At 38.7% G+C, this 250497-nt stretch overlaps 1 protein-coding gene across 1 annotated transcript; it reads left to right on the top strand.

Annotated features, from left to right (window-relative positions):
- Window positions 1-68544: 68544 nt before the first annotated feature.
- Window positions 68545-248250, top strand: MCU (mitochondrial calcium uniporter). Its single transcript, XM_081105257.1, has 8 exons — window positions 68545-68721; window positions 208055-208121; window positions 227432-227602; window positions 228721-228825; window positions 231197-231357; window positions 232894-233097; window positions 243892-244008; window positions 246276-248250. The coding sequence occupies exons 1-8, from the start codon at window positions 68575-68577 to the stop codon at window positions 246351-246353; spliced, it is 1050 nt and encodes a 349-aa protein (XP_080961383.1). The 5' UTR covers window positions 68545-68574; the 3' UTR covers window positions 246354-248250.
- Window positions 248251-250497: the final 2247 nt, after the last annotated feature.

Here is a 250497-nt window from a genome sequence, read left to right as displayed (position 1 = left end):
CACACACACACACATTCACACACACACACACACAGAGTTCATAGAAATCTATGAGTTGTACTGTGCCCTCTGTCACCTCGTCGGTACCGTTTGACTAAGGGAAAAGAAGTCCGTGAAAAGAAAACTGACCACAGTGAGTTGAGAATTGTTCCTTTTGAACTGCATTTAGGTTTTAGGCTTCTGGTAAAAATGTCCTCATTTCCTGACCTGAAACTTTTTTCAGTTTAGAAACTTCATCATTTCCTCTACTGTATGGTTCTTACAAGTGTTCTCTTTGCAAACTAATGTATTGGAGGGCTTATTCCCTGCCCACCACCCAGGCATGTGTCCCGGCTGGGAATCGAACTGACCTCCCGGCTCACAGGTCAACGCTCAACCACTGAGCCATGCTGGCCAGGCCCTAAGCTGCTAATATGTTTTTCTCTGTTGTTGCTATGAGAAGTGAGGATGGAGAGGGATCCTCTGGCTATGGAAACAGAACCAAAATATTTGTATTATGATAGGAGAGAACTTGCAAATTAAGGAATCCTGAAGAATTTCTTTAGCAGAGCTGCAGAAAAGGCTACAAGGTTGGAAACAAAAGAAGGCAACAGAACTATAATTGAGTTAAATTGTGAAGTAAGCAAAACAACTATTTTCTCCATTTCTTCTCAGAGGACCGTCCCTCCCCAATAATCGAACAAATCATTGTGTTCACTGTGCTAGCCCTTTACATCCAACTCAGTGTTTGCTTACAACTACCCTATGAATGGAGACTGTTTTTATTTAATTGCAGGTGGGGAAGCAGGCTCAGACCCCAATAATGCGTAAATGCTGCATGTGGCTGGGACACAGACCTGGTCCGTACCCTTAAGCAGTATTCTTTGATCTGTTGTCCTCGGGATCTACCTGCCCCAGGAGTTACAAATCTCTCCTGACTTGCTTCTTAGCTATCAAAATGTACCTATTCTATATGTCTTTCCATTTAAAGCCTGTTCTCTATTAAATGAGAAATCGGTTAAAGAAATCCTTCCCCACTTAGGAGGCACTTGGCATGGTATCCTTCCCAGGCAGCATGCTCACTACCTGAGGATGGGAATTTCAGATGGTGTCCTAGATGACTGTGGGACACTTTGGAGACTCGTGGAACCTGAAGTAGTAGTTGAGTCAACTGTTCCTCAGAACAAGGGAAAAAGAAATGATCAGTACATAAGTTTTGAAAAAAATCAATTTTTAAGAATCGGTGCAATTCAATCCTGATTTTAGGCAATATTTGTCTATACAAAACTAAAAAACCATTTGAGCAAATTATTAAATAATATGTAAACACGTAAATCTGTGGTTCTCATACTTTTTGGTTTCAGTAGCCCTTTAAAAATTATTGAGGCCGTGGATGGTTTTGCTCGGTGGTTAGAGCATCAGCTCACAGACCGAAGGGTCGTGAGTTTAATTCCCAGTCAAGGGCACATACCTTGGTTGCAGGTTTGATTCCCAGGTCCTGTCAAGGCATGTGGGGGAGACAACCAATCCATGTGTCTCTCACGTTTCTCTCCCTCCCAACCCCCTTCACTTCCACTCTGTCTGAAAATCAATGGAAAAATATCCTTAGATGAGGGTTAAAAAAAATTATTGAGGACTACTCCAAACAACTTTTGTTTATGTGTGCTATACATATAAATACTTATTATATGAGAAATTACATTTTTTAATTCAATACAATTTTATTTAGTCATTTGAAAATAATAAATACAAATAACATATTTTTATGAATAATAACTATATTTAAAAATAGAAGAACAGCATGGTTTTATATTCTTATAATTTTCTTTAATGTCTATTCATAGAAAACAGCTGATTCTTACATCTTTTCTTCTTAGTTTGTTTCAATATCACACATCAGGTAGCCTTGGAAAACTCCACTCTACACGCAAAGAATGGGAGTGATAAAGGCAAATAACAGCTTATTCTTAGTAGGAAAAAAGTCTTGACCTATGGATCACTGGAAAGTGTTTCAGGAACCCCCAGGAGTCCTTAGACCAGTGGTCGACAAACCGCGGCTCGCGAGCCACATGGGGCTCTTTGGCCCCTTGAGTGTGGCTCTTCCACAAAATACCAAGTGCAGGCGTGCATGTACAGTGCGATTGAAACTTCGTGGCCCATGTGCAGAAGTCGGTTTTCGGCCTGGGCGGGTCTATTTTGAAGAAGTGGTGTTAGAAGAAGTGGGGGTACATTCGCTGAGGTCAACCCCTCAGATTGAGGGCGTTTTTAGCAAAGGTCAGCTTAGGAGTACCCTACTTAAGTTAATAACAGTGTACCTACCTATATAGTTTAAGTTTTAAAAAATTTGGCTCTCAAAAGAAATTTCAATCGTTGTACCGTTGATATTTGGCTCTGTTGACTAATGAGTTTGCCGACCACTGCCTTAGACCACACGTTAAGAACCACTGCCTTAAACCATACAAACGTTACCTACTATGGGATTCTTTGTCTAACCATTTTGGCATCAAGTAGAGCATTTAGTAGAAAGTGGAACAAGACAGAGACAATTTACAGACTAGACCAATCTTATAAATATGAGTGAGTATTTTTTATTTTTCAGGAGCATAGAGTAAGTTAGCAGAATTCAGGGTCATAAGTGAACACATCTGCATTCTGCATTAGAAACCAGTCCACCAATTCAATTATGTTTGTCTTTCAGGCTGCTGTACAAGGTGGGTCCTGTCACATGAATATATAATAACACTAAAGTGGCTTTATATCCCCTGTAAAATATTAAAACTCCAAATTAAATTTGAAGTAAAAATTCTTTTCATAAGTATGAATGTATTCAGTGCTCACTATATGCAAGGCTCATAATAGGTGCTGGGCTTATAAAAATTTATAAGCACAGTTCCTGCCCTTGAGCAACTTATATATGTAAAGAGACTTACACTCTGGTATAAGTGTATTTTTTGCCATGTTCAATAATTCCCAAATTAGTTTGATGCTCCAATGTCTCAGAATTACCTGGGGAGATGGAAAAAATAAAGATCTCTGGACCATGAGATATGCTGTTTAAGTGGACCAGGGTGGTGCTCAGACATTTGGATTTTTAAAAGCGATCCAGGTGATTCCCATGTAATGATAGGTTTGGGGATGAATACTAACCACATGGAACAAAGAAATGGATTTGGTCTTTGCTCATAGTACTATCACACATAAAACATGATTTCTTTATTTCATCTTGAGTATTTCAAAGATACATCATTGTTGGAAAATCTGTGTTATGAGGAGAAAGAGTACATAGTTAATTTCATTCAGCTAAAATAGAAACTGGTGTTTGTATTTCAAACATTTTATAGTTCATCTGCCTTTGTCACATTAAAAAAAAATAATGCAAGATGTTACCACAGCAGTTTCTAATACACTACACTACTGGAAAAAGCAAAACATCTTTTTCAACAAGCATTGACTGCAAGAGTGTTATTTTATAGAGCTTTGATTCAATTTCTTTAAAATGAGTTCAATGAAATGCTCTGTGTTTCATTACACTTATCTTCAGGGTTCCACAGATTATGTTATAGTATTTCAAAACCTATGGAGTCTTCCATTACAAATTTCTTTGGAGGATATGCTATATGATGAGTAGTAACCTAGAGACTTATGATCCAGTGATATTGCAGAGGGTGTTCTTTGCTAATAATGGTAGCCATTATTTTTTAAAATATATTTTTATTTATTTCAGTGAGGAAGGGAAAGGGAGAGAGAGATAGAAATGTCAATGATGAGAGAATCATTGACCAGCTGCCTCCTGCATGCCCCACACTGGGGATCGAGCCTGCAACCCGGACATGTACCCTGACCAGGAATCAAACTGTGACCTCCTGGTTCATAGGTTGATGCTCAACCACTGAGCCATGCCGGCTGGGCAATTGTAGCCATTATTAATTATATTCAAGTAAATAAGAAAAAAAAAAAAAGCTTAAAATTTCCTTCTTTCTTACCATAAGAGGATAAACGGAAATAGCTAAATCAGCCATAAATATGATGATTTTTAAAAATTCGTGTATATTTCTCTTGATTTTTGTATTGAGAGCACCTTCAAAATTAAAGATTCCCTGCCCAGATCTTGGATGCATGGAACAGACTGACGAGTTTCAGAGGGAAGCGGGGAGAGAGGTGGTGGGAAGAGATTAACCAAAGAACTTATATGCATAACCAACGGACACAGACAATAATGCAGTGAAGGCCTGGGGAGTGGGGAGAGTGCAGGGTGGAGGGGGTCAATGGTGGTTTTGGAAAAAGAAGACATCTGTAATACTTTCAGCAATAAAGACAAATTAAAAAAGACTCCCTGCCCAGATCTTGATTTCTAAATACTTTTCCCCATGAAAGGAATCTGAGATTATTGGAGAAACAGCTGATTTCAAGACTAGGGTAGAAAGATACAAGATGACCTAACATCACTTGAATCTAACATGAAGAAATTATCAACCAAACCCACATTGAGAACATTCTATTATGCTGGAAACCAAGATCAACAGTAATGAATATAAATTCGAGAAGTCCACCAGAACGCTGAGTTTGGGCTTTGATATTCGCAGTGTGAATTTGCATTTTATTACCTACTGCTGACTCAGTGGCTAAAGCAAACTCCCCCCAAACCTGATAATCTTACTGTTTACTAAACATTACCATTGATATGTCTGTTTGCATTCCTAAAAGGCAATTGTGTATTCTAGTAAATAAAAGCAGGCTGAACGGAGATTCAGTGGAACTTGACTACTACAGTCGAGTCTTCCCCTGGCTTTCCCCCATAATTTCAAAATTAATATTTCTTGTCTTGTGTGTCAATTTGTGCGTCAGCTCTTTCTCCACAAAAGCCACACTGGCCGTGGCCTTTCACATTATTAACTATCATGAAAGACCCAAAAAGGGGGGGGGGGGCTGAGGAAGTTCAATATTAAAAGGGACTAAAAAGACTTGAAAAATACAGTTGATACATGATTATAAACTGGAACTTGTATGGGAGAGGGGGATGTTGTAAGAGATTTGTTGGAACAATTGACAAAATTAGAATATGGACCATAGATTAGATAAAATAGCCCCCACATTTGATAACTGTGTGATGATTATATAAAGGAATATTTTTTCCCTGGCTGGGTAGATCAGATGGTTAGAGCATTGTCCCATATGCCAAGGTTGTGGGTTTGACTGGTCAGGGTATATACAAGAATCAACCAGTGAGTGTATAAATAAGTGGAACAACAACTTGATATCTCTCTTTCCCTCCCTCTCTCTCTCTCTTTCTCTTTAAAAATCAATAAATAGAAAAAGAGAGAAGTTTAGGGAGTGTTCTACCCAGAGAATGATGAGATAAAAAATTAAAAAAAAAATAAAGGGATATCTTTTTTCTCAGTATATATACCCTAATGTATGAAGAGGTAAAGGGACATGGTGAATGCAATCAATTCTCAAATTATTCAGAAAAACAATTCAAAATATCGAGAGAGAGAGAGAGCATGATAAAGCAATTTTTAGCAGCAAAATGCTAAAAATTGGTGAACTTGAATAAATGATATTCAGGAGTTCTCTATCCTTATCTTGTAATTCTTCTATAATTTAAAATTGTGTGTGTTCATTTTAAGTTAAGGGCTCTCCAATTTCTCTGTCTCAGACTTCATTCCAAATTGGGCTAGAATATTCATTAGGAACCTTTTAATATATTTTATTTCCACTATTATTATTAGTCAGGTCTTAGTTATCTTTTATGAGTTGAGTTTAATAAGAAGAAAAGCAACTGGATATACAAAAGGCAAGAACATTTCCTAATCCCAATTGCAAGAACTTTTTTTGCAACTAAAATCTGATTCTAGATGTGTGTTTTTATTTCCTGTGTGTAAAAACTCACTGTTTTAATATAACCAACAAGGTAATCTAAGGTGTCCCTCTTCTCAAGGAATAACATCACAATTCATTCAGTCCTATAAGGTGGAAACTTGAGGATCATTTGACTCTCTTCCCTTCCTTATAACCATTCACACTACCAAATAAAGAAGTCCTGTTGATTATTTCTTCTTAAATTTTAAAAATGTATCTATTTATTTCAATCTCACTTCTATACTATTGGTGCTATCTTTCACCTGATTAACCACAAAATCCTGTTCACTGACCCAGATTCTTTCCATCTTTTCTCACTATTCAGTTCTAGGGTATTTTAAGAAATTGGCTAATTGAGCCAGTGATTCAGATGAATCAAGGTTAAACAAGGGGGGAAAAAAAGCAAAGTAAGTAGACTTGTTCATTTCCTTGAATTATTTAGATAATTAGCTTTTCTACTTTCTTTGAGCATTATCTAAAATGCTCATAAATAATTGGTTAAGTCTGAGGGGTTTTTTTTGTTTGATTGTTTTAGTTTCTCACAATTTTTAAACATTATTTTCTAATTACAAAGATTTGCATGCCTTTAAATTCAAACAATTGAGAAGCATGCGAAATAAACAAAAAATAAGTTCTCCTCTTCACTCTGTTTTCCACAAAGATAACCACTGTTAAGTTTTTGTATCCTTCTAGACTTTTTCCATGCTGTCTATCTGTATGTGTGTACAGTTTTTAAAAATGGGAATTATTCTGCACAATTTGTTCTTTTATTTCTTATTTAACAGGGAAGCCTTTTTAAAATTAATTTTTATTTTATCAAAGTTGTGCATATGTCGTTTTTTATATGTAGTTTTTTACATGTAGTTTTAAAAGTCAAATAATTTAATAAGTCAAAATTGTTTCTAATCATTGTGTAGCACACGCATCTGGTTTAAAATGGGAAAAGAACAAAGATTTGTACTCTGAAAAATCTCCTTTCTGCTAGTATTTCTGCCCCTGAGATACCTAAATCACAAGGCAACAAATGACATTAACTTAGTGTTTATGCCTCCTTCATACACACACACACACACACACACACACACACACACACACACACTTTGAAGATCTTTTCATATCATTAAATAAAGGGCTTCCTCAATTTTTTTATATAGTTTCATGGTATTCCTTTATTTAATTGGTCATGTCTATACAATGGAATACTTAATTTATCTAATCAGACATTTAGGATGTTTCCAACATTTGCTTTTGCAGATAATCTGCTATGAATATATATCATTTTGCTTGTGTAAGTAATCTGTGGAGTAAATTCCTAGAAATGAAGTTGTGGGTTGAAAGTTTCATAGGATAGGTTTTTTGGGAAGCAGATTCAGGGACAGAATTTAGAGTTCAGGATGTTTATCAGGGCATGCCCTTGGGTTCAACAGCTGTGGGAAGAAGAAGGAGGAAGTGAGATTGACCAGGAGAAGAAGCTGAGCTTTCAGGGGCCCCATGAAGCCTCAGCCAATGCAATAGGGAAGCTGCGGAGCTTAAAGGACCCGACAGAATCAGCCCACATTGGATGGAAATGGCTGGGCCTTTAGACCCCCTCCTCTATCAGCCATTGGATATGGGCAGCCCAAGGACGGCATTGACCTTAGGGGAGGCAACTCTTTTCAGCTGAGACAAACTTGAAAGGGCTGGCAGTTGGATATTGTCTGCTGACAGAACTTCCAGCAGCTGGAGCAGCAAGACCTTTGAAGAGGAATGTCTGGGTCTTAGGCACCGATTAGGAGAAAAGTGACATCGTAGTGTAGTTTCAATTTTCCTTTCTTTTATTTTGAGGGAACTTGAACTTGTTTTTCTAAGTTAAAGACCCATTTTTCCTCCCCACCCTCCTTCCCCCTTCAATTGTCTGTTTATATCCTTTGTACATTTTTTTATTGGGTTGATTTTTTTTTTTTAAGTGACACGTAGGAACTCTCAATGTTAGGGAAATAAACCATACTCTCACCATATACCCTCCCAAGATAGCATATGATAATATTTGGATAAATTAACATTTTGTGTTTACCTGATTATGACTATAGAAACATTATTCACAACTAAGTCACATGAACTACTATAATTACCTTTTATTAATTATACCATTTCTGTTTTTCCTATAGTCAATAATTGGCTCATTTTTAAACTTTACTCAGTTTTCTGTGTGTCTTTCACTAATTCCTCTTTCTTTTTCTTTTTATGTGAATCCTCGCCAGAGGATACTTTTTCCATTGGTTTTTAGAGAGAGTGGAAGGAAGGGGGAGGGACAAAAAGAGAAACATGGATGTGAGAGAGACACATCAAGTGGTGGCCTCCCACATGTGCCCTGACAGGCACTAGGGATAGAGCCTCCGACCGAGGTACGTGTCCTTGACTGGAATTGAACCCACAACCCTTCAGTCCTCGGGCTGATGCTCAAACTAACCACTGAGCTAAACCGGCTACGGCACTAATTCCTCTTTCAACCCTCCAACAGATGTTCCATTGTAATCTATGCTATCAATATCCTTGCCTGAATTATGAGACAATTGCCTCCTTATTAGGCAATCTAGTTGCCTCCTCATTATCTCCCTGTTCCCATCCTTATCTACCCAGAGTCTCTTCTCACATGGCAGGCAGAGTTACTCTTTTAAAATGTCACCCCAATAAATTTTAATTTAAAAAATGTAAACCAATGTAGTTACAAAATAGTTATGAATGTAAAGTACAGCTTGGGGAATATAGTAAGTTATATTGTAATAACTATGTACGCTGCCCGGCGGGTATTAGTATTATCCAGGGGATTACTTTGTAAATTATATAAATGTCTAACCACTATGCTGCACAGTTGAAACTAGTATAAAATAATATTGAATGTCAACTGTAATTTATAAATAATATTAAAAAACACTATAGTAAGAGATGTCATGCTTGAGGAAATTACAAATAAAGGCGTGAAAAGACAAAAAAAAAAGCTCCATGTGTGCTTTAAAAATAAATACATAAAATGTAAACCAATCATTTCACTCCTCCCGTGGGTCTCCCTTTCCTTCAAAGAAAAGACAGCTATTACAGTGATCTACAAGGCCCTGCATGACATATGCCCCAACCTGTACCGCTCTGACCTCATTTTCTACTGCTGCTCCTGCATTCTCTCCCTCTCACATTTCTCCTCCCCCACTGGCAGTTCCCTCTGCCTGGAAATTTCTTCTGCCAGAGAGCCACATGACTAATTCCCTAATTTCCCCAGGTCTTGGATAAACTGTCACTTTACAATGAACTCTATCCTGACCATCCTATTTTAAATTGTAATATACATCTTATCCCCCTCCCTACCTGGAGCAACTTTAATCCTCCTTACTCTGCTTTACTTTTTTCTTTTTTATGTAGCTTTTATTGCCTTCTAATATATAATTTATGTGTTTATTATGTTTATTACCTTATGTCCTCCACTAGAATGAAAACTCCATGAGAATAGTTTGTGGCTCAAGGTGGTCACTTAATAAATATTTATTGTGAATGAATATCTTAAAATGTTGAAACCCATCAGAAAAGCAATTATTTTTTTTAAATATATTTTATTGATTTTTTACAGAGAGGAAGGGAGAGGAATAGAGAGTTAGAAACATCGATGAGAGAGAAACATTGATCAGCTGCCTCCTGCACACCTCCTACTGGGGATGTGCCTGCAACCAAGGTACATGCCCTTGACCGGAATCGAACCTGGGACCCTTCAGTCCGCAGGCTGACGCTCTATCCTCTGAGCCAAAGCGGTTAGGGCAGAAAAGCAATTATTTCCCATTTTTGTGCCTCTTGGAACGCCCGTCTCTCTACCTTTTGTATCGTTTTAATCCTGTACAGCTGTCATCCATGAACTTGTCTACATTATCAATTTGGAAATCCTGTTTACCTCTCTCCTATGGTGGATCTCCTAGTTCCTAGACTCTTTTTTTCAATGAGCATTTCATATTTTGGGTTTATTCCTTCTTTCTGGTGGTAGCCTCCTAAGAAAAAATGCAAACTTTCTGAGATTTTATATGTCTGAAATTGTCTCTAGTCCAGCTGGATGCTTAATTGATGACTATGTATAGAACTCTAAATTAGAAGCAATTTTCCTTGAGGATTTTTAACACACTATACCACTGTTTCTAGTTTCCAGTGTTGGTCTCCATAAATGAGGTACAGTTTTAATTCTTGATCTTTTTTTTTCTTCTCTTAAGGTTTTCTCTCCGCCCCCCCCCCGCCCCCCCCCCCACACACTTCCTCCCCCACCCCCCGTGCATGATGTGGTGTGTTGTGGGCCTTTTTCTTATTTAATCTGCTGGCCACTCAGTAGATCCTTTATCAGGGGATTTGTGACCTTTGATTCTAGGATATCTTCTTGATTTATTTATTTCTTTGATAATCTCTTCCTATTTGTTTTCTTTGTTCTATCTAGAATTTCTTGAGATATGGTATCTCTTTTCAAAAAGCACTCAGCAGATTGGTGTATAAATTGCTATTTATTAGATATAACTTGCATAATAGAACAGAAAGAGGACTGAAAGAAACAACATATTCCAGGGTTTAATAACACATAAAATTCTTTGGTAAGAGGCAAAATCAGTATGCTGTCACTTTCTAAGAATAGCTGAACTAAGGGTGTCTCAAAGGCCAAACTGTGAGTCATAGCCCCTTTAAGAACCCTCAAATGTTCTAACACCTAAAACAGTATCTGACACATTGTGAAAAATTAGTAAATAATAATTAAATGAATTATTCATTATAGATATCCTTTGCAAGTATTTACACTTAAATACATTTATAGACAACATAAAATAAACACTGAAAACATACCCCAAGCAGCTTTTTCTCTGCAAAGCCCCTACATTTTTTTTATCCCTTAAAATAATTAAGATCTAATTTAAAAAACAATAAAAAATAATAATAATTAAGATCTAATATTTACATCTTTTGTTACATTTGCTTCTCTGTCAACCTAGAGTCACAATTCATAATCACTCTGAAGAAAAAGGATCTATTTTGCTACAATAAAAAGTATGACATTTTATATTACAACATTTCAATATCATTTTGGTATTTTATATTTATTGTCAACAATATAGCACAGATAAAATTTTTTCTATTAAGTTCTGGATATTTTCCAAGGTAAGGGGCTTATAAGTAAGCCAAGAAAGTATAATGATACTGTTCCTTTTTCCCCAAATCAAACTTATTTTCATTACTCTTGATGGACATCATATGGCTTTGTCCAAAGCCATACAACTAGGACAATATTTTTTCTTTTAGGAAATCAAAACAAAAACACTCAAGGAATCCACAGCTTCCTCAGCATGATATAGAATAGTATTTGAGACACAAAGTAGGTGAAATAGATCCAGGATCAGTTGGCTTGAGGGATGCTCAGGGTTTGTTGTTGCCACTTATTTTTGATTTGCATTAGAAAGAAAGCACACCAAATTTATAGTATTACAGTTGGTAGGAGGAAAAATATAATTAACCATGAACTCTGACTGACCTCTTCTTTCACTCTCTGTTTCTGCTTCTGCTGATATGCCTAACTTAGCAGGACATGTCCTTAATCTCAGAGCCACCCTTAAGAGCTAAGAACAAGCGGAAAAGTAGAATCTGAATTCTGAATTGCTTATACTATAAAGTTCCTAGAGAGTTTCAGAAGGCAAGTTCTGCTGTACATAGTCACATCATCATAAAACTGGACAATGGCATTTAAATAGTGGATAGGGGACTCTTTCCCCCTCCCCACGTGGGAGTCTGTGCTGTGAGATTCCTTCCCTTTCCCCACGTCGGAGTCTGTACTTGTTCTTCAATAAATTTCCACCTTTACTATTCCAAATATAAAATTAATAAAAAAAATAGTGGATAGATGTACCTTCTAAGACCAAGAACCCAGGAGATATTCTGATGGTTGATTAAGACTCTAAAAACAATCAATAATTTACATGTAAATATACGTTAATATTATTTTAAAATTACAGAAAGTATTCTAACATAAGCCATCTGTGAATCTATATAGTTTTCCAAAAAGTTGTTTATACTAGCTTTAATCAATTGTGAGTTTAACTAAGTGGGCTAAATTCTTTTGTAAGTGTGTCAGTTTGAATCTATGCAGGAGCAGACACCAAGATGAGATTAGATGAGCAAGGGATTTATTGGAGAGAATGCTTACAAAACATAAAGGAGAAGGGAGTAGGATTAGGCAGGGAGAGCAATGTAGGCCTAACACCCATGACAGGAAGGAGGGAAGGATGGGATGGAAAAAGCCTCAGACCATAAAGCAATCCAGAGAAAATATCACCCAAGCCAATATTAAGTTGCTGAGCTGAAGTTGCCAATTAAAGGAATCCTGATTTGTGCCGGAATAGAGTGGTTCTCATAGCCTACTCTGACTGGGAACAGTCTAAGGGAAACACAGCCTGACATGAATTTATGAAAGCCAAAAGTATGTCAGCTGTCAATCAACTGTCAATGCTCCCTGCAGCAGAATCCCTTGAGGGGAATCTAAGTGGGGCGCCTCCATGATGATCACAATCCACCTCTTGTTCTGCACTAATCCGTTACTCCATGTATGTTCAGGAAGCAGATTGGCCATGGTTCCTGTTGGCTTGTTTCCCTTAAAAAGGGAAGATTAGTGGGATAAGCTACAGTCTCCCATAAGGGTAGTTAGTCTCAGGCCACAACTAGTGCTCATCATTTCTCTCCTTTACTATCCATTCTAAGTCTCTTTCACCCTCAGCTATTAACTCCATGGGTGATTAACATGAATCAGGGAAGTCTAGCATATTCAACTGAGTATATGCCCCAATTTCTGGAATATACTTGATAATATGTTCATGAGGTAGTGTGAAAAGTTCCTTCAAAAAACTAGCCAAAGGATTCTGGTCAAGACGGCAGTATAGGTAAACACAATACTCAGAACCTCCCACAACCACATCAGAGTTACAAGTAAACTATAGAATATCCATCATTCAAAACTGCCTGAATTCTAGCTGAACAGAAGTCCTATAATTAGGGACATAAAGATTAAGCCATACGAAACTAGTAGGAGGGGTGAAGACACAAAATGGGCTGGTACCACACTCACGTGTGTTGGTTAAAAATCGGGAGGGATATCTTAGCTGTGGAGATGCCTCTCAGGATCCAGGGTTCCCAGTCCCGCACTAGAAACCTCAGCCCAGAGTTTCAGAGCCAGGGAGAGAAGTACCCATAACCTCTGGCTGTAAAAACTAGCAGGGATTGTAGCTGAGCGAGGTGGAGGGCTCCTGGAGTCCCAGGCATTCCTCTTGAAGGGCCTGCACACTGACTTACTCAGACTCACTCCCTCTGAGCTCCAGCACTGAAGCAAATAAAGTAAAATCTGCATGGTGAATACATAGGTGTTAGTTATACTATTTTATGCATGCCTGATATATCTCATATTATAAAAAAATAAGAAGAAATGCCTAACGTAAAAATGAACAAAGAATACATACTCAAATATTTTGCCATAAATCTGATTGGCGTATTCAGGAAGATGACCTCGAAATATGATCCAGAATCATACAGGGTCAAGAATCATTCTTACGGAGTGGGGTTCCCTCCACCACCAGCTATTCTTTTTCTGGCTGACATCTCAATTCAAATGACTTTGGGTTGAAGGTTATGGGTCCAGTATTAGTATCATTATATATCATTATGCATTTCTCTCTCAGTACAATAGAAAATACTAAATGCTTACTATGTGCAAAATACTGTGATAGGGTTCCAGCCAATTCAAAACTGTATTTCTCTCTTAGCTAAATATAGTAACAGGTAGCAACTATAGATGATGAACTAAATGGATGTGACTCTTACTCAACAAACTTGGATACACAAGGAATGATGCATTCATTTTTAAGTATAAATTAAATTATAGCTCCATTTTGAAAGCTTGCAGGAAATTTAGTCTTGTCTGTGGGTGCCCCTCCCATGTTACCTCATTAGCGACCTTGCTAATGTACCCTCTATTGATTGCCTACCTTTTCCTGTCCTACTTCCCCATCCCCTGCCCTCCCAAATGAACTACTTGCATTTTAATCTTCTGATTATAGGGGAACCCAAAATAAAGGAAATAAAACATTAGGCCCTAGCCAGTATGGCTCAGTGGATAGAGTGTCAGCCTTCGGACTGAATGGTCCCAGGTTCGATTCCAGCCAAGGGCACATATCTGGGTTGCGGGCTCGATCCCCAGTGGGGGGCGTGCAGAAGGCAGCCGATCAATGATTCTCTCTCATCATTGATGTTTCTATCTCTCTCTCTCCCTCTTCCTTCCTCTCTGAAATCAATAAAGAAATATATTAAAACAAAAACAACAACAACAAAAAACATTAGGACATCCTCACCTCAACTTAACCTCTTTGTTCATAAATGCTAAGTTGTTTAATCCATAGTAAACTTCTTAACTTCCTTCCATACAGCTGTTTACTCTAAAATGAGACTGAATTAACTTCCTCTACCAGTAATTAATTTAATTATACTGAAATTTTAATGACATGTTTTCAAGACTGTACATAGTGTAATACATAAAAGAACACATACCAATAAGATGTGACAATAATGACTCAAGAGTCAAAGGAAGTCATGGAACACTGATACAACTTATGGGTGTGCCATAATTCACTAGGCTTAAGCTTCCATCCAGATATTTAGGAAATCTATTTACTGGGTAGTCAGAATCTACCAGAAGGAATTGTTTTTATAAAAATATAAAACAACACCAAGCATTTTGGGCATTTTTTATGTTAGAGGGTTCTCCCAATCCAGTAAGTGCTGTGACTTCCCCCACTAAGGTTTTCCAAGCTGTCTTCTCAAAACATAACCTCTCTGTCAATCCAATAGAAAATCACTAAATGCTCACTATGTGCAAGATGCTGTGGTCTGGTCCCAGCCTCTTCAAAACTTAGTCTTTCTAAACTAAAGCATTTAGTCAGCAATACTAACTATATATAGGTAGGGAGGGCCCCAACCCTTGCAAGTCCTATTTCCCCACAGTGCATTAAATATTTCTCTTCTAAGAGACTACAGTAGTCTTCCTTTTCCCTGAGGGATACATTCCAAGACCCCCACTGGATACCTGAAACCACAGATAGTACTAAACCCTATTATATTATGTTTCTTCCTATACATACATAGCTATGATAAAGTTTAATTTATAAATTATACACAGTAAGTAACTAATAATAAAATAGAACAATTATAACAATATAGTGTAATAAAAGTTATATAAATATTATCTTTCAAAATTTTAATTTTTTAATATATGATTCTTTTTTATGAATCTTAATTGTTGAAAGTATTACATATGTCCTCTTTTTTTTCCCCCATTGCCCTCTCCCACCCCTCTCCCCACAAGCCTTCACCACCCACTGTCTGTGTCTATGGGTTATGCATATACGCATATGAGTTCATTGATTGATCTCTTCCCCCCTTCATCCTCCCCTGCCTTCCCTCTGAGGTTTGACAGTCTGTTTGACATTTATATTTATAAATTATACACAGTAAGTAACTAATAATAAAATAGAACAATTATAACAATATACTGTAATAACAGTTATGTAGAGATGATCTCTTTCAAAATTTTAAAAATATTCTGAGGATCCAAGATGGTGGCAGAGTAGATGGAAATTACACTTCCCTCCTTCCAAGACCAAACTGGAATTACAACTAAAATATAGAATAATCAACCTGAATAACCAACTGAAGACTAGCTGAACAGAAGGATTTAAAGAAGAAGCCACATTGAGAAGGGTAGGAAGAGCAGAGACATGAAAAGGGCTGGCTCTGAACCCATGTACTTTGGCTGAGAATCTGGAGGGATATCTTAGCTGTAAATGTTCCCCCTGAGGACCTTGGGGTCTTAACCTTATGCCAGGCTCCCCAACCCAGAACCCCAGAGCCAGGAAGAGGAGCCCACATAACATCTGGCTGTGAAAATCAGTGGGGATTCTGTCCCCCAGGGAAAGATGGTAGCCGCTAGAAACTCAGGTGCCCTCTTAAAGGGTCAGTGCACAAAATGTCATTCACAGCCACTCAGCCTGGGTTCCAAGAGGGAAGGCGTTTGAAGCAGACTGGAGTTGTTTGAGGAGAGGCTGTGTGGCTCCAGGGTCCCTGTGCTAACTCCTTCTCCCATACCACAGATGCAATTTTTCTTGGGTCAGGCACTCAGCTTCATGCATCATTAGCTTGGTGGATTGCAATAGCCCCACCCTCCTGACTCCCTATTTCCCCACCCTTCACAGACTGAGTTGTAAGGCTCTGGGGTGAGGGTCACTCCCCCAACCTTCCCAAGAGACTGACTGGTGCCATCCTACCCCACCCCACAAGGGAAATCCACTTACCCCACCCTCCAAACTCCTGCTGGCCCTACCGTGCTAAGCTCAGACTCTTTAGGAGTTCTGGGAATTATCTGGAACAGACTAAGTAGTGTGGCTCTAGGACAGGGGCCATTTTCCCCTTGTATGCCCCACTGCTGCAGAGCCCTCCCTTCACATGGCCAAATCTTGGTCTGTTTGGGCCTGATCAATTTTGCTGGTCTCCCCTGACAACTCCCTGAGACCCTGCCCCTCCACAAAGGTCAGTGGTCATGTAGTGTGTGGCAGCTAACCTTGATGTACTCTGGGAAATTTGCTGAGGAACCTCAGACCCAGCACTGGCACTGATTTTGAATCTCTATCAATCTGGTGAACACCCTACCTGGTGACTCACTGAGGACTTACCTCATGCAAGTCATGTACTTCCAGAAGCTCTTTCAGTGGCTGAGTATAACAGGCAGCTGGAATAATAGGCAGGAGGTGGATTTAGAAGTGGATACCTTGGATATTTTGCTGATCTGCCCCAGGTTCAGTGCTGCTGGAAACTGGCCTTTGTACACACCTTAACCCTTCCCACCCACTCTCAGGCCCAGCAGAGGCAGTCACAAACTGTAGATCGCTTTGTAGCTCCAAACAGGTTGCCAGGGGCCAGTCACAGGCAGATTCTGACATTGCCCTGCACCGGAGTCCTCCCAGGAGTCCCCAAAAGCAAAATGCTCAATGGCAAGCTTCAGACAAAAATCAGATCAGAATCCAGTTAGCTCCACAAATGGCACATCCAAAAGGAGATCTTGACAGGAACCAAACCCTGCTGAGGCAAATTCTGCTACATGTGGTCAGCAGCCACACAGCAGCTGTACACTGTGGTTGGGGTCATCCTTACAGTAAGCCAGCCTGAGAGTCGACCCTACACATGGGAGGGCCAATAGCAATAAAGATTCAACTACAATAGGAGGGGTCCCATAACCCACAAAAGGTACATTCCTAGAGCACCCAGCTCAGGTGATCGAGACTGTACCACTGGGTCCCACAGGACACCTACTACCTAAGGCCACTGGGAGACATAGCTGATTTATCTAATACGCAAAAACAAACACAGAAAGGGAGCCAAAATGGGGAGACAAAGAGACATTCCCCAAATAAAATCCTCAACAACATAGTAGCCAACAGGATCCAGTAACACATTAAAAAGATCATACACCATAATTAAGTGGGATTTATTCTTGGGATGTAAGGGTGGTACAATATCTTCAAATCAATTAATGTGATTAAACCACATTTTTAAAATGAAGGATAAAAATCACATGATTATATCAGTAGATGCAGAAAAAGCATTTGACAAAAATCAGCACCCATTTATGATAAAAACACTCAACAAGATGGGAATAGAGAAATTATATATTAACATAATAAAGGCCATATGTCTCAACATAATAAAACCCATAGCTAACATCATAGTCAATGGGGAAAAGCTAAAAGATTAGGAACAAGACAGGGTTGTCCACTTTCACCACTCTTATTCAACATAGTACTGGATATCCTAGCCATAGCAATCAGACAGGAAGAAATAAAAGGCATTCAAATTGGAAAGGAAGAAGTAAAACTGTCATTATTTGTAGAAGACATGATACTGAATGTAGAGAACCCTAAAGACTCCACCAGGAATCTACGAGAACTGCTCTGGCCTGTTTGGCTCGGTGGATAGAGTGTTGGGCCGCAGACTGAAGGATCCAGGGTTGATTCCGGTCAAGGGCACGTACCTTGGTTTCAGGCTCGATCCCTGGCCCTGGTCAAGGCCCATGCAGGAGGCAACAAATGGATGTGTCTCTCTCACATCAATGTTTCTCTCTCTCTTTATCTCTCCCGCTCCCTTCTACTCTCTCTAAAAAAACCACCAGAAAAATATCCTCTGGCGAGGATTAACAAAAAAAAAAAAAAAAAAAAGGAAGGAAAGAAAGGGAAACTAAGAAAATAATCCCATTTATAGTTGCATCCAAAAAAAAAAAAAAAAATACCTCCCTGGTCGGGTGGGGCAGTTGGTTAGAACTTCGTCCCATACACCAAAAGGTTATGGGTTTGATTTCTGTTCAGTGCACATAACTAGGTTGTGGGTTCAATCCCCAGTTGGACATGTACTTGAGGCAACTGATCAATGTTTCTCTCTCTCTCTCTCTCTCTCTCTCTCTCTCTCTAAAAGCCAATAAAAACATATCCTTGAGTAAAGACTTAAAAAAATAAAATGAAATAAAGCACCTAGAAATAAATTTAACCAAGGAGGTAAAAGACCTGTACTCAGAAAATTATAAGACACTGAGGAAAGAAATTGAAGAAGATACAAATAAATGGAAGTGTATACTGTATTCAAGAATAGGAATAATTTACATTGTTAAAATGCCCATCCTATCCAAAGCAATCTATAGATTTGATGCAATCCCTATCAAAATCCAGTGGTGTATTTCACAGAGCTAGAACAAATACTCCAAAAATTTCTATGGAACCACAAAAGATCCTGAATAACCACAGTAATTTTGAGAAAGAATAACGAAATTGGAGGAGTCATGCTACCTGATATCAAAATATACTACAAGACCATAGTAACCAAAACAGCATGGTACTGGCGTAAAAAATATACACATGGATCAATGGAACAGAATACAGAGCCCAGAAATAAATTCACACCTACATGGTCAATTAATATTCAACAAAGGAGGCAAGAATATACAATGGGGTAAAGATAATCTATTCAATAAATGGTGTTGGGAAAATTGGATGGTTATATGCAAAAAATGAAACTAGACCACCTGCTTACATCACATACAAGAATAAACTCAAAATAGATGAGAAAGACTTAAATGTAAGACTCAAAACCATAAAACTCCTAGATGAAAACATAAGTAGTAAAATCTTAGACATTTCTCTTAGTAATATTTTTTCCTGATATATCTCCTCAGACAAGGGAAATGAGAAAAAGTAAACAAATGGGACTACATCAGACAAAAGTTTTTGCACAGCAAATGAAACCATCACCAAAATGAGAAGACAAACCACTGAATGGAAGAAGAACTCATACAACTCAACAACAAACAATACAATTAAAAAATGGCTAGGCACTTCTCCCAAGAGGACATACAGATGGTCAGTAGACATATGAAAAGATGCTCAATGTCACTAATTATCAGAGAAATGCAAATTAAAACCACAATGAGATATCAGCTCACACCCATCAGAATGGCTATCACCAATAAATCAACAAACAACAAGTATTGGAAAGGATGTGGAGGAAGTGAACTCTAGTGCACTGTTGGTGGGAATGCAGATTGGTACAGCCACTGTGGAAAAAACAGTATGGAGTTACCTCAAAAATTTTAAAATGGAACTGCCATATGATCCAGGGATTCCACTTCTGGGAATATACATGAAGAAATCTTAAACACTAATCCAAAAAAATATATGCCCCCCTCTGTTCATTGTAGTGTTATTTATAATAGCCAAGCTATAAAAAAGCTGTGGTATATTTACACAATGGAATACTATTCAACCATGAAAAAGAAGAAATCTTACCTCTTGTGACAGAATGGATGGAACTGGAAGCTATGCTAAGTAAAATAAATCAGTCAGAGAAAGACAAATACCATATTACTTCACTTATATGCAGACTCTAAAGAACAATGCACCACAAGTGAACAGACTCAAAGATACAGATAACAGACTGATGGTTGCCAGAGGGAAGAGGGCTGAGGGAACAGGGTAAAAAAGGTGAGGGAATCTAGAAGTACAGATTAGTAGTTACAAAATAGTCATGAGGATGTAAATTACAGCAAAGGAAATATTGTCAATAATACTGTAGTAACTATGTATTATGCCAGGTGGGTAACACTTTGTAATGCATATGATTGTCTAATATGCTGTACACCTGAAGCTAATACAAAATAATATTGAATGTAAACCGTCATTGAAAAAAACCTTTACACCCACAAATGTAATGCCTTTTCCATCTTAATTAAGTACTTGTCATACACTGTGGCTATAACTTGCAGTTTGAGGTGCAATTGCAAAACTAGCATACATTTCTTTTTCCTTCTTCACTATTTCACAGGTAGGAGATTCATTCTTTTTTGTAGATCTTAGCAACCTCAGCATATGATTTTTTTCTTCCCTTATTATGTTGAGAACTTTCATCTTTTTGCTTAAAGGAATCACTTTACAGCTTTTCTTTGGCATATTCAAATTGCCGGCATCATTACTCTTGGGCTTTGGGGTCATTATTAAGTAAAATAGGGGTTACCTGAATACAAGCACTCTGATACGGGAGACCGTTGATTGGGTAATTGATATGGCTACTAAGTGACTAATGGGTGGGGATGGTATACAAAGTTCATTGCTGCATGAAGGGATAATTTATGTCCTGGGCAGGACAGAGACACCGTAGGATTTCAATCACGCTATTCAGAACAGGGTACAATTTTAAATTTATGAATTGTTTCTTTCTGGAATTTCCCATTTAATATTCAGACCATGGTTGACAATGGTTAACTGAAACCAGGGAAAGTGAAACTACAGATAAAGGGGGACTATTGTACTACCATTTGACTAAGGGCTGTCAAATCATCTCCTTTTGCCCCTCTGCTTACCACCATTATGCCCTAGGTAGGGAGAGTCAACTTACGTTAGTTTCCTCAGCGAGGAGTAATGAACGTCTCGCCACAGCTTAGATAAGGCTTTATTCTGAGTAGCAATTAAAGTACAGCCTTGTCCTCTGGGAAGCTGCCCGCCTGTCTCCTGAATCAGTTTAGGGATAGAGAATTGGAGCTCAAATACTTGTTCTAGCTAAATCACATTTTAAAAAATAATTGTACTAGGTTGTATTTTACTTTTTTTTAAAATATATTTTATTGATTTTTTACAGAGAGGAAGGGAGAGAGATAGAGAGTTAGAAACATCGATCAGCCACCTCCTGCACATCTCCCACTGGGGATGTGCCCGCAACCCAGGTACATGCCCCTGATCGGAACCGAACCCGGGACCCCTCAGTCCGCAGGCCGACGCTCTATCCACGGAGCCAAACCGGTTTCGGCGTATTTTACTTTTTAAAGTGTATGAACATGACTAAAAATTTTAAACAGTGCTGCAAGATATAAAATAAAGGTGTTTTCATTTCCTGATTTATCAGTTTTCAACAATAATAATTGCTAACGTGAACGTAAAAACATTCAAATCTGTAAAGAATGTGTGTGAGTTTATTTGAGCCAAACTGTCGACAATTGCTGGGAAGCAGTATCTCAATGGATTGGGATAATGCTCCAGATAATGGCGGTTTTTTTCATCTATTTTTATACATTTGCAATCAAAGGAGGGGACGTAGGTGGGTTACATGAAATCCATTGGTGATAGATTAGAGAGTCGAGAGAAAGCAAAGCGGGGGCACCTCTGCATTGGAAAAAGGAAAATGATAGACACATACTTAGGTGGGTGTTGGATAGCCAACAGTTAACATGATAACAATGAAGGAATTTGTGGTATCTGTCCTGGCGTCCAGGCACATTAGGTTGTGCCCCCAGGGGTCCAGAAAGAGGGAAGTTACAAGTCACCCAGACATTTCAAGGGTATGTTGTCATAGATGCAAAAAGACAGGTAGGCTCAGTTCCGGTAAAGGTTGACCTTGTCAGTGAAGATACTAGCCTAAGACGTAACTACCCACCATAACTGCTTTTAGTTAAAGTTTAATTTCAGACCATACTTTAGATGGATGAGTTTGCAAGACCACCATGCAGGCCTTCCCTGAGCTTGTCAGGTTAGCATGTAGCCCCTTTCGCCCACACTAATTATGAAAGATACAAAATTTAGCACTCAAATTCCTTCTTACTGTCCCTTATCTCCTCTTCCCTTCAGTTGTTGTTTTCTTCTAGTAGTAACCTTATATGGTTAATGGTATATGATGTACGTGGGTCGTTCTGAATGTACAAATTTTAGTTTGATGAATTTTAAATTTCACCATGCTTAAATATTGTAGGATTGTTATCAATCCCTAGAGTAAGACAGTTGCATTATCTAGTGCATTTAAAATACAGCCAATAATTCTTACAGGCTTGAAAGCTATTAGCATTCTTTAATTCATGGAGATTTAGTATCAAACTAATAAAAAATTAATATTAGTTTTATAGCACTTTTAGATTTTGAGGAAAACAATACATTACAAGCCTTGTTATAAACTCACTCTCTGAAACATGAAATCTCATTTATATGGAAATGAATAGAAAAATATTTATCTAAGTCTTTATGGCCTTTTTTATATCTCATTAACAGTCACTTTTATTAGAGGAGATAGAATTATTGTAATTCAGCTAGATTAAGTTCCTCTTTATAAATAAATAGTTCTTATTATATTTAACAGTAAGAATATCAACAACTTTAATTATGAGGAGAGGAGTCCACAGTCTAGCGTATCCCATATCAGGGTGTATTTGCTAAGTCCTTTGTCATGCACTTACGTTTAATTTAAGACCAGACAATAAAAACACAAAGTGCTTATTGAAGAAGAGTCCCCACCCATGTTTTTCTTTTACTTTGTTCTTTCATTCACATATTAACTGTGATTACTATGAAAGAGCATTGAGAAGTTAGGGGGCAACCCATTTTACCTTTCTAGGCCTCTTTGTGGACCTCTGTATTTAGGACCAAAAGACACTATCAAATACCATGGCTCTGAGGAAAAAGATGAATTTTTTTTTTTCAGGAGAAATTTTTTTTTCAGGAGACGGAGAGAGCAGATGAACCTAAAAGAAAATGAAAACCTTGAACTTTCTACAGAGATAAAAATTCAAAATAGATGTACTATGTGCTGTCAATTCTTATACCTTGCAATAGGTCAAAAAACTGTTTTAGGTAAGATTAGATAAAGGAGCAAAGAAAAATTTGGTAATAATTCATCCTCAGGCAATGTTTGGTAGACTGGTTAAATCAGAAACAACATTCTAGAAATAAATTACTTTTAACTGGTATGGAGTACTTGTGTTAGGGGCAAGAATAGAATATCGGGGACTAGCTGTGGTTATAGGAAATATTAATCATGTCCTGTTAACCAGGATTGCCTTTGTTGGTTAAAGAAAGGACATTCTGACCTAGCTGGGAGTTGTACGCCCCCAGGACCTGGCAGTCAACCTTAGACCTGGGAATCAACCTTGGAATGTGGTCAGTTCTCATGGAAAGATTAACAACCTTGTTGCCCAAACAGTGGAGTCCCACCCCAGCCTCCTACTTTCCCGTGCCCGAAATCCCTACTTCTGCATACCTATAATCCATATTTCTCTGTGTAATTTTTGTCTTACCCTATGTAAGCAGTGGCTTATGGGGCCTGCAGGGCACATTTTTGTGGATGGCCTGCTGCTCTCCCATACTGCTGGCATATGATTCAACACTGTCTCTGCTTAAATTGGCTCAAGTAGTGACAGGCAGCACATACCCATTGATTGTCCCGTTACACTTATAATAACTTTAAGTTTTTATTTTGCTCAGAATTGTATTTAGGAGGAAGGAGAGTAATAGTTATATGTATTTCAAATTTTATAAATAGCTACAGTTCTAATGCTATATCCTGAAAGTTTTCAGATCTCCTGTGGTCCCCTAGAAAAGCATATATTGCAGTATATGCATCAAAATGCCACCTGAAAGGGTGAATCAAGATACAGGACTCTATTTTAGTAGGGGCTAATAAAAGAAAGCTCATTCTGCTAGCCTAAACCTTGCACAAACATGTTCCCCTTAAGTGGTTATTTTACAGAAATTCCTGAAGACCATAAACCCTGAACAGCCCCGCCCCTCCCCCCACCCCCACAAAGGACATCTGGCGCCAGCAGAAGGACAAAGGGCAAGGCCGTAAAACTATGATGGGGGCACAGTCCTGATACCTGGGTCAAGCCAAGCCCCATCTGCAGCTCTCCCTGAACGCACAAAAAGCCTGCTCCCTCCCGAATTCACAGCTGACTCTTTCTTCAGTCAGACCCCCTGCACCCAGGTGCCTGGAATAAATATTACTATGATTACAGTGAGCCTTGAGTCCGTTCTGTGTGACCCCGGCCCAACCCTGAACCTTTCACCACCAACTGTTAGTTTTCTAAAAATAAAGTTTGGCCCTTTCTCCTGCAAAGGGTTTATACATTAGTATTAACTGGAGGCTAAAGCACCCACTGAATCCTGTGAAGAATGTTGGTAGACAGTGTGCCAAGGAGAAAGGCACTCTGAGCTGGCCTTTGAACAGCTGGGTTACCATCTCAGCTAGCTTTCAACCTCTCTGAGTCTTAGTGTCCTCATCTGGTAATGGGGATCGTATTATCTTGCTATGCCTACTTTTCTGGGCAATTTTGAGGGCCAGAATGAAATAATGTATCTGAAAATGCACTGTAATCTATAAAACACTATGCAAATACTTATTATTAACTCAATGTAAATTCATGGAGAACCTGATATAAGAATAACACATGAAGGAATATGAAAACGGAGGAAAAGAAGTGGGTCTTGCCCTCAAGAAGAAAGAGGCACCCTGTAACAATAATACGAACAACTAGGAGGAGGGAAGGGGGAGGGAAGGAGGAAGAAGAGAGAGAGGAGCGGCTGGAGGACCAAGGAGAAGGAGACATTGACCAACACAGTTCATCCTTTGCTCAGAGCCATGGTGTTTGTTAGTGTCTTTTGGTTCTAAATACAGAGGTCCACAAGAGGCTAGAAAAGTGAAAAGGGATGTTCCCTAACTTCTCAATGTTCTTTCATAGTAATCAAAGTTAATATTTGAATGAAAGTTTAAATGTATGAACTATCTTATTTAATCCTCACAAAACCCACCCTACAAGGCAGGTATTATCAATCTGTTTTTAGTAGATGAGGGAATCAAAGCTCAGGGAGTTAAAAATTATTGGCTCTAAGTCCCACAGCCAATAAATGACCCACCCAGATCTTTTGACTGCAGGTTTAATGCTTTGAATTTCCATTTAATGAAGCAATGGTTTCCAATATCTCTTGGATTACCAGAAAAATATTATTCCTGTCTACGGCCATACCACCCTGAACACGCCCGATCTCGTCTGATCTCGGAAGCTAAGCAGGCTCGGGCCTGGTTAGTACTTGGATGGGAGAAAAATATTATTCCTATTTATACCTTAATATTAACAGTTGCATAATAGCCCAAACTGGGAACAACCCAAATGTCCATCAATACATGAATGGACAAAAAAATAGAGGTATATGGATATACAAGGGGACAGTTCAGCAATAAAAAAAAAAAAGAACTTGATACACACAGCAATGTAGTTGAATCTCAGAATAGTTGTGCAGAATGAAAAAAATCAGGCAAAAAAATATATGTATAATAATAAAAGTGTAATATGCTAATTAGACCGGACGTCCTTCCAGATGTCCTTCCTTCCAGACAAAGCCGCAGCAGATGGGGGCAGAGGTGGTAAAGACCTCCAGCTGCAGCAGAGGTGGCAGTGGCAGGCAGGGGCCAGGGCCAAGTCCCTTGCATGAATTTTGTGCATTTGGCCTTTAGTGTATATATATATATATATTAGTATATATATATTAGTATATATATATATATATATATATATATATATATACTAATAAAAGGGAAACATGCAAATTGGTGTCACTCCGCTATGCCCACCAGCCAATCAGATGAATATGCAAATTAACCAAACAAAGATGGCAGTTAATTTGCATACACAGGTGCAGAGGGAAGACTGAAGACAATGTAGAAGGAAGCCAAGCGCTGCAGAAGGGAGCGAAGCTGTGGAGAAGAAAGCAGGGTGGTGGAGGTGGGAGGGAAGCCTGCCTCAGTGGGTTTCATTCCCTTCTCTGCTTCACTCCGGCCGCAGGAAGCCCTATTCTTGCAGGAATCTTCCTGCAACGGGCCTTTAGTATATACATACTCTTTAGTTCATTTGCATAAAATTGGGGATGTGAGCAGAGGGATGGAGGGATTACAAAGAGGCACAAAGAAACTTTTAGAGTGGATGGAAATGTTATTTTGACTGTGGTGATGAATATATATATCAAAACTGATCAAATTGTATATTTTTTTCACTTTTAGTCACAGGCACTTATTATGCTTTCTTGAACAAAATCAGCTTTCTAAAATCAATGTCAACTTTAGAACCACGTTAATTGTTTCATTTATCACTTCTGGATGAAGAGAGACACTAAATGGCTTGTGTGTGTGTGTGTGTGTGTTGTTTGTTTTAAAATTTATTTTTATTGTTGAGAATATTACAGATGTCCCTTCCCCCTTTTTTTTTTTTTTTTTTTTTTTAAAAATGAGCATTCTAGTCCATCAATAATTCAATAAAGCTTTCAGGGAAGCAATTAAAGAAAAAATGTATTGTTTTAATTTTCTGTAGAATGGTCTGTGATTCTTTCAAAATGCAGCCTATGTTTTCCATAACTCAAGAGAGTTCATTTAATTGGGGCACTTTTATAATTTCTCAATCTGACAGTCAGTGGGCTTTCATGACACTGACACCTTTATTTTTAAATCTGGACACTTCTTAAAAAGCTGAGCGAGTGCTGTGATTCTTTCTCAGCAAGTGGCCTACCTGTCTCGGATGTCTTTGCAGAATTCCTAAGGGGAATTAACTACAGTTGACCCTTGAACAACACAGGTTTAAACTGGCCGTGAATTTGTGGATGTGGAGGGCGACTGGAGTTAAGAAGTTTTTGTGAAGTCAAGTTATATATAGATTTTCAACTGCGAGGGTCAGCACACCTAACCCCAGCTTGTTCGAGAGTCAACCGTAGTCTCATTGTACCCAGCATTTTATTAGGCCTTTGGAGTTGCAAGAAACAGAATTACCGATAGACTATTTTAAAGGAAGGGAGTCCATTGTAAAGCTATCCTATCTAATAAAAGACAAAAAGAGTAATTAACCGTACCTCCACTATGCTTCCCATTGGCTAATCAGTGATATATGCAAATTAACTGCCAACAAAGATGGCGGCCAGCAGCCACGCAGCTGAAGCGAGGAGGAGGTTTGCTTGTTCCAGTGATGGAGGAAACCAAGGTTCCCCGCCTGCCACGGACTGCTCTAAGCTCCAAAAGCAACAGAGTTTCAATTATAGAAGCTAAACAAACCCCAGATACCTGCTTTCAGCTGGCCGTGGCCTCCAAGCTGGGAGCACCAGTGAAGGCAACAGAGTTTCAATTATAGAAGGTAAATAAATCCCAGAATAAAAAAAAAGAAAAAAAGGAGAGGCTGGGAGCTTCAGTTGCAGGCCAGCCTGAAAACGGCCCTCAGCCCCTCACCCAGACTGGCCAGGCACCCCAGTGGGGACCCCACCCTGAAGGGGGTGTGGCCAGACTGAAAACAGCCATCAGCCCCTCTTCCAGGCTGACCAGGCACCCCAGTGGGGACCCCAACCCTGAAGGGGGTGTGACCAGCCTGAAAACACCCATCAACCTGTCATCCAGGCTGGCCAGGCACCCCAGCGGGACCCCCACCCTGATCTGGGACACCCTTCAGGGCAAACCAGCCAGCCCCCACTCATGCACCAGGCCTCTATCCTATATAGTAAAAGGGTAATATGCAAACTGACCCTAACAGCAGAACAACTGGGAATGATTGGTCACTATGACACACACTGACCACCAGGGGGCAGATGCTCAATGCAGGAGCTGCCCCCTGGTGGTCAGTGAGCTCCCACATGGGGGAGCTCTGCTCAGCCACAAGTCAGGCTGATGGCTGCCAGTACAGTGGTGGTGGTGCGAGCCTCTCCTGCCTCCTCAGCAACGCTAAGCATATCCGACTGCAGCTTAGGTCTGCTCCCCGCTGGCAAGTGGACATCCCCTGAGGGCTTCCGGGCTGCCAGAGGGATGTCTGATTGCCAGCTTAGGCCCAATCCCCTGGGGAGCAGGCCTAAGCCAGCAGGTGGTCATCTCCCGAGGGGTCCCAGACTGTGAGAGGGCACAGACTGGGCTGAGGGCCCCCCCCCCCCCAGTGCACCAATTTTTGTGCACCAGGCCTCTAGTCCCACATAATAAAAGAGAAACATGCAAATTAACCATCCCTCTGCTACGCTTAAGCCACGCCCACAAAGCCAATGAGGCGTGAGTATGCAAATTAACCTGACAAAGATGGCGGGTAATTTGCATACACAGAGCAGGGTGGGAGAGCCGGCAGCTTGTGGGGACATGGCTCCCTGGGTGGCTCCCTTGGGGGGGGACATGGCTCCCTCGGTTGGGGAAAACCCAGAACATGAGAGCACCAGGAATGCTGGGAATCATAATTCTCCTAGACCAGCTGTGGGAAAACTACGGCCCGCGGGCTGGATCCGGCCCGTTTGAAATGAATAAAACTAAAAAAAAAAATAGACCGTACCCTTTTATGTAATGATGTTTACTTTGAATTAATATTAGTTCACACAAACACTCCATCCATGCTTTTGTTCTGGCCCTCCGGTCCAGTTTAAGAACCCATTGTGGCCCTCGAGTCAAAAAGTTTGCCCACCCTGTCCTAGGCACTAGAGCAGTGGTCAGCAAACACATTAGTCAACAGAGCCAAATACCAACAGTACAATGATTAAAATTTCTTTTGAGAGCCAAATTTTTTAAACCTAAACTATATAGGTAGGTACATTGTTATTAACTTAATGAGGGTACTCCTAAGGCTTAGGAAGAGCCACACTCAAGGGGCCAAAGAGCCGCATGTGGCTTGCGAGCCGTAGTTTGCCGATCACTGCACTAGAGCAAAGTGAGCCTGAAGCAAGTTACTGTTGCGGTTGGGATGGAGGGAAAGCAAAGGTGAGAGACATAAGTAAAATCAGAGTGTCTAGGAAAAATTAAAGGGAAGATATCCTGAACTTCCAGGAAATCTCCACCAATGGAGCAAAGAAAAAAAAAATGCCTCTATTATTCTGTGAGCAACAAACCAAACTGGGTTGGGAGTCTCAGACAATTCGATTATATGATTGCAAAAACAGACAGAAACTCCTGGATTGGAGAGAGCTCCCCTGAGGGCTCCCAGATTTGAGAGGGTGCAGGTTGGGCTGAGGGACCCCCCCCCCCCTCCCCGAGTGCACGAATCTTCATGCACCAGGCTCCTAGTACTTAGAATAAAACTGGAACTGAATTTAAACCTGGAGAATCATCAGGATCCGATGCAACTCGAAGATTTAAGTACTCTTTCAGTCTTTCTTATGGATTGCATGTTCCTTTTCTCTTTCTCTATTATAGCACCTTTTTTGCTCTACATGCCTACTCTGTTCTCATCCTTCTACTCATTGTTTTATTCTTTAATAAATCATCTTTCGTTTGCCCCTCCAGATCCACTCTTCATCCTTCTCCACATTGCTCTTTTTCCTGGAAACCTATCCTGTATAGATTATATCAACAGAAAGAGGTCAGTGGATTTATTCTCCTGCTCCCTCCCTGCAAGGTCTCTTTAGGCAGACTGTGTCCCTCAACCAAAACCACTGCTCCTCTCAAGATGACTCACTCTCACGACCTTCCCCTTCCTACCTCTTATTTCCCTTCAGATCTAGGGCTGGTAATAGCTCTCTCGCCACCTAGGGTGGGTTCCTCTCCCATCCCTGTGGTACCCCGACACCTTGCCTTGCACATCTGTAATTAGTTTTCTTTGTAGATAAACTCTCCTCAATTCATCCTCATTTGCACATGCCATCTGTTTCTTGTTAGAACCCAGAGTTACATACTTGTTTATCTGATTTGTTTTATCACACAGCTTGTGCTTCAGTTTGCTGTGATCCACCACTAGGGCATTCTTTGTATTTGCAAATTCTAACATCAAAGTGAGATAATCTCAGGGAGTTGGCTTAATGTATTTATTTACTTATTATCATGCCAGGCTGTGTGGATTGGCAGCTTTTAGGACAGGTGCTTGCCCCTGGGCCACACACCTGGGGAGGGCACATATGAAAGAGAAAATAACATTGTATGATTGTCCTGCATCAGGAACCATCAGTGACATGAATTCTCTTAGAAAATACTTTGACTGTGGCAGGTACAATAATGAAAAAAAAAAAAAGGATAAAATATTCTGTTTATTCTTAAACATGCTAATATTAGGTAATTAGTAATATCTGTTCTTCTATGGTCTTATTACATTAAATTTGCTCGTGCTAATCATTTATGATGACCCTGAGGAATCTAAGACTTGAGGTTGATAAAAGTCATAATATCAGAAGTAACACAGGCTTTAAAGCCAGATAAGCTTGTTTCTGTCTTGTTTTTTTTTTTTAATATATTTTATTGATTCTTCACAGAGAGGAAGGAAGAGGGACAGAGTGTCAGAAACATCGATGAGAGAAACATTGATCAGCTGCCTCCTGCACACCCCCCACTGGGGATGTGCCCACAACCACGGTACATGCCCTTGACCGGAATCGAACCTGGGACCCTTCAGTCCGCAGGCCGACGCTCCATCCACTGAGCCAAACCGGTTAGGGCTCTGTTTCGTTTTAATTGTTTGTTTATTTTGTTTTTAGATTGCACACCTAAGTGAAATAATACAGTGTTTCTTTGTTTGACTTATTTCACTTAGCATAATACCCTGTAGGTCCATCCATATAGTCTCAAAAGCCAAATAAGCTTGGATGAAAACCCTAAAGCTGCAACTTGTATGCTTTATTACTCTAAACTTCTATTTCCTCATCTGGAAAGTAAGTATAATTATATCTACCTTATAGAGTTGCCACGCAGATCATCTGAAGCATAAATCATAGTAGATACTCAATAAACGGTAGCTATGCTCTCATGTGCTTGTTTTAATTATGCATTCACAGCTAAAACTTTTAGCTTAATTTAGAAAACATTTTAAATGAAGGGGAAGGGAAAAAAAGAAAGCAGCTTATTACCCCCGCCCCCCCCCCCCCGGTGTACCCTGCTTAGCTGCAAGTACCTAAGATCTAACTGTTGTGAGTTCAATCATAACAAAATTTGGAGCCAATCCACATCATTTCTACCAGTATATCAGAAATATTATTTCCACCAGCTAATGAGTCTGAAATCAATTTTGCTTTGTTAAACATAGCCTATATAACTACTAGATGCCTTCTCCTCAATTCTCATTGTTTTGAACAATCTGTAGTATTCTTATTTCGATTGCTGATTTGCATTATTTTTCTCCTTTATGACCAGAATCCTAACTTGAACCCTAGCCTGGCTGTCTGGGGCCTCAAATACACCTGCTTAGTCTAGCACAGCAAGGAGGTGATCCAACCTCTGTATCTCCAGCTGACGGCTAGGAACTACTTCAAATTGGAAAAACCCTACCAACCCTACTTGTACCCTTAGCAAATAGACTTCATACCAGGTAACAGCAATTGACTGTAGTTGCTGAGTTAAGAAGTATTTTTCCAGGTAAAGTAGGAAAGTCCTTTTCTGGGTGAAGTAGTAAAGAAAGTCTGCCTTGGAGGTCAGATTGGGGGATGTGGAAGGGAAAGGTGGTGGGATGTATGCCACACATTTACCAGGTTTGGCTCAGAGATTCCTGCTGCTTGATCCCCCTACTAGATTATAGTCCTTTGTAGTAATACCAGCCATTAAGTTTGAGTTTTTCACATAATTTTGAACATTGTGATTTGGACTGAGGTTACCCTTATGAGGGTGACCATTCCAGCAATCAGGCGACTGTGACTGATGGTCACTGTTCTTCTCCAGACCGGGCAGCCTCCTCTACATAACCTCTCTTTTTAGACCTAGGGTGGCGGTAACAGCTTCTCATTGTTATAAGCCCCGGGCTACTTTGCTATCATTTGTGGTTTCCGTAACTCCATCTACATCTTTATAAGTGGTCTCTCCTCAAATTATCTTATTTTAAGTATGCCAACTGTTTTCTTTTGGTACCACGACTGATACAAGTACTTACTATGTATCAGGCATTGAGGATACAATAATAAACAAAGAGATAAAAAATTGTACTTTCTGGAGATTACATTCTAGCCATTTTAAAATGACTTATAGTCAGGCTTATATAAGTTACAGGCTTGCCTGTCTGAAATTTATATGCCTGTTTTATCATTAGTCACAATGAAGGAAATGCATGCATGTATCCAAAGTATATTTTTGTGTAAACCTATAATTAACTCTTCAGAACATCCTAAGGAACTCTCAGACTTCCTTAAATATCTAATATGTTCCCTTCATTTATTAAAAAAAAATATAGGGTATCCCAAAAAATGTATATGCACACTTTGAATAATTAAAAAGTCAGTGTTTATTAAAATACATTTCATTTTCAAAATTGAGCTGTTACAGTGTATACAATTTTGGGGACATTCTGTATTTATTCAGAGCCTACATGCTCAATATATGTTAGCTGCCTGTTTCTGTGTTCTAGGTATCATGCTATAAGATGAGGGGTGGAGGGTGGGTAGGGGAAAAGGGTACAAAGATGAGCAGGACCGGTTTGTGAGAAATAAACTCATAAATAATCACTGCACAATGTAAAAAAAAGCCATCATAGAGGTTTGTGAGAAGTGCTATACAAAGAGAGAAGGGAGAATGGCTTCATTCATTTTGGGGATTGGGAAAGGCTTCCTAGAGGTTATGTTTGAGCTGAGCATGGATGGATGAGTAATACTTTTCCAGAAAGAGGAAAAGGGAAGGATGTTTAGGAAGAGGATAGAAGTTATGAAAAATCCTGAAGGTGTGAAAGAAAATGACAATAGTTTGCTTTGTAATGTAGAGTACCACGTTGGGGATGATAGAAGGAATGAAACTGGACAAGATATGCAGGGTCCAGATTTTAAAGGGGAGTTGTGCATGAAGAGTTTGTTGTTGTCTTCTTGCACGCTTTATGGTTCAGGCCTTGCCCTTAGAAGGGCAATACATATATGCATCAACAGCATTAGCAAAACTAGGAAGTTTTCTAGAAATGCAGAATCTCAAGCCCCATCTCAGTCTTACTGGACTCGAGTTTGCGTTGTAGGACCTCCAGGTGATTCGAATGTGCTGTAAAGTTTGAGACGCACTGGCCCAGGGCAGGTTTTTCAAGCTGTGGTCGCAGCCCATTAGTGAGTCAGGAAGTCAATTTAGTGCTTCTGCCACCAGCATTTTAAAAATGAAATAGAACAGAAAATATCTAAATGTATTGCATATGTAAAAGTCAGTATTGTTTTGTGAAAGTCTTGTTTTAGCTATAAATCTATTCTTGCTTACTGCATCCAGATATAAAATATGGGTCCTGTCCTAGCCGGTTTGGCTCACTGGATAGAGCGTTGGCCTGGGGACTGAAGGGTCCCGGGTTCGATTCCAGTCAAGGGCATGTACCTTGGTTGCAGGCACATCCCCAGTGAGGGGCGTGCAGGAGGCAGCTGGTCGATGCTTCTCTCTCATTGATGTTTCTAGCTCTCTATCCCTCTCCCTTCCTCTCTGTAAAAAATCAATAAAATATATATTTAAAATAAAATAAAATATGGGTCCTGGTCAAAAAAGTTTGAAAGCCTCTAATTAAGGGCACTATTTCTCAAAGTGTTGTCTACATTGGAATCCCCAAAAGTATTTTAAAGTCAGGCCCACATTGAGGAAGGAGCAGGAACTTGTATTTTAAACAAGCACTCCTGGGTCATTCTGATTTTTATACACGCTAAATTTGAGAACCACGAGTCTGGCAGTGATTCTCAGAGGTTGGCATGCACTAGAGTCACCTGGAGAGCTCGTTAAGACACAGGTTTCTGGGCCTCACCCCCAGAGTTTCTAATTTGATAAAGCTGGGATGTGGCCCAAGGATTTTAGTTCTAACAAATTCCCAGGGGATGCTGCTGCTGCTGCTCTAGGGAACATCAAATTACAGTTGTGAAAGGCTTAGAATCAAGGTGTTTGCTTCAAGCTGAATTATCTCTCTAAGTTATGGTTAAACCCATCAGTTCAACAAACACTACCATTAATGTCTGTATACATCATCCTTGCATCATCACCTAACAAAAGGACCTTTCTTAATTATTTCAAGGAGGACCTCTAATAAATACTGATAGCTTTTTACTAGTATTCTAAGAATCATGGTTCTAACCAGCCAAAGAATATACACCTTTTGCCAGTTTCTACTTTCTCTGGGGTTTACCTTCTATAGCTATCAAAGTTTCACTCAGACATGAATAAAGCTTAAAAATTCAGCCCTGGCTAGTTTGGCTAAGTGGATAGAGCATTGGCCCGTGGACTAAAGGGTCCCAGGTTCGGTTCCAGTCAAGGGCACATGCCTGGGTTGTGGGCTCAATCCCCAGTAGGGGGTGTACAGGAGGCAACCAATCAATGATTCTCTCTCGTCGTTGATGTTGCTATCTCTCTCTCCCTTTCTCTTCCTCTCTGAAATCAATAAATATATTTTTAAAAAAATCAACCAGGGTGAAGTGTTGTTGTTTTGTTAAATTGAATTTTAGAGAGAGAGGGAGAGAGACTGATTTGTTGTTACACTTATTTATGCATTCATTGACTGTTCTTATATATATGCCTTGACCAGGAATTGAACCTGCAACCTTGATGTATTGAGACAACACTAACCAACTGAGCTACCTGGCCAGAGCAGTACAGAAGTTTTAAAAGTATTATAAGCCCCTTTGAACCAGAAGCTGTAGCTGTATAACCTATTGTTGTAAATTAGGACAGTGAATTATGTAATGGCTAAAGGCAAATTCTGGTGTGTTACCTTAAAGCAAGTTACCTAAATTCTCTGAGCTTCATTGTTCTCATCTGGAAAATGGGGATATTAGTAAATAAAGTTGTTAAGAAGATTAAATGAGGTAACATATGTAAAGCACTAACAATGCCTGGCATAAAATAAGTGCTCAGTAATTGTTAGTTGTTATTACTATTAGCAATAATATTATTTCTCAGGCCACAATGGTTTATTTATGAAGAGTACTGAATGGTTATATATCTCATAAGATGTAAATCCATCTACTCCTGGATCTGGAATTACTTTATTCTCTTTGTGTTCACTCTCCTTTTTCTCTTTTAATTGTATTTTTCTTTTTGTGAGCAAACTTATACTTCATAATAACTACAATTGTATGGTAGTACAATATCAAATTCCTGGTTACAGGAAACCTTATGCTATGGTTAAGGCTTGCTCTATTGGAACCTGTTAGCATTGAATCTGTTCTTGGCAGGAAAATTACCTTTATACTCTGCTGCTGCTTTTCTACTGATGTTGATTTTTATTCAAAATATTTCTCTTTTGTCTTTTGGTATTACGTGGGTGCACTACTGCATCAGAAATTATTGTAGTGCATCTGTGGGTAAAGTGAGCCTGCCTGCATTTATTCTTAGCTTTAAATATGTGTCAATAGGATGATAAAGTCTACCTTCCCAGAAGGGATCCAGCAGCCCTAGCCGCCAAGTTGGCCACTGAAGTGGGTTTTTGACCAGCTGTTATGCTGCAACTTGGAGCTTAAAAATGGGGGAAATGACCCTAGCCAGTTTGGATCAGTGGTTAGAGCGTCGGCCTGCGGACTGAAGGGTCTCTGGTTTGATTTCAGTCAAGGGCACGTACCTCGGGTGCAGGCTCGATCCCCAGGGCACATGCAGGAGGCAACCAGTCGATGTGTCTCTCTCATATTGATGTCTCTCTCCCCTTCCCTTCCATTGTCTCTAAAAAAAAAAGATCAATGGGAAAAATATCCTTGCGTGAGGATTAACAAAAATAAAAATGGGGGAAATGGCATGAACAGTCCACAGGAAAGTATCTTCTTACCTTTAAGTGTATAGGATTCTGCTTCTATGTACACAGTAACCTGATCTGGGAATTGCATTGGAGCCAAAGATCAAGCTACATTGCTGGAGTCTGGTTGGGATTTGGTATATCAGAAGTAAGAGAACTTCACAAAATATTCCGAAGACTGAAGAGTCTTAAAATAATGAATTATAGGCATTTACATCCTTTCATTAAATATATGAAAGGTTGAAAATTACACTGCCAGATGGATAGCTTATGATATCACTTTTTGAAAGCACAATAGGTCAGGAATGTTGGTGTTTGCCGAACATAACAACTCAAGTTTTAACACAGTTTTTTACAAAGTAAGCCAAACAGGAAAAGATTGATGCATTTTTTAAAAACGGAACTTTACTTGAGAACCTTAGTATGACTAATTTATATATGCTACCTTATTAATATTATAATACTTGAATGAACATATTAATTCTGTTTCTGTATCCTTAGTATCTAGCACAGTATTTGGCCTTTTTAAATGCTTGTTTAATGAATGAGTGGTTGAATGAATAAATACATGAGAAAGGGAGAAGGAGAGAAAGAGAATGAAAAGATGGAAGAAGGATGAATGGATGTAGGATCATTTATTCTTCTTTTATTTATTTTTTTAATATATATTTTTATTGATTTCAGAGAGGAAGGGAGAAGGAGAGAGAGAGAGATAGAAACATCAATGATGAGAGAGAATCATTGATTGGCTGCCTCCTGCATGCCCCCCACTGGGGACTGAGCCTGCAACCAGGGCATGTGACCTTGACCGGAATGGAACCTAGGACCCTTCAGTCCGCAGGCCGACACTTTATCCACTGAGCCAAACCAGCTAGGACCATTTATTCCTCTTTTAAAGGTGGATAAATGAGACAAAGTGATTCACTGATGACAGTCAGACTGGCAATAAAATGAACATACCTGAGTGTTCTAGACCAAAAATATCCACATTTTTCCTTCTTTAGCATGTATGTCTTATTCTAGCTGCATAGTAAAATCACCTACAGTACTTTTTAAAGAATATCAAAGCCCAGTTTACACTCTCTACCCCATCCCAATATTTTTTAGAATGTTATTCTAATGTGTAGCCAGAGTTGAGCATCACTGTGTTAGGGAGTTATAATTGTTATGTTCTTCAAGGTTTTTGGTTTGTTTGTTTGTTTGTTTTTAATATATTTTTATCAATTTTAGAGAGGAAAGGAGAGGGAGAGAGAGATAGAAACATCAGTGATGAGAGAGCATCATTGATCGGCTGCCTCTTGCACAACCCCCACTGGGGATCGAGCCCATAACCGAAGCATGTGTCCTTGACCAGAATTGAACTCGGAAACTTCCAGTGTGCAGTTCAATGCTCTATCCACTGAGCCAAACAAGCTAGGTCTGTTTGTTTCTTTGAAGCCCTGGCTGGTGTGGCTCAGTTGTTAGGAGTGTTGTTGCATACACTGAAACATAGCTGTTTCGATTCTAGGTCAGAGCACACACCTATGTTTCTTGTTTGATCCTGGGCAGGGTGTGTTTGGGAGGCAACAGATCGATGTTTCTCTTTCTTTTTCTCTCCCTTCCCCTCGCTCTAAAATCAATAAGAATGTCCTTGGGTGAGGCTTAAAACATACATATATATATATTTGCCAAATCTTGCATTTGTTCTTCCAAAGCTTTTTAAATTCAGTATTAGGTCTTTGCTATACCAAAGATGATGTCTTTGTCTGTTCCGTCTACTGTAAAAGAACCATAGACCAGGTGGCTTAAAAAACAAAAATTTATTTCTCACAGATCTGGAGGCTGGGAAGTCCAAGATCAAAGCACTGGCAGATTTAGTGTCTGGCAAGAGCCGCTTCCTGGTACATTGATGGCCATCTGTGTTCTTACATGATGGAAGGGGCAAGGGAGCTCTCCGGAGTCTCTTTTACAAGAACACTAATCTGTCATGACCTAATCACCTCCCAAAGGCCCCACCTTGAAATACCATCACAATGAAGATTAGGTTTCAGTTGGGAAGGGAGGACACACATAAACATTCAGTCTCTAGCAGGTACATACTAACAAGACACAAAGCAAGAATATCTTGTTTTGATGCATAACCTGCAAAGGGAAGTTTGTTTATTGCTATCAGAGTTACTGTTAAAAGATTTTTTGTTTGAAATTAAATATGCACCTCAAGATTGGTTTTCCCAGGGTGTCACTGCCAGGGCAGGTTAGGTAACACTGAGGTTAAAGATTCAGGGTGCTACAGAACATCTTGGGTGTGTCTAGATAACATAATTTTCCATTAATATCAAGGCACCAAAGCCAGAACGATTCTCACTTGCTTGTAAATCTCATGACTCATCTCAGCTTGGTTTCTTTCAAGAAGAGGATCTTACTATGGTGTTTACAGACAAGTATAAAATAATTATCTGAAAGCCAAATTGCATGTTCTTTGATCTCAACTACTGCAATAAAATCTCCAGCCAGAGGCCAATTTTAGACTCATTGTTTAAAGTTGTTACTGATGCCTGAAAATGTAAGCTCCCCGAGGGCAGGATATTTTGTTTGTTTCTTCTTTCCTGCTCAGCCCAGTAAGATATAGACTACTAAGCACATAGTAGATGCTTGAATATTTACTGAATGAATAAGTATTGATTGGCAGTTTCCAATTCCTAAACACTTGAAAACTCTATGGGAACTCCTTTAAGAACTTGATTGCTATTAGTATGAGAACCTAGACTGAATCTTATAATGGATATCTGTTATTTTAGTTGCTTCAGCATCATTTCTCTTCCCATCCTCAGATGGTAAAACTCCCCTTTCCTATTGGGCCCAAATCAATGTAGATCCCCCCTCTTCCCTGGCTGAAGAGTGTATAATGTGACCAACACCTGTCCCGTCAGAAAAGTACATCCCCTATCCACTCCCTCAAACTCCTCTCTACATTTTGGTTCCTAATTCAAGCCAAGCCAATCAGTCTGCCCTATGCTGGAGCTAATAGGTGTGGAGGAGAGATTGCTCCATGATGTGACTGCTTTCTAGCCTTTGAGTTAGAATTGAGATTGCTTACATCATCGAGAGACTGTATGATCATAATAGATGTTTATTCTGACACAAATCAGCACCCCTCCCCAGCTTCCTGTTATGTGCTGGTTCCTTGACCAGTCCTGACTTGGTCAAGCACGCAAAGTAATTTCCAAACCGGGTAGCATTCACTTACTAGTGAATATTCTCTTCCTTTTTTATCCTATATGATTCTCTGGTGCCAGTCCAGTGGCAGAGGGTATCTGCTTCCTCTTGTAGGTGCCCAAGATGTGCCTTTAAATATATATATATATATATATATATATATATATATATATATATATATATATATTGATTTCAGAGAGGAAGGGAGAGGAGAGAGATAGAAACATCAATAATGAGAGAGAATCATTGATCGGCTGCCTCCCGCACGCCCTCCACTGGGGATCGATCCAGCAACCCAGGCATGTGCCCTTGACCGGAATCAAACCTGGGACCCTTCAGTCTGCAGGCCGACGCTCTAGCCACTGAGCCAAACCAGCCAGAGCCCAAGATGTGCCTTTACGTATGTTTTCCTCAAGACACTGGGGAGTAGGGAAGGCCGGAGGAAGGTCAAAGGGAAAAAAAAAAAAAAGGAGACATATGTAATACTCTTTGTAACATTTTAAGAAAAAAAAAAGTTTTAAAAAAATAAATAAATTCTGTTAATTACCAGATTGGAATAGCCTACTTCTTTCTTTGGTCTTTCTCTGCCCTCCACTTTATGGAGGTAGATTTCTCCCTGAGTCAGCATGTACTAAAAACAGGAACCATGAACTCTATCTGATGGAGTTAATGTGGGTGCAGTTTGGAGCCTGGAGCAAGTGGCAGTGAGCCTGTGTGCAGTAGTGAGCCAGTTAGGGGCAAGCAGAGTTAAAAGCTGAAGAGAGTAAGAGAAAGAACCTGTGTTCTCACCACCAAACAACTCATAAGCACTATTTTTAAAAATATGTTTTTATAGAGTTTTTAGAGAGAGAGAGGAAGGGAGAGGGAGAGAGAAACATGGATGAGAGAGAAACTTCAATTGGCTGCCTCCTGCCCCCCCTGCCCCCCACTGGGGCTTGAGCCTGAAACCCAGGCATGTGTCCTGGAATTGAACCAGCGACCTCAGTGTACATGGGATGATGTTCAACCAACGGAAACACACCGGCCAGGACTACACTATCTTTTAAAACAGAAATATCCTTCTTGTTTGTTTTTTTCTGACTGTGAAAGTAATAAACACTAATAAGGAATTCAGAAAATATAAGAAGTGTGAAGAAAATTTAAATTATATTCAGTTCAACACCTGCAAACTATTTTTATATGACTTCCCATGCATATGCACAAGTACTGTTTTTCCTTATCTTAAACAAAAACGAGATATTTTTTTGCAAGCTCCTTTTATCAATTTGTGCATCAGAGATATGTCTCCATCTCAATACAGACAGGTTTGCTTCATTGCTTTTAATAACTACATGCTATCCTGGTGTAAATTAATTATAGTTTACTTAACGACCCTTGTTGGTGCAGATAGCTCTTAAAAGCTTCTGATTGTTTTTTTTTTTTATTTAAAAAGACTAGTTCCTTATCACTTTCTCCTCAGAATTCCTTTATTCTAAGTTTACCCAGCACAGTTCAAACAGTTGCAGGTTATTGGTTGGGATGAGGAAGGAGGAAGCAGACTTTTTGGAACTGTTAAAAGTATAGAAAGTCGTTTAACCATGAGAACTTTTTTCAAATTTTAGGCTTATTAAGTGATAGAGATAATGACTAAGCATCACGTCCTTAGTATTGAATTAATCTCTTGGCAAATATTCTGATTCATTAAAAATAGTGTTTACATAAATGCCTGAGGCATAATATTTTGGCAATGACTGTTCCACTCTCTGATGACTACCAAACCTCTGATTGCAAAGGTGTGGTTATTCAATGGCCTGAGTAAATCCAGTTCCACAACTGACACCATTTGTTTTATTAAAGCAACAAAGCAAGGCTCAGCAACCGGAAATCATGTAATTATGGACATCTAGAAAATGTATTCAGGGTAAAGAAACATGAATAATATTTCATTGTTTATCCACAGACATTTAGGTTATTTCCATATCCTGGCTATTGTGAATAATGCTGAAATGAACATGGGAGTGCACTTTTTGTTTTTGTAAGTTCTAAGAAATAGTTACCAGAGTTAGAATATAGAAGCTCTCAATTTCTCTATATTTTCTAAGAAATGTATCAGTTTTGAAGAATAAATAAATTTGAAAAAGAAACTCTTTTCTTAACGTCTAAGAGGCTCTAAGTGTACTTAGGCAAATTAATGTTTGTGGAAAATAACTTGAATAAGGGCAATGAATACAAGTAACCGTTGTTAAATTGTTCACAATGTTTAGGCTTAAGTTTCAGATCATGGTGAAAGGTGTTTTGCAAGATATATAATATACTCAAAGGCATGTAAATTTATATTTTCAATCACTTTGAGTTTCATATTATCTGTATTTATATGGTTCAAAGAGAAATATTTCTTCTTTGAAATAATAAAATAGCTTTCCAGGGAGAACTTTTTATAGATGTTTTGTCACCTTTATGTCTTAAAAAAATTTTCCCGTTAGACTTCTGAGATATAAAAGTGTTTCAGATAATACTGTAGAATTCAATAGCATGGGTTAACTTTATAGACTTCTTTAACCAAATTAATAATTTTAATATAATTATTAATGTAATTATTAATGTTAAGGAAATAGCTATTGTTCTATCAAAAAGAGGATTGTTGTTACTATCTAAGTCTTTGTAATAGCTACAATGATCCTAAAACTTGATCTGAGCAAATAAAAACGCAAATAATAGAAGAGACAAGGTTTTTTACTTTAAATATTTTTTTAATTTTTCAATTACAGTTGGCATGCAATACTATATCAGCTTCAAGTGTATAACCCAGTGACTTAGACATTATATGACTTACTAAGTCAGTGGTTCTCAACCTTCCTAGTGCCAGACCCTTTAATACAGTTCCTCATGTTGTGGTGACCCCCAACCATAAAATTATTTTTGTTGCTATTTCATAACTGTAATTTTGTTACTCTTATGAATCGTAATGTAAATATCTGATATGCAAGATGTATTTTCATTGTTACAAATTGAACATAATGAAAGCATAGTGATTAATCACAAAAACAATATGTAATTATATATGTGCTTTCCGATGGTCTTAGGCGACCCCTGTGAAAGGGTCGTTCGGCTGCCAAAGGGTTCGCGACCCACAGGTTGAGAACCGCTGCACTAAGTGCTCACCCAATAAATCTAGTACCCATCTGACACCATATAGTTATTACAATATTATTGACTATAGTCCCAATGCTGTGTTGTACAGCCCCTTGTCTACTTTGTAACTATCAATTTATATTTCTTAACCCCTTCACCTTTTTCACCCATCTCCACACTCTTCCCCTCCGGTATCCATCAGTCTGATCTCTATATCTATAATTCTGCTTCTATTCTGCTTATTTGTTTATTTTGTTTTTTGGATTCCACATATAAGTGAAGTCATATGGCATTTGTCTTTCTCTGTCTGACTTATTTCACTCAGCACAGTACCCTCTAAGAATCTAGGTCCATCCATGTTGTTGCAGATGGTAAGATTTCACTCCTTTTTATGGCTGAGTCATATTTCATTGTGCACATGCACCACTTCTTTATCCATTCATCTACAAATGGACACTTACGTTGCTTCCATATTTTGGCTATTGTAAATAATGTTGCAGTGAACATATGGATGCATGTATCTTTTTAATTTAGTGTTTGGGGTTTGTTTGGATGACTACCCAGAAGTAGAACTGCTGGATCCTTCTTTGCCTCTTATATAGCTTTTGTTTTAAAGTTTATCTATTCTGATATAAGCTTTTGTTTTCTTTTCAAATATGTTTTTATTAATTTCAAGGAGAAGAAGGGAGAGGGAGAAAAGATAGAAACATCAATGATGAGAGAGAATCATTGATCAGCTGCCTCCTGCAAGCCCCTTACTGGAGATCCAGCCTGCAACCCACAAATGTGCCCTGACTAGGAATCAAACCATGATCTCCTGGTTCATGGGTCAATCACTGAGCCACTTTGGCTGCCCTATCCAAGCTTTTTGTTTGTTTGTTTGTTTCCATTTTCATAAAATGTGTTTTTATATCTCTTTACTTTCAGTCTGGGTGTCTCTTTTGGTCTGAGTTGAGTCTCTTATAGATAGCATATGTAAAGATATTGTTTTCCATTCAGACTCCATATGTATCTTTTTAAAATTGAATTTATTGGAGTGACATTAATTAATAAAATTATATAGCTTTCAGATATACAATTCTATAATACATCATCTATATATTGTATTGTGTGTTCACCACCCCAAGTCCAGTCTTCTTCCATCACCATTTATCCCCTTTACCCTCTCCTACTTCCCCTAGCCATATGTCTTTTTTGTTATTGTTAATCTTCACCAGATGATATTTTTTCCATTGCTTTTTCAAAGAGAGTGGTAGGGTGGGAGAGAGAGAGAGACATTAAAATGAGAGACACATCAACTCCCTCATGTGCCCCAACCAAGGACAGGGGATCGAACCTGCAACCCAGGTTCGTGCCTTTGACTTGGAATCAAATCCTCCACCCTTCAGTTCATGGGTCAATGCTCTAAACACCAGTCAGGGCTCTCCCACTTATATGTCTTTTGATTAGAGCATTTAATCCATTTGCATTTAAAGTAATAGTTTCGCCCTAACTGGTTTGACTCAGTGGATAGAGCGTCAGCCTGTGGACTCAAGGGTCCCAGGTTTGATTCCAGTCAAGGGCATGTACCTTGGTTACGGACACATCCCCAGTAGGGGGTGTGCGGAAGGCAGCTGATCGATGTTTCTCTCTCATCGATGTTTCTGGCTCTCTATCCTTCTCCCTTCCTCTCTGTAAAAAAATCAATATTAAAAAAGAAAAAGAAAGTAATTGTTGCCCTGGCAAAGGTAATGTAGAGAAGCAGTTTGAAAATATAGGGAAGCCCAGCTGGTGTAGCTCAGTGATTGAGCGTCAACCTATGAACCAGAAGGTCACGGTTCGATTCCTGGTCAGGGCACATGCCTGGGTTGTAGGCTCAATCACCAGAGTGGGGTGTGCAGGAAGAAGCTGATTAATGATTCTCTCTCATCATTGATATTTCTATCTCTCTCTCCCTCTCCCATCTTCTCTGAAATCAATAAAAATGTATTAAAAAATGGTATTGGATTTTGTCAAATGTCTTTTCTGTGTATATTGATATAATCATGTGATTTTTGTCTTTTAATCTGTTTATCACATTTATTAATTTGTTAATATTGTACTAGCCTTGCATTCCCTGGAATAAATCCCATTTGGTCATAGTATATGATCTATCACTGGATTTGATTTGCTAATATTTTGTTGAGGATTTTAGCATCTATTTTCATAAGGGATATTGGCCTGTAATTCTCTTTCTTTGTAGTGTCTTTACCTGGTTTTGAGATTGGATAATGCTGGCCTTGTAAAAAGAGTTTGGAAGTATTCCTTCCTCTGGGATTTTTGGGGATAGTTTGAGGAAGATAGGTGTTAGTTCTTCTTTGATTGTTTGGTAAAACTCCCCATGTGAAGCCATCCAGACCAGGGCTTTTGTTTGCTCGAAGTTTTTTTTATTACTGCCTCAATTTCATCATTTGTTATGGCCTATTCAGGTTTTTTTGATTCTTTCTGATTCCGTTTTTGAAGATTGCGTTTTTCTAGGAATTTGTCCATTTTGTCCAGTTTGTTTGCACATAGTTTTCACAGTATTTTCTTATAGCCCTTTGTATTTCTGTAGTGTCAGTTGTTACTTCAGCTCTTTTGTTTCTGGTTTTATTTATTTGGGTCCTATCTCTTTGTTTCTTGATGAGTCTGGCTAAAGGTTCACCAATCTTATTTATCTTTTCAAAAAACCAGCTCTTGGATTCATTGATTTTTTTGTATTGTTTTTAGTCTCATTGTCATTTATTTCCACTCTGATCTTTATTATTTCCCTCCTGCTACTTACTCTGAGCTTTTCTTGTTGTTCTCTTTTCTAATTCTTTTAGTTGTAGGGTTAGTTTATTAGAGCTTTTTCTTGTTTCTTGAGGTAGCCTGTACTGCTATGAATTTCCTTTTCAGGACTATTTTTGCTATGTCCCATAGATTTTGGGCTGTTGTATGTTCCTTAATGTTTCTTTTTTACAAGCCCTAGCAATATATGATTCTTGATACATGAAAGTCAGTTACTATTCATGGCATTGACTAGTTTCCATTTTCTCCTCATCCCTTATAATATCAATATACAAATAAACAGTCAGAGCTGTTAATGTTCCCTGTTAACAGCTTCTAATATGTTCCAGGTTTAATTCTATGATGACATTGATTGACTGTAGATGCTAATCTCTTTTATAAATTCTTAGTTTGGTCAATAATTAAGGTCTTTGTTTCCCTATGTGGAATTCTTTGTTTGTCTGTAACCTACCACAATTTCTTCAGCCTTCCACCTTTTCTTGCCCAAGCAGGGCAGATCTCCTTGAATAACCATATTATGATACTCTATGTGCAGTGCTTGTACATGTATATATTTATAAAATATGTAATGGTTTGCTCATCACCTATCACTTATAGATTTAACCAGCTCTGGAGGGGTGTGGCAGCCCTCATTTGTAGCATTTGCCTATTTCTATTGTAAATACTGAAACTGTGACTGATTTAAAGCTACTGACATAACATCACTGAACAAAGAGTTGGGAAGAGATGCATAGTAGCACACCATTATTTCTGTCACACAGATACAATAAATATAAATGACATAAATAACTTCAAGAGCATAAATATTAGTACAATATAGTAAAATAATTACAAAGTGATGAGTTTTACCTTTTTTTAAAACCTAATTTACCAGGCATAGGTGTATATAATTTAATTTTAAATAATGGCTATGTTTAATACCTGGTTTATAATATCCTAAAAATTTAGCAATTGGCTCCTGGATTCAGATTAAGTTTTTGAAATTCAATGAACATTCTCATATGTCTGACATTATGCTAGTCCATGAGGCTGCAAAGAAGGTTAACCATTTGTAGGCCATAAGTGTCTATAGATGCAAGAGGCAGACCTTTTTAAATTAAATTCAAAATATCGTGGCAGTTAACTGGTCAAGAATCTTCCTATGAATCTTCCCCATGTCAATAAATAGCGTGACCATTTTCTAGTTTTTCAGGCCAAAAATTTTGGTATAGTCTTTGACTCTTTCTCTCATATCCCTTTTCAAGTCCATTAGCACATTCTGATGATATCCACCTTCAAAATACTAAATATCCATATTCCAGTCACTTCTCACCCCTCCAACCACACCAGCCTCTCTGAGCTACCATTTTTTCTTACTTGGATTATTGGAATAGTATCCTAAATGGTCTTGCTTCCATCCTTGCTCTCTTATGAACTAGTCTCAAAACAATAGTCAGACTGATCTTTAAACTGTTAAGTCCTGTGCTTTCCCTCTACTCAATACTCTGATAATTTCTAATCTCACTCAAAGTAAAAGCAAGAGTCCCTCACTCACAATGATCTTCAGGGCCCAACATTTCTGATGCCTCTCTCCTTACTTTTCTGATATGACCTACTATTCTCCCCACTTCTTCACTCTGCTTCTACTATAATAGCCTCCTTGCTTTAACTTAGATGTGCTGGCCAGGAACCTGCCTCAAGGTCTTTGCACTTGCTGTTTTCTTTGCATCGAACCCTTTCTTAGTGCGTGAATCTCTCCTTCCCTCTTGTCTTGTCAAAATCTTTGCTTATATGCCATCTTCTCAAAGAGGCCTTCTCTACTACCCTGTTTTACTGCTCTCAGCATTTCCTACATATTTTTCCATAGATTTATTTCTATTGACATACTATAGAGTCTACTTATTTATTTATTGTCTGTCCTCCCCAACCTTGCAACTAGAATATAAGCTGCACAAGGTCGGTGAACTTCATTTTGTTCACTTCTGATTCCCCAGAGTCTAAAATAGTGTCTGGCATATGTATAAAGGTGTTTAATATATATTCATTGACTGAATGAATGAAGAACTGTCCTCAAGGCATTTATAAGTTTCCTATGTGTATCTTCTGTAACCAAAGTAACTGGATTTCCTGCCTTTGGACTCCAGTTTCCTGGTGACTAATCTCCCATATTTGTTGCTAGCCATCTGTAGTTTTGACCTGCCTGCAAGGGTCTCTGTCAGTTACCAGCCCAACTCTGACCTGGGTCTTCCTTGGCTGAAATTTTTGCTACTTATGTTCCTCTATTCTTTTTATCCCCATAAATTGCTCTTTCAGTTTCAGACCCATCTTTGAATTAATGAGATTTCATGTCTCTGTCTGATAATTTTTCTTCACTGCCTGAGCTTTGGCTCTGATAGTACTCTAATGTGACAAAGAGATTGCATAATAAAATACAGTATCATTACAATCTTTAAAAATTAAAGAGGGCATTGTAAGATAATAATTATTTAAGCAATTAGATGGAATATTACTTATTATCCATCAATCTTCCTATTATCTACACGAGATAGGTGACTATCCCTATAAAATTCTTAGGTTTGACATACACACATAAAACTAAACAGATTAGAAGCTATCTGCCAACTATTGTTAGATTTTAAGATCCCTTACTACCTATACACTTTTCTCAGGCACTTTACAAAAATCCTAGAAGTAGGATCAACTGAGTGGTATCCTCATTTGTTAGCTGGTATTTGCTACCTAGACAACATGGCTACAGACAGCTCTGAATTAATAAGCGGTCTGTCTCAAGTTAAGATGATTAGGGGTGATAATGTGAATCACAATAATTTTTAACTGCTAGAAAACACAAACTTTGTGGAATAGTTTTGTTTTCTTAAATTTATTCATAGCCTATTTTATTTCTGCAAAGGTTTTGCAAACAATGACAGTATAAATAGTTATCCAAAGGGAAATTGATATGGCTCAAACTCAGGGAGCACTAAGTATCTAAAAATACCAGTAGAAATAATAAAAAGGACATTTCTCTTTAGTAACAGTCTAGAGAGATCAGAATTCTTTTATAGCATCAATACCATTTCCATTACTGCATTTCTGTGAGGGAATTGGGGGAAAGAGAAGAAAATCATTTATCATGTTTTTACAGATAAAGAAACTGAGACACCAAAAAGACTATATATATATATATATATATATATATATGTATATATATATATATATATATATATATATATATATATATATATATATTATTGGTTTCAGAGAGGAAGGGAGAGGGAGAGAGAGATAGAAACATCAATGATGAGGGAGAATCATTGATCGGCTGCCTCCTGCACACCCCACACTGGGGATTCAGCCTACAGCCCAGGCATATGCCCTGATCGGGAACTGAACTGTGACCTCCTGGTTTATAAGTTGATGCTCAACCACTGAGCCATACAGGCTGGGCAGACTTTTTTTTTTTTCCTGAAGTCCACAATATTACATCAGTTGCAGAAATAGGACTTCAGCATCCTCTCAGTTGTTAGCTTACAGGGTAGTTTTTCCATATCATTCTGCATGGCTAATATAATTGAGATTCCAAGTAATAATAGGAGATGGTCAGGGCAAAGTAATGGTAATGAGCCAGAGCTAGAACTGAAAATACAGTCCAACTCCTCTAGCTCCCTGTGCATTGATCCTGACATTAAGCTACAGAACTAAATTACTGAACTTCATCAAAAAGTGGCAGCCTAATGTTATTAGACACTAACTGGCATTAGTTCAGTTAACTTTTCATTCCAGATGGACAGAATAATTAATATTTTGTCCTATCTAAGGGGGAAATAATCTCAAATAGAAATTCTTTTTAGCCAACGTTATTTCTTCTGTTATTTAAGTATTTACTTGTGTGATGTAAAAAGGATCTTGGTTGACTGAAGCCCATTAGGCATCAGAAAAAAAGACATTACAAGTGAAAAACAATCATTCCTTTGTTTAAAGAAGGTGTGAATCAGCAAGCTGGAGAAGTCAGTTTTTCAGTGGGTTGGCTAGTCCAATGTGTCAGTCGGAGGGGTAATGTAGTCCATTCCAAGCTCTGAGAATAGGCCAGGGGAGGAGAGTTAAAAATAGAGGAGAAGGGGGAGGGAGGTGTCATGTTTGCTCTATACTTAAGACATCTGTTGCTTAACCTTGCAAATTCAGATGAATGAGACCAGTCATAATTCAAACATTAAGAAACTTTTCACCAAATGAAAAAGATTCTAAGAGATACAATACAGTGAGATGAGTTCTCATTATATAAGCTAACACATGTAGTTCTGCTCATGTATTTTCAAGGGCATGGGCATTTGGCCCTGCTGGGAGGGCTATAAAGCTCACATAGACTTCCTTAATGGTGAGATTCTCCATATAAATCAGAACTCCAGAAAGGTAGGAACCAAATGAACAGACATCTGCATAATTCTTTCCTTAGTTTTTTTTAAAAATAAGAAATTAGTAGATGAAGAAACACCTTTGGAGTTACTCAGTTTCACTGCGTATCTCCCATGTATACAGGAGGTATACATGTATTAAACCTGTTTGGAAAAAAAAGAAGAAAACAACAGACACATCTATATATATAAAAGCCAAGTGACCGGAACAACCAGAATGACCAGAATGACCGGTGGCTATCATGCACACTGCGGCTGGCCAACTGGCCCAATCGAGGGTGGGGCCAGCCAGCCAACCTCCCATGGCCCCTCCCCCAGGCTGGCCCGACCCCGATTGGCCACAATTGGGGCGGGCCGGCCAGACCCCACCCACGTATGAATTCATGCACCGGGCCTCTGATCTATATCTATATCTATCTATATCTATCTATCTATCTATCTATCTATCTATCTATCTATCTATCTATAAAAGCCTAAGTGACCATTACAACCCGTCAACCGAATGACTAGTCGACTGGTCTCTATGATGCGCACTGACCATCAGGGGGCAGATGCTCAACGCAGGAGCTGCCCCCTGGTGGTCAGTGCGTTCCCACAGCCAACCTCCCATGGCAGGCCAACCTCCCATAGTCACTGCCCCCGGCCAGCGGCCCCGATTGGCCCCAATCAGGACTGGGAAAGAGGGCCCCATTCGGCCCTGATCACCAGCAAGGCCGAGGGACCCGACCCGTGCACAAATTCATGCACCAGGCCTCTAGTTTTAACATAATAGTTCTGATTTTCATCAAACTGACATTTTAAAGGTACCATGTAGCTCTATGCGAATTATCTTTTTTAACCTCTACAACAACCCAGAGAGGAGAATATTTTTGAATATTATACAGTTAATAGCAGAGGTTAAGTGTTTTGTGTAAGACCACACAGATTGCAGACTAGTTTGACCTGGGTTTATAGTTTCCAAAACCACTCTAGTACCCTTCCCACTAGGTCACAGAACACTATGACAGTGTTTTAATTTTTACATTTGAGACAATTTCTAGACAAAACTTTAGGCTGCTTGATGGCTTTTTGAGGAATAGATGCAGGGATATTTGTTTTGCATTCCCATTTTTCTCATATATTTCTTCAGCAAAGTATATACATTAAACATCAGATAGGTGGGTCTTTTTGTTTCAACAAGGTAGAAATGCATTTCCTCAAAAGTGTATGAGCCCCATATGCCTGTTTGTTTTGGATTCACCAAGGGTACTGTAAGTCAGCCTGATGGTTGCAGGCAGAGCCTGACGTGAGGACTGAGTCGATTTACTATAAAAGGATTTCCTGTCCTTTCTAAAACAAGATAGAGGACACTAATGAATAAACTGAGCTATAAACTTTAGCTATTAGTACAGTCTAATATGAAATATTAGAGAGCCTTTCAAATTTTAGGTAAAAAGCCATCAAGTATTATTTTCAGTTTGCTTATTTCCTAGAAAATTTATAATTATTGAGCATTTGCTGACTACCAACAATTCATAAGTTGTTACACTAAACATAGATTCTAACTCAACCTCTATCCAGTGGAATATTGTTTTAGTGATTTGGTGATAAAGTTATCTAAATAATGAATGGTGAATTCCTCCAGGCCTACATTTGGAGAACTTCAGGTAAGGCCTCTGCCTTCTCTTACCAGTCATTTAATAAATATGTGAACATTCTCCATTATGTACCAAGTTCAGTGTTAGGCATGGTAGTGGCTTCTCCACAATAAAAGCCCAATATCATTCAATAATTATTCAATATGAGAGAAGGAAACAAAAAAAGTCAAAGATGTGATATTTACCCCAAAGGGGTGTCCATCTAGCACACTGAAACATACCAAAGAAATTAATGTATCAAATTATTTTAAAAGCACCAAATCTCCTTGTTATTTCTATGTTTTACCATGATTCCATCCTCTATGGGCCCACTGTGATTATTTTTGAGCTAATAGCCTAAGATTTTACAGGCTTTACTCTGAGATCCTCATCATGTTCTGAACTGTTCCTTACCATGGAGGTACTACAAAGGAACAAGTTAAGTGTGTGGACTCTGGCATCAAATATTCTGGAATCACATCTTGGCCCCACTGCTTACCAACCAGGAGACTGTCAGCAAGTTAGTTCTCAATATTACATCTTTCTCATCTGAAAAATGGGAGCTAGTATAGTATTTCCCTCATAGAGATGTTGTGAGGATTAAACAAGATGTTATAATGTAATGTTTATATAGCACACAGCACAACACCTTGCTGACAGCTAGCACTCATTGTTATCACTAACAGTATTTCTTTCTCTCAGATCAAAAAATACAGTACTATCAAATTAGACTTAACCTTCACATAACCTTGTCAAAGGGTCTGCTTCCATATGCTGCCTGCCAGATGTTCTCTTACAAATGGGAAACCTGTATCGTATCCTTACCTGTGATAAATGAGACCAATGAGGTCAATGCAATGTAGTAAAGAATTGGGTTGGCATAACTGAAATGTACAACTGCACAAACTCTAGGAAGCAGTTTCCTATGAAGGGGTGTGGTATAGTGAGACAAAGATAAGCATGAGTCAGACAGACCTCCATTTGAGCCAGCTCTGCATACAGTACGGTACTTAGCCTCTTTGACAATTTCTTAGTTATGTGCCTTAGGGCTATTACTTAAACTCTTGGGGCCATTATTTTTTTCGTCTGTAAATTTGGGAAAATCATAAATACTTTTTTTAGGTTTTTTTTGTGAGGGCGGTGACTACACAGCGTAGGTGCTCAGTAAATTCACTGAGGGCTGCAGCAATGCAGGGTAAATGCCAGTTTTCTACGCTTTCTCTGTAGCTATCTTGGGAAAGAGTAGCAACAGCAGGGGTAGTTGTTAGGGCAGCCCCTCTGAAACATTATGACGGATGTGACTTACCAAGTCAGCCACAAAGGGTTGTTCAGTGTACCAGGGGGCCAGTGGAGATAGAATTCCAGTCTGTGTTCCCTTCTCCAAGATGGACAGAAGGGACCTCTTTATCTAATGTGTATGCAGGTGCTCCATTCTCATTCCGGTTCTGAACCACTTCTTGACTTTCAGCTCCTTCCCACCTTCCCCAGTACTCTGACTTCATATGGAAATGACCCATCCTGGAGTTCCCACTATAACAGTGGTTCTCAACCTTCCTAAAGCCGCGACCCTTTAATACAGTTCCTCATGTTGCGGTGACCCCCAACCATAAAATTATTTGCGTTGCTACTTCATAACTGTAATTTTGCTACTCTTATGAATCGTAATGTAAATATCTGATATGCAGGATGTATTTTCATTGTTACAAATTGAACATAATTAAAGCACAGTGATTAATCACAAAAACAATATGTAATTATATATGTGTTTTCCGATGGTCTTAGGCGACTCCTGTGAAAGGGTTGTTCGACCGCCAAAGGGGTCGTGACCCACAGGTTGAGAACCGCTGCACTATAACCTACCGCACACTTCTCACGTCATCCTATACCATTTATCCTGCCATGAAAGTCCTAATCTGTCCAGAGACCCAATCCTTTAGGACTCTTAAAAGATGAGTGCATTTTGTATAAAGTAATTCCAGACTAGGAATCAATAAGGCTTTCCTTTAGTTATACTGTTCATTGGCATTTTAACAAAGGTTTTCAGTGTTTCAACCCAAAGGAGCCAGCAATATGAGGGTTTGAGGTATCAAAGCAAAGGTAATGTAGAGAAGCAGTTTGAAAATATAGGGAAGCCCAGCTGCCATGGCTCAGTAGTTGACTGACGGCCTATGAACCAGGAGGTCATGGTTTGATTCCCAATCAGGGCACATGCTCAGGTTTCAGGCTCTATTCCCAGTGTGGGGTGTGCAGGAGGCAGCCGATCAATGATTCTCTCTCATCATCGATGTTTCTCTCTTTCTCCCTTCCTCTCTGAAATCAATAAAAAGACATTTTAAAAAAAGAAAATAGAGGGAACTTTTCAGCACATCAATAGTAGCTGCCCACTCTGTTAATGTATAAATCTGGAATTGAATACAGACCAGGAAGTAGAAGCTGTGTATATTTAATGAACAACCTCCCTGTCTCACTCACATCAGCCAGTCCATTAAAAGAATCAACACAAACTTTGAACCCTATACCAACACCCACCTCTGAAAGAAGCGAATTTGGGAGGAGCAGATTTTGTAGTTATACAGTGAAAAGAGAACTGCTTTGAAAATTAGAAAACTTGGATTACAGTTCTGCCTTCACCACTAAATAGCTTTGTGGTAAGTCAGTTACATGCTTAGACCCCAATGAAGTTACCGTGAACGGAAAGACTGAATTAGAGAACCTGTGAAGGCTTTTTCACGCCTTACCTTCCATGTTGCTTTTTTCCCATTGCAAACTGAATTGCCTTGGGGAGGAAGCAAAGCTGAATTAAAGAGTTTTATATTGAACTGCCTATCAAGAATGCTGAAGGGAAAAAAAAAAAAAAAAAAGGTGCTGGTTTCCAGAGAGGCAGATTACAGTGGTTAAGAGTATAGGGACTGGGCATGAGTGGGGGGATGAGGGGGTACTGTGGGGATAAAGACACATATGTAATAACTTAATCAGTGAAGAAATTAAAAATAAATAAATAAAATAAAAACAAATGCCACTCAACTCCAGGAAAAGCGAAAAAAAAAGAAAAAAAAAAGAAAAAAAGAGTATAGGGACTGGAGTCCTTTATTCCTGGATTTGGGTAGTGAATTGGGACAAATTATTTCACCTCAATTTCCTCATCTGTAAAAGAGGAATACTAATACCTATGTCATAATGCCAGTGAGAGGATTAAATGCCCTAATACATATCAAAGCACTTGGCACAGTGGCTGATGCCCTAGAAAGTCTTCAGTACTTGGTGATGGCATTATTCATCCTAGTTCTGCTACTAAATTAATTCTTAATAGGCTAAGTCATTCACCTGTCTGGGTCTCCTTAAGTTTTTTTTTTCTTCTCCCAACCACTAAGACTAGATTATTTCCAAGGTGCTTTCTATTTCCATCTTTCAATCTCTATCTTTTTATTCTTTTATTCTCACATGAGGATATGTTTTTGTTTTGTTTTTATACTGGAGAGAGAGAGAGAGAGAGAGAGAGAGAGAGAGAGAGAGAGAGAGAGAGAAATTCCAACTGGGTATCGAACACAAAACCTAGGTATGTTCCTTGATCAGGAATTGAACTCACAGCCCTTTTGGAGCACGGACAATGCTCCAACCAATGGAACCACCTGGCCTGGGCTCTATCTTTTTATGTTAGTAATAGAAACTTTTGTTTTAGAAATTTGGCCAGTTTTGAATTTAGTAGCTCAATTATCCCTCTGATGTGCCCAGAGTAGTTTCAAAGGAAGACCTACTCCCATAGTGTGTGGAAGGGTCATTGCTGGCTACCAGGATAAGAGCTGTACAGTTTTAATTTCAAAACCATTGCTGCTGTAGCCCCATTCCCAGTAACAAGAGAACCTACATCTTCAGATGTCTGGGGCCCAGGCCACAGGACAGTTTTAGAAGTCATGATTATTATTGCCATATTTGTAAAGTGCAGCAGCCACTCGGTCCTCCAAGACATTTGTCTCATTAGGCAATTAATCACATTCACCCACAGGTGACAATTTAATTAAATGTGAATATTCTGCATGCCATGGATTTCTAGCATCATGTTTCTTATTGACAAGGAGCTCAGTACATTCAAACCCCCAAACTTGATCACAATAGTCCTGACATCCCATATTTGAGGGTCTGTTTCCTGGTTCATTCCTGGTACCAGGTCTGTATCAGTCAGAAGACAAAAACCATACCGGTTACTTGAACAGAGATAATTTAGTACAAATAATTGTTGACTGGGCATAATGATAATAACTAAGTAACTGCAAAGGTAGAAAGAATACTTGAATGAATCACTAGATAGTAATTGCAGTAAACAGCTATAATCGCTAGGGCTGAGAAAACAAAGGAAATTATTAGAATTTTTAAAACTTAGAAACAGGGCCCATATTAATAATTCTTTACATTAAATTGTCTCTGTTCAAGTAATTGGTGTGGTTTCTGTTTCCTGACTGTACTATGACTGATACAGTGGTTGTGCGAATTTAAATTCCCACCAGCAACATATGAAGGTTGAGATTGTTTAACATCCTTGCCAAAACTTGGTATTTTTCATCTTTTTCATTTTAACTATTTGGTAAGCTTAAAGTGCTTTTACTGCAGTGTGGTTTTTAATTTACATTTTTTTTTCCCATGGGGAATGAGGTCAAGCACCTTTCCATTTGTTTACTGGTTATTTTTTTAAAATTAAATTTATTGGTGTGATATTGGTTAATAAAATTATATAGGTTTCAAGTGTATAATTCTATGATATATCATCTGTATATTGCATTGTGTGTTCCATCACCATATATTTGACTAGTTATTTTGATCTCTTCTTTTGTGAGTTAATCTGTTCAAGTCTTTTGCCCATTTTTTCTATTGGGTTGCTGCCTTTTTCTTATTGATTTGTGAGAGTCCTTCGTACGTTTTTGGGCTTGAGTTCAAAACATACAGCTCTCTGTCAATATGCCCAGGCAGCCTTACTAATTCAGATGTGCTTCCTTTGATTAAATGACCCTAGGAACTAAATTACTATGTTGTTCTTATTGTAGGACTTCAACAAACCTAAGCATAATGGAGATATCATAACTTTCTTGATTATGAGAAGATAGGAATATGTATTTTACTCATACATTTATTTATTCATTTTACAGATCTCTTTGAGCACATGTTTATTAAGCATTAATTATGTATTAGGAACTATACCAAGTATGTATTTATATATAATACCTCCTCCTGAAGTATTAGAATTCATCTTGAGAACTTTACAAATATCATCATTGTGATACAATAATAAATTTGCAGTAGATTTAAAAAAATCTTCAGGAACCCAGAATATTTTTGAAGAACTAACAACTCATACCCACTAACTATCTGAGCCCATGAAGAATATCAGTTATCTGGAAAAGTCTTGTGCAACTGTTAAAAATGCCTTCTAATTTTATTAAGACTCATGATTTTATTCATTCTTTCATTTAGTCAAATCAAATATTAGTTAAGCACATATTATAGAAGCATATTAAATGTAAACTAATTTCTTAGATCTTCCTTTCTTCTGTAGTCTTATCCTGGGTGGTATCATCCATTCCTATGGCTTCAGTTACCAACTAGCTATATGCTGATGATCCTCACATCTATTTTGAGCCACCCGAAGTCCTTCATGAGTCTCAGAGTCAAATAACCAATTGTTGATGAATACTGCCGGTTGGAAGTCTCAAGGCACCTGACTACAACATTTTTAAAACTGAATTCATCTTCCCCCAACAAATATTTCTTTCTGTTTCCTTTTTTCAGTGCATGGCATCAACATCCACCCAGTTACCAAAGTGAGAAACCTAGACATTTCTCTTGTTACCTTTCTCTTCTTCATTCCCACCCCCTAATATTTTATCAATTACCAGTACCTTTGGATTCAACTTATATGCCATCTCTCTTAAGTTAGTCTATTTTTTCCCATGGCCAATACTACAAACCATACCACTGGCATTTCTTGCCTAGATCTCCTAATTTGTTTCTGTCTTCAGTCTTTCTAGTTTTAATCTATTCTCTAATCTCTCCCCTTTCAAAAACCTTTCAAGACTTACCTTTCTTGTTTGGTTAAAATCCAAATTCCTCAATATAGTTTATATGATCCTGCTCCTTTTGCCTCTCAGGTGTCACATCTCACTCCTCTCTCTCTGGGATTTACTCCTACTAATTAATTATACAGGTCTCCCTAAATATTACTTCCTCTGAGATACCTTCCTAGATCCTCAGAATTGGATTAGATGCCCTCCTATAATACTCTTCCATGTCTCTTATCTCTCATCATTATACAGTAAACTCTAGGAGGCCAGAGTTTTTACTTTGTTGGATTTAGTAACTCAACCAACAAATCACATTATTTATCGAAATAATGAATGAATTTCTTGGAACTCAGGATAGTCATTACTACAGTTACACAAGAAATTCTTCTATTGAATTTAAGAAATAATTCATATCCTTTAATATAAGGAGATACCTGGGTACAATGTAGTTATTAAAAATGAACACACTTTTATAAGCATAACCAATGGACACAAGACACTGGGGTGTAGGGGAGGCCGGGGGAAGGTCAAGGGGGAAACAAAAGGAGACATATGTACTACTTTTTGTAATATTTTAAGCAGTAAAATAAAATTTTAAAAAAAGGAGGTGATAAGAAAACCTCAGACATTCCAGAAGTTGTGCATGACACCAAGAATTATATATTTTATTATTTTGGTTAACCTATCTATTATTTTGATTTATTAATTTTTTTTGGCAAAAAAATGAACACACTTTGAATTTTGTGTAAGCTAAATTTCATCTTATTTATGCAGATGCTTACAGTAAGCTATTGCATGTCATGAGCACGTGTTAAAAATTTATCTGCCAAGATGGAACAAAAATTAAGAATTATGACCCCTAAGGGATGCATTCTAGAAATGATTGACTGGGTTTTACTTTTCAAAATTGGCCTCCTTACTATTAACCTATATGTAAAATTTAATTTAACAAGATTCATTCATTTCCCAGTAGTATTTCTGGGAGAAGGACCCATGTTGGCAATCAGGAGGCTATTTGTATATGTTTATATTTTTTCACAAAACTGATAAGAAATCAGCTAAGGCCAATTTTAAAAGAATCATGAAATATTTATAATCTTTCTCAAATCCTCTTTTTTTAAAAAATACATTTTATTGGTTTTTTACAGAGAGGAAGGGAGAGAGATAGAGAGTCAGAAACATCGATGAGAGAGAAACATCAATCAGCTGCCTCCTGCACATCTCCCACTGGGGATATGCCCACAACCAAGGTACGTGCCCATGACCGAAATCGAACCCGGGACCTTTCAGTCCGCAGGCCGATGCTCTATCCACTGAGCTAAACCAGTTTCGGCTCAAATCCTCTTAAATGAGTCCTACATTATGGGAATTAATAACAGTATTTGTAAATTAACTCAGGATTCTGAGTTAGGACCATTTCAACATGCTATCCTGGTTTATAATATTTTGGTAGTAAGTGAAATTTCCCTCTTCTTGATAATAATCATGTTTTGATTGAATAGATAATAGGTCAAATTGCTATAGGGTCTTAAAGTGGTAGCATTTATAGATATCTATATATATCTATAACAAATCCATTAAATGAGTCATTCCCTCTGATGTTGGATGAACCAATGGGCCCTATTTCAATCTAATACATAAATTTTAGCAAAGTAAGGCACGTAGAAAGGAACACGATGACTTCTTATAATTCTCTGAGACTGAAATTTTGTTTATATTCTAGGCAATGAAATAGTTTGAAACTATTTATTTATTATCATTATTGTTTTGGATGAGAATTTTTTTTATTGCTTAAAATATTACAAAGAGTAATACATTTGTCTCCTTTTTTTCCCTTTTGACCTTCCCCCAGCTTCCCCTACCCCGCAGTGTCTTGTGTCCATTGGTTATGCTTATATGCATGCATACAAGTCCTATGGTTGATCTCTTACCCTGCCCGCCCCCTCCCCCCCCCACCAGTTTGAAACTATTTAAATAGAATTGTACCCTATTACACATTGACAGCAAAAAACTACATTTTTTTCATATGTATTCTTAGTAATGTTATAGGGTGTGGTGATTATGACATTAGTAGTATGTTTTAAAAATTTGTTATATTGATGCTCCAAGATAATTCAAGGGATCTTTCAGTAATTCTTTTGAATGATACATTAATGTTAGACTGCAAAGTTTTGGGAAGAACTGTTCCAATTTCATGGTTAGGATAGATAAATGAGCATTTTATTTTTATTTTTATTTTTTATTAAATCTTTATTGTTCAGATTATTACATTTGTTCCTCTTTTTTCCCCCCCATAACTCTCCTCCTCCCAGTTCCCGCCCCACCCTCTGACCTCACTCCCCACCCACTGTCCTCATCCATAGGTGCACGATTTTTGTCCAGTCTCTTCCCCCATCTCCCACACCCCTTTCCCCCCCAAGAATAGTCAGTCCATTCCCTTTCTATGCCCCTGATTCTATTATGATCATCAGATTATTTATTCACTTGATTCTTAGATTCACTTGTTGATAGATGCATATTTGTTGTTCATAATTTGTATCTTTACCTTTTTCTTCTTCTTCCTCTTCTTAAAGGATACCTTTCATATAATACTGGTTTGGTGGTGATGAACTCCTTTAGCTTTTCCTTATCTGTGAAGCTCTTTATCTGACCTTCAGTTCTGAATGATAGCTTTGCTGGATAAAGTAATCTTGGTTGTAGGTTCTTGGTATTCATCACTTGAATATTTCTTGCCATTCCCTTCTGGCCTGCAAAGTTTCTGTTGAGAAATCAGCTGACAGTCGTATGGGTATTCCCTTGTAGGTAACTGAGTTTCTTTCTCTTGCTGCTTTTAAGATTCTCTCTTTGTCTTTTGCTCTTGGCATTTTAATTATGATGTGTCTTGGTGTGGTCCTCTTTGGATTCCTTTTGTTTGGGGTTCTCTGCTCTTCCTGGACCTCACCAGGTGGGGGAAGTTTTCTGTCATTATTTCTTCAAATAGGTTTTCAATATCTTGGTCCCTCTCATCTTCTGGCATCCCTATAATTCTGATGTTGGTACGCTTGAAGCTGTCCCAGAGGCTCCTTACACTATCTTCGTATTTTCGGATTCTCTTTTCATTTTGCTTTTCCAGTTGGGTGTTTTTTGCTTCTTTGTATTTCGAATCTTTGACTTGATTCTTGCGCTCCTCTGGTCTGCTGTTGGGAGTCTGTATAATATTCTTTATTTCAGCCAGTGTATGCTTAATTTCTAGTTGGTTCTTTATCACAACATCGAGGGTCTCTTTAGATTTCTTGAGGATCTCACTACATTTATCGGCGGCTTCTAGACAGTTTTTGAGAGACCTTAAAAGTGTGGTTCTGAACTCTATATCCTCCATGGACAATTTTGTCCTGTTTCTTTGTCTCCACATTTTTTATGCTTTCTTGGTGCACCCCCTAGTGGTCTTTGTGCACAGTCTTGTTGTAGTTAAGCCTTGATTGTTGTCGGCAATAGTGGGGGTGATTTGACCTCCAGTCTAACTGGCTATGAGAGTCCGCTGTGTCTGCAGTGGGAGAGCTTCTGTGCTGGATCTCTAGGGCGGTGCTAATCTAGCATTTGCCTGAGGCTATTCGGCAAATGGCTCTGAGCAGGGCTTGGGCGGGGTGGGTCCCTGGGGATCTAAAGGGCGGGCAGAGCAAGCAGTTATGGCTGCTCCCAGTTCCGTCCCTAGGGGCTCTGCCTCACAGAGTCTCAGCAACCACTGCAAACCTCGGAGAGAAAGCTGCCTTCGATTTCCGACCAAAGCCAGACAGTCCCACTTCTGCCGTTTGAGTCTGGGTCCCTAGAGACTCGCCCGGATCTGGAGCTCAGAGTCTGAAATTCCCTCCCGATTGAAAACAACAACCGCGGCCTCCGCCGCCAGCCCGCTCCGCACGCACTCCGCACCTCAGTATTTCACTTCAGCACTGTGCCTCCTCTGAGTCTGGGTATGATATTCTCTTTCCTCCTAGTTGTAGAATTTCCACTCAGCCAGCCTTCCTGTGGTTCTGGATGATGTCCGTTCCGTCTTTAGTTGTTTTTTGAAGTGGTTGTTCGAGGCAGCAATCTCCGGCGTTAACCTATGCCGCCATCTTCAGTCCTTGTTTTTTCAAATGAGCATTTTAGAAAAAGAAAAACATTGTACATAAAATGTAAATTTTGGAAAAATTTCTCCTAGCATATATTGCTTGGCACATAATAGGCATTTAATATATGTTTTTTCTTGACTAACTGATTGAATGAATGAATAAATAAATAAATTATACTCATCCAGGTCTTATCATATATATATATATATATATATATATATATATATATATATATATATCAGAGAGGAAAGGAGAGGGAGAGAGAGAGAGAGATAAAAACAATGATGAAAGAGAACCATTGATTGGCTGCCTCTTGCATGCCCCTCACTGGAGACTGAGCCCACAACCCAGACATGTGCCCTGACTGGAATCCAACCGTGACCTCCCAGTTCAGGTCAACACTCAACCACTGAGCCACTCTGGCTGGGCCTTATCCCCTACTCTTATCCCAACTCTCAATTAATAGTAATTATTTTCTGAGTCTCCACCCAAATTTTAGATAATTTTGTTCCTAAGTTTTGGCAACTGCAATGGCTTTTAAAGGGCCTAATTAAGAAAGATGTGTTTGGAGTTCTGAACACACAATACAATATACAGATGAGGTATTATAGAACTGTACGCCTGAAACCTGTATAACTTTATTAACCAATGTCATCCCAAAAAATTCATTAAAAAAGAATGATTTGTTAATGATTATTACCTCTGAATAATTTTCTTCCTTTTTTTCACTCTTATAAGCTGTCTACACGTTTCAAGACTCATGCTGCTTTTTATTCTTTAGGCTAGTTTTTACTTAAGAGAACAAAACCCTGTTTCCACCTGCTTTTTAATAAATGTGACCCTTTCTGTCATCCTTCCCTTGGTCCTTTCCAAATCAGCAGTGTCGCTACAAGTGAGGGCTGAGAGAAGACATGCCAAGTGCAATGGCTAAATTTAAAGAGAAGCATTTGCACCTGTTGTTAACTGGCAATGACCAGTCACACACCCAGTTTCTTCCACCTTCTGCTTTTCACCAAGTGCAACCAATAGCCCACTCTTTATGTGTTCATGTGTAAGTAAATACCGATTATATGCATCATAACAAAATGAGAACAAAGATAGCATTTGACACTAAGTGAGTTCAGTTTCAAAGAAGCTGAAATTTAAGCAATGTTGTATAAAAGAGGCAATCCAAGAAGTACTTGTCATCATCCAAATATAGCTTACTTTGCCAGATCGGCAACTCTAACTGGGAGGAGCTCTGTAGGAGAAAGATAGTCACATAAATAATTTTGATAGAAAATACACATAAAAGGTACAAGAAGAAGGGGACAGTGACCCAGCCAGCCAGATTAATCTAATCAAGCAGTTCTAATATAAAGGGGTGTGGCTGACCTCATTGTAAGATCTGCTTACATCAAGTACCAAAGTACTTTGATAGGAAGTCAAGCAGCAGCCCTGGCTGGTGTGGCTCAGTTGGTTGGAGCATCGTCCTGTACACCAAAAGGCGGTGGTGGTTTTGAGTCTGGGTCAGGGCACCTGCCCAGATTTCGGGTTTGGTCCCCGGTTGATGTCTTACTCTCACATGGATGTTTTGGGTGAGTCAGATATATGACTACTTAAAAAAAAGTCAAACAACAAATTATGAGAGTTTAATTTTATCTGGACATGCACTCTCAGAGAAGGCCAAGCTGGTCTTCAGAAGAGTAGAACAGATGCTTATAGGAACAGTAAGAGCAAAGAGTTGGAGATAGGACGGTCAGGGCATGTGCAGGGTATGGGTAATAAATACGGGGAGAGTGTTGAGAGAGGGGAGCAATGTACTGATTTAACATTTTGTTATAATTCAGTCTTGTCCGAGAAGGTTCTTTTGTTTTGGGGGGCACTTTGGAATACTCTGGAATGGATGGTGTTGGGTTCCAACAGAATGTGTGCTGAATTTCTATGCACTTAGGAGGTGTGGTTTATTTGAGTGCAGAATTAGTGTCCTGCCCCTTTGATAGTGTCCCTATCACTGTAGATAGGGACAAAAGACTTCCTGACTCCAAAGGCCTTGTAAACAGCAACGTCCATAGGAGGCCACAAGCAGACCCAACACAGAAAGGACAGCATTAAAGTTTGCTGCCAAGCTTTCTGATCCTGAGAAACAGGGACAAAGACAGTCCTATTTGCACAAGCCCTGCCCTTCTCAACTCAGTGTTTTACTGGTGTTGTGTTCTAGACAGAACAAACATGCAGAGTGGATGTTCCTGACCTAAAAGAATGTTAGATTGCAGGGTCACTGAGGTATAAAATGAATATGGAGTTAGTCATCCTTTGGAGGCCAGGGCATGAGACTCTTGTCACACAAAAATGTCAAGAGGGAGTGTATAAATATATCTGGTAAATTACGTGCGTAAAGTATGTAAAGGATCCAGGAGAGAAACAAAATGAGGAAGAAAAAATGTGTGTGTGTGTGTGTGTGTGTGCGCACGCGCGCGCGCAGGTTTAATGAAGTGAGACTAGAAATAGGTTTACTATATAGGAAAAGATATGCTTAAGAGTAAGTAGTTGAACCCTTCTCAGCTACGTTTACTAGAAATATTCATGATCCACAGAAGCTGACAGGAAGATGACATAAAAGATCACAGACATAGGAAGTCATGGGAATGTAAGTGGTAGTGTTGGGGAGATAATTACAGATGAGTAGGTGTAGAGAAATAGGAATAATGACATCTGGAAAAATAGTGAAGGCGAGGAGCTAGAAAACAGGCTGCAGTTTATGATAAATATTTGAAGGCTAAACCCTTACTCTTGCTTTGCTTCTTCATATACTTTTTCCTGATCTTAAAGACTTGCTGATCTGACTTGGATAATAAGTCACATTATCAGTGAACCATGACCTTGAAGCAGACCCCTTCCATGTTTTCTTGCTCATGTCACTGAAGTGTGTACATCACCTAACCTGGTTATTCTGGAATGCTTAGGCAGATACTCCATTGAGTTGAGTCATAATTGGGAGCTGACTTCAATGTATATTTTAGTAGGGAACCTAGTTAGGTTTTCATGCTCCAGGAAATCTGCTCTGATTAGTTGTAGCTGAAAAAAAGATCAACCTGTTTAAAGGATTGGCACAGAAAACAAGTCTTTAGCGATGTAGATTCAGTGACTATGTTTTTACAATTACAAAAATAGCATGCAGGTGGGGAAAAGTTAAACCATTCAAAAAGGTAGCTATCCCTTAAAATTCACCAGTTAATGTGTTTTCTTGTTTATTCTTCCAGAAATCACTATCCAACCATCTAAATTATATATGTATATATAAAACTTTTAAAGGTATTATTACTTTCTTAAAAAGTAGAGATGGGTCACCCAGAAATTGAGCCAAACCACTATGCTCAATTAATATTTGACAAAGGAGGCATGAGCATGCAATGGAGTCAAGACAGTCTCTTCAATAAATGGTGTTGGGAAAATTACACCATACACAAAAATAAACTCAAAATGGATAAAGGACTTAAACGTAAGATGGGAAACCATAAAAATCTTAGAGGAATCCACAGGCAGCAAAATCTCAGACATATGCTGAAGCAATTTCTTCACCGATACTGCTCCTAGGGCAATGGAAACTAAAGAGAAAATAAACAAATGGGACTACATCATAATAAAAAGCTTCTGCACAGCAAAATAAATCATCAACAAAATAAGTAAGCCCACTGCATGGGAGGACATATTTGCCAATGTTATCTCCGATAAGGGTTTAATCTCCAACATTTACAGGGAACTCATACAACTTAACAAAATGAAGATAAACAACCCAATCAAAAAAATGGGCAACGGGCCTAAATAGATATTTTTCGAAAGAGGACATAAGGAAGGCCAAGAGACATATGAAAACATGCTCAAAGTCCCTAATTATCTGAGAGATGCAAATCAAAACGACAATGGGGTACCATCTCACACCTGTCAGAATGGCTATGTCAAAAAATCAACAAATGACAAGTGCTGGTGAGGATGCAGAGAAAAAAGAACCCTCATGCACTGCTGGTGGGAATGCAGACTGGTGCAGCCACTGTGGAGAACAGTATGGAGTTTCCTCAGAAAACTAAAAATGGAACTCCCATTTGACCCTGTGATCCCACTTCTAGGAATATATCCCAAGAAACTAGAAACACCAATCAGAAAGGATATATGCACCTCTATGTTCATAGAGGCACAATTCACCATAGCTAAGATTTGGAAACAGCCTAAGTGCCCATCAGCAGATGAGTGGATGAAAAAACTGTGGTACATCTACACAATGGAATACTATGCTGCTATAAAAAGGAAGGAACTCCTACCATTTGCAACAGCATGGATGAACCTGGAGAGCATTATGCTAAGTGAAATAAGTCAGTCAGAGAAAGATAAATGTCACATGATCTCACTCATGTGGAATATAATGAACAACACAAACTGATGAACAAAAACAGATCCAGAGACAGAGAAGCATCGATCAGACCGTTAAATCTCAGAGGGAAGGTAGGGGAGGGTGGGGGAAGGGGGAGAGATCAACCAAAGGACTTGTATGCATGCATATAAGCACAACCAATGGACACAGACACCAGGGGGATGAGAGCATGAGCTGGGGGAGTGGGGAGGCAATGAGGGGGATAAGGACACATATGTAATACCTTAATCCATAAAGAAAAAAAAAGGTAGAGATGGGATAATTCTTTTTTATTTTTCAATTACAGTTTATATACAATATGATATTAGTTTCAGGTATACAACATAGTGATTAGACATTATATAACGTAAGTGATCAACTCAATATGTCTAGTACCCATCTGACATCATACATAGTTATTATAATATTTTACAATTCATTTAAAACTTATTGCATATATTCGGTTACAGGGTTATTCTCTAATTTAACCAATTCCCTTTTGGAAGATATTTAAGTTTTCTTCAACATTTTATTTAAAAAGTTCTGATATTTTAAAGTTTTTTTTCCTAGTTGCTTTACCATCCCTTATAAATTTTATATCTTTAGACTCGCTGTGGTTCTCAACCTTCTGGCCCTTTAAATACAGTTCCTTATGTTGTGACCCAACCATAAAATTATTTTCGTTGTTACTTCATAACTGTAATGTTGCTACTGTTATGAATCATAATGTAAATATCTGATATGCAGAATGGTCTTAGGCGACCCCTGTGAAAGGGTCGTTCGACCGCCAAAGGGGTCGAGACCCACAGGTTGAGAACCACTGCATTAGAGGATCAGCACAGTGTCTGACGTAGCAGGTAGTTGATAAATATTAATTCCTTTTCCCTTCATGTATACTTTTTTTTTTTTTAAGGTATGAGAATGACTTTCTGTTGCACTACCTACACTTTCTCCTTCTGAGGCCTGGTCAACCAGCCAATGTGAGATATGTCCTTTGCATATATGGAAAAGATCTTCTTTATGAAGAGACAACTGACATTTGTTTAGATTAGTTTCTAGCCCTGGATTATTATAGCTCAGTTTAGTCAACGGATCCTCAAATTACACAGCTTACCTGTGGTGCATCAGTGGTTTCATCTTTGTAGATAAAAGATGGCACATTTTGGTAAATAGATAAGAAGGTTTTGGTAATCCCTCCAGTTTAAGAAAACAGCAATTCCAATAGAACTTCTCAAAGTGTAAGATGGAGATGGAGGGCACAATCCTGATTCGTAGACATATTTGAGGAAGGCACGGGCAATAGAAACAAAACTAAAATTCATGATAATCCTAGTAAGAAGGTGTGAAGGGAAGAGAGAGAAGACGAAATGGCACTGGCACAGCATGGGTAATACCTAAAATGCAGATGAGATAAATATAGATGGATGGAAAACAACTGTAAGTGAAGTTGTTTCCGGAAGGTCAAAGATTTCCAACTAAGGGGATTAGTGTGTGCAGCTGTCAAATGGGAGGCTCATGTCATTCTTAAGCTCTCAGGTTTCACTGTTGGGCAATAAATGCCTTTTGGTTGTGGCTTGATAGTCTCATCCTAACAAGCCAATCATTTTACTGTCCTGGAGTGGGGTGGAAGGATTAAGCTAACCAATATTGAATAACTCTGGGTCAAAAAAGTACCATTTCAGTCAAGCTTTAAAGAATATTATTAGAACAAGTGATAAAATAAATTTTTGTTTGTGTGTTTTTGTTGTTTCTTTATCACCTAAGGCTACCCTTCAAAAGTGTTTTCCAAAATTAAGAGTAATACTTTTATTTGCTTACCAAACTGTTTTCCTGCTCCATATTTCCAAAGGAGTATGAGAACTAACCAGCTCATAATAAAAACAGACAAAAATTCTCTTCTGAGGAGATTCAGGAACCCCAAATCTTATTTTTTACAGTCTTTAATGAGCTCTCAGGATGACCTTGTTTCTTGTGGAAAGGAATATTTTTCAAGAGAAAGTGATCAATGCTATCCCAATACATTTTGTAATGCCTAGTTTAGCTAAATTATGAAAATTCATTAAAATAACCTTTATGCCAAAACCGGTTTGGCTCAGTGGATAGAGTGTCAGCCTGCGGACTGAAAGGTCCCAGGTTCGATTCCGGTCAAGGGCATGTACCTGGGTTGCGGGCACATCCCTGGTGGGGGATGTGCAGGAGGCGGCTGATCGATGTTTCTCTCTCATCGATGTTTCTGACTCTCTATCTCTCTCCCTTCCTCTCTGTAAAAAATCAATAAAAATATATTTTAAAAAATAAATAAATAAATAAAAAATCATAAAAAAATAACCTTTATATGATTTTATTAATTCTCAACATGTTCTGTTTCTATAGTTTAATACGTTCACACAAGGTCAAAGAGGGTAAGAAAATAGAGTAGTGCTTCTGGAGAGTGTAAGAATATCAATACTAGTTTAAAGTTGCTAAAAAATGAATTGAGCATTTGAAATATATACAGGTCTGTTAATTCATTCCAATGGCATGTACTCATTCCGGGACTTAGATATCACAATCATCCTACCTCTCCTATACTATGTTACTTATCATAGTCATTTGATTACCCTATGATGTAAGGTTAATTTCAGCATATCCAAGTGCCATCAGTTATGAATAATAATTCTGAGCATGTTGTTGAGAGTCCCAAGCATGCCTAGTTAATTATTATTAATTTGGTGCCTATTTTGCCGACTTAGAACACTCACAGAGTACAAAGCATTGCACAAATATCTATTTTCCTAGTTACCCTTATCATAGCTCTATCCTTGGTGCAGATTAGCCAACTCGAATATGCCATCTCTATTGCTGCTATTCTGAGGGGCTCGGGTGACAATTACCAGTTCCCTAGAATTTGCCCGTAATTGACTATGTCCCACCATAGGTAACTCTGGAAGTGACAGGCAGCCTCAAGTGTGGTTCTCCCGCCTGTCGATTGGACCTTGCAGGAAGCCCCGCCTCACCAACTCAGCCAAGGGCTGCAGTTGGTCGGGCTTCGGTGAGTGGCGGGCCTTAGCTCCGCCCCAGCCGTCCGCTGCGCTGCCTGGGTCGGCGCCGTTTCCAGTTGAGAGATGGCGGCCGCCGCAGGTAGATCGCTCCTGCTGTTCCTCTCCTCCCGAGGAGGCGGCGCGGGCGCCGGCGGCTGCGGAGCGCTGACGGCCGGCTGCTTCCCCGGGCTGGGCGTCAGCCGCCACCGGCAGCAGCAGCACCACCGGACGGTGAGTGAGCGCGCCCGGCGGCTCCGGGGAGGGCGGGGCGGCGCTGGTGTGTGGGAGCTGCCGGCAGGCAGGCCGCCCGGGCAGCGGGTGAGTTACCTCAACTCGCGGCCGCTCCCGGGGTTGCCGGGCACCGAGGGGCCGCCGTGCCCTTCAGGCGCCTGCGGCGGCGACCAGGAAGGGAGGGCGAGCGGAGGAAGCCGAGAGGACGAGGAGGAGGGGCGACGGCGGGGATGTTCCCGCAGGACCGGGGACACCAGGGCGGGGAAGGCAGGGACTTGAACCTCGCGCTGACCCGCCCCCGGTGTCGGTCCCTCCCTCCGGCTTTCCTCACCGCTCTGCCCCGCCGCTCCCGCGCGGAGCCCCGTGCGAGTTGTCCCCTGGCCCCCTCCCCGGGCAGGTTCGGGCGTCCCGAGTGGCGGCGGCTGCCTGTGTGTGTGTCAGGAGAGGGGCAGCGCCTGCTTCGGGGAACTGTCCCCGGAGAGCAGCCCGGACCCGCGCGCGGGGCGGCTCCCTGGGCCTCTCTCGGCCCTGCGGGGATGGGCAAGAAGGACGATCAAACTTTATCCCTCTCGGCGACTTCCTGCGTGCGTGGGCACGGGGAGCGGCGCCGGGCGAGGGATGCTGCATTGCTTCAGGAGCAGGCTCGGTCCGCGGTCCTCCAAGGTCCCCGGTGGTCCCCTCGCAGGGCCGGTGCATAAACTTGCTCCGCGTGCCCGAGGGAGGAGGGCGGGCAGCAGGCAGAGGGGAGCGAAGGTGACAAGTTATTCGGAGAGTCAGGGATTTGGTGGTTGTCTTAGTTATTTCTGTTTTCATTGGCTGGCAGGGATCGGGGAGTTTCTGTCTGAACAGTTGTGTGTGTGTGCATGTGCGTGTGTGTGTGCATGTGCGTGTGCGTGTGTGTGTGTGCGTGTGCATGTGTGTGTGTGTGTGTGATTTTTGTCAATTGCAAGAGATCCACTTGCCATGGAGTTCTAGACCTCACAAGTCTGCAGGTTCTCTTCCCTTGCACTTCCTAGACCCATATGTGTTGGTCTCTGGCCAACTCAGAGAGGAGTGCAGGTTTTATGTCCTGGGGCTGACGGCCCTGCCGGATGGAAGAAACCGGTGCCTTCAGCCCTCCACAAATACATGCACCTCTCGTGTGCTGATTGCATGGCTGTTGGGAGGAAACTGGACCGAGGGTTCTCGGAGGGGATATCCCAAGACCCACGACAGCAGAAAATTAAGTGTCTGGAAGAGCTCTGTAAACTGCAAGATGGTATTGCCATTCTTGGTCATAAGGTATGGACCCTATTCTTACTCTTGTGAGAAAATTGTTCTTCTTCATATTTGCCGTCCTGACATGTTGCTTTGCAGAAGCTTTTGGGTGACAGCCTAGCTTCTTCACAGTTCAGTTGCGATTCGCATGCGTTATAGCCTCCAGTTATGTGTTCTGTTCTCATAAACACACACGGACACCCAACAATCTGATTGTATTTCCCCCTCAAAGAATTTAAAGACTAACCAAGTTGTCTTTATATTTTGGTAACACGTCTTCTGACTTTGCACAGTTTGTTTTTAAGACTATCTGGGTGTGGTATGCATGGAGCATTTTTAAATTTGTGCCTTGTGTCTTTTCCACTGTGAGAGTCTGTCAGGCTGGTCTTCCTGGTGTGGGTACTTGGTGGAAGTGTTCTGCTGTGCTATTCTGGGGTAGGTAAAAGTAATGTGCTGAATTTTAACGGAAAGAGCAATGAAAGTGAAGTGTTATTTCTGAAGGGCAGAAGTGTTATGGGAATGGTGACTTGTAAATGAATTTAGAGTTGTAAGATTTTTTTTTTCAAAATCTTACAACTGATTATTTAAAAAATGTAAAAAGGTTTTTTTCTTGCGTTGTTTTTTTTGTGATTGCTGTGAAGCCATTATGTATACAGCTGCCTCCGTTTGTTATTCTATGATTTCTCACAAGACTCAATTTGAAAGACATCTCTTAGAGATTTGTTTAAATCTTGATATTTTATGCCTGAAATTGAGGCCCAAGAATGGGAGAGACTTGGTCAGAATTACACAGCTAATATGAATAGTTCTAGGACTTCCACCCACCCCAGATATTTTGACTCCCTTATTGTGTTCTTGTTATGAAGTGCAGTTGCTCCTTCACATCTCTTTCCTCCCTGACACTGTTTGTTAGGAAAGTATTCTTCTATAAGGAGGTGTTGGTTCGAGGCACATGCATTAGGTCAACATGGAAACAACTTACTCTATAAAAGTGCCCTAGAGACACTAAGGTTGAGTCTTGCATGGGAGACATCCTGTGTATGTGCAGCAGATGGCACTCTGCATTGAACTAGATCACAAGTCCAGCTTGTGCCACTTATGTTCTGCTGTGGTAGGTATGGCAAATTGGAACGGGGATGGGGGGGCATTACAGTTCTGGTTAATTTTTTGCTTGAGAGGCATGTTTTTTGAAATCCATTTATCTTCAGTTTTGAGAATGAGTTCTAAGCAACACAGTTCAGCTAATTGGTAAATGTAGTTTTGAAGTTATAAAACATAACTCCCCCTCATCCCCCATTAAAATATTATTAAACTGGGTAAATAGGAATTAAAGTACAGGGGCTTATTCAATATGTTTTTAGCACCATCTAGTAATTTTTCCTTTCCTGTTTGGAGCTCCCCAGCTTGTGACTGTAAGACTGATGTAAAATGTTTGTTGCATGCCTTCCTGTGTGGCTAGTGAAGGTGGCTGCTATTTTCAAGGATGGTTCTTTAAAGGTGGACTGCCTTTCATTGTGAGCTGTGTAATTCCTTTGCTAAATCAAACTGTTTCATCTCTGATTATGACAGTCTGACTGTTGGTATTTCCTAGCGATCAACCGCTATGTTGAATTACTAAATCTTGTTTTCTTAAGTCTGTCACTGTACTGTTACAGTTTGTGGCTGCCCCTCTGTATTTTACACATTGTATTTCTTTGGCAGAGATATCACTTCAGTTTAAACTGAAAGTTTTAACCGAGGTTACATTGCCTGACACAGGGGCAAATCCCAGTTCTTTAACTGGGTTCCTCATGTCTGGCCCAGACTTAGTTTCCCAGATCCACCCTAGTGCAAATATTCCACTGCACTTAAGGCAGTATCCCATATATCCATGCTAAATGTTTATGCAGTTTTTACAGCTGAATTTCTGTTTTCATCACCCCTCTAGCCCTAAGGTCCATTTCAGGTTGGAGCCTGTGACCTCCGACTCCTCTTTGAATCTGACATCCTCACCTTGCACATAAGGAAACAATGGGAGCTGAGGGAAGTGATTTGATAAGTTACATTTGTGGTTAATTACACCTGCCATTAAAATTCTTTTAAATTCAAGTCCTAGTCCTATTCTTGATATGTGTGGTTCCTGGCTCTTAATTCCTTACTATTGTTTTATTGTGTCCTCTCTGAATTCTGATATATTATTAGAATATATTATTTTCAGGACACAGATTGACACTTGTCTTGTTCTCTAAATGTTTCATTTGTGATACCTTACCTTACTGGGAAGATAAGGAAAAGACTGTGTATCTTATTACCTTTCTCTCTCAACTCCACAGTGCTGGGTAAATAGGTGACACTCAGACAAGCATTAATTGAATATGTACCCTTTTGTCTGCTTGCTAGTGATAAGGCATACCCCTTCCCTGTTTTGCCTTGTTTAGTGGCCTGTTGCTTAGGTTGTCACATTTGGGTAATTGCTTTGTTACTGCCAGAGTTGTCTTTTTGTATATTGCACTTCTTTACAATGGATTGATGGAGAGGGTGGGTAATACTGGATTAGTTCTATAGTGGTACTAGCTTTCTGGCCAAAGCCAGCAAAAGTATAACTAGCCAGATTACTAGAAATACAGTAGAACCTTGGTTCTTGAACTTAATTCATTCTGGAAGGCTGTTCGAGAAACAATTTGTTCAAAAACCGAATCAGTTTATTCCTATTAAAAATAATGTAAATTGAATTAATCTGATCCAGATCCCCAAATGATTTATTTAAACATTTCTTATATAGAGTACATGTTTAATGTACTGTTTAATCTATAAACACTTTAAAAACAAAAGAACATGAAATATAAGTGAAAACTTAACAAAAAGAAAATGAAATGTACAGTAAAAAGTGAAAATTTACATACACACTAGAACTTACCTTTAATGTTGAGAGCTACTGATGACTGAATATGGAGAGGAGGGATGGAGGAGTGTTATTGTTTAGGAGGAGAGTCCCTTCCATGAAAATGTCAAGTAGCTGTTCATCGGGGGTTCTTTCTTGCTTTTGTCTCTTTGTTCCACTGGAACTTGCTTCAGGCTCACTGGGCCTCTTTCTCACTAAAAACCTATCAAATGATGTTTGTTTTTGTCTGTATTTTAACACTTACCTGACGTGAAACACTGCATTGTCACTGAACAAGTTTATTGCACAGTTTGCTGCTTCTTTGTCAGGGTGGTACGGTTATTTCAATAAAACTTTGCATTTTCCCCATTTCCCAAGCATTTCCTGGATTAGTGAAGTAGGAATACCCTCATTTCCCTCCTTCTCTGAAGAGAGCTCCTCAGTTTCTCTCTGTTGCTGCTCCCTCTGAAGGTCTTGGAGTTCCTTGGTGGTCAGCTCAGTGTTGTGGTGCTCCACCATCTCTTCCACATCATCATCACCCATCTTCAAGCCCATGGACTTGCCCAGAGACACAGTATCCTCTACAACAGACACTGGCTCATCCTCAGAGACCTCAAAGTCTCTTTCAGCAATGGACTCAGGCCACAGTTTCTTCCAGGCTGATTGCATGGTCCTGGAAGACACTCCGCCTATGCTTTGTCTATTAGCCTCAAGCAAGTGAGGATGTTAAAATGTTCCTTCCAGAACTCCCTGAGTATTAAATTAGTTTCAGAGGTCACCTCAAAGCACTTCTGAAACAATGTTTTTGTGTAGAGTTTCTTAAAATTAGAAATGACCTGCTGGTCCATGGGCTGGGTGGAGAGGAGTTGTGTTAAGTTGTCAAGAACCTAACAGTAAAGAAGCTATACACCTCCATCAACTTGGCCTCCAAGCCTGGAAGGTGGGCAGGAATATTGTCCATTATAAGTGCCCTGAGTGGCAGTTGTTTTTCCTAGAGGTATTTCTTCACACTTGGGGCAAACACTTCATGAATCCACTCAAAAAATTGCCTGGTTCCCCAAGATTTGCTATTCGCTCTCCACATCACATTCAACTTGTTTTTCATGACATCATTTTTCTTGAAAACACATGACATTATTTTTCTTAAATTTAGAATGATAGACAATTAGAGGCTTAAATTTAGAGTCCCTACTCTCATTCCCACACAACCTAATGTTAGCTGGTCCTTCACTCGTTTGTGTCCTAGCAATGACTTCTCCTCCTGTGTGATATAGGTCATCTTTGTCATTTTCTTCCACAGGAGGGCTGTCTCATCAGAGTTGAACACCTGTTGGGAAACAAATCCCTTGGCCTCTACGTATTCTTGAAATTCTGTCACAAAATTATCAGTAGCTACTTTGTTAGAACTGGCAGCCGCTGCATGCCTCACTATATTAAGAATGCCACTTCTTTTCTTAAATTTGTCGAACCATCCCTATTAGCCTTAAACAAATCACTTTCAGCACTCATACCAGGGGTGTCTTTCAGGAGGTCAGTATGCAGCGTCTTTGCTTTTTCACATATGAAATGCTGTCACTGGCTGACTGCTTTCACACCCTTAGCAACATCACACTTTTGATGGCCTCTTTATGTATTAAAATTGTGCTAATTGTGATTTCACCATGCCATACTTGGTAGCCAGATTAGACATGACAAACTCCTTTATCAGACTTTGCAATTATTACTTTTTAAAGCTCTATTGCTATTCTCACAACTTTCCTTTTCACTTGACTGCTATCACTAACCTTCTTAGGATCCATGGTGACTTCCTGTATGTATCCTATATAATAAAGAGGGAATATGCAAAATGACCATCACTCCTCCACAAAGATGTGGTGCCCATAGTGGAGGCGAGGGGGTTTCTGTAACACAAGATGGCTGCAATGAGCCTTAACAAGCAATCAGCAGGGACCTGAGGCTGTGCCCCCTCTTGGCGCCGGGCCAGGGGACCTGATGCTGTGCCCCATGCCTGGTGGGGCTTGACAGGGGACCTCAGGCCGCGTCCCCCACCCAGCGGGGCTTGAAGGGAAATCTCAAGGTGCGCCCCCCCGCCCCAGCGCCGGGCCAGGGGACCTGAGGCTGCACCCCCACTCAGCGGGGCTTGACAAGGGTGGGATTGGCTGGGTCTGGATCTATCCCAATGGGCGGGGGCCGGCTGGGTCTGGGTCTTGCGCGATTTTGAGGCTCACATGGGTGGGTGGGGACTTGACTCTGGGTCCTGTGGTGTGCCCCAGACTCTGACAGGAGGAAGATTTTCATATACATTTTACTAATTTTCTTTCATCTCTGACACTTCTATTATAGAGAAAGGGCAAATAGCATTATTAAAATATTTCCTCTAATCCCCTTTTAATGTGCATGAATTTCGTGCACCGGGCCACTAGTTTAATAATAATAATAATAAGCAGCAACAAAAGTAAAAAAAACAAAAACACGAAAATATTCACAGAACAGCCCTGACTGGTTTGGCTCAGTGGATAGAGCGTCGGCCTTCGGACACAAGGGTCCCCGGTTCAATTCCAGCCAAGAGCATATACCTTGGTTGCGGGCACATCCCCAGTAAGGGGCGTGTAGGAGGCAGCTGATCGATGTTTCTCTCTCATGGATTTTTCTAACTCTCTATCCCTCTCCCTTCCTCTCTGTAAAAAAAATCAATAAAATATATTTTTTAAAAAAGAAAATATTCACAGAACAATTTCCTGATATGTTAACTATGCAAGGTTTAGTGGTAAACTGAGTTGTACTTGCACATTTTCTCCTTTGTTGTCTGAGAGATGCGTGATTGATCATACAGTTAATCAACATGAAAGGGTTGTTGGGTGGGTTGAGAACCGAAGTTTTGTTCTACAGCCGAGACATTTTTTTCTGTGAACAACATGCTTGAGAACCAGTTGTTTAAGATGTCAGACATTCGAGAACTGAGCTTTGACTGTATGTGTTTGAATCAGATTCTATATTTATTGCTGTTTTAATCTCTAATGTTAAATTTTTAGGGTTCTAGATAAATATGTTTAGGGCAGACTTGTGTTTTAGAAAGCAAGCATCTTTTTACTTATCTCAAAATTTCACTTATTTTGAACCCCATAAAATATTTGAATAAGAAAATTTAGATCTGTTCAACAAATTTTGATTATTTGACCTTTTCTTTATCAAGAACTCTACCTCAAAATGAAATCTAAATAGAAAATGCAGCATCAAAAATGGTGTATGTCAAAAGCAACAAATTGAATGTGAATCATTTTGGTTTTGGGGCTGTCTCATGTGTGAAGATGAAATCAAGGAGTCGTCATGGTCTTTTGCAATAGCACTTAATTGATACCATTATCAGAGTAACTGCTGAGATGATGCTTTTATTTCTTTTTATATTGTAACTTTGCAGCCCTGTGGGTTTTCTTAAAAATTACTATTTGTTTTCCTGTGATTAAGGGCAAGATTATCTTTTGTGATCTTGAAATAGCCACTCAATATAAGGAAATCCTCTATTTTTCACTTGACTGATGAATACCATCCCATAGCTCATGGATATATTAGAATTACTGGAATGACATATTATTAGGAAAACTAAGATGAGGATATTTAGAGTTCAGACAGACCTGGTTAAGGAAACAAGAGTGTGAGAGTGGTGAAATGGCTTTTCCCTTAGTAGCTCAGCACGTTACTATGGAGCTGAAAAGGTCTCGTATGTCTCCAGGTTTTTCCCATTCAGTTCTTTTCCTATTCAATTCGATTTCATAATTCCGAATTACATTTTTTAAAAGATTAAGCTGAAACTGGTTTTTAAAAGTGAGTTGGGGTCAAATTCTTCCACTAAGTACCTAAATTAAAACTCAGTCTTGACTTACTCCCTGAGTTAGATCAAGCTTGATGACATCTGTTAAAAACCTGTCCTCTGCAGGTTGAACACAAAAGAGAAACAATGCATTTATTTGTTTCACTGCACTTTTTTAAGTACTTACAGTGAGGTAACCTGTGTAAAAATTAAAGTTGACTTCAAGCAAAGTAATTTGAATAAGTTTAGTGAGTTATTGACCTATAAATTGTATTCAGACTTGAATTTTTTCTAGTGATAACAATATAACTTGGTAAATTACATCACCAACTGGATCTAATAGTATGCCAAAATTGAACTTTTTCTAATGCACTTCTGGAATAATTGGATAATATGACATTGCATTTTGATACCTCTCTTAAAAATAAGAGCCTTTTCCAAAGGTTCTTTAAGGGCATTAATGTTTATTAATCCAGAAGAGTGGTGTTTACCTTTTATTCTTTGTTTTTATACTTTTTCTTACTATTTATTGTCCACTTTGTTGTTTGGGGATCACTTGTAATAATCACCAGAAAATTGCTGAAGAGTGCATTAGGTGTTTGAGGCTATCCAGAGGACAGTCTCCAATGTGCAGTCTTAAACTGTATTGCTTATAGTTTACATGATCCTTTAAACTTCATCTTTGCCTTCTAAGACAGGTCTACATTAGACTTCTTATTTATTGATTGTAAGTGGCGTTACAGGATGTTTGAGAGTATTACTGTTTGCTTTAAGCTTTAGTTTAGAGAAAGTTAATGTGACTAATAATTGGCCAAAGAACAGGAAAGCAAATAGGTTAGTTTGAACTGTGTGACCTATCTAGTCAGAGGAGTAGATATAGAAGAAAGCAACTCAAGTCTGAGGGCATTGTGTTACCTCTTTTAATACTTACCATAACCCTTTGAGAGGTGTTATTATCCCAGTTTTATAGATGAGGAAATTGAGGATGAGATAGGTTCACTTCTTCTTAAGTGCCATAAACTTTTAGTGCTAGGGATGTAAGATGGACAAGACACATATTTTGGAACTGAGGTTTAAGTCTCAGTCTGGCTAGAATTAAAGCTGTACGACACTGGTGTCAGTGTGAGTGCTCCTTCCCTTGCATCTTCTCCTTCAGCCATGTTTCTTTCTGAAGAATCTACTGCAGTCTTCTTTCAAGAGATCTCACAATCCTTCCCACTAACTACTTTTCTTAAATCTGTTTCTCCACCTTCCCCTCCAGGTATTAGCTGATGAGTCTAAGGTATGCTTTTTAGGTATCTTTGTAATTTAGTTTAGGATTCTAAAAACTCCCATTTATTGAGCATTGCTTCTATGTCAGACACTTTTATAACAGGCAAAGCTCTACTCCCATTGTATCGATGAGAAAATCAGTACCTAGAAAAGTTAAGAACCTGAAGTTATTTAGAGAATATCCTGCTCTTCATGAGATGCTGTGCTGAGAAAGAGAACTGCCTCTGAAGTGGTTGGCCAGAGACATCGACAAAAGAAGACTGTAACTGGCTTTGTGCCTTTCCCCCCCTTTATGGTGGTTTAGTGGGAGCTCAGACCTGCCTGCGAGAGTTGGAGAATATTTCACAGGACTGGCCTCACTTAAGCTGAACCATGAGGAAATATAATGTGGGCCACATTCCAGGCAGTACCAAGATCTGACATGAAGTATGAGGAAGTAAGATATTTTTGAGGAACAGCCAGTAGTTTATTACAACTGGACTATGGGCAAGAATAGCTAGAGCCTGGCTGGTATGGCTCAGTGGTTGTGAATCAGGAGGTCACTGGTTCAATTCCTGGTCAGGGCATATGCCCAGTTGCGGGCTTGATCCCCAGTGTGGGGCATGCAGGTGGCAGCTGATCAATGTTTCTCACTCATCATTGATGTTTTTATCTCTCTCCCCTGTCTCTTCCTCTCTCTGAATCAATAAAAAAAAAACATAATCCTAGTAAAAAAAGCAACCATGTAAGTTGCTTGGTGTAAAAAACAAACAAACAAACAAACAAACAAACAAAAAACCCCTCATAATCCTGTATAATAAAAGCCCAGCAACCAAATGGTGGAATGACCAAAATGACCGGTCCACCAGTTGCTATGATGCACAGTGACCACCCGGGGGCAGACGCTGATCAATGCAGGAGCTACCCCCCGGGTGGTCAGTGTACCCCCACAGTAGGAGCGCCGCTCAGCTGACCGGGATGAGTGGTGCTCCCATAGTGGGCCAATCCCTGCAGGCCATGCCCCTCACCAGTGCACGAATTCCATGCACCAGGCCTTTAGTAAATAATAAATATCTTGAATAGCTAGAGATTAGGCTAGACAGCAGTAGTGATATCAATAATAATTAATATTTATCAAGTGCACCATTTGCCAAGCACTTTACATAGATAATGTCATTTAATTCTTGTGACACCCTACGACAGTGATGGTGAACCTATGACACACGTGACAGAGGTGACACGCGAACTCATTTTTTTGGTTGATTTTTCTTTGTTAAATGGCATTTAAATATATAAAATAAATATCAAAAATATAAGTCTTTGTTTTACTATGGTTGCAAATATCAAAAAATTTCTATATGTGACACGGCACCAGAGTTAAGTTAGGGTTTTCAAAATGCTGACACGCTGAGCTCAAAAGGTTCGCCATCACTGCCCTAGGAGTAGGTACATTCATCCTTGTTTTACAGATAGTGAAACTGAGTTACCTCAGACTGGTAAGTGACTTGCCCAGGGTCACAGCTAGTGAATGACTTGCCCAGAATCACACAGGTAGTGAGTGGCATACCTTGCATATAAACCCAAGCAGTCTGGCTCCAGAGCCTGTGTCTTAACCATTGTGAGGGAATTAGACTGTGAAGGTACTTGTGAAGGAGTTGAAATTTTATTATGTGTTTTATGTTTTAAAACAACCCACAGTAGAAATAGAGTTTATATCATGACCCAGCATGTGCATGTGTGTATAAGAGAAGTTTTATGAAACAATATTTTAAATTTGTAAGAGTGATACATAGTTTCTATCATGTTTTGTTAACACTGGTTGGGACCCACTTAAATTGATTTTACAATTTAAGCCACAGTTTGGAAAAATCCTACTAGTCAATAGGTGAGCATCTGAAGAATTTCAAGTAGGGCAATCACATGATCAGGTTTGTGCTTTTAGGTAGGTCACACTGGCAGCAGTATGAAGACTGGATTGGAGAAGAAGGGACCAGAAAGCAGAGAGACCAATAAGGGTTATTCTAATGGACCAGGTAAAAGATGCCTGAATGAGGTAGGGCAGGAGCATTGGGGAGAGAGAAAAAGGAATAGAGAGAAGGGAGACTTAGGAAGTAGAATTGGTAGAACTTGGTGATTGGATGGGGACCATCAGCTCATACTTGATAGAAAAGAAAGTCCATTTGAATTAAAGCTTATCTGACTCTATTCTTCAGGCACTGAAACTGTGTGTGTCTCTCTTTACATACTGTTTGGTTGTCTTTTCTATTCCTCTACTTTTATATATAAAAATGTGCTGACCTGGATTAATTATTTTTAAATGATTTTTAAATTTATATAAAAAATTAGATGCCCACCCTATCCCCACATTCCTGCCTCCCCTCCCCTGCCCCATGCCATTAGAATCTGGAAGATTTGCACAGTGATATGCATAAGTTCACATAGTATACTGAGCACTCAACAAACCTTTGTAGAGTGTGTTCTGTGTTATACTCTCCCAAAGCAGAAACTCTTAACATAATGTTTATTAATTAGAGAAATACTTTTGAGTAATTTTCTTTGACTTTGTTCTCCTTATCTTTTCATTTTTGTAATATTTGATTCCCTTTAGGGGGATATTGAACTTTGTATGTATGATGGTATTTAATTTTTTTACCTTAAAAAAGGCAAAAAATAAAAAATGTAGTTATTCATAAGCATGAAATCTTTTCTCAGTAAAATTTTAGCAGTCTTTCTTTTTTAAAAAAATATTTTTATTGATTTCAGAGAGAAGGGAAAGGGAAAGAGAGATAGAAACATCAATGATGAGAGAGTATCATTGATTGGCTGCCTCCTGCATGCCCCACACTGGGGATCAAGCCCGCAACCCAGGCATATGCCATGACTGGGAATTGAACTGTGACTTCCTTGCTCATAGGTCGACACTCAACCACTGAGTCATGCTGGCCAGGGTTAGCAATCTTCCTTTCCACATTAGAAATGTAGATGTGAGTTTCATACTGCTTCTGTTACCCCAGTTTCTCAAGAGAGGTACATAAATAAATATGTAATTGAGAATAAGTTATTTGGAGTGATTCTCTAGAATTTTAATTGACCAGGCACTTTACTGGTTATTTTTTTTAGAAAGCACATATCTGTGGTCTCTAGGTATTATAATACAAAGATAAGTATCTATTTGATAACTATGACAGGTTTTAAGAGATATCACAATATCTATGTTACCAGAAAAGATTGTATTTGCAATGTAGTTGGTGAACCTTTTTAAATCTCATGGGAGCAAAGGATTGCAGTACCATTACAGAATTATTTTAGTTTTGTGAAATAGTTAAGGAAATGAAGAGAAGGAAGTGTTAATAGGTATATGTTTGTGCTTCTCAGTCACCAAAATAAAGGTAAATAATTGAAGAGGATTAGGAGCCATGTGGTATAATAAAGTTAGGCTCAGGGTTCTCTTCTTTTCTATTCCATTAACTTGCTATTTGTACTTGGGCAAGTGACTTAACCGTTTTGGTTTTAAAAAGTAAGGATGTCTGATTAGGTAAGCCTTAAGGGCTTCTTTAATCCTAAATCATATATCATCTATAATAATAAAAGGATGTTATGCTAATTAGGGTGGACATCTTCTGGACGTCCATCTGGACAAAGCCACAGCGACTGCAAGGCCCAGGGCTCAGGCAGCCATGGGCTCAGGCAGCCTTGAGCCCTGGCGACTGCGAGGCTCGGGGCTCAGGCAGCCATGGGCTCAGGCAGCTGTGAGCCCCAGCGGCTGTGAGACCCATGGTTCAGGCCTTGCAGCTGCTGCGGTCGGCAGTGGCAGCAGCAGCGGGGTGATGAGGGTGGCACCTTCCCCAGATCAGCCCAGGTCGCCTCCTGCAGAGGAAGGCCAAACTGTGGCTTAGGCCTGCTCCCTAAGCCGTCAGTAGAACATCCCCTGAGGGTTCCTGGACTGTGAGAGGTAGCCGGCTGGGCTGAGGGGACCCCCCCCCCCACCCCCATCAGTGAATGAATTTTTGTGCACCAGGCTTCTAGTTTTTATATAAAACACTAGAGGCCCAGTGCACGAATTCGTGCACCAGTGGGGTCCCTTGGCCTGGCCTGCGGGATCAGGCCGAAACCAGCTCTCTGACATGCCCCAAGTGCCGGGAGCTGGTCCATGCTTGCTGTTTCAAGGGACCTGGCATATATGGCATACTGTTCTTAATATGTTTGCTCACCTTCTAGGCACTATGTGTTTTAACCAAGGTCTCTGAGAAAGGTTGTTTCCCCAGGTAGGGATTTTCCCCTGAAGTTAGGGAGGGAATAAAACCTCTTAACTAAATGCCAGGTGGGTAATTAATCACTTTAACTACGAACAATCATGCTTAAGCATGCATAATCTTTACTCCCTGGAATGGAGATAAGAAACGCCCTAACCTTTGAAATAGAGATTGATAGGATTGGAATCAACTGGTATAAATACAGTTGAAACAAGACAACAGCAGACAGAACTTAGGAGAGAGAGAGAGAGAGACAGAAATTGGCACAGAACCTACACAGAATGTTCTTTAGAGACAGAAGAACTTCGCTGGAGAGAACATGGCAAAAGATCCTGGACAGAAACTGGCCTCAGAACCTAGAGACAGAACCTAGCGAGAGAACATGGCAAAAGATCTTGGACTGAACCTGGCTGGAGATCCCTAACCAGAACTTCGCTGGAGATCCAGACCAGAACTTGGCTGGAGAACTTGGCTAGAGATCCTGGCTAGGCTGCTGATCAACTGAATGCTGTCTTCATGTCATTCCTTCTTCGCCAACTCCGTCCACACCTTTGGGGACCCCTGGACCCGCTGGGGTTGGACCCCGGCACCCAAGGATCCCAGATTGCGAGAGGGTGCAGGCCAGGTTGAGGGACCCCACTGGTGCACGATTGGGGCCAGGGAGGGACATGGGAGGTTGGCCAGCTGGGGAGGGACCACGGGAGGGCTCCAGGGTGTATCTGGCCCGTCTTACTCAGTCCTGATCAGCCGGACCCCAGCAGTAAGCTAACCTACCGGTCACAGCATCTGCCCCCTGGTGGTCAGAGCATGTGATAGTGACTGATCAACCAGTTGACTGTCTGCCTCTTGGTGGTCAGTGCATGTCATAATGACTGGTCAACCAGTCAACTGTCTGCCCTCTAGTGGTCAGTGCATGTCATAGTGAGCGGTTGACCGGCCTTAGCATATCATTAGCATATTATGCTTTGATTGGTTGAATGGCCGACCGGCCGACTGGACACTTAGCATATTAGGCTTTTATTATATAGGATTATAAGTAATTTTATGTTATTGGGTGACTTGTATAAAATTATAAACTCAAGTGTAATGTATTTGCTTATTCTTACAAGGGTTAAGGCTTGAAGTGAAGAAAAATAGCCTTCCACTTCCTTTTCAGGAAGTTCACATTGTTACTTCTCACATTTTGATGAGCAGTTTATCCTGCGTTCCTCTGAAACTGGTCATTATGCTTTTAGTCCCATTTTCCCCTTTCATCTTTTTTCAATCCAAACTGCTCAGTGAATGGGGGGAGAGGTGAGGATGTGTGGGGGACTCCAGAGTTGGAGAGATGGGAGAAGGAAAAAAGCAGTTAATGTTGGAATGTTGAGGGAATATGGGACTGTTCTAATAATTTGTTAATTCTGAGTTGTTGCCAGCCAACCTGAGTGTGAAACCTTAATAAATGATTCGTGCCCCTAGTCGTCTATTCTCCCAAACACTGTGAACTGAGCCTAATAGTGTCAAGAACATAGATAGCCAGTGTTGGATAAATGAGTCAGTGAGTTAAAAAGTCCTAGAGCAGTGGTTCTCAACCTTGGCTGCACATTAGAATCACCTGGGAATCTTTATAAAATCCTGATTTCTGGGCCTCATCCTCCAGAAATTCGATTTCTTTGTTATGGGATGGGGCCACAACATTAGTAACAAAGAAACAGAATTTCCGGAGGATGAGGCCCAGAAATCAGGATTTTAAAAAGATTCCCAGGTGATTCTAATATGAAGCCAACGTTGAGAACCACTGTTCTGAATGCTTCCACTCTGTGAATAATGCAGCTGTAGGTCATCTTGTTCTTTGTGCCTGGATACTACAGTGATGGGAATCACAGAAATGTGAAGAAGGATTTGCTTTTCTTTGATTCAGGCAGCAGCTAATAATCTTAAAAGAGGTCACCGATGGTGCTGAAACAAGCAGGACTATGTAAAATGCTACGTTAAAATAGTAATGAAAAAGACTGTAGTGCTATTATATTATACGTAATTTAAGAAATTGACATAATGCATTTACCTGGCAAGTTTTTGGAGTAGGGGAAAGAGGGAAGAGTGAAGGGCTAGGCACTGCAGAAGGGAGAAAGGAACTATTTGAAAGAGATGCTGCCAACTCTGGGTTTCTTACATATATATATATTTCCAAAGATGACAGATTTTTGGAAGTGTTTATTTTGGAACTAATCTTCTGTATTTCCAGCTGCCCCCATTGTATCCTGTATCTTGCACTGCCAGAATTCTGCTAGCTGCCATGAAGCAGGGCTGTGGCAAATGGCCAAGTGTGATAAAAACCCATTTTTCATTTTAAAACAGTATAGGTTTCAGAATACTTTAAAGAAGTATTTAAAAATAGATTGACTGGAGTTGAAGTAGTAAAAACCTAAGGAGAAGATTGAAAGTTTTTTATTTTAATGTAAATGCATTTCTTTTGTAAACAGAAGAATACCAGCTTATATCTGTCTCTGTCAGTTTTTCTCTTTTTTTACTTCTTTTTCCCTGATCTAAGTGCTGGCACTAGAAGCACTGAATAGACAGGATAAATGAGTTTTCTAATCAGGAAGAGGTGGTGGTATTTTTTTATTTTTATTTTTGAGGGAAATCTGTATACTCTGTGTAAATGTCTTATTACATGTGTGCAAATTAATAGTTGGGTTTTGTTTCTTTATTTTGTTCTTATTTTAACCCAAAGAAAATTAAATTTTTTTTTTCACTTCCAGTTCTGACTTAAGCTTCAAAACGAAATATCTAAGGATAGTTGAGATATTAAATCAGAATTACATGATAACATATTGCAGAATTTTGGAATATTCATTTGTTAGATGGAGAATTGAACTCCAGGAAGTACGTTCTTTAATTTTAATATCTCATTCTGCATTGGTGTTTGAGTAAAAATGAAATCAAGTTCATAGTTTGGCCAAGTGCCACAAAGTCAGGTGAGCTTTAAATATATAATGGCTTTCTTTTTAATGCTTGCAGTAAAGGGGGGGGGAAATAAAGGCAGCTATAATAAATTTCTTGCCTCTAATGAGTTTTTGGTAAGATTAAAAATAGGGACAAGCTGGAGTCCTGCGTTATGAATCTCCAGGTCACATCATAGCCAGTATCAGAAAGTAATAGCACTAGTGGAAGAGAAGACAGAAGGTTACTACTGATCAGCAGGCTGTCAAAGCAGCTCACTTGGAAAGGCCCTTCTGTCACCAGAGGGTTTCTTTTGGGAGGATGGGTGGTGAGAGAGTCCCTTCAGAAGGAAATTATATTGTGTTTAGGCAAACAGACAAGGGGGAAAGTCTTTTTAAATTACGTCCGTAAAAACAAGTAGAATACCATATTTTGTTTATCTTGAGAAATTAAAACTACAGCTGTAATTGCTGCCCCAAGTATCCTTCCTATTTCCTGTTTTCTCTCCCAGAAGTCACATCCTCTCCAAATTGGTATTTACCATTTCCATGTGTTTATGATATATATATATATATATATATATATATATATATATATGCATTATATAGTATTGTAAGCATGTTTTAAACCTTATTTAAGAAGATATTAGACTGAAAGTCTTTTTAGCTGAATATTTGGGAGGGGGTAGGAAAGAGGAATATATTATATCATTTTTAAAGTTAGACTGGGAATGTTGTTTTGACTTTCAAAACAGCCAGTTTCCTTTTTTGGTGTGGAATGTCCTCATTTATCATATTCCTGGGAAAACCCTTTGTACTTCCCAAGAGAAGACAGAGAAGAGTAATGTTTCATTACACAGATGAACATGTCTTGTGTAAAATCCAGAACAGCGTCTGCTGTAATGCAGTAAGCTTATGAGGGATTAAGCTGCTGCAGCAAAATCATGGTTTACTGTATAAAAACTCTCAGATTTTTCAAGTGCAGACAAGCTATTGATGGAAACTTGTTGGCATTTATTTATTGTTTCTTTTCAGTGTGTTTGGAATAAATTGCAATTTGGAACATCTTTATTTTGCAAAAGGGTATGTGTCTTAAGTGGTAAAAAGACTTCTCGAATTGTGTCTTGGTTTGGTGGAGCAAAGCAAAACAAGGTCTAGGAATGAGGGGAGTTACTTCTTTTTGAGTCAGGTAGTTGGTGTGAAAGAAATATTTATTTCAATAATAAATCATATATATATTTGCCAGTGTATATTCTTACATTGTACTCATTGTTTTAAAAAGGCAATCTCTGATAAATATTTTTTCTTCTTTGATTTTTTCTTCTTAACATCTTTGATAATGGATTGAAAATTTTGCAAAATACACGCACAGAGCTTCATTCAGGTTGTCCCTCCAAACAATTTGCTGTAATGCATTAACCAGAAATGCTGATGCAGCAAGGGAAACACTAATAAATGGGATGCTTTCCAGGGACTGTTGCCAAGGTAAGGCAAACACAAGCCGAAATTGAGAAGAAAATGTTAGTTAGGCACCAAAGATGTAGTCTGGTCAGATTTGCTTGCTACTAACAGTGAATATCCCATTCTAATTAAGTTAATTGAGGCCTGCACAGTTTGAATCACCAGACTATCTTAAAATGTGATCCAACTTTAAGCATTTAGAATAATGCAAGAATAGTCTTTAGGCTAAAACTGATTTAGAATGAAAACTCGACTTATTGGATAAATTATTGTGCCTCAAAAATGATTAAGCTTAACCTCCTGTTTCTTCCATTGTGGTTCTGAAGGGAATGATGCTGAATGGACCTGCAAGCAGAAGAAAATATTTCTTTTTTGGTAGGAATGATTAGCTAAAAAGAGGAGATGAGGCATTGCTAATTGAGAATGATTTTTGTTTTTTTCACTAGTATTGGTGCTTTTCATACAAATCACGCAAATATACAGTGGGGCCTTGACTTATGAGTTTAATTCGTTCCATGACGGAGCTCGTAACTCAAATTACTCGTATGTCAAATCATTAAAGTGAACGAGTGAGACACGTGATGCTGGGCTGATGTTGTGGTGTTCACTGTGACGTTTGCTGCGCCAGCTAGCAGTGGAGTATCTGAAGCTGGCTCGTAACCCGAATTTTAGCTCGCAACTCAAAGCAAAAAGTCGGCCAAGAGACAGCGCGTATCTCGAAAAACTCGTTAGTCGGGACACTCGTAAGTTAAGGCCCCACTGTATATTTTTTCACAATTATTTTACCCACAAATAATGTAGGTATGAGGAGAGGAGGTAGTGGTTTGTGAACAGACTTTTAAAAATATTGTCATTGTTATTTTTGAATGAGCTCTTACTCAATTTGCTGAGTCAAGCCTTTTGAAACAACTCCTAAACCAGAGAGTTGTGTGGCTAGGCCAGGGGTGGGCAAACTTTTTTACTCGAGGGCCACAATGGATTCTTAAACTGGACCGGAGGGCCGGAACAAAAGCATGGATGGAGTGTTTGTGTGAACTAATATAAATTCAAAGTAAACATCATTTAATGAAAGGGTACGGTCTTTTTTTTTTTTTTTTAGTTTTATTCATTTCAAATGGGCCGGATCTGGCCCACGGGCCATAGTTTGCCCACGGCTGGGCTAGGCAAATGGATCAGAGTTTTTTTTAGTGCACCGAACAAGTTTTGCAAACTTGTTTCTGAAACTAGTGAAAGTTTCTGAATGAATTTGAAAAGCCTGAGTCTTCTATTGCCAGGGTACCCTTAAGTTTTAAAAACCATTTCTTATTCTTTATTGTTTATTATAGTTTTATTGTGTTTTGAATGCTGGATGCATAGAGATGGGGCAAAAAAAAAAAATCCTTTGTTAAAAAAAATTTCCCTTCTTTAAAATAATTTTTAGAAGTATTGGTTTATGAGTTGTTGCTTTAGATTCTCTATTTTTACATCTGTATGAATTTACTATGTGGTTATCAAAGAGTCAATATTTTTTCTGACAAAATGCATATTTTAGTTTCTCGTAACCAATCTGGATTTATTCTAGGCTATAACTCACATTCTTTTAAAAGTTCCCTTTTGTCCTAAGGGTCACTGTAATAATAACCAACTGGCAGCTAAGATTGACCTAAGTAATATCTTTTCACGTTGTCTTTTCTTTTTTGGCATTATATCCTGAGGTATCCATGTCACCAGGCTCAGGAGGGCCTTTTCCTTTTACATTGACTTTACTTTTTTCTATTCTTTTAGGTCTTTTACTACCATTCCTACAGTGGTTGGCAAGATATCGTTTCTACCTCACTCTCCATGTACCATGCCAGTGACATCTTAGCTGCTAGAGTGTGGAGCTGGCCTGTGGGAGTCAAGTAAGTGCCTTTTTTACTATTTGGCATGGTTTTTGCTTACTTTGCAAAGCCATGTAGAGGAATTTTTTTAAGATTAGTTTTTAAAAAGGCACTTGCTTGATCCTTGTGGGTTGGCTCTTTGCTCCAGCCTGCTACTGAACACCTGGTAGCCAACATGGTGCTGAATTTAGCGCGGTGACTATTGCAGAATGAAACATTTTTTGTAGGGTAGACCTGATCTGATCTTGGCTTGATTAGACCGTGTATAGATGAACAACCCCTATCCCATCTCAGAATCAATCAGAACTTGTGTTAGCTCAGTTAGTTATTCTGGCCTCTTGGAAATTTAACAGATTATGGATGACCAAGGGTCTACTGGTCTAAACCAACTGGGTTGTATGGAAAAGGAACAGTTCTCCCAGGAAAGCTAATGACCTTGACACTTACCTGAATTAGTTTACCTTACTATATAGAAGTGATATTTGCCCTCAATGAGGTTTGGATTTCTGTATTTATTGCTAAAGTTGCTAAAACCTGGTATTTTACTTTTGCAGGTCACCTTGTAAATTTTGCTACATAAATTAACACATCCCTTGTTATGTCATAACAACCATGTAAGGGAGAGTGTTTTCCTGCTCTGTCTTAGGTATTGGTGATGTGACCTGTTCACGCAGGGGAAACTTGAACATTCTCAGGTATGTGAAGATCATGATTCGTAAGCATTTGCTTCCTGCAAAAAAAAACCCAGTTTATTTCAGTGTGAACTCATGATGTAGTTTTACAAAATCAGTCTTGCCAGTTGATGTTCCTTCCCCTGATATTACAGAGCAGAGATTGGCAAACTATAGCTGGGACTACTGTATTTTTGTAAATAAAGTTTTATTGCAACACAAGTAGATCTGTTCACATATTGTCAGTGGCTGCTTTTGGCACAACAGCAACAAAGTTGAGTTGTGACAGAAACAAAGCCTGAAATATATGATTCTTTAAGAAAAAATTGGCCAACTCATGCTATAGAAGAACCAAACTTCAAGTTGCATTTAGATATAAACTTTCTACAACCACAGTTAAATTCAAATAGTCTTCTAAAGGGAAAGCCTGTGTCATAATGCTGAGTAGGAAGTAACATTTGCAATGTATATAGTGGTGGGATTACTAATACAGGTTAATGAAGAGGAAAGCTATGTATGACAGTAGTCCACTTTTTATTGTATTATCTCCCTGCCCCTATCCCTCAGTAGATGTAAACATTCATTCAGTGGTAGGATATTATTTTTCTTTCTAGACACTCTAAAGATTTAGAGAACAGATAATGATAAAAGATTTAACTAGGATATCTGTCATAGCCAAGCAGTGATAAGGTGCTCAGGAAAATGTTCAAGGACCACTGAGCAGATTAGTGGCAGAATTCAAAGTAGAGGCTAGATCTCCCGCCTTCTTTCCTAGAGGTCCTCCCAGTAGCTCTCATACCATATTAGGGCTGCTTGTTTTCCCTGCTAGCTGTAAGGCACAGTCTATTTTGTTTCCCTTTATTCATCCCTGAAGTAAAAGCAAAGACTCAGTGATTTAAACCACAAAAAATTGATTTATTGAAGATTTGACTTTACTTGAAGCTTGGATGCTCTTACTTTATTGTTTAAAGATAACTAGGGTATTGCTTTTTAATGATTAAGTACTTACAGTGTATACTCAAAAGGTTAGAAAAGTTGGAATGAAAAAGGAAGCCTGAGCCTTGTTCATAATGTCATTGCTAGGAGCAAAACCAAAATCAGGATAGGTAGAATGCTTCCCCCATATGACTATGTATCTAACTCCGTAGATGAAAAGAGTGTATATGTCTATGTATATGTATGCGTGTGTGGGCATATAACATCTCTTAAAGTGCATTTTGATTGCATTCTGACAAGAGTTTAGCAGGTCTGTTACAATCTGCAGATTATGATCGTTTCAAATGGACCACCAACTTATACCATACACAAAAATAAATTCAAAATGGACTAAAGACTTAAATGTAAGATGTGAAACCATAAAAATTTTAGAAGAAACCATAGGCAGCAAAATCTCAGACATCTTACTGATACATCTCCTAGGACAATGGAAACAAAGGAGAAAATAAACAAATGGGACTACATCAAAATAAGAAGCTTCTGCACAGCACAAGAAACCATCAACAAAATAACAAGAGCGCCCACTAAATGGGCGAACTTATTTGCCAATAATACATCTGATAAGGGGTTAATCTCCAAAATTTATAGGGAACTCATACAACTTAACAAGAGCAAGATAAACAATCCAATTAAAAACTGGGCAAAGGACCTAAATAGACACTTCTCCAAAGTGGACGTACAGACGGCCAAAAGGCATATGAAAAAATGCTCAAAGTCACTAATCATCTCCGAGATGCAAATCAAAATGACAGTGAGGTACCACCACACACCTGCCAGAATGGCTGTCATCAACAAATCAACAAATGACAAGTGTTGGCGAGGATATGGAAAAAAGGGAACCCTCATACACCGCTGGTTAGAATGCAGACTTCGTGCAGCCACTGGAGAAAACAGTATGGAATTTCCTCAAAAAATTAAAAATGGAACTCCCATTTGACCCAGTGATACCACTTCCAGGAATATATCCTAAGAAATCACAAACACCAATCAGAAAGAATACATGCAGCCCTATGTTCATTGCAGCATTATTTAGAATAGCTAAGATTTGAAAATAGCTTAAGTGCCCATTAGCAGATGAGTGGATTAAAAAACTGGCATACCTGCACAATGGAATACTATGCAACTATAAAAAAGAAAGAACTCTTCCCATTTGCAACAGCATGGATGGACCTGGAATGCATTATGCTCAGTGAAATAAGCCAGTCGGAGAAAGATAAATATCACATAATCTTACTCATTTTTGGAATATAATGAACAACATAAACTGATGGACAAAAATAGATCCAGAGACATAGAAGCATCAAACACTGTCGAACCTCAAGGGAAGGCAGGGGAGGGTGGGTGGGTGGGATGAGATCAACCAATGAACTTATATGCATATATGCATAACTCATGGACATAGACAATAGGGTGGTGAAGGTGTAAGGTGGGGGACGGGGGTGGGCTGGGAGACGTCAATGGAGGAAAAAGAGGACATATGTAATATTTTCAACAATAAAGATTTAAAATAATAAAAATAAAACGTATTCAGGAAATTACACACACACACACACACACACACAAAGAAAGAATAAATTTTATTGAAAACTTTTGGATTTTCAGGAAAATGGTGAAGATAGTACACAGAATTCCCATTTATTTCCTATACTAGAGGCCCGGTGCACGACATTTGTGCACTGAGGGTTGTGGGGGTCCCTCAGCCCGACCTGCACCCTCTCCAATCTGGGATCCCCCAGGGGGGTCCTCTCCAATCTGGGAGTTTCTGTCTGTCTTTGCAATCATATGAGTGAGTTGTCTGAGACCCCAACTCATTTGGTTTGTTGCTCACAAAATAAGAGAGGCATTTTTTTTTTCTTTGCTTCATTGGTGGAGATTTCCTGGAAGTTTTAAGATATCTTCCCTTTAATTTTTCCTAGACACTCTGATTTTACTTATGTCTCTCATCTTTGCTTTCCCTCCATCCCCCACCACAACAGTAACTTGCTCCAGGTTCACTTTGCTCTAGTGTCTAGGAGGTCCATCTGCCACCAGAATGCTACTATTCCCAGCATTCCTGGTGCTCCCGCGCTCTGGGCTTCCACTTCCGGTCCTGGGGCTGCCACCAGAACTACTCTTCCCAGAATTCCTGGTGCTCCCCGTGCTCTTGGTTTTCCCTTCCTGCCCTGTCTCTGTCTCATGGCCTCCCATTCTGCCAAGTCCTCCAAGCCGCCAGCTGTCCCTCTCTGCTCTCCCTCTGGTGGCTTGAGGAGCCAAGTTCCCCAAGCCGCTCCACTCTCCACTCTCCGCTGGCTCTCCTGCTCTGCTCTCCACCCCATGGCTTGAGGGGAGTGACTGAGGGAACCACCTCCCCACAAGCCGCCGGGGCTCTGGCTCTGCTCTCCGCCCAGCGCCTGTGTATGCAAATTAACTCGCCATCTTTGTTGGGTTAATTTGCATACTCCTGATTGGCTGGTAAGTGTAGCAGAGGGGCGGTCAACTTACATGTTTCTCTTTTATTATATAGGATTATATAGGATTATTAACATCTCACATTATATGGTACATTTGTTACATTTAATGAACCAATATTGATACATTGTTATTAACTAAAGTCTCTATTCAGATACCTTTAGTTTTTGCCTAATGTCTTTTTCCTGTTCCAGAGTTAAATAAATGTTTATTATCATGATCACTGATATAGAAGGCATCCACCTGGAGGTTACACTAATTCTGAAGTCCCTTTCAATTTGTGGGAGTATGATTAAATGACTACAGTCTTAACTGTTGCAGAATTCTGACTGGTAACAAGTCAAGAAAGCGGTTACTTTATTGATAGTGATGGCTCTTCAATAGTTTTTTTCTGAATTTTTAGCATCATCAGTTCTAGGAAGGACAAGATTAACTGTTATTGTCATAGGCTAAATTGTAGGTGAAAATAATCTAAAGTAAATTGCCTTCTTTGGAAGCAATGTGGATCAACTATTCTACTTCAATATGTTTACCCTCCTGAAAGTAGTTTTTGAAGCCAGCACTTTCTTCAAAATTTAATCATTCAAATTTCCCTATAAAGATCTTAAAATATTTCTTCCGTAAAAGTTCATTTGTTATTTACTAGAGTTGAATACATTCATGTCTATGACTCAGCAGTTCCACTACTAGATTTATACACAACTGAATTGTGTGCTTATACTCACCAGAAGACATGGACAAAAATGTTTATGGCATGGCTGATTGTAATAGTCCAAACTGGAATTTTTCAAATGCCTATCAACAGTAGAATGGGTAAATAAGTTTCTGGTACAGTCACACAATGGACACTGAATACTGATCAGAATGAACAAACTGTAACTACATGTAATAATGTGTGAACTTCACAGATGCATTGCTGAGCAAAAGAAGCCAGACACTAAACGTGAATGCATTATGATTCTTTCACAAACAGGTAAAACTAATTTGTGGTGTCAGAATTTAGGAGATTGATGATCCTTGTTGAAGGTTGGGGAAAGTGTTTAGAATTTGGGTCTGAAAGACCTTCTAGGGTGCTAATTATGTTCTGTTTCTTGTTTCGGATGTGTTCATGGGTGTGTTCCCTTTGTGAAAATTCATGGGTGTGTTCCCTTTGTGAAAATTCATGGGTGTGTTCCCTTTGTGAAAATTTACCAAGCTTATATAATTTTCTGTATTCATGTTATTCTTCAAAGAAAAGAGTATACAAAAAATTAGTAATTCTGCAAAACACATACAAAATTCACTGCTAACATTTAAGGGATATATGGAGAACTAACTGAACCTGTTAACCTTATTTGGTTTCCGAATTATAGGATTATCAAAGTGCCATTGTGTTACTGGAGCTATTATAGTCTTATTTATATTATAGGATGAATAAAGTAGGTGGTGCTAATGGCTGCTTTTTACTGTAATCAGGATTTGGGGATGCCTCAGAAAAGATCTCCCCTCCTGCCCCCCCAGTCTCTATGAAGTAGAGTCGCAAGTCACATTGTCCACCTATTCTTTTATGTCGTAAAGACTGATAAGCCAAGTACTTGGACATATTACTGTTTTTATGTTAGCTGCAATTTCTCTTTCCCACTGATTGTCTTTGTTAGATCAGCAAGTGAGCTTCTGTCTTGCTTCTCTGATATTCTACATCTTCTACATCATTAGTAAAGGCATCACTTCAAACCTAACAAGAATGTAAAGTCCTTTTCCCAAGCGGAGCCCCTTTTTGTGACTTTACTGTTTTTCTTCCAGTTACTTTAGTTAAAATTATTTTTTTGGCTCTTCTCCTTTTCCTTTGTAATGCTTTCCTATCCTTTTCTTTATGTGGTAAAATATATATAACAAAACTGACCATCTTAACCATTTCTTTTCTTAAAAATTAATTAATTTTTGTTAATCCTCACCTGAGGATATTTTCCTATTGATTTTTAGAGGGAGTGGAAAAGAGGGGGAGAGACGCAGAGAGAGAAACATCGATGTGAAAGAGACATATCGATTGGTTGCCTCCCACATGGCCCGACCAGAGCTGGGGATTGATCCTGCAAACAAGGTATGTGCCCTTGACTGGAATCGAACCCAGGACCCTTCAGTCCTCAGGCCAACATTCTATCCACTGAGCCAAACTGAGTAGGGCATTTTTTTAAAAATAAGTTTTTATTTATTTTAGAGGAAGAGGAAGGGAGAGGGATAGAGAGATAAAAACATCAATGAGAGAGAAACATCGATTGGCTACCCTCACACGCCCCCCCCCCTCCCCCTTACTGGCGATCAAGCCCGGACCCTGGGCATGTGCCCTGGTTAGGAATCAAACCTGTGACTTCTCTGTGGGTTGACACTCAACCACGGAGCCTCATTGACTGGGCATTTTAACCATTTCTTAAGTATACAGTTCAGTATCACACCCTTTTATTTACTAACTAAATCCTACATGGAGCCTACCTTTGTCATCTCACTTATGTTGTACTTTGTATTTCCATTATCACCACCTTTACACTAGTTTAAAACTACTCTTTTCCGTGTTCCTGGACTTTTGTTTAAATAGCAACTCAACTTCTAGTGTTTCCTCTGTCTGTAGCCAATACATTCTATATCTTCCTGCCAGATTTCTTTCTACAATTTCACTTACAAAATCATTTTTCACACAAAACTTGCCACTACCTATAGGATTTAATGCAAATTCCTTAATCTCATATTCAAGGCTTCTATAATTGAGTTAAAATATATCTTTCTCTCTTTAATGATAATGTTGTTTTTACTAACTTCTAGGTTGTGTGTAGCACCGTGCATGCATGATTTTATTTGATTTAGTTCTATAAAGTAGGGACTGTAATTGCCACTGCTGAGGAAATAGAGGCTGGAGGGTTCTAAGTAACATGCCCAAAAGTGAAGGAACTGGGAGTTCAAATATATGCCTCTATATTCCATAGTTGTAGATTGTATCTTGCAGTGCTCCTGAATGCCTTGAATAAGCTAGTCCCCAACCATTGAGCATTTCTACCTTTACCTTAGATCTTTTGTAGATCCACTACCCGTAAGGCCCTTACTTGTTTCTTTCTTCCTCTCTCACAATCTCGTACCATCCATCCTTCAAGGCCTAGCTGAAGTCCCATCTGTTCAGTGATTTTTTTCCTCCCTTTCCCCAATTTATAGAATACTCATTAGCCCAACACACATTTTGTACTTTCACTTCCTTAAATCTGTCTCTCTTATATATGGATGATTCAGTTTAGACTTTAGATTGTAACCTCCTTTAGGTTGAGGGCTTGGATTATAGATTTTTTTTGTATTTCCTGCAGTGCCTTATAACAGGTGCTTAATAAATGTACTAGTATATGTTTATCCTTTGAAATGATAACAGAACTGTTAATAGCTAAGATCTATGATGCTCATCTAGGACTTGTTTTTGTGTGCTTTACAAATCCAACTAGCAGTCTTAATTCAGAACCAGGAATGATATATTTAGATTAGAGCTAGATATCATTGAGTTGTTGGCAGGAAATTTGTTTACTATTGCCACATACTGATTCAAATTAGAACAGCTCTTCATATCCAGAATTGGACTTTTTCTCACAGTCTCACCACTGGCACTTTGGTTTAGGCCACCACCATATCTAACCTAGATGGCATTAACAGCGTCCAGATTAGTCTCTCTGCTTTTGCCATTTGTTTTGCATGATCAGAACTCAAGTAATGGGAGTAATGATACCAGGTAGAAGACTACCCTTCCAACAGCTTCTGATCTCACTCAAAGTAAAAGACAAAGTACAGTTATGTACTGCTTAACGGTGGGGATATGTTCTGAGAAATATGTCGTTAGGAGATTTCATTGTTTGAACATTGCTAGTGTACTTACGCAAACCTGGATGGTATAACCTACTACACACCTAGACCAGATGGTATAGCCTATTGCTCCGAGGCTACAAACCTGTACATCAAGGAAAGAGAAAATGACGCAACCAAGAGATGCTTGGTAAACATGAGATATATGAGGCTATTGCCTGCAAAACATAGGCTCACTGGCTAGGACTACAGTAAACTTTAAAAATTTTTTTTATTTATTTTTGTTAATCCTCACCCGAGGATATTTTTACCATTGATTTTTTAGAGACAGTGGAAGGGATGGGAGGAAAGAGGGGGAGAGACAGAGAGGGAAGAGGAGAGGGAGAGAGAAACATCGATATGAGAGAGAGACATTGATTGGTTGCCTTCCGCATGTGCTCCGACCAGGTAGGTGCCCTTGACTGGGAATCAAACCCGAGACTCTTCGGTGCACAGGCCAATGTTCTAACCACTGAGAAACACTGGCTTGGACTATAGCAGGCTTTTGTTTTTATAAATAGAGTACACTCTAAGATAATAAAAAGTATAGTATAGTAAATATGTAAGTCAGTAATATTGTCATTTGTTATCATCAGATATTATGTACTGTACAAAATTACATATGCTACTAGAAGACTGATGTACGAAATTTGTGCAAGGGGTTCGGCCCCCACCTCTGCGGCTTCGTCCGGAAGGTCATCCAGCATATTACACTTTTATTATTATAGGTACTTTTATAGGATTAGTAGTAGGTTTGTTTACACTAGTATCACCACAAATGTGAGTAATGTGTTGTACTATGATACTAACATGGCTATGACATCAGTAAGTGATAGGAATTTTGTCTGTCTGTTAATCCTCACCTGAGGATATTTTTCCATTGATTTTTTGGAGAGAATGGAAAGGAGGTAGAAACAGAGAGAGGGAGACATTGATGTGAGAGAGACACATCAGTTGGTTGCCTCCCACATGAGCTGGGGATTGAGCCTGCAACCAAGGTATGTACTCTTGACCAGAAAGTCCCAGGCTGATGCTGTATCCACTGAGCCAAACTGTCTAGGGCAGGTGATAGGAATTTTCAGCTCTATTATAATCTCACTAGAGGCCCAGTGCACAAAAATTTGTGCACTTGGGGGGGGGAGGGTGGTCCCTCAGCCTGGCCTGTGCCCTCTCACAGTCTGGGACCCCTCAGGGGATGACCACCTGCTGGCTTAGGCCCGCTCCCTGGGGGATTGGGCCTAAGATGGCAATCAGACATCCCTCTGGCAGCCCGGCAGCTCTCGGGGGGTGTCCACTTGCCAGCGGGGAGCAGGCCTAAACTGCAGTGGGACATCCTTAGTGCTGCTGGGGAGGCAGGAGAGGCTCCCACCACAACTGCTGTACTGGCAGCCATCAGCCTGGCTTGTGGCTGAGCAGAGCTCCTCCCATGCAAGAGCGCCCTGACCACCAGAGGGCAGCTCCTGCATTGAGCATCTGCCCCCTGGTGGTCAGTGTGTGTCATAGTGACCAGTCATTCCCGGTCGTTCTGCTGTTAGGATCAGTTTGCATATTACCCTTTTACTATATAGGATAGAGGCCTGGTGCACAGGTGGGGGCCGGCTGGTTTGCCCTGAAGGGTGTCCCGGATCAGGGTAGGGGTCCTGCTTGGGTGCCTGGCCAGCCTGGATGAGGGGATGATGGCTGTTTGCAGCTGGTCATACCCCCTTCAGGGTGGGGGTTCCCACTGGGATGCCTGGCCAGTCTGGGTGAGGGGCTGAGGGCCGTTTTCAGGCTGGCAGGTGACTGAAGCTCCCAACCTCTCCTTTTTTTCTTTTATTCTGGGATTTATTTACCTTCTATGGCTGTCACTGGAACTGAGAGCCAGCTTTAGCTCTGAGGCTCAGCTCCAGCTCTGAGACCTCAGCTGATGAAAGCAAGTATCTGGGTTTGTTTGGCTTCTATAATTGAAACACTGTTACAGCTCCAGCTCTGAGGCCCAGCTGGCTGAAAGCAGGATTCTGGGTTTGTTTAACTTCTATAATTGCAACATTGTTTATTAGACGGCAGTGGCAGGCGGGGAACCTTAGCTTCCTCCATCACTGGAGCAAGCAAGCCTCCTGTTCGCCTCAGGTGCCTGGCTGCCAGCCGCCATCTTGGTTGGCAGTTAATTTGCATATCTCCCTGATTAGCCAATGGGAAGCATGTCGGAGGTATGGTTAATTACCATGTTTGTCTATTATTAGATAGGACTAGAGCCCCGGTGCATGAAACTTGTGCACGGGGGAGGGTCCTCTCAGCCCAACCTGTACCCTCTCCAATCCAGGACCCCTTGGAGGATGTCCAACTGCCAGTTTAGGCCTGATCCCTAGGATCGGGCCGAAACCAGCAGTCTGACATCCCTCTCACAATCCTGGACTGCTGGCTCCTAATTGCTTATCTGCCTGATCACCTCTCACTACCTCTGCAGGCTGGCCTGATCATCCCTCACTGCCCCCCTGCCAGCCTAATTGCCCCTAACTTCTTCCCCCACTGACCTGGTTGCCTCTTACTGCCTCCCCACCCCCGCTGGCCTGGTTACCCCCAATGGCCCCCCTCTGCCAGCCTGGTTGCCCCTAACTTCCCCCCACCTGCACTAGCCTGGTTGCCCCTTACTGCCCCCCCGCCCTCCGCCCACGCCGGCTGGTTGCCCCACACAGCCTGCTGTTCAGTCGTTTGGTCGTCCCTCAGTAACCCCCCTGCCTGGTCACCCCACACAGCCTGTTGTTCATTTGTTTGGTTGTCCCTTACTAACCCCCCTGCCTGCCTGGTTGTAGGCAGCATCTTGTGAGGGCATGAGGGTTAATTTGCATATCATCTCTTTATTATATAGGTTTAGGCCATTGCCATTTTTGCAGTCTGTTGTTGACCAAAATGTCATTATGTGGTGCATGACTGTACCTAAAGTAGCCCATAGGCAGCAATATGCTGATAAACCAGATTTCCAGAGGGGGAAAACCTCTGATTTGTAACATTTGCCTGTTTCTGTGGTATAATTACTCCCATTATGGAATTCAAAGTTCTAGAATGTATAATAATCTGCTTTTCAGCTGGTTACCTGCCAACTCCAGCTTACCACTGCTGAACATTTGGCTCCCCATTCGGCCCCCCAAATGCTGCCACTTTTCCCCTTGTCCACTCCAGACAGGCCAGATGTGCAGTACCTCACAGGATCTTTTTTGCATTTTTCTACAACTAGAATGCTCTTCTGAATATATGCAGGTTTGCTTATTTCTTATCTTTCTCAAATATCTTCCATGATCTGCCAATATAAATTTGCAATCTTTCCCCATCTACTCAACACTCTCCTTTTCTGTTACATGCTCTGCTTTATTCTTTCTTGGCTTTTCCAACATTTCATATGTTATGTATTACTTGCTCTCCCGTCCTGTCCTCCTCCATTATGGGAGGAGCACTTTCTTCACTAGAGAATCCTTAGCACCTAAAAGAATGCCTAATGGCACAGCCTCTCAAGTAGTGGTTGAATGAATTAATATGTACTTATTTTAAAGATGCACATTTGAGTGTATTTCTCCATTTGGGAACAAACATTCTTTGTATGGAAGGAATTTTTATTTTATTGGTTCTTGAGATGATTTGTAATATATACTACCGTGTTTTTGTACTTGTCTGATGTCTGGCAATAGTGATGCATTACTGCTTTTTCTAGGCAGTGTTTTCTGTAGGTGGGGATAATCGTTATATTTCTGTTGAGACTGAAAAAGAATCATTCTATTTTGTTTGAAATGAGAATATCTGCAATACATACAAATAAATCACTTTGGGCCTGTCATTGGTAATTGCAACTCAAAATAACTGTTCACTTAAGCTCCTTATGAGGAACTCCACAGTATTTATGGTTAGGCTTACATTTGGTAATATGTGATTCTCACAACAATGTCACTGAGTTTTAAGATCTGTGGAAGTAATGTGAAAATGGAATTTGTACATTTTATTTGAAGATTGAAATGAGTTTATGCGGACATTTTTCTATATAAATATTAAAATTTATAGACCAGTTTAGCATACTGGTTTATTATACATAAAAAGGTGTATGACCTCTCTTGAACTAGATGTTGCCTTTCCCCCTTGATCTCAGTTGCTCCCTTTTTCTTTCTTGAAGTGGAATTCAACCTTCCACTTGACTTAGTCTAGGCATAGACAACCATTACAACAAAGTAGCAAGATTAAATTGTAGTTACTGTCAGTTTTCTTTTTTCTACAAGTAAAATTTCAGTGTAATTAGAGTTGAAATTCTGATAGCTGGAGTTACTTTTTTAAAATTAATCTTCTGTTGAGTAGTAATAATAACACATTTTTGTTTGAGGGTTTGAATCACAGAAGTCAGAAAAGAGAGTAACTTGAACTGAAAACTGTCACCTCTTCCTAATAGACAATTAAAAACTGGAGAAAAAAGACTATTTCTTTTTTATGAGTGTGTTACTTTGAATGACATTTTAACTAAAATTTGTAATATATCTTTCTTCAAGACTTGGACATGGAGAAAAAGTCCCTTTCTCTTATGAAGGCTTAATTTCCTTTGTTCTGTCACTTATGTCTTCAGAAAAATGTTTATCTTCTGGGTATTTTTAAATTAAGGCTTTATTTTTTTAGAGCAGTTTATGATTCACAGCACAACTGAGGTGTTTTTTTTTGTTGTTGTTGTTGTTTTTTTACAACTACACTTTTATCTATTACCAGACAAATTTGTCAGAGAGAACAAAGATAAACTTAGTCTTCTGCTATGTATATGGTGCTATGATTTTTTTCTAACACATTTAGAATTATTATCCATTTTAAAAGCTCATATCTATATGTTAAATCTTTATCATAGAAAAAGTAAAATATACAGAGAAATGAAAGTAAGAAGAAAATGTTACTCAGAGACAACCATTGTTAACATTTTTATATTGCCTTCCAGCCATTTTTTATGGTGTTTATCTTGCCCCCCCTTTTTTAAAAATAATCTTCACCCAAGGATATTTTTCCCATTGATCTTTAGAGAGAGGGGAGGGAGGAAGGGGGGAGAGAGAGAGACAGAGAGTGAGAGAAAGGAAGAGAGAGAAATATTAATGTGAGAGAAACACATTGATTGGTTGCCTCCCTGCATGTGCCCTGACTGGGACTGGGGATCGAACCTGCAACCAAAGTACATGCCCTTGACTGGGAATTAAACCTGTGATCTTTTGGTCCGATGGCTGATGCTCTAACCACTGAGCAAGTCAGCAGAGCTTATCTTGCTTTTGAGGAAAAGAATTGTTCATTTTTATGTATAGCTGTATGACTATTTTATGTAAAACTATATGACTATATTTTGCTTCCTTTGCTTAGCATGTATCAAATATTTAACGAAGTTACCATCAACATTTAATGGTAGCATAATATTCAAAAAACTGGCTGTATCATTGTTTGTATTTACAATACAATTTTCAAAATAGATTTTATTTTATTAGTGGCACACTCGAGAGTTTTAAAGAATAAGCCATCTTTCCAAACAAGTCTCAGGAAAATTGAAAAAAAGCCCACAAAATCCAAAATGATATTCACCTCATGAGCCTTCTGTTATATGTTACTGTGTGAACAGAATTGGTTACTGCCCTGGGCCTCTAGTAAAATATAATTATGTAGCCTTTTTACAGTTATTAGTTAGAGGATTTGATAGGTTCTTAAAAGACTTTATCTGAAGAGTTAACTGCATAAAATTGTCTTTTTGTGCTCTGAGTGACTGTGTTACTTTAGTACAAAACAAAATTCTTTCCTCAATGTTTTAATTAATGTACTCAATATGAACGTAGTATTCTAGTAGACTGGATGGTAAATGGAACTGAGACAAAATTTTAAATTTGACTTTGAGGATAGGGTTAAGAAATAAAGGGCATTTTGATAATAGATTTTAACCTTTAAATTGAGCATTTGCTTGGTTACAAAAGGATAATTATCAGAACCTCTTTCTCTAGTAGTCTCTCAACTTGAGCAGATAAATATAGAACATCAATATTCAGAGGGGAACTGCTGTAGAAAATGTGTGGGTAGCTGTTGTAGTTTTTACGCAGCAGATATCATCTAGAATAAAGAATATATGGAAGTGCTCATTGAGGATTAGTGTTTTTGAAACATCAAATACAACATTCCCAAGTCTAGCATTCAGAACCATTCATAATCTTGCCCATTTTGCATATTTAAGTATTTCCCACTGAGATCCAACACTTTTCCTTAACCCTGTTTTTTTTCTTTTTGTTTGCCACACTTACAGTGCCATTCATTTGTTCTCATCCTTTAAAAGTCATATAGCTCTTCTTCTACACGCCTATGGAAAGGTCATTACAGTCCATCTTTTCTTGTTTTTAATTGAATTTATTGGGGTGACATTGGTACACAAAACCATAGTTTTCAAGTGTACAACTCAACAGAATATCATCTCACATTGCATCGTGTGCTCATCGCCCAAAGCAAAGTCTCTGTCCCCTTTGCCCATCTCCACCCCCCATTCCCTCTGGCTATTACCACACTGTGGTCTGTGTCTGTGTGTTATATAGATGTTTTTGTTTGTTTATTTGTTTAATACCTTCATCTTCTTTTATCCAGTCCCCCTAACCCCCCCCCCCCCCATCCCCTCTGAGCTGTCAGTCTGTTCCATGTATCCATGCCTCTGTTTCTATTTCGTTTGTCAGTTTATTTTGTCCTTTAGATTCCACATGTAAGTGAGATCATATGGTATCTGTCTTTCTCTGATTGGCTTATTTCATCTATGTATACAAAAGCCTAAGTAACCGTTCGACCAGTAGCTATGACCGGTAGCTATGACACACACTGGCCACCAGAGGCCAGACACTCAAGGCACAGGCATGGAAACATGGGACAGACTGATGAATCTCAGGGGGAGAGGGGAGGGCAGGAAGAGATTAACCAAAGATCTTATATGCATACTAGAGGCCCGGTGCATGGATTCGTGCACTGGTGGGGTCTCTTGGCCTGGCCTGCGGGGATCAGGCCAAAACTGGCAGTCCAACATCCCCTGAGGGGTCCCGGTTGCGAGAGGGTGCCGGCCAGGCCAAGGGACCCCACCAGTGCACGAATCTGTGCACCGGGTCTCTAGTTTAGTATAATAATCTCCAGATCCATCCATTTTGTTAGATTTTTTATGAACAAGTAGTATTCCATTATGTAAATGAACAACAGCTTTTTTATTCACCCATCTACTGATGGGCACTTGGGCTGATTCCAGATTTTGGCTATTATAAATAACACTGCAGTGAACATAGGGATGCATATATTCTTTCAAATAAATAAGTGTTTGGATGTCTTTGGTTATACAGAGGTGGGCAAAAAAAAGTAGGTTTATAGTTTTAATACAAATAAAGAACACAATAATTAAATAATACAAGAATAAATTCTGTCTTGCATATTTACAACCATAAACAGAATTTATTCTTGCATTATTATTTATTGTTTTATTTATTTGTATTATAACTGTAAACCTACTTTTGCCCATCCCTGTATTCCCAAATGTGGGGTTGCTGTGTCAAATGGCAGCTCCATTTTTAATTTAGGAAACTCCATACTGTTTTCCATACAGTGGCCGCACCAGTCTGCATTCCCACCAACAGTGCATTCCACATCCTAGCCAGCACTTGTTGTTTGTTGACTTATTGATGGTAGCCATTCTGACAGGTATGAGTTGAGACCTCCTTGTGGTTTTAATTTGCATTTCTCTGATGATTAGTGACTTTGAGCATCGTTTCAGTACTCAAGTGCCATCCCCTCATGAACACTCTCTGACTTCTCCAGTTCACATGAGCCTTTTTAGCTCTTAACTCCCATAGCACCATTATTTTAAATTTCTTAACTCCCATAGCACCGTTATTTTAAATTTCTTCCACATGGTTCCTAAGAATATATTTATTTAGCACTAGAGAGTATTTGTTATTTGTTGTTGTTTTGTTTTTGGGTTTTTATTGAGTGCCTCTGTATGTGCACACTATTCTAAATACTGGGTACATGGGGATGAACAGGATAGATAAGGTGCCTGTCTGTCCTCATGGAGAGACAGCTATTAAATAAATAATTAACAAGAAAATAATAGTAAGACATTTATGAAGAATGAATCAGATATTTTAGTTGTAAATGGCAGGACCCACTCTGGTTAGTTTAATCAGAAAACATATTTTTAAAGGTTATTAGATAGCTCACAGAATCTTTGGAGGAAGCCAGAGAATCAGTCTTGGGTTCTAGTTAGCCAGGAACAATGCCCAAATTGTACCACTTATCTACATCATTGGACTTTACTGCTTTTGCTACTGGGAACAGGTATTGGAATTCACACTATCTGTCCTGAGGATGAGATGCATCTGCCAGGATCTTTGTCATTTCTCCTACTGAAATAAAGCTGATATATATCTAAAATGTCCTTCAAAATGGATTCCATATAGTGCCTCTATTATATCACTTGCTTCCCAATTGAAATATCATGTGGATGTGTGAGGTTGGCAGAACCTAGGTCACTTACCCGCTCCAGTTTTTAAGAGAAACTGGTAAAGTGAATATCTGCCCTTTATCTTGGGGAAACAAGAATTATGAAATGAGAAATTTTCCAAATGAGGAAGGCTATTTAAGGTGCCAAGTAATTAAAAGCCATGGAAAATTTGATATGGTTGAGAGTGATTTCAGGGTCAATTTACATTTGAAGAGTCATTCTCTGACTCTTGGCCTCTCTGAGGTCAAGATACTTAAGCTGAGCCCCCAATGACAAGGAGAAATCCATGTAATAAGCGTGAAGAATAGTTCAGTTGAATAAATAGGTGAAAAGGCCCTGGTTTGGGACCAGGATTGGGGTTTGGGATGGGATGAGGTTGGCTTATTGGCGGAACAGCAAAATGGCCAATGTTGCTGGAGTGTAGTAAGTTGGAGGGAGCGTAATATGAGATAACGTAGGAGAGAAGGGTTTTGTTTTGTTTTGTTTTGGGCACTCAATTTCCTTTTCTTTCCCTGAGATGTCCTATTGAGAAGTTTGAGGGCACTCATTTTATTTCACTTTCTTCCCCTGAGATGTCCTATTGAGAGAAGGGATGTAATTATAAGTGTGGAGGAAAAAAGGATATTTCTGAGTTATTAAACCCTAAGAGCTATTGGATATCATGGAGTGACTAAAATTATTTGTATACCATTTATGAGGAGAACAGCATGAGGTTTCTAGCAAGGGAAGACTACATGTCAGGAGAGTAGTGGGATGAAGCCTTCTGTTTTCATTCCAGTGCCCCGGGCTGCTTCCCTCTGGCTGCCAGCAGGCACCCGGGCTTTGCTCCGACCCCAGCTTCATCCGGAATGACGCCTGGAAGGATGTCCAGTCTAATTAGCATATTACCCTTTTATTATTATAGATTATTGAGTATATTCCCTATGCTATACTTTACACCCCATGACTATTTTGTAACTACCAATTTGTATTTCTTAATCCTTTCATCTTTTTCACCCAATCCCCCACAAGCCTCTCCTCTAGCAACCATCAGCCTGTTCTCTGTATCTGAGTCTGTTTCTATTTCATTTGTTTATTTATTTGGCTACGGTATTTCTTTGTGGTGAAGAAAATGTTCTGAAATTAATGCAGAATTCAGTACTTAAAATCACGTAATTGTATGCTTTAAAGGATGACTGTTAAGGTATGTAAATTATATCGCAATAAAGCTGTTAGTAAAAAGAGAGATTTTTATCCTTTGTCACTGAAGTTAAGGATAGCCATAGCCTCCACTATCCATTCCATAGGTGCTCACTGATAAGAATACCTAGAATAAAAGACTCTAAGTCAGAGAAGTTAGTAATTATTATTTTCTCATAGGCTTGTTCTCTACACATCCTTGATTATTATTTTTTTGCCATTTAATAAGAATGATACAGCCCTAGGCAGTGCTAAATGGTTAGAGCATTGGTCCAGACACTGAAGGGCCACAGGTTCAATTCCTAGTCAAAGGCATGTACCTGGGTTTCAGGTTCAAGCCCCTGTTGGGGCACATGTGGGAGGCAACCAATCGATTAGTCTCTTCACATTGATGTTCTTCTCTCTCTCTCTATGTATGTGTGTGTGTGTGTGTATCCCCCTCCCTCTCTTCCACTCTTTCTAAAACTCAACGGGAAAAATATTCTCTGTGAGGATTAACAACAAAAAAGAATGATACAAATGATTTTTTCCCCTTTTGAACACTCTAAATAAACACAACCCAATATAACAGTAAAAGAAAATCACAGCTGTTTTCTGCGTGCAGAACACAAAAGAAGCTCTGAGAATATATAAAAAGAAAGTTTAGATATAGAGTATGCTTCAAACCCAATTAAAAAAACACACCATAAAACACTGGATGGCTAATAGAGCCCTTAAAATGAAAGTTTGTAAGTATAATATTCACATATTCACAAAGTGGCACACCCTACAAACAGTAAAAATTGCATTCAAATAAAGCAATCTGTTCTATGTGAGACCTCCATTTCCTGGATGAGAAAAGGGAGTCTACAATTTTCATCAAGATTCTAAAAATAGAAAATAAGATAAATTCCCAACAACTATTCTACATCCAGTAGTCACTACTCTTTGAGTTACCAACAGAGCAAAACAAACTTAACGTCATTTAAACACTATGGAAATGCACTGTCCATACATGAAGGACCAGAGGTAGAAGTAGCCTTAAGGCTAGTTAATCTGGCAGTTCCACAACATCTCTAAGGGTCCAGGATGTGTCCCCCTTTAACCTCACTGGCTGATTCTTCCCGTGGTTTCTAAAATGACACCCAGGCCCTAGCCGGTTTGGCTCATTGTTTTTTGGTGTTGTTTTTTTTTTAAATATATATATTTCTTATTGATTTCAGAGAGGGAGGGAGAGAGAGATAGAAACATCAACAACAAAATTCTATTCTGTTACAACCACCCAATTTCTAGAAAAGAGAGAGGAAAGAAAGGAAATGCTACCATATGAGCTTTTTTTGATCAGAAGAGTCAATTAAGTGAGAGGGGTGGTTATTGTCTGTCTTTTTTATTTTAGCCATGCTAGTGAGTGTTTAGCAGTATCTCATTGTGGTTTTGCTCTGTATTTCCCTAATGACTAATGATGTTGAATATACTTTCCATTTTTATATTTCCTTTGAAAAAATGCCTATTCAAATGCTTAGTCCATTTTTAAATTGGGTTGTTTGTCTTTCTGTTGTTGAGTTGTAATGTAGGGATGCCTTTTTAAAGCTTTACTTCCTTATGAATTTATCATCCAGTCATTTTCAATCTGATAACTCAGAATCTTTCCCCAAAGAAGACAGTTATGTGTCCTTTTCAGTGTCTTTTAGCTTTTTTAAAGTGCCAGTCATAGTAAGTCATGTGTATTTTTAAAAAATTGAAATGGAGATTGTTGATGCACAAAGACAGATAAGTGAAAGAATTTATAAAGCACAACCAATATAGATCAAATGTATTAGGATCTGGTAAAATGAATTAAATCCCTTTAATTCCTATGGGAAGCTGATTGAACAGAGAAGGCATTATAGCCAAATATGTCAAACAAATGCTGTTGGTTTCTAGCACACTCCTTCAGTACACTCCCTCACATAGAATATAAGAAACATTTATACCTGGTACTGCAAGGTTTCATACCTAACATTTTGATTATGTATTTGTTTTACCCTCCCTCAAAAGGAATTTGGGTATTCAAAGAATTCCTAACTGGTTTAACTGGATCATAAGAATGCTTTACATAGCTATCATATGTACCATCTATTATAGTAGCAAATGACAGCTATTAAGTATATTCTTAGCTTGATTAAATTACAGCAGAGCATCCATGATACCAAAATTGGCCTTTTGGTTTGTTTCTACATTTACTGGGTTTAATATGAGTGTAATTTTTTAGTAAGAGCATTTATACCTGATTAATATTAAATGGAAAAAACCCACAGAAATAGAATATCTGTAAAGAGTGCTGAAAGAAAGGTAAGAGAGGATTGAAAAGAACACAGAGTGGTGCCAGACAGGGTTTCTAAATCTACCATTTTCACCTTAGTGACCTTGGACAAGTTGCATTTATCTTTCTAAATGTAAGTCTTTTCATATATAAAACGGGATGGATAAAATCTACCTTGTAAAGTTGTTGTAAAGGTAAGATGAGACAATGTATAAGAAGCATATAAGCTAGTGCTTAATAGGCACTTAATTGATGGTACCTGTAATACATTACATATATATATATATATATATATATATATGACAAAATTTAGTCTTATTTAGCTGAAATTGAGGACCTACCAGTCTTGACAAATATTTCTAATTTAATTTCATAGAAGGTAGATAAAGCAAACCTGGGCCTACTTTTTAAAAAGGAATTAATTTTTTTACTATAATGGTAAAATATGCTTGCTAAAGAAAATTTGGAAAATTATTTTGAGAGTTACATTTTAAAAATAAACAGAAATCTGTGAACAGAAGCTTTATATTGAATGTAGTCCAAGAAGGAAAGAAAAATCTCACTCGTCCAGTTAATAGTAACAGTATTAATTGGAAATTATGAGTAAGTACTGGAGGAGGATTCTTTAAAAACTGATGCATACTACAAAAGAAATTCATTGCTTTCCTAAGACATTTACAAAATACCAATGGGGAGGATATGCCATCAAGAGTGACTGAGTATTATCAGAATGGTCTCAAAATGAGATGAGGTTTCTAAAGTTACTAAGACAACAAAAATGTTTTTTATAAAACTGGCACAATAGGAATGGGTAAGAATGGGCTTGCTATTTATACAAAATGCTGTTAAAACAGGTGACAATGAAAGCATAATTCCTTACCTCTTATTCACATTTCTGTTAATGAACCTCTGTTGACTTGAAGGATGGAAAATGACACCAATAAAGGGTAGTTTAAGTCTGAGAATAGTGAAGAGCCTATAAGGGAGCATAGAGTTATCCCAGAAAAAAAAAAAAAAGCCATGGTACCCAGAATTTACATATGAGATTATCTGTGGTCTTTGAGAAATCTTACAAAATGAGAGAAGTACTAGAAGCTTGAAGATGAATCTTCTGAAAAAGAGTAGAGTAGATCTGAATACCAAAGAAAGGCTGGTGACATAGGCAGGATTCTAGAATGGATGATTAAAAATGGATTTTAAAAAGTGTATATATTTTAAGGAGGAAGTAATATTTGGAGCATACCCTAATTTCTTTACAAATAGGGTTGTGAAACTAGTGGAGTGAACTGCTTTATGCATGCTGTTCCATATGGTAGTCACTAGCCACAGGTGATTTGAAATGTGCGTAGTTTGACTTGAGATGAGCTGAAAGTGTAAAATACACATCAGATTATTTACATGTTGGAATGATAATATTTTAGACATATTGTATTAAATAAAATATATTAAAATTAATTTACCTGTTTTTAAAAACTTTTATTAATATGGCTATAGACTATTTAAAATTAATATACATAATTCACATATTGGAAATATATTGGGCAGCACTGTGCTTCAGGAATAGTAATAGTTACTAAGTTTATTTTAGAAAATTTATAAATTAAGGTGTTGGATATTGAATCAAGGTTATAACAATTTTCTTATAAAAATGAGGATTTTACATTCTTTTAAAAAATTTATATATAGATCTTTATTGTTGAAAGTATTATATATGTCCCCTCTTTTCTCCCATTGACATCTTCTAACCTACCTCCACCCCCACCCCAAGCATTCACCACCCTATTGTCTGTGTCCTCCGGTTACGCATATATGCATACAAGTTCTTTGATTGCTCTCTTCCCTCCCACCCACCCACCCTCCCCCTGCCTTCCCTCTGAGATTCTACACTCTGTTCCATGCTTCTGTGTCTCTATTTTGTTCACCAGTTTATTTTGTTCCTTAGATTCCACATATGAGTGAGATCATGTGATACTTATCTTTCTCTGACTTATTTTGCTTAGCATAATACTCTCCAATCTCTCTATGCTGTCTCAAAGGGTAAGAGAACCTTCTTTTTTACTGCTGCTGCATGGTATAAATGTTCCACGGCTTTTTTATCCACTCATCTGCTGATGGGCACTTGGGCTGTTTCCAGATCTTAGCTATTGTAAATTGTGCTGCTATGAACATAGAGGTGCATGCAATCTTTCTGATTGGTGTTTCGGGTTTCTTAGGATATGTTCCTAGAAGTGGGATCACTGGGTCAAATGGCAGTTCCATATTTAATTTTTTGAGGAAACTTCATACTGTTTTCCATAATGGCTACATTCCCACCAGCTGTGTACTAGGGTTCCCTTTTCTCCACATCTTGTCATTTGTTGATGGTAGCGATTCCGATAGGCATGAGATGGTACCTCATTGTCGTTTTAATTTGCATCTCTCTGATGATCAGTGACTTTGAGCATTTTTTCATATGTCTCTTGGCCGTCTGTATGTCCACTTTGGAGAAGTGTCTATTTAGGTCCTTTGCCCATTTTTTAATTGGATTGTTTGTTTTCCTTTGGTTAAGTGGTATGAGTTTATATATTTTGGACATTAACCCTTTATCAGATGTATCATTGCCAAATATGTTCTCCCATATAGTGGACTCTCTTTTAATTTTTTTTAAAAAATGTATTTTATTGATTTTTCACAGAGAGGAAGGGAGAGAGATAGAAAGTTAGAAACATCGATGAGAGAGAAACATCGATCAGCTGCCTCCTGCACATCTCCCACTGGGGATGTGCCCGCAACCCAGGTACATGCCCTTGACCGGAATCGAACCTGGGACCCTTCAGTCCGCAGGCCGACGCTCTATCCACTGAGCCAAACCGGTTTCGGCATGGACTCTCTTTTAATTTTGTTAGTGGTTTCGTTTGCTGTGCAGAAGCTTTTTATTTTGATACAGTCCCATATGTTTATTTTCTCCTTAATTTCTTTTGTCCTAGGAGATGTATCTGCAAACAATTTATTATAAGTCATGTCTGAGATTTTGCTGCCTATGGTTTCTTCTAGGATTTTTATGGTTTCACAACTTACATTTAAGTCTTTTATCCATTTTGAGTTTATTTTTGTGTATGGTGTAAGTTGGTGGTCTAGTTTCTTTCTTTCTTTTTTTTTTTTTTTTTTGCATGTATCTGCCCAATTCTCCCAACACCATTTATTAAAGAGACTCTCTTGATTCTGTTGTTTGCTCTTGCTTCCTTTATCAAATATTAATTGAGCATAATGGCTTGGGTCAATTTCTGGGGTCTCTGTTATGTTTCATTGACCTATATGCCTGCTCTTATGCCAATACCAGGCTGTTTTGATTACAGTGGTTTTGTAGTATAACTTGCTATCTGGTATTGTGATCTCTCCAACTTTGCTCTTCCTTCTCATGATTGCTGCAGCTATTTGGGATCTTTTTTGGTTCCATATAAATTTTTGGAGTATTTGTCCTAGATCTGTGAAATATTCCATTGGTATTTTAATAGGGATTGCATTGAATCTATAGATTGCTTTGGGTAGTATGGACATTTTAATGATGTTAATTCTACCAATCCATGAATGCAGTATATTCTTCCACTTGTTTATATCTTCCTCTCTTTTTTCAATGTCATGTAGTTTTTTTTTTAATACAAGTCTTTTACTTCCTTGGTTAAGTTTATCACTAGGTATCTTACATTTTTTGTTGCTATGGTAAATGGGATTGTTTGTTTTGTTCCTCTTTCTGAGAAATCATTATTGGTGTATAAAAAAGCCATCGATTTCTGGGTGTTGATTTTGTATCCTGCTACATTGCTAAGTTCCTTTATTAAATCTAGTAGTTTTTTGGTGGAATCTTTAGGGCATTCTGTGTACAATATCATGTTATAACTAGACTCATAACTAAACATCCAAAGAATTTTAATAGAAAGAATCCATGTGTCTAATGGTATGGTGTTCTAGTTGTAGTGACTATGGTAACAGTGAACAGTGGGAAAATGGTTGCAGTAGGCACTTTTGTTCAGCATTTTAAAAATTAATTATTTTTAAAAATTAAAATGTTAATTTTGAGATAGTTATAGGCATACCTCAGAGATATTGTGGATTTCATTCCACACCACCGCCATAAAGTGAATATTGCAATAAAGCCATGAATTGCCTGGCTGGTGTGGCTCAGTGTTTGAACATCGGCCTATGAACCAGGAGGAATCGCGGCTTAATTCCCAGTCAGGACATAAGCCAGTTTGTGGGCTTGATCCCTAGAGGGGGGGCGTGCAGGAGGCAGCCAATCAATGTTTCTCTCTCATTGATGTTTCTATCTCTCTATCCCTTTCCCTTCCTCTATCTAAAAAATCAAAATAATAAAAAAATTTTAAAGACAATAATTTTTTGGTTTCCAGTGCATATGAACATTATGTTTACATTATTGTAGTCTACTAAGTGTGCAATAGCATTATGTCTAAAATACAATATACATACCTTAATTAAAAATGTTCTTTTGCGCCCTGGCCTGTGTGGTTCAGTTGGTTGGAGTGTCGACCTGTACAACAAAAAGTGGTGGATTTGATTCCTGGTCAGGGGACATAACCAGGTTGTTGGTTTGATCTCTGGTCAGGGCTAGTGTGGGAGGCAACCAGTTGATGTTTCTCTCTCACATCGATGTTTCTCTCTCTCTCTCTCTCTCTCTCTCTCTCTCTCTCTCTCTCTCTCTCTCTCCTCCCTTTCTTCCCTCCCTTACCCACCATCTTCCTCTCTCTAAAAAAAGTAACAAAGGAAAAAATACCAAATTTAAAAAAAGTTTTTGCTTGTTTTTTTTGTTTTGTTTTTTTTTTGCTAAAAAATGTAAACCATCATCTGAGCCTTTAGTGAGTCATAATGTTCTTTTGCTGGTGGAGGGTCTTGCCTCAATGTTTGTTGCTTTTGACTAATCAGGGTGGTAGTTGCTGAAGGTTGGGGTAGTTGTGGAAATATCTTAAAATAAGAAAACAATGAGGCTTGCTGCATCAGTTGACTCTTTCATGAATGATTTCTCTGTGGCATGTGATGTTGTTTAATAGCATTTACCCACAGTAGAACTTCTTTCAAAATTGGAGTCAGTTCTTTCATACCCTGCTACTGCTTTATCAACTAAGTTTATGTAATTCTAAATTATTTGTTTTCATTTTAACAGTCTTCACAGCATCTTCAGAAGGAGTAGATTCCATCTCAAGAAACCACTTTCTTTGCTCATCAGTACATAGCAACTCTTCACAAGTTAAAGTTTTATCATGAGATTGCAGTAATTCAGTCACATCTTCAGGCTTTACTTCTAATTCTAGTTATCTTGATTTTTCCACCACATTTGCAGTTACTTCTTTCATTAAAGTCTTAACCCTCAAAGTCATTTATGAGGATTGGAATCAACTTCTTCCGAATTCCTGTTAAGGTTACTATTTTGATCTCTTCCCATGAATCATGAATGTTCCTAATGGCATCTAGAATGGTGAATCTTTCCAAGAAGGTTTACTTTGTCCAGATACATCAGAGGAATCACTATCTTTGGGAGCTGCTGTCTTCCAAAATGTATTTCTTAAATAATAAGACTTGAAAGTTGAAATCTCTCTTTGATCCTTGGGCCGCAGAATGGATGTTGTGTTAAAGGTATAAAAACAACATTAATCACATACATCTCCATCAGAACTTGGGTGACCAGGTGCATTGTCAATGAGCAGTAATATTTTGAAAGGAATCTCTCTCTTTTTTTTAAGCAGTAGATCTCAACAGTAGCCTTAAAATAGTTAATAAAGTATGTTGTAAATAGATGTGCTATCAGCCAGGCTTTGTTGTTTTGTTATTGACCACAGACAGGTTTGACTTAGCATAATTTTAAGGGCTCTAGGACTTTCATAATGGTAAGTGAGCACTGGCTTCAATTTAAAATCGCCAACTGCATTAGCCCCTAACAAGAGTCAGCTTGTCCTTTAAAGCTTTAAACCAGGCATTGACTTCCCCTCTCCAGCTGTAAAAGCCCTAGATGGCCTCTACTTCCAATATGAGTCAGTCTCTGTTACCTTCATACTTTTCTTCTGCAGTTTCTCACCTCTCTCAGCCTTCATAGAATTGAAGGGAGTTAGGCCTTGCTCTGGATTAGGCTTTGGCTTACGGGACTGTTGTGGCTGGTTTGATCTTTTATTTAGACCACTAAAACTTTATCCATATCAGCAGTGGGCTGTTGATGCCTTCATATTATTCCTGTGGTCACTATAGTAGCACTTTTAATTTCCTTCAAGGATTTATTTCTTTGCATTCACAACTTGATTGTTTGGCACAAAAGGCCTCTTTTGGCTTTAGACATGTCTTCCTCACTAAGTGTAATCATTCCTAGTTTTTTATTGAAAGTGAGAGATGTGCCACTGTTTCTGTCACTTGAACACTTAGAGGCCATTGTAGGGTTATTAATTGCTTGATTTCAATATTGTTGTGTCTCAGGAAATAGGGAGCCCTGAGGAGAGAGAGATAGGGGAATGGCTGGTTGGTGTAGCAATTGTAACACAACATTTACCAATTAAGTTCACCATCTTGTATGGGTACAATTCATGGTACCCCCAAACAATTACAGTAGTAACATCAAAGGTCACTGATCATAAATAATCATAACAATGATAATAATAATGAAAAGTCTGAAATATTGTGAGAATTACCATAATGTGACACTGAGACATGAAGTTAGCATATGCTGTTGGAAAAATGCCATTGGTAGAATTGCTTGACACAGGGGCCCCACAAACCTTCCATTTGTAGAAATCACAATATCTGTGAAGCACAATAAAGAGAAGCACAGTAAAATGAGGTATGCCTTTATAGATTCACATGCAGTTGTAAGAAATATTGCAGAGAGATCTAGTGTGCTCTTCCTCATTTCCCCCAATGGTAACATTTTGCAAAACTGTAGTACAATATTCTAACCAGAATATTGACATTGATTCAATCCACAGATCTTACTCCATTTTCTCAGTTTTACTTCTCATTTGTGTATATATGTGTATGTTTATTTAGTTCTATGCAATTTTGTTACGTGTATAGGCTTCTGTATCCACCACAACAGTGAGGATACTTCACAGTGTCATTACTACAGGGATCATTCCTTTTGTCCTTTTATAACCACGTCTATCTTTTCCCTTCCTACTCCCTAACCACTCCCTGTCAACCATTAATCTGTCCATTTCTATAGGTTTGTCATTTCAGGAATGTTATATAAATGGACTCATACTGTGTGTTACCTTTTGAGATTGGCTCCCCTCCCACCCCCCCAACATGTATTAACCCTTTGAGTGCCAACCAATATCCTAGGAACTATGCTAAAATTGCCAAAGCATTTTTGCCGATTTTATAGCAGTTTAGGAAAAAAATTATGAGTCGCAAGTAAATAAAGTTACATATTCAATATCTTCCACAAAGTCATCATCTTCACAACAAGAATTGACATATTTAGCAATATCATCATCACTAATAAAAGCAGACTTAGAACTGGACATTGCAGGAGGAGCACGATAGCACTCCCGACACTTTTGGGGTTAATAGTTCATTCCTTTTTTCTTTATTGTGGTAAAATATATGTAACATAGTATTTATTTTAACTATTTGTAAATGTACAATTCAATAACATTAAATATATTCACATATGATGTATTCAGCATCACTATCTGTATCTAATACTTTTTCGCCCCCGCCCCCCAACTACAGCAATCTATATATATAAAAGCCCAGTGACCAAACAGCAGAACGACCAGAACGACCGGTCAACCAGTTGCTATGACGTGCACTGACCACCGGGGGGCAGACGCTCAATGCAGGAGCTGTCCCCTGGTGGTCAGTGCGCTCTCACAGTGAGAGCGCTGCTTGGCTGACTGGGATGAGTGGCTGCTTCTGCAGTGGGAACAGCCGCTAGCAGGCCCAAGGTGAGGCCAAGTCTCTGCACCTATCAAATACCTGAGACAATCCAGACTCTGGCCTGACCCCACCAGCTGATGCAGGCCCTCTAAGGTGTGTTCTAGAAAGAGTGCGGGGAGCTGGCATAGGCAGATGGCAAGAGGGGACATGACTGTGGACCCCCTGGGGAGGCTGTCCTGATAGCTGAGGATCCTGGAGCACGGCTTCCCTGAACATCCCCAATGGCTGACCGGGATGAGTGGCTGCTCCCATAGCAGGCTGATCCCCCCAGGCCATGCCCCCACCAGTGCACAAATCTGTGCACCGGGCCTCTAGTTAAACAATAATTTTCTTCTCCCCATTTCCTAGTAACCTCTATTCTTCTTTCTGTCTCTAGGAATTTGCCTATTCTAGGTACCTCATGTAAATATAATCACACAATTTTTGTCCTTCTGTGTCTGGCTGTTTCACTAAGCATAATGTTCTCAAGGTCCCTTCAGGTTGTAGCACATATCAGACTTTTGGTCCTTTTTATACTGAGTAGTATTGTAGCATCCCACATTTTTATTAATAACATGGATGGAATATTGGTGACTTGTTTTGCAATTCTACATATGACCTGTAGCTGGCAATGAGTTGTATAGTTAATGTGTTGTTGTTTTTTTAAATAGAGATTGAAAATAGTTATTAGACTGAAGGATGGACTAAATTGATCAAGATGTATTAAACATTTATACATGTAAAATTTCACACACTATTCCAAAAATAAATGTTACTGTAGATGGATGCTATGTGGTTTAATAGCAGGTAATATGAAAAATACCTGGGGGGGACACCCTAGCCCAGTGATGGCGAACCTATGACACGCGTGTCAGAGGTGACACGTGAACTCATTTTTTTGGTTGATTTTTCTTTGTTAAATGGCATTTAAATATATAAAATAAATATCAAAAATATAAATCTTTGTTTTACTATGGTTGCAAATATCAAAAAATTTCTATATGTGACACGGCACCAGAGTTAAGTTAGGCTTTTCAAAATGCTGACATGCCGAGCTCAAAAGGTTCACCATCACTGCCCTAGCCTGTTTGGCTCAGTGGATAGAGCATTGGCCTGCAGACTGAAGGGTCCTGGGTTCACTTCCAGTAAAGGGCACATACCTAGGTTGCAGGCTCCATCCCTGGCCCTGGTTGGGCACATGCAGGGGGCAACCAATCGATGTGTCTCTCTCACATCGATGTTTCTCTCTCTCTCTCTGTCTCTCTCCTTCCTTTCCACTCTCTTTAAAATCAATGGGTGATATACAAAAAGTAAATAAAAAGAAAACTACCTTGGGGATTTCATTTGACAGAATATTCATTGTGGGTCCACAGTGTGATTTGGGCTCTGTTATTAGAAGCAAAGGCCAAGAAGGAGGACTATGGTTGTTCTCTAGAGTATTGTGTTCATTTTTGGGTACCGTATTGGTGGGAATACATTTCAAAACAGACATATTTAAGAGAGAAACCAGTCAATGGTGTGTGTGTGTGTGTGTGTGTGTGTGTGTGTGTGTGTGTGAGAGAGAGAGAGAGAGAGAGAGAGAGAGAGAGAGAGAGAGAGAGAGAGAGAAATGGCAACTTCCCAGAAAGGTGTTAGAATGAAATCTGTTATAAGATGGAGTGGACTGCCTTGGGAGGTAGTCAGGTCCTTGTTAAAGGATCTGTTCAAGCAGAGGCTGGCTGAACATTTGGCAGGGACATTGCAGAGTATTTTAGTATCTGTACTTGGGGGTGTTGGGTTAGGGAAGGTTGTGGATATTACCTTTGTGGATCCTCAGCCTTGAGGTTTTGTAATTATAGAACATTGTAGAATCCTGGGGTTAACAATGGTTGTCTGTGGGGGGTGGGATTACAGGGGACTGTCATTTTCTATGTTATATATTTCTGTATTTAATTTAGTTTTTACAACAACTATATATTGCTCTATTTTTTTAAAAAAGCAAAAAAGGTCATAAATATTGGTTTTGCAAATCAATAAATTTAATACTTTAATTTTTAAAATTTCAAAATAACAGTAAATTAATATAAATATTTTTGCCTTTAAGACCCTTAGTGTACATTGAGAGTTTGTGTACACATAAGAGTTGGATACATTAATTTTGTACGTCTTTGGGAAAGTGCTTGGCTTAATGTTTGCCTTTATTCCTTTCAGTAGTTCTCTGGATGGTGACAGTTAAAGTTGATTGGGCTTTGGCAGATCATTCTGCAAGCTGAGATTCACCTCCAGTTCCAGGTTTGGGATATTAAATAGCTAAGTAAGATTCTGACTTATTTGGAGGGTTGATTGCTGTTGTCCCACTGTACTTGTAAAGGCTGCTAGTTCAAAAAGGAAGTGAAAGTGGAAAAAATTGTTGCATTCTCTTAGGAAAATCTTTCCTTCTAACCCAGACATCTTTTGTTTTCCCTCAGATAGTTCTATTTCAGGGGTGGGGAACGTCTGGCCTGAGGGCCTTATAAGGCCCGCAAAATCATTTGGTCTGGCCTTCCTGATCATTAGGGGTGAGTTAGTTAAATGTTTGACCAAATATAGCAGGCTAATTTTAAAGTTGATAATTTTATATGGCCCTTGAATGATGTTAGAAATATCCAAATGGCCCGTGGCAGAAAAAAGATTCCCCACCCCTGTTCTGTTTTATCCTCCAGACACCAAGGTTGGCCCTTTATGCTTGTTGGGAAAGAAAGATTATGACCAACACTTGCCTCCTGGAGCTGTTTAGGAGAAATGTTGCTAAGCTGCCTTAGTAATAGACTATAAACAAAACTCTGAGCCACACATCCTTCCCCCATTATTATCTTAGTAAATTTTAGTTTCAGATTCTAATGATTTAAATGTTGCAGTTCTCTCACATATTTTTAAAATATGTAACATGTCAGTGAAGAGAGTATTACTATGCTTCCTTTGCTGCTTAACAGTGCCCTTTTGATGATTTTTTAGGCCAGGCATTTAGCAGTCTAAATGGTGGACAATCTTGGAGATTGTTACTTGATGTCAACATGAAGCTGTACCATAGTGCTGGAGAAATGGTTCTGTTAGCATTTGATCAAAGAGGTTTCACAGGCTGGTTGCTTTCAATGTTTATAAAAAGTTTCCACAAAAAGTTGTTTATATTTCACTACAATGTTCACTTTAATGTTTCTTTCCCAAAGCTTCTTAGTCTTCGTAGTGAAGCATATAAGGCATATGCCTTGTGGCTTAAACTCGAAATAGCCACAAACATTTTTAAAAAATAACTCTTAACTTGTTTTCTCAAAACTTCAGGAATTCTCAGTTGGTATCATAATAATGGTATAGTCCAAACTCTTCAGCCATAAGTTTGCATTTTCAGAGATATTATAAGGAGTAAACTGTGTCTTGGAGTTAAGAAAACAAATAAAGACGGGTGATTTCTAATGTACTATTGCAATAGCAGGAACTTTCTGTTAGAGCAGTATACCACTGAAAATAGTAAAGCAGATGAGCAGAAACCTCAATTCAAGGAATGCTTATTTCAAAAAATAACCAACAACTTATTCTCTACCTTCTATGTAAAAGGGCCACATTACTAGTCCTTGGTCTCAGAACTCAAATAGCATATAGCCTTATTGTAAGAGATTTATAATTTAAAACTTAAAGGGAGGGTATAGGGAGGCAATTCTATATGAATTCTTTGGGAGGAAATTTGGCAGTATTTTAACTTTAAATCTGAATTTCAAGAGTAGGCTGCTCTGGATATAGGCACCAAGTGCAGCAAGCTGTTGATTACATCCCTGACAACTCCTTATCATCCTCCTACTTTTTAGTTGTCATGAGAGTATGGATGAGCAGTGGATGGGGGTTGTCTGTAGGTACAGTTGCTGCTTTAATAGTTATTAAGGACTTGCAGTCCTTATTAGGACTCCTGGGAGTTTGTACAGCTAGAAAAAATCCTGTAATAATCTTATTTGTAAGATTTTTTTGTTTGTTTTAAAGAAATCCTCTAATATTTTAAAAGAATGAGAGAGAGAGAGAGAGAGAGAGAGAGAGAGAGAGAGAGAGAGAGAGAGAGAGAGACACTAGAATGAAACTGGGGATACAGTTACAATCTGCTATAAATAAAAACCAGTGGAAAAGCTTTCCAGCTCTGTTAATGGAATAAAGCTTATAATTATAGTAATCAAAAAGAGTTTATTTGAGGAAGATAGAGAGGGAATTGGAGCAAAGTTATATGAATAAATACCCTAGGGACTCTGAAAAATCCCCCCCCCCCCTTCCTTAATTATACGTCCAACAAATCAAAGCCTCATGGAGTAAGGAATAGAGCCAGTCATATATAGTAATAAAGTAGTGTGTAGTTTTAAGTTGAGAAAACTTACTGTTCCCTCTGGTTTATGCTGTTTGTTTTAGATAAAATGGGGGCAAAAAGACAGTCTTTCTAGAAAGTTTATGCTAAGCCCGGAAATGTGGATTCTTAACTGCCTTGAAAAAGAAAATGTTAAATACTGATAGTCATGATGTTGACATCCTCGCCTCATATTTCAATAGTTAAAGATTATAAATTACAGAACTTAAGGAACCGTTATGTGAAACTTATAATTTCTTAGCTGTGGAAATTCTGTATTTGGTACAGTTTTTAATTGAATTTATTGGGGTTACATTGGTCAATAAAATTATACAGGTTTCAAATGTACAATTCTACAATACATAACCTGCATACTGCATTGTGGCTCACCATCTAGAATATAGTCTTCTGTCACCATTTATCCCCTGTTTACTCTCTCCCACCTGCCCCCATCCCCTCTTCCCTCTGGTAATCACCATACTGTTGTTTGTGTCCATGACCTTTTTTTCCCAATCCCTTCACCTATTTCACCAAGCCTCCCAGCCCTATATTTTGGTACAGTTTTTAAATCCTTTGCTGCCTTTTGTCTGGAAAATAAGCCTTAAAATTAATGAGCTTTGGTATTGAAATTCCTTCATGGTTTGAACCCAGTCTGATCTTCCAGGTTGTTCAATTTTCTCCTCCCTTTTGCAACCTAGGCTTTTGTTGTGCTAGTTTCCTGAAATATGCCTTACGGTTCTGTCTTTATTCACAGCTTTTTTTGTGTGTGGAACATCCCTCCTGACTATTTTTAATGGTTAAAGTGCTAATCATTCTTTAGGGTCACACCTATTTTGTTTATTTGAAAAATAGTATTTTGAATACTATTTTTTTGAATATGCCTCTCATTAAATTTAGCTAGAGCCGAAAGTATGTTTGGGTATATATTAGAAGGCAAGTACTATGAGCACTTAGTATAAATGCTTGAATATGTACCACAGTGATGTGTGACACATTGTAGATGCACAGGAAATTGTAATTACTGAAGTAGGAACTATAAATTGGAGTATCTAGGTGTAATTTATGTTAATAATTTTTTGACTGCTGGTGACTAGTTGACTAGTTGCCAAAAAAGAAAAGACTGGAAAGACCAGTATACATTGGAGTGATGCTTGTATTCACATTTGAGGTAGAACCTTTTTTTGAAAATTTTTTGGGGTGACATTGGTAAATAAAGTTACATAGGTTTCAGGCATACAATTCTATAATAAATTATCTGTGATAATATAATATAAATATATTATACTGTGTGAGAGCCCCTTTTAAACACGTTAAAAGTAACGTGGGATTATGCTTAACAAAATTTGAATCTTATTACATTGTATTGTCAAATAGGATTTTTAAAAATCGTAAGTGTTGGGAATTGAACAGGTGATAAAGTCAAACTATATATGTGTTTTTTTTCTTTGATTTTTAGCTAAAAGTATTAACTTCAGTTCTAGGTGAATTCAGTATTTTAATAGCCTTCCTTGCAGCAGTCCTTCAGGCTTCTCTATTTATGACATAGAGAAAAAATTTTCTGTTCTAAAGAAAGCCAACTTTTTATGCTCCTGTAGTCTGACTTTTTGCAGGAGTAGGGTTTGGGGGTGTGTATGGTTGTTCAACCTCTTTCCTGTTAAAGTAGGCTTAGTATATGAAGTTAACCAGTGAAGACAATGAGGATTTTTATTGTTACTCAGCTTTGAGCATGTAGTCAGTGTTTTTCTACTTGCTGTGTGGTGATTGGTTATATCTCTCTTGGTTACTGTTCGGAGGCCATTTGGAAAAGAGTGCTCTCATCATGATCTTTTTCCTTGTAGTATGAAGCTTTCTCTTTCATTACTCAAAATAGGAAGCCTCATGGTTCATGTCTGATCATAATAGTGAAATGACAGAATATCCTATTAGAAATGGCTTTCCCAAAACAAAACTTCTTACTTAACAGTTTTGTTGGAATTTTTTGAATAACCAAGCCTCAGGATTGCGATTTTCAGTTCTGCATTTCTCTCTGACTTCTGATTCTGAACTGTCTCTTAGGACAGATCTTAATCCAATTTTGGCAGTAGGGACACAAGAGTATAGAGAAGGTGGTTTCTAGATCTAAAAGCAAAGACTTACTGGATGCCTAAAAAGATTCTAGCTGTGTTTGGCATAATGTAGGCTGTTCTAGCAGGTTTCAATAGTTGTTAATAAAATATTAATGCATTTATTCTTATATCCTATCTAATAAAAGAGAAACTTGGTAATTAGCATACGACCGCTACCCTTCCCACTGGCTAATCAGGGCGATATGCAAATTAACTGCCAGCCAAGATGGCGGCCGGCAGCCAGGCAGCTTAAAGTGAACATGAGGCTTGCTTGCTTCAGTGACGGAGGACTCTAGCTTTCCCTACCTGCCACTGCAGGCCTCTGAGTTGCAACTCTAAGAACTATGTTACAAATATAGAAGCTTAACAAAACCCCAGAAACCTGCTTTAGTCTGTCAGGCTTCAGCCAGCAGGATCGCAACATTGTTTCAAATACAGAAGGTAAACAAAGGCCAGAAACCTGCTTTCAGCAGCGGAGGCCTAAGAGCTGGAGCCAAGCCTCAAAGCTAAAGCTGGCCCAGAATTAAAAAAAAAAAAGAAAAAAAGGAGCGGTTGGGAGCTTCAGTCACTCGCCAGCCTGAAAACAGCCCTCAGCCCCTCACCCAGACTGGCTAGGCACCCCAGTGGGGACCCCCACCCTGAAGGGTGTGTGACCAGCTGCAAACAGCCATCATCTCCTCACCCAGGCTGGCCAGACACCCCAGTGGGACCCCCACCCTGATCCAGGACACCCTTCAAGGTAAACCAGCTGGCCCCAACCTGTGCACCAGGCCTCTATCCTATATAGTAAAAGGGTAATATGCCTCCCAGCACCGGGATCAGCGGAGCCGAGAGGCCTCTCAGCACCGGGATCAGTGTGACAGGGGGCAGCGCCCAAACCCCCTGATCACCCTGCGGCTCTGTGTGTGACAGGGGGCAGGGCCACAACCTCCCTATCCGCCCTGCGGATTGAGGAAGGCGCCTCAATCCCCTGATCAGCCCTGCTCTGTGCCTGATAGGGGGAGCTCCCCAACTCCATGATCACCCTGCGGCTCTGTGTGTGACAGGGTGTGGCGCCCCAACCCCCTGATCGGCCCTGCTCTGTGTGTGATGGGGTAGAGCCATAACATCCCCATCGGCCCTGCCCTGAGTGTGACAGTGGCGGCGCCCCATCCCCCTGATCGGCCCTACTCTGTGGGTGATAGAGGGTGGCGCCCCAACCCCCTGATCCGCCCTGCTCTATGAGTAACAGGGGCGAGTTCCTCAACCCCCTGATGGGCCCTGCTCTGTGTGTGACAGGGTACAGAGCCCCAACACCCCTGATGGGCCCTGCTCTGCGCGTGACAGGGGCCAGCGCCCCAACCCTCGGATTGGCCCTGCTCTGTGAGTGACAGGGGGTGGCGCCGCAACCTCCCCATCGACCCTGCCTTGAGTGTGACGGGGGCGGTGCCCCAACCCCCAATCGGCCCTGCCCTGAGCGTGACTGAGGGTGGCATTGCAACCTCCCGATCCGCCCTGCTCTGTGCATGACGGGGTGGTGCCCCAACTCCCCAATCGGCCCTGCTCTGAGCCTGACCAGGGGCTGCACCTAGGGATTGGGCCTGCCCTCTGCCACCCAGAAGCAGGCCTAAGCCAGCAGGTCGTTATCTCCTGAGGGGTCCCAGACTGCGAGAGGGCACAGGCCGGGCTGTGGGACTCTCCCCCCCCCCCACCCCCGAGTGCACAAATTTTTGTGCACCGGGCCTCTAGTTTAATTATAAACACAATTAAGCTCCCCCCCCCCCATATAACAGTTAATGAGTTTAATAGTTGAGCTCTTGAGAGAGCAGCATTAATTAACCATGATTAAATATAGGTGTCAATAGACATAAGCAAATGATGCCAAAAACATGCCTCTTTGATTTATAGACATTCACTGAAAAGGATAAACATATAGAAACAGTCTGCTTTTGGAAGTGGAATGTCTTTCAGACCAGGTGAAATAGAAGGCATCGTACTATAAGGAGAGTGAGTGCTCATGTGTCCTGTGCTCAGTGGTCACACTGTTGACATTTCCTGTGCCATGCATTTAAGTTGATTGTTGCTTGTGGATTATTTGTATCTAAAACTTCTATTTGATTAGTCTTGTTTCTACTTGTTCCTATTTTTTCTGTGGACTCTGTCCATCTTCGTCATCTTTGGGATTTCTTCAGGCTTGCAATTCTATTTTATTTATACTCTGTTGCATTACCATTTCTCCCCAGAGGTTCTCAGCATTTTTATATACATTTTAGCTATTTTTTGGACTACTAGGCTTTTGATTGAGTAAATAATGATCAGAAATAAATATGATTCTGAGAGTCACAACCTAGTGGTCACCACTGCTCAGTGGTTTTGTTTATAACTTAATAGTCATGGTTTTTATGTGTTTACTAGGGGCCCAGCGCATGAAAATCATGCACGGGTACGGTCTCTAGGCCTGGCCTGCGATCTGGCCCATCCTCTCCAGCTGCCCACAGCCAGCCCCGAAACCTGCTGCCACCCACTCCTGCCTCCCCTTTCGCCATAGAGTGATCAGTGCCTGATGGCCGGGGGGAGGGACTGAGAGGTCGGCTGTTACTGCTTGCTCACCAGCCCTGACCTCGTCGTGGGTTGCCCTCTGTGTGTGGGGCGACCAGCGGGGCGGGGTCCTTGGCCTGTCACTGCCCACATCCTCTGTCACCCACCCCCGGTTCCTCATTCGTCATCAGGTGATTAGAGCCTGCTGGCCAGGGGAAGGAACCGAGAGGTGGTCAGTGTGCCTCATAGTGACTGGTCCAGTGCTCGTTCTGATCTTTCCACCTTTAGGGTCAATTTGCATATTATCCTTTTATTATATAGGATAGAGGCCTGGTGCATGGGTGGGGCCAGCTGGCCTGCCCGGATGGGGGCCCTGGATCTGGGTAGGGGTTCCCCACTGGGGGGCAGGGCTGACCAGGACAAGGGGCCGTGGGCTGTTTACAGGTCAGCCACGCCCCCTATCAGGGTTTCACGGGGGGCAGGGATGGGCTGGGTGAGGGGCCGTGGATAGTTTGCAGGCCAGCCACACCTTCAATCGGGGTGGGGGTCCCCACTGGGGGTGGGGCCTTCTGGGTGAGGGGCCATGCCCTCGATCGGGGTATGGGGTCCCCGCTGGGAGCGAGGCCAGCCTGGGCAAGGGGACAGGGGTAATTTACAGGCCAGCCATGCCCCCATTGGGGTGGGGGTCCCCATTTGGGGGCGGGGCTGGCCTGGGTGAGGGGCCGCTGGCAGTTTGCAGGCTGGCCATGCCCCCATTGGGGTTGGGGTCCCCACTGGGAGGCGGGGCCGGCCTGGGCGAGGTGCCATGGGGGGGTTGGCCAGCCACCCCACCCTCAATCAGGGTGGGAGAGGCTAATCAGTGGTGGGGACGGCTGGGGGCAGGGGCAGGGTGTCATAGCGACCAGTCGTCCGGTTGTTACAGCGTTACAGTTGCTGGCTTTTTATATATATAGAATTGAGTGCCTGTCTATTCATGGACCAGACTAACTATGTAAAAATTATACCTAGAAGTGTTCATGTAGGACACAATGGAAGATAAGTCAGAGGTATGTCTTGTCCAACAACTTCCACACATATACGTATGCCTAATAATTTTAAAAGGGCCATTAATTTTAAAAGAATCAGTTGCCCATGGGCAGGATCTGGACTGTTGATAAATTGCAGGGATTGATTTTATCCATGTAGGAGACAGAAAGCAACAGAGTACCTGATTTAGGAACGATCTTTCTCCTGAAGATGTAGTTAGAATGGCCGCTTGCTCTTTGGGCAACTCTGGAGCTGATTTTTAAGGGGTGCAAGCTGCATATACTACTAAGAATTTTATAAGATAGGAAGGGAAATTAGGGAAGCAAGTAGCCTATATTTGGTTTTGGTATCAAATAGGTGTGGGAGTGTGAGTGGGAGAGTAAGAGCCAGTTGATCACCACATTATGTTTATGGCATTGCCTGGTTTCTAGAGCCCCTTTAATGTAAGTGCCTTATGAGGGAGAGATGGCAAATAACTATAATTCACTTTTTTATTCATTCAACAAATATTTATTCTTAGTATCTACTGTATATCAACACTGTTCTAATCATGGGAAGCATTTTTTTTTACTGTACTTGTTTATTTAAGGTGCTATATAAGTCATATTTCTACTTCTAGAAGCTTGTAATATAAGCTTCATGATATAAATTAGTATATTATGAACTTAGCAGCAAATGAATGAAACTTTAACAAGTAAAAATTCATTTTGCATTAGCATCTAGAAGGGCATTTGCTCTTATTGGAAAGTTGCTATGAAGAAATCATGAAAGATTTGGTATATGCATGGTAGAATTTGAAACCAACCAATTAGACTTGAAAATAACCTTTGTTCTATGTAGTAGTGTTACTTCTACTTGAAGTTTTCTTGATGCCTGATAGCAGCTGGTTCTGAGAAGTTGCTGAGCAAGGTACTATTTGGCAGTATAATTAAACTCTGCAGCTCTTTCCAATAATCCAGCCATTTGTTTTTGTAGGTTATGCTGTAGCTCATCATTTTTACTTCTCCACCTTGACAGTTTTATATATTTGTTTGGTTTGGTTTTTTAAAAATTAATCCTCTGCCAAGGATATGTTTTTATTGATTTTTAGAGTAAGAGGGAGAGAGGGAGGGAAGTATGGAGAGAGAGAGAGAAAGAAACATTAATTGGTTGCCTCCTGTACACTCTCTGACTGGGCATTGAACCCACAACCTAGGTATGTGCCCCAACCAAATAGAACCAGCAGTCTTTTGGTGTATGGGATGACACTTCAAGTAACTGAGCCTCTCGACCAGGGCTTGTTTTTTTATTTGAAAATTATTTTAACCTAATCTCTTTATAACCCACCTTTAATATAGGAAGTCTTTTCTATATATTATATAGTTTTATTCTATGTACTAGAGGCCCGATGCATGAAATTTGTGCAAGGGTATGCCCTCGCAGCCCTGGCTGCCTTGGCCCTCGCAGCCCCCCAGGCTGCTGCCTCGGCCCTCACAGCCCCGGCTTCATCCAGAAGGTCATCCGGAAGGTCATCCAGATGGTCCTCTGGATGGTCATTCTGCTGTTCAGTCTAATTAGCATATTAGCTCTTTATTATATAGGATTATGTAATAACTGTATAATTAATCTCTTGGCTTTATTTTTCCTATTCTAGATTCAAAGCAGGTTAAAAAGAAAAAAAGATTTTTGGCCCTGGCCAGTGTGGTTCAGTTAGTTGGGCGTCATCCCATGCACTGAAAGGTTGCTGGTTTGATTCCCAGTCAGGGCACATGCCTGGGTTGCAGGCTCTATCTCCAGTTGGGGGAGTGTAGGAGGCTGTCCATCCATTTCTCTCTCTCTCTCTCCCTCTGCCTTCCTCTCTCTCTAAAAATCAATAAAATATATTTTAAAAAATATTTTTGGATGATTAATGTTATGATGTCCCTATTTAGTGACAGACTGAGTACAGATTGATTGATCAATGGACTGACTTCATTTTGACAACTAGTTTCTTAAATCCATAGTTTGATGAGGAAGAGAAAATGCTAGAGTTTTTGGCTGACTGGTCTCAGCTTTGGGACAGAACATAAACCAGTAAGGCTGATGGCAAATTCAAAGTCATAAGCCCATTCTTCTCTTTTTAAAATATCTGTTTGCTCCGGGACAAGACTTCGGACACATCTGTCTATTCTGCCGTTATTTGTCTCTCTTAAAACATCTGGTTCATACCACATTTCTTTCTGCCAGACTCATTTCTGAGTTTTGTTAGAGTTTTGCAGGAATGTTCAGATGGACTTCCGGGTCAGCAGATAATCCACATATTACCAGTTGAGATTTCATATTTTCTTTATTTAAAAAATATATTTTTATTGATTTGAGAGAGAAGAAGGGAAAGAGAAAGAGAAACATCAATGGGCCACCTCCTGCATGCCCATGATACTCGGGTATGTACCCTACCAGGAATCGTATCCGCAGCCTCTTGCTGTGTGGGACAGTGCTCAACCAAGTGAGCCACACTAGCCAGGGTGAGATTTCATATTTTCTTTTAATCCTTGTATGTTATTGTAAGATAGAGTTTTCTCTCCTTAAAGTGATCTGCCTCTCTTCTTTTGGATTTATGTAACAAGATCTGCAAATATGTATTTCATAGTAATATTGTAAAAGTGCTTATGGGGTTTGTCTATATGAGTTAGAAAACTATGAGTTAAAACTATTTATAAAATTGAAAGGCTTCTGAAAACTTAGGTCAAAACAGTTTTAATTCAATTTTTTGAGCAAGCAAGTTTATTTCTAAAGGTTCAAATTCTATACTTACATCAAGTTATACTTAGTTTTTCTTCCAAAGGAGTAAATGCTATTTAGTATCCTATCTAATAATAGAGAAACATGGTAATTAGCCATACCTCCGCTACCCTTCCCATTGGCTAATCAGGGCAATATGCAAATTAACTGCCAACCAAGATGGCGGCCGGCAGCTAGGCAGCTTTAAGCAAACAGGAGGCTTGCTTGCTTCAGTGACGGAGGAAGTGAACCTTCCCCGCGTGCCTTGCCGGCCTCTGAGCTTGCAGTTTAAGAAACATTGTTACAAATATAGAAGCTAAACAAAACCCCAGAAACCTGTTTTCAGCCAGCCGGGCTTCAGCCAGCAGGACCGCAACATTGTTTCAATTATAGAACAAACGCAGATCCCTGCTTTCAGCCAGCTGGGATCTCAGAGCTGGAGTGAGCAGGACCACAACAGTGTTACAATTATAGAACCCAAACAAACTAGATACCTACTTTCAGCAGCTGAGGCCTCAGAGCTGGAGCCAAGACTCAGAGCTAAAGCTGGCCCAGAATTAAAAAAGAAAAGAAAAAAAGGAGAGGTTGGGAGCTTCAGTCACGCACCAGCCTGAAAACGGCCCTCAGCCCCTCACCCAGACTGGCCAGGCACCCCAGTGGGGACCCCCACCCTGAAAGGGGTGTGACCAGCTGAAAACAGCCATCATCCCCTCATCCAGGCTGGCCAGGCACCCCAGTGGGGACCCCCACCCTGAAGGGGGTGTGACCAGCTGCAAACAGCCATCATCCTCTCATCCAGGCTGGCCAGGCACCCAAGCGGGACCCCCACCCTGAAGGGGGTGTGACCAGCTGCAAACAGCCATCACCCTCTCATCCAGGCTGGCCAGGCACCCCAGTGGGGACCCCACCTTGATCCAGGACACCCTTCAGGGCAAACCAGCCGGCCCCACCCATGCACCAGGCCTCTATCCTATATAGTAAAAGGGTAATATGCCACCCAGCACCTGGATCAGCAGAGCTGCGAGGCCTACTGGCCCCTGGAGCAGCATGACAGGGGGCAGCGCCCAAACCCCCTGATCACCCTGCGGCTCTGTGTGTGACAGGGGGTGGGGCCACAACCTCCCTATCCACCCTGCTCTGTTCGTGACAGGGGAAGGCGCCCCAACCCCCTGATCAGCCCTGCTCTGTGACTGATAGGGGGGAGCTCCCAACCCCCTGATCGGCCCTGTGGCTCTGTGTGTGACAGGGTGCGGCGCCCCAACCCCGCCCCCCTCCCTCGGGCCCTGCTCTGTGTGTGACTGAGTAGAGCCATAACCTCCCCATCGGCCCTGCCCTGAGTGTGACAGTGGCGGCGCCCCAACCCCCTGATCGGCCCTGCTCTGTGGGTGATAGAGGGCGGCGCCCCAACCCCCTGATCTGCCCTGCTCTGTGAGTGACAGGGGGGAGCTCCCCAACCCCCTGATCGGCCCTGCTCTGTGTGTGACAGGGTACAAAGCCCCAACCCCCTGATCGGCCCTGCTCTGTGCGTGACAGGGGGTGGCGCTGCAACCTCCCTATCGACCCTGCCTTGAGTGTGACAGGGGGCGGTGCCCCAACCCCCCAATCGGCCCTACCGTGAGCGTGACTAGGGGTGGCATCGCAACCTCCCGATCCTCCCTGCTCTGTGCATGACAGGGGGCAGCGCCCCAACTCCCCAGTCAGCCCTGCTCTGAGCCCGACCAGGGGCTGCACCTAGGGATTGGGCCTGCCCTCTGCCACCCAGGAGCAGGCCTAAGCCAGCAGGTCATTATCTCCCGAGGGGTCCCAGACTGCTAGAGAGCACTGGCCTGGCTGAGGGACCTCCCCTCCCGCCCAAGTGCACAAATTTTTGTGCACCGGGCCTCTAGTTTTATGTATAAACAGCTATCACAGTATGTTACTTTTCTCACAGGGACTCAGCAATAACAGATATTTTGTAAAACAGTGTATCCTCACAGTATAACTTTTTCAGTGATAGCCTTTTCCTTATTTTTAAGTTTTTTTTTTTTTTTAACGTACCATGTACTATAATATTTTCAGGAGCAGAATTTCTCACCATAGCTTCAGTGTCTTCCTGTACAAGTCTGGAGTCACACTTGGCTGAGTGTGGTAAAATATACATAAAATAAATTTACCATTTAAAAGTGTACGGTTCAGTAACATTTAAGTACTTTCACATTGCTATCCATCTCCAGAACCTTTTCATCATTCCATGCTGAGTCGCTATTTTTAATGTTTCTAATGAAAGGACATCCCACCTGGGTCTGCCTATATTTTGTTTCCTTACATTGAGTTTTTCTTTGCAGTCTGATTCTAAGGTACATATTTCCCTCTTCTCACTTATTTACCAACATATATTTATTGAGCACCTTTGGTGTACATGGTAGGTCATAGAACCTACTGGTGTTAACTGTTAGCTATAATATTTGAATACAAGAAAGACTATCTAATACCAACTACACTAACATTACAACAGTTTTTCAAAAATCAAAAAGAAAAAGCCTTCATAAAATACTTGAAAAATTGCCAGACTGAAAAGGGAAAAAATGCAAGTCACATCGTGTACCTGGAGAATCCAAAAGATTTTTTTGTGGTTATTAATAAAAGCTTTCCTACAATGTTCTTGGATTTTTTTTAGTTAACTTTAAGTGTCAAAAGGGCATAATTGTGAACTGTATCTATATAACTATTACCTCCTTATTAAATTGGGTAAATCTGACTCTACAGAGATAGATCATTTGAATTGTATTTATTGAAGCTGTGTCTGTCCTGAGCAATAAATCTGAAGTCCATTATTTTCAGATCTCCTGTTTGTTCTAGGATATGGAATATGACTTCAGTGTTTGAAATCTGAAATTGTCTCCAGAGATTATCCTAGCCACTGTGTGTTTGGGGAATTTTATGCTTTTTTTATAATTGAAATGTCAGTAGTGGTCTAAAATCTAAACTTAATGCCAAATTTGTTATAATTTCAACCATGTAGGTAGGCCAGGTTACAGAAAAAAGAATTTACTTGAATCTTCTGATGCCAACTCTGAGATATCAAGGGGGTCAGGGAGGTAACTGATACATGATGTCTTTCATAGAAGTTTGCTAAATGCTTAACAGGAGGTTGCTAAGCATAAAGTTAGCCTATTTGAAATTTGGAAATACAAAGGAATTTCTGAACCTAACAATGAAACTTTTTAGGCCTTTTCATCCTAATTCTGGAGATGTTTACCAAAAACAGCTAAAAATACAAACTAAAAGTGTAAATTTAGGAGTAGATCTAGGACAAAAGTGCTAGAGAATAATAGTGGTAATTTATTTTTATTTGAACCCTGGTTGCCTCCTATTTGCTGTGTTTAGTACACGTTCAGTGCCTAGATTTTGCTTCCTTATCCCACATTTTACTACTTCTCTGTGGATATGTGTTTTCCAAGTTGTTGCTGTGGTCTTAAAATCTATGGTTATTTGCTTTGAGATTTTTCAGGGATGGCACAGTGCCTAGAAAATAGTAGGTACCCAATAAATTCTTAGAGAATTAAGAATGCACCTTGAATACAAAAGTGAGGAGCATTACATTTTTAAAATATTCTGAGTTTTGCCTTGGTTTTCATTTTCTTTTAAAAATTGTTAAGGAGGGGGTTTGTTACTATAGAGTAATGAGGACTGTTCTTATTACAGTTAATTTTGTTGCTTTGGCACTTTTAGTAGAATCACAAAGACGTTATAACTAACTCAATAATATCCCTGCTATTGTTATTATAAAATTTATGATGAAACACATTAAAACATAGTCTATGATAGGACCATTCAATCTATATATATCTATATATATAAAAGGCTAATATGCTAAGTGTCCCTCCTACTGTCCAACCAGTTGCTATGACGTGCACTGACCACCAGGGGGCAGATGCTCAATGCAGGAGCTGCCAAGCTGCAGTGACTTGGCAGAGGAGGTTCTCAGGTGACGCACCCTGAAACCAGAGAGGAGGGAGCCCTATTCCTCATGGGGCTGTGTGATTCCACCTTTGGCCTTGGGCTGTGTTGTTGCTGGGGCACTGTCGGCTTGAATCTGGGTTACTGCACGCTTGCTTTTGCGTTCCACACAAAGTTGTACGACAGCAACTTTGCAGAGTGTTCTCTTACACTCCGGGACCCCTCGGGGGATGTCGAACACATTCTAATTAATTTCCTTTTACTTGTGTGATGTTACTGTTTTTAAATTCCAGACTAAGTTTATCAAACAGATGCAAAAAAACTTGAGTACTTTTTTTCCTAAGAAAATGTTGTTGTAAGACATTGATTACATATTTGCTTTTTATTATTTAGAGTTCCTTTTTAGGCCTTTTGTTAATATTTGAGGGAGATGCCATAGTACTTATGTGGAGGCTAACTAACTGCATGATCTGGTACCCTTTTACATTTTCAGGAGGTGGATATGTGATATGTAATGCCATATATCTTGGATATACATCACTTTGATTTTTTACATAATAAATTTTGACTTTTTTGGGTGTACATTTATATGAATTTTAACACATATGTAGATTACTGTAACCACATCAACAATCAGAATACAGAACAGTCCCAATACCCTTAAAATTTTCTTATGCTTTCCATTGTACTCAAATCCTCTTCTCATTCCTAATCCCTGCCACCTTTGATCTGAAGAATATTTATTTATTCAAAACAAAATACCAGGGATAATATTAGACACTTACCCTATGAATTTTTGATACTAGAAACTATCTGATTACTATAAAGCATTTTAGTTTAAGATGAATTAAGATCAAAAGAAGAATTTGAAAAATGTACTTTTGCCTTTTGCAGATTGTCATGTAAATGGAATCAAATAGTCTGTACCACTTGGAGATTGGCTTCTTTCGCTCAGCACGATGCCTCTGAGATTCATCCATGTTGTTCCATGTATCAATAGTTCATGTTTTCTTACTGTTGAATAGTATGAATGTACCACAGCGTGTCTTTTACCAGATTTATTAGGTTTTCAGCCACCATTTCTTCAAATATTTTCGTTTTTTTCTGCACTATACTCTTTTTGTCCTCTCTGATGACACCTTGTGGTATTGCCCTACAGGTTCTTGAGGCTCTGACCTCCTGAGAACATTATTTATTCCTCAGTGTCATCCATTCAGCAAACAATTTTTAAACACTTGTTATATATTCTCCTATTGAGAGTCGTGCAAATATTTCCAGTTTTTTCTATAATAAAAATGTTGCTTTTGTGAACATTCTTTTGCAGGTCTCCTTGGATACATGTGCCAGGCTTTCTCTATGGCTTTTGCCTATGAATAGGATTGCTAGATTGTAGGCTTTACATATTTTTTTAACAGATGCTGCCCAAAGTTGTCATACCAGACTACTTTTTTTTTACCAGTTGTGTATCAGTGTTTACACTGCTCTATGTCCTTTTCATCACTTGGTGTGGTCAGGCTTTTTATTCTTTATCTGTATTATGGGTATGAAATAGGATTGTATGTCTTTTAAATCATTTTCCTGATTCTGCACAAGATTGTACATTTAAAAATATTTATTAGCAGTGTGTGTTTCTCCTACTATGAGTTGTCCATTTATGTTTTTAATCTATTTTTCTGTTTAAAATAGGCTATTAACACAATTTTAAATGTTTTCTATGTAATTATACATTTTTAAATATTTGTCCTTGCCTCAGAAAAATTTTTAAAAACCTTTCAATGCCTTCTGATATGAAATTAGGGGTCCTTAGTTTGTCTTTTCAGATCTTCAGCTTCAGAAATTCTTGTTCACTTTCTGCCTTCCAATGTTTGTACAGTTTTCATATATTTTATAGACTGAATATGTTTTCTGTATAAATTCAAAGTGGTGATTCATTTCAGCAGCTGAAACATATTTAATGTTTTAAAACCAAACCATGTACTTCATCTGTGGAGCTCATGTCTAGATAAGCAGCCATTTTTAAGTTGTGGTGTGCCATGTCAATGTTGCCATGCATTGTTAGTAAAAGATTGCACCAATGACAACATGTTTGTATGCTATATAGCACACAAGTGTTTAACTTTGGAAATATAATTCTTGAATTACCTTGTGTGTCTGACTTCTTCCTAGTTATCTTTTAAAGCCCATTGAGGTGGTTGTTTTATTTCTCTATGGCTTGCTTTATATGTGAGCTGTGCTCTGGATAAGAGATGCTGTGCGTTAGTAATCATGCATATTAAATAAAGAAAATAATTCCTCCATGAATGTGGGAAGTGCGCATTAGCGATAGCCATTCAATATTATATTTGACATTTGGCAGCCCGCTCATCTGTCTGGTCATGATATAGGGAGCCTTGTCTTTGACAGATTATTTTGCTGTATGTCGAGTGTTTCCTTCCCAAATGGAGCAGCTTGAGTCACATGAGTCTGGCCTTGATGGAGGTCGGTTTATATATAGTTCGTAGAGCTGCCAAGTAGAAAGCAAGGATTTCATGAAGCTAATCCCTTGTAGTGCCATATGGGACAACATTTTGCTTCCTGTGCTTTGTGGTGAAAGTTCCTCAGATGATAGTAAAAAGACTGGGAAAAAGGACAGGAAGTTTTTGTGTTTTTGTTGTTTGTTTTGTTTTGTTTACAAGTTTGTCTAGCCCCAAAGAAGGCAGTGCATTCTAAGGAAAAGAACAATGAACATAGCTTATTTATTGCTTCAGTTCTGGTCTTAGTTTTTATTTCATACATTTAGGTAATTGCCCAGACCTTCTTCAAGGTCATATTGCTTGACCTGAGCCCCCCTGAGAGCTGTAAGGACAGGCAGGTGTGAGGCTCTACTTTCACTGTCCTTACGGGAGTAGCACATGCTGCATAAAATGCTACTAAATAAGCCAAAAGAAAGCAGCATGTACTACTAACGAGATAATATTACCGATGAAGCTGGTTATTCCAACTGTCAATACTTAAGCTTCTAGAAGTTTCCAAATTCTAGTTACCTTTTGATTGAGCCATTTGTGTGCAGTACATCTAGCAGATGCTATAATAAGATTATAAAAAATGAAAAGGTGATGTAATTCATAAGGGCTTACATTTGTGGAATATTTCTATTATTGAAAAGCACTTTCACAACTTTTCCTTTATAGTGCATTGAAAGAACTGAAGCATAAATTTTTATATTTACTTGCATGACGTAGTGTTGACAGAAAAATTATTTCCATATGTATGTCACTTTATAATTAAAAAAAATATTTTTCATACATTATCTCAGAGGGGAACCACAGAACTTAAATAGTTTGCTGAGGACACAGCATATTTTAGTGACAGATTCAGATGTAAATCCAGAGCTTCTTGGATAAAAATGTGTTTTAATGGACATAGTAATCTACGCTAAATATAGAATGTGCTTTATGCCTGAGTGCTAAGAAGATACAGGCATTAGTAAAGTTGAGAAGGCATTCTTTTTCCCCCTTAGTACTGTATCACTAAATGTACAACTAGAATGCTGGTAGTGGTTATAACTGTGAATAACAACCAAACAACAAAACTTGTAAGCACATTTGGGAGATAGACATGAAGGAAGTATAAGGTCTGTTAGCAATCTTAGGTCTTCATTTTATTTGGGGATTTGCCTGCTGCATGGGTCACAGTAGCAGAATTCAGTTGCAGAACTGGAGGCCTGTTAAATCCTTCAGTTTGCAGGCCTGGGTTAAGTGTGTGCTCTTCGTAGCTGAATAATGGCTGCTGTGAGGACTCTCTTGGAATTTATGGTAATAGAAGCTCTAAATATCCCAAATATTGCAATATGGAAAGAAGAGGCCCCTTTCTTAAGGGAGCAGGGTCAAATATCTATTTTGAGGTTGAATAGAATCAATGGGCAGTTTCTGAGGAATGCTATTTCCAAGTTCAGAGAAACTGCAGTTGTTCTCCTATGTGTAAATGTCTCATGTGGGTATAAAACACAATTTTTCCCATTGAGAGGCTCTAATTTTAAGCAAGACGGTTTAGTCTCCCTGAGGTGATTTTTCTTTTTTGCTGCCGTTAGCTTCGATAGATAATAGATTTTTAGGGGAGCTGGATACCATGAGTCTTAGACCCCTTAGATTTGTATTGCTTATAGATCTCTCTGATGAAATAATATTCCTCTCAATTTTTTTGTTATTGTTGATCCTTACCTGGGGATATTTTTTCCATTGATTATTTTAGAGAGAGTGGTAGGGACAGAGAGAGGGGTAAAGAGAGAAAGAGAGAAATATCCATGTGAGAGAGACAGCGTAGTTGCCTTCCTCACACTCCCCAACCGGGACTGGGGATCGAACCTGCAACCCAGGTATGTGACTTTGACTGGGAATATCAAACCCACAACCTTTCAGTGTGTGGGCCAATGCTCTAGCCACTAAGAAACACTGGCTAGGGTTCCTCTCAGAGTTTAGAATGATCCGTGATCATGATTATCCTCTCTAAAACAAGAACTATCAAAAAAATTAATGTCTGACTTAAAAATTTTAAGCATCAATACTAATAGCAATAATGCCATTTAAAATTTGTTGTGCATTTACTGAGTGCTAGGTACCAAGAATTTTTTTATTTGCTAATTCTTTATATAAAATTAGAAATAAACATGCAGTAGTTTATAAAATGTTTTCTCATTACTACAATTCAACATTCATAGAAATGTCTTGTGAAGTAGGTGATATTCATTTTAACAGATGAGGGATCTGAAACTCGGAGAGGTTGTGATACTACATGTGGTTGTTACAACTTATTGGTTACAATTCATTGAGCACTAATTAAGCGCCTGCCACTGTGTTTAACATTTTACTTGCATCATTTTACGTAATCCTCAAAACCTCACCATGAGGCAAGTACTGTTTTCAAACATTTTCCAAAAGAGGAAACCGAGGTTTAGCGTGGTTAGGTAACGTGCCCAAGATTATAAAGCCTAATAGTAAGTAGTGGGGTAAGCAGTCACTACGGCTTACGAGACTCCTTTGTTTGAAATAGAAAAATATAGGGGTGTCAGGATGGCCGAGTGGTCTAAGGCGCCAGACTCAAGGGACTCCCTTACCTGAAATAGAAAAATGTACGCCCTGTGGTGAACCAGGGAAATAGCCGAAACATCTTCTGGGCTGCCACACCACCCTAGGCAGTAGTTTGGGGACCTGAGTTAGGCGCCACTTTTTCCAGCACATGTAGCCGCCATCTTCGGGTAAATGGCTTTGTGATCTAAACATGGGCAGAATTTCATCCCCATTTTGCTTTCTTGGTCAGGTGCCTTTGTACTGTGCACAAACCTTGCCACCTTACACAATGATCTTAAAGCCAGGATTTCAGTCCAGGTCTCTCTTACTCCAGAGCCTGTACTGTATTTAATAGCAAACTGCCAATTAATGGCAAAGTTAAGTATTCAACCAAGGTTTTCTGACCATAAACACTTTGCTCTTTCTGTTATATACCTTGCAGATTGGTTGAACACTGAAGTCCCATATGATGCTATGTCCATTGCTTAGTTCCACAGGCATTATTTACTGTTGATGGTAAAGACTTATGAGAGTTTGTTTACAAGGGGGAGAGTTAAAGAGTTATAAACCTTTCACGTCTCATAGCCAAGTTCTTAATAATGTAGTTCAAGACTTGAATTGAATGCCTAGCTTTACCATCTCATTAGCTGTATGACCTTGACCAAGTTAGGGAGAGAATCTATAATAATAAAAGCATAATATGCTAATTAGACCAGATAGCCCAATGACCTTCCGGACGTCATTCCAGATGTCTTTCCAGACGAAGCCGCCGTGGCACAGGCCGAGGCAGAGGCGGTTAGGGGCGATCAGGCAGGCAGGCGAGTGATTATGAGTCAGCGGTCCACATTGTGAGAGGGATGTCTGACTGCCTGTTTAGGCCCAATCCCGCAGGTCCCCCCCTCCCATCCGTGCACGAATTTTGTGCACCGGGCCTCTAGTCCTATATAAGAAAAGCCTAATATGCTAAGTGTCCAGTCATCCAGTGGGCCATTCAACTAATCAAAGCATAATATGCTAATGATATGCTAAGGCTGCTCAACTGCTTGCTATGATGTGCACTGACCACCAGGGGGCAGTCGACTGCTCGACCAGTCGCTATGACGTGCACTGACCACCAGGGAGCAGACGCTCTGGCCAGTAGGTTAGCTTGCTGCTGGGGTCCTGATGATCCGGACTGAGCAAGACGGGCGGGACATGCCTTGAAGCCCTCCCACAGTCCCACCCTGGCTGTCCAACCTCCCATGTCCCTCTCCGGCCCTGATCGTGCATTGGTGGGTTCCCTCAGCCTGGCCTGCACCCTCTCACAATCCGGGACCCCTTGGGGGATTTCGAAGAGCTGGTTTCAGCTTGATGGCGGAATTACCGATTATTATGATGCACTCTGACCACCAGGGGGCAGATGCTCAATGTAGGAGCTGCCCCCTGGTGGTCAGTGTGCTCCCACAGGGGGAGCGCCGCTTAGCCAGAGCCGGGCTCATGGCTGGCCAGCGCAGTAGTGGTTGGCAGGTGCCTCTCCCGCCTCTGCGGCTGCACTAAGGATGTACGACTGATGTCCAAGCCGCCAGTTGGACATCTCCAAAGGACTCCTGGACTGTGAGAGGGTGCAGGTCGGGCTGAGGGACACCCGGTGCATGAATTTCGTGCACTGGGCCTCTAGTATAGTTTAATGGATAAGAGCATGGACTCTGGACTCTTACTACCTGGAGTCACATTCTAGCTGTTACTTACTAGCTATGTGAAATTGGGCAGTTTATTTAATGTCTTTAAGGCTCATCTGTAACACTAGAGGTGGAACAGGGAACAATCATTTCTATCTCAATGAGTTGTTGAGAGCTGCTATATAAGTTAAATATATACAGCACTTAGAACACTCCTTGGCACATAAATATATATTGCAAATACTATTTAAGTGCTAACTGTTGTTACTGTTATTACTATTCCATCATTATGAGTTTGTGCTATAAGTCAAAGCAGTTTGGCTTGCTGAAACATAAGGGATCACCTAAATATAGTGTTTTGGGACTGTTTTTTTCCAGACAGGAGTTTGCAAAGACTATGTCAAAGTACTTGCTTTGGGGATACTAGCCCGATTGAAAAGAAATCACCAAAAGAGGTTTGCACAGCTTTATAGTGTTCTCCATTTACCAGGTGTACTGGTTAGTAATGCAGATTTTGTAATCAAAGAAAACATGATAATTTCAAGAGAAACATCAAAAGTGCTTTATTCAAAGTAATGTCCATCGCTAGCTACACATTTCCCCATCTTTCAGGTAATTTGTGGATACCGTCCCAATAGAACTTTTCTTGTTTTGAGGCAAACCATTCACAGACCCAATTTTCCACTTTTTCGAATGTTTTGAAGTGCTACTCAGAAAGTGCGTGTGCCATCGATAGGAACAAGTGGTAATCTGAAAGAGCAAGGTCTGGTGAATACAGCGGATGGATTAATACTTCCCAGGCAAGATCTTTTAACGTGCCTTTAACTGGTTTTGAAGTGTGTGATGGTGCGTCAGTCATCATGAAACAAAATTACTATGCTGTGTCTTCTGGAACATTCTGGTCATTTCACGATCAAAGCGTGGTTCAAATTGATTATTTGTTGTGATGGCAATCAGTATTAATGGTTTCACCTGGTTTTAGAAGCTCATAATACCACACCTGCCTGATCCCACCAAATGCAGAGCATTGTCTTCTTTCCAAAGCGATTTGGCCTTGCAGTCGATGTTGATGGTTGACCTGGGTCAACCCATGATTTTGTGCGTTTGGGATTCTCAAAATGAATCCACGTTTCATCGCCAGTCACAGTCGATGCAAAAAAGACTTTTTTTCATGTCATTGAAGCAACATTTTACTGATGACTTTTCGGTTTTCCATTTGTCTTTCATTCAGTTGATGTGGCACCCATTTTCCTTTTTTTTTAAATCTTTCCCATTGCTTGTAAACAATCGGAAATTGTTTGCTGAGCAACGTTTAATGTTTCTGCAAGTTGTTTTTGAGTTTGACACACACCTTCATCCAATAATGCTTGTCATTGTTGGTCTTCAAATTTTTTCGGTTGACCTGGACGTTCTTTGTCTTTCACATCGAAATCATCACTTTTAAAGCGTTTTAATCAGCATTCACAAATATCTTGAGATGGAGCATGTTCACCATAAGCTTCCCAAAGTATTCAGTGCACTTTTCTTCAAAATAATAAATGAAAACTTCCCACAAATGCTCTCTTTTGGGCACAAAATTCAACATTTTGAAGTGTAAAAATATCTATGATTTTAACACCTTCAGCAAATTTGACATAGTTTTGAAGTTTGTTGTCAGTACAACAAAATAGCATACATATCAAATCGCATATATATCAACATATGTGTAACTCCATCTACTGAAAAAAATCTGCATTATTAACCGGTACAGCTAGTATTTATTTTTTAAATGACTTTTGTGTTGTGTTGTGATATCAATCTATGTTTGGGTTGTTAGCATTTGAGAATTGCATTTTCATCCTAGTTGGTTTGGCTCAGTGGATAGAGCATTGGCCTGCGGACTGAAGGGTCCCAGATTTGATTCCGGTCAAGGGCACATGCCTGGGTTGTGGGCTCGATCCCCATTGGGGGGTGTAAGGAGGCAGCCGATCAATGATTCTCTCTCATCATTGATGTTTCTATCTCTCCCTCTCTGAAATCAATAAAAATAATTTTAAAAAAAGAATTGCATTTTCAGTAGATTATTGTTGGTTATAGCCACTAACAGTTATTAATTCATAAAAATTTTCTTTTGGATCATTAACCAATTTGAGGAGCCTCTCAGAAGAAACTACGTAATTCACTAGATCAGCAATTTTCAACTCTTTTCATCTCATGGCACACATAAGCTAATTACTAAAATTCTGTGACACACCAAAAAATATAGTTTTTGCTGATCTCACACAAAAAATAGGTGTAATTTTGCTTCATTCACATCAGACAGCTATTGTTGTGTTGTCTGTTGTCATTTTTTAACTTGACAATCTAAGGGAAAAGAGATCAGTGCCCCTGACTAATTAGTTAGATATTACATGTTTTAAAAATTACTGCAGCACACGGATTGAAAATTGCTACACTAGATGAATGGGAGTTCCTGGTTTTTGGAGGTGAGAATAGCATTATTATTGCTTGTTGTACTAGTATTCTTTGTCAGTACACTTACCTATTTTTAATAGTACTTTTGCTATATTTAAAGAACATCTCAATGAGATACTCCCTGGTAAACGTAACTTTAGCACAACTAGCATATTACCTTCATAGCTTTTGTCATCCTCCCCCCCCCCCCGCCCCACCCCCACCCATCCTCATCCTTATTTCCACTCCTGCCCTGAAAAGTCAGAGTTTTTATCTCAAGGCTCATTAATTCATCTTGCTTAAGCTTTTTACTTGAGGAATCATATTAAAGAACCTAAGCATATGAAAAAGCTAATTAACATTTCAAAAAGTAGTAAGTGATAAATTGCCAAATAAGAAGGTTGGACTTTTTTTTTTTAAGTTAAGTATAGTTGGTGTACAATATTATATTAGTTTCAGGTGTACAATATAGTGATTTCACATTTATATACCTTACAATGTGATCACCACACTACTAGTAAGTCTAGTAATCATCTGTCACCATGCAAAATTATCACAGTATTATTAACCATATTCCCCTTCCCTTTTTTTCATCTAGTAAGTGGTTTTATCAGTCAGGTTCTCACTAAGTAAACAGACCTCTGGTATTTACAACAAAATTAATTTGATGCAAGAAAATTATAATACAAGCAGTGAAGGAGTTGCGAGCCCAGTAGGAAATGGTGAGGTAATACAGCCACTAGCAACAGGAAGCCACTACCACCAGCAGCTGAAGAAACACAGGGAGGCACAATGTTACTGCATAGAGTACAAACATTGTTTCAGGAAAAAAAGAAAATAGAATATTTAATTTGGTTAGGTAATGACAGGTAAAATGTGATTCATCTCCCTCTTCTCCACGCCCCTCTCCCCCCCGCTCCCCCCCCCCCGGAAAAAACACAGAAAACCTTGTAAAAATTTCTATTTTTGAGTAGGAAACTTCTCACTTTATCTAGGAGGTGCCAGCCTGCTTGTCAATTCTAATGGATAAAAGTAGTGCTTAAAAAAGAAAAAAAAAAAGCCATGGTAATAGGAAAAATGTAATTTCACTTTTTTTTTTAATCTGTAAAAAGAGGAAAAGAGCTTAACACCTAGCCAAAGTGATCTGAGGAGTAATACCCACCAAATATAATCCAGTGTGTTTCCCACAAAAGAATTGTCTCCCTCTCTACTCCATGAGAGTGTTTTTTGTAGCAACACTCTATGCTATATCATGTCCACAGATATATTGTATACAAGTATTTGGTACCCAAGAGAGATGGTGTAGAAATAAGATCTCTGCCACCTAGAGAAAGTGAATATAGTTATTAAAGCATTCTACGCATTTTTTTCTAAAAACAGGAAAAGGCTAAACTGGAAATAATTATGTAACTCCAACATGCCTCTGGATGGATTAGGGTCATTAATGAATGCTGGTCAAGAAATAAACCAATTACTTTGCTGACTGTGCCAGTTTTTTGGTTTTCCTTAAAAGTGGAAATCACAAAATTATAAGTCTAAAATTAAACCTTAGTTTTCATGGCTCTGTTTGATCTATTTTTTTGACTTTGAGAACTTGTCATTTAAAAAAATATATCTTCCCTTTAATATTATTTAAATTTCTAATGGAAACAATTTTCAGGCAGATTTAAGAAGTAATGTGTGAGAGGACAATGATAATACATTTAGAAACAGAAGTATGAAAAATGCAATATTATTTAATGGAACGAGCTTCAAGTTAAAAGGCCCAAATTCTATTTGTAACTTCTCTGTTCAGTTTTGTCATTAGGTTATGTTGCTCAACCTCTCCATGTCTGTTCCTCAGGCACTTCTATTCATTTTAGAAACTTGGCATGAGGTTTGAATGAGTTCTATAAAATTTTCTTTAAAATAAAAAACTCTTAGTACAAAATTAAAGTAATATTCTTTGTTATGGATTAAATGTTTGTGTACTCCACCCCACCTCCAATTCATATATTGAAGTCCTAACCTCCAATGTGACTATATTTGGAGATAGGGCCTATGGAGAGGTGATAAAGATTAAAAGAGCTTATAAGGGTGGGGCCCTAATTCAATAGGGCGAGTGCCTTTATAAGAAGAAGAAGAAATACCAGAACTCACAGCCAGAAGTTGGATGTCTACAAGCCTGGGAGAGTGTTTTTACCAGAAACCAACCTTGCTTTACCTTCATCTGCAACTTCCAGCCTCCACAACTGCGAGAAAATAAATTTCTGTTGTTTAAGCCATTCAGGCTATGGTATCTTGTTATGGCAGCCAAAGTAGACCAAGACACTCTTTAGAATACGTTATCTTTAAATTCTACAAAACATTCAAATCCTGCTTCAAGAAATGGCCCTGAAAAGCAGGTTTATAATGCTTTAAAGTCACACTGTAAGAAAAAGGAATATTTAGTGAGTACTTAGAACCAGGCATTATTTTAGATGCATTTTTAAAATGTATTTAATAATTTAATCCTGAAAAGAACTGTTGATATTTTTGTCCTTATTTTACTTAAAGGCAACTTAGACTTGCCAAGGTCATGCAGTGAGTAAGTGATAGGGCTGAGATTCAAGCATAGTACCTCTGAAGCTTTTAAATTATGCCCTAATTCCTTCTATGATTCTACTAATTGTTCTGTGCTCAGTAGAATGCCAGGCAGAGTGCAAAGGTTAATGGCATCCTAGAATCTTAGAATTAGGAAAAGATTTTACACTTCATCTAGTCCAGGTTTTTCATTTTATGGGTGAAAGAATCAAGGACCAGAGAGTTAGTAAAGTGACTTAAGGTTACAGAGCTGGTTAGTGAAGTGAAGATCAATATTGCTAATAGTTTGCAGCCCACTTTTAACCTATATAGACGCTAACCAATAGTAATGAGAACCCTCAGATGATGTTGAATGAGAGCTTTGAATTGTATATATGGAATAAAGCTTAAGCTAAAAAATGAGCCTGAAATTTAGAATCTTTCTACTTTTCATCTCTCAAAGAATGGAAGTAACAGTTGATAAGAAAAGTGCACAGTATTGAGATATGATTTATAGACCTATCTTCACCTTGGAAAACAGATTCCAAAGTACAAAGAATATAAAGTTATCTTATGGCCAGAGTACCCTTTATTACCTTGTCACGTGGTACTTTTTGATACTTTATGATAGCCATTGCCATACCTTCAGTGATACCTGTCACTCTGAAAATTCTTTGTCAAGTGTGAAGGTTGAGTTTTTCCAAATTTCATTTTTTTATTGGTAGAATAAGCTATATAAATGTTGATCTAGGAAATCTACTTCTTTTTACTCTTTAATTGACTTTATATTTGAATTCCCAAGTCCACTACTTTTGAGCTGTGTAATTAATCTTGAGAAAGACAATCCCTCTGAGTCCTCCCACTCCAACCCCAATAGGGTGTTACCAATTGGTGTTACCTGCTGGGACCGCAGTTCTCATTGATGCAGAAAAAAAAGATTTTAAGGTCAACGAAAATGAGAGTAAAGCAAAGTGGGATTTATTTTATTTTTTATTTTTAAAATATATTTTTACTGATTTCAGAGAGGAAGGGAGACGGAGAGAAAGATAGAAACATCAATTGATAGGCTGCCTCCTGCATGCCCTTCACTGGGGATTGAGCCCACAACACGGGCATGTGTCCTTAAATGGAATTGAACCCGTGACCCTTCAGTCGACAGGCTGATACTCCATCCACTGAGCCAAACCAGCTATGGCCAAAATGAGATTTATTGAAGGCACACTCAAGGCCAGTCAAGAAAGACAGTGACCCCGAACTCCTGGGTTATATGGTTTAAGTGAGTGATTTTCTGGGTGGAGACTTTCATTTGTATTCAGGGATGACTGACAGAAAAGGGTTATATAACTATATTTCTTCTGTGCATCCCTTACCCATAATGCATACAGAAAAACCCCTGGGGGGATGGTGTTGTTTTTCTCTGAGCTTACACCAAAAACCACCTGGTTCCCAACCTGCCTGCTGGAGGTCTGCTGGCTGCGGGGCCACCCATAGAGAGGTGGTCTGAAGACAGTGTTGGTCCCACCCCTGTTCAGGACCTCAGGGCAAATCCCGCCCTCCCCCCCACCCACCAACCACTCATGTCTAACTTCCTACCTAACAGGGATGATATATAGAATCACCTTCATAAGGTCATTGTAAAAATTAATGCTTGTAAAACACTTAATTGCCACAGAGATGGGAAAATATTATGCTCTAAAAATGTTAGCTGATAGATACCATTGTGAACTATAGTATTGACCATGCCTCAGAAGAGGGGAAAATAATGTACTGTAAATTTTAGAGGGTTATGAAATGGCACTTTGGTACCTTCTGAATATTTTTAAATTCTTGGTAAAAGAGATAAACCTCAAGTAGCAATTTATTTGGTCAGATACTCAGGAGACCTAAGTTAAAAGCACTGTGGATAGATAACATTGAGAAGTGGATCTTGTAACTGAAAGTATGTTCCTAATGGAAATATGTATGATTTTAAAAAATGTGATCTCTGATGTGAAAGAGGAGCATGAATATAAAAAAGCTACCTACATGCAAGTTCCAGGGGAAGAGTGGGTCACAGTGAGTACTTGTCCTGTTAATAAAAGTCAGAAGATGTAAACTAGTATTAATAGAGCTCTGTGCCTAAAATGACTGATGAGGTATGAAAACAATTCGTATTGCCAATTAAGATTCTGGATCGAAGAAAAATGTCTTGGTTGTAGTAATAGGATCTTTGGAATTAAATTGTGAATATATATCAATTCTAAAATACTACTGAGCATCTCTGTAGACTGGAGCTCTGCTGGGTACTGGGAGTACAATTTTAAGTAAGATAGAGAGTTCCCACTCTCAAACCCACATAGAAAGTAATAATATAGCATGACAAAACTGTCCCCAAGTATATTAGTTCTTTAATTGTTGCCATAACAAATTACCACAAATTTAGTGGCTTAAAAGAACATACATTTATTATCTTTCAATTCTGTAGGTCAGAAATCTGACATGCATCTCACTGGGCTAAAATCAGGGTGTCATTAGAGCTGTATGTCTTTCTAAATATATTATAGGAGAATTTATTTCCTTGCCTTTTCTAGTTTTTAGGGGCCATTCATATTTCTTGGCTCATAGTCCCTTCTTCCATCATCAAAGCCAGCACCAGTAGGTCCAGTTCTGACACTGATTTTAAGAACTCATGTGATTAGATAGGGCCTAGCTGGGTAATTCTGGATGATGATTTTAAATCCTCATCTTAAAGTTTTTAGCCATGTTTACAAGGTAACTTTTGGTATATACGGTAACAGATTCATAGATTTTGAAGGATTAAAGTGTGGACATATTTGAGGGCCATTATTTGCTACCACACCAAGGAACTCTGGGAAAATAACCCAGTTTAAGGGTGTAGGAAAAACTTCTAGAAGATCATCTGAGTCTTGAATTGGGTGAAGAAGGAATTTAGAGAGGTGGCTGCTGGGTGGGTATTTGGATGAATTAGGGAAAAGCAATTGAGCCAAGGGGAGCTATATGAGTATTTATGGAAATGTGAAATAGCATGGCTTATTTATTTTTATTTTTTAAGGAACCATAAATTAGTTAAAGCTATGTATGAAATGGGGGGTGGGGGTGGGGAGAGATAAGGATGGAGAGAAAGGTTTGATTATGGTAGGACTTTTCATATAGTGCTTCAGAGCTTGGATTTATCCTGTAGACAGTGACATTGAAGGATTTGAAACTGAGGGTGACATGATCACATTTCACTTGAGATAGATCATTCTCAGCTGTACAGAAGGAAAATAAGACTAGAGGTAAAGAGACAGTGAAAGACTGTTACTTTTGTTCAGGTATCTTTATAAATAATTCAGTTGATTACTTTTTGGCTTAGATGATTGGGTCGTACCATCTGAGAGAAGAATACAGCAAGTAAGTTTTGAGAGACGTAAAGTAATAATACTCTCTACACACACACATACACAGAAAACAAAGAAGAACCTTGTAGAGAGTTAACTCAAATTCTTGACTTTCTTCTCTGAAAGTAGTCATTAACTATCAGTAAGTAAGCAAAACAGTGTCGGTTGAACTGTTAGATTGTTTTCTGTTCTTACGAACAAGCTTTTATCCCCTTCAGCATCCTTTGCACATTTACACAGGCCACATATTTCCTTTCCCTGCCCTGTAGCTTTCACTCCCACTAAATGATTTAAGCAATCAGACCATTGTAGAAGTCTATTCCAGTTTACTTTCTCTTCCTTTGGTATGCCGTGGTGATTGAGCCAGTTTCTGGCTTGCCAAATAGTCCATTATTCAATTTAATGGGCAGTATAATCTTGGCCGCAGAAGGAAGTTGTTATTTCAAGATATCAAAAAAATTCAGGGAGATGGTTACTGATTGGGAGTGAATTTACATGTAGACATGGTATTCTCTCTTTGTGGTTATGCAGCAATTTAATTTATTGCATAGCCAGGGATTCCAGTTATTTTGAAAGATGAGTCTGTACTTGGTCTGGTGGATGAAAGGTCATGTGCCCATATATTTTCTGTTCACTAACTAGACTAAGAGTTCTTACATATGCTGCTTAAACAAGTTTCAGCAGTGATTATACCTTTTCATTAGGAAAAGTATGCAATAAGGAATAATTATAATTTAAATTTAAATGATTTCATTCCTTTAACCAGATTTAGGGTTATATTTTTAGTATTTCTAATTGAAAAATGGGGCACATTCTATTCAGAATAACTATGAAATGTAATTGCCATTGTGGAGAAGGACGGAAACTTTCATCTACCCTCAAGTTTTTTTTGTTTGTTTTGTTTTTGTTATCCATTGATTTTTTTTCACCTTTTAATAAGTTTATTGGGATGACACTAGTCAACATGATCATATAGGTTTTAGATGTGGGTTTCTATGTTATAAGATTTGTATGTTGTACTGTGTGCCCACCACCCAAAGTCAAATCTCTTGTCACCATAAATTAGAACCCCCTTCTCCCCTTCCCTCTGGCAACCACACTGCTGTTTGTGTTCACGAGTTTCTGTTTTATATCCCTCATATGAGTGACATCATATGGTTCTTAGCTTTTCCTGATTGACTTATTTCAGTTAGCATAATATTCTCAAGGTCCTTCCATGTTGTTGCAAATGGCAGTATTTCATCCTTTCTTATGGCTGAGTAGTATTCCACTGTGTATATGTACCACATCTTCTTTACCCAGTCCTCTATCGCAGGACACTGGTTATTTCCATGTCTTGGCCACTGTGAATAATGCTGTAGTAATAACAGGGGTGCATATATCTTTGCGAATACATGATTTTGAGTTTTTTGGGTATATATCCAGGAGAGGGATTGCTGGGTTGTATGGCAGCTTTATTCTTAATTTTTTGAGGACTCACCAGACTGCTTTCCATAGTGGTTGTACCAGTCTACATTGCCTTTTCTAGTTTTTGGAGGCCATGCATATTCCTTGGCTCATAGTCCCTTTTTCCCATTTTCCCACAACCTCTCCAGCACTTGTTATTGCTTGTCTTGTTGATAATGGCCATTCTAACTGGTATGAGGTGGTATCTCATTGTAGTTTTTGATTTGCATTTCCCTAATTGCAAATGAGATTGAACATCTTTTCATATATCTATGGCTGTTTGTATGTCTTTTTTGGAGAGGCGTATTTTCAGGTCCTCTGTCCACTTTTTGATTGGGTTGTTTGTTTGGTGTTGAGTTTTATGAATTCTTTATATATTTTGGAAATTAAATCTTTGTCAGAGCTATTGTTTGCAAATATCATCTCCCATCTGGTTGGCTGTCCATTGGTTTTGAGAGAATGGAAGAGGAAGAGAGTGAGAAGAGAAAGGGAGGGGGGGGCGAGAGAGAGAGAGAGAGAGAGAGAGAGAGAGAGAGAGAGAGAGAGAGAAAGAGAAACATCCATGTGAGAGAGACACATTGATTGGTTACCTCCCCCGCATGTGCTCCAGCTGGGGCTAGGGATCAAACCTGTAACCCAGGTACATGCCTCCCCCCAGCCTTAAATATATTTTTATTGATTTCAGAGAGGAAGGAAGAGGGAGAAAGAGATAGAAACATCAGTGATGAGAGAGAATCATTGATTGGCTGCCTCCTTCATATCTCCCACTGGGGATGGAGCCCACAACTCCAGCATGTGCCCTGACCAGAATTGAACCACAACCTTCTGGTTCATAGGTTGAAGCTCAACCCCTGAGCCATGCCAGCTGGGCCCAGATATGTGCTCTTGACCGGGAATCGAACCTGCCATCTTTCAGTGTGTGATGTGTTATCCACTGAACCACACTGGCCAGGGCCCTCCAGGGTTTTGTTGTTGTTGTTGATCTAATAATCAAATAAACATGAAACAGATTAGCAAGAGTAAATGACCTGATTTAATTACATGAATTTGTATGGGAACACAACATAGATGACAGTCAGAAACCCCACATATATGAGAGGTTCTAAGACAGAGAGGGAAAATGGGTATATATGGCATTCTGATGTAAGGTGCTTTGGGGGGTTTAAAGGGTCATTGCAGAATTTTAGGAAAAGCAGATGTTTAGTAAATAGAATTTTGCTTTGCCCTACACATAGGTAAAAAAAAGTAATCTCTGATAATCTCTTATTATGGGCAAGGTCCCTAATAATTTCTTTAGATAGTTGGGGCTGGTGGTGGTTGGGGGCAGGCGGGGGGGTGGCGACGGTGGATGAAATTTCTCTTGAGCCCACAGAGACTCAATTGTTTTTTAGCTCAAAATAATCTATATATTACTGAGGCACGTCTTGGGGTGGCTCTTTCTGAACATCTACACCATGAAGTTCTAAGTTAATTTATATATCTTTTTGGCCATATTCATCAAGGGATGGTCTGAGTTTTTATATAGCACAAGTTCACTGTAAATTCCTTTTTTGTAGCCACTATCTAGATTCATTAATGACTGCAAATTTGTAGAATGGGATAATAATGAGACTTATATTGATGTGATATATGCCTTTTGGAAGGAAGAATTAAGACATTAGGGCATAGAGAACAAAGATTTTAATGAAAGTAGTGTGCGTTGCCTAGTAAACTCAGTCTATAATAATTCAGTTGTTGATAGCATAGTATAGTTAATTTGACTATCCAATCATTTTGAAATATATTAATTGAAACAATTTTGTCCACAAAATGTTGCAAAATTTACAAATGGTTTCATTAGAAGTGAGAGATGATGGGAAAGAGTGGTTAATAGGGAGGGAAAAGTTTACTAGTCTTTTGTTTTGCTTTATGCCAGCTTCTTCTGAAAAGCTTATTTCCTGGGACATGTCTTTATGTTTCAAAGATTATTATCTTAATAACCTGTAGGACTTTCTTTTGCAAATATTAAAGGCAAATAACTTTATCAAGAATAAGACATTCCTGTTTTTTACTAGTGAGTTACAGAAGCTTTAAAACTTTCAGAGTAAAAACAATCCAGACTATTTTTTATTTTTCAAAGTTTATATTCATTGGAATAAAATTAAGAGAAAGTGGGAAATTCAAAATATCTTTTAGGCAGCTCCTTTTCCCTTTTCTTTCTCAAAAGAGATCGTTCTTGTGGGAGAAACTTTTCTATAGGGTCTGGTCTTGGATTCTGTGTCTTTTGTTCCTTTTTAAGTCAACTTTGTGTAGGTATAATTTATCATACAATGAATTAAACCTATTTTAAGTGTACCATTAATAAGTCTGACACTTGTATATGTCCATGTAACCACCACCACAATCACATAGAATATTTTTTAAAGTATCTTTATTGTTGAAAATATTACAGATGTCCCCCTTTCCCCCCACTGACCCCCCCACACCCACACCCTCCTCACACCCTGCTATGCCAACCCCACCCCCTACTCCCATGTCCTCACCACCATGCCAAAAGTGGCCTTGTATCTCTTTGCAGTTAATCTCTTCCTTCTACCTCTGGTCATAGGCTACCCTTGGCCAGAGTTCTGCCATTACAAATTCTCTATGTAAAAAGTATTATTTATTTCAAACTAAACTTATTTTATGTCTTTTTATTATTTTAATGGATTACTTTGGTTAAGGACTTTAGAGGCTTCCAAATTAAAACAATTTTCCCTATGCTCTCTGTAATGGTCCTCTCAGCTCTGACGTTTCCTAGGGAAGATATTACTTGCATTTATAGATGAGAAAACGGAGACACACATTACTGTACACAGGCTCAGAGAGTATATAGAACCATGTGAATTTTTGCTTCTTGAAAAAGGAGCTCAGTTTGAAGTCTCATGAGGAAAAAGAAAATATCCGTTTTGATTTGACTGTATCTGTGGGTTTAGTATGAAATCGGTTCATTTCAACTGTTTTTTTTCCTGTGGAATATTAGGTTCTGATGAATTTTAAAAAGGTAAAAATTAAGGGTTTAAGATTTGTTTTGAGTACTGAGTCTGCCCCCCCCCCTTTTTAACTGACTTTTACCAGATCACTTAGGGTTTTGAAATTTAGTTTTATTATAGGTAAGATAAAACTAAAAATTCAGAGTTGTTTTAGGAATTAAAGTGAATGTATGAATGGACAGAAGTCTGTTTAATTTTGGGAGAGATTGTTCTGGTTATTTTGTCATCTTGTTAGGCTCTTGACTTTTAATTTAGGCACATATTGGATGATCAAATCAACTTTAAAAAAAACCTCTAAGGGAACATCGAAAATGTCAAGGTTCTTAAAGTGACTTGTACTAATAACAAGAAAAATAATTCTGAGATGTTCTAAATTTAATTACAGTGGCTGAAAGAAAGACACAGAACAGTCAGCCTGTTAGTAGCTGGGGGCCAGCTGACAAAAGACTGCTCACATTCCTGAATGTGTGTTGGAGCTTTGGACCAACATGCAGGCATCTGCTAGATGGGCCATCACGCCCTGCATGTGGATAACTTTCAGGACTGTTGCCCACAACCAGTCCAGAGGAGCAAACACTTCTTTCTTACAGACTCAGCACTTGTCCCCGAACTAGCTCTGCTTCACCTTACCCTGCCACACCGATCTGTAGCGAATGCAAATTCTTTCAAAACAACTTCATCTTTCCTTTTCCTCTTTGATGTAAAAAGCACCTGTCAACTCCAGGACAGCAAGCATGTTGCCTTTCCCACCTCGTGCTGCTGCTGGTGGTTGAGACTGGTCCTTTATGGCACAGTAAACCCTTTCTTTTAAAACGCTTTCACCTATCAGAGTTTGTTTAACATTCTCTATTAGAGGAGCAGTTTCAACCTCTTTCATCTCATGACACACATAAACTAATTACTAAAATTCTGTGGCACACCGAAAAAATGTATTTTTTTTGCCAATCTGACAAGAAAGAATAAGTATAATTTTGATTCATTCACACCAATAACTATTGTTGTGTTGTCATTTTTTATTATTATTTGACAAGCTAAGGGAAAAGAGGTCAGTGCCCCTGACTAAATTATTAGGTATTGCATGCTTTAAAAATTTTTGTGGCACACTGGTTGAAAATTGCCGTGTTAGAATAAAAAGTTTTCAAGGAAAAAAAAAGAGGATTGGGAAATAAAGAGTAGTCAATTTTAAATTAGGGAAGAAAACAAGCAAAAACGGCTTATACTTTGTTTTTTAAATTGTGTTTATTTTTGCATAAAATAAAATTACCATATAATCTTTCATAAATTCTAACTCTGGAATCCTGGAATCCTCATTATGTGAAACTACTTGACTATGAAGTCATTTTGGTGCTTTAATAATTAACCTCTCTTGTCCAAATTGCAGGATAGGCATTCTTTAAAAAAATAATAATAATCTTTTTCAGAGTCAATAATAATAAGATTCTGAAGAACTTCTTTTTAAAAAAAAATATATTTTATTGATTTTTTACAGAGAGGAAGGGAGAGGGAGAGAGAGTTAGAAACATCGATGAGAGAGAAACATCAATCAGCTGCCTCCTGAACACCCCCTACTGGGGATGTGCCCGCAAGCAAGGTACATGCCCTTGACTGGAATCGATCCTGGTTCCCTTGAGTCCGCAGGCCAACGCTCTATCCACTGAGCCAAACCGGTTAGGGCTTCTGAAGAACTTCTTTACAAAGGTTTTGGTAATTAATTTCTTGACTTAAAAATCTTTGTATAATCTCAATGAAGTTAGGACTTAGTATTCTTGTTAGAATTCTAGTAAGTTAGAGTTAGGCAAATCAATCTTAAGTATTATAGGTACTAGGTTAGCAAGATGAAAATTTTAGCCTCTTAAATGATAAATGTAGTCCACTCACATTGATTGTTGTTATTAATACACTATACAGTATTTAATTGCCTCTAAGCTGCCATCAGTTGTAAGACACCATCATTTTATGTAAGGTTAAAAAAATATAATTAAACTATGGCATAATGCTTTTTTCTTTTCCAACTAGAGGCCTGATGCACAATATTTGTGCATGGGTAGGGTCCCTAGGCCTGGCCGGCGATCAGGGCTGATCTGTGGGGCGACTGGTGAGGCAATCAGGGGGACCCCCGCTGGCACCTGCCTTGGCCGGCCTGGGGCATGCGGGCTGGGGGCAGCTCCTGCATTGAGTGTCTGCGACCTGGTGGTGAGTGAACATCATAGTTACCAGTCGTTCCACCGGTCATTCTGCTGTTCAGTCGATTTACATATTAGGCTTTTATTATATAGGATTACAGTTTATTATTTTTAATTTTAATTTTTTAAAATATATTTTATTGATTTTTTTACAGAGAGGAAGGGAGAGAGATAGAGAGCCAGAAACATCAATGAGAGAGAAACATCGATCAGCTGCCTCTTGCGCACCCCCTCCTGGGGATGTGCCCGCAACCAAGGTACATGCCCTTGACTGGAATCGAACCCGGAACCCTTGAGTCCACAGGCCGATGCTCTCTATTCACTGAGCCAAACTGGTTAGGGCTACAGTTTATTTTTAATATTATTTTGTATTGGTTTTCTAGGCAATGGGAATACACCAGGTGTCTGACCAGGTGTCTAACCAGTGAGGTCACACTGACCTGGGTTCAGCAACCACAGTCCTTGAGTTCTGGCTAGGAAAGAATTCAGAGCCAATATCCAAAGTATAAGAGAGCATTTATTTATAAAATCATAGAGGTAGAAAAAGTAATTCCTAGAAGAAATGGACTTAGGAAACAAGATATAGAGGTAAAGGAAGGGTCTTAGGAGCTTAGGAGAGAGAGATAGAAACATCAGTGAGAGAGAATCATTGATTGGCTGCCTCCTCCACACCCCCAATTGGGGATGGAGCCTGCAACCCGGGCATGTACCCTGACCAGGAATCGAACCAAGACCTTCTGGTTCATAGGTTAATGCTCAACTACTGAGCCACACTGGCTGTGTCTATATATTCTTTATTTGTGTGTGTTTCTTCTACTTCACAGTATAAGGAGTCTAGATATATATGTGTATGTATATGTATACATACATATATATGTATATATGTACATATATATTTATCATGTTTGAATTTATGTCTTTTATAGTTTCTGGATAATTCTCAATCAAATATCTCTTTGAATGTTGCTTTTTTTTCCATTATCTCTTATCTCTGTGTGAAACATCAATTAGCAGTGTGGTGGTGGTCCTTTTAATCCTTTTTTATATTTTAAGTTTTCTTGATCTTTTATTGATGGATCATGGGTGATCTTTTATATCTGACTTCTGGTTTACTGATTCTTTCTTCAATGTGTCTCATGTGTTATTTGAACCTTGAATTATAAATTTTAGTTACTAGTTTTTGTTTCTAGCAGTTCTATTAGGTTGTGTTCAAATATACCTATAATTTTTATTGTCTTCAAATATTTTTCAAGTTCTTCTTTTGGTCTTTATTCACCTTAAACTAAAATGCTTTATAGTATAATCAGATAGATTCTAGTATCCAAAGTTCAAAGGGTGTCTAATATTATCCATGGTATTTTGTTTTTTTGAATAAACAAATATTCTTCAGATCCATAGGTTGCCTTTTTACCTTCATTGGGTTTTGTATGTGATAATTCTGTGTGGCCTAAGTTAAAGATTTTATCTCTAGAGATGTTTGATTTTGATTTTTTTATGATTGTCTGAGATTATCATTTTAAAGCACAACTTTCTATATTTCTGAGCTTAAGAATGTTTTTTTATACTATTTGAACAGAGGTCAGGCTAATGGTATGTTTCCTTGTCATAGCCCTGTGGTATGGATTGATTCCTTATAATCCATTCCTTTATTAAGGATATAGCACTTCGAGAGTTCTGGCTTTATGTAAGGATCTTAGTCCTAACCGTCCTTTTTTCCCCCCACCTTTTTTTCTTAAAAAAAGGAAGGTAGAAGGAGAGAGAAAGAAACATCAGTGTGAGAGAAAAACATCGATTGGCTTCCTCCTAACCAAACCCTGATCTCAGATTGAACCTGCAACCTGGGCATGTACCTTGATCGGGAATCTAACCAGCAACCTTTCAGTCCATGGAATAGCACTCCAACCAACTGAGCCACACCAGCCAGGGCATAACCTTACTTTTTTAATAGCTCAAATTTTTACCTCCAGTGTTGTCATTGGTGTTTTTTTTAATAGTGGTGAAATACACATAAAATAAAATTTACTATCTTAACCATTTTTAATTGTACATTTCAGTAGTGTTAGGAACATTCACATTGTTGTGCACCCAGTCTCCAAATCTCTTTTCATCTTACAACACTGAAGCTTTATGCCCATTAAACAACAACTACCCATTCCTCCCTCCTGCTGGCTCCCATGAACCACCATTCTACTTTCTCCCTATATATAAGTATATACATTTGACTACTTTATGTACCTGGTATAAGTGGAATAATAGAGTATTTGTCTTGTTGTGACTGGCTTATTTCATTTAGAGTGATGTCCTCAGGGTTCATCCATGCAGTAGCTTATGTCCAAATTTCCTTCCTTTTAAAAAAATATTTTTTTATTGATTTTTAGGGAGAGGGGAAGAGAGAGGGAGAGAGAGAGAGAGAGAAACATCCATGTGAGAGTGAAACATCACTCGACTGCCTCCTGCTCACCCTCTGTGGGGGATCAAGCCCACAACCTGGACATGGGCCTGCCCTGACGGGGAATCAAACAAAATCAGCAACCCATTGGTGCATAGGATGACACCCAACTGAGCCACACTGGCCAGGGAAAATTTCCTTTATTTTTTAAGGCTGAATAATATTCCATTGTATGTATATATCACTGTATGTTTATTCATTCATCTGTTGATGGAAACCGGTTGTTTCTACCTTTTGGTCATTGTGAATAATGTTATTATGAAAATGGGTGTGCAGATACCTCTTTGAGTTTCTATTTCTTTTGGATATATACTCGGCAGTGAGATTGCTCAATCATATGGTAGTTCTTTTTAAAATTTTTTGAGGAACTGCCATACTGTTTTCCATAAAGGTTGTACCATTTTACATCCCCACCAATAGACATAGAGTTCCAGCTTCTCAAAGTTCTCACCAATGCAATTATTTTGTTTTTCTTTTGAATAATAGCTGTCTTAATAGGTGTGAGGTGGTATCTCATTGTGATTTTGATTTGCATTTTCCTAATTACTAATGATGTTCAGCATCTTTTCATGTGCTTATTGGCTATTTGAATATCTTCTTTGGAGAATATCTATTCAAGTCCTTTGACCATATTTTAGTTGGGTTGCTTGTTTTGTTACTGTTGTAGAATTCTTTATATATTTTGAATATTAACCCCTTATCAGAATGATTTGCAGATTTTTTTTCACTTCTATGGTTGCCTTTTTAGTCTGTTGGTTGTGTCTTTAGATGCCCAGATGTTTTTAATTTTGATGTAGTTCACCCTGGTGAGTTTTAAAACCAAAGCCTGTATATTATCCAGACTAAGGAATTTCCCCAGAAGCTCTGCTTTTAGTTCTCAATTCATTTTTAGGCTCCTGAGGTTTTTTCTTATTTCCTTGTGTGCTCAGCTATATTTTTTTTCAGCTACCATTTTAAGGGATATTTGTTATACTTTTATCCAGCACTTCTCTATGTTTTGTGATGAGAGTTTTTAGTTTATCTGGCCTAAAGTATTGGTAAGAATAAAAGTACTACCTGATCTAATTTAGGAATTTTTGCATATATGAATTAGGGTAAGGGCCTCTTAAAATCCTAGGATTAAAGAAATCTTAATTAATAATATCCCCTTCTTTGATAGCAAGTAGGTTGCCACAGGGTGTGAAAGAGGATTCAAATTTATTTAAGCCATGCTCTAGTGCTACTGCAGTTGTAGCTAGCCTGAGGGAAGATAAATTGATGTTATATAAAGTTTCTTACAAATTATTTACAAATTTAGATAACACAACCTACTTATAAGCTGTATAATAATGCTTTATTATTATTTTTTTAGTCTAACACCTACACAAAAGTATAATACCGTCAGGATAGTGTAGGATTGGAAAAGTCTCAATAACTTTTAAATAGCTTTTTATATATATTTCAAGCTGATGAACGTATAGCAAATACCGAGAGATACATTGTTCACTATTCCCTATTTATACAGCTGAACATCTATAGCCGTTTGCCCTTGGGCCTTATTGGATATTGAATGCAGTGAAATATTGTTTGAATCCAGGGTTATCTGTGATTGGCCCATGTGTTAGCCTTTTATTGCTGTCACTTTTTATCAAATAGAAAAAGCCTTTAGGTATGAGCTAGCAGAAGGTGCAATAATACTTAGTTTCATTACTTTCAGAGACTTGATTGCAATGTAGTTGCACACCTCATTGCTGAGTCACAAATCTTTGCTACTCTTGAACTCTTTGAGTTTTGTTTTTCCACATGCACCAACCAATTATAGGAAATAATCAGTTCCTTACAAATTGATTGATTATTCATTTCTGTGGGTATATTATTTTGGATTATCTGTTTGGGTCTAATATAATCACAAGGGTCCATAAAATAGGGAGGCAGGAGATGAGAGTTAGTAGTAGGAGGTGTGATGACTATAGCAAGAGGTTGGAGTGATGTAAGAAAGGGGTCATGATCCAAGGAATGTAGGAGGCCCCTCAAAACTGAAGAAGGTAAGGAAATGTATCCTCCTCTCAGAACCTCTGGAAGGAACCAGTCCTGCTGAAACCTTGACTTTATTTAGCTCAGTGAGACTCATTTTGCATTTCTTACCTCCAAAACTGTAAGAGAATAAATGTGTTATTTAAGCCATAAATTTGTAGTAATTTTTTTACAAGAACAATAGGAAACTGATGAAACAAGGAAGACCTGACTTCTTGTAACTGTGTGGTGAAGGCACTGTAATGCTAATAAAATATTTGTATTTTCTGAGTACTTTCATTTTTGTTTCAGGAAAATCTTGACTAACTTTTGTTTTTAAGTTTTGGGCATTTTCATAGTTTAGGCAACTAAGATTGTCTAATGTCATCTTTCTTCTGTTTCTGATAGTCAAATGAGCAGTAGACCAAAGCAGTAAAGCTTAATTAAATCCACACAAATAATCCCATAGCTATTATTCATTACCAAACCAATGCCTTCCTTTATGTTTGCTATTACTAATATGATCACTTACATTTTGTTTCAAAACCAATAGTATAAAGTTAACTATTAAAGGCTAATTTCTATCATCACAGACATTTAAGCCTCTTCTGTTTTGAGCAAATATAGGCTTCTTTCAGAATTCAGCAGATTTTAAAAACATAGTGAAAGGAATGTTCCCTTTAAATGATTAGCCAGTAAGTTTCACAAATACAGTATTTCTTTGAAACTGATTAATGTTTAATGCAGTTGTTAATTTTCTGCTTAATTCTCATATTGTATCATTGGGGAGCTTTGAAAACTGTCATGCATAGTAATTATTACATGAAAAAAATGTTCAACCTTGATATGTGGGAAAAAACGGTGTATAAAATGAGGTACTTTTAAAATATTTGTAGGTAAATTCTCTCTGGCTGAGCGTACCCAGTGTAAGAAACAGCAAAAGGAAGATTTAAAAAAAATTTTAAGCTCTTTGGAGTGTTAGTCATAATTTGTAACTAGAACATAGGGGTATTGTTTCCAAGACTGCCCCAAATAACTAGATTGGCCAGCATAAGTCTCTTGGCTTATTTGATTTTTATCATTAAAAGGTCTGTTGTTTAAGAAGCAATATCTATTCACTGTAAATCGTAAATAAGAAAATACAAATATGTGGAAATAGTGATATAGTCACTGTGAACAATTTGATATAGATCAGTTATCCTTTTGAGCTCGGCGTGTCAGCATTTTGAAAAACCCTAACTTAACTCTGGTGCCATGACACATATAGAAATTTTTTGATATTTGTAACCATAGTAAAACAAAGATTTATATTTTTAATATTTATTTTATATATTTAAATGCCATTTAACAAAGAAAAATCAACCAAAAAAATGAGTTCATGTACGCGTGTCATAGGTTCGCCATCACTGATATAGAACCTTCCTGGCCTTTCCCATATATGCTATTTTCTAAACAAAAATTTTTTATCACATAGCATTATCACATAGCATCACATTTAATATCTTTTCATGTGACACACTAGAATTTTAATATATGGCAGTGTGTTCATAAAGCTTAAGTTTAGAGCATAGAATCAGACTTTGTTTTTATTCTGGACTTTTCAGCTTATACTTATACTTATACTAGAGGCCCAGTGCATGAAATTTGTGCACAGGGAGGGTCCCTAGGCCTGGCCAGCGATCAGGGTTGATCTGTGGGGCAACTAGTGGGGGGTATCAGGGGGGCCCCACTGGCACTCACCTTGGCCGGCCTGGTGCCACCTGCTTGCCGGCCCTGTCCCCTACCACTGCCGCTGGTCACCTCCCTCTGTGGAGCAATTGAGGGGCTCCCATTTGCACCCACCTTGGCTGGACTGGGGCTTGTGGACTGCGGGCACTCCTGCATTGAGCATCTGCCCCCTGATGGTCAGTGCGCGTCATAGCAACTGGTTGTTCTGCTGGTTGTTCCATTGTTCAGTCAATTTGCATAATAGGCTTTTATTATATAGGATGACTTGGCAAATAAACCTCATTTGTAAAATGGGGATGCATCATAAGATTGTTGCGAAGATTAAATGAGATCATATAAAGCATTTAACACATCTGATACACAATTAATAAATGCTCACTATTTTTGCTCAAATATTCTATTATATGAATGTCCTCTGTAGGTAATGTAACCATTTTCCATGCTTGGAAAACTTTTTGTAATGTTTCAGGGTTATTAAAAAATGCAATTTTCAGAAAAAGATGCTTGTGTGGTTGTACATAAATAGATGTTTTGTTTTCCTGGGAATCAGTTGAGACTTAAGTGTATGACCTTAACCTGAGCTAATTTCTAGGCAGAGAATGAGAATAACGATTTGCTTACTATACTTCAGATAATAGGTATCTATTTCATATTAGTTCCTTTCATTTTTTACCCCTTCCCTTGGTGCTGTGATATATTTAAGTTCTTTGTGGCTTGGCCAAAGGGATAATAACCCTGGAATCTATTTTAGTGACAGGAACTTTGTAGATGATCCAAATGATAGGTAGAATGAGGACACTATGATTTGTGGTCATGCATAGGCTGCAAAAAAGGGGAAACTCCTTTTTAGTCTCATCAGATATTTGGGGTCACTTCCATGAGGGAAACTAGTGAGTGCTGCCAGGACTGCAGAGTCCTCTGTATAGTTCTGGGATCATAATTCTCCCTACTCCATCCTCCCTCATTGTGACTGATTCCATAAAAGAGTACACCCCAACACATTTGGATGTGAGGGACCCAAGAATTGGCAATACAAAAGAATGTCGTATCACCCTGGCCAGTGTTACTCAGTGGTTAGAGTGCCAGCCCCTGCACCAAAGGGTCGTGAGGTCGTGAGTTTGAGTCCTGGTCAAGGGTACATGCCTGGGTTGCAGATTCAATCCTGGGCTCCAGTCGGGGAGTATGCAGGAGGCAACCAATTAATGTGTCTCTCTCACATCGTTGCCGCCCGCCCCCCCCACCTCTAGTGAGAATTAAACAAAGAAAGAATGCCATATCCCATCTCAGTCCACCTGAAACCTTATGCACTACTTGTAGAAGTTTAGGGCTACTTACACTGGTCCATTTTTGTTTGTAAAATACCTGGTACATTTTCACCTTCATAGTACACGTATTTCTTCACTCATGCTCTTCCAAATGTTCTCTTGTTCTTTTCCATTTATTTAAACCCTACCCTTTTCTTTTTCTTTTTTTTTAACTAGTGAGTGCTGCCAGGACTCCAGAGTCCTCTGTATAGTCCTGGGGTCATAATTCTCCCTACTCCATCCTCTTTCTGAATTCATACCTCATCTGAGGAACCCATTTTAACTTCATTTAACTTTACAAGGATGTGTGTTTATTTTCCTTATTGCTTTGTAAGTCCCTTGCATAGGACTCATGCATTATTTGCATCTTGGCTGGTAGTTCTCAAGGCCAGGAACAACAGCAGTTATTGTGACTCTAGTGTTCGGTATCTAACATCCTGCAGTAGCATATCAGGGACTAGCCCTTAAATTTTAAAGGAAACCAGATAAATGATCAAGAATCCAGAGAATATTTGTGACTGGTGGCGTCTCTCACTAGACTCTCCTACTAAGGCAATTTGCAGCCTACAGTTCCACAGGAAAGTGTTTAGGGAGTTCCCAGCCATAAAAAAGGAAACAGTAACTAAATTTTTGCTGTATTCGCTTTAAGCATAATCAATATCCACCCTAAATTCTTCATTGAGTAGTTTAAATGAAACTGCTACATTGCACATACACTGCCTTGTCTAGAGGATATCAATGTGTAGATTGTTTTAAAGTTAGATTTTATTACCTGGCATAAGTATACCATCTAGGTACATTCTATATAAAGTCTCCAGGTATTTTGAAGGATTAGATTATATTGTTTATTGATTTTTTTTTATTTTTTTTTTTACTTTTCAATTATAGTTGACATTTTATATTGGTCAGACATATATATAAAACTTACGAATTAATCCCACTATAAATCTAATATCCCACACACATAGTTATTATAATATTTTGACTATATTCCCTATGCTGTATTTATATCTCATGACTATTTTGTAACTACCAATTTGTACTTCTTAATCCTTTTACCATTTTCTTTTTTTTATTATATACACATGTAATACAAATACATAGTATGTACACATATAAACAGACATATATGCTCATATATATTTCCTTTTTTAATTAAATCTTTATTGTTCAGATAATTACAGTTGTTCCTCTTTTTTCCCTCCATAGCTCCCCTCCACCCAGTGCCCACCCCACCCTCCGCCCTCACCCCCCCACTGTCCTCATCCATAGGTGCACAATTTTTGTCCAGTCTCTTCCCACATCCCCTACACCGCCCCCCGAAGAATAGTCAGTCCACTCCCTTTCTATGCCCCTGATTCTATTATAATCACCAGTTCATTCTGTTCATCAGATTATTTATTCACTTGATTTTTAGATTCACTTGTTGATAGATGTGTATTTGTTGTTCATAATTTGTATCTTTACCTTTTTCTTCTTCTTCCTCTTCTTAAAGGATACCTTTCAGTATTTCATATAATACTGGTTTGGTGGTGATGAACTCTTTTAGCTTTTCCTTATCTGTGAAGCTCTTTATCTGACCTTCAATTCTGAATGATAGCTTTGCTGGGTAAAGTAATCTTGGTTGTAGGTTCTTGCTATTCATCACTTTGAATATTTCTTGCCACTCCCTTTTGGCCTGCATAGTTTCTGTTGAGAAATCAGCTGAGAGTCGTATGGGTACTCCCTTGTAGGTAACTGATTGTCTTTCTCTTGCTGCTTTTAAAATTCTCTCTTTGTCTTTTGCTCTTGGCATTTTAATTATGGTGTGTCTTGGTGTGGTCCTCTTTGGATTCCTTTTGTTTGGGGTTCTCTGCACTTCCCGGACTTGTAAGTCTATTTCTTTCACCAGGTGGGGGAAGTTTTCTGTCATTATTCCTTCAAATAGGTTTTCAATATCTTGCTCTCTCTCTTCTTCTGGAACCCCCATAATTTGGATTTTGGTACGCTTGAAGCTGTCCCAGAGGCTCCTTACACTATCTTCGTATTTTCGGATTCTTTTTTCATTTTGCTTTTCCGGTTGGGTGTTTTTTGCTTCTTTGTATTTCAAATCTTTGACTTGATTCTTGTGATCCTCTGGTCTGCTGTTGGAACTCTGCAGAATATCCTTTATTTCAGTCAGTGTATGCTTAATTTATAATTGGTCCTTTTTCATATCCTTGAGGGTCTCACTAGATTTATAGAGGGTCTCACTAAATTTATCGGCGGTTTCTAGAAAATTCTTGAAAAACCTTATAACCGTGGTTTTGAATTCTATATCCAGTCGTTTGCTTTCCTTCATTTCTGTCATTTGTGACCTGTTCCTTTTTCTCCGCATTTTGGCTGCTTCCCTGTGTTGATAAAGTGGCTTTGTGTGCTAGGTGTCCTATAGGACCCAGTGGCTCAGCCTCCCCAATTACCTGAGGTGGACACTCTTGGTGCACCCCTTTGTGGGCTTTGTGCACAGTCTTGTGGTAGTTAAGCCTTGATTGTTGTAGGTATCACTTGGAGGAATTGACCTCCAGGCCAATTGGCAGTGAGAGTCAGCTGTGTCTGCAGAGGGAGAACTTCTGAGCTGGAGACACTCTTCTGGGGCAAGACTTGCTTCAGTGGGGCTTTGGTGCTCACTGAGTCTTCCCCCTGAGTGTGTCCCTTATGGATCTGAGGAGTTGTAATTTGATGGTCCCACTCTGACCACTGGGTACACTGGCTCTTGGATCTACGGAGGTGCTAATTTAGCCTCTGCCTGAGGCTACCCAGCAGGAGCTATGAAGAGAACTGAAGATTCCCCTTCCTTGTTTGGGGTTTGGAGGTGCCCAAATGAGGCCTAGCTGTGAAGCAATGCAAGCTGCTGTGGAGCCTTGGGCCTTCTTTTGGAAGTTCTTGGTCTGTCTGGCCCAGCTGCAGTTTGTTAGGTAATTTTCAGATTGCAAAGGGCCAGGGCATTCATATGCAAAAGCCTCTGCTGCAGCTTGGGTGGGGCGGGAATCAGGGAATCAACAGGGCGGTGCAAGCAGCTATAGCTGATCCTCAGCCCTGCCCTGAGGGGCCCCGAGTCTCAGTGTCCCGGTAATTGATGCAAGCACCTTTGAGAGAAAGCTGCCCTTGAGTTCCAAGTTCTGCCCGCTGCCAGACAGTCCAGTTTCTCCCTGTATGAGTCTGGGTTCCCAGAGACTCACCCGGAACTGGAGTTCAGAGCAGCCAGGGGCTTGTGACTCCCTCCCGATTCAAAAAGACAACCACGTCCTCAGTTGCCAGCCTTTGCCGCGTGCACCTCTGTACCTCTGCACTTCCGTACCTCCTCTGAGTCTCAGTGTGCTTTTCTCTTTCCTTCTAGTTGTAGAATTTCCACTCAGCCAGCCTTCCTGTGGTTCTGGATGATGTCTGTTTTGTCTTTTAGTTGTTGTGGGAGGCAGCAATTTCTGGTGTTTACCTATGCTGCCATCTTCCCTTTTACCATTTTCAACCAGCTACCCAACCCTTCTCCTACCTGGCAGCCATCAGCTTGTTTTCTGTATCACTGAGTTTGTTCACCAATCAGTGAAATCACATGGTATTTGTCTGACTTATTTCACTTAGCATTATACCTTCTGGGTTTATCTATGTTGTCACAAATGGTAATATGTCATTCTTTTTTATGGCTGAGTAATATTTCATTGTATATACATACTACTTCTTTATTAAATTATCCATTGATGGACACTTAGATTGGTTTCATATCTTGGCTAGCGTAAATAATGCTGCAATGGACATAGGGATGAAATAATCAAAGTTATGAAAAGCAGGGACTTAAAATCAAGATAACCCAGCAATGCTATCGTTTAGAATGGAAGGAGAAAGAGCTTTTCAGACAAGAAAAAGGTAAAGGATGACAAGAAATGTTAAAGGGTCTTTAAAAAGAAGAAGGAGGAGGAGGAGAAGGGGGAGGGGAAGATAAAAAATATGAATAGTATCATGGCAGTAACTATATACCTATCAATAATTATTTTAAATGTGAATGGATTAAATGCTACAATCAAAAGTCACAGGGTATCTAAATGGAGAAGAAAACAAGACCCATACATAGTACGCTGCCTGCAAGAGACCCAATTCAGATAGATAGACACACACAGATGGAAAGTAAAGGGATGGAGAATGATATTTCATGCCAATAACCCTGATAAACATAGATGTAAAAATCCTCAACAAAATATGAGCAAACTGAATTCAGCAATACATTAAAAAGATCATATGCTATGATGAAGTGGGATGAAATTAGATTATGTTGTTTAAATTTTTCCCATTCTTTCACTCGCATCCCCAGGACCAAAACAACTGATACTTATTTATTTTAGAATATTATTTAGGACAACGGGATGGAAAAAACCCAGATACGGAATTGCCACATGCTACTCATTTGGGTCTGTCTTTGGCATCTTAGAGGTATTGCATATACTGTGTGAGCCCTCTCTTTCTAAAAGAGTTCACTTAGTGGACAGTGTTGGGATTTATAGCCTATTTTCTTGAAGTTAAAAATATGTCAAGTTAGACATTGCAGGATGAAAGGCTTTTGGTAGGGAGAGCATTTGTATCCAGAGTGTTACTATAGAGCATATACTGTTCATTTTATCAAAGGGAAAGGAGAGATCATTCCAAGAAAAACACATAGAGTGGAACGAGGTGGAGAATAAAGTGTGAAAAGTCCCTAAAATCAGATGCATGTAGGAAGGATCTTCATGATTAGCTTCAATTTTTTTAAAAAGTAGCATTGCTTGTTTCTTTCTGTCTTAGTTCTTTTCTTTTTTTAAAAAAGGATTTTCTTTTTTTACTCTGTCCTGGACTCTAGTTTCAAAAGCAGGTTAGGAAGTTTATTATGAGCCCTAGAGCCAAAGGCATTATGGAAATTTATCAGCCCCCAAAAGTCAATATCCAATTACTGTACTTTTTTGGCTGTTCCACATAATTAATCTGCTGCTTGATTCAAGGGAAGCCCAGCACTGTTGGAAGCTGTAGTTCCTTTCTTAACCCTTCATGTTGTACTTGCAAGGTTGAAGAGCCCATTTACCTGGATCTCAGAGGGGTTGGCATTTTCAAAGAAAAAATTTCCTTCTACTTCCTCTTAACAACCAATGTAAATGGTATTGCATAATTCTCTTCAGAGAGAGATTGCTTGCTTTGAATTTGACTAAAAGGGAAATACACAGGCTATTGTTTTCTTTTTTCAATATCCTATCAAAGTAATACTGTTACATTTGGGGTAAACTCTGCTCTGTTTTCTTAATCTCTTAGAATTATGTCTTTTATGCAGATAGTAATTGGGTTTTTTAAAGCTAATATATGTGATTTATTTACTTAAAATCAGGCCACCTTGTAAGCCATGCATAATTTTCCTCAACATTTTGTTGGAAGGTTAAGTGCAATAGTTAATTGGGTACAGTTAGTTATAGGAGAGCTTTAAGAAAAGGTTTAAATAAGCTTGCTGCCTACTGGCATATTAAAGAAAAAAAGTCCTGCAAAAACAATTTGTTCTCTGGATGTCCTTGTCTATCAGGAAGATTCCTTTGTGCACCTAGTAGCTCCCATAACTGTTAACGTGGCACTGCGCAGGGAGAGAAGGGCATCTCATTTCAGTGCAGGTTGCGGGGGAAGCCTGTCCCTAGGTGTGCGTGGGTGTATGTGGGAGGGCTGCTGAGCACTCTGCCTCTCTGGCTAAAATATATTGCAGAGCAGCTTTGCCTTTTCATTGGGCTCCGGTGTGGGGAATCCCTTCCTCCTACCCAGTGAATTTGGGGGAATTCCTAAATGCTGATGCATTTTTAGCTCTAAAATGATAATGCCCTTGTTGGAGTGAGGACCAGAAAGCATATAGGGAATGTTTTTAAAATACAAATCAGCCAATTCCTAGTATGTCTTTTACTTGCTTGATAGAACTGTGCAAGCATAATCTTGCTGTTGTCAAGGGAGTTGGGATTCCACATAGTCCAGGGATTGCTCTGCATTTTCCCAGGCTCCTCCTGCTCTACTTATTTAGCATGCAGATGCAGTTTCATGATCCAGCAGGAGAATCTCCTCAGTTTCCACATATATCACACAGTCAGCGAGGCAAATGGTAGTGGTGGCTGCTCCTGACAAATCTGGCAGCGCTTCTGCCAGCAGTTTTCTAATAACCTTGGTGTCTCTGCAGTAAGGTTAGTTGTGTATTTACTGAAGTAGCATCTTTCTTTTTCTCTTCTCTCTCTGCCTCCATCTGTACCTCCACCTCCCTCCTGCCACCCACTACACTTAGGTTTATAAATTTGTCTATGGTATGCAGGAACTAGACATGCATTATTAAAATACATTTTAGAGCTTTTAAAAGTGTGCATAATAGAAATATATCCAAGAGTTTAAAAACATTTTCTGATTGTCATGGTTAGTGCAGATTAAAGAAACAGAATATAAAATAGCCAAATATTTTCTAGGAAGTCATCCTTGTTGAGTAGGCATTTGTCTGACAGATTGAAGTGAGCTTCTTTTGTGTGTTGGCATATAGACCAGAATTGCAGTTTTGTTCACTTTTTAGTATTCATGTAAAATTCTCTTATTGACTCATTTCATGGAAATAAGGGCTCACTTTATCCCTGACCCTTATTTGTAGTAAGACTCTACAGGGCAGCAATTTTCACCTTGGTATAATTTGTAAGGAAAACATTATCATGTATGTGTAGCCATTTAATTTAGTGTTAGTTATGTAATAATAGAAATGGATGAAGAGAGAATACTTTTGGAAAGGAGATTTTTCTAGAAATCAAAGAGTGTATCTCAGCAAATCTTAATTAATAGGTGTTTATTGAATATACACTCTGGAAATGTATTGATCACTTTACAAATTCTGAAGAAAAATAATACATCCTTGTCTACAAGGTGTTTCTTTCCAATTAGAAGAGATGAATGCTGTCCATGGTGCAATGAGTAAGACTTTATAAAATAATGTACTAAGCTATGCAGTAAAAGTTCAAGAATAGAATGATACATAATGGACAGATTTGCCATTGAGATCATTTCATTAGATATGAGGTTGATGTTCAGAGATGTCACCCAGTTTAGTTAATGTTCTGGATAACTGTGGAGTTATGGCTAGTTTTAAAAAATATGCATATCCTATCTTTGAACACATTGACATTGAGTGAACAGCCACTGCTTTTGCTGCCTAAAAAGATGAGCCACACATGGTAGACAGAGAGGAGTTTTTAGAACTAGAAACATCCAATTTCAAATCCTAATTGTGCTGATTCTTTCTATTAGTTTAATAATGTAATATAAAAGGATTTTAATACTAAGCTAAAACATAATTCGTAAGATATATCTGCTGCCCTGAACTCTTTAAAATAACAGATCCTTCTGGACCCAGCTGAGGTCACCCCTTCAAGAAGCTCTCTCTGGTCACTCTGCCCACAATAATCTTGAGACATTGAAAATTCAATTTCTCTTGGTTATTTAAATTGCATTGTGTTTACTTCTTATTTGGCATTAAGTATTGTTATAAACCAATGTATATTTATTTTTATGATTGTACCATGTTTGCTAATTAGAGTATTAGCTATTAGCCCACATGAACCTTGTTTTATACTTTATCTTCTTCAGTGTTGCTCTGTACATAATAGGCACAGAGTTTATACTTTTTATTTGAGGAAAGTGGTAACAGTTGTCAGGAAACAAGGACAGATTCTATTCTGTATTCCAGTTTGTGGAGGGAGTTCTGGCCTATTTATTTAATAGGTATCCAGCCTTTACCCACACAAGTAATTGTTGACTTACAGTGTATGACTCTAGCTGGTTAAATAGCACAGTGGCTGCTTTCCAGGGTAGCACTGAAATGATGGGATTATGGTGGAAACCTACTATATATGTAGTAGGCTCTATGAATGGCTACATATACAAACTAGTGATGAGTAAAATTTATTTAGTATATTTTATTTGGAAACTTTACACCACATCCATATTGCTAAGGGATGGGTAAAGAAAATGTCCTAAAATCATTTTATATTTTGCATTGTCACATAGTAACACATCGTGAGTAATTGACTCATGACAGAGTGCTAGCTTGTTAGTTTATAACATCCCCTATTTTAAAAGCTATTGGGCAGTGGACCAGATAGTTTATTTGGAATAAAAATAACATTTACTAACTAAGGACTAAAGAGAGTAAAGTTTGGGTTTGTCTGAATCCCTTCTTCTGACAACAATCTAGGATGGAGTGTGATATCTTAGAGCCAGTTTGGCTATTTTCTTGAATCTCGTTATCTCTTTCCCTAAGTGGAAAAAATAAGGCTGTGCTTAGAGTTCTTGAATTCTGTAACTGTTTAATTTGTATCTGTTTAGAATGATTACTGTGTCTACTCCTTGAGGCTTATAAGGGGTAAGTTTGGGGTAGTAAACAGTGAAAATTAGAGGGCAGAATTGTAACTTCTCAGTCTTTATCCTTGGTCCTCACATGGACCGAGTTCACATATGCTAAGGTACACACTAGGGACCTTAAAACCTACCATCATCAAGTAACAGAATTGACACATTCAGTGAATTGACCAGTTCCAAAAATGGAATTGAATGGCTGGAAATTTTGGAAACAGTTATGATCTTAAGAATATAAGCTTGCCTCGGCTTGTGTGGCTCAGTGGTTAAACGTTGAACTATAAACCAGGGGGTTATGGTTCGATTCAGGGAATATTCCCAGTCAGGGAATATGCCTGGGTTATGGGTTCCCCAGTGTGGGGCATGCAGGAAGCAGCCGATCAATGATTCTCTCTCATCATTGATGTTTCTATCTCTCTCTCCCTTTCCCTTCCTCTCTGAAATTAATTTTAAAGAATATAATCTTAGCATAATAGATAGTAAGATGTTCTAGATTTAAATAGTATTATATAATTCAAGTTTTGTTGTTAGTAGTATGGGTACCAATTAATATCTAATACAGTCAAATGTCTGGAATTTGAGTGATTGCTGTTGCGTATCCTATATAATGAAACCTAATATGCAAATTGTCCCCTCAACCGGGAGTTCAATTCCTCGCTATGATGTGTGCTAACCACCAGGGAGCAGCGTGAAACATGGCAGGCGTCGGCGACACAGCGCTGGCAATGGGCAGCAGTGGAGGCACTGCCGGCCCCAATGGGCCCCGATGAAAGCGGGATCACGGCGGGATGGTGGAGCAGGTGAGTGGGTGGTGCCACACCAAGGCAGGTGTGACCAGTGGTGGGGGGTAGGGCTGCTGCCTGGCTCCCAGACACTAAGGGAGCTGGGCGCGGGCCTGGCGACTCAGGTGGAGAAGAGTGCACAGGGGCCTTGCAGCCCAGGTACTGCCCAGGGTCCAGAGGTCAGCTGGGACCTGCCCTTCCACACCAGACGCTTGTGCTTCCATAGCTGGCCAGGCCTAGGGACTGCACCTGTGCATGAATTTCATGCACTGGGCCTCTAGGTAACTATAGTACAGCATTCCTCAGATGTCTGTGATGTGTTTAGAACTACATTGGCTTTAGCTATAAAATTTGTAATGCTAGCTATTTATCCTTTTATAGTCTAACTAGGGGCCCAGTGCACAAATTCATGCACCTTGAAAGGAATTGTGGGCCGCAAGGCTGCGGTGGGCACAGGGGCAGGTCTTGGCCCATCCTCCATGCCCCCACCCGGCCCCTCCTGCCGCGGCCCCCCAGTCCTGTCTCTGCCATCAGCCCTGCTCCTGCCGCCACTGCTACCATGCACTGACAGCACCGGCCCCACTTGCACCTGCTGACAGCATGGAGCCATTGGGGCTGGTGCCAGCAGCAGGTGCGAGCTGCAGCTGCTGCCCCGATCACCCCTCAAGAGCAGGGGGAGGTGAAGAAGCCCTCAGGGACAATCAGGGTTGATAGCCGCTGCTTCCACCCGTTGATGACGCCAAGCAATTGGGACTGGTGCCGGGTGCCGGCAGCAGGTGTGAGCGGTGGCTCTGGCGCCGGCAGCAGGTGCAAGTGGGGCTGGTGCTGGCAGCGGGTGCGAGAGGCAACTGCCAGTCCCAACTGCCCCTCAGGAGCAGGGAGAGGTGGAGAAGCCCTGAGGGATGATTGGGGTCGGCCGCCACTCACACCGGCTGACAGCACCAAGTGATTAGGGCCGGCACCAAATGCCGGCAGCGGGTGCGAGCAGTGGCTCTGGCACTGGAAGCAGGTGTGAGCGGGGCTGGCGCTGGCAGCAGGTGTGAGAGCTGGGTGGGACCGCGGCATGCAGGAGCAAAGAATTTTCAGTAACCACCAGAGGCTCGCCCTGATGACAGTGACCGGAGCCCCACCTTGGTCTGGCGCCCCCGCTCACCTGCTCCACCATCCCACTGTGGCCAATGCCCGTCATATTCTGCACTCTGCCGCCTGCTGCCAACGCCTGCAATGTTCCACGTGTGTCTCCTGGTAGTCAGCGCATGTCATAGTGACCGGTTGTTTGGTTGTTCCGCCGTTCGGTCTATTTGCATATTAGGGTTTTATATATATAGATCATCTTGTTTTGATCTCTCTCTTTGATTTTGTTTTATGGAAGAATTGCTCCATTTCCATATTAGTTCCAGGTAAAGTGATATTAAACTATATTTGATGCACAGGATTAGTTAGTTCTTCTCATCCCTTTCCCTCAGAGGTAAGATTGGTGAAGTTTATCTCCAGTATTTCTAGCCCTCCCTTTCTATTTCTTTTCTTTTTAATGTTTTTATTGATTATTTTTTAGAGAGAGAGTAAGGGAGAGGGGAGAGAGATAGAAACATCTATGAGAGAGAAATATCTATGAGAGAGAAACATCAATCTGCTGCCTCCTGCAAGCCCCCTACTGAGGATTGAGCCTGCATTCAATCTCTTGGTTCATGGGACAACGCTCAACCAACTGAGCTCTCTTTTTATTTCCATTAATTTTGGTTAAGTCCTGTTCCCTTGTAATTCTCCATCAAATTTGTACCCCCAGAAAATGACAGACTATCAATACAACAATCTTTATAACACTCCTGGGCTTTTGAAATTACATTCATATTTTTAATCATGGCACAAAAGTAGTTATTCTCTTTTAAAGGTCCCCTAAATCATACAATAACACATGGAGCACTAGAAAAGAAATCTGAGAACCATGTAGCATGATCTGGGATCTTCAAAAGGATTCAGTTCCTATTCTCACTATTGTGCCTTGCCAGCTCAGCCAAGGGTTCGGTGAGCCTGCGGGGGGTGGGGGGGTAGGGGGGTGGGGGGGTGAAGGATGTAGAAAAGACAGACAAAGAGAATAAGCTGAGTCTAGGTGGATCTCCTGTGCCTGGCTAAGGCCACAGAGAGCGATCCAGACAACAAGCTGAGCCTTTATCTTATAGGCAGAGGTAAACAAGGTAGTGGTCATCATAGTTACAATGTTCTTGTGAGTTTCACTTGTTTTGGCAGCTCTTGCTGCATCTCCCACAGCCCATTAGCTACCCAGATAAGATCTAGGGAACATCATAAGGTCAAGCCTAATTATGCTAAGAGAGCTGTGCCCTTTAAGCTGGGACTAGTTTGTGGCTTTGCCAACAGGTCAGTCCGAGGCTTAATCCTATAGCCACTCCCTACACACTATATGACCTACAAACTGTTTCTGGTTACACATTTAGGATATATTTACTGGCTTTGTTTCTGGTTTGGCTCTGCTTCTGGCTGGTGTGGGAAACTTTCTGTGGCACAGTAGTCTGTGCCATGCATTGTCATAGACCACTTAAACTATAGACATATACATCAGAATTCTGAACTCTGTGGATCTTTCTTAACCCTACAGCATTGCAGGCCTGATAGGAGCATTTTGGTCTAACTCTAGTGTTTGTCTTTCCTGTTGGAAAATTCAGCAAAGGAGAGTGGGGAAGAGACAGTCCCTAAATCTGTATTAAGTGAATGGTGGCTTTTTCTATAAAAAAGAAGGAAAATAACTTTCAGGCTAATTCCAGACTTATTTTTATTTTCAGTGCTTTCTATCATCCTTCTTCCGCCCCCAGTTAGGGAGTGTTGAAAGCTACTCGGGAAGTTGTATTTGTTATATACCTCCCAGAAGCCTAAACAAACATATAAAGATTGTTAATTGAATGAGATCTAAGGTATATTATATGGACTCCTTTTAGAAATTGTGGTATAAAAAGAAAACTCTGCAAGATAATTCTGATGTTTTATTTTTTCAATTCTGTTATTTTGTAGATCTTAATTTGAGTGATTGCTGTGAGTGGAGATGAACGTATACTAAGCACAGAGTAGTAATATACATTTCTTATTAAATTTAATCTCTTTTTTTGCTGGATGAAATTAACCTGGGTATCCCTGGGATTCCCTGGTGCTTATTTATTTGTAGGTATGTATCTAGGAAAGTGATGGCTATATAATAAAAGCTACCAGGCACTGTGCTCATAAAGCTTTGATTACAGAAGTACTTTTGTGAATACCAGCACTTCAGTTGAAATCTAATCTCCTAGGATCTCAAATCCATTATATATTTGAATCATAATAGTGCTTTTCATTTTGATTATAGAGAAATAAGAAACAAAGAAATATATTGTGATCTGACACAGATAGACAAATCAGGTATTTTGGAGGCATTTCAAAATCTTGAAAGCCTTGCTCTATTGCTATACACTTAGTAGATATTCTTCAGTGATTGATTCTCCCTGGAAGGAATAGTATGCATGTGATGTATTCTTCATCGTCTTTGTAGATGGGCAGAGGGATTGCCAAGAGTATGTAGTAGTCCTCCCTTATTTACAGTTTCACTTTCAGGGGTTTCAAGACCCGTGGTCAATTGCAGTCCAAAAATACTAAATGGAGATGTAGGTAAAGCAGGGGAGAAGGAGAACATCTGTAATATTGTCAACAAGAAATTTAAAAAATTTTTCAGAAATAAACAGTTCATAAGTTTTAAATTGTGTGCTGTTCTGAATAGCCATCTTGCTTATGACGTGAATCATTCCTTTGTTCAATGTACCCAAGCTTCATACACTACACTGCCTGTCCATTAGTCACTTAGTAGCCATCTCAGTGATCAGATCTGTTGTCAAGGTATTGCAGTGCTTGTGTTCAAGTAACTTATTTTGCTGTCACAATCGTTTATTATTTATTGTTGTTAATCTCTTACTATGCCTAATTAATAAGTTAAACTTTGTCATAGGTATGTATGAAAAAAATACTATATATGGGGTTCAGTATTATCTGAGGTTTCAGGCAACCATTGGGGCTCTTGGAATATATCCCTACTTCCAGGAATATTGACTCTGAATTGTCAAATAAAAGTTGTTTTATAATCAATATGCTTTAAGTAAAATGATTAAATTTTAGAAAGTTTTCCATTAAAAGTGCTAAAAATTAAAGTGTGTGTGTGTGGCAATTATAACTATGTTTTAAAAATAATCTTATAGATATTGAAATATTAGTGTATAACATATAATTTCTAGGATATTCTTCAAAATAATGTTAGTGGGAGAAATGTGATGTGGGACAGATGAAATAAGATCAACCAAAAATTGGTAATTGTTGAATCGGGTGATGGGTATATGTGGATTTATTGTACAGCATATCTATATATTTGTTTTGTGGGAAGCAGCAAAAGTTATACTCCGAGATTGAGTTTGTCTTTGCCAGCAATATATTTAGCACAAGTTCACTGTGGGAATTATAATGGTATCACAAGCCAATAGCATAAAGGATGATAGCTCTTAATAAGCAAAATATAGAAATAACATACTTCAAACAAATGAGATTAATCACACGATTGTTCCAGGGAAAGGGAAGTGAAGAAATAAAGTTCAGATTTAATATGAAATAAAACCTTTTTATATGAGGAGGTACTCAGGAGAGTGGGTGAGCAACCAAGAGCTGATTTCCAGCTGCCAGTACAAAAAAGGCCCCTGTTGCTAGAGCACATTGCTAGGGAACCAGATGCCACGGTTGGTAGGCAGGCTGATATCTTTCACAGGCTATTTCCTGGTTTATCACCACTGTCTTGGCCAGGGGTCCCCAAGATAGGATCACGTGCCCTAAGGGTCTCCGGAGAGTTTTTAGGTTATCAAAGAGTTGCCTCCACTACACCAAAATTCTCAAATAGTCCTCACAAACTCTCAGTATGTCCCCTCACCATTGCTTCTCCACATGTTCTTACTAGTAATGATAAGCCCCCAGCTGGGCTCCTCAGCTGCTGGACTGCTGACAGCTTATCAATGGCAATAGATGTAGAATAGAATGATGACATCCTAGCATGACTTACATCATTCTTGTAATAAAGCATTGTGGATGATGACATATTGATACAACTTCATACTTATATGAAAGCAACTTATTTTTTTGCCATAAACAAGTAGATTAAACCAACTTCACTTAAGTTATAAACAAGTGGATTTTAAATCATATTAAACCTATGCACAACAAAATTAAAATGTTTCCACAATAAATAGTAAAAGTACTTTGAGATTTCTTCAGAGGAAAGTAAGTTAAAACTTAAAAAGAGTTTATACTGCCCTAGCTGGTTTGGCTCAGTGGATAGAGCGCCAGCCTGGGGACTGGACTGTAGGGTCCCAGGTTTGATTCCAGTCAAGGGCATATGCCCAGGTTGCAGGCTTGATCCCCAGTAGGGGCCGTGGAGGAGGCAACTGGTTCCTGGGTCAATATTGGCTCAACTACTGAGCCATACCAGCCGGGCTCATTATTTTCCTTTTTAAAAAACTTTTTGATTACTTTGTTTATCCACAAAAGCTGTCACATGATCTACTTTTCTTGATCTCACCTGGCATCATAACAAAAAAAGTTACTATACTGTACTAGGCAATTTTCAAGCTTTTCCCCTAAAGCAGTGGTTCTCAACCTTCTGGCCCTTTAAATACAGTTCCTCATGTTGTGACCCAACCATAAAATTATTTTCATTGCTACTTCATAACTTTAATGTTGCTACCGACCCACAGGTTGAGAACCACTGCCCTAAAGTATCCCTATCTCAGGATCTAGGGAAATCCTTTGCAAGTGTGAAATTTCTTTGAAATCTCATGTTTTATATTTAAGGCTTGCATATATTTTTTATTACGTTATATACTAAGTATATCTATCTATCTATATATAAAAGCCTAAGTGACCGTTATGACTAGTTGACTGATCCCCATCACTATGATGACATACTGACCACCAGGGGGCAGATGCTCAATGCAGGAGCTGCCCTCTGGTGGTCAGTGCACTCCCACAGCCAACCTCCCGCGGTCCCTCTTCCCAGCCAGCCAGTCCCAATTGGCCCAATTGGCCCGATCGCTGGCCAGGCTGAAGGACCTCACCTGTGCACGAATTTGTGCACCGGGCCTCTAGTTTATTATAATATTAAAATGCTTTCTACCATAACTCTAAGAAAAATACACTCCAGGGAGCTGTGCCAAATTTCTCCTCTAACACCAAGTAACAACACATGGGCACACTGTTACTTATTCATTCACAATTCAATCACAGCTCTTGGTTACTAGAAAAGCTGGCTTCTGAGGTAGTTATGATGTGGTATCTGTTTTTTTATGACAAATAGCTGCTGTGCATAGATATTCATAATTGTTATATCTTTGTGGTGAACCATAACTCTTTGTGGGCTGCCTTAGGTATATCTCTTTCCAGCTGTGTGATCTTGTACATGTTCTCTAACCTCTATGAGATTCTGATAGATAGTAAAACAGTATTACCATAATTAATATATTGAGGTTTAAAAGTTTTTATTGTTATTTTCATGTTGCAGTTATGCAATTTGAACAATACAGAAATACATAGAGGAGAAAGGAAAACGACTTAATGTGGCATTAATTTTTACTAAAACCAAATGCATAAAGGTGAAAAACTACCCATCATTTTAGAACCCAAAGGTAACCACTGTATTTTTATTACATCCTCCCCAAATGTTTTCTAAGTGCATTTTAAATATTTAGAAAATTTTTCTTAGTAGAATTTATAAGTAAGTCATATAATACAGAAGTGTTGTAGAGTGAAAAGCAGGCGTCGTCTCTCCTTAGAGATAAAACCATTAACAGTTTGATGTAGATTCTTCCAAACTTTCTGAGGCAGCACTTCAAAATGTACGAAGAAGTGGAAAATTGGGTCTGTGAATGGTTTGCCTCAAAACAAGAAAAGTTCTATTGGGACGGTATCCACAAATTACCTGAAAGATGGGGAAATGTGTAGCTAGTGATGGACATTACTTGAATAAAGCACTTTTGATGTTTCTCTTGAAATTATCATGTTTTCTTTGATTACAAAATCCACATTATTAACTGGTACACCTGGTACATATCTTCTCTCTCCTCCTTCCCCTTCCCCTAAGGTTTGGTCAGAAAATAGATATTGAACTTTTTTACTGAGGTATTGTACTGACTGTCCTAAGGGGTAGACAACAGGGCACTGAGTATCTTTTCTCTTTTCTACTGAGGACCATGTATTATTCGTAAAATAACACATTCTCTTAATGTGCATTTACAAATTATTGAAGGATAAACTTGAATGAAATAAAAAGAACCTGAAAAAAGAATCATTGACTTCTGTTCAGATTCTGTTTGCTTAAACATCTAATTATTTTTCTAAATAGAAACAGTCACTTAGGTGCAATCTAGTCTGTAAGCAACATGAAATAGGAAACTTTAGATGACTGCTGTAAGAAATACTTAGAAAAAGAATAACATGAATTTGAAGAATGGTCATGTCTTACAATGACATATTATCACCACTAATGGCTATTAGGTTTCTTTTTTCATTGTATGCAGCAGTTGGCTTTTCTTCCACCTGCTATCTCTGAAATTCAGCCAGATTCTTTGTCTTTGGTTTCTAATGCAGAGTTTATTACCAGCCAAATGAAAAAGGATTTGAGTAAATGTTTGCTATGAAATTTAGATGAGTCTGCTATAGGAACAGTCATGGGCATCTGAATTACTTCAAAAAGTTTGCAGAGTCCCAAGAAAATATTTTACAGTTTTGACTGATGAATGAAGTTTCCAAAAAATTTTGTTAATTTTTCAGGTGAATTCTTCATATTCATGGGATAGTCAGCAGTTAGATAAAGGAAATAAGACTCTAATAATACATTTTAAGGTCATGTTTTAGAAAGAGTTTGGACTGGTGTATTTTGTGCAAAGCTTTGAAAATCATAAGAAGTTTTTTGGCTTTATTCTTTAGGCAAAGAAAAGCAAGTGAAAGTGTTTTGAAGAGAGGATGATATGTATCATCCAGTTTTTATTTAGGAGTGTGACTGGTACACTTTGATGGATATATTAGGAGTACAAAAGATTGGAGGCTATTGCAGGAATAGTTAAGAATAGCAAAAATTTTTTTAGTGTTTTTGAGTGTCCAGTGCTTTTATACACTAGCTTTTTGATAGCTCACAACATCTAGGTTTATAGATGAAGAAACTAAGTCTTGAGGTAAAGAACTTGCTGAAAATCACAAAGCTAATAAATGAGGGAGGCTCATGAGATTCAAATCCATTTGTGACTTCAGGGTCTGCGCTCTTAACCTCTAAGTTATACTAATGTTGTTAAAAAAATATATGAGTAAAAAAGAAGTTGAAAGGGTTGTGGTAGACCTGATAAGATATGGAATTGGCCTAGGAGCCTGAGGAACTGACTAGAAGGTTGTAATTAATCAAAATAGAAAACAAAGGAGTGGAGCAGGTTTGGCAACATATTTAGTTAAAATTAACCTACACGTATATTTTTTAGAGATATCTAACAGTTGGAAATTTGGACCTGAAAATTAATTTGAGAAAGGATTGAAGATATCATTTTGATTGAGATAATAACTTGAAATTCTAAAAAAAATAAAATAAAATAAAACAAATGTTGAGCTCTCCAAGCAGAATGAAGTGTGAAAAGATAACGCCAAAGAAGATGCCTTAAGCAGTATTTTGGGGACAGCTGAAAGAGCAAGAGTCAGTGAAGGAAGCATAGAAGTAGTCAAAGACAGGGAAGAGCATGAAGTAAATTCAGGAATTCTTGAGTGTCATGGAATTCAAATAAAAGAATTTCAAGAGGGAGGTGGTAGTCATCTGTATAAAATGTTTTCAAACAGTATTAATAATATGAGAAATGAAACAAAGGCCCTGGAAAGTTAAACAGTGAAAATTAGTTTGGGTGGAAAGTAGGATCAGTGAAGGCAGAGTTTGTGGGGAGGTGGGGGCAGGTGTGTGTATATGTAGTACAGAAGTAAGCATAGAAAAGAGTCATTGAAGTTGAAGACATTAAAGATGTCAGAGAGAAGAACTAACTGAAGTAGTAAAGGGATTAACCTTGCAAAAAGAGTAGGGATGCTTCATCCCCTGATACAGAATAAAAGAAGAGAAAAAAAGGAAAACCGAAAGAACCTTTTGGTGGGAAAGAGAGTAGTTGGGGGAGTGAATTTTGGAAGACATAGACCTCAGTAAAAAAGGTGAGGTTATCTATTGAAAGGTAGAAAGCAATTCTGAAAGGCTTCTGAGAGTCTACTAGAAATGTATGAAAGCATTTAGTGAGCAAACATCATCATCTAGCTAAGGTTGGATAACATGAATTTGTAATGGTGCTAATAAAGACAATTATGTTGCCTTTTTTTATAGCCCTTGCCACATCTGATGACAGGAGTTGATGAAATGAATTTACCACAAGTCAGGGTTGGCAAAGTGGGTCTAGGAGGTCAAGGAAGCTGAGACACTAGAGAACACAATTAAAATAAGGCTTATACTGAGTAGGGAGGGTAGTAAAGCAGGAGCATAGGCCTGGATATGACAAGGGAGAATATTGAAAAGATTTGGTAACTTCTTTTGGTTACATCCAGTAAGAAACCTCAAAGCTGTTCAGCACATGCTTTTAGTTTTAATTCTTCAGATTACACTTTATTAGTTTACTCCTTGGGGTCACAGTTTGAACTCAGATCTTTTACTGCCAGTTTCTTAAAACGAACTGCATAATTTATAATATAGAAAAGATAGGCTATAAAATAGTGGATGATAAGATTTATGACCAGATGCCTTTTTGGGTTTGTTGTGGTTGTTGTTTTGAGAAAAAGGTTATTGATGTTGAAGGAAACTTGCATTGTAGCATTAATGAGCCAAAATAGCATTTTCTGAAATCTTGTTGATGTGTTCATGTTTGTTTTTTGCTGAACTGAATTGGCATTTGAAATATATATATATACATATATATATACATAATATATTATATAATATATACATAATATATTATATAATATATATATATATATATAATTTCAGAGAGAGGATGGGAAAGGGAGAGAGAGATAGAAACATCAAACATCATCAATGATGAACTGGGATTTGAGCCCACAACATGAGCATGTGCCCTGAAGGGAAACCAAACCCTGACCTCCTGGTTCATGGGTCAACACTCAACCAACTGAACCACACTGGCCGGGCATGAATTGGCATTTTTATGAGATAAACATTTTTTGTGCCTAGTTATTTAGGTAATAAAGATCAATGTAATCAATAGACTTGATCCTCTATGAATTCATTTAATAAGATTTATATTGTCAGATCAGTTCATTCAGATTATTCTTACAATTGCATTTTCTTTTCTTTTCTTGACTAGGCAGCTAATGAATCTTTGCTTTTCTTTCAACCAATGCATTAGAATTTCAGAGCAGGAGGAAAGGAATCTTTCAAACTCAATTTAGTTTGATAGAAAAGTCACACTATTTATTAAAATGCATAAGTTGTCTTTGAGCTTATCGTTTAATGATTTCCTTCTCTCTCTATATTCAGACACTGAATAATAAAAATGTTTAAGTTTTTTAAAAAAATAAATTTCCAACTTATCTTTGAAGATAAAATAATTCCTCAAGATAACATAAATTTTTTTTTAAAGAATTTTACCAAAAGGACCCTACTGGCTTTTTCTGTCTTATTTTATCTTATAAAATTCTAAATGATGTCTTTTCCTTCATCAGAGATATAACATAAAACATTCCTCTGTGTCTTCCTTGTTTTTCAGGAGAAAAATAAATTTCAGCCAAGCCTGTGTTTCTTGTCATTTATGTACTAGCTATACTTAACAGCAATTTCCTATATGAAACATAGTTTTTAATTTTTAATTGCTTTTTATTTTTTTAAAATATGTTTTATTGATTTTTTACAGAGAGGAAGGGAGAGAGATAGAGAGTTAGAAACATCAATGAGAGAGAAAAACATCAATCAGCTGCCTCCTGAACATCTCCTACTGGGGATGTGCCCGCAACCCAGGTACATGCCCTTGACCGGAATCGAACCTGGGACCTTTCAGTCTGCAGGCCGACACTCTATCCACTGAGCCAAACTGTTTTCGGCTTTAATTGCTTTTTAGATAGAAGAGAGAGAGATAGAAACATCTATTTGTGGTTCCATTTATATATTCATTGGTTGCTTCTTGTATGTGCCCTGACCCAGGATCAAACCTGCAACCTTGGTGTGTTGGGATGACGCTCCAACCAACTGAGCTACCCAGCAAGGGCTAGAACATATTGTAGAAAATAATATTATTTATCTATTCATTTTAAATGTGTACGGTACCTAGAGAATATTATGCTAAGTGAAATAAGCCAATCGGAGAAAGACAAGTATCACATGATCTCACTCATACGTGGAATCTAAAGAACAAAATAAACTGATGAACAAAATAGATCCAGAGAATTAGAGGCATGGAACAGAGTGTCAAATCTCAGAGGGAAGGCATGAGTGGGTGGGAAGAGATGAACCAAAGAACTTAATATGCATATATGCATACCCATGGACACAGACAATAGTGTGGTGAAGGCCTGGGGTGGGTGGGTATAGGCTAAAAGGAGTCAGCTGGGGGGGGGGGGGGCGGGGGGTAGAGACATCTGTAATACTTTCAACAATAAAGATAAATTTAAAATATAAAATATGGAAAGTGTAATGCTTTTAATTTATGATTTCAAGATTTCTTATACTACTTCATAATTGATTTAAGGTGGAGACTGGGTAGAGCAAGAGACAGAACAGAGGAAGAAAAGGGACCTCTGATCTAGTTATCAGAGAGAACAGGATTATATAAAGAGAGTTAGAAGTTGAATACAGGATATGAAGGGGCAAAGGAACTGAAGGAGAATCTCTAGTGAGTAAACTTTAGCATTCATTATTGAAGATAATGCTCTAAAGTAGCATTTGGAATGAGGGGCTATTTTTCTGAAAATATATGCCATAAACTTATTATTGTTACATTTGAAGCAAATTGTTGTGAGGCAACATAAAGAGGAAGTAAGCTTCCATCTCATTGGTACTTTAAATAACATTTATCAAATACTTATGTTTTATGCCCTCTGTTTAACTGGTATTAGTGTCCTGCAGGAGATTAGTGGAATGGGACACCAAGCCCTTGAGTAAACATAAGATCTGCAGCTTGAAAATTTAGTCATCTCTGTGGCTTGGAGATTCAAAATATGTTTTAACTGTCACCTCTGATTCCTGGATCCCTTTCATCAGTGTCATTTCAAAGCTGTGCTAAACCTTAAATAGCATGAGGGCTCACTGCTGCCAACACTTGGAACATGGTTCGTCCAGTATTCCAGCCTAACATTCTGATTTTGTTATATTGAGGATGACTAATGTCAAGAATACAAACATATTCTCAATTCCCAATGGGAAGTTGAAATGAGAAAGCTTTTAGTAAGATGACTAGACCCCAAATTCAAGTGGTATAATGAGCCAGAGCTGCTGATCAGCCAACTTAGAAATTAACATTCAGAGACAGAGGATCTTTTTATGAGCAAACACATTTACTAACAATGTGATAAGATTCAGAGTAAACTACACTGAAGACTGCAGAAACCCAAACTTTTAATTACAGAAGGTGATTTTAAAAATCTGGCAAAATTTGGGGGGAAAGTGTAAGAGGGTCTGTTAATTTGAAAACCATCTCTTTTGATATCTGCACTGTGGATAGCATATGTTTTTGTGATTTTATTTTCCAGATTGCGAAATAATACATGATTACTATAAATAATTTGGAACAATACATGATCACCTACAAATCTACTTGGCATCTGTCTTTCTAGTCTATACATAGATATTTTAAAAGCATAATTCGTCTTCACACTACATAATGTGTATTATTATCTACAGCATGATATTTTACTACCTAGCCCAAAGAATTTAAGCCTCAAAAATAACCTAATCAAACCTCCTGAAAGTGGAGGAAATATTTGAACCAGAATGGCAAGTGATAGAAAGGAAAAGCAACTATACACATACTGTCAACACATGGGCACCAACTCAAGTGGAAGAGTACATTAAAGGACTTTAGTGATGGTCAGGTAAAACTGCTACTTCTAATCCTGAACCTAATTATAGGCATGCTATAGAAATCTTTTATAGTACAGCATTCTGCAGCTACTTTTAGTCCAAGTGATACAACTGATTTGGCATGGCTGCTCGAACAGATCTCCAAACAAATGTTGCTCCTGGCACAGGCTTCTTCTAAGCACTTCTTTCACGCTGCTGATGTTGGTTTTTTATCTTTCATTCCCTTATGCATTCAAACCAATCAAGCCTATAATTTATTGCTTTAAAGATTAGCTCATTTTAAAATATAATGTGTGAGAAGACTTACATGTGTGAAGGTAGCAGCATAAATTTTTCTCATCTCCTTTGAAACTCACTAAAAACAAGAATACAGGGAAATAGGAAAAAAGGTCCCACTATTAGTGAAACTAGGCACAAGGCTAAGCACAACATGCAAACAATGAAGCATGACTTGCTAAATGCTTTGAAATCTAGACCACATGCTGGAGCCCCTCCTGAGAACCCCAAGCAATACACTGATTTCTCTAAAAGAAAGTGTTATATTGCTTTATAGTTCTAATCAGTGAGCCTTTATTGAGCTCTGTCATGTAGTTTTTCATAGACTCAAAGAAATTAGATATGATCTGTTATAGAAAATACAGTAAGAGTTTTTTAAAACCTCTCCAACAGATGTGTTAGAAGAGATAACAGTACGATAGAAGATGAAAAACCAGTGTGCAAATCTCATGAAAGAATTACAAGAGAAAAAGAAAAGCACTAGAGAAATGAGATTTGACACACACACACAGAGAAACAGAGACAGAGAGAAAATATAATCAGAGACATGGCTGACAGACTTGAGGAAATTATATAATTTTAAGAAAAGATAAGCATTTAGAGAAGATAAGGGCAACAAAGGAGATCTAACATATGCATGGGGTCAGCAAACTTTTCCTGTAAAGGAGTTGATAGTAAATATTATTTTAGGTTTTGTGGTCACTACTGTTTCTGTTGTAGTCATTCAGCTTTGCCTCTTATAGTACAGAGCAGCCATAGATGCTATGTATGACTGTGTTCCAGTAAAACTTTATATTAAAAAACAGATGGGGGTGATTAACCAGGAAACTTATATGCATATATGGACACAAACAATAGAGTGGTGAAATGGGGTGGGGGGGACACAAAGGCAACATCTGTAATACTTTCAATAATAAAGGGGGAAAATAGATGGTGGGCGGGATTTTGCATGGTCATAGTTTGCCCACCTCTGTTCTTTAGGAAAACAACAAATGGAGCTGAAAACATATTTAGAACTATAATAGAAGAATTTTTTTCCTGAACTAATTAAAATTTGATTCAAAATGAGTACCCTGTGGCCTGGGAATAATTGATATAGAAGAATTGATATTAAGGCATATCTTGGTCAAATTACTGAACTTGAAGATTAAAGAAAGAATTCTGTGGGCATCTAGGTAGTGGACAGGGGGCAGAACTTGGACTTACTTTAGCTCTTTCTTCAACAAGAAACAATGAAGGAATGCCTATCATGTATTGAAGTTTACCCAGGATTTAAAAAATATATATATTACCCTTTTTTGTCCCCCTACCCCATCCTAGGCCTTCACCAGCCAAATTTTTTAAGCAAAAGTACAACACATGGATATTGTACAAAAACATCTCTAGAATGGAAATGCTCAGAACTTTATAAAACAAATTATATCATAATAAAATATACCCAATCAAAAGATGAGTCAGAAGAATGTATACCACAATCGAAATAGTGTGATGCCGACGTGGCTCAGTGGTTGAGCATCGACCTATGAACTAGGAGATCACATGCCAGGGTTTCAGGCTTGATCCCCAGTTGGGGGCTTGCAAGAGGCAGCCATCAATGATTCTCTCTCATCATTGATGTTTCTGTCTCTCTCCCTTCCTTTCTAAAGTTAATAAAAATAAATAGTATGATATTAAATTCATTTCATTACAGAACTTATATAACTCAGTGGAAATTGTACCTTTAGAATAGATTATAAATTTATACATTTTGGTATAAAAATAACTAACAAATCAGGTAGGGATGGGGGATAAAAAGGAGTACAAATGCGTTTGTAAGAGGAAGAAGGAATCAGTAAATACTCTTTAAAGTTGAACATGGCTAACAAATTGCTCTAGTCTCTAAATTTTTCATAGTTTTTTTCTTAATTCTATCAGGATATTTTAGGACTGGTATGTCATATGATGCAACATTCATTAATAAATCTTCCATTTTATATCAGATTCTTTTTCTGCAGATAATTCAGTGAAAACTTGAAAATACTGTAACAATACTATATAGGAATGTGTTGGAATGGGCAGAAAATAAGAAGAGAATTATTTGGTTATACAATACAATTTTTTTTTTACATTTTTTTTTGTTTTTTTAAATATTTTTTTATTGATTAAGATATTACATATGTGTACCCTCTACACCCCCCCCCCCGCCCCCGCTCATCCCCTCACCCCCCCGTTGTCCGTGTCCATTGGTTAGGCCTATATGCTTGCATATAAGTCCTTTGGTTGATCCTTCCCCCTTGCCCCCACCCTCCCCTACCTTCCCTCCAAGGCCCGACAGTCCAATCAAAGCCTCTCCATCTCTGGATCAGTCCTTGTTCATCAGTTTATGTTGTTCATTATATTCCACAAATAAGTGAGGTCTTGTGGTATTTATCCGCTCTCCAGTTCCATCGATGCTGTGGCAAATGGTAAGAGTTCCTTTTTCTTCTTCCTCTTCTTAAAGAATACCTTTCAGCATTTCATATAATGCTGGTTTGGTGGTGATGAACTCCTTTAGCTTTTTCTTATCCGTGAAGCTCTTTATCTGACCTTCCATTCTGAATGATAGCTTTGCTGGATAAAGTAATCTTGGTTGCAGGTTCTTGCTATTCATCTCTTTGAATATTTCTTGCCACTCTCTTCTGGCCTGCATGGTTTCTGTTGAGAAATCAGCTGACAGTCGGATGGGTACTCCCTTGTAGGTAACTGACTGTCTTTCTCTTGCTGCTTTTAAGATTCTCTCTTTATCTTTTGCTCTTGGCATTTTAATTATGATGTGTCTTGGTATGGTCCTCTTTGGATTCCTTTTGTTTGGGGTTCTCTGCGCTTCCTGGACTTGTAAGTCCATTTCTTTCACCAGGTGGGGGAAGTTTTCTGTCATTATTTCTTCAAAAAGGTTTTCAATATCTTGCCCTCTCTCTCCTTCTGGTACCCCTATAATTCTGATGTTGGTACGCTTGAAGTTGTCCCAGAGGTTCCTTACACTATCTTCATATTTTTTGAATCTCTTTTCTTTTTTCTTTTTCGGTTGGGTATTTTTTGTTTCTTTGTATTTCAAATCTTTGACTTGATTCTTGGGATCCTCTTGTCTGCTGTTGGATCTCTGTAAATTATTCTTTATTTCAGTCAGTGTATGCTTAATTTCTAGTTGGTCCTTTTTCATGTCCTCCATGGTCTCACTATACTCCTTGAGGGATTCATTAAATTTATCAGCGGTTTCCATAAAATTCTTGACAAACCTTATAAACGTGGCCTTGAACTCTATATCCAGTCGTCTGCCCTCCTCCGTTTCTGCCAATCGTGACCTGTTTCTTTGTCTCCGCATTTTGGCTGCTTCCCTGTGTTGATAGAGTGGCCCTGCGCGCCAGGTGTCCTGTAGGGCCCAGTGGCTCAGCCTCCCCAGTTACCTGGGGTGGACACTCTTGGTGCACTCTTGGTGCCTTGGTTGTTGTAGGATCACTGGGAGGAATTGACCTCCAGGCCAATTGGCTGTGGGAAGCAGCTGTGTCTGAAGTGGGAGAATGGTCCCCCTCTGACCACTGGGTACAGTGGCTCCTGGATCTAAGGAGGTGCTAATTCAGCCCCTGCCTGAGGCCACACAGCCGGAGCCACGAAGAGGCTCAGCTGTGAAGCAATGCAAGCCGCTGCGGGGCCTTGGGCCTTCTCTTGGAAGTTCCGGGTCTGCTTGGCTGGGCTGTAGTTAGGTACATTCACATGCAAAAGCCTCTGCTGCAGCCTGGGTGGGGCGGGGTCTCAGGGAGTCAAAAGGGAGGAGAAAGAAGCAATGGCTGATTCTCCGTGCCCGGAGTCGCGCGTCTCAGTGTCCCGGTAACGGCTGCAAGCACCTCTGAGGGAAATCCGCCCTCAAGTTCGCCCGCTGCCGCCTGACAGACCAGCCTCTCCCCGTATGAGTCCTGGGTCCCCAGAGACTTCCCAGAACCGGAGTTCAGAGCAGTCGGGAGCTTGTGATTCAAAAAGACAGCCGCGTCCTCAGGTGCCACCCCCTTTCCGCGCGTGCGAGCCGCCGCCGTACCTCTGCACTCAGCCTCTGCAGCTCCTCTGGCTCTCAGCGTGCTTTTCTTTTCTTCTAGTTGTAGAAATTACACTCAGCCAGCCTTCCTGTTGTTCTGGACGATGTTTGCTCCGTCCTTTGGGATATTTTTCAATTGTTGTGTGAGGCGACTATTTCCCGGTGTTTATCTATGCTGCCATCTTAGTTTCTCCTTTTTTACATTTTTTTATAGTCATTTAAGTAAAAGGAAATTTCCTCTGGCTTCCTACACTTAAGTAACTGAAAGGTATTCCTTTCCAGCCAGTTGGTGTGTGCTGTTAAGTAGCTAATACAAGATGATAGAACCTGGTGAAGTTACTGAGTGTCATTATAATAAATCTGGGATGCTAGGCAAATACCTATAAAAGGGATGTGGAATGGTAGCATAATGTTACTATATAAATAGTTGCATTTAATAACTTGATTAATAAAAAGTATTATGCAGCAGACTTATTGCCAACCCTTTTTTCTATTTCTTTTTATTGCTGTGAATTTATAGTTACTTATTGGGCAGTTTCCTTCATAATCCTCCCCTGGCATATACCCTAAATAGAAGGATCCAGAAAAATAGTCTTTGGTTGATTCTCTCCCTTCAACTAATGTTACTTTTTTTGAATTTCTTTGGCTTCAAATATAAGACCTTTCCATTGGAAAGCAAATATCCTGTATATATACGTTACACGCAAAGTAATTATGGTGACTAAGCTTTTACTTCAGAGATTAGAGACTCTCCTCAGGTATCTGTTTCTTACCCTCCTACCTGGCACCATTTACACAATAAAGCAATAGGACCTTTGCCCTGACTGGTGTTTCTCAGTCGTTAGAGTGTCAGCCCAAGCACCGAATATTCTCAGGTTGGATTCCTGGTCAAGGGCACTTACCTGGGTTGCAGGTTCCATCCCCGGCCCTGGTCCTAGAGGTGTGGGAGGCAACCAATCATTGTGTCTCTTACACCGATGTTTCTCTCTCACTCTCTCTCCTCCCTCCCTTCTACTGTCTCTAAAAATCAATGGGAAAAAATATACCCAATATTCTATTTAGAAAGTTCCTCACAACAGTTTCTTGAAGATTTTGATTTTGCAGGGATAGAGTACTCTCCAATCAAGCAAAAAACAAAGTTAAGCCCTTTATTGTCACCAAAAAAAATGTCATCTTTAACTCAACTGGTGATAAAAGCCCCTGATAATAATATCACATCCAACACTGTAGAATACTTGGCTATTTCCAAATGCACTTGGAACATTTTCCAAAATTGACCATAAGCTAGGCCATAAAACAAGTTTTAATAAATTTCAAAAGATTGAAATCATACAGAGGATGCTCTGTACCCATAGTGAAATTAAGCTAGAAATCATAACATTTTCATTGGGAAATCTTCCAATATTTGAAAAGTGCATCAAAGGATAACCCAAACTATAACAGATTAAGAAGAAAAGTAGACATATTTACCAATATCAGGAGGAACAAAAAAAGGAATATCACTAAAAATTTTATAGTTATTAAAAAATTAAGAGATTATTCTGAACTTTATGTCAGTAAATTTTAAAATTCACATGATGTTGACAAATTTCTAGAATAAGGTATTTACCCAAAACAACGGAGGTACATGCCCCTGACCAGAATCAAATCCAGGACCCTTTGGTCCGCAGGTCCGATACTCTATCCACTGAGCCAAACTGGTTAGGGCCCTACCTGTTTTACTACAACTATTATTTTATCAAACACTTTGTTATGAAACTTTTCAAACATACATCAGAATTGAAAGAATTTTACAGTGAATGCCCTTTCATACCTGATTCTACATTATCATGTTATCTATTCATTCCTCTATTTTATAGAAATTCTTTAATAGTTTCTTTTATCATTTTAAAATATATTAACATTCTCCAACTCCATTTCCTTTACAATCATCTAGATTTCCCCTGTACCTCTTTCCATTTATTACACTGTATTCTAATTATGTTTGGATGTAGCCTTCCCTTCAGAATAATGATTACTCTGAAGACTGCCTTCATTTCTTTATGTATTGGCACCCTTCCCCTTTCCCCCATCATACACTAGGAGAAAGTAGAAGCTTAATATATATTTACTTGAGTTGCCTTCTTGCTTTGTGTCCAGTTTTCCTTCCATGGGAATTATTTTACTGCTAAACTACCGGTATTCTGAGAAATAAATAAGTAATTATGATTTCTATAAGCATTTTGGGAGATACTCAAAGTGCAAATTTTCTTATATATATTAAATCTTTTTTATTTTTAGCTGCTGTAGGTGTAAATGTATTCCATGTTGTATTAAGATGACCATTAAATATACTGCTAATTATTCTTTTTAAATAACAAAAACCCAAATGCAAAACCTTTACTTTAAAGGATTCACTCTCTCATAAAACCTAGCTTTGTACCTTTCAACAATCATTTGCACAATTCAAAGCAGCATATAAGGGAATGAAATCAGAACATAAACTACATGGGAATGTGAACTCTAAGTGTTTACTAAACGAATAAACGTAGCTGGTTTGAAAGATGTTTTTATTGAGAATAAAAATGGAACATCATTGGTGTGGTTTTTTTTTAATTGACAGTTTAATTTGGCTATGGTTCTTTTTATCTCCTGAATTTATATTCCCTTCCATAGTAACATTAAAGTCTGTGGAATCTCAGTATTTGTTGACATAATAATATTAGGAAAATAGGTAGTTGTATCTATAAATTAATGTATTGGGCTAAAAACTCCCTTTTCTGAAGTGGCATAAAAGTTAGGAAAATAAAAACCTTAAAAATTTTTATTTTGGCTTTGATGATGAGTAAACAGGTATTATGATGAGTAAACAGTTATATTATTCTCTATACTTTCTGTAACTAAAATATTTTAGTTTTTTTTCTACTTTGCTGGTGCCTAGGGGTTATAAGATTTTTGTGCTTTTTAGATAACTGCTCCTTAAAATGTAGTTCATGGGTCTGCAGCATCAACATCAGATGAACACGTTGGAAATGCAGATTCTCAGGCTTGCCCTCATACTTAGTGAATCAGAATTTGCATTTTAAGAAGATCACTAGGAAATTCACATGCACATTAAAGTTTGAGACTGTAGTTATAGTTCATCCAGATGAGACTCAAATGGGTACATTAGTTAGGTGTAGTAGTCTCAAACATTTTACCCTTCTCATTTATCAAGACCCCAGTATAAGCAACTAAAGCTTGTGAGGAGACAACATGACATAACAGAAAGAATATTGTATAGAGAGTTTGAAAAACTAGGTTCTCGTCTCATCTCATTGTGTGGCCTTGACTCTTGGTTCTTCTCATGTGTAAAGTAAACAAGTTATATACAATGTACATTGTAAGGCCCTTCCAACTCTGAAAAGTCTATAAAATGGTTCAACTGTACGTGATATCTCAAGAAATCGGGTCTACTTTCAATAGTACAGAGACCTTGTCTATCAGTTACTTTATATTTATGTCGGTCTGAAAATTAACCTCTATCTTTCGTTTTCACACTTGCTTTCTGGAAGATGCATAGTGGTGAATAACTTAGGAAGTGGGTGGCTGCTATTAATAATTCTCCTCACTGCTTCCTTTGTTCTTTAATGCTTATAAAACACAAGTAATAGACAGGATTCAGTAAAAGGGAAAATCAGATTCTGTATTTTGTACAAGAGCAGGAGAATGTTAATGTTTTAAGAAAAATATGGCTGAAGCATTTAGAGGAAAAGGATTATGATGCTTGATACTGTCAAATAGATCAGAAAATAAAGAATTATATATATATATACATACACACACATACATACACACACACACACACACACACACACACATGAGTGTGTGTAGACAGAAAAATAAAGCATATGTGGCAAAATATCAATGACTAATGAATCTAGGTGAGGAATATAAGACTGTACATTGTACTCTTTCTGCAGTTTTTCTGTAGGTTTAAAATTTTTCCAAATAAAAATTGAGAGAGAAAAAAACATAAGTCTTGTTACATACATATAGATATAAATATAATATCTACTAACCCCAAAATGTCCTGTTCTATCCTTGTCTTTTTAAAAAGTAAAATATAAAAGATTTATTTTTCTGTAAACTTTAAAATGTAACAGAAAAACTAGGATAAAAGGAAAAAAATTACATAGAAGGTTTCATATACATTCCCATGTTGCTTCTTTACTTTGCCTTTTAGTTACAGACTTGGTTACTTTTTTTCTTAGCTAAGTATAAAATAAAAGGGGATAAAGAAGTGGTGGAGAGAAGTCATTTCACATCTTCCTATGTTAATAAAGTAAACAATTTCAAAACAAAAGTAGTTCTTGTGTGATTTTCAGTTTTGTTCCAGCTTTAGCTAATAATGAAAAAGAATGTAGTTACCACTCATAAATATAAATAACGACAGGCCTTTTTCATTTTTCTGTAATGAGAGGGACGTGACAGCTGTTATAAAAATCACTCTCTAATCTCCCATGTGTTGTGTAAGTGTAATGGACTTATACCACAAGAAGAACAAACCATAAAAAGAGAAAATAACAGCAAAGTAGTTGGTTTTGCTTCAGAGCTCCTTTTCATTTATTGTAAGTTATTTTACCCAATTAAAAACAAAATGAACATGCTGTCTGCATTTCTAACATAATTGTCCTACTTAACTGTAAATCTCAATCCAGAATACAAGTAATAGAATTGTGTATGTCCATTAAGGAAAATGTAGCAACCATCAGGGTATAAACATATTCCACATGTAGATGTAGAGTTGCCTCAGATAACTAGGGGTCTAAACTACACAATGAAGCTTTAGATTTTGATTCTGGTTCTTACACAATATAACCCATAGGTTGTAATTTTGCGGTAATAACAAAATCTGACATAGAAACATTATTTATCAATCAAGTTAATTTATACTAAGTTAACTTTATAACTAGTGATATATTAGAAATAACACTAATCTTTGCAATCTTAGAATCTAGTTATTGATTTCAAAACCTAATGTAAGAGAATTTGCTTTAGTGAGAATTTAAAGAGAATTTCTTGATACTGTTAAGTGGACAAATGTTTGTATTTATTAGGATAAAAATGACATTTTACCAAATCATATGTTGAATGATATGCAGCATAACTTACAGTTAAGGTTTGAGTGCTCTGATTATTTTAATCTATTGCTAGATCAGCAGTGGTGAAGAATTTTATGTTAAATTCTTGCTTTGTATGTTTTATATACATTATCTTACTTAATCTTCAAAGTACTGTGAATTTGGTGAGCAAGTATTAATTTTTAAATAACTTTATTGATAATTTGGAAGTTTGACTTGATCTTCTAATTAGAAAACTGATTTTGAAACATGCAACAAAAAGTCCTTCATATTGCTTTGTTTTATAGATGTGAAATTCTCTTAGATACCGAAGGTATATAGACTGAATCATGATTTTCATTATAAAGTAACAATATATTCTAGTGAGGAAAATGTTGCCCATGTTCTAATAAAATGTAGTGATAATTTTAAATAAAATATTCAAGGAGAGAATAATTTTCTTTTTAAATTATTTATTAATTGATCTTAGAGGAAGGGAAAGAGAGAAACATCATTTGTTGTTCCACTTATTTACACATTCATTGGTTAATTCTTGTATGTGCCCTGACCAGGGATCCACCCTGCAACCTTGACATACTGGAATGATGCTCTAACCAACTGAGCTACCTGGTCAGGGCTGAAAATAATCTTCTAATATTAAACTGTAATAAATACCACCTTCACTTAAACTGTATCAGAAACTTTGTTTCCCTGGTGAATTATTAAAAGGAGAATAAAATATGTCCTGCATGTAGTCTAACCCTTTAAATGTTTGTAGTGCTATCTGAAATGATTATTTTAAAACCTTAGGTTTTTACCTTTAACATCATAAGTAGTTTATATTGTATAATATTTCTTTGTTTAGGAATAGTTGTGGCTTTTGAAATGTATTATACTTATTAAATTCTTTACAATAAGCATCAGTCCCTTAAGTAAATTGAAGATTTGTTTTGAAATTATGTTTTCTGATACCTTACATTTTGGTAGAATGTTTAGTCAGTCAAATGTCATATTTATATTGTCACTTATCCTTATATGATATCAGCCTTGTGACATAGTCAATTATGTTATCATTGCTGTTGTTTTTAACTTAGTAAATGGGGAAACTGAGACAGGGTTGAAATTAAAGATTGTAAATTGGAACTGGGCCCAAGTCTTTTAACTACAGTGTTTTCTCCTTATATCAGATCTCAAGGGTTTGAAGCCACAGTACTTATTTTAAGATATTGATAGAGTCGAACTAGTGAAAATTTATTTCTCATGTGATGCTTCAACAACTGTATTATATCAAGGATATGGACAAAACAATACCATACTGTTGAATCCGTTTTATACCAACTGAAATAGTGTTACACTGTTAATCCTAGTATGCTTATAAGCACTGGATTCTGGAGATAGGTTTGGCAAAGTTGTTGAAACATGGATCGTCTGGACTTTAACAAGAAACTTTTGGAACACATATTGAAAGGATCCATTCTCATAAGCATTTCATGTTATACTAAGGGAAATGTCACAGAGGGATGTAATTTAAAATATGTATACTTATGGTATAATGAAGCTATCTTTAACAAGGTTTTAGCCATAGACAAACATATAAATATAGTTATTTCACTTAAAGCTGTTTGATATTTTTAATATGTATTATTTGACATAGTGTGACACAGTTAATAAATATTTATTTGCTATGAAATTAGGTCCCAAGATTTTCTCTAATAAGGGAGCTGGGTTAATAAGGAACTGCCTTATTCTTTCTGTCTTTTTTTTATTTTCCCTACTCTGGTCTAATGTCTAACTGTCTATGAATATTTTGGGGTTATGGGCAAGTTATTTATACTTGACAGTTTTCTGAAGCTGCTGGCAGGAATATATTGCTGAGTTTGCTCTTCTGAACAATGAAAGGTGAGTGTAGAGGAAGTTGTACAATTTATGATAGAAATAAAGAATTTTAAAGTAAGTTTTGACTTGAATTTAATAATTTGTTCTGAGGTCATGAAATGTCTTTTTATAATACTAACGTTTGATTTTTGTTATTAGCTTGAATCTTAGGACTTGTGAAAATAAATTTACAGTGTTTTATAGTATAACTCTAACTTGATAACACTAGTATTTTTTCTTCTCCCAGAGTTAAAATGTAAGGGGAATGATAGTAATACTAGGACAGAAGTTATACTTTCATTTAACTGCAAAACCCTGTTTTTCCTAGAAGTTCTTAAGTTACTTCTCTAAGTTGTGGACTGTCTCATACCAAAAGTATAAACTTGTATTTCCTTTTCAAGGATCTGTGTTGGCAGTATCGAACCTAGAGATTTTCTTTTTTTTCTTATGATTTCTCCTCATTCTGAATTTTACTTCCTTAACTTTAATCTTGTTCTCTGCCTATAAGATTTAAATATGTGAACAATACATGCCATTGCCTGAATGTTTTTAATTTCTTGACATATTTGAAAATTTTTAGCATCAGTCAAGTATTTATTAAAAGCTTTCTGTTTTGCTAAGATTTATTGAGTATACAATTTCAACAATGAAATATATTCAATCTAGGATAGTTGTGGTAGAATAATTTAGAACAGCAATGTCTCTTCAGCCTTGAGCACTTACATTTCTCTTGTGTTTTTTTCTTTTTTGTTGTTGTTGTTGCTGCCATATTTCAAAGAAAAAGGCAAGAGCAAATTCATTTTTGTTTCTATTGGCCTTATTAGACTAAAGGTATTAGAAGGTTTAAATAAAGCAGAGGACCTATTTGTGTGTTGGTGAACACTTTATATAAGTTGTGTTTTATAGAAGTGACTGGGAAGGACTTTGGGAAAGCAATTTACCTCATAACTATAGAGGCAGGGTTCTACAGCAAAGGTTATCAAACATTTTCTTTTCTTTCTTTTTTTAAAATACATTTTTATTGGTTTCAGAGTGAAGGGGAGAGGGAGAGAGATAAAAACATCAATGATGGGAGAGAATCATTCGTCAGCCCCACACTGGGGGTTGAGCCTACAACCCAAGCATATGCCCTAACCGGGAATCGAACCATGACCTCCTGGTTCATAGGTTGATGCTCAACCACTCAGCCACGCTGACCAACCTCAAACATTTTCTTAAAGGGCAAGATGGTAAATATTTTAGGCCTGTGGGCCATGCAGTCTCTGTTGCATCTACTTGGCTCTCCTGTAACCACACAGCTACTCAATTCTGTTGTAGTGTGACAGTAGGTGAATGAACTATAGGTAGTAAATAAATGAATGGACTTGGTTAGGTTCCCAGTAAAACTTTATTTACGAAAACTGGTGGCTGGTCTGCTAACCCATATTCTGTAGCAACCTAGCAAACAATATTCATAAGCAATTATGCTTGGGGCACATAATTTCTGTAATTATGTGCCCCACAATAACATCTTTTATTATTGTTGAGGATAATTTGTAAAATCATGGAGAACCAGGGACTCCCTGTTTTAAAATGGCCTAGTAGATGAATACTGAAATATTTTTTTGGTTAAGCAATTTGATGGTTGGAATTTCTTTTAAGATATTCTGTAGGGAGACAATCGGGTGGATATAGATGAATAAAGTTTGACAAAATTTTGATAAATACAGAGCAGAGATGATGGGTACATGGAAGAAATTCATCATACTGTATGCTCTTTCTTCTGTGTATGTTTGAAAGTGTCTATATTAAAAAAAATTACTACTTTAAGAAATAATGGCCCAGCAAAGGGCCCTTTTCTTGAAATCACCTTACTATAAGAAGGAGAATAAGAAACAGAAATACAAGCTTGATTTTCAGCACAACCAGAGAGATCTCTGCAATCCCAAAGCACAATATATAAAGAAAGGCTGCCAGATCCAGTGAAGGTCAGATGGGTGTGTGAGAAGACTGGGTGAGCTGACATCTGTGGTTACAGATGCCAACAAAGCCAAGAGAGCTTAATTCTCCAAAAGAAGCGGCTAGCCTCAGGCTTCTCCAAGCAGCATTCAACAGTAACATTTCACCATCAACATCTTCAAAGAAAAGTTAATTTAGGAATTTTGTACCAGTCCAAATACTTGTTCAATCAATATAAGGGCAAATACAAACATTTTTAACATACCAATGCTAATTTAGCTCTTCTGAGCCCTACTTCTATAGCAGGGGTCCTCAAACTATGGCCCGTGGGCCACATGCAAATACAAATATTGTATTTGTTCCCGTTTTGTTTTTCTACTTCAAAATAAATATGTGCAGTGTGCATAGGAATTTGTTCATAGTTTCTTTTTAAACTATAGTCCGGCCCTCCAATGGTCTGAGGGACAGTGAACTGGCCCCCTGTTTAAAAAGTTTGAGGACCCCTGTTCTATAGGATAAAGTTTACTCAACGAAGAAATGAAAGGAGAAACTAAATGAAAGGAGAAATTAAAGTGTAGGTAGTAAGCAGAGTCCATGTATTCATAAAATTAAGAGTAAAACAAATGTGAAGATTATGTTTTACAGAGCAGAGTATGAATGTTTAAAACATTGACAATGTAATAATGTCATAACTAACAAAAATTGGAAGAATGAAGGACAGAAATGATGTAAAGTGGTACAGACCTCATGTTTTATAACAGGCTGTCAAAAGATATTTAAAATCAGTAAACCCAGTAAAAAAGATTAGGAGGTAGGGAGGTGATAGATGATTAATAGATTAGGTAGGTGGGTAAACACGAAGAAAAATAATGTGTAAACTAAATTGGATGGTAGAGGAGAAGATAAAGACACAACTATTAAGCACAACTATTAAGTTCATCATTGCTCATAATAGAAACTATATATATAAAGGGGGGGACCAATTGATAGAATTGCCATATAAATTGAGTGGCCAGACTAGCAAAGTATAGAAAAATGAAATTTGAGCAAAGATTTGAAGGAAGTGAGGGAGCTTGATGGTTATCTGGAGAAACAGTATTCTAAGCAGACATAATGGTTGTTGCAAAAGTGTAGCTGGTGCATGGCACGCAAGAAGCAGGAAAGAGAAGCTAAAGCGGAGTGATTGAGAGAGGTAAGAAATGAAGTCAGAGAGATAATATTGGACCTTAAAGGCAGTTAAAAGAACTTAGACTTTTACTCTGAAATAACTATTAACAAAAAAGTATATCTTCCCGTATTACCAGAAGAAATACATGAATAACTAAAAACAAAGCAAGGACTGGCCATTTAATAAAGATGATAAAGCTGCAGCCTGGCTAGTGTGGCTCAGTTGGTTGAGAGTTGTCCCATGCACCAAGAGGTCACCCCTCCAGTTCTTGATCAGGGTTCATGCCCAGGTTTCTAGCTCAATCCCCAGAGTGGGGCGTGCAGGAGGCAGCCCATTGATGTTTCTCTCTCATAAATGTTCCTATCTCTCCCTCCTTTTCTCTTTCTCTCTCTGAAATCAATAAAAAAAATATATTTTTTAAAAAGATAAAGTAGCAATAAAAATAGAAAGCATAAACATTTTATAACAAAATATGATGACTGAAAGGAGATTAAATGTTATATTAATAAATATAAATAGGCTAAACTTTCCTAAAAAATAAATCCGAGATTAGATCACAAAGAAAACCATTCAGAGTCATTCCTAAAACAAAGAAACTCAAGAAAAGTAACAAAATTAAAAGCAGGCAAAGACATAACTTGCATATGCAACCAAAAAATGCATGATTGTAATATTGGACAAAGCAGTTCAAAAAGCATTGCATTAGGAAAAAGGACAGGCAAAATATGTATGGAGAAAAGCTTAATATGTCTCTCAGGGACACACAGACTTAGATAGAAAGGCTGCTTAGGTAAGAAGGTTCTTGGGTAAGAAGACTCAAAACCATAGATAACATTCTGTGTTCAGTTTCCCTGTGTTGATGTGGGGGAAAATTAACATGGAGTTAATGTGATCTCTACTTCAAAACAAAACAGATAACTAGCTAACGTTTATTGAACACTTAACTCTATGCCAGGCATTGTTCTAAATGCCTTATACACATTACTCATTTAGTCCTCCCAGTGACTTTATGTGGTAGAAGGTAGTGTTACTCTTTGTCCATTTTTCAGTAAGAAATTGCATAAAAGCTTGCTCAAGGTTGCAGTTAGAGTACGTTACTAAATCAGAATAGGAGGAACTCAGGCATGATGATTACAGATTCTGTGCTTCTAACCACTGTGCGATATTGCTTCCGAACCTAACAGGGCTGTGTGTGTGTGAATGTGTGTGTAACTCGATAAATTGACTCTAAAGTTTATCTAGAGCAGTGGTTCTCAACCTTCCTAATGCCATGACCCTTTAATACAGTTCCTCATGTTGTGGTGACCCCAATTTCATTGTTACAAATTGAACATAATTAAAGCATAGTGATTAATCACAAAAACAATATGTAATTATATATGTGTTTTCTGATGGTCTTAGGCGATCCCTGTGAAAGGGTCGTTCGACCCCCAAAGGGGTCGCAACCCACAGGTTGAGAACCGCTGATAGAGAGGGGGAAAAAGTAAGGAAGAATAGCCAGAAAAATCTTAAGGGAAAGTGGTAAGGGGAAATTAGCCCAGCCTACCAAATATTAAAATATATTATAAAGCTAGAATGTTAAAAGAATGTGGTTACTAGAACAGGAGAAGACAGGTTATTAGAATAGAAGTTCAGAAAAGATCCAAACTCATATACTTATTTAGAAAGTTATAAAGGTAGCATTACAAATACAGTTAGCGGGTAAATAAATTATTCAATAAATGGGACAACTGTGTTATCATGAGAGGGAAATTGATTGGGTTTCTACTTTTTAACTTTGACTAAGATTAATTCCAAGTGAATCAAATATTTAAACCTGAAAAATTGGAAGAAACCATGGGAGAATTTTACAATATTCTCAAAGTAGGAAAGGCCTCTAAGATATATGACATTGGCCTCTTAGAGAACAAATTGATAAATTTGACTCTAAAACATGAAAATTGTGTGCATACAAAAACACCATTAACAAAGCTAAATAAAAAATGGGAAAATTTTGTAACATTTTTTTACAAAGGTCAAATTTTCTTAATCTTAAAAAACTTATACAAAATAAGATTCAAAGATGAAGAATCAAATTGGAAAAAAAAGGCAAAGGATGTAAATACTCAGTTCATAAGAAAGCAAATACAAGTAACACTTAGAGAGATAAAAATATATACAAATCCTCGGTTCTAATATAAAATAATGCAAATTATGACAATGGTGAAATACTGCTCACCTGTGACATTGCAAAATAAAAAGTTTTGATATTTGATAATACATTGTTTAGAAGGGTGTTGGGAACCAGGTACTCATTTAATGAACAAGAGTGTAATTTGTAGATATGAAAATGCATATAACCTCCATGAAAAACATTTTGGCAATACCTTCCAAAATTTAAAGTGCACATAACTTTAACCTAGAACTTTCTCTTGAAGTATTTTATCCTCAAGTATCTGTGCCCATTTGCAAGGATATTCACTCTAGTATCATGTATTTTAATAATAAAGGATTGTCAGTAGGCATTTGTAAAGATATACCATGTAATTCCATTCACTCACTAAAAACCAATGAGTTAAGAACCAAACAGATGAGTAATGGGACTGCCGCATGCGACCAGTTGCATTTTTTAAAACTTCCACAAATACATTCATAGATGCACAAAGTTACATATATATAAAGCTTTCTTTGGTAGGATACCTAGATTTAACCTTCATAGAGGAGAATAAGTAGCTGGGCCACAGGGATAGGAGGAAGGCCAATATTAAGTGTAAAAGATGTAATTTTTAAATAGATAGATAGATAGATAGATAATTTTAATTGATTTCTGAGAGGAAGGGAGAGGGAGAGAGAGATAGAAACATCAATGATCTGAGAATCATTGATACGCTGCCTCCTGCATACCCCCTACTGGGGATTGAGCCCACAACTCAGGCATGTGCCCTGACCTGTAATCAAACTGTGACCTGGTTCATAGGTTAATGCTCAATCACTGAACCATTGCCAGCTAGGCTAAAAGATGTAATTTTTTACTTAGTTTTTGTACTTTTGAATTCTATATCATGTACTTGTCTTGTTTATTCAAAAGAAATAAACATCTATATATACAAAAGGCTAACATGCTACGTATCCTTCCCACCGTCCAACCAGTTGCTGTGATGCACACTGACCACCAGGGGGCAAACACTCAATGCAGAAGTTGCCGTGAAGCAAACTAGCCATTTACAGAGAAACAACAGTGCGGACCTGGCCGACAAAGCAACACTCGGCTTCCCCCAAGTGGAACACAGGCCCCACCACCACCCTGGAACTACAGCCCACCAAATCACAGCCGATGCTGCTGAGACCCCATGGCCAGTCCGGAAATGGTCACTGTGAGCGCTGGGTAATGATGTCACGTAGCAACCCCTGGCTTCCTCTCCCTAGCGACTAGCCTCCTTGCAGTTTCTTCAGCCCAGGCACACAACTTGCTTTATACCCAGGTGGAAACATTTACACTTTAACCAAATGTCTGTGAAGCATTTTCCTGTTCCTCATCTCATTTGATCCTCACAGAAGTCCTGGAGTAGGTAGATAGGAGACTCGGTGGAATCCTATTTCTTTTCATTAGCCGGAAAACAGAGATTTAGAAAGCTTAGAAACTTGACCCGACTGAAAAGAAGTAAGAAATGGTGGACCTTGAAAAAACTTCAGGTTTTCTCACTGTGCAAAATATAGTCAAACTCTGCTGCAGTTAAATATTTTACCCTTTTTTCTACCTGCATGATCTACAATAACAATCTGCTTCGTGTTGATATTTACTGCTGTGTTGTTGACAATTACCTGAAAGAGAAATTGGGGTGCTTCACGGGGCTGGAAAAAGTTTAGCTAAATCAGAAAGCAGGTCTAATTAAGCAAGTTTGCTCTATATCTTTTTTTTTAATATTTTTTATTGATTAAGATATTACATATGTGTACCCTCTACACCCCCCCCCCCTGCTCATCCCCTCACCCCCCCGTTGTCCGTGTCCATTGGTTAGGCCTATATGCTTGCATATAAGTCCTTTGCTTGATCTTTCCCCCTTGCCTCCACCCTCCCCTACCTTCCCTCCAAGGCCCGACAGTCCAATCAAAGCCTCTCCGTCTCTGGATCAGTCCTTGTTCATCAGTTTATGTTGTTCATTATATTCCACAAATAAGTGAGGTCTTGTGGTATTTATCCGCTCTCCAATTCCATTGATGCTGTGGCAAATGGTAAGAGTTCCTTTTTCTTCTTCCTCTTCTTAAAGAATACCTTTCAGCATTTCATATAATGCTGGTTTGGTGATGATGAACTCCTTTAGCTTTTTCTTATCCGTGAAGCTCTTTATCTGACCTTCCATTCTGAATGATAGCTTTGCTGGATAAAGTAATCTTGGTTGTAGGTTCTTGCTATTCATCTCTTTGAATATTTCTTGCCACTCTCTTCTGGCCTGCATGGTTTCTGTTGAGAAATCAGCTGACAGTCGGATGGGTACTCCCTTGTAGGTAACTGACTGTCTTTCTCTTGCTGCTTTTAAGATTCTCTCTTTATCTTTTGCTCTTGGCATTTTAATTATGATGTGTCTTGGTGTGGTCCTCTTTGGATTCCTTTTGTTTGGGGTTCTCTGCGCTTCCTGGACTTGTAAGTCCATTTCTTTCACCAGGTGGGGAAGTTTTCTGTCATTATTTCTTCAAAAAGGTTTTCAATATCTTGCCCTCTCTCTCCTTCTGGTACCCCTATAATTCTGATGTTGGTACGCTTGAAGTTGTCCCAGAGGTTCCTTACACTATCTTCATATTTTTTGAATCTCTTTTCTTTTTTCTTTTTCGGTTGGGTATTTTTTGTTTCTTTGTATTTCAAATCTTTGACTTGATTCTTGGGATCCTCTTGTCTGCTGTTGGATCTCTGTAAATTATTCTTTATTTCAGTCAGTGTATGCTTAATTTCTAGTTGGTCCTTTTTCATGTCCTCCATGGTCTCACTATACTCCTTGAGGGATTCATTAAATTTATCAGCGGTTTCCATAAAATTCTTGACAAACCTTATAAACGTGGCCTTGAACTCTATATCCAGTCGTCTGCCCTCCTCCGTTTCTGCCAATCGTGACCTGTTTCTTTGTCTCCGCATTTTGGCTGCTTCCCTGTGTTGATAGAGTGGCCCTGCACGCCAGGTGTCCTGTAGGGCCCAGTGGCTCAGCCTCCCCAGTTACCTGGGGTGGACACTCTTGGTGCACTCTTGGTGCCTTGGTTGTTGTAGGATCACTGGGAGGAATTGACCTCCAGGCCAATTGGCTGTGGGAAGCAGCTGTGTCTGAAGTGGGAGAATGGTCCCCCTCTGACCACTGGGTACAGTGGCTCCTGGATCTAAGGAGGTGCTAATTCAGCCCCTGCCTGAGGCCACACAGCCGGGCCACGAAGAGGCTCAGCTGTGAAGCAATGCAAGCCGCTGCGGGGCCTTGGGCCTTCTCTTGGAAGTTCCGGGTCTGCCTGGCTGGACTGTAGTTAGGTACATTCACATGCAAAAGCCTCTGCTGCAGCCTGGGTGGGGTGGGGTCTCAGGGAGTCAAAAGGGAGGAGAAAGAAGCAATGGCTGATTCTCCGTGCCCGGAGTCGCGCGTCTCAGTGTCCCGGTAACGGCTGCAAGCACCTCTGAGGGAAATCCGCCCTCAAGTTCGCCCGCTGCCGCCTGACAGACCAGCCTCTCCCCGTATGAGTCCTGGGTCCCCAGAGACTTCCCAGAACCGGAGTTCAGAGCAGTCGGGAGCTTGTGATTCAAAAAGACAGCCGCGTCCTCAGGTGCCACCCCCTTTCCGCGTGCGCGAGCCACCGCCGTACCTCTGCACTCAGCCTCCGCAGCTCCTCTGGCTCTCAGCGTGCTTTTCTTTTCTTCTAATTGTAGAAATTACACTCAGCCAGCCTTCTGGTTGTTCTGGATGATGTTTGCTCCGTCCTTTGGGATATTTTTCAATTGTTGTGTGAGGCGACTATTTCCCGGTGTTTATCTATGCCGCCATCTTAGTTTCCGTCCTGTTCTATATCTTTAAAGCATGACTCGCGCATGCACAATACATAAAAGCTCTCACTGGCGCCAATCGCATGCGTGTGTTTCCATCTGTCATTGTTGATCGTGAATTTCGTTGACACTTCTATTATAGAGAAAGGGCGAATAGTGATATTAAAATATTTCTTCTAATTAATTTCCTTTCAATGTGCACGAATTCCTGCACCAAGCCACTAGTTTTAAATAAATTAATATTGCTAGGAAATACTATATCCTTGCCCCCTAATGCTATCCTTGAGCAAACTGACACACAGAGAGGACCAGACCAGGGCCCTGAATGTGTAAAGAGATGATTAGCAGTATTGAGACCTGGATTCTAATCCTGATTCTGATATATGACTCTTAGTAAGTTATTTTCCTTCTGTGAGTATCACCTTTCTCATTTGTAGAATAAGGAGTAGGACTCACCTTCCTTTGTCTTCCATCATTAGTTTTCTTTTATTTTTTCTGTTCATCAGATTATTTATTCACTTGATTTTTAGATTCACTTGTTGATAGATGCGTATTTGTTGTTCATAATTTGTATCTTTACCTTCTTCTTCCTCTTCTTAAAGGATACCTTTCAGCATTTCATATAATACTGGTTTGGTAGTGATGAACTCCTTTAGCTTTTCCTTATCTGTGAAGCTCTTTATCTGACCTTCAATTCTGAATGATAGCTTTGCTGGATAAAGTAATCTTGGTTGTAGGTTCTTGGTATTCATCACTTTGAATATTTCTTGCCACTCCCTTCTGGCCTGCAAAGTTTCTGTTGAGAAATCCGCTGACAGTCGTATGGGTATTCCCTTGTAGGTAACTGAGTTTCTTTCTCTTGCTGCTTTTAAGATTCTCTCTTTATCTTTTGCTCTTGGCATTTTAATTATGATGTGTCTTGGTGTGGTCCTCTTTGGATTCCTTTTGTTTGGGGTTCTCTGCGCTTCCTGGACTTGTAAGTCTATTTCTTTCACCAGGTGGGGGAAGTTTTCTGTCATTATTTCTTCAAATAGGTTTTCAATATCTTGCTCTCTCTCTTCTTCTGGCACCCCTATAATTTGGATGTTGGTACGCTTGAAGCTGTCCCAGAGGCTCCTTACACTGTCTTTGTATTTTCGGATTCTTTTTTCATTTTGCTTTTCCGGTTGGGTGTTTTTTTGCTTCTTCGCATTTCAAATCTTTAACTTGATTCTTGTGCTCCTCTGGTCTGCTGTTGGGAGTCTGTATGATATTCTTTATTTCAGTCAGTGTATGCTTAATTTCTAGTTGGTTCTTTATCATAACATCGAGGGTCTCATTAGATTTCTTGAGGATCTCACTATATTTATCGGCAGTCTCACCAGTCTTTTCGAGGGCCTTACTAAATTTATCGGTGGTCTCACCAGTCTTTTCGAGGGCCTTACTAAATTTATTGGCGGCTTCTAGACAGTTCTTGAGAGACCTTAAAAGTGTGGTTTTGAGCTCTATATTCAGCATTTTGCCTTCCTCCATTTCTGTCCTGTTTCTTTGTCTCCGCATTTCTTATGCTTTCTTGGTGCACCCCCTAGTGGTCTTTGTGCACCGTCTTGTTGTAGTTAAGCCTTGATTGTTGTAGGTAACACTGGGAGGGATTTGACCTCCAGGCCAACTGGCTGTGAGCCATCATTAGTTTTCAAACTAATTCATAGAGCCCAAGGATTTTTTTCAATTTCTTTAGGGGTCTCAAGCAGGTGGTTGGGGTTGTAGTGGTTGCCAGTACACCTGTCTTTAACCAGAGCATCCCTGGACCTCTGAGTAAGATTGAGTTTAACTAAATATTTTGAAACTTTTTTAATAGTCCGAAAGTCACAGTCCACAGTAAAGTCACCATATATATTAACTTAAAGGTTCTCAGTGTCAGTGTCAAAACACATTATTGTATTATGATCAACTGTGAAGTAGTCTCAAGAAATTTTAAATGATTTTTACATCCTATATAATAAAAGCCTAATATGCAAATTGACCAAACAGCAGAACAACTGGTGGAACGACTTGTCACTATGACATGCACTGACCACCAGGGGGCAGACACTCAACTCAGGAGCTGCCCCCAGCCCACAGGCCCCAGGCCAGCCAAGCAGAGGAGGCAGCTGGTGGCAGTGTGAGGGGCGGGACTGGCGAGCAGGCAGTGCCAGGTCGGCCAAGGCAGGTGCCCCCACAGATCATCCCTGATCTCCGGCCAGGCCTAGGGACCCTACCCATGCACGAATTTTGTCCACCGGGCCTCTAGTCCTATATAGTAAAGAGCTAATATGCTAATTAGACCTAACAGTAGAACGACCATCTGGACAACCTTCCAGAGGAAGCCGGGGCTGCGAGGACTGAGGTAGCTGGGACTGTGAGGGCCAAGCCCCTTGCACGAATTTCATGCACTGGGCCTCTAGTTTTAAAATAAATACCAACCTCACATTTCTGTATGCTCTCTTAAGCTGGAAGGAGGGAGGAGGTAGGATATTCACATGAAGGATGTAAAGTCTGTTATATGCTATAGTTGTGTGAAGGCATGTGTTGTTGTAGAGTCCTGAATGGTTTTTCTTTGGGCTGGTGGAGTAGAATATAATATTTGGCTCTACGGTAATACATGGTTTTTAGTCAGTTAATGCCTTCCTGCCTCCCTTCCTTCTTTAATACTTTACGGAGCTGGGAAAATAAAAGGTACAAAGGGATAAATTAAGCAAATGGCAAGTCAGAAACAAGTTCATTACTCTTTCTGAAGCTTAGTTTAATGTGAGAACCTAAATTTCAGACTTAAATGCACAGAGACACTCTTTGAGGACGTTGTAAAGGCAGATATGGGTGTGACTGTTTTCCTTCTAGCAGTCAAAAGATGGTGGTGATGAAGGATTCAGGAATGAAGTTACCTAACCAAGTCTTTTTTTTTTTAAGGGGAGTGAACAGAAAGATCAAATGTTTACCCAACAACAGTAAATTCATGATATAACTCCTTAAGAACTGATGATTCCTGGTAAAAAACATAATAGAAATGCAGATCTAAAAATTAGCAAGAGGAAGAAGCAGGAAAGTATAGTTTATACTTGGTAGCACTTAAAGCCAATATTATGTGTTTTTAAAAGTAGATGAAAAACAATTTGTGTTATATGTGTATGTAAATGTGTTTGTATAAAATCTTGAAAACAAACCAAAGTGTTCATTACTATTAGGATGATGGGAGTTTGAGAGATTTTTATTTTCTTTTATCTGTATTTTTTAACTTTTCTACAAAGAATACATATTACTTAGGTACTCAAAATGCTGTTATTTATTATATATACACACAAATGCATAAAACATTTGTTATGTGTCCTGACTGTAGGTGTGTCTTTGTATTTTCTAGGTGCACCAGAGGCTTTCTTGGCAGAATTTGAGTGTTGCTTATTGCAGTACTGTTGTGCCCTCTGATGGTGAGTTTTGGCAAATCCATTTTTTATGTCTAATGTATTTGTCCCCCTTAAGTCAACTATACTCTTTTACTTAAAATTTGCTTAGAGTCAGAGAAATAAGGAGGGTCCTAAAGAAGAGAAATTAAATTTGAAAGAGGATCTAATGAATTTAGAGGAGAAATCAGTAAGAAAAACTAATAGGCCCATTAAGTTTTCAGAGATAGGGAATATTACTTTTTTTCTTTTAAACTGGGGACATAGTTAATGTGAAGATCACAGAAGCACTATCTTTGGTATTTCTTAAACATTGGGTCTTCAGATATGGATAATACTAAAAAACTCCAGCCCCTTTGCAGTATCAGAGCCAACCGGGAAGCAACTGAAAGTCTGAGACCTCCCCCCTCCCTTGTCTTTTTCTTCCATTAGACTCAAAGCTGTAATACCCTTCTTTGATGTGGAAAAGAATGAACAGATGCTTGAGGACTGTATATGGTCCTTTGTAAATATCTATGATGCTACAAACTGGCAATAGGATCTAAGTTTTGGTTGTTTAGAGGAGATATGTTTACTACTCTCTTGGTCATTTCTCTTACCCAATATTGTACATTGACAGTTTAGATTATTTGCTTAGGGTTGACTGTTAAATATATTTCCTCTGTATAAAGTTTAGTTTGATAGAACTCTAATTTCAACCTTATAAGCATTAATTCTGAGGTAGAGCAACCATTGAAAGAGTATCCTGCAAATTTGTAAGGATACCTGAAACTGAAGAAACCCAGATCAACTATGAAACTCCTAGGATCCCCTGTATTTAATCAGTATTGATATTTGCAGTGTTTTCAGAACCCCCTCCCAAAGTTGTTTAGTTATCTGAATATATGTGTTCATTTTTTGCTAAATTATCTAAACTTGGAGGAAATATCCATTTGTGATTACTCATTTGTAATATGAAAAGGTTGAAAGGAAAAATAGGCCAGAGTCAAAATCAGGAAAATAGTATCTGGCTTTCTTTATCCTATCTCTTAGAAACATCGAGAACTGGCAAAGTAATATCCGTACATAAATTAAAAAGCAGCACTCAACTCTTTGTTACAGCTGAGGACAGGTAGGTATGTTGACCCCAGTCAAAACTCAGTATGTAGAGGCCAGTTTTTCCCACATGGCCAAAAGGCAGTGGACCATAATGCCACCTCTCCATGCCACCTACTTCGTTTCTTCCTTGAGCCCCTCCAAAACAGTGAATAGCTATCACTCTTAATCCTCACACTGTCTTGGCCCATTAAACATCCAAATGGATGCTGTCCACATCTATGCCAGCACCACTCCCAGGTCCTATTACCTTCATTACCACTACAGGGTAATAGCATTAGATAGTTTCAATAAAGAGAGGATTTCTCTCAATGTGTAAAATATTGTTCATAATGTTGAATCTTCTCAGCTTTTGCTGAACTAAAAGCATTTCATTCAGAATTGTCTAGGTTTTATGATATTGTCTGACATTGTTATATATGTCAGTATATATTAATATGTATTCCATAAGTTATGTATAATCAATATGAACTAAGTTACACTACAATGTGACAGTCATCTGCCAATGGTTAAGATATTCAGAGGCAATTAACTTAAACTAATGAATTTATATTGAAATATATATTATTAATTTTACCACTTAGTGGAGTTACTATTATTATCCTATATACCAATCTGTATGGGAGTATTTCAGTAATACAACAATGGTACAGTTAAACTGCATGTTATCCCAGTACATAAATACTAGTAGATTGTCTGTATGTTGCATGAGGGGTTGAAGGTAATATTTTTCAAAAGCTAAAAGGATACATATTTTTAACAAGAATGACTTCTAAATTTCCTACCAATAAGAAAATAACTCATGTTAGCTGTCAAGAAGTAGAAGCACAAAAGTATTTGATTTAATGCAACTCAGTGTTCTTACTACCACCAAGTTATACACCATTCTTATTTTGTACTTCTTAATTTTACCTTAGGTCAATATAGCATATGAAAAAACTCTGCTATTAATACACAGTGACTTTAATAGCATTTAGCCACCAGTAATTAACAGCTCTACTATCATTCATTGCTCTTTGTTGTAACTGCTGGGTCTTCTTTTTTTTTTTTTTTGTCCTTAATCCTCACCCAAGGATATTTTTCCATTGATTTTTTTTTTTTTTTTTTTTTTTTTTTTAGAGAGAGTGGAAGAGAGGGGGAGAGACAGAGAGAAACATTGATATGAGAGAGAGACATGGATTTGTTGCCTCCCACACATGCTCTGACCAGGGGATTAAGCCTGCATCTTAGTTATGTGCCTTTGACTGGAATCGAACCCGAGACCCTTCAGTCCTCAGGCCAATGCTCTATCCACTGAGCCAAACTGTCTAGGGCTGCTGGGTCAAATTCTATTATCAAATGAGGGCTTGACCCTAATGTTTTAAAAGTACAAAATCTAAAATACCACATTATATAATTATGATATTTATATACCTAGTATATATACCTAATATTTACTGCCCCTTAGTAATTGCTTATTAATATGTTGTTTGGCAAATCTTCTATTATGGCAATGATAGCTGATATAAAATATAAAAATTATCTTAAATGTCTAACCTTCCTCCCAAAGCAATCTAAAAGGTTCTTATTTTTTGTATGTGCCATAAATATTTTTGAGGATCTGATGTAGGCTCTAGATTCTTTCTCTAGAAAATTTATACATACACATAGGAAATTTTACATATAATTTCTTAGTGACCAGACTACCTTAAACCAATTCATAGAATCCCTAGTCTCATGGACCTGAACTCAAGAACTTCTTTGGACACATTGCATACAGGTACACATGCACATACCTGTACCCACAATCATGTTCCCTTTCAGGGGAGGATTGTGCTTAGAGGTAAGAGAAGAGCTTTGGAGTCAAACAGAGCTGGGTTTACATCTCACTTCCACCATTTAACCACCTTGTAACCTTAGGAAAGGTAATTAACTTCTTTAAAGTCTTTTCCTATCTGTGAAATGGAGATAGTATTATTTACCACCTCCAAGAGAAAAGTGCACTTAGCCTGCAGTAAGAGTACTTACCCACCAGAAACTCTTTTTCCTTAAAGGGTGATTGTGGTAGTGTTACAGACCGCTAATCTAAAATATGTGGTTTGGAATTCTCATTTTAATTTCTCTATGCCCCAGATCCTCAACTGTAAAATGGCTCCCTGTGAAATGTTTATGTGATTAGCCTTTAGGGCAGCTGTTCTCAACCTGTGGGTCGCGACCCCTTTTGGGGGTCTAACGACCCTTTCACAGGGGTCGCCTAAATACATCCTGCATATCAGATATTTACATTACGATTCATAACAGTAGCAAAATTACAGTTATGAAGTAGCAATGAAAATAATTTTATGGCCCTAACCGGTTTGGCTCAGTGGATAGAGCGTCGGCCTGTGGACTGAAAGGTCCCAGGTTCGATTCAGGCCAAGGACATGTACCTTGGTTGCAGGCACATCCCCAGTAGGTGTGCAGGAGGCAGCTGATCAATGTTTCTCTCTCATCGATGTTTCTAACTCTCTATCTCTCTCCCTTCCTCTCTGTAAAAAATCAATAAAATATATTTTTAAAAAATAATAATAATTTTATGGTTGGGGGTCACCACAACATGAGGAACTGTATTAAAGGGTCGCAGCATTAGGAAGGACTAATCACTGCTTTAGTCCTTTCTTATTAATGAAAGTAAAGAATGAGAGTAATTCCTCTATATACAGGGTTAGTGTATAATTTATCATTCAACCGAGGGCACTTTTGAGAGTGAAAAGGGACAACCAGAGTTGTCCTGACAATTTTTAATAGTGTAAGTCAGGACATATCTTCACCTTAGCTACATAGAAAGTGCCAAAGGTAAGCTATAGTAAGAGCAAGGAAGAATAGCTTCTTGTAGCTGCCATCATTTCTCTATACAGAAATGTAATGCTACTCAGTTAGTTCTGTATTGAATTGTGGTAGAGAGTTGTGTTTATTTTGTATTTAACAAAAAATATAAGAATTCTTTAAAAAAAATCTTTGAAGGCAAATAATTTTAGCAATGAAGGGTTATTGGAAATTCCTGTTTAATAATAAACAATCAACTATTTAATCAACCCAAGTATGAATGATCTTATAAATTCTTAACCTAAGGTCTATGAATAGTTTGGGGAATAGATACCTATCCCAGTTTTTTCCTTTGGTTTTTGTCCCGTTACAGTTTTTAAAAAGCTTTATTGAGATATATGTTACATACCATAAAAGTCACCTATCACTGTGTAAGCATCATAAGAATCCAGCTATAGACGATGTGCCTCACCCCTAAAAGTTCCTTTGTTTCTGTTTTGCAGTCAATCCCTGCTCCCACCTTAAGTCCCAGGCAACCACTAATATACTTTCTGTCTCTATAGTTAAACCTTTTCTAAAAATGTCATATAAATGGATTCATACAAAATGTAGTCTTTTGCATCTAGCTTCTTTTACATGTTAATGCCTTTGAGCTTTCTCCATATTGTAGCACGTATTGTAGTTCTTTATTTATATTGCTGAGTACATGGAAATACCACATTTTGTTTATTCACTTACCAAAAGAAAAAAACATTTAAATTATTTGCTATAATGTTGCTATCAACATTCGCTTATAATCTTTGTGTGGACATATGTTTTCATTTCTCTTGGGTAGATACTTAGGAATGGAATGGCTGGGTCATATGGTAAGTATATACTTAACTCTTTGGTGTATTATAAAACTGTTTTCCAAAGTGGCTGTACCACATTGCATTCCCAACAATGTATGAGTGTCCCAGTTTCCCCATATCCTCCCCAACACTTGGTATGGTTGATCTTCTTGATCATAGGCATTCTAGTGGGTTGTTTTCCTTGTGGTTCTAATTTACATTTCACGAATGACTAATAAGCATCTTTTAAGGTTTTTATTAACCTTTCAAATATTTTTGTTGGTAAAGTATCCAAATTTTTTGCCCATTCAAAAAAATTGCTATTGTCTTAGTATTGATTTGTAAGAATTCTTTATATTTTCTAAAGTGTTTCCTGTTACTTTTGAAATTGTTTTAGAAGAAAGAGAAGATGATTTTGAGTCATGCTGTGTTACTAATGGTCACACTCTTGTACACAGTTGTAAATTTTGTATTTATTGTCATCGTCATATTGAAGGCACAAACATATTCCACTACTATCTTTCATTTCAGCTTTAAAAAAAAGAGAAAGAAATGAAACTCCAAAAATGATGCAACACAAAGCTCCAGTGTTTTAATGTGGTCAGCATTCTCACCAGCCTAAATATGAAGTTGGCACAACTGAAACACCTTGTATTTTTCCATTTTTGAAATGTATTCTACAGTTTGCATTTTTTTTAGAAATAGAAGTTTCAATTTGAAACTACCAGAATGTAATTGAACTTGTTCCATCACAAAATATCCCCCTCCGCTTTTTTTTAATGATTCTATATAATTGACTATCATTGCCAAGAAAAACAGTCACATGAAATTGGAAAGACTTTTAAGCTTTATGTGTTGACAGTATTTGAACTGGCTTAGCTTGGAATAGAAGCAAATTTATGTCAAATATCAGATGATGTCATCTAGTCTAGGATTGCAACATTTATCCCAATATTTTGAAATAAGTTTTGAGGAAATTGGAAACTATTCTATTTCCCTCCACAATGCAACTTGATGAAACTATTGATATTGCTCTGATGAATTTGTTCCTAGTTTTTATCTGTTAATAAGCAACTTTTCACAGTTAAAGAAAAATCCTAAATATGTGAATTCTCTTATGGAAATTAGAAAGGCTGTTAACATTAATGACTATCACCATCTTTGAAATTGTGTTAAAATTTTTTGCCAAAATAACAACCAGAAAAAAAGTTTTTTGACTCTGAGGAAGATCCTGTTACTTTTTTTTTCTTTTTTTTTCTTTTTTTTGTCTACACAAATGATGCATCTTCCACACTGAGTATCATGCATATGTATATTGCCTCAGAGAAGAAAGGAGCTTCACCCATCTCCCCCCCCCCCCCCCCCCCCCGCCCAACCAATTGGTACATTCTGGCATTTAAGACTCTTCCAATAGCCCCAAAAGAAGCCTTGCCTGTTATCACAGAAGTAATCACTATCATGAGAAAAAAAATTTTATAAGAAAAAGAATCAAAATAGAATTATTTTCTTTGCTTGATTAAATGTTGGATAGGAGTTTTTCTATTTAAAAGAGGAGAAAGTTTAATACAAGAAAATTTAATTATGGCTTGATTTATTTGGGGATATTTGGGGCTTTATGAATGAGTATAGTCTTCTAATTTAAAACTTACAGTCGTTATTACTGATTGAGTAGGAAAATTGTGAACTATTTTAAACAAGCTCTAGCTCTGAAGTGGGTAATTAGAAAGAGACAACAATATAAATTTTCCAACTGCTGGATGAAGTTTCTCTGTAGACTGGTCATAAATAGAAAGCCTTGTCAGTTTCTCTGCAGGAATTAAAAATGTCATAGCTCTTAAAGATTATCTCTGCTCAGAAACCTTACAACTGAAACTTGAATTTGTAATCTTTTCATTTTGATATTGCATCAAAGTAGTGATATGAATTCAATTCTATGAGTATTAGAGAATTCTTAGGTTCTCTAGACTAGCATCATTGGCAAAGTGAACTATGGGAGCTGTGATTAGGTTTTACCACATACTTATAGTCTCAAAGTTCTCACAACTTCTTTTCATCAAAACAGAAAGGCACAACCTTTTAGATATCAAAGATGACATTTAAGTTACCATATTCCAAAACTGGGCCCATTATGTGACTTCCTTATTCAAGCTAAGCAATATAGCAGTCTTGTAATTGAAATGTTATTTTATATAGAATTAAAGTTTATTTTCTGTTTTAATTGTAGTCTTATTTTATGTCTTTAAAAAACAGGAAATAGCCATTAATTTTGTTTTAAAAAGAAGAAAAGTGCTTCAGATTTTGCTAACATTTATTTTTTAAAATATGGCAATATAGTAGTCTGCTCAGGCTGCCATAACAAAATACCATAGACTGGGTGGCTTAAAGAACAACAATTTATTTTCTCTCCGTTCTGGAGGCTGGAGGTCTTGAGATCAGGGTGCCGGCATGGTTGGTTCTGGTAAGAACACTATACCCAGCTTGCAGGTGGCCACCTCTCACAATGGGGAGTGGGGAGAGCACTTACCCTTCTTCTAAAACCAGTCCTGTCATATTAGGGCCCGATCTTTATGACCTCATTTAATCTTAAATACGCTTACAGACCCTATCTCCAGATAGTCACATTGGCAATTAGAAATTCAACATATGAATGGGGGGTGGGGGGACACTATAACACAGTTCAGTCCATAGCAGGCATTATGAAGGAAATCCATTTCCAAGGCAATAAAATAAATTATATCTAAAACTTTTATGTATAAATTATTTGAAATTTTTAGGAAATAGGGGTAAGGGAAGAATCTATACATTTATCAGATTCTCAAAGAGGTAAATTGTCCAAAAATACTAAGGAACACAGAATTGGTTTGCATAATTTATACTCTCAACCTTTTTTGCCTTCAGTGGAACAAATCATTTTTGTTGCCTTGAAATTTAAAGGCATGATTGGAAAATTTCTCATGGATGTGTTATATGATTTTAGTCTTTAGGTTTTAAGACTTTAGATTTTAGAAAAAGCAAGAGAAACTATTATAGCAGGCATTTCATATATTCTCATTGAATCTTGTGAAATATTAGAATCCCTGCAATATAGGAAAGGAAACTGAGATACAGTTATATTCAGTAATCAGTAATGTGCTTGGGGATTCAACGTGTCTCCTATGGTAGAACTTGAGTACTACCAAATCTGAGTTTCCAAGACCCATAATTGTTCTACTGCACTGTCACTATTTCAGATTGTATTGTATTTTTCACCACCCAGAAGTTAAAGTGGGGTCTAATTTAATGAAGTTACTTTCACAACAGCACCATCAAAAGCAGTATTCTTATAAAAAAGGGGGGCTAGAGCACTATATTAGTACAGGGTTTCATTTTTACAAAAGCAAAATAAAATCTTTAATTCTCAGTAGAATGAGTAGATGGATAGAAGGAAGGGATGGAATGGCCATTTACTTCACACAAATGCTTTGTTGACATTTATAAGAAATTCTTTTCATAAACTGATTTTAAAAGTACCAGAATTACAAAAGGTACATACGTTGTACAACTTCACATAGGACTAATAATAGCACATATTAAAAAATGATTTATAACTTTGTTTTTAGGAAATAGGGGTAAGGGAGGAATTTTTATCATTTAGGCCTCATAATCATATCTTAGTTTTGTGGATAAAAAAGGGCCCATATACTAAACTTGCCTGGCTAAGGGGAGGCCTGCATGACAGCCTTACAAACTCAGAGACCTAAAGTAACCACATAGGATGGTCTGAAATTAAAACTTCTTAACTAAAAGTGAGTCATGTTCTAAGGTTGCTTACTAATATAGTGGAGAAGTTGGTGCTGGCTCTTGGTGGGAGGCCCTACTTCTTCTCCATGTTGACTTCTCCATAGGATTGTAGGATTTTCCTCACGATGAAACTGCTGGTTTCCCCAGAGCAAGTGATTCAGGAGAATGGGACAGAAGCTACACAGTCTTTTATGGCATAACCTCTGAAGTTTCACACCATCGCATCTGCTGTATTCTGATTATGCTGAGCAGACATGATTTGATGTGGGATGATACCACACAAGGATGTGAATACCTAGAGGCAAGGATCATATAGAGCTATCTCAGAGGCTGGCTATCACAATACTTACTATGTAATGTATATGTATATTTGGCTATGTATCTGCATCTGTGCGCACACGTGTGTGTGTGTGTGTGTGTGTGTGTGTGTGTGTGTGTGTGTAATGGATGGTAATAATAAACACAAAATACCAACTTCAGGATAGTGGGGTTTTTTTGGAGAAGAAAGATTACCCTGATTTAGTGTGGATTATTTTTGAATGGGAGCAAGGCTTGAGTGAAGAAAGAAGTCCAATACAAGGTAGCTGCTATAAGAAAGAGGCAGTGGTGACCTGGATTAAGATGGTAATAGTAGAGCAAATTGGAAGGATTAGAGACTTTAGGAAATAAAATGAAAGGATGTGCTGACCTATTAGATATGAGAAATGTCATCTTCTGCCTCTAAGAGTTGTCAGTATAAGAAATGTCCAAACCTGTAGAAAAATTTTATGAGTTTATTTGAGCCAAACTGATGACAGTTGCCAGGAAGCAAAATCTTGACAGATTGAGAAAATATTGCAGATATTGGCAGTTTTGCACCTTATTTTATACATTAGTATAAATGGAGACACAAGGAGGATTACATAAAATCCACTGGTGGTAGATTAAAGAGGCAGAAAAATGCAAAGTGAGGAAATTTCTGGGATTGGATAAAAAGCAAAATGGAGAAACACATATTTCTTTTACATTTGTGGTTACTGCATAGTAAATGTCACTGGAAAGGGACAGGGCTGAGGCAAGTCTGTCCCAGCACAGGTCTTAGATGTGTGGGTCCTTGACTTTGTACAGGAAAGATTTCAAAGATATAAGTCCAGGTGATTTTGAGAGTACATTTAATAAAGTTTAGGACAGTGAGACAATGGAAGGGCTTAGGATTGAAGAAGTAAAATCATAGCAACAGGACTGAGCAAAGACACAGCTGCTTTGACTCAGAAAGATCACAGAGACAAAGGAAGTGAGCCAGGGCAGGGCTGCTTCAACTCGGGAAAACAAGTCACAGAGGCAGAAGAAATGAGCCATGCATGGCAGGGTGCTGGGCTTGCTGAAAAGTCATAGAGGCAAAAGGAGGACCCGTGGAGACAGGATCAAAGCGTGAGCCTGGGACCAACTGCTGCTACCCTCTGCTCCCCTGGTTGCAACCCTTAGAACTCAGGAGAAAGACAGTGAAAATACGTGCCTGTGGAAATGCTCAAGGGAGAGCACATGCTGGCATTCTTTGTCTTAAGGGCTTTTATCTATTTTCTGCAGGCAGAAATTTTAGGTCTTAATCAGAATACTAGTTATTTATCAGCTTTCTAGGTATGTCCATTAATATGCTGATATATCAAAATGAGTGTATAGTGGGGTTTGAGATCATTATCTGGTCAGCTTCACCTTTGTCTTAGATTTGTGTTTTGGGGCTGTTGTGTTGTTTATTCCCCTGACTTCATCCTTCTTGGGTTTGTCTGACACTAATGGCACTAACTGGGTACTCTGTTATCTGTCTCCCTGACTTGGATGATTTAAGCTACCTGCTCTTTGGTTGGGGAGGAGAGATGTAAACTATCTGCTTTTAGGTGTCTTTGGTTAGGGAAGATAAGTTCTTGTGATTTATTAGCTCAATTCTAATTGCTCAACCATTTGTTTAACTCTCTATCGCAGTTTCCGCATTCCACTTGCCAAGGAATTTTCCTAGCTTCTTACTCATCTGCCTCAGTAAACACTTGCAGTACATAGAGCTGGTATTTGGGCAACAAGATAACAATGAGGGGATCTGTGTTTTCCTGCTCTGGCAGTTGTGCTTTGAGGGGTCTGAAAAATATTACTCTGAAATTTCAAAAATATGTTTTGTTGGATGCAAAAAGACAATAAAACAGACTCACTTAAGGTAAAGATTGACCTGTGTCAAGGAAATTACAGGCCTGGGACATGACTACCCACCACGACCTGCTTTTACTTAGAAATTTTTATGTTCAGGCCATCCTGCATGGTCCTGAGTTTGTAAGGCCCACCATGCAAGCCTCTCCTAAGCTCGTCAGGTTTAGTATGTGGCCCTTTTTTCATCCACAAGAGGAGTCAAGGATATCAGACAATTTTCTGGTTGGGGCCATAGTTATGTAATGATGGTGTTATTGACTGAGATGAGAAATGTCAGAGGGTTTGGAAGAAGATTAATTTAGTTTTAGGATTTTTGAGTTTAGGGTATGCCTGTGGGAAACCTAGTTGTCCAGCAAACAATTGACTTTAGGTTTGGAACATCAGCATTTAGATGGTAGCTGACACTTTGTAAGGAGATCAGATTGCCTAGAGAATGTGTGGATTGAGAAGCATAGAGGTCTTAGGTAAAGCACTTAGAAACTTAAGGGATGAATACAGGAAGAGCCTGTGAAGGAAAAGTGAAGGTATAAACAGAAAGGTAAAAACAACCAGGAGGGCATGGAAAAGGAAAGCTTTTTATAAAGTGAAGGAGTAGTTAACATCATTAGATGCTGTAAAATGGGTTTGGGTTGAACTACTGTATATGACCTTAGCACTATCATTTAACCTTTTTCAACTTTGTTCTGCTTACCTGTAAACGAAGGACATTAGTCTGTGTGATTTCCCTGGCCCTCCAACACAAAAATTTTATGCTTATATTTCACAGTCTTGATGTAGAATATTACAAAAAGAGGGAAGAAAGAGACAATGGTAAGACAGCCACTGGAATCATCCATCATATAAAGTTCAGCTCTAAATAGTTTTATAGAAAGCACTCCACATGTGCTTCCTTATTGTACCAGTTCCCTTTCATAATAAGACCTTAAGATATATACAGTCAAGTTCATAATATATTTTAGAGATTTTACCCATTATTTTGAACACCAATCGAACATCCCACTATGCATTTTAAAACATTTTTAACAATTGGCTAAATAACAAGTATTTGTATTTTATGACTTTTTTATACCTATTGCCCCAAATACATTTTAAAAAAACAATTTCTTCTTAAAACCCAAATATTTGTTTGCCTTGCACTTCTTTTAGTCTGGAAAATTCCTTGTCTTTTTATTTTTATGCCTAAATCTGCTGTCATGTTCTGTCGCTCAGTATTCATACTGGATGCCCCATATTTCTAGATTTCTTTGAAACGCACGGATGTAAAACATACATTATTTCTTATTTTATTGAAATGGAAATAATAGCAAAAGATGAAGAAAACAACAATCCAAGAGTCACCTGATGAAATTTACACTTAAAAAAAGAATATCTGTCTCCAGAGAATAATAGCAGACAACTGTCATTAGCTTGGAAATGTTCATTGTGACTTAACTACAACCAGCAATTTTAGATATTGTTAAACTGGAGGAACTTCGGTAATTGTCCTTTTTTGGTTGCAAAACAAGAAAACTAATATTTACATTACAATTTATTATGTGGGAAAGAAGGAGACCTGCAGATTTATTTCAAAAGCAATATTACAATGAAGCTTAATCAGTTCTGAAGTGTACTATTCCATGTAGTTTCTCAAAGCTTTCATGTTTCATTCCTTTGAAAAGCTTCACAGTCTTTAAAGGAGAAAGTCAAAGTACACGAGAAAGACTGATTTTCTCTCGGTTATTTTAAAATAGTAACCCTTAAGCACTAACCTGTGAAACTGATGTTTTAGTGAAATTTTCCATACCATATGTGTTTAAAGTCATAGATTTCTTTTATTTAAATTCAACTCGGTCTAAATTTTGAAATCTATAGTTGAAAAATTTTTTCTTATATGGAAAGGAAATAATTGATGGGAAAAACACCAGGTAAACAAGTTAGTCACCTAGTTTTATGAGTTCATCATCATTACTACCTGCAGAAGAGATAGGGATGTTCATATTAGTGGCTCTGACTTTAAGAAAACACTGGATTGCTCAGGATTCTCTTAGAAATGAGAAAGAAACTGTTAAAAATGTCAAATATCTTTATATATTGAAAACTTTAGCTGGTATGTGCTGTGTGTTAAGTTCACAGTACTGTTTCTGGTGTCTTCTTCCTTAGAAACATAGACTACTCTTTTGGAAGGATTAAAGCAAAAGAGATTTTTGACTTGGCTTCTTTTTAGTTTTTATATAAAAATTCAAATCGTGTATTTACAAAGAATTAACTGCCATAGAAATTGTTGTCCTGCTGTCAACAACTAGAACACCAGACAGAATATGTGAAACAACTGTTTTTAGACATTGGACAACAGCACAGGACTGTGATCTCTGAGAGAAGAGAAACAAATGAGATTAACCCTATGTTGCCTCAGCTCACAGCTGAGGCTTCAGCTAAATTCTAAAGCATAGGACCAGGCCAGAAAAACTTCCAAGGAAAACAATTACTAGGAGCTATAAGATGAATAATTTTCTAGGAGCTATAAGATGAATAATTTTCAGTGCTCATACAGTGCCAGGCATCATTTGACTTCTTTCCAGCCAGAAGGAAAAGACATCACTGAATACATGAATATTCAGTAGAGACTTCCAGAAGAACCATATTTTAGAAGTGGGACCAAATTGGCCCTCAAATAAAGGATTCTCTAGATCCATCCTAATAGACTTTTCTTAAAGGCTTGAAAGTAACTTAACGCCCAGCCGGTGTGGCACAGTGGTTGAGCATCAACCTAGGCACCAAGAGTTTGCTGGTTCAATTTCCCAGTCAGGGAACATGCTTGAGTTGCAAGATCAATCCCGGGTGAGAGGCATGCAGGAGGCAGCCAATCAATGCTCTCTCTCATTGATGTTTCTAGCTCTCTCTCCCTTTCCCTTCCTCTCTCTTAAAAAAATAAAATAAAATAAAAATACGTTTAGCCCTGGCTTCTCAGTGGATAGAGCGTCGGCCTGCAGACTGAAGGGTCCCAGGTTCAATTCCGGTCAAGGGCACATGCCTGGGTTGTGGGCTCAATCCCCAGTAGGGGGCATGCAGGAGACAGCCAATCCATGATTCTCGCTCATCATTGATGTTTCTGTCTCTCTCTCCCTCTCCCTTCCTCTCTATATTTTTTAAAAAAACATGTTTAAGAAAAAGAAAGTTACTTAACTATACAAGATCTAGCACTCAACAATGTAAAATTAACAGTTTTTAACCTCCAATCAAAAATGACTAGGGCCCTAACCAGTTTGGCTCAGTGGATAGAGCATCGGCCTGCGGACTGAAGGGTCCCCGGTTCGATTCCGGTCAAGGGCATGTACCTTGGTTGTGGGCACATCCCCAGTAGGGGGTGTGCAGGAGGCAGCTGATCGATGTTCCTCTCTCATCGATGTTTCTAACTCTCTATCCCTCTCCCTTCCTCTCTGTAAAAAAAAAAAAAAAAAAAAAAAAAATCAATAAAAATATATATATTTTAAAAAATGACTAGGAATATGAACAAGCAGGAAAAGAACTAGGATATTGAAATAGACTTAGAAGTGATGAAAGGATGACATTAACAGACCAGGATTTTAAAGTAGTTATTATAAATATGATCCTTTTATTCAGAGGATAGAAAGAAAACATAAGCATAACATGAAGAGAAATAGAAGATATAAAAATAAAATAAGTGGAACTTCTAGAGATGAAAAATATGTCTGAAGTGAAAAACAGTGCAGATGGAATTGACAGCAGATAAAACACTACTGAAGAAAAGGTCAGTGACATTGAAGCTCATGACAATTAAAACTATCCAAAATGAAGCTGAGAGGGGAAAAACAAAAACAAAAATATGAAGAGCACCTTGGTGCCCTCTATCACATGAACTAATATTAAGTGTAACTAGAACCCCAAAAGAAGAAGGGTAGGAGACAGGAAGAAATATTTGAATAATGGCCAAAATTCTTCCAAATTTGAAGAAATGTAATGACTCACATGCAAGATAATCATAAAGAATACCATAGAAAAAAAAGTTATAATAAAATTGTTTAAAACCAATGATAAAGAGAAAATATTAAAAGGAGTCAGAGTTAAAAAGACATTGCATACAGAGAAACAAAGGTAAATATATACTCTGCAAACCAGGAGACATAGTTCTTTAGAGTGCTGAAAGGAAAAAAATATCTGTCAACGTAGAATTTTTTGCAAAATTCTCTTCAAAAACGAAGGTGAAATAAAGCCTTTTTCTGACTTGCCAAAGCTGAGAGAATTTGTTGCCAGCAACATCTGCACACCAAGAAATGTTTGAGGAAGCCCTTCAAACAAAAAAAAATAATACTAAATGGAAATTTGGATCGATACAAAAGGGATGAATATGTGTGTAAAAATAAAAGAGATTTATCCTCATTTCAGAATTTCTTCAAAATATCACTTATCAAAGCAAAAATAATGTATTGTATGGCCTATAACATATAGAAATCCTATATAATAAAAGCCTAATATGCTAAGTGTCCGGTTGTACGGTTATCCCTTCAACCAATCAAAGCATAATATGCGATTGTCAAGGGCGGGGGGGAAAAAAGAAAGAAAAAAAAAGAAGAAAAGGGACACATATGTAATGCCCTTTGTAATACTGTAAGCAATAAAAAAATAAAAAATAAAACAAATAAAAAAAAACAAAGCATAATATGCTAATGATATGCTAAGGCTGCTCAACCACTCGCTATGATGACCAGTCGCTATCACGTGCACTGACCACCAGGGGGCAGATGCTCTGACTGGTAGGTTAGCTTGTTGCTAGGGTCTGGCCGATCGGGCCTGAGCAAGATGGGCCAGACATGCCTTGGAGTCCTCCTGCAGTCCCTCCTTGGCTGGCCAACCTCCCGCGTCCCTCCCTGGCCTCGATTGTGCACGGGCGGGATCCCTCAGCCTGGCCTGCACCCTCTCGCAATCCAGGACCCCTGAGGGAGGCACATTGACTGTCAGGTAGTTCCATCTATATAATAAAAGCCTAAGAGACTGTTATGGCGGAATGACCAGAACAACCAGTCACTATGATGCACACTGACAAGCAGGGGGCAGACACTCAATGCAGGAACTGCCCCTTCGTGGTCAGGAGCGCCGCTCAGCCAGAAGCCAGGCTCACAACTGTGGCAGTGGTGGCGGGAGCCTCTCTTGCCTCCGCGGCAGCACTAAGGAGCAGTGAGCCAAGTGGTAAGGAGTGAGCAGGCAGGCGGTAAGGAGTGAGGAGTCCCGGACTGTGAGATGGACATCTCCTGAGGGGCCCCGTGCTGCGAGAGGGCACAGATTGGGCTGAGGGAACCTCTCCCCCCCATGCACAATTTCATGCACCAGGCCTCTAGTAAAATAAATGCTACTACAAAGCAAGGGGAATGGAAGTATATTGTTGTAGCGTCCACTACACTATACCTAAAATGGCATGAAATTATTTGAAAATTAACTGTGATAAGTTAAAGGTGTATATTGTAAACCATAGTACAGGGTGCAGCAAACCAGTAAGCCAAATCCTGCTCACTGCTTATTTTTGTAGAAAAAGTTTATTGGGCCCTGGTTGGTTTGGCTCAGTGGATAGAGCGTCAGCCTGCGGAATGAAGGGCCCCAGGTTTGATTCCGGTCAAGGGCATGTACCTTGGTTGCAGGCATATCCCTGGTAGGGGGTGTGCAGGAGGCAGCTGGTCAATATTTCTCTCTCATCGATGTTTCTAACTATCCCTCTCCCATCCTCTCTGTAAAAAAATCAGTAAAATATATTTTTTAAAAAAGAAAAAGTTTATTGGAACACAGCCATACCCATTCGTTTATGTGTTGCCTATGGCTGCTTTTGCACCATAGTGCAGAGTCTGTAGTTGGAACAAAGATCTTATGGCCCACAAAGCCCAAAATATTTATTATCTATCTCTTTGCAGAAAAAGTTTTCCAATATTTGCTGTAGAGTAACTCCCCTAATAACATGAGAAGGTATAGTTAATAAGCCATTAGTAGAGATTAAACATAATCATAAAAAATACTCAATTAACCCCTGGTCAATGTGGCTCGGTTGAAGCATCATCCCATACACCAAAAGATGGTGGGTTTGATTCCCGGTCAGGGCGCTATTGGGTGATGGACTGATCTATGTTTCTCTCTCACATTGATGTTTCTCTCTCTCTCTTCCTTTCTCTCTCTCTCCCCCTCCCTCCCTTCTTTCCTTTCTCTCTTAGATCAATTTTTAAAAAAAAAAACTCAGTTAAATCTAAAATATGGATGGCAAGAATATAGGAAAAGTAGAAGAACAGTTGGGTCAAGAAATTAAGTAGCAAGATGGTGGGTGGACTTTTATCCAACTATACTTATAATTTATAAAATGCAAATAATATACACACTTTAATTGAAAGGCAGAGATGGTCAGATTGGATAAAATAGCTAGACCTAAGTATATCCTCTGTAAGGGAAACCCACTTTATTTTTTCAAATATTTTTATTGATATATTTTAAAGACAGGAAGTGAAAGGGAGAGGGATCTCCCTACTGGGGATCAAGCCCACAACCTGGGCATGTGCCCTGACCAGGAATCGAACCTGCAGCCTTTCAGTGCATGGGATGAGCCACACTGGCCAGGGCGGAAACCCACATTAAGTATGAAGACATGGATAGGTTAAAAGTAAAAGGATGATAAAATGTATGCCACAATCAATAGGTGAATGGATAAATAAATTATAGTGTGTCCATACAGTTAAATACTATCAGCAATAAAAATGAATGAACTACTAATGCATACAGCAACATGAATATCAAAACATGCTGAGAAAAAGAAGCCAGGTTTTAAAAGTGTGTATATAATATATGATTCTAGTGTTATGAAACTCTAGAAAAATATGGTGACAGAAATCAAAACTGGTTGCCCAGAGATTAACTGGGATGGGGCTCAAGGGAATTTTTATTATTGTGTCAAAACTCATCAAACATTCATTTAAAATACGTGTATTTTTTATTTATTTATAAGCTATGCCTTAATAAAGGTTGCTTTAAAATTTAAGTCCTGAAAGAATTTAGAATGAGGCTTTTGTATACATTATAGACCTTATAAATTACTAGATAGGTAAGAAAATAAGGTGTAAATGACTATGGAAACTTTGATGCATTTGGGATCTCCAGAACTTTAATCTACATACATTTCCTCTCAACTCATAAATTTCAAGGGATATGAATCCTTAGAAACATTATGGAATGTACCTTTTGATTCTTAAAAAAAGAAGCAAACGAGACAATGATATCACTATGTATCAATCAGTGTGCTAAGTGTTTTAATTGGTTTATTTTATTTACTAGAGGCCCGGTGCACATAATTTGTGCACTCAGGGGATGGGGGGGTGGTCCCCTCAGCCCAGCCTGCACCCTCTTGCAGTCCAGGAGCCCTCGGGGGATGTCCGACTGATGGCTTAGGCCCGCTCCCCACGGGCCTAAGCCATCAGTCGGACATCCTTAGTGCTGCTACAGAGGCGGGAGAGGCTCCCGCCACTGCCTCTGCACTCACCAGCCGTGAGCCCAGCTTCTGACTGAGCAGCGCTCCCCCTATGGGAGCGCACTGACCACCAGGGGGCAGCTCCTGCATTGAGTGTCTGCCCCCTGGTGGTCAGTGTGCATCATAGCAACTGGTCATTCCACCATTCGGTCGATTTGCATATTAGCCTTTTATTATATAGGATTCCTTATAACAACTCTATCAGTTAGGGATTAAACCCAGTTTTTATATGAAAAAGTGAGGCTCAAAGAAGTTATATAATATGTCCAAAGTTAACAGCCAAAATTCCAGCCCAGATTTGACTCTGAAACCTGTTTTCCTTCCTTGGTGCTAACTTATCTTTAAATACTTGGTTGCATATATATACTGGTTCAAAATTAATTTATTTTTAAAAATTCATTTGAAAATTACTTTGAGTTATTTTGACATTTGTTTTAATGACAGGCTCTGCAAATCAAGAGTAGTGAGGAAAAAGATAAGGAAATAAGGAATTCTGTGCAATACTAATGTAGAAAATCCTTCCAGTTGTAAAACTTATAATAATATCTTCTTTATTAACTTTTTGTTAGAAAATGCCAAATAGTTCATCTTTGGCTTCTCACTAACCTCAGGAAGATGTTCAGGAGAATATAAAAGAAACTGTTTTGTATTATTTCATAATATGTCCATGTTGTATAAGAGAATGATTACTTATCAAGTACCTTGGATATAATATTGTACTATAAATATGGGTTGTATCCTTGAGCAAGAATCTCCCTTATTGGTGTACTTTAAAATATTTTTAATTCCCCAGGGCTTCTTGAAAGCTCTGGCTCCCAAGAGCCACCTCCTACAGGTTATGGAGTCAGCTAGCAATCTCTGACTACTTCATAATATCTTAATAAATGGAACCAGGTAAAGTTCTTCAGCAATACCAAGAACTTTACCTCAAATTCCTGAGAAAGCTTTTCCTTGATCCACTTAGAAGATAATCCTTTGCATGTTTCTATTTTTCTGAAAAGTGAGTTGTGTGATTCTAATTCCCAGAATAACTGTCAACTAAAGCTAAAGGACATATTCTTAAACCTTTGAAAAGGTTTTAAACCACACTGATAATAACAGATCCCATATAAGAATGGTAAGAATATAGCTGTAACATAATGAATCTAACTTTCATATGATTGGGGGTCTTTTTCATTCAGATGTGACAGTGGTGTATCAAAATGGGTTGCCTGTGATATCTGTGAGGCTACCATCCCGGCGTGAACGCTGCCAATTCACACTCAAACCTATCTCAGACTCTGTTGGTGTGTTTTTACGACAACTACAAGAAGAGGATCGGGGAATTGACCGAGTTGCAATCTACTCACCAGGTACAGTCACCTTCATTATTAATTCCCACCCAACCATCCCCCCGCCCCCCCCGCCCCCACCCCCCCCCCCCCCCCCCGCCACACACACACACAGGTTTCTGCAAAAGAATCTCTTACTCTTAACTTTCTTTGCTTAGCAAATGTCAGCAGGAAAGAAAGTGGTTCTCAGAATATAACTATTCAGTTTTAACCAATATATATATACACAGGAAGTCTCATTCAAAAGCACCTCACATATAATGCTGTGGGCACTGTATATTATTAAGACCTTTCATCATTGCCTTAGGCATAGAATAAATGTTTCCAGTGGTTGAGTCCTCATCTCTGAAGATATGAAATATTAGGACTTCTTTTTAGATTTTCTTATGTCTTTCACATAAAGACTTACCAAAATAAAAACATCTATACTTGAAAAGAATATAAAATAAGGCACCAAAAATTCCCATTTGACATGACACCCATTTTACTTATTTATTTTTAAGTGCTTTACATATTTTCCTAATTTTTACTTTAAAACATTTTAAATCCACATTAGTATAATAAGTACCCACTTAGCCTTCACTTGAATTCACCAGTTATTAACAATTTGCCACATTTCTATGCTATAAATATTTTAGATATACTTAATACTCAATTCATGTAGTAGTATAACTAGTAGACCAGCTTGGTGTATTTGACTAGCCCTAGCATTCATCCTCAATGAATTATTGGCATCTAATCAGTGACCACACTGAAAAGTACCACATAATGGAAAACGTTGTTTTTTTACTCACCCACCTTCCATCATAGACAAATATAAGACGGCCGTGCAGCTCTCCCAGTGACCCTAGATTTCCAACTGACACCTATAGATCTATATAATTATTTCACTCTCATAAAATTTTCCCAGAAAAATATGTTGTTAAATCTTCACAGGCTTGAGGCCATGAAAACAAAAAGTCTCAGATAATAGTATAAGCTTTGTTTAGCATAGACTTAGGGATGAGGCAAAAAGTTAACTGAAATTAAGAGAGACATCATTCTTAAAATCTATTTTGAGGATTACTTTTTCATGACCATTCTTAAGTAATTATGGACAGATGACAAGTTTACATTTCCACATTACACTGTTTTCACAGATGGTGTTCGAGTTGCTGCCTCAACAGGGATAGACCTCCTTCTCCTCGATGACTTTAAGCTGGTCATTAATGACTTAACATATCATGTCCGACCACCAAAGAGAGGTAACAAGTAACCTTGATAAGGTCAGAGGAATGAGGGAAGGGCTTTGGAAAGAACTTAACTTTCTCCTGGATAACCGTGAGAAAATGCAGTATTCCAAGAACACTGAAAGGTTTACATGCAGACTCTGTTTCAGCTGAAGAACTCCTTGAGCACCTGGCACTTGGCCAGTACATTGACTAAAACTTAAATTCTACCTAAACACCAGAGAGCTTATCTGATATTGCCACTGTTTCACATAAATGAATGTTCTACATAACTTAAGCTCCTTCCCTCCATACAGGCTAAAAGTCATATTATTTTAACAACATTATAGAGGGGATCTTTTAAAAATAAAATAAATTATGGACTTCCCTGTGCTCTTAAACATTTGTATTGAGAATTAATCCTTTTTTTTTTTTATCGTTCAAAGTCCTGGATCGGAGAGGGTGCAGGCTGGGCTGAGGGGACCTTCCCTGCCCCTCCCCCCTGCACGAATTTTGTGCACCTGGCCTCTAGTTATGGATTAAAAGACTTAGTATAGGAATGAAACCTTGTACAGTTGTATATGAAGCTGAAGAAGTAAGAGTTTGAAAAGGGAGCTTGGAAGATGGGAGAATAGTCACCAATTTTTAAGCAATGACACAGATGAACAAAGCTTGCCAAAGAACCTGGAAATTCAGATGCATTCAACCATTAGATAAGGAGGATTAGCAAAAGAGAGCTGATAGAGAAATCCCTAGGGACGCTGCCACCTCACTGTGAAATTCTAGACTAGTTACCACTTTCTAGAGTGCAGTTTCCTCTTCTGGTAACAGGAAAGTGTAAAGCTATATGCAAATGTGAGCTGCAACTTTAATGAAAGAAGACCCTGTTGACATAGATGACTTCTAGAGTTCAAAGTGTGCAAGACTCGCCCTAGCTGGTTTGGCTTGGTGGATAGAGCGTCAGCCTGCGAACTGGAGGGTCCCAGGTTCGATTCCGGTCAAGGGCATGTACCTTGGTTGCGGGCACATCCCCAGTAGGGGGTGAGCAGGAGGCAGCTAGCTGATCGATGTTTCTCTCTCATTGATGTTTCTAACACTCTATATCTCTCTCCCTTCCTCTCTGTAAAAAATCAATAAAATATATTACATATATATATACATATATATATATATATTAAAAAAAAACAAAGTGTGCAAGACTCTATGCTCATCCCATTTTACTATTTCAGCTCTTCTCTAATCCAAATTGTTATCCTTATTTGAATTTTTATTAATTGACTTTCTGTGATAACTGTACTAAAGGACATTTGAAGAGTATTCATAGAAAACAGTGTGGTAGTTACCAGAGAGAAGGGGGTGGGGAGGTAGTAAAGGATAAAGGGGCCAAATATATGGTGATGGAAGATTATTTGACTTTGGGTGGTGGGACCACAATGCTATATATAGATCATGTATCACAGAAATGAATACTTGAAACTTATATGATCCTATGAACCAGTGTCACCCCGATAAATTTAATAAACATACTTTTTTAAATATATAGCTAATTCTGATTGTAGTTTATTTAGAAAAGGGATGAACTTAACAAAATGTCACAATAAAGCTAATATTCTAAAACAAAAGCTTTATTTGTAGTGCTTTAAAAAATGGCAGCTAAAATCAGCTGGATTTTTTATTAGGTTCTCACAACATAATTTTTAGATTTCTGGAAACACATCCTACTCACAGAAGAGGATAATGAATCAAAGAATTTAATCTTTTACCCTTTCAATCATTCTTATAACTTCATCCCCTTTAGAGCATGATATTGAGGTCCATACAGCTATTCTGTGTCTTTTCCCAACAGGAATAAATAAAAGTTGTATGCTAGGGGGAAGATGTATGGGAGCTAAGATTATTAGAATAATGATATTTTTATTTATGCCTTTGTTTGTGCAAATTTGAAATACTTTAGTTTTTCTTCAGATAATACTAAAGGGGGAAAAATCATCAATTAAAATGGCAAGGCCATAGATAGATAAATTATAGATCAGCATTTTAATAAGCATGATAAGATTGATTCTAAACCTCTCTTCTTGTTTTTAACATATTGTCTTCATTTTTTATTTTTATCTAATGAAGATTATTATTATTCTTTGTAGCCTCATATGTAGCATGTAAACTTCTAAAAATATAATGGTGAACGTTGGTTTCAAAATTTTCAAGTTGCCCAAATATGAATATACTTTCTATGATTTGTAGATACCTCCTTTTTTAAAAAAAGAAATATTGCTTTCCTTCAGTTTCACACTGAAAGTGAGATCCCTATTGTGGATGAATCTGCCTTGCTCTCGTTGTCTAATGGCCCCAGGAGTAGAACTCTTCACCTAAGGCATACATTTTTTAAAAAGTAACCTTTTCCTTCCAGACCTCTTAAGCCATGAAAATGCAGCAACGCTGAACGACGTAAAAACACTAGTCCAGCAGCTATACACTACACTGTGCATCGAGCAGCACCAGCTAAGCAAGGAGAGGGAGCTTATCGAAAGATTAGAGGATCTCAAAGAGCAACTGGCGCCCCTGGAAAAGGTACAAATTCAATCCTCAGACTTTTCTCTTCACTGACATTTTTTTCAAAGCATATATGTTTGCTTTTTTTACCTCCATTTTAAGTTTGCTTTTTTATGTAATTGAGCTGTGTCAATCAAACTAGTCCACTAGTTTTTGGGACTGAGCCATAAAAAAGTTCCAATCAAAGCTAAGAAAAGACTTAAAAAGAAATAGTTTGGAGCCTTGATAATGGACTTGAAGCTTTGAGGTCTGAATGTCTGCCCTTACCCAGATTTACCACCTTTACAACAAAGATTGGAATAACTGCTGATGAAGAAAGGTTTTGAGGAGAGTGGGTAATGTTTTTAATCAAGTTAAGAAGTATATAGAATATTCTACAGCTGTTTAGCATGATTGTGTAGACCTAATATACTATAGAAAACTATTCATATGTTTTATGGAAAGGAAATTATAAAAGTAAGCATATTAGTACATACTGTGATCCAAGTTTTAAATGTATTATGCTCATAGTTATATATATTTATGTATTTTAAATACATACATATGTAGAGAAAGATATGCCAATAGAGCAGTAGGATTGTGATTGATTTTTTACACTTTCTGAGTATTCTAGAATTAACATATCATTCTTATTTTTTGATGATGCAAGTATTTTCATTTTAAGAAATTAGATTATAAGAGATTAACAAAGGGAACAAATACTCTTTATATTGTGCTTTTTCTGATTTCTTTAAAAATAACACATATCTCAAGGTTGTTCTCATTGAACTTAAGACCATTAGAAAGCTGTGATATAAGGGTTAATGGGAGAAAAGGGGAAACATGTAAATACTTTCAACAGTAAAGATTAAAAACAAGAAAGTTGTGTTAAACTAAGTTTAAGAAACTGTTGTCAAGAGGGACGAGTTTTAAATTTGGTATTTTCAAAATGTAAAGCATTTTTAATGTGTCAACTATAATAAAGTAATTATCATCCTATACTGTATATTTACTGTCTACCAGGAATTATGGTAAGTACTTTACCTGTATTCTGTTAATCCTCAGAGCAACTCAATACTGAAGTTAATGGTGATTTGCAATGACGGCTTAAACTCTTCCGGTCTGAATCCAGAGTCCATGCTCTGACTCACTATGCTGGTCTGGCAACTCCCTAGTAAACCCTTTGAGTAAAAACTGATCATAGATTAAATTTTATATGTAACAGTGAGAGAACATTTGCATGCTTTCATTTCCCTCTTCTTAAAGAAAATAAACTTGTAGTTGGATGAAGAACTGTTGAAACTAACTTATTCACTCCTGTAGTTCTCCATATTTTCAGCCACTTCTAGGATGAAACATTAAGCACAGTGTCCTAAATAAATATTACTCCTTTTAAATATGTTATTCAGTGAGAACTATTTAGGAAGACAAACTATATTTAATAGAACTGAGACTAACTTGTATCTTGATTATGAATCCTATTTCTTTAGTGAACATAGAACAGTTTAAATAAGAGTTTTATATTGATTCTATGTCAAAGTGCTTTACAATTGATCGATCATGTGTGCCCCATAGGTACGAATTGAGATTAGCAGAAAAGCTGAGAAGAGGACCACTTTGGTGCTATGGGGTGGACTTGCTTACATGGCCACACAGTTTGGCATTTTGGCCCGGCTTACCTGGTGGGAATACTCCTGGGACATTATGGAGCCTGTCACCTATTTCATCACTTATGGAAGTGCCATGGCAATGTATGCATATTTTGTAATAACACGCCAGGTAAGAATTCTTCTCCAAGTAACTTTTTATGAGATAGTAATGAAGTTTTGGTTGTCAAAGTAGTTCTCTTTTCTCTCATATTCTTTCTTTTTTGTTTTTGTTTTTAAATACGTTTTCATTGATTTCAGAGAGGAAGGGAGAAGAGAGAGATAGAAACATCAATTATGAGAATCATTGATCAGCTGCCTCCTGCACACCCCCTACTAAAGATTGAGCTCACAACCCGGGCATGTGCCCTGACAGGAATTGAACCGTGACCTCTTGGTTCATAGGTCAACGCTCAACCACTGAGCCATACCAGCTGGGATCTCATATTCTTTCTAAGGCCAGTTCCCTTTAAGTACTCATTTATCCTTTATACACACACACACACACACACACACACACACACGTAGGTGCACATGCATGCCAATTATGTATCAGGCACTATTTTATTTTTTAAAGGTTTTATTTTTATTACATGTATACATCCTATATAATAAAAGCCTAATATGTTAAGTGTCCAACCATTCGACCAAGTCGCTATGACATGCATTGACCACCAGGGGGCAGACGCTCCGACCAGTAGGTTAGCTTACTGCTGGGGTTGGGCAGATTGGGACTGGGGGAGATGGGCCGGACACGCCCTGGAGCTTTCCCTGTGCTCCCTTCCCAGCCCCAATTATGCACCAGTGGGGTCCCTCAGCCTGGCCTGTGCCCTCTCACAATTCGGGACCCCTCAGGGGATGTTGAAGAGCTGGTTTCACCCTGATCCCCACAGGCTAGGCCGAGGGACCCCACCAGTGCATGAATCCGTGCACCGGGCCTCTAATGTATATACATAAAAGCCAAGCAACCGGAACAACCAGAATGATAGGAACAACCGGTCACTGTGACATGCACTGCAGCCCTCCACTGGTCCAATCGGGGGCAGGGCCGGCTAGCTAACCTCCTGCGTTCCCTCCCCCCAGCCAACTGGCTCCAATTGGCCCGAATCAGGGTGGGCCGGCTGGACCCCACCTGTGCACGAATTCGTGCACTGGGCCTCTAGTCCTATCTAATAATAGACAAACATGGTAATTAACTGTACCTTCACTACCATCGCCATTGGCTGATCAGCACGATATGCAAATTAACCACCAACAAAGATGGCTAATTTGCATACTGCAGGCAGGGCGGGACACCGGGAGCCACCATTCCAGGCCCCTATGTGTGACCCCAGGAGCCGCCGGAAAGCCAGGCCACAGGCAAGGCGGCCCCCGGGACCCAGGAGCCGCCTTGCCTGCGGCCCGTGATCGTGATCGTGATCGAAAAGCCGGGATGCAGGCAAGGCGGCCCCCAGGGACCCAGGAGCCTGTCGGCAAGGTCTGCAGGTGAAGCAGCGATCAAGCTATGAGGGGGAGGGTGGGGGGCGGAAGGAGCTACAGGAGCAGCTCTGGCCGGAGACTTAAGACTCCGGCTGGAGTGAGGAGCAAAGACTGAAGGCTCCAGCCACAGCGAAGACTGTGTCCAGAGCGAAGATGGAAGGCGGTAGCCAGAGTGAAGGTCTGAGTCCCGGGTGCAAGAGGAAAACTGGTGCTGGCAGGCTGGAGAAAGGAGGCCTATTGCATGAATCTTTGTGCAACGGGCCTCTAGTATATATATATTTTGAGAGAGGGGGAGAAGGATAGAGAGATAGAAACATCATCGATTGGCTGCCTCCTACAAACCCCTACTGGGGATCAAGCCCATAACCTGGGCATGTGCCCTGACAGGAATTGAACCAGCGACCTCTTGGTTCATGAGTTGATGCTCAACCACTGAGCCACATCAGCTGGGCATCAGGCACTATTTTAGATGCTAAAGAGACAGATAGAAGATATGGCTTCTGCCATCATGAAGCTCACAGACTATAAAAAGAGCCATATAAACCATTAAATTCGGAAAACTATATTACAGTAAGTTATAGAATAAGAGGACAAGTGAGAAGAGTGGCCAGTGGTAGGATAACTTGTTCAGCTAAGTTGGTTGACCTTTTATGTACTGTGTAATTAATTTAACGGTCAGATGGAGTAGTCCCAAGCTTTTGGTTTTTGTTAAATTCTTGGAATGAAGAATTGGTGATACCTAAACAAACAGTTTAAACTAGCCCAGCCAGCATGGCTCAGTGGTTGAATGTCAACCTATGACGGTTCAATTCCTGGTTCGATTCTCAATCAGGGCACATGCCCAGGTTTCGGGCTCGATCCCCAGTGTGGGGCGTGCAGGAGGCAGTTGATCAATGATTTTCATTATTGATGTTTCTATCTCTTTTTCCCTCTCTGAAATCAATACAAAAAAAATATTTTCAAATAGTTAAACTAAACTCTGGGCTACTTTTCAGTATGTTAAGCGAATACATGGGGTTTTTTGTTACTGTTTTAACTTCATGGAAGAGAGGCAAAAATTAGATATCTAATCATTTTATACTCTTGGGCCTATTCTTTATCAACCAAGGCTCATTTATTACTTATCAGTAGCTATTAAAGACACTGTTTGAATTGGTGGAATTTTTTTCTTTGAAATAACAGAAGCTCATTTCATATTTTCTCTCATTAAATAACTGTACTTACTTCAAATTCAACCTGCAATACTTTATTTTCTTATGAAGCCAATGAAATAGTCATTAATTATTAATAACACTGTCTCCTTAATAAATAGCTAATTGTCACTCCTTAAGTAAGTATCAGTAGCTAGGACTAATTTTTGTTGCCAGTGATTTTTTTTTTTTTTGGAACTTGGAAATTTATAGTGTCACTTTAGAAAGTATGAGGGATTTATTATCACTTATTATATATGTGATACCACCACAGATCCAACCTCCCTTAATAAAAAAGAAACATTTGAAATAGCTGAGACATGTTTCTATTTCCTTAGGAAACAGAAGAAAGCTAAGAATTGTTTATCTTATATTTTTAATGGCTGCTATAAACTATTGGCATTTTTCTTCTGTTGTTGTTAGACCAGTGGTCATGAGTCTGTTTATATGTAGAAAAATGAAAGCCCAAGTGTATTATTAAGCCTTTTTGTCCTCCTAAACTTGTCTGTAGAGAAGAGAGATGGTAAACCGTTCATGTCTGCCATTGTTCGCTCAGTGTCTCCAGCACCTAGTTCCATGTCTGGCTTATAATACTCACTCTTGAACAGAACTGAACAGCTCTGGACAGGGCTTGCATATGTCTATCTGTCTATGTGTGGGTCTTTCCCTCTCCCCTCACTCATCTTCCCTCTTCCCTCTTCTCTCTCTCTTCCCCTTAGATTCATACCCCTTTAATGGGTTCTTTTTATGTGTTTATTGATTGAAGTCCAGACCCCTTAGCCTGCTATTGCCTTTGCTGTTGCTTTCTGTCTTTTCCAAATGTCTATCAACCCCGCTGTGTATGTACTGTGTTCTAAAAAAATCAAATTATATTCTTTATTTCGCCACAAATACCGAGTTGTTTAAACCCTCATTCCTTACTTCACACATTCTATCAACTGAAAAAGTTCCCTCTGTTGATCTCTACCTGTCATATTTCAAGATCTACTTAACTGCCTATCTTTCATGAACCTTTGACCTACAGCCAACTTCAAATTCTTCAGAATTCCTATAAGCACATGTGCCTCTCATTTCACTCATCCTGTGCTATCTTGTATTATAATTGTTCATGTACAATGTCTTTTCCCTCCTACTAGACTATGATATCTTTTGAGGCTTGGCATTTAGTTTTTTCCATTTTTATTGCCTAACACTGTGCTTATATCTTTAATAGCCTATCTGCCATACTAGTTAAATGCTATACTAGTACTTCTGTGATTCCAAAACATTTTTGCTGCCCCCAAGTGACAAATTGAAAAATAGCAGTAGTAAATAATCTTGTCATTTGTGACTAAGAATACTTGACCAAATAAAATATAGATTCTCAAGTTAAATATCCATATTCACAGTTAACATCCATGAAGCAAAATGTTTGTTCAACATCATTTAAATTCTTCTAAACTCTTGTTACAATGAGATGCTGCATTTGTTAGCAACCTAAATGTATTCCAATAGTATATTAAGTTCACAAGAATCTTTATAAAATAACAAGCTCCTTTAATTCATAAAATCAAGTGGAAAATTGAATTTTACTGACTAATATTTCAGTGGAACCCGAGTCTCCATTTCTGTTATGGAAAAAAGAAGCCTGACTACATAAGAATTGCCATTCTGAGCTACTTCAGCATGCATGTGGATTGCCCATCTAACACCCTGCATTTTCTTTCTTTATTTTAAAGCGAGAGGGAGAGGGAGAGGGGAAAGAGAAAGAAACATCAATTTGTTGTTCCACTTATTTATGCAGTCATTGCTAGATTCTTGTATATGCCCTACCTAGGAATTGAACCCACAATCTTAGCTTGTCAGGACAACACTCTAACCAACTGAACTACCCAGCCAGGGTGCCCATGCATTTTCATCAAAGGGGATATTGCCTCCAAGGGGAAGAAAATTGGTTCTTGAAGAGTAAAACATCTTAGATGTTTATAATATATCAATAAATATACAGTGTATTCGTGGTATTAAACCTTTTTGGGAATGAGGGTAATCAAGAAAAAAAATACCTAAAAAGGCTACTTAGGGGGACAGTAATGAAAAAAGAAAAGTAGCTTTTAATACCCTTGTCATCTTTATTTCAACAACTGTCATTTATATTCTACTTCAGCAATCACTTCAATGATTGTTCAGGACCTTCTTTCCTTGAACTGCCCTACTTATATACCAACTTCTGACCACAATTTATTTTCTTTCTAGCCCTTTAGTTCACTCACTTTCTCCTTTGACTTCATCCAGATCTTGGGCTTCTGATAGCTCTCACTCTTAATTTTTTACTATCACCTTCCTCATGTGTTGCTTTCTTTTCTATCAAACTTAGATCATATTGCCCTTCTCTTCTTAGTATTTTACAATCCTTACCCCATTGTCTTTCCACCATAGGTACTCTATAAATTCCTAATCTTAGCCATTTATCCTATATCCAGACTACTGCACATGGCTAGAGAAAAATCATAGTGTGCAATAGGCCACTGCTTAGATTTTCTTCCCCGATACTCCCACAGTATTTATTCTAAGACTTTACATTAAACTCCCCATGTCACCCTTAACCTTGCCTCCTACTTATAAGAAATTCACATAGCTAAGATCTGGAAACAGCCTAAGTGCCCATTAGTAGATGAATGGATTAGAAAACTGTGGTACATCTACACAATGGAATACTATGCTTCTATAAAAAGGAAGGAACTCTTACCATTTGCAACGGCATGGATGGAACTGGAGAGCATTATGCTAAGTGAAATAAGCCAGTCAATGAAGGAAAAATACCACATGATCTCACTCATTCATGGATAATAGAGACCATTATAAACTTTTGAACAATAATAGATACAGAGGCAGAGCTGCCTCAAACAGACTGTCAAACTGCAGCGGGAAGGCCGGGGAGGGTTGGGGGGCAGGAGGGAGGGGGGTAAGAGATCAACCAAAGGACTTGTATGCATGCATATAAGCATAACCAATGGACATAAGACACTGGGGGATAGGGGAGGCTAGGGGACTGTCAAGGGCGGGGGGGAAAATGGACACATATGTAATACCCTTTGTAATACTTTAAGCAATAAAAAAATAAAAATTAAAAAAATAAATAAATAAATAAATAAATTCAGATAACAAATATAAGCTTTCTAATTCCTAAATTTATATGTTTAACAATATTTGTACTTACTGTCATCCTATTTCCTTTAAGCTCAAATAAGAGGTATCATTTCCCTGTTCAGGGCTAGCTCCTCTACCTGTTTTTAGCCCCACTCTCCACCCCTACTTCTAGTATCTTACTCTGGTTTATTGTTTGTGTTCCCTGTGTTATCAACCATCTTCCTCTCTGAATTTCTTCCCAAGCTGTCTGCATCTCTTCTCACTAATTATCAAATCATCAGATTTCTAAAATAGAGTCTAGTACATAGTTGCTTAGTAAATGCTTGTTGCCCAAAAGAGGGAGCAAAGAATAAAATTGAATAAATTTAAGTTTGTGTATATAGTTACATTCTAAGTGAAGATAGGTAAGTAACCTAGTAACTGCAATTTAGATGAAAGTAAAGGGCTTTCCCTCAAGTTTTTAATCCAACAGTTATCCCTTCAGTTAATATTTATCTATTATCTGTCATCATCAATAATTGAATATTTACTTCAACTTCTAGTATGGCATACTAGGTAATCAGACTCCCATTAGGAAAAATTAAAATAAGCAGGCAAAATGTAAAATGCATCTGACAGTGGACATGGGAGAGCCAACAAGATAGAAACAATTACCAGGCAAGGACCTGAAGAAGTAGAGTGCTGGGAAAGTGAACCTGATACTAGGTTTGCTTATTCCTCTGGAGATTTACATTAATTAAGGATGGTAAAGCTGAGAGGCCAAGAAGCTGAGCCATCTTTGATAATTTAAAACGGGTGGGGAACATCTGGCCCTCGGGCCATATAAGGCCTGAGAAATCATTTGGTCTGGTCCTCCAAGGCATTGGGGGTGAGTTAATTAAATGTTTGACCAAATATAGCAGGATCATTTTTAAGTTGATTATTTTGTATGGCCTGCAAATGATGTTATAAATATCCAAATGGCCCTTGACAGAATAAAGGTTCCCCACCCCTGATCTAAAGGATCAAAGCCATAGAAATTGGTGTCCAGGAAATCACTAAAGTAGGTTCTTTCAGAGACTGTAGCTCATCTTCAATCATTTCAATCCCAAAATTAGATTGAAGTAGTCCTAGAATTCTGGTCACTCCAGAATGCTAATGCTCACAAGTTCTAGGCAGAAGCAAACAAATCATCCCTGAGCAGAGAAGTCAAGAAAAAGAAAAGCTGTAAAGATTGGAAAGAAAACTGATGTGATTAATAGATTTATACATTAAAAAAATACAAAAATATCTACACTAATAAAAAACAAGCAAATTGACTGCACCTTTGCTACACCTTAAGCCACACCCACCAGCCAATCAGAGCAACTATATGCAAATTAACCCAACCAAGATGGTAGCCAGCAGCCACAGAGCTGGAGCAAGCAGGAGGCTTTGTTGCCACAGTGATGGAGGAAGCCAAGCTTCCCGTCTGCTGTGGCTGGCTCTGAGCTCCACTCAAGGCAAAAAAGTTTCAGTTATAGAAGATAAATAAACCCCAGATATCTGCTTTCAACCGGCCTTGGCCACGGAGCTGGAGCGAGCAGGAGGCTTGGGTTGCCCCTGGCAATGGAGGAAGCCAAGCTTCCTGCCCGGCCTGGCTGGCTCTGAGCTCCACTCAAGGCTACAAAGTTTCAATTATAGAAGGTAAATAAATCCCAGAATAAAAAAAAGAAAAAAAGGAGAGGCTGGGAGCTTCCATCGCCAGGGGTCTTGGCCAGCCTGAAAACAGCCCTCAGCCCCTCACCCACACTGACCAGGCACCCCAGTGGGGACCCCCCACCCTAAAGGGGCTGTAGCCAGCCTGAAAACAGCCATCAGCCCCTCACCCAGGCTGGCCAAACCTCCATGGGGTGAGGGTCCCCACTGGGGAGGGCTTGATCAGCCTGCAAACAGCCATCAGCCCCTCACCCAGGCTGGCCACACACCCCAATGGGGACCCCCACCCTGAAGGGGGTGTGACCAGCCTGCAAACACCCACCAGCCCCTCACCCAGGCTGGCCAGGCACCCCAGCGGGACCCCCACCCTGATCCGGGACACCCTTCAGGGAAAACCAGCCAGGCCCCACCCATGCACCAGGCCTCTATCCTATATAATAAAAAGGTAACATGCAAATTGACCCTAACAGCAGAAGGACTGGGAATGACTGGTCACTATGACTCACACTGACCACCAGGGGGCAGATGCTCAATGCAGGAGCTGTCCCCTGGTGGTCAGTGCACTCCCACAGGGGGAGCTCTGCTCAGCCACAAGCCAGGCTGATGGCTGCCAGCACAGTGGTGGTGGCAGGAGCCTCTCCCGCCTCCTCAGCAGCACTAAGGATGTTCGACTGCAGCTTAGGTCTGCTCCCTGCTGGTAAGTGTATCATCCCCCGAGGGCTGCTGGGCTACCAGAGGTATGTCTGACTGCCAGGTTGGGCCCGATCCCCCAGGGAGCAGGCCTAAGCCAGCAGGTGGACATCCTCCGAGGGGTCCCAGACTGCAAGAGGGCATAGGCCGGGTGAGGGACCCCCCAGAGTGCACAAATTTTTTTGTGCACCGGGCCTCTAGTGTAAAGATAATCCCTAAGTGAGTTTCATAAGGTTACTGGATACAAGGTCAATATACATAAATCAGTTGCTTTACTATATGCCAGCAACAGTTAGAAAATGAAACTTTATAAAAGATGCAACTTAAAAATACCAGGAAATAAATTATGCAAAGACCTCTATGCAGTAGAAACACAAAATTAAAGAAGACTTAATGGAATAATATAGCATGTTCACAGACTAGAAAAGTAAGTATTACAGAAATGTCAATCAGTTCTATCCAAACTGATCTATTTGATTCAGTGCAATCCCAGTCAAACGCAACAAATTTGCGGATGGGGGAAGATATTTGAATAAGCTGCTTCTAAAATATATATATGGTTATGTAAGACTAAGAAAAGCCAGGAAACTCTTGAAGCAAAACTAGGTAAATCAATTTGTTTTATCAGATATGGAAGACTATATAGCTTTAGTTATAACAATTAAGTTATAGTAATTAAGATAGTGGAATAATGATAGACAAATAGTACAAAGGGATAGAAGAGAGAATGTAGAAAACAGCATAAATGAACTTTCAATTTTAAAAAGATGGCACTGCAAAGAAAGGAAAGTCTTTTTTGATAAATGGTGCAAGGATAATTGAATATCTGTATTAAAAATGAACCGACCCCATCCTTATACTGTAAACAAAATTAGTTCCAGATGGATTGTAGATCTAAATATGTAAAATAGCACAATAAATAAAGCTCCTGAAAGATAATATAGAAGAATATTTCAATTACTGTGAAAAGGAAATTATTTCTTAAGTAGAATAAAAAATGATAACCATAAAGATAAGAATGATAAATTAGACTGTTAAAATTAAAAATGTCTGTTATTAAAGTACACCATAAAGAGGGTGAACAGACTGGGAGGAGATCTTTGCAGCACATATATCGAATAAAGGATCCATATCTATAATATCTATAATAATAAAAGCATAATATGCTAATTAGACCAGACATCTTTCTGGGCATCCTTCTGGACAAAGCTAGGGCTGTGAGAGCCAAGCCCCTTGCACAAATTTCATGGATCAGGCCTCTAGTATATCTCTAAGAGATATAAAAACATAATGTGCACACAAAAACTTGTACATGAATGTTCATAGCAGCCTTATTCATAGTAGTCAAAAAGTAGAAACAACCTGTATGTCTATTAATTGGTGAATGGATGAATTGTGGTATATCCAGTCAATGGAATATTATTTGGCAGTAAAAAGAAGTAGTACTGATACATGACACAAATGGATGAACCTTGAAAAAAGCCAGACACAAAAGGCTAAACATCGAATAATTCCATTTATATGTAATGTCCAGAATATGCAAATCTATAGAGTTAGAAAGTAGATTAGTAGTTGCCTAGAACTGGAGGTGTTGAGGAAGATAGGAAGTAACTATTAGAGTATGGGGCTTCTTTGGGGGATGATGAAAATGTTCTAAAATTGACTGTAGTAATGGTGGTGTAACTTTGTGAATATACTAAAAACCATTGAATATTATACTTTAAATGAGTGAATTGTATGGTATGTAAATTATATCTTTGTAAAGCTGTTTTTAAAAAATGAGGTAATGCTTCAGCACTCACACAGTAGAATTCCTGTTTAAAAAACTGGTAATACCAGCATTTACAAGGATGTAGAGTGATGGAAACTCTCGTACTCCGCTGATGGGAGTATAATTGATACAATGATTTTAGAAATCTGTTTGATATCACTTTTTAAATTTGAACATATGCATAAACTATGATGTAGGATTTCTACTCATACATATATACCCAACAGAAGAGATAAGTCCAGAAATGTTCTTGGCAGCATTATTCATAATAGCCTAAACCTAGAAACAACTCAAAAGTCTATCAATAGTCCAATGGATAACTAAATTGTGATGTAGTCATACAATAGAATATAACATGGCAAGAGAAATGAAGAGACTACAACTACATACAAAAGATGAATCTCATAAACATAACATTGAGTGAAAGTAGTCATATACACACTATCTAACTTCATTTTTATAAAATTCAAAGAACAGGTAAAACTAAGCTGTAGAGTTCAGGGGAGGGGGGGATGCTTAAATGGAGAAGCTATAAGGAAAACCAGAAAATAATTATCATGAAAGTCAAGATATTTATTACTTTGGGAGGAAGGAGGGTTAGTAATTGGGAAGGGGCAGGAAGGGGACTGCTGGGTTGTTGGCAGTGTTCTGTGTTGTTTTTTTTAAGCTGGTAATGGTTAGCATGTTCAGTATGTGATGATTTGTTGTGATGCACATTTTTAGTTTGTGTGCTCTTCTGTGTGTGTTTCCCAATAGAAATGTTTATGAAATAATTAAATATTGAATACAACACATGTCAGCATATACTTTTTTCTGCCAAGGGCCAGATATTTAATTAATTCACCCCTAATGCTTTGGCCAGACTTCCCCCCCCCCCCCCCCCCCGCTTTATATGTATGCATATGTGTTGAATCTTATCAACAGTATGTAAATGATTACTTTGTGAAGATGGTATGCTAAGGACTAATAATTTAATTTCTCCTTTATTTTGCAGGAGTATGTTTATCCAGAAGCCAGAGACAGACAATACTTATTATTTTTCCATAAAGGAGCCAAAAAGACACGTTTTGACCTAGAGAAATATAATCAACTCAAGGATGCAATTGCTCAGGTAAGTTTTCAAAAATAAAATTTAATAAATTTCAGCCCCATTTTGTATGGCATTATCATTATTATTTTTTTTAATCCTCATCTGAGGATATTTTCTCCATTGATTTCTAGAGAGAGTGGAAGGGAGGCAAAAGAGAAAGAGAGAGAGAGACATCAACATGAGAGAGAGAGAGACATCGATTGGTTGTCTCCAGCAACTGCTCCTTCTCAGGGCTGGGGAACTGCAACCTAGGTACATGCCCTTGACCAGGAATCAAAGCTGTGACCCATCTGTCTGCAGGATGACACTAACCACTGAGCAACTAGCTAGGGCCGGCATTATTATTATAATTATCCATAACGACAGTACTTCAATGGGTAAACTGAAAGAATGACCCAACCCTCTTCTTCCTATATAAATTATTCCTCAGCTATAATAATAAATGGGTAATATGCTAACTAGACCTGATGATCTTCTGGACAAAGCCAGGGCTGAGAGGGAAACCCAGATTCCTGGTGCCTGCCTGCGGTCGGAGGGAAGCCCGGGTCCCAGGTGCCGGAGGGAAGCCGGTGCCAGCAGCCGGGGAAAGGAAGGCCTACTCTTGCACGAATTTCATGCATTGGGCCTCTAGTTTGATATAAATCACTATTTTAGCATAGATACCTCTAAAAGTCTTATAATACAAGCAGATGAAAAGATGGTGAGTCCTAGCTATCCTATTAACACTAGCATATTGAATTTCTTAGACCTATTTTTACTTTTTCATTTTGTTTCTTTAGAGTTGTCTTTTTTTACTTTTCTCTCTTTTTAAATCTTTCTTCAATAATTGACACAGAAGTTTCTCACCTAAAGAGTGTGGTAGCAATGGGGCAAAAATAAAATCCAGGTAAGAGAGAGAGATTACTAGGAATCTTTGCCCGGAGCAGGTGAGAAATTATTGAACTAGAAGATGCTTTTTAAAAAAGATTGATACAGCCCTAACCGGTTTGGCGCAGTGGATAGAGCGTCAGCCTGCGGATTGAAAGCTCCCAGGTTTGATTCCGGTCAAGGGCATGTACCTTGGTTGCAGGCACATCCCCAGTAGGGAGTTGCAGGAGGCAGCTGATGGATGTTTCTCTCTCATCGATGTTTCTAACTCTCTATCCCTCTCCCTTCCTCTCTGTAAAAAAAAAAAATCAATAAAATATATTTAAAAAAAAAAAAAAGATTGATACAGCCCTAGCTGATCTGGCTCAGTGGATAGAGCATCGGCCTGTAGACTGAAGGGTCCCAGGTTCGATTCTGGTCAAGGGCACATACCTGGGTTTTGGGCTTGATCCCCAAGAGGAGGGCGTGCAGGAGGCAGCCAATCAATGATCCTTTTCATAATTGATGTTTCTATCTCTCTCTCCCTCTCCCTTCCTCTCTGAAATCAATAAAAATATATTTTTTATAAAAGATTGATACATTTTATTTTTCATAATCTTTACCACTTTCAGATTTCTGAGTGTGCCTTCCTCACTCTGAGATATTAGAGTTTGGTGAATAAATCCTCATCTTATTTTCCATAGTCTTTTATGACTTTAGAGGTGTGGTGTTTTTTTAGTCCCCAAAAGCTCTGCCATCCCCTTCTCTGGACCTTCTCTGCCTTCTCTATCTTCTCTGTCCCTTATTGGTGATGGAGTTGTGCTTTGAATAAGCTTAACCCATCTTCCTGCGTTGGCCTAAGTGGACTCAGGTCTTCTGTTGCTCTGGGTGGTGGTTCAGCTGGAGGGACTGCACCACAATCCTCCCTGGAGCTATTAAACATGCAGATGCTGCAGCCTCACCCTAAGCCTTTTAATCCAGCTCCTCAGGAGTGAGGGTTCAGCCTGTGTGAGTTTTAAAAGTGCTGCATTGACTGACTACAAATCCTTGTTTTAAAAGTCTGTAGCTATTGAAGAACTTAAACAACTATTGGATACACAACAAAAGTCTTTGAGGAGCCAAATTAAACTTCTGGCTCCAGGCAAAGGTTCGTGAAAGGGCAAAACAGCAAGGTGCATCAGGTGCTCCCCATATTCTTGAGCCTGAGTCCTCCCTATTGATAGCAGGTCACTCTGGAGGCTCTGTTGGCAGCTGAAACTGCCAGCCTTTGGCACTGGTCCCCCTTTGTTGCCCTTTGTCTCTGAGGCACTCTTATTTTGAGAGTAATTGAGATGATTTCTTTGACACACAGTGATGGAGGGAAGACAGTTTCCTTTTCTTGGGAGACACTAATATTGAAAGCTTCATTAGCAAGTTTTTCTCACCTTTTGTTTCTATTTTAGGCAGAAATGGACCTTAAGAGACTGAGAGACCCATTACAAGTACATCTGCCCCTCCGACAAATTGGTGAAAAAGATTGATCTGCAAAGAGCCTCTGAATCCCAGCAGAAAGAACACTTGTTTATAACTATTGCCTTTTTAATTAAAACATTACAGGTGGAAGCTGGGAGCCATGTTGGGGTGGAGGGTTTTTACCTTTAATTAAAAACAAAACAACAAGGAAGTTAGGGAAGAAAGGAATATTAAAATCTGAAGATCAAGCTTTGTGAAATATAAGCTCAAAGGGCTTAGTTAATATTGTCTTAATCAAGCATCTCAGTTCCTGGATGAAATAAGTTATATATTTGAGAGATTCAGAAAGAGTAAATGATGCTGGGGTGTTAGTTTCTTGCATCTTCTTTGCAGGTCAGCAAAACAGTAACACACCAGCACCCCACTCAGCTCTATTTTTTTTTTTTATTTAACTTTTCTTATTTTTGACATAGGAGTCAATAAACAGACCAGAAAAGCATATCCTCAAGATATGTGGGTGGCAAACAGAGTCTGAGCCCAGACATTAGCATTTATTTTAAATTGGACCCAGCCTCTACAAGTAAACAGGAATCTGCCCCGCTTGTGCCCCTTTTCTGACCACCCACCCCTGTTGGTTACATTAATTTTATCCATATGATCATTGGAACCAATTTATGACTGTTTGATGATTGACACTCTGGATTAAGCCTTCTTACATGTCTTTATATTCCAGTGCTCTGGATCAGTATCTAGGAATCATTGGCAACACTGCATGAAGTTTTCTTGTTCTGTTTTGTTTTGTTTTGTTTTGTTTACTAATTAATTTTTGAGGGGAGGCAGAACTTCCCTCCTTTAACTACCCCATTGATATTCCACTCTCCCTCCATAACTCAAATTGGAGGGGGAGTGTTCAGCTGTATTACCAAATCAGAAAGATGAAAGGTTTACAAAGTGGCTAAAAATCATGTCTGTGTAGCCATTTCAGAACCAGAATGATTTCATTGCTGTTAATCTGCTTGTGTGACAGCTTTCAAGGCCAGGCCACCAGATGCCACTGTCTCATCTGGAGGCTATGTCAGTCTCGAAGGACACACACACTTGAACCCTGTTTGTGAGCCCTCTCACCTCCACCACTTCAGGAGTTGTAAATCAAGTGTGTGGATCACAAAGGGTGCAATTTATCTTTATACAGGCATACATTTCTATGGCTCCTTTCGGCCTACCTTCTTCACCCAATTTTTTCTTAAATTGAGAGAAAGAAGCATTAATCTTATACTCTATCAAATATTTTCTACCATATTTCCAGTTGACATGTGCACTTGAAAATCAAAGGCATCTGTCCAATATTCTGTTTTTAATTACTGTGGGGGCAGGAGGGGGAGGAAGATGGGGCTTGCCACACAGCTGATTGGCTTTTTTTCTTTCACGTGATTCATCCCTCCTCTTTGTGGCATGGGATTCCTTTCTCTTTTTCTTTCTCCTTTGGGATCATTGTGTATGAAAAGAAGAATTTTTAATGACAAACCCAGACTCCAGGTGCCTTGCAGAGGTTGAAGGCCAGCCAGGATTGCTGCTGCTGCTCCTGCCACCACCCCTTCCACTGGCATGATGGAATAAAAGGATGCATGTCTCCACTTCCCAGCCCCTCCCCACTTCCTTCCCCTGCCCGCTCCCCCCCCACACACACCCCCGTTGCAACCTCTTCCTTCATTTATTTTTAAGTTGTGTGAATTATTTTTAAACCATTTATCCTGTTTGTGCACAGGGTTTTTAAGAAGAAACAGCACAGTGCAATGAGCAAATCCTTTCAGGATGTGTGGGAGGCAAGGGAGGGAGGATGGATGGGGAGAAAAGTCCTTTAAACAAATAGTAAAATATTGAACATGTGTAAAATCCTGTATCATTTATGAAATATGTATAAAATCAATGTAACTTCTGGAACAATAAATACTTATTCAATTTTTGAACTGTAGCATCTCATTGTTTAAAGCAAAACCAAAAAAAGAAAAACAAAAAAACTTATTTTCCTGTGATTCTAGGTGGAAAGCTTTTTACTTCTGAAATAATTTTTATAAAAATACCATTTTGAAAAGATTTGTTCCTAGAACCTATATTCTTAAAAGAGACATTTCATTAATTTTTCCTGAACTAAGATGGTCAGTAGCTTCCTCATTTTCCAGTGCCACCCAAGGGTAAGTGTCTGGACCGGCCATAATAAAGCTAGTGGCAACACAGAGACTATTATCACTATCTCCTGATTAAGAGGAAAATCCTATCAGACCACTAGATTGCCCAGTGGTCTCTTAGACTCCAGAAGTTGTTCAAGGATGAGTCAAGATTAAATATTCATTATTTTAAGAGTTTGTGTCAAATTTATAATGATCACCAAACAAGAAAGGGCCACATGCTGCCTCGTCCATCAAAGGCATATCAAAAAGCACGTATTAAATAAAAGAATAAAATCATGTGATCTTAGTGGATTCAGAAAAAGCATTTGGCAAGATACAACACTAATTTACGATTAAAACACTCAAAATGGGTATAGAAGGAAAGTACCTCAAGATAATAAAGGCCATATATGACAAACCCTCAGTTCATATAATGATGAAGAAGCTTTCCTCTAAGATCAGGAAGAAGACAAGGATGCCCACTCTGATCACTGTTATATAGTCCTGAAAGTCCTAGTCAGAGCAGTCCGGCAACAACAAAAAATAAAAGGCATCCACATTCGGAATAAAGAAGTAAAACTCACTGCAGATGACATGGTTCTACAGGACTCCACCAAAAGACTATTAGAAACAATATATTGCAGGATATAAAATCAACATACAAAAATCAGTTGTGTTCTTATATATTAAAATGAAATATCAGAAAAAGAAATGAAGAAAACAATTGAAACAAAAAAATGATAAGTTGCTATCATGCGCACTGACCACCAGGGGACAGACGCTCCAACAGGTAGGTTAGCTTGCTGCTGGAGTCCAGCTGATTGGGACTGAGCAAGAGGGGGCAGACATGCCCTGGAGCCCTCCTGAGGTCCTTCCCTGGCCAGCCAGCTCCCATCGGCCCCAATCGGGACTGGGCAAGATGCCCTGATCTGCCCCAATTGCTGCCCAGGCCAAGGGACTCCACTGGTGCATGAATTCATGCACCAGGCCTCTAGTAGAATATAATTAAAAGCCCACAAATAAACCCACACATATATAGGCTACTTTTTTTTTTTTTCACCAAGGAGCCAAAGCATACAGTGGAGAAAGGAAAGCCTTTTCAATAAATGGTGTTGGAAAAATTGGAAAGCCACATACAAAAGAATGTAACTAGATTGCTATCTGACACCATGCACAAAAGTTAACTCAAAATGGATTAAGTACTTGAATATAAGACCTAAAACAATAGAATACATAGAAGAAAACATAGGCACTAAATTTATGGACTTTGGTCTCAGAGGGATTTTTGTGAACTTGACTCCAAAAGCAAGGGAAACAAAAGCAAAACTTAAATGAATGGAACTACATCTAACTAAAAAGCTTCTACACTGCAGAGAAACCATCAACAAAAAGAGAACCAATCAAAAGGAAGAAGATACTTACAAATGATACTTCTAATGAGCTAATATCCAAAATATATAAGTAACTCATACAACTCAACAAAAAACAATCAAATTAAAAAATTATCAAAGGACCTGAATAGACACTTCTCCAAAGAGGATATACAGATAGCCAATAGATATATGGAAAGATGCTCAATGTCACTAATCATCAAAGAAATTTAAACCACAGTGAGATATCACCTCACACCTGTTAGAATGGCTATCAATAAATCAACAAACAACAAGAGCTGGAGAGGATGTGAAGAAAAGGGAACCTTCATACACTGCTGGTGGGAATGTAAATTGGTACAACCTCTATGGGAAACAGGATGGAGGTTCTTAAAAAAATAAAGAATAGAGCCACCATATGATCCAGCAATCCCTCCCCTGGTTATCTACCCCCAGTATTGAAAACACTTATTTGCTATCTGTACCCCAGCGTTCATTGGAGCATTATTCACAATAGCCAAGTCATGGAAAGAACTAAGTGTCCTTTGACGGATGATTGGATAAAGAAGATGTGGTACATATATACAGTAGAATACTAAGCCATAAAAATGATGAAATATTGCCATTTCAATGGATGAATCTTGACAGTATCATGCTAAGTGAAATAAGTCATG

Source organism: Myotis nattereri (assembly GCF_964212035.1).
Source record: "Myotis nattereri genome assembly, chromosome: 13".
In the NCBI taxonomy this organism is placed as follows: Eukaryota; Metazoa; Chordata; class Mammalia; order Chiroptera; family Vespertilionidae; genus Myotis; species Myotis nattereri.
Note: the sequence above shows the minus strand (reverse complement) of the source record. Positions and strands in the feature narration are given on the sequence as shown.

Coding starts and splice junctions, on each gene's coding strand:
- MCU (XM_081105257.1), top strand. CDS start 68,575: ATGGCGGCCGCCGCAGGTAGATCGCTCCTGCTGTTCCTCTCCTCCCGA. Junction 227,603..228,720: donor AGTTGCAATCTACTCACCAG/GTACAGTCACCT, acceptor CTGTTTTCACAG/ATGGTGTTCGAGTTGCTGCC. Junction 228,826..231,196: donor TGTCCGACCACCAAAGAGAG/GTAACAAGTAAC, acceptor TTTTCCTTCCAG/ACCTCTTAAGCCATGAAAAT.